This window comes from Nomascus leucogenys, chromosome 12, assembly GCF_006542625.1.
Source record: "Nomascus leucogenys isolate Asia chromosome 12, Asia_NLE_v1, whole genome shotgun sequence".
Lineage (NCBI taxonomy): Eukaryota > Metazoa > Chordata > Mammalia > Primates > Hylobatidae > Nomascus > Nomascus leucogenys.
In genome coordinates, this window is record NC_044392.1 from 15808294 (window position 1) to 16096651 (window position 288358).

The 288358-nt window shown below is 45.7% G+C and overlaps 4 protein-coding genes and 1 pseudogene across 5 annotated transcripts; 4 read left to right on the plus strand and 1 right to left on the minus strand.

The window, feature by feature from the left end:
- Positions 1–867: 867 nt before the first annotated feature.
- STIL (STIL centriolar assembly protein) lies at positions 868–65501 on the minus strand. Of its 2 annotated transcripts, none has more exons than XM_003259013.3 (17): positions 64918–65501; positions 61419–61505; positions 56803–56910; positions 54147–54259; positions 53481–53668; positions 51834–52081; positions 47704–47787; positions 45408–45494; positions 40507–40657; positions 38621–38730; positions 34304–34418; positions 32187–33155; positions 23414–23579; positions 20721–20952; positions 13753–13966; positions 11171–11421; positions 868–2655 (listed from the first exon to the last, which is right to left on the minus strand). In XM_003259013.3, exons 2-17 carry the CDS (start codon positions 61460–61462, stop codon positions 1869–1871), a joined length of 3867 nt encoding a protein of 1288 aa, XP_003259061.1. In that variant the 5' UTR covers positions 61463–61505; positions 64918–65501; the 3' UTR covers positions 868–1868. The 2 variants fall into 2 exon arrangements, with proteins under 2 accessions (XP_003259061.1, XP_012366473.1); XM_012511019.2 differs by having other exon boundaries at positions 13753–13963; positions 64918–65029.
- Positions 65502–83648: 18147 nt separating this feature from the next.
- CMPK1 (cytidine/uridine monophosphate kinase 1) lies at positions 83649–117686 on the plus strand. Its single transcript, XM_003259011.4, has 6 exons — positions 83649–83974; positions 105899–106045; positions 111526–111678; positions 113787–113863; positions 114074–114170; positions 115550–117686. The coding sequence occupies exons 1-6, from the start codon at positions 83804–83806 to the stop codon at positions 115589–115591; spliced, it is 687 nt and encodes a 228-aa protein (XP_003259059.2). The 5' UTR covers positions 83649–83803; the 3' UTR covers positions 115592–117686.
- A 36401-nt stretch (positions 117687–154087) lies between these two features.
- On the plus strand, positions 154088–156065 carry FOXE3 (forkhead box E3). Its single transcript, XM_030823549.1, has one exon. The coding sequence runs from the start codon at positions 154327–154329 to the stop codon at positions 155287–155289; it is 963 nt and encodes a 320-aa protein (XP_030679409.1). The 5' UTR covers positions 154088–154326; the 3' UTR covers positions 155290–156065.
- Positions 156066–174334: 18269 nt separating this feature from the next.
- Positions 174335–179002, plus strand: FOXD2 (forkhead box D2). Its single transcript, XM_030823250.1, has one exon. The coding sequence runs from the start codon at positions 176460–176462 to the stop codon at positions 177933–177935; it is 1476 nt and encodes a 491-aa protein (XP_030679110.1). The 5' UTR covers positions 174335–176459; the 3' UTR covers positions 177936–179002.
- Positions 179003–277506: 98504 nt separating this feature from the next.
- Positions 277507–288358, plus strand: part of LOC115837509 — a 12727-nt pseudogene continuing 1875 nt past the window's right edge.

The following is a 288358-nucleotide window of genomic DNA, read 5'->3' on the forward strand; positions in this document are numbered from 1 at the left end:
AGTGGCTCATGCCTCTAATCCCAGAACTTTGGGAGGCAGAAGTGGGCAGATTACTTGAGGTCAGGAGTTTGAGACCAGCCTGGCCAACAAGGTGAAACCCCATCTCTACTAAAACTACAAAAATTAGCCAGGCATGGTGGTGTTTGCCTGTAATCCACACTACTCGGGAGGCTGAGGCACAAGAATCACTTGAACCTAGGAGACAGAGGATGCCGTGAGCCAAGTTCACACCACTGTACTCGATCCTGGGCAACAGAGCAAGACTCCATCTCGAAGAAGAAAAAAAAGGTAAAATTTCATAAAGCTGTATACCAAAAAGTAAATAAATGAGTGCATGTAAACACTTGTGAAACCTGATAGGTCTGTGGTTCAGTTATTTAGCATTATAGCCAATGTCAATTGCTTGGTTTTGCTCATTTACTATGCTTATGTAAGATATTATCACTGGAGGACACCGGAAGAAGGGTATACGGGAACTCTCTGTATTATTTTTGTAATTTGGGGGCAGTCTAAGAGTTTTTTAGGCCGGGCATGGTGGCTCACGCCTGTAATCCCGGCACTTTGGGAGGCCGAGGCGGGTGGATCACGAGGTCAGGAGATCGAGAACATCCTGGCTAACACGGTGAAACCCCGTCTGTACTAAAAATACAAAAAATTAGCTGGGCGTGGTGGTGAGCGCCTGTAATCCCAGCTACGGGAGGCTGAGACAGGAGAATGGCGTGAACCTGGTAGGCGGAGCTTGCAGTGAGCCGAGATCACGCCACTGCACTCCAGCCTGGGAGACAGAGTGAGACTCCATCTCAAAAAAAAAAAAAAAGTTTTTTAAAAAGTGGGGAATAAACTATAACAGAGAACAAAGGAAAATAATCAATCTAGACATTTTTATTAAGTTCTATTAAAAAATATTAAGACATTTGAAAAACTCAGAAAGTTTATAAAACACACTCATATTCAATAATTTTCTTATTCTTTGATAGCCAGTGCGACATGTTGAAGATGTTACACCAAAACCAACCCACCATACTGTAAAAAGCTGTATCTCGAGTTTAATCAACATGCATCCTAATTAAGAGGAAATACACTCTTGTATAAAAGAGTGTAAATTTTTATTATTTTTAAAAATAACTTTTCTCTTAAACTTAGGAAGGGTTGATTTTGCTAATTTACCCAACACCATGATAACTTATGTTCTTTTAATGATATGGGATAAATGCAGAGATGCAACATGCTAGAACTTCTTAAAATATACAGTATAGCTGGGCGCAGTGGCTCACGCCTGTAATCCCAGCACTTTGGGAGGCCGAGGTGGGCAGATCACCTGAGGTCGGGAGTTTGAGACCAGCCTGACCAACATGGAGAAACCCGTCTCTACTAAAAATACAAAATTAGCCAGGCATTGTGGCACATGCTTGTAATCCCAGCTACCCGGGAGGATGAGGCAGGAAAATCGCTTGAACCCAGGAGGCAGAGGTTGCAGTGAGCCGAGATCGTGCCATTGCACTCCAGCCTGGGCTACCAGAGCAAAACTCCATCTCAAAAAAAAAAAAAAAGTACAGTATAAAAGAGCACTTGAGACTTAGAGCTGGATAGTATCTGTGTACTTACATTTGTAGGAATAACTGATCTCAGGGCTTTTCTTAAAGGTTTCGGTGATGTTGAACAGGTCTATTTGAACAATGAAAACTTAGTCCTATCACTAGCCGGCCATCTCACAGAAAAAGTCACTCTTCCCAATTGGCTGCTACCAAGAAACAGACTGACTCCAGAATGATCAGGAAATCCCAAAACTACCACAAGGCTCTCTGGCTTCCCTAAGTATCTTCAGGAGACACCCTGTCCCTGTATTAAAAGGGCAGGGAGTTAAAAGGTTAAAATAATTTTGGTAACTGTCTGAGATGTTTTACATCTAAGAAGGTGCCTACTGAATTCATGCTATTCATCTGCTTTAGAGTTTCAGAAGGTTGCAAACTTTCAGGAAAAACTGCAATGTCCCTTTCATTTTCTTTCTCAGGATGTTGAGTGAACTCTGCTTTCCCGGTTCGAAGCTTCACTGCAGGACTTGGTTTAAGGTTCTTTACTAAGAACGCTGGCTTTTCAGTCAACTGCTGTTTTGCTCTTGTCTGCAAAACTTCGTTTGTAATATTTCTCAATACTGGCGTATCTGCGTTGGTGCCCACAGATTCACAGTTAGAACAATTAATTATTTCATGGTCATTCTTAGAAGGCTCTTTCTGTCCACCAAGCTGTTCAGGTATGGACGTAAGGTTCTGATTCAATAAATGCTCACTCTTGCTATCTGCATTGTCGGGAGGCTCCTCTTCATCTTCACTATTGTCACTGCTTTGTAGGAGTCCATATCGCTTCATATATTTTTTGGTTGCAAATGACATGTTGTTTGGTGAAATTAAACTAAGCCCCACTGTGCTTCTGTCTGTATTAATATGGAGAAGGCTGAATGGGTCACAATTATTTTGGTTTGATCGAGTGACAGACAGTTGTGACAGCTGATTTTCATTTAAATATTTCAGAGCTATAGCATTTGCCTCCATGCTCAAATCCACACCATTGGGGCTTAAGCCACTCATGCCAACATTAGCAAATGACATGCAGTTTAATCCAGAGATCACTGCTTCTGGGCTGATGCATGCCAACACACTGAAAGACACAAAGTAGTAAGCCATCATTTACCATATTCTAAGTAATACATAGTTCTCAATGTGTTCCATTCTATACAAGCAACAAAAGATCTTCAGCTTTAAGTTCATGGTCCTTTTATCTAACTACCCAGACATCTAAGTCTTGATGATCCAGATACACAAAGGATACATATGGGCTGGGTATAGTGGCCCAAGCCTCTAATCCCAGCAGATTGGGACACTGAGGTGGGAGGATTGCTTGAAGCCAGGACTTCAAGATCAGCCTAGGCAATATAGCAAGATCTTGTCTCTACAAAAAAATTTAAAAATTGGCCAGGCATGGTGGTGCACATTTATAGTTCCAATTACTCAAGAGGCTGAGGCAGGAGGATCGCATGAGCTCAAGAGTTCAAAGTTACAGTGAGCCATGATCGTGCCACTGCACTCCAGCCTGGGCAACCGAACAAGACCCTGTCTCTTAAAAAATAAAAAATAAAAATTTAAAAAGGGATACAAATAATAGCCTAGAAGGTAATCCATGATTTACAGGTTTAAAGTGGAATACAAATTAATTTTCCTAAATCTGTATATCAGTCATGGTTTTAAGAACAAATACAAGGCCCCAAATGTAAAAGTCATTCAACATAGCTATGAGTCATTTAATTTATGACTATTAGCCCAAACAGCACAAGAGATCAGCTAATGTTTAATGTAAAGTAAAACATAAAAATAAAATCAAACACAAAACACATTTGATTATATAACAGTACAAGCTTTGGTAAGTAGCTCAGAAAATTAAATTATTCATAGTTGAGGAGATTCCATTTGCAATGAATAAAAAACATCAACCAGTCTCTGGATATGGGCTTATACACACACACACACACACACTTTTTTCATTAGTTATAATATTCAACTTACTTTGATAAGTGTTAAGTCAACTGACTTACCTTTTCCTTAATATCACATATATAATAAATAGCTGCTAATTTTTTTTTTTTTTGGAGACAGGGTCTTACTCTGTTGCCCAGTCTGGAGTGCAGTGGCAACTGCATGTCATTTGCTAATGTTGGCACAATTACAGACTCAGGCTGCTCTCAGACTCCTGAGGTAAAGCGAGCCTCCCTCCTCAAACTCCCAAAAGTGTTGGGATTACAGGCGTGAGCCACTGTACCCAGCCTGCTAATTACTGAGTCGTTATATATGCCAGGTACTCTATTAATGCTTTACATGCATTATTCATATACATTCCTCACAGTAACCTTTCTCAGGGAGGTATTCTCTATGGAATATTTCTATCTTACTCTCCATTTCAACACCTTACATTCCCCTTCCCCTACTTTTTTGTTTTCTTTTTAGCACTTATTGCGATCTATACGTTGAATACACACATCTACATATTCAATCAATGCTCGATTCTTATTTATGGTCTAGCACCCTCATGAAAGCCAATAACAGCAGAGTTTTGTCTGTTCCCCCGGCCCCCACTGCAGTATCCTCGATGCGTGGACACATAGTAGGCACTCAGTAAGTACTTGTTGAATGAATAAAAGTAGTAGGTACTATTGTTATATTTATTCTCAGTTGAGAAAACTGAGGAATAGAGATTTGAGCTAATTTTCCCAAGCTAAATAGTACATAGCAAGCTGAGATAATCCATGACTGCCTTACTCTCTGGGGCTCTGTAACCACTGTTTTACTGTACTATATTCAGTAACTTGGATTTTTTCTATCACAGTCCTTTGTGCAATATTTGTTGTGGTGAACATTATATTCTAGTCAAATATGCTATGGCTTTCTACATCATCCCATGAAGAAATTCAGCTGTTTTACATGTGCTAGCCACTGCTTGCATTCACAGACCCACAAAACTCAAACAACCATTATATATTTTCATTCTTATAAGCACCTGAAATTTGCAAAAAACTATTTCCAACCATTAATAATCCCTGAAACCAGGCCAGGCATGGTGGCTCACGCCTGTAATCCCAGCACTTTGGGAGGCCGAGGTGGGCAGATCACCTGAGATCAGGAGTTCGAGACCAACCTGGCCAACATGGTGAAACCCCATCTCTACTAAAAATACAAAAAAATTAGCTGGGTGTGGTGGCGGGCGCCTGTAATCCCAGCTAGTCTGTAGGCTGAGACAGGAGAATCGGTTGAACACGGGAGGTGGAGGTTGCAGTGAGCCGAGATTGCGCCACTGCACTCCAGCCTAGGCGACAGAGTGAGACTCTGTCTCAAAAAAAAAAAAAAATTCTCTGAAACCAGTGATGCCATCACCAAACAATGGAACAGTGTGCTCAATAATGCTGGTCTTTATAACCTTGAAATTCTCCCTTAACCTTCTTGGCATTTAATGCTTTGAAGACTATTTTAATAAGATGAAAGAGATACTACTAATTTATCCAGACATTATTCTTTTATTCATAGTGACAATACTTTTGGAAGTCTTTTTCTACTTTGCCTATTTCCTCAGTCTATAGATATTGTTAATGTAAATAATTTGATAAAAGCAAAGAAAAACTACTAATTCAAAATGTTAAATATTTAAAGAAAGCAGGTCTAATTTGAGTGCTTTTTTTTTTTTGAGACAAGGTCTCACTCTGCCACTAAGGCTGGAGGGCAGTGGCACAATCATGGCTCACCATGGCATCGACCTCCCAGACTCAAGTGACCCTCCTACCTCAGCCTCCCAAGTAGCTGGGACTACAGGTGCATGCCACCATGCCCAGCTAATCAAAAATTTTTCTTTGTGTAAAGATGGGGTCTCACTATGTTGTTCAGGCTGGTCTTGAACTCCTGAACTCCAGTGATCCTCCCACCTTGGCCTCCCAAAGTTCTGGGATTACAGGCATGAGACACCATGCCCAGCCTCTAATTTTAACTAGGGCTTCTTTTATAGACTGGTTAAAAGATCCATAAAGTAGTCAATATCAGTTTAGAAGGCTATTCAAGTTTCAATGCCTAACACAAGCTAGCCAATTTCAATTTGGAGGGTGGGCCAGGGGCAATGAGATATCATTACTTTAATAGCAAAACAAATCAAGACAGGCACAGTGGTATGCACACCTGTAGTCCTAGCTTCTCAGGAGTCTGAGGCAGGAGGATTGCTTAAGCCCAGGTGTTCAAGGGGCCACCCTAGGCAAAATAAGAGACCACATCGCTAAAAAACAATAATACTCAGAACCAAAGCATATAAACACTAGGGTAATTAAGACGAAAAGCAAAAAGGAACCCATTCCACTAATCAAATCCTAAAAGCCTGAGCACAAATATATGTCTATGTTAAAATCTCATTAGATGTGCAGCCACAAGGAATGATGAAAGTCCATGAATAAATTTGAGTAAGAGAGCCACATGCCAACAATTTATGGGAAGCTCTAAAATTATTCCAACTCAGATGACAATCAAGACCCCCATCTCTACAAATAAAAATAAGCTGGGTGTGCTGCTGCACACCTGTAGTCCCAGCTACTCAGGAAGCTAAGGTGGGAGGATCACTTGAGCCCAGGAGATTGAGGCTGCAGTTGAGCCATGATTGTGCCACTGCACTGCAGCCTGGGCAATAGAGAGAGACCCTGTCTCTCAAAAAAAAAAACAAAAAAAGTCAACTTTGATTCATGATCCTATTTGAATCCAGATTAGTTATCTACTACTTATCCTACACAGAGTTTTTCAACTACTAAGCAGATAGCCAGGAAGCAAGGTAAAGAAGCAACTAGAGAGACTGCTTGAGCCAGGTTTTGAATTCAAAAAGTCACTCCAATTGGGAACCTATGTGTACGGGTTGCTTCCAGACCTCGAACCCACAATCTCCATTTCCTGCACAATTTCTAGGTTTGTCTGGCACCCTTTTTCCCTGCCTTCCTGCCTTTAGACTCTCTTAATCTCTGAGGCATTCTATTAACAGGAAAATAGAAAGCAGGTCTTCCTTCCCCTGCCTTAGCCACTCTTCTGGCAGAATGATGTGCTCCTGGAGTCCAGAATTGGAACATGAAATGAGTTTTCACATAGACACAATGATGAAAGATGGCTGATTTACAGAGCTAGAGGAACAGTATGGATTATAAGGATTAGTTTCCTAGAATATTTAACCTATAATCTGTAACACTGTTTCTATAGAAAAATGTGTCTTACGTTCTAAACAACGGCCTTATAAACTTTTAGTGTACCAGTTATATTATACCTACACATGTTAAAAAGATAACAATGTAAGGTCATAAATACTGACAGTAAATACTACAAAGACACTAAAAATGAAATATAAGCTTCAGTGATGACCTGAGGAGGAGGAATGTCAGGAGTTCGAGACCAGCCTGGCCAATATAGTGAAACCCCGTCTCTACTAAAAACACAAAAATTAGCTGGGCGTGGTGGTGCGCGCCTGTAGTCCCAGCTACTCAGGAGGCGGAGGCAGAAGAATTGCTTGAACCCGGGAGGCGGAGGTTGCAGTGAGCCAAGATCATGCCACTGCACTCCAGCCTGGGCGAAAGAGCGAGACTCCATCTCAGGAAAAAAAAAAAAAAAAAAAAAAAATCTTGCTGAAAATGCTGTCACAAGTACATGCTACAATTTACTGAGAACAAGGTATTTTAAGAGTACAAAACATCTGCCAGGCGCGGTGGCTCACGCCTGTAATCCCAGCACTTTGGGAGGCCAAGGCAGGTGGATCATCTGAGGTTGGGAGTTCGAGACCAGCCTGACCAACATGGAGAAACCCTGCCTCTACTAAAAGTACAAAATTAGCCGGGCATGGTGGCGCATGCCTGTAATCCCAGCTACTCAGAAAGGCTGAGGCAGGAGAATCACTTGAATCTGGGAGGCGAAGGTTATGGTGAGCCGAGATCATGCCACTGCACTCCAGCCTGGGCAATAAGAAAGAAACTCCGTCTCAAAAAAAAAAAAAAAAAAAAAAAGAGTACAAAACATCAATACACTTTGAGAGGTCCAGGAAACTCTGACCAAAGAGGTGACATCTAAGTTCAGCTTTGAAGGATAAGAAGGATTTTGACAAGCAGAAAGGTAAAAAAGAGCACCTCAGATAAAAGTAACATCAAGGAATCTTGCAAATGCCAATGGCAAGTAGGCTGGAACTTGGTAGAGAGTGGTAGGACATTATACTAAAAAACTAAGTTTAAGTCAAACTGAAACAATGCGAATTAATCAGGTAGGCCTCAGATAGGCTGGGAGGACATTCCAGACGTAAGCCTAAGATAACAGGGAAACTAAATTTGACTCTTATGTTGGAGAAACTATTGCAGTACAGTTTCCTATTTAATCAGAATGACATAGAGATGATGGCACATGCCTGTGGTCCCAGCTACTCAAAAAGCTGAGGCAGAAGGATTGGCTTCAGCCCAGGAGTTTGAGGTTACATAAATTACGATTGTACCATTGCACTCCAGCCTGGGTGACAGGCCTGGGCGACAAAGCAAGATCCTATTTTTAAAAACTAAAAAAAAGTTTTAAATATACAGAAATTGCATCAATAATAAAACATAACTTTTAAAACTTTAAGATATTTTTGTTCTTAATTAGTACAGATCTTTAAAAGGGGCCATTTTGATGTAGAGTAATTACAACACACTATGAAAATACTCCTAAAGTTAGCTGCCTTTCCTTTTTCCTTTCCTTTTCTTCATAAATTAAGTTAGCTACCTTTCCTATGTGATTCCATGGCATTCCCTATCCTTCCATTTCATAGCAGGCATAAAAGATATTGACTATCTGTGTCTTCCCCACTGAACTGTAAACTCTATGAGAACAAAGATGTCTTTCTTTATCAGGTTATTTTGTGTATTACGATATCTCTTATAAGCTGGCTCATAGAAACTCAGTATGTATTTGTTGAAGTGAATGTATTGGTGAAATGGCAGCTGGCACACATGCATACGTGTAGCTGGTAATAATACTTACTCTTTCAGAAAGCAACTTAGCAACAGCTTTAACATTTTTGTATCATTTATCTTAGTCTTTCCAAGATTCTATTCTAAGGAAATAATCCTAAAGCTGAAAAGCAATATTTGCAAAAGATCATCATAGCAACATTTAAAATAGTAAGAAACCACAACTAATGTGACAAGTTGGTTCTCAGTTCTGACAAGAGGGGAAAGGTTAGGATACATAGCCTCTATCTTACAGCATGGATAAAAAAATCAAAAACGCTAGCCTCACTCTTCTACACTATTGGTAGGAATATAAACTGGTACAACTATTTGGTGAGCAATGGTAGCATCTACTAAGACTTTGAATGCACATACTCTTTGATCCTGCCTATCTAGGAATTTATCCTACAAAGATACTTGTACCTGTAGAATGATGTTCACTTAGGATTGCTTGAAATAACAAATAAGAGATTTGGCCTAAAGGTCCATTAATAGAGCACTGGGGTTCAATATATTCTAGTACAAGGGTACAAAAGAATATTATGCAGCTGTTTAAATACATGAGAAAGAACTGTATATCCCTATAAGGAAAAGTATCCAAGATATTATAATATCGTGTTTAAAACAAAAACAAAAACAAAAAAACAGGCCAGGTGCAGTGGCTCATGGCTGTAATCCTAGCACTTTGGGAGGCCAAGGTGGGAAGATTGCTTGAGTCTAACAGTTTGTTTGAGACCAGACTGGGCAACATAGCAAGACCCCATCTCTGCAAAAAATAAAAAATTAGCCAAGTAGTGGTGCATGCCTGTAGTGTCAGCTACTCAAAAGGCTGAGATGGGAGGATCACTTGAGTCCAGGAGGTTGAGGCTGCAGTGGGCTGTGATCATGCCACTGCACTCCAGCCTGAGTGACAGAACGAGACTGTCTCAAAATTAAAACAACAACAGCAACAACAACAAAAAATCAAATCACAAAGCTTATCACATACACATATACTTGAACATGCATGGAATATTTCTAGAATACAAATGGTTAAGAGAAGTAACTTTTTTTTTTTTTTTTTTTTGAGACAGAGTCTCGCTCTGCTATCCAAGCTGGAGTGCAGTGGCGCAATCTCGGCTCACTGCAAGCTCCGCCTCCCAAGTTCACGCCATTCTCCCGCCTCAGCCTCCTGAGTGGCTGGGACTACAGGCGCCCACCAGCACGCTCGGCTAATTTTTTGTATTTTTAGTAGGGACGGGGTTTCATCGTGTTAGCCAGGATGGTCTCGATCTCCTGACCTCGTGATCCGCCCACCTTGGCCTCCCAAAGTGCTGGGATTACAGGCGTGAGCCACCGCGCCCGGCCTTTTTTTTTTTTTTTTTTTGAGACTGAGTCTTGCTCTGTCGTCCAGGCTAGATAGAGTGCAGTGGCGCTATCTCAGCTCATTATGACCTCTGCCTCCCCAGGTTCAGGCGATTCTCTTGCCTCAGCCTCCCGAGTAGCTGGGATTACAGGCGCCCGCCACCGCGCCCAGCTAATTTTTGTATTTTTAGTAGAGACGGGGTTTTCACCATCTTGGCCAGGCTGGCCTCGAACTCCTGACCTCATGATCCACCTGCCTCAGCCCTGCAAAGTGCTGGGATTACAGGCAAGAGCCACCGCGCCCGGCCTAAGAGAAGTAACTTTGGAAGAGTCAGGCAGGAATGTGGGGAGTTGTGGCTTTTGCATTTTATCTTATACTCTCTTCTGTATTTTTTAAAACCATGAATTTTTATTATTTTAAATTAGAAAACAAAAAATAATTAACAGAAAATATGCTAGCCTTAATAATATAATCTCCAGACTTTATTTTCTTTTTAATAAGTTATGTGCTGAGGTCATCTTTGGTAGAAAGGAATCTGAACAAAAGGACATGACCAGTTGGGCACATTCCTAGAAAAAAGAAATGTTTGGCCAGGCGCGGTGGCTCACGCTTGTAATCCCAGCACTTTGGGAGGCTGAGGCGGGCGGATCACGAGGTCAGGAGATCGAGACCATGGTGAAACCCCATCTCTACTAAAAATACAAAAAAAATTAGCCGGGTGTGGTGGCGGGCGCCTGTAGTCCCAGCTACGCGGAGAGACTGAGGCAGAATGGCGTGAACCCGGGAGGTGGAGCTTGCAGTGAGCTGAGATCGCGCCACTGAACTCCAGCCTGGGCAACAGAGCGAGACTCCGTCTCAAAAAAAAAAAAAAAAGAAAAAAGAAATGTTTTTGCTTTTTAGATGGCACGATTGTGTAACTGTACATCCAGTAGCTGGCACAGACCTTATCACCTCCAGAAAGACTTTTCAGACGCTACCAAGTGAAACTCCTTTCTCTTTCCTCAAAACTCCTAAAGCATTTTGTTGGCCTATCCAGCCAGGAGTCATCCCACAGCATCTCTCAAATTACTTAGGTATGTAACCCTCTCTCCCACTAAAATGAAGAATCTCTTATTCATCATGCATACGGTAGGCCCTGAATAAATGGTGAATCAACTGAATTGAGGCACAAACATAACTTTTCTGATGAGATTGCCACAATGCATCTAAAATTTATTCATCTAGCCAATGATGGGCAAAAATAAATAAAAATTTTTAAAAAATAAAATTTATTCGCCCTTTAAAACAAAATTTTAAGTTACCTGGCGTGATCCACGTTATGTGCATTTTTCTTCACTTTAGTGGGAGAATCAATTTTTACTCCAAGGCTTCTTAGTTGCTTAAGAGTTGCATTAAGAACACAATCTTTGTCCACCAGTCTTGAATGATGTGTTTTTTTCTTTGTATGGTAAACATTTTGGGTTCTGGTGCATTCATGACTGATAATTACTGCTTTGGTAGGCGGCTGCTCAGTTTCCTTGGAGGAACTATTTAATAGGTGGTTTACTTGACCCTGACAAAAAGAAAAAAAAATTTTTGAAAAATCACTATTAACAATGTTAGGGCTGGGTGTGGTGGTTCACACCTATAATCCCAGCACTTTGGGAAGCCGAGGCAGGAGGATCGCTTGAGCCCAGGAGTTTAAGACCCTGGGCAACACAGCGAGCGAGATCCTGTCTCTACAAAAAACTAAAAATTAGCTGGGCATGGTGGCACACACCTGTAGTTCCAGCTACTTAGGAGGCTGAAGTAGGAGGACCACCTGAGCCATCAGGCTGAGGCTGCAGTTAGCCGTGATTGTGCCACTATATCCTGCGTGACAAAGTGAGACTCTGTCTCTAAAAAAATTAAAATTAAAAAAAAGTTAAAAAACAATTTTACAATAAGACCTTAATGATACAACAAGGCCAGGGAAAATCAGTATCTTGTCAAATTCCACAAAGTATCAAGTAGGCAGGTATTATGGTATTATTTGCAGGTATTATGGAGTTTTTATAGAAGCACATCCTAATGAACAATTTCATCAGACCCTAGAGAAAACAGAACGTTTGTTCAGACTTCATTCACTTAAAAACCAACATAGGCTGGGCATGGTGGCTCACACCTGTAATCCCAGCACTTTGGGAGGCCAAGGCGGGCAGATCACTTGAGGCCAGGAGTTCCCAGCCTGGCCAACATGGTGAAATCCCGTCTCTGCTAAAAATACAAAAATTAGCTGGGTGTGGTGGCGTGCACCTGTAGTCCCAGCTACTTGAAAGGCTGATGCAATCACTTGAACCCGGGAGGCAGAAGCTGCAGTGAGCTAAGATCATGTCACTGCACTCCAGCCTGGGTAACAGAGTGAGACTCTGTCTCCAAAAAAAAAAAAAAAAAAAAAAATTAGCCAGGCATGGTGGCAGGTGCCTGTATTCCCAGCTACTTGGAAGGCTGAGGCACGAGAATCGCTTGAACCTGGGAGGCAGAGGTTACAGTGAGCTGAGATCATGTCACTGCACTCTAGCCTGGGCGACAGAGTGAGACCCTGTCTCAAAAAAAAAAAAAAAAAAATCTTTTGAGTAATTCTCCAAGTACTTTCGAGGACTTATGCTAAATTTTTTATAAACAAGTTTTAAATAATGCTTTCGTTTGAAAAGTGATAATATGTTTCAGTTATAAATTAGGCCTTTATGATATTCACAGAGTTAGGCTCCATTTATTCTCACTTTCTAAAAGTAAGAATGACCTGTGATACTATTTCTGCATATTTCATTCCCTGAGCATACGAGCTGCTAGCACCAGTTTAGGACCTAGCAAGCAAATAACAAATATGTGTTCATTGATGAATACATAGGGCCCTGTGAAGTATGTTGCCTTCTCCCAAATGGACAAATCAAATATTCTACAATTTGGATGAAAGTGACAGTCAGGGCCGGGCGCGGTGGCTCATGCCTGTAATCCCAGCACTTTGGGAGGCCGAGGCGGGTGGATCACGAGGTCAGGAGATCGAGACCATCCTGGCTAACACGGTGAAACCCCATCTCTACTAAAAATACAAAAAATTAGCCAGGCGCAGTGGCGGGTGCCTGTAGTCCCAGCTACTCGGGAGGCTGAGGCAGGAGAATGGCATGAACCCGGGAGGCGGAGCTTGCAGTGAGCCGAGATAGTGCCACTGCAGTCTGGCCTGGGTGAAACAGTGAGATTCTGTCTCAAAAAAAAAAAAAAAAAAAAAAAAAAAGAAAGTAGTGACAGTCAGGGTTTCTCTATCCTTTAAGTCCCAGATCACATTTTAAGTTTTATAATACTAGTTCCTCCAACCAGAATTATCCCTTTATTCTGTGTGCTCTTTGCTTTACACTACTACTCCTCAACAGCCTGTCTTATAATTGTTACTAGTCTGCATGTGCTGTTGTTTCCCCTAGGCTCTCAAGGGCGCAGAGAGCCCTTTATATTATTGATTTCACTTAGCCTATTGTCTTAGACTAAGCTAAGTATTTAATAAACATTGGCTTACCTGAACTAAAATCAGTAAATATTATCATAAATATCCCACTACTTTCCAATTTTCAAATTTCCAAGAAACTCTTGCTTATTTTCTAATACTAATTTTGGTTTGAATTAGGCATAATATCAATATTTATACTTTAAAAATAAAACTGTGTTTTTCTAAGTACTTAAGCATGTTTACAGTAAATTACTGAATTTAAGTTATAATTTATGAAAAGCTAAAAGAAATGCTACATTGTTAATTAGGCAAAAATCTTTTTATCTTAAGGTCTCCATCAGTTTAAACCTAGGAAAAGCTTAACTAGTATATCCTATACTAAATAACCTTCTCAAAAAGATGAAATGCTCTACATTTTCTTACCAATAAATCCTGGTAAATTTTCTGGTTATCTGATGGTTGATGAGGCAAGGGTTGCATTACTTGCTCAATTTTTGGTTCCCCTGATGTTTCAGAAGTGTTACTGGCACCCCCTGTTGGTCCAGTCTGTAAACACATGCTTACACTTTCTGCCAGCTGGCCATTTGGAAAGAACACAGGTACATCAGGTTCTTTTCTCACAACTAGAGAAGAGCTGCTGGGAAGGACATATAATGTGTTAGTCATTGAGGTACCTTTAACATATAATTGAAATGTAGTAACTTTAGAAGAAAGGGTTAAAACTCAAGCAGCATCTGGGTTGTATTTTTAGCTCTTAGTGATGCTACATGAACACCCCATCTTAGCCAGGTGCAGTGGCTCATGCCTGTAATCTGTATTTTGGGAGAGCAAGGCAAGAGAAGTTTGAGGTGAGAAGTTCAAGATCAGACTGGGGAATATAGCGAGACCCCATCTCCACAAAAAATTTGTTTTAATTAGCTGGGTGTGACACCATGCACCTGCAATCCTAGCTGCTCAGGAGGCTGAGCAAGAGGATCACTTAGCCCAGGAATTCGAGGCTGCAGTGAGCTATGATTGTACCACTGCACTCAGCCTAGGCATCAGAGCAAGACCCTGTTTCTATAAGAAACAAAAATGAAAATACCTCGTTTTAACAGGCTGCATATAAACTAAACCATGGTTACCTTTTAACTTGTGTTACTTATATTTAAGACAACTTTCTTTGAAGCCTGGAAAACAAGCTGTTGATTTCTCCTGAACTTGATGGCAATGGAAATTTTTAGAGTATTTAAATATTTTAGATATGTTATTTGTTCATTCCAAGTTTTGGGTTTTTTTTTTTTTTTTTTTGAGACAGAGTCTCACCGTGTCACCCAGGCTGGAGTGTAGAGGCTCACTGTAACCTCCGCCTCCCAGGTTCAAGCGATTCTCCTGCCTCAGCCTCCTGAGTAGCTGGGATTACAGGCGTGCACCACCATGCCTGGCTAGTTTTTGTATTTTTAGTAGAGATGGGGTTTCACCATGTTGGCCAGGCTAGTCTCAAACTCCTGACCTCAGGTGATCTGCCCGCCTCAGCCTCCCCAAGTGCTGGGATTACAGGCGTGAGCCACTGCACCTGGCCTCAAGGATCTAAAAATATGTCTTGGTGTCTAACCTAGGAAGCAAAAACCAAAACTGAAAAAGAACAAACCCAAAACATTAAAGATTACAAGGGTCCTTAATAAAACAACACCAAGAGCTAGATAGTTCCTTTCACCATGTGAGGACACAAGGAAGAGGCATCAACTATGAACCAGGAAATGGGCCCTCACAAAACATTACATCTACTGGTGCCTCAACCTTGGAGTTTCCAGCCCCCAGAACAATGAGAAATTTCTGTTGTTTATAAGCCAAAATAAATAAATACATGTCTACGCTCTTTAGGGGGAAGAAAAAGGAATAAATAAAAATGTCAAATTTCAACAAAAGATTTAAGATTAAATAAAACATTTTAAAATGCTTCTAATACGCCAAGTATTATTAGGTATGTCCAAAGCACAGCTTCTAAAGAAAAATATGGATCATTTTAAAAGAAAGTCTCTACTACATACCACTACTCACTGCTGGGAAAAAGTAATCAATAACCAATTAAGCTGCAAGGCAAATAAATTTATCTTTCACAGACTACTTCAACATCAGAAGCACTGATCCAACAAGACATCTAAGGGGAACTGGAAGCCCTGGAGTTGGGTGTCATCTATGAATACTCAGCAGTGGGAACCAGAGCACGAATCAGACCAAAAGTGCGAGAAGGATCCCAGAGAAGCACCAAAACCATCATAGACAAAACACTGGAGAAAGTATTTAATCCAAATCAATAACCCAAATCAATGCTGAACAAAGATTAGATTTACATCTAGTTATGTGTTGGGATCGACAGAGCTAATTAATTGCTCTGAAAAAGCAATTAACTTCATTCTATCAATTAACTCAGATCTGTTTCTAAAGTCAAAAAAAAAAAAAAAAAAAAAGCCCTAACAAGGGCATGGTGGCTCACATCTGTAATCCCAGCAATTTGGGAGGCCTTAGCAGATCACCTGAGGTCAGGAGTTCGAGACCAACCTGGCCAACATGGTGAAACACCGTCTTCACTAAAAATACAAAAATTAGCTGGGTGTGGCGGCGTACACTTGTAATCCCAGCTACTTGAGAGGCTGAGGCAGAAGGCTCTGGAACCCAGAAGGTGGAGGTTGCAGTGAACCAAGATCACGCCACTGCATTCCAGCCTGAGCAACAGAGCAACACTCCATCTCAAAAAAAAAAAAAAAAACACTGCAAGATTGGATATTTTTTTAAAATTCCAATCTGAAAACCCCCATTATTCTAGAAAGTAGTCTGCAGTTTACAGAGTTAAGGAGAATAAATAAAGATCCCATGGTTTGCTCTTCTTTGTCCTCAGTTTCTATAATTATTCCAAATAAACTGCAGACCTACTTTGGGGCTCACCCCATGGGGAACCAGACACTGGGTCAAACTGTAGTTTTTTTTTAATTAATTAATTTTTTTGAAACAGAGCTGGCCGGGCATGGTGACTCACACCTGTAATCCCAGCAGTTTGAGAGGCTGAGGCGGGCAGATCATCTGAGGTCAGGAGTTGCAGACCAGCCTGGCCAACATGGAGAAACCCCGTCTCTACTAAAAATACAAAACTTAGCCGGGCGTGGTGGCAGGTGTCTGTAATCCTAGCTACTTGGCAGGCTGAGGCAGGAGAATCGCTTGTACCCAGGAGGCAGAGGGTGCAGTGAGCTGAGATTGCGCCACTGCACTCCAGCCTGGATGACAGAGCAAGACTGTCTCAAAAAAAAAAAAAAAAAAAAGAAACAGTCTCTCTCTGTCACCCAGGCTGGAGTGCAGTGGCATGATCACAGCTCACTGCAGACTCAACTTCCCAGGCTCCAGCGATCCTCCCACCTTAGCCTCCCAAACAGCTGGGACCAAGGGCTAATTTTTGCAATTTTGGTAGAGACAGGGTTTCGCCATGTTACCCAGGCTGGTCTCAAATACCTTAGCAGAAGCAATCAGTTCACTTTGGCCTCCCAAAGTGCTAAGATTACAGGCATGAGCCACCAAGCCCAGCAAATTCTAAAAATATGGAAATTACTATGATCCTTACCCTGCAGGAACTCAATCTAACATACACAAAAGAGCTTTTCTGTATACTGTGGCACATACAATGAGTGCTTAATTGAATCATATGATTAAAACATATACTATACTAAAATGAGATGTTTCTCTGTAGTTTTCTGAAGGGACATGTTTATTGTTTTAACCATTATTGTAATCACAATGATTTAAAATGTCAAATATCACAAGGCTTATTAATTTCTAAAAAGTAATCCACGGCCTGCCCCATGTCACCTTACCAGTTCACCTTTTTTTATTTTTAGAAATGGAGTCTCAGGCCGGGCGCGGTGGCTCATGCTTGTAATCCCAGCACTTTGGGAGGCCGAGGCGGGCGGATCACGAGGTCAGGAGATCGAGACCATGGTGAAACCCCGTCTCTACTAAAAATACAAAAAAATTAGCCGGGCATAGTGGCGGGCGCCTGTAGTCCCAGCTACTCCGAGAGGCTGAGGCAGGAGAATGGCGTGAACCCGGGAGGCGGAGCTTGCAGTGAGCCGAGATTGCGCCACTGCACTCCAGCCTGGGCGACAGAGAGAGACTCCGTCTCAAAAAAAAAAGAAATGGAGTCTTACTCTGTTACTGAAGCCACAGTACAATGGCACTTATCATAGATCACTGCAACCTCAAACTTCTGGTCTCAAGCGATCCTCCTGTTTCAGCCTCCTGAGTAGGTGGAACTACTACAGGCACATACCACCACACCCAGCTAAGTTAAAATATTTTTTTATAGAGACAGGGTCTCACTATTCTGCCTAGCCTGGTCTTGAATTTCAAATTAACCTCTTTAAACTGTTTCATGTGCTATTATCCTGGGATGTTTTATACCTATATTTTTCTTTTACCTTCAAAATTTATCCTACACCTGATCCCTTCCACGAATTCCACAAGTCCAAGACACCTTCATCTCACTTGGTCTTTAGTCTATTAACCAGTTAGTATCTTAACTTCCACTTTTAACATCCTTCATTTCTCCATGAAACAATTAGAATGGCCTTCAAAATATGAAAATCAGATCATAACACTCCATTATCTAAAATCCAAAATCCTCCACTAGCTTTAATGAGCATGAATACATTCAAAATTCTTTTCTATATCCTACAAAGCCCCAGGTAATTTGGCTCCTGCCTGTATCTCAGACTTCATTTCCTATACTCTCCCTCTCAATCACTATGTCCAGCCACACTGGCTTTCATGCTTGTTTCTGTAACTTTTAAGCTCACACTTGCCATTACACTTGCTTTTTCCTCCACCTGGAATACTCATCCCCAGATATTATCATGACTGGCCCCTTCTCATCATTCAGGTCACTACTCAAATATCATCCCCTCAGAGATGGTTTTCTTCACCACTCTACTTAATATAGCACCTTGTTCCCAGGCTACCATCCCAGTTACACTCCACTTGATCACTCTAGTTTACTTTTTCAGAGCTGTTGTCACTATATGAAATTATATTATTTGCTGCTCATGTGGTTAAATTCCATAAAGTTAGGAGCTTTGCCTAACCTAGTATTTGATATTTAGTGTCTAGTTTTGTGGTAGCACATACCAGAAACTCAAATATTTGCTGAGTTTGTTTCCAAATTTGCTGAGGATATAAATTACTTTAGGCCAGGTGCAGTGGCTCATACCAGCAATCCCAACAATTTGAAAGGTCGAGGCAGGTGGATCACCTGAGGTCAGGAGTTCAAGACCACCTTTGCTAACATGGCAAAACCCTGTCTCTACTAAAAATACAAAAATTAGCCAGGTGTGGTGGCCCGTGCCTGTAGTCCCAGCTACTTGGGAGGCTGAGGTTGCAGTGAGCCAAGATCGCGCCACCGTATTCCAGTCTGGGTGACAGAGCGAGTAACTTAAAAAAAAAAAAAAAAAAAAATTACTTTAGAATCCGTTTTTTGTTTTGTTTTGTTTTGAGACTTAGACTTGCTCTGTCACCCAGGCTGGAGTGCAGTGGCGCAATCTCGGCTCACTGCAACCTCCACCTCCTGGGTTCAGGCGATTCTCCTTGCCTCAGCCACCCAAGTACCTGGGACTACATGTGTGCACCACCATGCCCGGTTACAGGCAAGAGTCACTGAGCCTGCCTACAATCCTTATTCAATGGAAAATTTCATAATGAAAACTTTCAAACATGAGAGAATTATTTTACAAATCACCATATACAATCAGTTTCAAAAATTACCAACAAATAGCCAATCTTATTTCATTTATACTCCTAGCCATTTCATTCTCCCACAGAATTTGAAGCAAATCTCAGATAACATTTCATATACAAATATTAAGGTTCTATCACTCAAAAATAGACTCTTTTATATATAATGGCAATATAGAGAATCTTTAGAAATTTCCCCATCTCATAGTGGCTCGTGCCTATAATCCCAGCACTTTGGAAGGCTGAGGCAGGCGGATCACCTGAGGTAAGGAGTTCGAGATCAGGCTGGCCAACATGGGAAGCCCCAGCTCTACTAAAAATACAAAAACTAGCTGGGCATGGTGGTGCATGCCTGTAATCCCAGCTGCTTGGGAGGCTGAGGCTCAAGAATGCCTTGAACCTGGGAGGCAGAGGTTGCAGTGAGCCAAGACAGTGCCATTGCACTCCAGCCTGGGTGAAAAAGCGAGACTCTGTCTCAAAAAATAAATACATAAAATAAAGTAGGCCGGGCACAGTGGCTCATGCCTGTAATCCCAGCACTTTAGGAGGCCAAGGTGGGTGGATCACCTGAGGTCAGCAGTTCACGACCAGCCTGGCCAACATGGCGAAACCCCATCTCTAAAAAAAATACAAACAAAATTAGCCCAGCGTGGTGGCAGGTGTCTGTAATCCCAGCTACTCAGGAGGCTGAGGCAGGAGAATCCCTTGAACCCAGGAGGCAGGGATTGCAGTGAGCCAAGATCGCACCATTGCACTCCAGACCGAGCAACAAGAGCGAAACTCTGTCTCGTAAATAAATAAATAAAATAAAGAAAAGAAATTCCTCGGCCAGGTGTGGTGGCTCACGCCTGTAATCCCAGCACTTTGGGAGCCCGAGGCGGGCAGATCACGAGGTCAGGAGATCGAGACCATCCTGGCTAACGTGGTGAAACCCCATCTCTACTAAAAATACAAAAACGGAATTAGCCGGGCATGGTGGCGGGAGCCTGTAGACCCAGCTACTTGGGAGGCTGAGGCAGGAAAATGGAGTGAACCCGGGAGGCGGAGATTACGGTGAGCCGAGATTGCACCACTGCACTCCAGCCTGGGCAACAGAGCGAGACTCTGTAAAAAAAAAAAAAAAAAATTTCTCTATCTGTATCTGGAACCTAATATTATCAGAAACTCTAGGGTGAGGCCCGAGCTTGTGTATTTTTGAAGTTTCCTTCCGATTTCTGATTCATCCAGACTGTTAATTTAGCCAAAGACTGACATCTGGAAATGGTTCTAGAAGGCTCAGAGTTGTCAGTTACATAGAAATCATATCAAGTAAAGACATAAATGAAAATACCAGTTAGAAAATATATCATTTCTGATTTAGAAGACTTTAAAGAAATTAGAATTAAAAACAAAAAAAACCTGAACAGAACGGCAACTGTAATGAATAATAATGCATTGTATATTTCAAAATTGCTAATAGTAGACTTTAAATGTTTTTACCACAGAAAAAGCTAAGTATGTGAAGTGATAGATTTGTTGGTCTGATTTAATCATTCCATACTGTAAACATTGTGCCCCACAAATATACACAATTATTATTTATCAAAAAAAATTTTTTTTCCAAAGTAGGACAAAAGACTAAATCAAAGAGACCTTACTTGGATACAGAAAGTGGCTGGTTAAATTCTTCTTCCACAGCAATGTTGCTCTCTTCAAAACTGGGAATATCAACTGCTTTTAATGAAGATGCACTACCTGGAAGACTTGTGACTTCATTATTAATATCAACAGAAAAATTCATGTCCTCACTGGAAATTTTGGTATCATCTTGCTTCAGTTGAGAGTCAGGCTCTTGATCCTCACCTGCTGCATTCCAAAACAAGCTAGCACCTGGAGGTTAAATAATTTAAGATATTGAAACAAGCATTCAACTTTAAAAATAATACTCTGCCAAACCTTTGTTAAGAATAGCCGTATCGGCCGGGTGCAATGGCTCACGCCTGTAATCCCAACACTTTGAGAGGCAGAGGCGGGAGGATCACTTGAGCTCAGGAGTTCAAGACCAGCCTGGGCAACACGGAGAAATCCTGTCTCTACAAAAAAAATTAGCCAGGTGTGGTGGTGTGCCTGTAGTCCCATCTACTCAGGAGGCAGAGGTGGAAGATCACTTGAGCCCAGGAGGTTGATGCTGCAATGAGCTGTGATTGTGCTACTGCATTCCAGCCTGGGCAACACTGTGAGACTCTGGCTCAAAAAAAAAAAAAAAAAATATATATATATATATACACACACACACACACACACACACAATTACTTAGAACTAAATTTTTAGATTATATTTCCTCAGAAATGCCAGGAAGAGGTAGGTGGAAGACAGAAAGACAAAACACAGGGGGATGGGTCGGGTGGAAGGGCGCATTCTGGGTTCTGCTTTTTCAAGAAGGGTGGCTCTGAAATGATTTGCTTTACATATTAAGGTTCTGAATATGATCTGTGGGGTGGGGTGTGTATGTTGAAAACTGCTGCTCTGAATAATACGAGATAATATATAAAATACAAATCCCTAGGTTCTTTGGTTTTGACACTTAAATGCAATATTTAAAAGACTATATTGGTGATGCATCAGACATGTGTAATATCTGTAGTATCAGGCAGGTATTAAAAAAAAATCAAGTGGGTCGGGCGCGGTGGCTCACACTTGTAATCCCAGCACTTTGGGAGGCCGAGGTGGGCGGATCACGAGGTCAGGAGATTGAGACCACGGTGAAACCCCGTCTCTACTAAAAATACAAAAAAAATTAGCCGGGCGTGGTGGCGGGCGCCTGTAGTCCCAGCTACTCGGAGAGGCTGAGGCAGAAGAATGGCGTGAACATGGGAGGCAGAGCTTGCAGTGACCCGAGATTGCGCCACTGCACTCCAGCCTGGGCGACAGAGCAAGACTCCATCTCAAAAAAAAAAAAAATCAAGTGTTTCCCAATCTTTTTTTTTTTTTTTTTTTTTTAAGACAGGGTGTCACTTTGTTGCTCAGGCTGGAGTGCAGTGACACAATCACGGCTCACTGCAGCCTCAACGTCCCTGGGCTCAGGTGATCCTCCCACCTCAGCTTCCTGAGTAGCTGGGACTACAGGTGTGCATCACCATATGTGGCTAATTTTTGTATTTTTTTTAAAGATGGGGTTTCATCATGTTAACCAGGCTGGTCTCGAACTCCTAGCATCAAGCAATCCACCTGCCTTGACCTCCCAAAATGCAAACATTATAGGCATGAGCCACTGTGCCCAGCCTATTTCTCAATCTTTATGAACCACTTACACCTATCATCAGAGGTATTTGCATGTAATATTGTTTACTTACTCTTTCTTTAAATTAACTCTTTTTTTACTGAGCCTCATTATTTCTGTAAAATCACAGATTTGATATGCTTATTGTATTTGTACCTATGAGTACTGGAAAAGATATATTTACAAAATATAAATATTAATCTATATAACACCCTAAATCATCTTTTGTACCACGAGCCATAGGCATTCTATAATTTGGGGAATATTGCTAATACATAATGGTTTAAACAGATGGTTAAAACCAAAAAGTAGCCTGGGTGCAGTGGCTCATGCCTATAATCCCAACCCTTTGGGAGGCTGAGGTGGGTGGATCATGCGGTCCGGAGTTAGAGACCAGCCTGGCCAACATAGTGAAACCCCATCTCTACTAAAAATACAAAAATTAGCCAGGTGTGGTGGCAGGCACTTGTAGTCTCAGCTACTCAGGAGAATCACTTGAACCCAGGAGGTGGAGGTTGCAGTGAGCTGAGACTATGCCATTGCACTCCAGCCTGTGTGACGGAGTGAGACTCCGTCTCAAAAAAAAAAAAAAAAGTAAATCCTAGTCAAAATGGTTTCTACTCTGAGGATATACTTGGGTGATTTTATGAAAATAAATTAATACAACCAAGACTGGCTGGACGTGGTGGCTCACGCCTGTAATCCCAACACTTTGGGAGGCTGAGACAGGAGGATTGCTTGAACCTAGGATGTGGAGGTTGCAGTGAGCTGAGAGTGCACCACACTGCACTCTAGCTTGGGCAACAGAGCGAGACTCCATTTCAAAAAAAAAAAAAGAATTGGGTCCAGCCTAGAAAAGTAGCAAAACCAAACACTATATCATGTTATGCAGTTTGCAGGTATAGTTTTATTTCACAAAGACTAAAATTACACAAAAACTTAAGTCATACTCTCATCACCTTGGTTTTGGTCCTACTGCACCATGCACCAATTTGGACGTAAAATTCAAAAACCAGATATGAAAAGCATTTTTAACAATTTCCTTAGAAATTAAAAAAAACTGAAATTACCTGTGCTCACAGCAATGCTTACACTTTTTCTCATGTGCAAGCCAGGGGAAGACTGTGCTTCCACGGAAACCAACTCCATTTGTCTATCAGCTTGCACTGTGTCTTCAACAGTGGTTGTCTTAGGGGAACAGGGCGTCAGAGACTGTGCTTCCAACAAACGCTGAATCTATATCAATTAAAAACATACTTTAAACTGACAGGGAAGTAATCAACAAAACTGGCAGCAGTTTAATAATGAATTACAAAGCACCCTAGTTATAAGAAACTGACTTTTAAGTCTATTTTCTCACATTTCAACTAGACCATACCATGAAACTTATTCAATATAGAAAGCCATTATCACTAGTTATTAAGAAGCACTTTAAGTATACTTTTTTTTTTTGAGACAGGGTCTTGCTCTGTCACCCAGGCTGTCACCCAGCCGTGGTGCAATCATGGCTTATTGCAGCCTCAACCTCCCGGGCTCAATTGATCCTCCCACCTCAGCCTCCTGGGGTAGCTGGGACTACAGGCATGCACCACCATGCCTGGCTAATTTTCACATGTTTTGTAGAGATGGGGTTTTGCCATGTTGCCCAGGCTGTTCTCGAACTCCTGGGCTCAAGCAATCCACCCACCTCAGCCTTTAAGTATACATTTAAAAGCAATACATAAAGGTGTTTAGCTTAGTATTCATAAGTTGATACTCATGTAAAAAAGTGTGAATGGTTAATACTTCAAACTAACATTATATTCCTATTTCGCTTATAAATCAAAAGTTAGATTGGAGGTATACTCTGACTCTCTGACTCCATATACCAAATACTGAACATATCACACAAGATTATTATAAAGGTAAATCAGAATTGCCCATGTTTGCCCGTGTTGAAATTGGATATATTAATAACAATGGCTAACAGTTACTGAGCACCTGTTGTTTGCAAGACCCTATTACTATAGGCTTTTATGTATGATTTTTACAACAATCCTCTGAAGACTATATTACAATTAAACATTTTTTTACAAGTAAGAAAACCTGAGGCAAAGAAAAAGTTAAGTTACTTGTACAGGACATATAACTAATAAGTAGCAAATCTGAAAGCTGAGGTTCAAACACCAAAAAGCCTCCCCTCTTTCTTTTTAAATTGAGATATAATTCACGTACCATGAAATTAGCTGCTTTAAAGTGTACAATTCAGTGGTTTTTGGTATACTCACAACGTGTGCAACAATCACCACTATCTGATTCCAGAACATTTTCATCAAACCCCCAAAACTCTGTACCCATTAGCAGCCACACCCTATTGCCCTTCTCCCCAGCCCCTGATGGTCTAACATAATTTCTATCTCTGAATTTGCCTATTCTGGACATTTCATATAAACAGTACCATACTGTGGCCTTGTATCTGGCTTCTTTCACTTGGCATAATGTTTTGAAGGTTCAACCATGTTGTAGCATTTACTAATACTTTATTGCTTCTGGTTGCTGAATAACATTCCCTTGTATGGATATATCACATTGTGCTTTTCCACTTATCAGTTGACAGATATTTAGGTTGTTTTCACTTTGGGCTATTAGGAATAATGCTACTATGGACATTTATATACAGCTTTTTGTGTGGACATATTTTTTTCACTTCTCTTGGGTATGAAACTAGGAGTGGAAGAGCCTCCCTTTGTAAACACTATGATTTTCTGCTTCTCTACAAATGGTACTACTGTGCTCAATATAATTTTAGTGGATTAACCTTATTAATATAGGAAAATAAGTATCATCAATCAATTATTAAGGTCAGTAGAAATATAAACTGTGCTAATAGTATAAAATGGCATGTGTATTTATAGTGGTTTGGAGTACGGGCTTTGGTATCATGGGGCTATGTGGCTATAAGTTTAAATTCTACCCTGCTACCTTTTGGAAAAGTTACTTAACCACTATGAGCTTCAATATCACCTAAAACTAAGGTTGTTAAAAGAGATAAATACAACAGTTGTAATTTGTTGCGTACTTACTCTACCCAGGTCCCATACTAAGTAAGCACTTTACACACACACACACACACACACACACTCATTTAATCCTTAAATCTACATATAATACTGATCATTTCTCCCATTTTATAGGTGAGAAAAGTGAAGTGTAGAGAAATCACATAGGAAATGTACAATAAAAGACATTACACACACTCAGGTCCTAAAACTGATCACCCAGTGTTTTTAAAACATTAATCACTAGAATTCTATAGTGCATTTTAACATTTGAAACAACTAATATTCTTTCTTTCTCAGAACTTTTCTTTTTTTTCTTTGAGACAGAGCCTCGCTCTGTCGCCCAAGGCTGGAGTGCAGTGGCGTTTCTCGGCTCACTGCAAGCTCCGCCTCCCAGGTTCACACCATTCTCCTGCCTCAGCCTCCCGAGTAGCTGGGACTACGCCCGGCTAATGTTTTGTACTTTTTTTAGTAGAGATGGAATTTCACTATGTTAGCTAGGATGGTCTCGATCTCTTGACCTCATGATCCGCCCACCTCAGCCTCCCAAAGTGCTGGGATTACAGGCGTGAGCCACCACACCCAGCCTCTTTCTCAGAACTTTTAGGGATCATTTGGCAGGACTTCAGTGTTATTTTTTAAAGTTCCTCTCCTCAAGCTGCATCTTCTCCATTAAAAAAAAAAAAAAAGCCATTGAAGTTGGAATATTGAAATATAAAGCTGTGGGTGATTAAATCAAATGGTAGCTAGTGGTGGGGGGCAGGCAGATCAGTGGAGCAGAATATAGTTCAGAAATAGATGCAAACATATGATACTTTCATTATACAATAAAAAATGCATCTCTCGCTGGGTGCAGTGGCTCACGCCTGTAATCCCAGCACTTTTGGAGGCCGAGGAAGGTGGATCACCTGAGATCAGGAGTTCAAGACCAGCCTAGCCAACATGGTAAAACCCTGTCTCTACTAAAAACACAAACATTAGCCAGGCATGGTGGCACATGGCTGCAGTCCCAGCTACTCAGGTGATAAATGCAGGAGAATCATTTGCACCCGGGAGGCGGAGGTTGCAGTGAGCTGAGCCGGTGCCCTCCAGCCTGGGTGACAGAGCAAGACTCTGTCTCAACAACAACAACAAAAAGCAGGCCGGGCGCGGTGGCTCACGCTTGTAATCCCAGCACTTTGGGAGGCCGAGGCAGGCGGATCACGAGGTCAGGAGATCGAGACCACGGTGAAACCCCGTCTCTACTAAAAATACAAAAAATTAGCCGGGCGTGGTGGCGGGCGCCTGTAGTCCCAGCTACTCGGAGAGGCTGAGGCAGGAGAATGGCGTGAACCCGGGAGGTGGAGCTTGCAGTGAGCCGAGATCGCGCCACTGCACTCCAGCCTGGGTGAAAGAGCAAGACTCCGTCTCAAAAAAAAAAAAAAAAAAAAAAAAACAACAAAAAGCATCTCTAAATCATTCATAAAAAGATATGTATTTATTAAATAAATATGTGAGTCTAGTCATCTGATTAAAAAAAACTTACTTAAATAAAAAAGAAACAACAAATATAATCTTGAAGGGAGAGGGAGAATTTTTTAAAAAGATTTTTTTTTGCTGGGCGCTGTGGCTCACTCCTGTAATCCCAGCACTTTGGGAGGCCGAGGCGGGTGGATCACAAGGTCAGGAGATCAAGACCATCCTGGCTAACATGGTGAAACCCTGTCTCTACTAAAAATAGAAAAAAATTAGCCCGGCTTGGTGGCCGACGCCTGTAGTCCCAGCTACTCAGGAGGCTGAGGCAGGAGAATGGCGTGAACCCGGAAGGCAGAGCTTGCAGTGAGCTGAAATTGCGCCACTGCACTCCAGCCTGGGCGACAGAGTGAGACTCCATCTCAATAAATAAATAAATAAATAAATAAATAAATAAATAAATAAATATAAATAAGTTTTTTTTTTTTTTTTGAGACAGGATCTTACTCTGTTGCCTAGGCCAGAGTACAGTGGCACGGTCTTGGCTCACTGCAGCCTCAGCTTCCTGGGCTGAAGCAATCCTCCTGCTTCAGTCTCCCAGGGAGCTGGGATTACAGGTGTGCAACACTATGGCCAGTTATTTTTTTTTAATTTTTTGTAGAAGTGGAGTCTCACTGTGTTGCCCTGGTTGGTCTCATATTCCTGGGCTCAAGTGATTCAACCACCTTGGCCTCCCAAAGTGCTGGGATTACAGGCATGAGCCACTGGGCCCAGCCAAGAATAAATTTTTTATAATCTTGAAAGGAAGAAGGCTTTTCTAAACATAAAACCCAGAAAGAGAATGACTGATACTTTTTTTTTTTTCTTTTTGAGACAAAGTCTCGCTCTGTCGCCCAGGCTGGAGTGCAGTGGTGTGATCTCGGCTCACTGCAACTTCCGCCTCTGAGGTTCAAGAGATTCTCATGCCTCAGCCTCCTAAGTAGCAGGATTACAGGCGCCCACTACCATGCCCAGGTAATTTTTGTATTTTTGGTAGAGACGGGATTTCACTATGTTGGCCAGGCTGGTCTCAAACTCCTGACCTCAGGTGATCCAACCGCCTCAGTCTCCCAAAGTGCTGGGACTACAGGTGTGAGCCACCGCACCTGGCCTACATTATTTAACTGTATCTAAACTGGAATATTCTGTACAAAACAAATGGTTAAAATGCAAAACACTTAAGACTAACTGTAAGAAATACCACATATATATACATATATATATATATGATAAAGGACCAATTTCCTTCATATACAATGAGCTCTTATAAATAATAATCAATTAAATATGTTAATATAATGTAAATTAAAACAACTTCTAGGAGAGGCATGGTGGCTCACACCTGTAATCCTAGCACTGTGGGAGGCCGAGGCAGGTGGATCACCTGAGGTCAGGAGTTCGAGACCAGCCTGGCCAACATGGTGAAACCCCTGTCTCTACTAAAAATATAAAAATTAACCAGGTGTGTAGGCCGGGCGCGGTGGCTCACGCTTGTAATCCCAGCACTTTGGGAGGCCGAGGCGGGCGGATCACGAGGTCAGGAGATCGAGACCATGGTGAAACCCCGTCTCTACTAAAAAAAATACAAAAAATTAGCCGGGCGTGGTGGCAGGCGCCTGTAGTCCCAGCTACTCGGAGAGGCTGAGGCAGGAGAATGGCATGAACCCGGGAGGTGGAGCTTGCAGTGAGCCGAGATCGTGCCACTGCACTCCAGCCTAGGTGACAGAGCGAGACTCCGTCTCAAAAAAAAAAAAAAAAAAAAAATTAACCAGGTGTGGTGGTGGGTGCCTATAATCCCAGCTACTTGGGAGGCTGAGGTAGGAGAATTGCTTCAACCCTGGGGGGCAGGTAGAGGTTGCAGTGAGCCCAGATCATGCCATTTCACTCTAGCCTGGGTGAAAGAGTGAAACTCTGCCTCAAAAAAAAAACAACAAAAAACAAACAAAAAAAACACCTTCTAAGACTGGTAATAATTTAAGTTTGCCTAATGTTGGGCATGTGGATGTGGAAAAATTGTTTGGGCATATTAAATTGGTATAATCTGGCATCATTCATCTCATCTAGAAAAATAAATAAATAAATAGAGCCTTTCCAGCAGCCATTTTCACTCATTCAAGTAACAAACTATGTATTAAGCAACTATTACACATCAAGTACTATTCAAGGTGCTAAGAAAACAGTGATGAATGTGAGCTCCTTCCCTGGAGCTGACTTTCTATCACAAATAGAACAAAAAAATGTGATTAAGGGCCTGAATGATGAGAAGGAAATAGCCATTAGAAGGGCCCAAGGAGGAATATTTCAGGCAAAGGAAACCAAAAGCTGAAGAACCTAAAGTATAAACATGTTCTGGCATTTTTAAAGAACAAAAAGTTAAAGAAAAAAGCACTACAGCTGAAGTGTAGTGAACACAGAGACAGTGATAAGAAAGACAAGCCAAGTCATAAAGGGCTTTAAGGGCCAAGGTGAAGCATTTGGATTTTATTCTAATTGCAATGGAAATCCACTGGAAGATTTTAAGCAAGAGTGCTACAATCTGACCTGGGCTTTAAAGATGGTGTGGGGAAAACAAACAAACAATGACAGTGTGGTGTTTCCAAGTACAGGAAACACGAGGGGATAGTACTGAATGGAAGCGGTATGCAAGGGTGTGTCATCAGACAGTGGTTTGAATTAGGTTGGTAGCGGGAAAGACAGTAAAGAGTAGTTAAGTTCAGTATATATCTACAAAGCAGAGCCTGGGTTTGTGACTCCTGAGAATTTTGCCTGAGTGACAAGATGAGAGGTGATACCATTAACTAAGATAATAATAGTGAAATAATAGTAATAGTTAACATATACTAAGCACTAACTATATGTCAGCAATATTCTACACCTTTATCTAGTAACTCATTCAAATCCTTAGAACTCCATACAACTGTGCCATACATGTGAACAACTAAAAAAAAAATTAAAACAAAAAACAAAAGAACTCCATACAACTTATGTATATCCCTATTTTGTATGTGAGAAAACTGAAGTCAATGAGGTAAGGTAACTTGTCCACGGTCATATAACTTACACTACCCACAAACTAGATCAGAATCCAAGGAGTCTGGTACCACAGCCCACTCTCTTAACCCTTATACCAAAATGAGATTTGCAATACTAGAACAGGAACAAATTTGGGTATCTTTGAACATTTAAAATGTTTATTCCCTTTGGCTTCACAGTTTTACTTCTAGCAATCTATGGTATAGAGATATTTGCACATAGGTAGTAAGATGCAAATATAGGAATGTTCACTGCTGCATTGTTTGCAACAGCAGAAACTTTAAATGGTTGAAATAATCAATAGTAGAACAATTAGAAAATGTGTTGTATATCATTATAATAGAAACCCATGCAGGGTAAGGGAGTTCGATATATACTTATATAGAAAATGTATAAGATACTTTTTAAAAAGTGGTACCTTAAAAAAAATTTAAGTTCATATATATATAAGGAAAATACTATATGTATTTACACACAGAAGCATATTTTTATATATTTAATCTTTTCTAAATATAATGATTCAGATAGTCTAGACCAGGGCCTGTGATCTATAATATTATATTTTAAGTATACACATTCCAAGTAACTAAAGATTTCTAAATAGTATAATGGGTCCTTTCAGCCTCTAATTAGTCTTCTTTTGAACAAGACAGGAAATAAGTGAGAAATAATTATTTTCAATGTAAAAATATTTAGCTATATTCAAATTTTTGCTAAGTGTTTATAATGTTAAAATCCAATTTATATTTTACATTGTCTGGGAGTGGTGACTCATACCTATAATCCCAGCACTCTGGGAAGTCAAAGCAGAAAGATCACTTGAGCTGAGGAGTTCAAGACCAGTCTGGGCAATATAGTAAGACCTTTTCTCTTTACCATTTCAAATAATTTACCTAGATTTAAAAAAACAGCAGAGCTAAATTTTTCTCAGGTGTTCCTATCCAAAGCATTTTCACTGATTTGAAAAATGTCATTGTCTTTTTTTTGATAAAATGCAAACACTATAGCTCCAATTTTATAAAACGAAGATTTTTTTAAAAATCATATGTATGGCCGGGCACAGTGGCTCACGCCTGTAATCCCAGCACTTTGGGAGGCCGAGGTAGGCGGATCACAAGGTCAAGAGATCGAGACCATCCTGGCTAACATAGTGAAACTCCGTCTCTACTAAAAAAATACAAAAAATTAGCTGGGCATAGTCCCAGCTACTCGGGATGCTGAGGCAGGAGAATGGCGTGAACCCGGGAGGCAGAGCTTGCAGTGAGCCGAGATCATGGCACTGCACTCCAGCCTGGGTGACGGAGCGAGACTCCGTCTCAAAAAAAAAAAAAAAAACACCATATGTATATATGCCCATCATACATGTATTTGCATAGTTATAGGATCATGAAAAATATTTAAAACTACATTTCAGGTTGTTCCCATTGCTGCTGGGGAGAAAGAGAGGAACAACTGTTTTGGGGTAGGTATGTGGAGGAAGGACGTCAGCGAGGAAAGAAGAAAAAAGACAACACTTACACACTAAACACTGCGCAAGGATATAATTAAGACAAAGAACTTCGTCGAGACTAGCCTGGCCAACATGGCGAAACCCCGTCTCTACTAAAAATACAAAAACTAACCAGGCATGGTGGCGCGTGCCTGTAATCCCAGCTCCTAGCGGGGCTGAGGCAGGAAGATCGCTTGAACTTGGGAGGTGGAGGTTGCAGTGAGCCAAGATCATGCCACTGCACTCCAGCCTGGGCAACAGAAGAGACTCTGTCTCAAAAAAAAAAAAAAAAAAAAAAAAGACTAAGAACCCTGCAACAGAGGTTCTGAAGAAAGGGAACATTTCAGAATACAAGAAGTAGAATAAGTCCAGTATAGACACACGGAAAGGCTCTAACTATATAGATAGGCATTATATAGGGTTGACAAACTAGAGATGAAGCATAAGCCACTGTCCGGACTTTATATTTAGCTGTATATAAAGATTTAGTTAATCATAACAGACTTTTCATTAGAGGCAAAAAATAAAAGAAAAATACAATTCTATTGTAGGTTAGGATACGCATAAGATGGTTCTACTACTAACTAGCAATGTGGCATTGGGTTAAATTATTCTCTCTAATCCTCATTTTACTTACCTGTAAAACAAGAGGGCCTAGAATTCAGTTTCCAAGGTCCCTCCTAATTCTGACATTCTATACTTCTATAAAACATCATTACTGAGGAGAGGGGCCAGTTTTTAAGAAATCATAATACCAAGAATTTAATAGAACTAGGAAAGCACCAAGCAAACCTGTGCCTGAAGTAGTCTCAGCTGTCTCTCTTGTTCTGTGAGGAACCGATATGCATCTGGAGATAGTCCCATCATTCCATTATCTGACTCAGTCTTGGGTGTGTGCATGCACACTGTGCAAGGCTGTGGGTTACATGAGTCCATATGTGAAGGTGGTCTTGCCACAGGCGATGGTTCTGTATTGCTGTGGGGAGAACAACTGTCCATACCTCCCTGAGGTCTCAAGGCTATAGGACTACTTGAAGAACAGAATGCATTACAGTACAGGGCTGGACATCCACTTGGGTGAAATAATGAATGCTTTTGAAGGGCTTCAGACTGGACGTCTTGAATGGATCCAACTGTGTTTGCTCCTTGCCAAGAATTTAGCGGACTATATTGAATATGACTATGATGCTGACAACACCTGCAAACGTTTGTGGAACAGTAAGATGGCGGTGGGGGAGTAGGTATCTGAAGTTCCATTGGTCTTCCTGAATTATGGGGTGAAAAAACACAATTGTGTAGTTGGGACTGCGGGGCAAGAGAAGACTGCTTGGGATTAAGTGTGGAGGGTCTTATAAGATACTCTTCGTTTTGTACATTTCCAGCAGAAACTGTTTGGAGCTTTTCAAATACATCATGAGATGGCCCATTATGAGAAGATGGTTTAACACTGTTCCTGGTATGGGGGTTCCCTTTCTTACAGGCAGGTGGCTGTCTTACTTTGCAGTGTCTCAAAAGAGCTGGTTTATCCTGGTTTAACTGATTTGGTATTCCTCTCAAGGAAGGCTCTCCAGCTTCAACTTCTGGACTGTGTTTCTCATCATAAAGCTGGGGTTGCAATGGCTTCAAGTGTTCCGAGTGGTTAATCAAAGGAGGATTTTCATTATTCACCATTTCCAATGGAGTAGGCAGAGAGTTTGATTCTATGAAATTGCCATCCAACACAAGCGAAAGTTCAGGAACTGATGGTTGGATCTTAGAAATCTACAAATAAGAAAGAAATAGAAGAAAAAAAGTATTTTTTAGGAGAAACTGTATACTTTACTTTCCTCAGACCAGTATTTCCAAAATTATATCTAATTACATATTAACAAGTGTTCATTCTTTATTTAGACCATCAGTAAATTTTTTCTGGGCATGTTTTATGTGCTAAGCACTAGGAATACAATTGTAAGCAAAATAAACAAGGTCCTTGCCCTAAAAGAATAAAACTAAACACTTCCCAAACTTACTTAATAATGGAACTCTTTTTATTAAAACACTAACACTGCTAAGATCACAGAACACAATATGAGAAACTGTTTTACACAACTTTTTAAATCCTGTCTGCAAAAAATAAAACTGTCACAAGCAGAATGTTTTCACAGATCTAGTAGCAAATGTTTATGTACCTTAAATAGTAAAATCTTCCAATAAATGTTTCAGAATATTTCTCCACTAAGAAGTCACTCACTGTTATTCCTTCTATTGATATCAACTAAGAGTTGGAAAGCAAAAAAAAGTAAACAAAATACTTGCTGTGATGAATTTGGTTATAATTTGATATTAATTTAAAAAAATCCTTCCCATTCCTTTTTCTTCTAAAATAAGTAATTACACCAATTAAACAATTCTAAAATGATCCACAGGTTGGTAGCAATCAAAAAATTATGACAAGAATTTTAGCAATTAACTTCTGAAAGCAAGTATAATGTTTTCTCAGAATATAGTGATAAAAACCAATGTCAAGCTCTAGCGATAGTATGTAATGTTGAGTCTATATGGTTATTAAAGGTACCAGATTCTAAAACCAAACTTCCTGAATTAGAATCCCAGCTTTACTACTTACTAGTTGTGTGTCTTGGGTAGGTAACTTAACCAATCTATGTCTCAGTTTACTCTAGGAATAACCATACATGCTTATTACATAGATATTACACATACGTATATATCATTACATATAATATGAATTATTTTATATATAACTGTAAGATAGTTATATCTCTATATATAGATATAACCATAGAGACAGAAATAGCTAGATATATCTAAGAATGATACTTAGGTTTCAGGTAGTATTATTTAGTGTTTTAACCATGAAGAGACTTAGGTCTCTAACCACAAAAGTGAATGCATTTTAAAATCAGTGATACCTTCTGACTCACTGGATGAGGACTAGGAATTGGCCTTGGAGAAAAATCTTCATCTTCAACACCAGAGTCGTGATCATGTATTGGCATTTTCCCAGGAGATAACTTTTGGGAAGACCTAAAGAATAGAAGGGGAGACCAGAAAAGCCTTTGGTAATCCAGTGTTTTCTTTCTTCTAGAAATTGAATAAAGTCCTTTAATAAGTTGCAGTAGTACTCAGATCATTTAATTTAGTATCTGACAACCACAAATTATTTTATTTTTCAGGCCAGTGTTAGTTGACCAGGGAAGCTGGCCCAGCCAGCCTTAATAAACTACCCTATTTACCTGATCATAGCAAGTTTAATCCTGTATTGTTAATGTCACAATAAATCAAGTCACTGGGCACCCTCTAGTTGATCACTTTGATAAATATAGAAACAAGTAAGACTTAGTACTTGCTGTCAAAAAATTTATAATCTAGTATTAAAGGTTATTAAACACACCATATTACAAACCCTCTGTATTAAAAAGGAAAACCAAATAAGGAATTATATTTTCCTATGTACTTATATCTGTGATGGGAAAATACTTTGAGGAATCAAGGTACTACCCTCCCATTTAGTCAGGAATACTCATTGTATCACAGATGGCATGCCCAGGAAAACAGAAAATTTCTGAGTGCTGGTACGGAGTTTTAAAAGCTGAAATTAGTGTTTAAGACTAAAGATTTGGAATACTATATGCATCAGGCTTTTTTACATCCTACACTAGACAAAGTCTCAATAGGATGCATTAGGGAAAAGAAAAGCCAGAATGAAAGCCAACAGCACTCAGGATTAATGGGATCCCTAAAAAAGCACCCTGCATTCTGTTTCATGCAAGTTGAATCCTCCCTAGCAGGAAGAACAACAGAAACTCCGAGGCAGGTTTGAAAATCAAACAGCAGAAGAGACCTTTTGCCCTAAACCCTGATTGTCTGAAGAGGCAGACCTTCACAGAGTTCTTTCTGTACAAGGTATTACAATGAAGCAATCAGAACGTCTGCATGATTATGTTTAAGCAGAAATGGGTCTTCAGTCCCACAAAGCTCTTCTCTGACACCCAAGACAGCTTGAGATACGTAATGATATTCCAAAGCGCTCAGTGCAGCATGGACAGGAAACAAGAGAGCCAGTGGCCTGAACAGGGTCAAAAATTACAGCAAGAACTTGCACAAATCTGACAAAGACCAGATGCAAATGAAAACACCTCTGCAGATTGTAGCACAGATGGATGAGAATCACGTCAGCCCATATCACCAGTACTGGCATACCATTAGTCCCCTCTACATTACATATAACCCCAGAGAAAAAGGAATAAAGAAATCTTGAATTAGGTGAAATTTGGTGTCTATAATCCAGTAGAATAAATAGGGGCTTAAAATAGACATTAAGCTCAATTACTAATTTTTTTAAGTTACATTCTTTTGTATACCTCAGTTGTGGCATGGAATTAATATCTGTTTTGTACTTAAGATGAATACACACACAAAACTGTTGATACTGAGAAATAAAATCCATTTCTTAGCATTTTTTTTTTGGTGGGGGTGGGGTGGGAGTGGGGATGGATAGAGTCTCGCTCTGTCACCCAGGCTGGAGTGCAGTAGCATGACTTCAGTTCACAGCAACCTCCGCCTCCAAGGTTCAAGTGATTCTTGAGCCTCAGCATCCGAGGAGCTCGGGCTACAGGCATGTGCCAGCATGCCCAGCTAATTTTTATATTTTTAGTAGACACAGGGTTTCACCATGTTGGTCAGGCTGGTCTCGAACTCCTGACCTCAGGTGATCCACCCAGCTCTGCCTCCCAAAGCACTGGGATTACAAGTGTGAGCCACTGTGCCTGGCCTCATTTCTTAGCTTTTTTAGTACCCAAGAAAAAAAATGAAAAACTTCAGGTTGTATAGTTATAACAACAGTATTTTAGGAGAGACAAACATTTTGATAACATTTAAATGACTGTTCCTCATTAAAGCTTAGGCCAGAGTGGAAAATAAACAAGGTTTTTTAACATTACTTTTTTTGAAGCCGGGTTTCACTCTATTACTTAGGCTAGAGTGCAGTTGGCGTAGCATGATCATGGCTCTCCACCTCGACTTCTTGGGCCCAAGTGATCCTCCCACCTCAGCCTTCTGAGTAGCTTTTAATAACAATCTTAAAGAAATTGCTATTGTCTCTTTAGTTTGGCTATTTCTTCCATAAATATTCAATAAAATGTTGAATAAGGTCTTAAAATTTAAGACAGTAAAGATGTTCCTGGCTGGGTGAGGTGACACAAGCCTGTAATCCCAGCACTTTGGAGGCCGAGGCGGGTGGATCATTTGAGGTCAGGAGTTCGAGGCCAGCCTGGCCAACATGGTGAAACCCCATCTCTACTAAAAATACAAAAATTAGCCGGGCGTGGTGATGCACACCTGTAATCCCAGCTACTTGGGAGGCTGAGGCAGGAGAATTCCTTGAACCTCCAAGGTGGAGGTTGCAGTGAGCTGAGATCACACCACTGCACTCCAGCCTGGGTGACGGAGTGAGACCCTATCTCAAAAAAAAAAGATAAAGACTGACTTCCTGGAGGGAAAAGGAATTCTGCCAGCAGACTGCCTTTGGACTCAAACTGCAATTCTTCCCTGGGTGTCCAGCCTACCAACCTACCTGTAGACAGTTTTTTTTTTTCCCCTGAGACAGGGTCTCATTTTGTCACCCAGGCTGCAGTGCAGTGCCACGAACATGGCTCACTGAAGCCTTGACTTCCTGGGCAAGTGATCCTCCCACCTCAGCCCTGCAAGTAGCTGGGACTACAGGCATGTGCCACCACACCCAGCTAATTTCTGTACTTCTTTTCTGTTTTTGTAGAGGCAGGGTTTCGCCACATTGCACAGGCTGGTCTTGAACTCCTGAGCTCAAGCAATCCTCCCGCCTCAGCCTCCCAAAGTACTAGGATTAAAGGGATGAGCCACTGTGCTCAGCCTCTACCTGTAGACTTTGGATTTGCCAAACCTTCGCAAATACAGAAACCAATTCCTTGAAACAAATATCTCTACATACACACATCTTGTTGTTTCTGTTAATCTGGAGAACCCTAATACAAGATAATATCTTTTTTATTTTTTTTGAGATGGAGTCTCACTGTATCACCCAGGATGGAGTGTAGTGGCATGATCTCAGCTCACTACAACCTGTGCCTCTCGGGTTCAAGTGATTCTCTTGTTTCAGCCTCCTGAGTAGCTGGGATTACAGGCATGCACCACCAGGCCCGGCTAATTCTTGTATTTTTAGTAGAGACGGGGTTTCACCATGTTGGCCAGGCTGGTCTCCAAGTCCCGAGACTCAGGTGATCCGCCCACCTCTGCCTCCCCACGTGCTGGGATTACAGGCGTGAGCCACCGGGCCTGGCCGAGAATATCTTCTTTACCACAAAAGGTAGAATATACTGACCCAAGAAGTCACAAGACTTTATTTAATTAATATTCTCCAAGTATGTTTTAGAAGTTTTAGTTTTAAAACTTTTTTTTTTAGGTAGGAGTTTGTTTTGAGACAGGGTCTTACTCTTGCCCAAGCTGAAGTGCAGTAGCGCAATCTCAGCTCACTGCAACCTCTGCCTCCCGGGTTCAAGCGATTCTCCCACTTCAGCGTACCAAGTAGCTGGGATTACAGGCACGCTCCACTGTGTCCGGCTAATTTTTGTATTTTTAGTCGAGATGGGGTTTCACCATGTTGGCCAGACTGGTCTCAAACTGCTGACCTCAAGTGATCTGCCCGCCTTGGACTCCCAAAGTGCTGGGATTATAGGCGTGAGCCATCACACTCCAGCTAGTAGTTACTTTTACAGTAGTTTATCTGATAGGTCCAGATTTAAAACTGTAAGGAAGGGTTGGGGATGATGGTTCACACATGTGATCCCAGCACTTTGGGAGGCCAAGGCAGAAGGATCACTTGAGGCTAGGAGCTCGAGACCAACCTGGCCAATACAGTGAGACCCCACCTTTAATTTAAATATTAAAATAAGAAACTTATAAGGAAGCAGATTCTTTCTAAGCAAGATAATTTTTTGACAAATACTTTTGTATTTTTCCTGTATAATACATCAACCCAAATGAAAACCATATCAGAGTTGCGATTTCATTAAAATTACTATCCAACTTCCTAGTGAATATGAAGGAATGCATTTAAAGCAAAGACATTTATGGTACATAAGATTTAAAAAATTGTTTCATCAGAAATAATTTAGTTATTTTAATTACTCACCAAAAACTAATACATGTAATTTTTAAAAAAACATACACATAATAATAAAAAGATCTCTTACCTCTTAATTGAAAAATTCTTGGAAGCCTTACTGAAAAACTCTGTTTCTGCATTTTGGCTTTCAGCGCTCAGCTCACAACGGATTGGATTTTTGTCAGGAGGTTCAACATTCTGAAATGAAGTAGGTCATATTTTGAGATCTGACTTAAATAAGAACACCAGAGAATTCTATTTAGATGAAAAGTAGCTATGAAACACTAGATGATGGAGTGGCAGACTTCTGATTTCTGTAACCCTCTTTTGTAAACTGTCCAGTTCCCTGCTACGTAAGTGAAAAAGTTAATCACCTGTGTTATAATCACAGATTCAGTGAATATAACTGTGACATGAGAATACCATCTAAAGAATAAAATGATAAAATATGTCTCTAAAACAGAAATAAAATATTAGATCTCAGTTAAAATAGCATGTATAATTAAAATACAAAAACTTTATAGCTTACATAACCTATAAAATGTATATAATATATATTATATAAAGATATTTTTATATAACATATATATGTCATATAATGTATATATTATATAATATTAAAATATATATTTATATAAAATATATAGATGTATAACATATACATGATCTCAAAGAAGGTACTAAATAAGATCTGAGTGGACACACGTGGTTATTTAAAAGTATTCAATATTTTTCTAATAAAGAATGTACTTTTATTAGTCTGAGACCTAAAATAACCAACAACTTTATTGAAGAGTAGCATTTAAATATTTTCATATAATGACACCTAGTTTCAAAGATCTACTTCCTCTTTTTTTTTTTGAGATGGAGTTTCGCTCCTGGTGCCCAGGCTAGAGTGCAATGGCGTGATCTCAGTTCACTGCAACCTCCACCTCCCAGGTTCAAGCGATTCTCCTGCCTCAGTCTCCCAAGTAGCTAGGATTATAGGCACGCGGCACCATGCCCAGCTAATTTTTGTATTTTTAGTAGAGACGGAGTTTCACCATGTTGGCCAGGCTGGTCTCAACCTCCTGACCTCAGGTGATCCGCCCGCCTCAGCCTCCCAAAGTGCTGGGATTGGAGGTGTGAGCCACCACGCCTGGCCTAAAGATCTACTTTTTCTATGATCATCATCTAGTTGTGTTTCTAGGTATTTTATTAGATGATATAGTAACAATCTATTCTGATTCCTTAGATACATAATATAAATAATGGCCTTTAAGTATAAAAAACCATTTCTTATTCCCACACATTTTAAAAATAATACAGTCACGGTCAGGTGCAGTGGCTCACACCCATAATCCCAGCACTTTGGGAGGCTTAGGCAGGTGGATCACCTAAGGTCAGGAGTTCGAGACCAGCATGGCCAACATGGTGAAACTCCATCTCTAATGAAAATACAAAAAAAAAAAAAAAAAAAAAAAAAATTAGCCAGGTGTGATGGTGGGCTCCTGTAATCCCAGCTATTCTGGAGGCTGAGGCAGGAGAATCACTTGAACCTGGGAGGTGGAGGTTGCAGTGAGCCGAGATCACGCCACTGCACTCCAGCCTGGGCAAGTGTGAGACTCCATCTCAAAAAAAAAAAAACGTCAGGACAAAGAAAAGTACTGAGATCCCACAAAGTCAACCTTCACAAGTATAAAATGATACATGAACAACTGATATATTCTTCAAAGATTTTAGAAAAACATGGGCAAGTTATTCTGTGGGTAACCTCTGGTTCTCTATTGTAATTTCGTTGAAGGTATGATCTCAGATTTACTAAAAAAATTTAACCATAAATGAATAAAGTTAATATTTATTAAGATTATTTATAAGTAAACAAAGCATAATAGTTTGGATTACTATTTTAAAGGGTAAAAGCTGTTGGGTTTAAACTGCCAAAGTGCAAAACCCTAAACAGTCACTAATGTACTAGGTAATCAAATCACTTACTTTGAAAAGATGTAATGTTTCCTTACTGGTTAGCAACTGAAACCGAAAGTCAGGTATCTTGCCATCACAAGGGAAGCATTCATAAAACTCAGGCTCCTTATGTGTCATAGAATAGAGAACTATGATGAAATTTCCAGATTCTGAAAAAACCCTGCACAAAAAAAAGTCATTTAATTAAAATTTAATGAGGATAACATGATTACACTCAAATAATTTCATGTGAGTCTCCCAATCTAGTTAACAAAATGACTAAAGGGTGCAATTTTTGTTCAAAAACTGGGGTCCACCACTTAGGAAGGCAAAAGGTGGGAGGATTGCTTGAGGCCAGGAGTTTGAGACCAGCCTCATCAACACAGAGAGACCCCCTTCTCTACAAAAAAAAAAAAAAAAAAATTTATTTTATTCAGGAGGCTGAGGCAGGAGAATGGCGTGAACCCGGGAGGCAGAGCTTGTAGTGAGCCAAGATCGCACCACTGCACTCCAGCCTGGGCAACAGAGCAAGACTCCGTCTCAAAAAAAAAAAGAATAAGAGAGCAATTCAAAATTAATTTTACTGAGGATTTACTGTCAATATGAACTTAAAGCACGATCAGTAATTGATAATAAAACATAATTGTACTAAATCATAGCAAAGGATCTAAAACTAACGTTTAATTTCTGCTATCTAAATATAACTATCTTGAAAAGTTAAAACAAAATGTTAAAAGTAGAACTCCAAAAGCATCTGAAGAAAATACAAGTGATTTTTTTACTTCAGTAAATACACCTGGAGTGGGTGAATCTTTTCTAAACACGATAGGAAAAAGATTAATAAATATGACTAAAAAACGGTAAGTCTGTTTGGGAAAAATATTGGTTTTTTTTGGTTTTTTTTTTTGAGACGGAGTCTCTCTCTGTCGCCCAGGCTGGAGTGCAGTGGCGCAATCTCGGCTCACTGCAAGCTCCGCCTCCCGGGTTCATGCCATTCTCCTGCCTCAGCCTCTCCGAGTAGCTGGGACTACAGGCGCCCGCCACCACGCCCGGCTAATTTTTTGTATTTTTAGTAGAAATGGGGTTTCACAGTGGTCTCGATCTCCTGACCTCGTGATCCGCCTGCTTCGGCCTCCCAAAGTGCTGGGATTACAAGTGCGAGCCACCGCGCCCGGCCGGGAAAAATATTGTTAAACTTAAATGACAATCTGGGGGGAAATCCATTGCTATATATTATAAATATATATTTCTCTATGTATTTTACATTATATATATATAGAGAGAGCTTGCTAGCACAAGCAATAGGAAAAGATGCACAGGCTGGGCGCGGTGGCTCACGCCTGTAATCCCAGCACTTTGGGAGGCCAAGGCAGGCGGATCACGAGGTCAGGAGATCGAGACCATCCTGGCTAACACGGTGAAACCCTGTCTCTACTAAAAATACAAAACATCAGCCAGGCGTGGTGGCGGGCGCCTGTAGTCCCAGCTACTCGGGAGGCTGAGGCAGGAGAATGGCGTGAACCCGGGAGGTGGAGCTTGCAGTGAGCCAAGATCGCACCACTGCACTCCAGCCTGGGCAACAGAGCGAGACCCCGTCTCAAAAAAAAAAAAAAAAAAAAGAAAAGATACACAATCTAAGAGAAAAATGGCTAAAGACTTGGCAGTTCCTGGAAGATGAGGTTATAAATCATTGGAAAAGATTATTTTTCATCTATCAGGTTAGCAGAGGTCAAAAGTTTAACAACAGCCCTCCACTTACCTCTCTGAGCTCATCTCCAGCTACTTTCCCCTTCCTTCACTCCTCTCTAGCTACAGTGGCCTCTTTGCTGCTCCTTGAAGATGTAACGTGTTGTTTCACCCAGAGCCCTTACACTTAACACATCCTTTGTCTAGGACAGTGCCCCAGACAGCCACAAGGCTTACCTCCTCACCTCAAGTCGGCCTCCCTGACCACCTATTTAAATTGCAACTCTTGGCCGGGCCCAGTGGCTCACGCCTGTAATCTCAGCACTTTGGGAGGCCAAGGCAGGCAGATCACCTGAGGTCAGGAGTTCGAGACCAGCCTGACCAACATGGAGAAACCCCATCTCTCCTGAAAAAATACAAACTTAGCCGGGCGTGGTGGCACACGCCTGTAATCCCAGCTACTCGGGAGGCTGAGGCAGGAGAAACGCTTGAACCCAGGAGGTGGAGGTTTCTGTGAGCTGAGATTGAGCCATTGCACTCCAGCCTGGGCGACAGAGCGAGACTCCATCTCAAAAAAAAGTAAAATAAAATAAATACATAAAAATTTAAAAATTAAAAAAAAAATAAATAAATGGCAACTCTTTATTTGCCACTATCATTCAGACACACAACATCCTCCTCTCAGGCTTTATTTTTCTCCACAGTACTCATCACCTTTTAACATACTATTTATTTTATTTACTCTGTTTACTGCCTGTCTCTGCAGGACTATTTTATTTTTTATTTATTTATTTTTTTGTTGCCCAGGCTGGAGTGTAGTGGTGCGATCTCAGTTCACTGTAACCTCTGCCTCCCAGATGCAAGTGATTCTCCTGCCTCAACCTCCCGAGTAGCTGGGATTACCGGCGTGCTCTACCACACCGGGCTAATTTTTGCATTTTTAGTAGAGATGGGGTTTCACCATGTTGGCCAAGCTGGTCTCTAATTCCTGGCCTCAAGTGATCCACCCGCCTTGGCCTCCCAAAGTGTTGGGATTACAGGTGTGAGCCACCATACCCAGCCTATTTTATTTTTTTAAGACAGGGTCTGTATTGTTCAGGCTGGAGTACGGTGGCACAATCATGGCTCACTGCAGCCTGAACTCCTGGGCTCAAGCAATCTTCCCATATCAGCCTCCTGCTGGGACAACAGGCATGTGTCATTATACCCAGCTAACTTGTTTTTTTTTTTTTTGGTAGAGACAGAGTCTTGCTATGGTACCCAGGCTGGCCTGGAACTCCTGGCCTCAAGCGATCCTCCTGCCTCAGCCTCCCAAAGTCCTGAAGTGCTGGGATTACAGACATGACACACCATGCCTGGTCTGGGGACCTTTATTTTGTTTACTCTGATCCCCCGTATTGTGAACATAATAGATATAATAGGTGCTCAATAAATAAATATTTCTTTCACAGTGTTAGTGCAGGTAGAGAAAAAGGCACTCTCGTGTACTGCTGGAAAAATTATAAATTGGTACAGTCTTTTTGAAGGGCAATTTGGCAATAGCTACCAAATTTTAAATTATATACTCTTTGGCCTAGAAAAAAACACTTTTAGAAACTTATCCTACAAATATACTAGCATATGCACACCAAGATGTATGCATAAAATGTTCAGTCTACCACTATCTGCAAGACAAAAGGGCCAGTTTTTAAAATACAGTACGTATTATATACTCTTCAGTTGTAAAATATGTATATTAAATCTGTATATGCCAAGATGTAATGATCTCCAAGGTATAATTTATACAGAAAAAAGCAACATAAAGAAAAGAAAGGATGCTATGGTTTAATTTTTACAGGCCAGGAAAAGGTGATACTTGTCTATGTTGAATATTGACTATTTCAGGAAGGAAGCAAAAGATATCACTTAACAGTGATTGCCTCTGAGAATGGGGTCTAGGGAAATGGGGAGGAAGAAAGATCTACTTTTATTGTAGATATTTACATGTGTCAATTTATTACTATGTGCTTGTACTGCCTTTTCAATATAGTTTTTTTTTTTGAGACGGAGTCTCGCTCTGTCGCCCAGGCTGGAGTGCAGTGGCGCAATCTCGGCTCATTGCAAGCTCCACCTCCCGGGTTCATGCCATTCTCCTGCCTCAGCCTCTCCGAGTAGCTGGGACTACAGGCACCCACCACCACGCCCGGCTAATTTTTTTGTATTTAGTAGAGACGGGGTTTCTCCGTGGTCTCGATCTCCTGACCTCGTGATCCACCCGCCTCGGCCTCCCACAGTGCTGGGATTACAAGCGTGAGCCACCGCGCCCAGCCCAATATAGTTTAAGTCCTTTCGGCCGGGCACGGTGGCTCACGCCTGTAATCCCAGCACTTTGGGAGGCCGAGGCGGGCGGATCACGAGGTCAGGAGATCGAGACCATCCTGGCTAACACGGTGAAACCCCGTCTCTACTAAAAATACAAAAAATTAGCCGGGCGAGGTGGCAGGCGCCTGTAGTCCCAGCTACAAGGGAGGTTGAGGCAGGAGAATGGCGTGAACCCCGGGGGGCGGAGCCTGCAGTGAGCCGAGATCGCGCCACTGCACTCCAGCCTGGGTGAAAGAGCGAGACTCCGTCTCAAAAAAAAAAAAAAAAAAAAAAAAAAGTCCTTTACAGCCACCCAAGGTAGATAAAAATAGACCTTCTCATTTAATAGATAAAGAAGATGAGAGACAAATACTGACATCTGTATTTGTCTCTCACCTTCTTTATCTATTAAATGAGTTGAGGTTAAAAGTAAAGTTTCCCTAACTATTAATTCCAATGTTTAGGCTTCAGTTTCAGGAAGAAATTAAAAATCTTGTCTCAAGTATTTCTTTGTGTATTAGTAGTAACACTGTGTAACTTAATAAAACACCTGTAAGGTAACAAATCCAAACTCATTTGCAGTCATTTCACTGAAAGTTAACCTCCTTAATTACAAAATAGGATGCTACAGTAGACAATCTCTACAGTTTTTTTCCACCCCTAAAATGTTTGTGTTCTGTGGTTAGGCAAGTGAATTCCTTGGTATTTCCAGGTATACTGCAACCTCATCTTTTTTTAATCTGGTTTTATTCTCATTTAATATAAGGTTTGTTTTTTCTTAATGTACGTGTTTATTTATAAGTATTGTAAAAGGTTAAGGCATTATATGAATTTTAAATGGGACCATAAACTATGAATGGGGGAGAGGATCGAAATAAAGTACTACAGAATAAAATATCACTTGCCTTTCTCGAACAGAAGAATTGAATATGTATCGCAAACAGCAAGCCCATATCTGAGGACTATAGATATGTATAATTCCAGACAGCCAACTAAAAGAAAAAGATAGAAATTAAAAACCATACTCACTTACATATATAGCATAATTTACATTCTTCCTAAGATAATAAGGTAGACGCATGGCTTTTATCAGCCATTCATTAAAGAGCCTTACTAATAAGAAATCTAAAAACGTGCTGATAATTAAGAGGAAGAATATATAGACATTTGTATCTATATAACTATATTGATATATATAGACAGACATATAGACATATATCGAGAGAAAGAGAAAGACACAGCAAGCACGTGTATCTCTGTCCTCTTTTACCTGAGATGTGGGAAAGAAAATGGTTAACAGAGATGAAAGCAGTATACTAGAATGAATTAGCTTGGACCGGAAAGAATGGGCTGAGGTAGTACAGACTAGTTTGCAGCCTAAAACTACTTCACAGAGTTGCTGAGGATTAAATGCTGTAATATATACAGGTAGTCAGAAACACAGAAGGCTCTTAATATTTACTTAAGCATCAACAATCCATTGCCTATATTAGGACTGTAGCAAACTATAAGTAGATTTCATGGTCCAGAGAACATTTGTGCATTCTCATTCACTTTGCATGTGCCATTCCCTTACGTGGGTTCCCTTCCCCATCAATCTTTCCTTCTACTATCTAAACAATTGAAAGTCTAGCTCAAGTTTGTCTTCTCTAGGAAAATGCTCCCTATCATATCTTTCTTACAAATACTAAGTGTTCACTTTCCATACTGGTCATTTTATAGTAAATCATATACTTTATTTTTCTGTGTATGAACATTTGAATGTTTTATCACCTCACTTTGATTTTAAATTCTTTAAGAAGCTTTAAACCTCAACACATTATCAAGCATAACACTGTATATAATAAGTACTCAATACTGAATGAATATAAATTTCTAAATATTCTGTCTAAATATCATTAACTCAGATGGCTTGAGCCCAGGAGTTCCAGACCAGCCTGGGCAACATGGCGAAAGCCCGCCTCTACAAAATATACAAAACCTAGCCAGGCATGGTGGCCAGTGCCTGTAGTCCTAGCTATTCAGGAGGCTGAGGTGGGAGGATCACCTGAACCCCAGAGATTGAGGCTGCAGTGAGCCATGATTGTGCCACTGCACTCCAGCCTGTGTGACAAAGTGAGACCCTGTCTCAAAACATGTATACATATATAAAAAAATTAAACACATAAATATCATTACTACTCTACAGAGAAGGCCATTAACACTAATGGGGATTTCTGCAAGATTGCCTGACAGTAGATTTTAAATGGTATTATTATGAGTCCTGAGTTCTTTAGGGTGACTTAAGGATGAGTGGTAGTGAGAGAATACTGAAGAAACAGGGCTGTAAGGCTTCACCTTCAACTAGGAGAATTCAACTTACATTTTTTATTTTTTTTGAGACGGAGTTTCATTCTTGTTGCCCAAGCTGGAGTGCAATGGCGCAATCTCAGCTCACTGCAACCTCCACCTCCCGGGTTCAAGTGATTCTCCTGCCTCGGCCTCCCGAGTAGCTGGGATTACAGGCACGCACCACCATGCCTGGCTAATTTTTTGTATTTTTAGTAGAAACGGAGTTTCACCATGTTATCCAGGCTGGCCTTGAACTCCTGACCTCAGGTGATCCGCCCACCTTGGCCTCCAAAAGTGCTGGGATTACAGGCGTGAACCACTGCGCCCAGCCATAGAATTAAACTTTTATCTGTTTTATATGTTAGCGTTCTTCCTAAGATTGGGTAAAATCTGGCCGAGCACGATGGTTCACACCTGTAATCCAAGCACTTTGGGAGGCTGAGGCGGGTAAATCACTTGAGGCCACGGGTTCGAGACGAGCCTGGCCAACATGGTAAAACTCCGTCTCTAGTAAAAAAAACAAAAATTAGCCAGGCATGGTGATGCACGCCTGTAATCCCAGCCACTTAGGAGGCTGAGGCATGAGAATCACTTGAACCTGGGGGATGGAGATTGCAGTGAGCCGAGATCTCTCCACTGCACTCCAGTCTGGGCACAGAGCAAGACTCCATCTCAAAAAAAAAAAAAAAAAAGATTGGGTAAAATCTTATTTTAGCTGATTCTACTAGTTAAATAAGAAAACTCGACAACCACTTATCTTTGTGGCTTTATAAAATGATCTAAATATTTATAGTACAACTGAGTCACATGCTTATCATATACATTTGAACATTTGGCTGATAAGGTTTTCATAAATAATGTAATACTTACATTCCCACCAATGGTAGAGAATAAACCTTGGGATCAGATTCCAACAAAAGTAACAATTTGCGTGTTTCATCCATCGTAAGATATCTAAACAGAAGACATTCTGTGAAAATAACTGAAATTATGTATTTTTTACCTAAAAGACATAATCTAAATGCTGAAGCACACTTTAGAAAGGGGAGATAATTCAAATGAACATTGTCTTGCACACACAAAAGAAACAGAAACTTTTTACTGACTCAGTAAAAAGACTCTGGTTAAGAGGAAGAGATTAAAGAGATTTAATACCTTAAAACTTCCATCTATCAATTAAAAGACATTGAAGATTATACACCTTTTTTAAAAGTTTTGCTCTATAACTTTACTTACAATTTACTTTAATCAAGAGTGTTAACATTAAGGTAGGCAATTTCAGAACCAAATAGGTTTCCTTGGAAGAACTGAATTCCCTATTACTGGAAAATGTTCATGCATCCAAGTGATTTGACAAGACTGCAACAGATGTGACTTCTAAGTCAAGGAGACTGAATTAGGAGAGGTATAGTCAACCTTCCTGTGCCATATTCCTCCAACCACTGTCAAAGGACTTTGGAACCATCATAAAACCCAAAAGCTCACTCTTTCCTAAAAGGACATTATACTATATTTATATTTTATTATATTTATTATTGACAGCAAGTTATAAGAATACAAAAAACCAAAGTAGAATTGTTAATTTTATTGTTATGTCTTTCTTCGAAAACAATGCCATTAGTGGGCCAGGCATGGTGGCTCACGCTTACTGTAATCCCAGCACTTTGGGAGGCCGAGGTGGGCAGATCACTTGAGGTGAGGAGTTCGAGACCAGCATGGCCAACATGGCAAAACTCCATCTCTACTGAAAATACAAAAAAAAATTAGCCAGGCATTGTGGCACACGCCTGTAATCCCAGCTACTCAGGAGGCTGAGGCAGGAGAATGAATCACTTGAACCCAGGAAGCGGAGGTTGCAGTGAGCCCAGACCGCACCACTGCACTTCAGCCTGGGCGACAGAGTGAGACTCCGTCTCAAAAACAGAAAACAAAAACAATGCCATTAGTGATATAAAGCCTTGGTAGTACCACTGATGATATATTTTATTGCTCTAATAACACTAAAACACAAAGGCAATACATTTGTCAGGTCTTGTGACAAGAATATTAAGAGCCTGAGTTGGCGTAAGATTTACATATCAACAATGACACAGCTGCTTTGAAAGTTCTCCGTCATGTCTTGCCCATCTGATAAATTTCTACTCCTTAAAAGAATTAGTTCAGGCTCGCCAGGCCCAGTGGCTCACGCCTGTAATCCCAACACTTTGGAAGGCTGAGGCGGGTGGATCATGAGGTCAGGAGTTCAAGACAAGCCTGGCCAAGATGGTGATACCCCATCTCTACTAAAAATACAAAAATTAGCCAGGCATGGTGGCGGGCGCCTGTAATCCCAGCTACGTGGGAGGCTGAGGCAGAAGAATCACTTGAACCCAGGAGGTGGAGGTTGCTGCAGTGAGCTGAGATCGCGCCACTGCACTCCAGCCTGGCAACAGAGCGAGACTCCGTCTCAAAAAAAAAAAAAAAAAAAGAATTAGTTCAGGCTTTCCATGATTTCCCCAGGCATTTTGGACATCCCTCCCCCTACTTTCCCAGCACTGTATATAAACCTCCATTCATGTTTACATGTCAACATATTCAATGGATAGGAAGTATAGTTTTTAATCTATTTATTTCCAATGTCTAACATAATACCTATTCCATAATGGGCCCTAGTAAATATTAGGGTGTATGAAGGGCAAATGTCAAATTTTTTTTTAATGATGGGGTCTCACTACATTGTCCTAGCTGGAGAGCAGTGGCTATTCACAGGCACTATTGTAGCTTACTGCAGCCTTGAAATCCTAAGCTCAAGCCATCCTCCTGCCTCACTCTCCCAAGCAGCTGGGATTACAGGTTTGTGTCAATGCACCTGGCATGGCAAATGTCACCAATTTAATAGACGATTCTAGATAGGAAGTGGCAAGGAGAATAGGTGATTGACAGAATACTGAACATCCTGGTTATTACCAGCATGCCCAGCAGTCACAGATGGATAATTCCAAGAAAGGTAAATTCATGCTATACAAGTAAATGGGCATGGGTACTAAGGAAAACAAATTAATTTTTTTATTAATTTAAACAAAAAATTCCATGTTCCACTTGAGAAGTACTTTATTAATTAAGAGAATTAAATGTTTCATTTAACTCAAACAATTTTTGCTCACTTTTGACCACTCCATGATTTTGGAATATACCAACAATTTTTCCTTTGGACTACTCCAATCAGAAAGCACAGCTCTGGTCAGAATCTGGTTCTGAAGAGGTATTTTTAGAGAATAAGACTTGGAATTGAGTGTACTTTGGCAAATATTTTTAGATTGAAAGGCCTAACAGGAACTAGGGTGGAGTCACTGGGAAAGGAAGCCAGAAGTGTAATACTTGGAGCAGTCTCTGGTCAAACTTTAAAGTAGAGTGCTTATATTGTCTAACCTAGTTTTGTAGATAATAGATAAAGAAAATAGATGAAGATTCAGGGAAGCAGCCTTGCTGAGGATTAGAAAGCATGCATTTTGGCTTATATTTCCTAAGAAATTAAGAGTGGAGATAGGAAGCTGGAGAGGATTCTACTCCAGCTCTGTGAGGAAACTCCACCCTCAAGTAGCTGGCAATCTGGTAAGCAAGAGTACTGTAACTTTTTATTTAATTATCTCCTTTCTCTATCTGCAATGCTCATTATTCACAGTTAAAACCTCATACTATAAATAAATTATCTAGCCTCCCTTGGGTTCATAATTAGTCAGGTTATAGTCAAGAAAAAAAAAAGGCCTAAAACCTAAATAAAATACAAAGAATAATACAGAATATACAATATAGAACATAATTTCTTCTTACATTTTCAAATAATAAATTATCAACCAATTTGTTTTTTGTTTGTTTTTTGGTTTTTTTTGAGACAGAGTCTCGCTCTGCCGCCCACACTGGAGTGCAATGGTGTGATCTCAGCAGCTTACTGCAACCTCCGCCTCCCAGGTTCAAGCGATTCTCCTGCCTCAGCCTCCTGAGTAGCTGGAATTATAGGCACGTGCCACCATGCCCAGCTTTTTTTTGTTGTTTTTTTTTAGTAGAGATGGAGTTTTACCATGTTGGTGAGGCTAGTCTCGAACTCCTGACCTCGTGATTCGCCCGCTTCAGCCTCCAATTTTAATATAATTTTTATCACCAACTTTTTTTTTCTTAGAACTGAGGTCTCTGGGGCTGGGCATGGTGGCTCACCCCTGTAATCTCAGCACTTTAGGAGGCGGAGGCAGGAGGATCACCTGAGGTCTGGAGTTCAAGTCCAGCCTGGCCAACATGGTGAAACCTCATCTCTACTAAAAATACAAAAATTAGCCGGTGTAGTGGCATGCACCTGTAATCACAGCTACTCGGGAGGCTGAGGTGGGAGGATCACCTGAACCAGGGAGGTGGAGGTTACAGTGAGCCAAGATCCCACCACTGCACTCCAGTCTGGGTGACAGAACAAGACACCATCTCAAAAAAAGAACTGAGTTATCCAGACATTATACTTTATGGCCATTCAGTTTTGTCTTTTTTTTGAAACGGAGTCTCTGTTGCCCAGGCTAGAGTGCAGTGGTGCGATCTCAGCTCATTGCAACCTCCACCTCCCAGGTTCAAGTGATCCTCCTGCCTCAACCTCCCGAGTAGCTGGGACTACAGGCATGCACCACCATGTTCAGCTAATTTTTATATTTTTAGTAGAGACGGGGTTTCACCATGTTGGCCGGGCTGATCTTGAACTCCTGACCTCAGGTGATCTGCCCGCCTGGGCCTCCCAAAGTACTGGGATTACAGGTGTGAGCCACTGCACCAGGCCCTACCACCAATTTTTTTGTAGGTGGTGGCACAACTTAAAGAAAACTTCATATTCAACAAAAATAAACCACTTCATTTTTTACTTTCCCTGGTTATTAACCAAGCCACCATATCTCTGGCATATAAACTGACTGCACAATTCTTTCACATTACATGGACATTCTGAAAATATACTAATGCAACTAATGTTTAATGTATCTTTTACTTACCCATATTTATAAGTCCCTTGAACTTGAGAAATATTCAGATTACTGCTCAAGTTTCTTGCCAGAGCTGTTGGAATAATGGGGATGGGCTTCACAGGTGTGCATTTAAAGTTATTTGCTAGAGTTACTGCTGCCCAATGCAAGTCAAATTCCACACTGTCCAAACTCTCCCTGGAAGTGATATGAACTCTTAGGGAAAGCAGCTTACCACAGTCCAAGGAATCTTTGCTACATATATGGCACTGTAGAGCCTGAGAAATCAATATTAAATAATTATTTTAAAACGTTGAAATGTGCCCATATCTCCAAAGTTTATTTTATACTGATACATATATGTATATAATACCTTGCACTAATTAAATGAGTTCTGATTTACATTTCAGTTCTCATTTATTCCATGTGACCAAAAGATTATGTGAATAATTATATCAAAGCAAGTAAGATTTACTGTCCCAAGCTCCACTACACATTTTCAATGTAGATATCCTAGCAGCACTTCAGTCTTATTGGGGAGTCACCCCCAATAAATATTTACTACATGGGAAAAAATGGACATAAAATAATTTTTTTTTTTTTTGAGAAGGAGTCTCATTTTTTTGCCCCGGCTGGAGTGCAGTGTTGCAATCTCAGCTCACCACAAACTCCACCTCCCAGTTCAAGCGATTCTCCTGCCTCAGCCTCCCAAGTAGCTGGGATTACAGGTGTGTGCCATCACACCCAGCTAATTTTTTGTATTTGTAGTAGAGACAGGGTTTTATCATGTTGGCCAGGCTGGTCTTGAACTCCTCCTGATTGGCCTGCCTCAGCCTCTCAAAGTGCTGGCATTACAGGCGTGAGCCACCATGCCTGGCCTCATAAAATAATTCTGATTGAGTCTCAGAGAATCTAAAGTCCATTCCTCTTTGATTCCTTTCTTGTTACACAAATTGTCAAGTTAGTTCTCCCTCTGTATTTGCCCACGCCCACTGTGTCCTTCCTAGTTTCACTGCTACCATTGCACTATAGGTTAATACATCCCTCTGTAATACACACCCGCCCAACTTCTACAATGGCTACTCTCTCTAACTTCGGTCAGCCTACACTATCAGATTAACTATTTCCGATTTGACAGTGTTTTCTTTCTTCAGGAACCTTCAATTACTACATGGCCCATATGACAAAGTTCAAATTCCTTAGGCTGGCAGACAAGGCTCTTCTTTCTTGAGACAGGGTCTTGCTCCCACCAAGGCTGGAGTGCAGTGGTGTGATCACGGCTCAACCTCCCGGGCTCAAGCAATCCACCTGCCTCAGCCTCCTAAAGTGTTGGGATTACAGACAGGAGCCACCGCGCCCAGCCAAGCCTCTCTATAATCTGACCAAATTAATACTCCAGTCTGACTGCCCACAAATTCAGCAAAAATGTATACCCTAAACACTACCCTAAGTACATCTTGAACTTTCTTGTCTCGGTTACACTGCTTCTTCTGAAAGGCTACTCATATCGCTTACCTAGAATTTTTGCCCTCAGAAACACATTTAGTTGGATTTTAGGTTCACAATAATTCAAATTATTGTGAATAATTCTCAAATATGGCTTTACTAAAATACAGCATACTAAACATAGTTTGATTCTTGTGTTGAATTAACTATCAAGTTGTCAATGAATCGCACCTTTAAAGCTGAACTGAAGTCATCTACACCGTGAACTATCATTTCTCTTGAACAAAGTTCTTGAGTATGAACTTTGCATGGAATCAAAAAGTCCCCAGGAAGAGAAGCAGTAGGGGTTATTTCTAGGCATTCAGGTACTTCTCGACCAGGATCAAAGCGATCTACTGTCAATGTTACACCTTCTTCATCTGTAGAACAAAAATAACAGCTATTATATAGCATACTAATTAAAAACATAAAATCAACCAAGCAAGACTACATTATAGCAAAGCACTTTGTTCATACCAATAGTACACTAAACTCTTAAATACTAAACTCTTACAGTAAACTAAACTCTTATAAGCGTACACTAAGCTTACTTGCTTATATATATTGATCCATCTGACCAGATAGTAAACTCTGTAATTAATAGTTTTACTCATCTTCATATCCTTGGTACACAGCAAAGAAAATTAGCACAAAGCAAATACAATAGTTGGCCGAATCAATATAGTCTATTGCAGTCATACAAGTTATTTTAAAAAATGTTTTCTTGTACTGATGGAGTCTCACTATGTTATGCAAGCTGGTCTTAAACTCCTAGGTTCAAGCGATCCTACCACTCCAGCCTCCCAACATGCTGGGATTACAGGCGTGAGCACTAGTCCATTTTTAAAAGTGTATTACCTTCGTCTACTGTCAGAGAACCAAGTAAAAAGCATGACGAATTTTTTTTATTCTGCTTAGCATGACGATAAGCAAGTTGGATGGTCTTTTCAGTCACCACAAGCTTTGGATTTCTGAAAAACAACAAGTCTTTTATGAATATGGTAGACCTCATATCTTAAAAAAACCTCCTGCCATACAATGCTGTCTAAATTATAACACACATTTTAAAAAATGTACAGAAAGATCATTGTCAGGAAATCCCAGGGTCAAAGGCAGGGGATAGGGAGGGCCACTTGGAAACTAGAATGGCAATAAACAGACACTGAAACTATAGTTGTTCTCCAGGCATTTTGTTAACTTTATGAACCTCAGCAGGTAGGTCGCCTGTTTTTGTAAGTAAATTTTGATTGAAACAGTCACATCTATTTCTTTACATACTGCGTATGGGCTTCAGATATAATTAGCATTACAGTGGTGCCCCCTTATCTCTAAGAGGCGTGTTCCAGACCCCCAGTGGATGTCTGAAACCGCAGATAGTAACAAATCCTATATATACTATGTTTCTTCCTATACATACAGATCTATGATAAAGTTTAATTTATAAATTAGGCACAGTAAGTGATTAACAACAATTAATAATAGAATAATTTTAACAGTATACTCTAAAAAAGTTGTGTGAATATAGTCTGTCTCTCAAAATACCTTATTGTACCATACTGTGGGTAACTGAAACCATGGAAAGTGAAACCATGTACAAAGGGGGGAAACTACTGTATTGAATACAAAATATAGTATGATTTAATGTTTTAAAAAATGTAAAAGGAAAACCAAAATATAAGCCAGGAATAAGATACTATGAAAAAAGACCAGGCAAATTTGAATAAAAAAGCCATACAGAACTTAAAGAAATAAAAAATATAATTTGTAAAAATTCAATGAGTTACATAATTAACTGGGGATAGGTACACAAATGTGTATTGTTATTCTATTAACTATGCATATATACTATAAATATCCTTTCATATATATGGTACACCACCACATTTAAAAAACCTAAATGAGGGCCGGGCGTGGTGGCACACGCCTGTAATCCCAGCACTTTGGGAGGCTGAGGCAGGTGGATCACCTGAGGTCAGGAGTTCGTGACCAGCCTGACTAACATGGTGAAACCCCATCTCTACTAAACACAAAAAAAATTAGCCGGGCGTGGTGGCGCATGCCTGTAATTCGAGCTACTTGGGAGGCTGAGACAGGAGAATCGCTTGTACGTGGGAGGCGGAGGTTGCAGTGAGCCGACATCATGCCATTGCACTCCAGCCTGGACAACAAGAGCAAAATTCCATCTCAAAAAAAACAACCAAACTTAAATGAACAGGTTAGATGGCAGCTAAGCACAGCTAAACAGAAAATAAGCAGACTTGAAAAACAAAGGAAACTACTGAAAATGTACAGAAAGACAACAATAAAAAAAATAAAAACAGGACTAACCATTATTTAGTTGAACTTCCATAAGACTCTCCCTATTTTTGTCAATGGTACCACCCTTCTCTGCCAACTAGTGTTGAACCTGAATACTTTCTGACTTGTATCTTTCCTTCAGTTCCTCTATTTAATCATCAAATACTACAAATTATTTATTCAAAACACCTTGTTTCATTCTTTCCTTTTGATCTGAATACTGCTACATTGCTCTAAGTCCTTATAATGTATAATAGATGCCATTTATGAAATACTTTCTATTCCAGGCACTGTGACAATTGCTTTACAGAGTCTTATTTAACCCCTACAAGAAAACTGTGAAACTGGTATTATTATAGTCATTTTATAAATAAGGAAACTGATCCTTGGCTACTTTACTGAGGTTGCATAAATAAGTAGTAGAATCAGGATTTGATTCCCTAGGCAGTCTGCTCCAGTTATTGCACAGTTTTTTTTTCTTATTTTGTTTTTTTTTTACTTTTTATTTTAATTTTTTATTGAGACAAGGTCTCACTTTGTTGCCCAGGCTGGTTTCAAACTCCTGACTTCAAGCAATCCTCCTGCCTCAACCTCCCAAAGTGCTGGGGTTACAGGTGTGAGCCACCGCACCCAGCCCAGTTATAGCACCTTAAACCATTAAAGTATACACCTGTGTGATTACAGAAAAGCATCCTGAAGCTAGGCTGACTCAAGGCCCTCCCCACCATAATCTATCCTTCTTAGAATACTACTTTTAACAAGTAACTCTTATGTACAAAACCTCAATAGATCTATTTTCTATTACTTTACACCTAAACTTCTTTCTTGTCTTTCTGTCAAGGTCCTGGATGTAACCATAAGATTTTATATTCCTCCTAATCTGATCCACTCAAAAATTGGTTCAAGCTTCTCAATGTTCTACAAAGACACCATGCTGACATAATAAAAAACACTTTCAGTTTTTATTGTATTTCACCTCTTTTGAATTCCTACAATATGCAGAATTTGCAGAAAACTGGGAAAATAAGATTATCTCTCAAAAGTACAAGGAACAGATGTTAAGAAGCAGCAGAAGGAAAATTTTGCCTGAGGGGAGCCTCTAAAGGAAAAGTAAAGAAAAATGAATAATTGGTCATAGTAATCAACTTTGCCTTATACATCTTTGTATTACTCTTGTTTATACTGGCTTGATTTGAAAAAAAGAAACATGTTTTACCTGTAGTAACTGAGATGTAAGTAGATGAAATCTCCAGTTGGCGTTGGATTCCAAAGTGCACATTTTGATGGAGGAAAGTGGAAAGGTACCATCCTGCTTGAAGGAAACCTTTTGAAAAAACAATGTAAAATTAAAGCATAAGGAATAGCAAACTTGGTAGACATTTGGTAGGAAACAATTAACTATCTTTAAGGTGATGGTATTTTCAGATTACTTTTGTAATTTTCAAAGAGTTTATATATATATATATTTTTTTTTTTTTTTGAGACAAAGTCTCACTCCATCACCCAGGCTGGAGTGCAGTGGCATGATCTCAGCTCACTGCAACCTCTGCCTCCCGGGTTCAAGCAATTCCCCTGCCTCAGCTTCCTGAGTAGCTAAGATTACAGGAGTGTGCCACCACACCGGGCTACTTTTTGTATTTTTAGTAGAGACGTGGTTTCGCCGTGTGGGCCAAGCTGGTCTCGAACTCCTGACCTCAAGTCATCCACCTGCCTCGGGCTCCCAAAGTGCTAGGATTACAGGCATTAGCCACTGTGCCTGGCCAAAAAATACTTTTTTATTTTTTGAGACGGATTCTCACTCTGTCACCCAGGCTGGAGTGCTGTGGTGCAATCTCGGCTTACTGCAACCTCCGCCTCCCAGGTTGAAGCGATTCTCCAGCCTCAGCCTCCCAAGTAGCTGGGACTACAGGCGCATACCACCATGCCTGGCTAATTTTTTATATTTTTAGTAGAGACAGGGTTTCACCATTAGTCAGGATGGTCTCAATCTCCTGACCTCATGATCAGCCCGCCTCAGCCTCCCAAAGTACTGGGATTATAGGCGTGAACCACCACGCCCGGCCTTTTTTTTTTTTTTTCAGACGGAGTCTTACCCTGTTGCCCAGGCTGGAGTGCAATGGCGTGATCTCAGCTCACTGCAACCTCCGCCTCTGGGTTCAATTGATCCTCCCACCTCAGCCTCCCAAGTAGCTAGGATTACAGGCGCCTGCCACCACACGCAGGTAATTTTTTGTATCTTTAGTAGAGATGGGGTTTCACTATGTTGGCCAAGCTGGTCTCAAACTCCTGACCTCATGATCCACCCGCCTCAGCCTCCCAAAGTGCTGGGATTACAGGCGTAAGCCACCGTGCCCAGCCCAAAAAATATTTTTTAAAAAAGAAAATTCACTTGTAACTCTACTACCAGAATAGGCACTCAAAATTTGGCTTATTTGTCCTTTTTTATCTATGTATATGTAAATTTATATATACACAAGCTTTTATTTATTTATTTATTTTTTTTTTTTTTGAGATGGAGTCTCGCTCTGTCGCCCAGGCTGGAGTGCAGTGGCGCAATATCTTGGCTGACTGCAAGCTCTACCTCCCGGGTTCACACCATTCTCCTGCCTCAGCCTCTCCGAGTAGCTGGGACTACAGGCGCCCGCCACCACGCCCGGCTAATTTTTTGTATTTTTTAGTAGAGATGGGGTTTCACCGTGGTCTCAATCTCCTGACCTTGTGATCCGCCCGCCTCAGCCTCCCAAAGTGCTGGGATTACAAGCGTGAGCCACCGCGCCCGGCCAACACAAGCTTTTAAAAAATAACAAGACAATCCTACAAAATCCCTTTTAAGTAACAGAAAAATGAGTATAAATCATAAATTTACATTTAAATTTAAACTAAAATCTTTCTTTTCTTTTTTTTTTTTTTTAAAGAGCAGGGCCTTGCTCTGTTGCCCAAGCTGGAGTGCAGGGGCTCAATCATAGCTCACTGCAGCCTTAAACTCCTGGGCTCAAGGGAGCCTCTCGAGCAGCTAGGACCACAAATGTGCACCACCACGTGAGGTTTACTTTTGTATTTTTTGTAGACACAGGGTCCCACTATGTTCCCCAGGCTGGTCTTGAGCTCATGGTTTCAAGCAATCTTCCCACCTTGGCCTCCCAAAGCACTGGGATTACAGGCATGAGCCATGGCTCCTGGCCTAAAATCTGTCTTTCTGAACTGATTTCCAGATAATTGTTAGATAATACCCAGCAGTTATGAAAAGCAAAAAAACTGAATAGATTCTTAATTATTTTCCAGTGTTTCCAAATTTGGTATTTTGGAATACCAAAATACAGCACAAGTTTAATTACTGAAGCATCAAAAGGACATAATTATAAATAATTCCTCAACAAAGATGCCAGGGGCAGTGTAAAGCAAGGTTTCAATATTAAATCATATAGGGTATCATCAAAAACTTTTCATTTTACATGAGTGTATAACACGAGAAAACCACAATAAGAAAAAGACCACTAACGGGGCCAGGCCTGGTGGCTCACGCCTATGTCAGCACTTCGGGAGGCCAAGGTGGGAGGATCACTTGAGGCCAGGAGTTCAAGAGCAGCCTGGCCAACGTGGTAAAACCCCGTCTCTACTAAAAATACAAAATTAGCCAGGTGTGGTGCCACGTGCCTCTAGTCCCAGCTACTTGGGAGGCTGAGGCACGAGAATCACGTGAACCCAGGGGGAAGAGGTTTCAGTGAGCCGAGATCACGCCACTCCACTACAGCTTGGGTGACAAGAGCAAAACTCCATCTCAAAAAAAAAAAAAAAAAAAAAATTAGCTGGACATGGTGGCACACACCTGTAATCCCAGTTACTCAGGAGGCTGAGGCATGAGAATTGCTTGAATCAGGGCGGCGGAGGTTGCAGTGAGGTGAGACCGCACCACTGCACTCCAGCCTGAGCGACAGAGCGAGACTCCATCTCAAAAAAAAAAAAAAAAGACAATGGAAAAAAAAAAAAGAATAAATTCCTGTCATTTGCAACAACATGGTTAGAACTGGAGATCACCATGTTAAGTGAAATAAGCCAGGAACAGAAATACAAACTTCACATGTTTTTGCTTATTTGTGGGATCTAAAAATCAAAACAATGGAACTCATGTACACAGAGAGTAGGATGGTTACCAGAGGCTGGGAAGAGTAGTAGGGGTTGGGTGAGAGGTACACACAGTTAATGGGTTTAAAAAAAAAAAAAAAACAGAAAGAATGATTAAGGCCTATTATTTGATAGCACAGCAGGGTGACTATAGTCAATAACAACTTAAAAATAGTAAATAATAACATTTAAAAATAATTAGGCTGGGCACAGTGGCTCACACCTATAATCCTAGCACTTTGGGAGGCTGAGGTGGGCAGATCACTTGAGGTCAGGATTTCAAGACCAGCCTAGCCAACATGGTGAAACCCCGTCTCTACTAAAAATACAAGTTAGTTGGGCTTGGTGGCGCACACCTGTAATCCCAGCTACTCGAGTGGCTGAGACACGAGAATCACTTGAACCCAGGAAGCAGAGATTGCAGTGAGCTGAGATGGCGCCACTGCCCTCCAGCATGGGCGACAAAGTGAGACTCTGTCTCCAAAAAAATAAAAATAAAAAAATAATAATTAAAAGTGTACAGTTGGATTGTCTGCAACACAAAAGATAAACGCTTAAGGGGATGGATACCCTATTTCCCATATGTGATTATTACACATTGCATGCCTTATAAAAATATGTCATATACCCCATAAATACATACACCATGTACCCACAAAAATTTAAATTTTTTAAATTAAAAACAGAATATACTGAACTTGTTACACAACTGTACCCTTCTAAGAATAGAAGACAAAATTTTTTTGTCAACATGGGGTTTCCCCATGTTGCCCAGGCTGATTTTGAACTCCTGAGCTCAAGCGATCTGCCCACCTCAGCCTCCCAAAGTGCTAGGATTACAGGCATGAGCCACCTTGCCCACCGACAAATTTTCAAATAAGAGATGGCGGGGGGTAGAACACAAGGGCCAAAATTAAAGCAAAAGGAATATGATAGCCTCCTTGGGTCATGTTTCCCATTATCTTCATCAAGAACATCTGGCACAAAGAAAGACATTACAGAGAATAAAGGCGACCCATGAATGCAATTCTAGTTTGGAAGAAAAAAAAATTCACATGTCAGTATTAACTGTTGTTCCCTAGGGGAAAAAAGAGCAATAAATGATCCAAAGAGCCAAACAATACAAGCTGATTTGCCCAGTCCCCATGGTAACGACAGACTGAGAAAAATGGGAGACAGGTGGCAAGCTCTTACTTCACATGACAAAGGCTTAGGAACATCCGAGGAAACCTGGTATACCTAATGTGAAATTATTCCCATCAAGGAATTAGTATTTGTAAGAGGGAAGGAACTCAACCACTTTCCCACTTGTCTAGAAGGTAAACAAACACCGATGTAATTTTTAGCCTCCTAAGTTCAGGTACTATTTCCCATCAATAAAGATCTATGTTATGAAAATAATTGAAGGAGGGATGGAACTAGTATTTACTGATCGCCTATTACGTACTAGACCCTTTAGTTTAGTAATCTTATTTAACCCCACACAATAATCTTCTGTGAGACAGAGATTACCATCCTCATTTTACAGATGAAGAACTGAGGCTTAGTTAATTAACTTGATCAAGGTCACCCACCTAACAAGTGGTAGGGCTGGGATATGAACCTAGAATTTCCTGATTCTAAAGATTATGTTCTTTTTTCTCTTCCAACCTACCTTCCCAAGTTATGTGAACAGCTGTAAGACAAATATCTATAAATATACTTCTATACCTGGTATTCATCTGGGGCCATGCAAGAGGATATATAGGCTCCATGATGTCTGGTGAATGATTTCTTTAATTTCAAATCCTCAGTATCCTAAAGAATTAAAGAGAATATTACTAATGAATGATAAAAGCAAAGAAGAAAAATATGATTTAACCACATATTAAAATTACAGGCAAAATTAGATTACTTATATGAAATGTGACTATAGATTAATAAGATTAAATGCTTGTAGATTCTGCCAATCATTTTCATATGTTAGAGTCATTCTGCCAATAAATTACTGTTAATATTTATTCTAGGCAGCAAAATCTACCAATATATCTATCCCTTAATGAAAGCTCAGATTCTGCCCCAAAACCTTTGTATCAACTTAGTGAGCTCGGTAGGGCAGGTAGTATCAAATGTATGAGATTTTGACCAAAAGCCTTACAACCCTCATAAAACCATGAAGCAGCAGAAAAAAATGATTTGGGCTAGATATTTATTTGGGGCCTATAATGAAGTCATTAAAGAATCTTCATTGGAAAAAAAACAGTACTGCATGCATTCCCACAAACTGACTTGTGTCAGTGAAAAATCAGTGTTCTTTTTTTTTTGAGACAGAGTCTTGTTCTGTCACTAGGCTGGAGTGCAGCGGCACGATCTCAGCTCACTGCAACCTCCGCCTCCTGGGTTCAAGCGATTCTCCTGCCTCAGCCTCCTGAGTAGCTGAGACTACAGGTGCACACCACCATGCCCAGTTAATTTTTGTATTTTTAGTAGAGATGGGGTTTCACCATGTTGGCTGGGATGCTCTCAACCTCTTGACCTCGTGATACACCCACTTTGGCCTCCCAAAGTGCTGGGATTACAGGTGTGAGCCACCACGCCCAAGCCAGTATTCTTTTTTAACTCCATATGCTCTCTCTGGGTACTCTCCTTCACTCCCATTGCTTCTACACCTACCCATCTATAGCAAACCTTTAGCTCCACCTCTCTTCTGAGTTTCAAATCCATTTTCTTTTTTTCTTTTTTTTTGAGACAGGGACTCACTCTGTAGCACAGGCTGAAGTAGTACAGTGGTGCAATCTCAGCTCACTGAAACCTCCACCACCTGAGCTCAGGTGATCCTCCCACCTCAGCCTCCCGAATAGCTGGGACCACAGGCATTCACCACTGCACTCGGCTAATTTTTTTGGATTTTTTGTAGAGATGGGGTTTCATCACGTTGCCCAGGCTGGTCTCGAACTCTTGGACAAAAGCAATCCATCTGCCTTAGTCTCAAAAAGTGCTGGGATTACAGGCATGAGCCACCATGCCCAGATGTTTCAAATCCATATTTCTAACTGCCCACTGGACAGTTCCATCTAAGTATTATTGAAGCAAAACACAGACCTCGTAGTCCTTTCTTTAGAGTTCAGTATGTCCTATATTCTTTCAAGCCTTAGAGTTCTTTAGGTCCTGCACATATTGTATCAATTCCAGGAAAAAGAAACTGTCTAAGGCCGGGTGTTGGGGCTCATTCCTGTAATCCCACCACTTTGGGAGGCCGAGGCGGGTGGATCACCTGAGGTGAGGAGTTCGAGACCAGCCTGGTCAACATGGTGAAACCCCGTCTCTACTAAAAATACAAAAATTAGCTGGGCATGGTGGTGCACACCTGTAATCCCAGCTAGTCAGGAGGCTGGGGCAGGAGAATCACTTGAACCTGGGAGGCGAGGTTGCAGTGAGCTGAGATCATCCCACTGCACTCCAGCCTGGGCAAGAGAATGAGCCTCTGTCTCACTCTGTGTGAAGCAAGATAAAGGAGAAAAGGATTATTAATCCAGGCGCAGAGATTATTTAGAAGAGACTTTTTAGATAAAGTCAGAGGCTGAAAATCCTATTGAAAATGCTCTCATACCCTGTTCAAGACAGACAAAAATGTGCTTCTAATAAAGTTGACTAGGCTGGGAACGGTAGCTCAGGCCTGTAATCCCAGCACTTTGGGAGGCCGAGGTGGGCGGATCACGAGATCAGGAGATCAAGACCATCCTGGCTAACACGGTGAAACCCCGTCTCTACTAAAAATACAAAAAATTAGCCGGGCGTGGTGGCGGGCGCCTGTAGTCCCAGCTACTCGGAGAGGCTGAGGCAGGAGAATGGCGTGAACCCGGGAGGCGGAGCTTGCAGTGAGCCGAGATCGCGCCACTGCAGTCCAGCTGGAGGACAGAGGGAGACTCCATCTCCAAAAAAAAAAAAAAAAAAAAAAGGCGGGCGGTGGCTCACGCTTGTAATCCAGCACTTGGGGCCGAGGCGGCGGATCACGAGGTCAGGAGATCGAGACCACGGTGAAACCTGTCTCTACTAAAATACAAAAATAGCCGGCGTGGGCGGGCGCTGTAGTCCAGCTACTCGGAGAGGCTGAGGCAGGAGAATGGCGTGAACCCGGGAGGCGGAGCTTGCAGTGAGCCGAGATTGCGCCACTGCACTCCAGCCTGGGCAACAGAGCGAGACTCCGTCTCGGAAAAAAAAAAAAAAAAAAAAAAAAAAAGTCAATGGCTCACGTCAGGGGCGGTGGCTCATGCCTGTAATCCCAGCATTTTGGGAGGCCGAGGCGGGTGGATCACCTGAAGTCAGGAGTTCGAGACCAGCCCGGCCAACACGGTGAAACCCCGTCTCTACTAAAAATACAAAAATCAGCCCAGCGTGGTAGCGTGTGCCTGTAATCCCAGCTACTAGGGAGGCTGAGGCAGGAGAATCGCTTGAACCCGGGGGACGGAGGTTGCAGTGAGCCGAGATCACGCCACTTGACTCCAGCCTGGGCCAAAGAGTGAAACTGCGTCTCAAAAATAAAAATAAAAATAATTTTTTTTAAAATCCGATGGCTCTTCTTTATACACAGAATAAAGGATCTTCACAATCCAGCCCCACTCTATTATTCCAACCTTAACCACCCCCATCCACTCATCCTACATTCCAGTCAAACTGAACTACCTGCAGTGCCCCGGTTTCAATATCTGCACAGGATGCCCCCCTTAACTTGGAATGCCCTGGTAAACCCCCGCCATCCCTCACAATCCAACTCGAATGTCACTTCCTCTGTGAAACCTCCCAGACACTGTGGCGATGGTACTATACTGTCTGTACTCACACGCATAGCATTCTCGCACTTTGCTGTTTACACTTTACTTCCAGTAGTCCATGAACTTCAAACATTAACTGATCCCTTACTACGTAGCAGACTGTGAGCCAGAAATTGTGAGGAATGCAAGAGCGAGCATTCAAGGTTTCAGTCCTCAAGAAATTCCCACCGTAAAAACAACTTTAAATGGCACGTTATCGACTGCAAACCTCTTTCACATACCTTAGCTCAGATGATACCCAAGGATTTCATGGATTGCTTAATTTCTCCCACTAGCTCCCCTTCTCGTCATCCTGGAGGGCGGAACCCACTACAGGGCTTTGAATGTTACCCACCAACCTTCCCTGGGCCCCGCTGCCGCCCCTCAAGGGGGAACCAGGAGCACAAAGATCCACTTACCGCAACTTCCGCGAAACTGAGGTCTGTTTGCAGGGTAGGAGCGGGAGCCGGCTCCAGAGAGCGCCACCGCCGACTCCGGCCCCGCCTCTGGGACGTTGGGGTCGCGGGAACTGAGGCGGCAAACACAAGCTCGCGAAACCGAAGGCCGCGCCACGCCTGCTGACTGGTCAGAAACCCCGCCAGTCAGGGAGCGGGGGTGGTGCTAGAGAGCCGCGCACGGTCGCCGTTACGTATTAGTGTGCCAACCAATCAGCGCCCCGCACTGGTTCCGCGCTCGACCAATCCCAAGTCTTCTTGGAGAACTGCGGGCGCCACCGGCGCTCCAGGATCAAGGTTCCGAGGATTTAAACCTTTCATTTCGTCAACGGTTAAGTTCCGGGGCGGGGTAGGCTTTCCGCAAGCGCAATGGAAAGCCCAGCTAGGTAGACGGAGAAGCGAGTGGCAGATGAAGCCGAAAGTGCTCTATAAGACGATCATCGGTCGGCGACTGGAAGCGGACACCCGAAGAACGGTTTCCAAACTCTTTACCTGAAAGCACAAAAGACAATTTTCTTTTTAATTTTTATTCTAAAATTTACATTTTTAATTTTTCCTTTTTGTGATCACTTATCGTCAACTTCTAGATTTCTTGCAGTTTCTTTCGTAGGAAGCCATCTGTTTTAGTGACATAATTTTTTTTTTTTTTTTTTTTGACGTGGAATCTCACTCTGTCGCCCAGGCTGGAGGGCGATGGCGCGATCTCGGCTCACCGCAACCTCGCCTCCCGAGTTCAAGCGATTCTCCTGTCTCAGCCTCCCAATTAGCTGGTATTACAGGCGTCCACCACCCAGCACCACGCCCGGTTAATTTTTGTATTTTTGTATTTTTTTTTTTTTTTTTTGGTGATGGAGTCTCGCTCTGTAGCCCAGGCTGGAGTGCAGTGGCGCGATCTCGGCTCACTGCAAGCTCCGCCCCCCGGGTTCACGCCATTCTCCTGCCTCAGCCTCCCGAGTAGCTGGGACTACAGGCGCCCACCATGCCCGGCTAATTTTTTGTATTTTTAGTAGAGACGGAGTTTCACTGTGTTAGCCAAGGTGGTCTCGATTTCCTGACCTCGTGATCTGCCCACCTCGGCCTCCCAAAGTGCTGGGATTACAGGCGTGAGCCGCCGCGCCCCGCCTAATTTTTGTATTTTTTAGTAGAGATGGGGTTTCACCACGTTGGCTAAGCTGGTCTCGAACTCTTGACCTCAGGTGATCTACCCGCCTCGGCCTCCCAAAGTGCTGGGATTACAGGCGTGAGCCACCACGCTGGGCCAAAATTTGTATTTATTAATTTATTGATTGATTGAGACGGGGTCTTGCTCTGTCGCCCAGGCTGGAATGCAGTGACGCTATCTCGGCTCACTGCAACTCACTGCACACTGCCTTCCAGGTTCAAGCAATTCTCCTGCCTCAGCCTCTGGAGTAACTGGGGTTACAGGCAAGCACCACCACGGCCGGCTAGTTTTTGTATTTTTAGTAGAGACCAGGTTTCACCATGTTGGGCGCTGGGCTGATCTGGAACTCCTGACCTCAAGTGATCTGCCTCCGAAACTGTTTCGGCCTCCGAAACTGCTGGGATTACAGGAGTGAGCCACCACCCCCAGCAAAGTAACATAAAAATGTTAAATTCCCGTTCAGTAGAAGAAAAGAATGTGACTTAAATTTATAAACCATATATGCCTATCTCTACAACTAGTATTGATATTATATATAGTATTGATATGTTATGTATTTATATACAGTCAGCCCTCTATCAGTGGGTTCCATGTCCACAGATTCAGCCAACCGCAAATGGAAATATTCGGAGGGGAAAAAAACAAAATAACAACAATAAAAATAATACAAATCCAGCCTGGGCAACATGGCAAAACCCCATCTCTACAAAAACTACAAAAAAATTGCCAGGCATGGTGTCATGTGCCTGTAGTCCTACTACTTGGGAGGCTGAGGTGGGAGGATGGCTTGAGCCGGGGAGGCAGAGGTTGCAGTGAACTGAGATTGTGCCATTGCACTCCAGCCTGGGTGACAGATCAAGACCCTGCCTCAAAAATAATAATACAAATAAGACACACATGTTGGGTGCGGTAGCTCCTGCCTGTAATCCCAACACTTTGCAAGGCCGAGATGGGAGGATCGCTTGAGGCCAAGAGTTCAAGACCAGCCTGGGCAATATAGCAGCACTGTCTCTACAGAAAATTTAAGAATTAGTGGGATGTGGTAGTACAGGCCTGTAGCCCTAGCTACTGGGAAGGCTTAGGTGGGAGGATTGCTTGAGCCCAGGAGTTTGAGGCTGCAGTGAGCTATGATTGTACCACTGCACTCCAGCCTGGGTGACAGAGCAAGACCCTATCTCTCAAATAATTTAATTTAAAACTATAACCACTTTGACCGGGCATGGTGGCTCATGACTGTAATCTCAGCACTTTGGGAGGCCGAGGCGGGCAGATCACCTGAGGTCAGGAATTCAAGACCAGCCTGACCAACATGGAGAAACCCCATCTCTACTAAAAATACAAAATTAGCCAGGTGTGGTGGCACATGCCTGTAATCCCAGCTACTAGGGAGGCTGAGGCAGGAGAATCGCTTGAACCCGGGAGGCGGAGGTTGCGGTGAGCCCCGAGATCGCGCCATTGCACTCCAACCTGGGTGACAAGAGTGAAACTCCATCTCAAAAAAAAAAAACAAAAAAAAACCCTATAACTACTTTTTATATAGCATGTACACTGTATTAGGTATTATACAATGTGTTAGGTATTATACAATTAATTATTATAAGTAGTCTAGAGATGATTTTTTTTTTTGAGACAGGGTCTCACTCTGTCACCACAGACTCAACTTCTGGCTGAAGTGATCCTCCACTTCAGCCTCCCTAGAAACTGAGACTACAGGCACATGCCACCATGCCCAACTAATTTTTGTTTTAAGATGATTTAAAGTATAAGGATGACTGTACATTGGTTATATGCAAATACTATGCCATTTTATATAAAAGACTTGAGTATCTGTGGGCCAAATTTGGTATCCCTAGGGTTCCTGGAACCAATCCCCCATGGATACAGAAGGAAGGCTGTTTATATTGTATTAATATTCCATTGATAATTTATAATTATTTCCACAGCTAATGTGGTAATAGTGCTTTCTCCACCAGTGTCTGATATTATTCTCCTAACAGTCAAAGTAGAGAAGTGTTATCCCTATTTAACAAGAGATTTAATGTGTTAAGATCCCACAGCTAGTTAGCGCAGAGACAGGATTTGAAATGTCACTTATTTTGCTCAACACTCCACTTTTGTTAGTTTCCTGAGCAATATGGAAATATCTTAAAGTCTGAGCTGTATTTGTAGGCTGCTCTGTTCAGAATAAGCAGCTACCCTTTTAAGAGAGTGAAAACACTATTCTGAAAAATGTATCAAACTAGCAAAGAAATATGTGCTCTAAGACCAAGTGCGGTGGCTCACGCCTGTAATCCCAGCACTTTGGGAGGCTGAAGCGGGTGGATCACCTGAGGTCAGGAGTTCAAGACCAGCCTGACCAACATGGTGAAACACCGTCTCTACTAAAAATACAAAAATTAGCTGGACGTAGTGGTGGGCACCTGTAATCCCGACTACTAGGGAGGCTGAGGCAGGAGAATCACTTGAATTTGGGAGGCAGAGGTTGCAGTGAGCCGAAATCACAACACTGCACTCCAGCCTGGGCAACAGAGTGAGACTACATCTCCAGAAAAAAAACAAAAAAGAAAGAAAGAAATATGTGCTCTGTAGAGCATCATTCTCTGCTTTCCTGAAAAAATTCTTGGCATCTAGGGCGCAAATTTTAAGGGGCATGATGGTCAGTTCCTGAGCTCTAGTGTGAGAACAGGAAGGGCCTCAGACAGCCATGCATGTCTGACGAACTGTTGGCCAGCCCAATGAGGAGCTCCAGAGCAAAGACTGCCCATTAGAGGAGTCCCACATTAGGCAGAAATGGCTAGGCCCTAGAATTCTTGCTGTGCCTAGTCATTGCCCGAGGCTTCCAAGAAAGAACAAGCACCAAAGCTAAGGCAGATTCCAAAGGCCACGGCAGGAGGCTGTCAGGCAACTGCAGTCTTTGCAGCTGATCGGAAAGTTCTTTCTGGAAAGAGATCTAAGTCATTGAGATCATTGACACATCTCAATGACTGCCATTGGGTACATGAAGTGCAAAGGCCCTGAGTTACATGGGAAGCCTTTGGAAGATTTTTTTTTTTTTTTTTGAAACAGAGTCTCACTCTGGCGCCGGGGCTGAAGTACAGTGGTGTGATCTCAGCTCACTGCAACCTACGACTCCTGGGTTCAAGTGATGAACCCTGCCTCAGCCTCCGAGTAGCTGGGATTACAGGCACCCGCCACTACGCCCAGCTCATTTTTTGTATTTTTAGTAGAGACAGGGTTTCACCATGTTGGCCAGGCTGGTCTCGAACTTCTGACCTGCCTCGGCCTCCTAAAGTGCTGGGATTACAGGCGTGAGCCACCACCCCCAGCCTGGAAGATTTTATATACAGGACTGACATAATCTGATTTTAGGTTTTTGTTTGTTTTGTTTTTTGAGATGGAGTCTCCCTCTGTTGCCCAGGCTGGAGTGCAGTGGCGCCATCTAGGCTCACTGCAACCTCCGTCTCCCAGGTTCAAGCATTTCTTGTGTCTCAGCCTCCCGAGCAGCTGGGAATACAGGCCCCTGCCATCACGCCCAGCTAATTTTTGTATTTTTGGTAGGGACAGATTTTCACCATATAGGCCCAGCTGGTCTCAAACTCCTGACCTCAGGCAACCCTCCCGCCTCGGCCTCCCAAAGTGCTGGGATTACAGGCGTGAGCCACTGCGCCTGGGTGAGGCTATGATTTTAGGTTTTAAAAGGACCATTGATTGCTATATTGAGAATAGACTGTTTGGGGCAAGGGCGGAGATGCAAGGAGACCAGTTAAAAAACTGCTGCAATAACTTAGAAGAGAGATTGATGGTGGCTTGGACCAGAATGGTAGCAATGGAGGTGGTGAGAAGTTATTGTATTCTGGATATATTTTGAAGGAATAATCAATATGATTTGATTCCAGATTGAATTTAGCATGTAAAAGAAAGGAACTCTGTGTCGGCTTCTCATGAGTTATGATTTTCTTTAAAACTACTTTGATATTAGAAAGAGAAATGTAGTATGAGTTAGACAAAAAGGAAGGGGTGAGCATAACACATAACCCCCCACTCCTTAGGTGTGGGCTGCACATAATGACATTTCTTCAAAGTGTATAGTATTGGGTTGGGGGAGAAAGGCAGAGGGAGGAAAGTGACTTTACAATGGGAAAACCTGACGAACTACTTCAGGTGGGTCATCAAGCCAACCTCAATAGTCATGCTGATAGTAGGTACACTTCTTTGTTTCCTTTTTTCGTTTTTTAGAGACAGTGCCTTGCTGTTGCCCAGGCTGGAGTGCAGTGGCACAATCATAGCTCACTGCAACCTCAACCTCCTGGTCTCAAATGATCCTCCTACCTCAGCCTCCAAGTAGCTGAGACTACAAGAGGGTGCCACCATGCCCAGCTTTTTTTTTTTTTCTTCAGTAGCAAGTATTCTCTCTATATTGTTCAGTCTGGTATTGAACTCCTAGCCTCAAGTACTGGGCCTCCAAAGTGCTCGGATTCCCAAAGTGCTGGGATTGCAGGCACGAGCCACAGCACCCAGACTACTATGCACACTTGATATGATGTGATTAAAATGGCACTTTAGGCCGGGCACGGTGGCTCATGCATGTAATCCCAGCACTTTGGGAGGCCGAGGCAGGCGGATCACCTGAGGTCGGGAGTTCGAGATCAGCCAGACCAACATGGAGAAGCCCCGTCTCTACTAAAAATACAAAAAATTAGCCAGGCATGGTGGCACATGCCTATAATTCCAGCTACTCGGGAGGCTGAGGCAGGAGAATTGCTTGAACCCGGGAGGCAGAGGTTGTGGTGAGTCGAGATCATGCCATTGCACTCCAGCCTGGGCAACAAGAGTGAAACTACGTCTCAAAAAAAAAAAAAAAATGGCACTTTAGGCCAGAGGTGGTAACTCACGCCTGTAATCCCAGCACTTGGGGAGGCAGAGGTAGGTGGATTACTTGAGGTCAGGAGTTCGAGACCAGCCTGGCCAACGAGGAAATCGCATCTCTACCGAAAAATATAAAAATTAGCCGGGTGTGGTGGCATGTGCCTGTAGTCCCAGTTACTCAGGACGCTGAGGTGGGAGAATCGGTTGAACCTGGGAGGCAGATGTTGCAGTAAGGCGAGATCATACCACTGCACTCCAGCCTGGGCGACAGAGTGAGATTCTGTCACAAGAAAAGAGCAAAGGGCACTTTATCTCTGTGGTCTTCCTCCCATTAACCTATAACCTTGTATTATCCTGAGAAAGACAGACAAATTCCAATAGTGAGGAATCCTGTAAAATGCCTGACCTGTACTCTTCAAAACTGTTAAACTCATCAAAAACAAGGAAATCCTGAGAAACTGCCAGAGTCAAGAGAAGCTTAAAGAGATATGATAACTAAATGTAATGTGATACCGTGGATGGGATCACGGACCGGAAAAAACTTCATTAGGTAAAAACTAAGAAAGTCTAAATATAGACTTTAGTTAATAATAATGTACCGGCCGGGCGCGTGGCTCACGCTTGTAATCCCAGCACTTGGGAGGCCGAGGCGGGCGGATCGCGAGGTCAGGAGATCGAGACCACAGTGAAACCCCGTCTCTACTAAAAATACAAAAAATTAGCCGGGCGTGGTGGCGGGCGCCTGTAGTCCCAGCTACTCGGAGAGGCTGAGGCAGGAGAATGGCATGAACCTGGGAGGCGGAGATTGCAGTGAGCCGAGATTGCGCCACTGCACTCCAGCCTGGGCGACAGATCGAGACTCTGTCTCAAAAAAAAAAAAAAAAAAAAAAAAAAAAAAAAAAAAAAAAAAAAAAAAAAAAATGTACCAATATTTGTTCATTAACTGTAACAAATGTACCTACCATACTAATATATGATGTTAATAATATGAAAAACTGGGTGTAGGGTATGGAACTTCTGTACCATGTTCTCAATTTTTCTATAAATATAAAACTTCTAAAAAAATAAAGTATTGCCCAGTACACTCACTTGCGCCTGCAGTCCTAACACTTTGGGAGGCTGAGGTGGGAGGATTGCCTGAGCCCAGAAGATCAAGGCCAGCCTGGGACACATAGTGAGACCCCATCTCTATTCATTATAAAATATAAAATAATTTTTAAAAACAAACAAAAATCCTTCCAGTAAGAGACAATAGCCAAAAATAAAGTGTTTTAGAGGCAAAATTTTTTTTTGAAACGGAATCTTGCTCTGTTGCCCAGGCTGGAGTGCAGTGGCTGGACCTCAGCTCACTGCAACCTCCGCTTCCCAGGTTCAAGCAATTCTCCCTGCCTCAGCCTCCCAAGTAGCTGGGATTACAGGTGCCTGCCACCACACCTGGCTAATTTTTGTACTCCAGCCTGGGCGACAGAGCGAGACTCCGTCTCAAAAAAAAAAACAACAAAAAAACCAAAAAAAAAACTGGACTTCTTTTTTTTTGAGACGGAGTCTCGCTCTGTCACCCAGGCACCCAGGCTGGAGTGCAGCGGCGCGATCTCGGCTCGCTGCAAGCTCCGCCTCCCGGGTTCACGCCCATTCTCCTGCCTCAGCCTCTCTGAGTAGCTGGGACTACAGGCGCCCGCCACCACGCCCGGCTAATTTTTTGTATTTTTAGTAGAGACGGGGTTTCACCGTGGTCTCGATCTCCTGACCTCGTGATCCGCCCGCCTCGGCCTCCCAAAGTGCTGGGATTACAGGCGTGAGCCACCGCGCCCGGCCTTGGACTTTTTTTTAATGGAGTCTTGCTCTGTCTCCCAGGCTGGAGTGCGGTGGCACGATCTCGGTTCAAGCGATTCTCCCTGCCTCAGCCTCCCAAGTAGCTGGGATTATAGGCACCCGCCACCACTCCCAGCTAATTTTTTGAATTTTTAGTAGAGACGGGGTTTCACCATTTTGGCCATGCTGGTCTCAAACTCCTGACCTTGTGATCCGCCTGCCTCGGCCTCCCAAAGTGCTGGGATTACAGGCGTGAGCCACCATGCCTGGCCTACCACTGGACTTCTAAGCAGGATATACATTTAGCACTATGCATAAATACTTTTTGACTGAAATGAAAAGTAATTATTGACTTCATTTTAGGATTGGAATGATTCAGCGTTATATTTAGGAGAGCTTGGAAGTGACTAAAGAGCTTATTTCCCCAGATGTTTTCTTTTCTTTTTTTTTTGAATTATAATGCAATAATCAATAGCTTTGGGGATCTGACCCCAACTCTGCCATTTGATTTCTCTGAGATTGATTTTCCTCATTTGCATATTGTACATTATCATAAAAAAGAGTTAATGCATAATGAGTGTGAAAGTTAAAGGGGCCACCCATATATTATTATTAGTCTAGGTGTACTGGCAACTGACATTATTAATAAATGTGCAACACATTGCCCTGTGTTCAAAGAGATTAAGGGAACTGATTTGTTAAATTAGAAAGAGAATAAGGGCTGGGTGCGGTGGCTCACATCTGTAATCCCAGCACTTTGGGAGGCCGAGGTGTGCAGATCACCTGAGGTCAGGAGTTTGAGACCAGGCTGGCCAACATGGTGAAACCCTGTCTCCACTAAATATACAAAAAAATTAGCCAGGCATGGTGGCAGATGCCTGTACTCCCAGCTATTCAGGAGGCTGAGGCAGGAGAATCTCTTGAACCCGGGAGGGGAGGTTGCAGTGAGCCAAGATCACGCCACTGCACTCCAGCCTGGGCGACAGAGCGAGACTCCGTCTCAAAAAAAAAAAAAAAATTAGCCAGGCATGGTGGTGCACACCTGTAGTCCCAGCTACTGGGGAGGCTGAGGCAGAAGAATCGCTTGAACCCAGGAGGCCAAGGTTGCAGTAAGCCGAGATTGCGCCACTGCACTCCAGCCTCGCGACAGAGCAAGACTCCATCTCAAACAAAAAGAAAGAGAATTAAGTTTAATGGAATAAAATCTACAAATGCTATACCAAGGACCTACTATACACTAAGCTTTGTGCTAGCTGGTATGGGGAGTTGAAAGGACATGATAAGCATAGAACAGGGAAGGCACAATTTTATAGGCTGTGTAATAAGTAAGAGGTAATTACCCAAAGCAAATATGAATAATTGTTAGATGACAGGCCAGTTTAAATAGACTGAAGATATATCATGCTAGTCTTTGATCTCTGTTTATATATATTTATGTGTCATTTCTTTTTTTTTGAGATGGAGTCTTGCTCTGTCACCCAGGCTGGAATGCAATGGTGCCATCTTGGCTCACTGCAATGTTCGCCTCCCAGGTTCAAGCAATTCTCCTGCCTCAGTCTCCTGAGTAGCTGGGACTATAGGCACCCACCACCATGCCCAGCTAATTTTTGTATTTTCAGTAGAGACGGGGTTTCACCATGTTGGTGAAGGCTGGTCTCAAACTCCTGACCTCAGGTGACCCACCCGCCTCGGCCTCCTGAAGTGCTGGGATTACAGGCGTGAGCCACACCGCACCTGGCCATTTATGTGTCATTTCAAGACACTGTGGACTTGCTATTACTTTTGGCCCTTACAGAGAAAAGCTACTGGTTTTATTTTTAGAATTTCCAAGCTCTTTAGTTTGCTTCACAGATAACCATTTCCAGTTTGTCATTTTTTTTAAAGTATGAATTTGTTGCATAAACAATGTTATAACAAGAAAAAAATTATAAAAGGAAAAATTCATCCAGAATTCTATATTCTAACTGCTGTAGACTGAATATTTGTGTTCCCCACAAAATTCATATGTTGAAGTCCTAACCCTTAATATGATAGTAAGTAGGTGGAGCCTTTGGGAGGTGATTAGGTCATGATGGCAGAGCCTTCATGAATGGGATTAGTACATTATAAAAGAAACCTCCAGAGAGCTCCCTTGCTCCTTTCTGCCCTGTGAAGTCACACGGAGAAAATGGCTGTTTATGAACCAACATAGCAGGCCCTCACTAGATACCAAATCTGCCAGCTCCTTGATCTCTAACTTCCTAGCTTTGAGAGCTGTGAAAAATAAATTTCTGTTGTTTATAAGCTACCTGTTTATGGTATTCTGTTATAGCAACCCAAAGACATCAATTGTTTTTCCTTATTCCTTTTCAGTCTCTGTCCACATGACATGGTCTTTATGATTAGACTAAGTAAATGTTCAGTGCTATAAACCTTGATGGTGCCTGCTAACAGACTGGCTATGGGGATTAAAGAGCTATTGTTATCACCAGGAACAGGGAAGTTGGAATCGGTTATTTCTCCTCTTCCTGGTTCTGTTACTTATTACTGTACTAAGTTTCTCCAAACATCCAACCTTCCCTTTCTCAATTTACACTTCTAAGCTAAATTGTACTACTGATTTTTAAAAACAACTACAGCTTTGCTTTTAAGACACATATTTTTATTTTATTTATGTTTTTTTTTTAAAAAGATGGGGTCTCTCTCTGTCACCCAGGTGGGAGTGCAGTGACAAGATCTCAGCTCATTGCAGCTTCAACCTCCTGGGCTCAAGTGATCCTCCCACGTCAGCCCCCTCTCCACCCCAAGTAGCTGGGGCTACAGGCGTGCGCCACCACACCAGGCTAATTTTTGTATTTTTTGTAGAGATGGGGTTTTGCCATGTTGCCCAAACATGTATCTCAAACTTCTGAGCTCAGGAGATCTACCTGCCTTGGCCTCCCAAGGAGTGCTGGGATTACAGGCGTGAGCCACTGCACCTGGCCTCAGGAAACATATTTTTAAAGAAGATTGCTAATCTATCAACTTATGCCAAATTCCTTTTAGACACTTAAAAATCTTAGAAGAGTCAACAATTACAATTTATGTCTCAAGTCATGTTGACTTATTTTACTTATTTTTTAAAGTTTGGATTATTTGGAATGAATACTATGATCAAATATCACATACTGGTAAATTGTCTAAAAGTATTTACTAAACTGAGCTAATGTACCATCATCCTGATTTTGCAGACAAAGAAATTGCAGGTATAACCAACCTGCCTAAGCTTGTAAAGTTAGCAAAGATGCTGTAAATTCAGCTAAAGACAGTCAGTCTGCCTTCACTGGTCTGCCTGCAGTTCTGCAGTATGAAGCTAAGCTCGGCTGACAAAGTCACTCCCAGGAGAGCAGTCATATTGTCTGCTGCCAGATTTGTCACATCACATTTTTTTTTTTTTTTGAGATGGGCCAGGCGTGGTGGCTCAGAGATGGAGTCTCACTCTGTCACCCAGGCTAGAGTGCAGTGGCACGATCTCGGATCTCGTCTCACTGCAACCTCCACCTCCCAGGTTCAAGCGATTCTCCTGCCTCAGCCTCCCAAGTGGCTGAGATTACAGGTGTGTACCACCACTCCCAGTTAATGTTTGTATTTTTAGTAGAGATGGGGTTTCACCATGTTGGCCAGGCTGGTCTCGAACTCCTGACCTCAGGTGATCCACCCACCTTGGCCTCCCAAAGTGATGTGATGTGGGCCAGGTGTGGTGGCTCACACCTGTAATCCCAGCACTGGGAGGCCGAGGTGGGCGGATCACCTGAGGTCAGGAGTTCGGGACCAGCCTGGCCAACATGGTGAAACCCCGTCTCTACTAAAACACAAAAAATTAGCTGGGTGTGGCGGTGTGAGCCTGTAGCCCCAGTTACTGGGCAGGCTGAGGCAGGAGAATTGTTTGAACCCAGGAGACAGAGGTTACAGTGAGCCGAGATTGTGCCACTGTATTCCAGCCTAGGTGACAGAGCAAGACTGCGTCTCCAAAAAAAAAAACTATGTTTCCCTGAACTAATGTTCAGAATCTTTGAGAACAGGTCCTTTGATAAAGCCTCACAACAATAACCAAGCAAATCTGAGTAGCAGGGACCTTCATTTTAGAAACTCTATTAAGTATCAGGTTATGCGATGTACTAAGCATCACTCCAGGAAATAGATTACAATATAATAGACGGCTATGAAGGCCTGAAGACAAAGCACGCACCTGCTTGCTTAAGAGAGTGAATCATGTAACAATAACACACGGTCATGCTCTTAGTTCAATGCTGTACAAAGAGTAATCAGAGTCCCTTCCTTCATAGAGCTTTAAATCTAGTGTGGAGATACCCATAACAACATAGGCCTACAACAGAAATAACAAGGGACGTGGTGGGGGAGGGTAGAAGCACAAAAGAGGTGCACCTAACCCAGGCTTAGGAGGTTGATTTTTTTTTTTTTTTTTGAGATGGAGTTTCGCTCTTGTTGCCCAGGCTGGAATGCAATGGCATGTGCCTGTAATCTCAGCTACTTAGGAAGCTGAGGCAGGAGAATTGATTGAACCCGGGAGGCGAAGGTTGCAGTGAGCCGAGATCGTGCCACTGCACTCCAGTCTGGGCGACAGAGCCAGACTCTGTCTCAATCAATCAATCAATTTTTCAAAAGAGATGCGGTCTCACCATCTTGCCCAGGCTTGTCTTGAACACCTGAGCTCAAGTGATCCTCCTGCCTTGGCCTCCTAAAGTGCTGGGATTACAGACATGAGCCACCATGCCCAGCTTTTTTTCTTTTCTTTTCTTTTCTTTTTTTTTTGAGACAAGGGCTCACTCTGTCATCCACGCTGAAGTGGCATGATCACGGCTCACTGCAGCCTCAGCCTCCTGGGCTCAAGCAATCCTCCTGCCTCAGCTTCCTGAGTAGCTGGGATCACATCTGTCTAATTTTTCTAATTTTTTCTAAAGACATGGTCTCACTAGATTGCCCAGGCTCAAGCTGAATTCTGAAACATGAATATAACATAGGCAGCAAAGGGGAGTATTTAAGGCTGGGAAAATGAAAGTATGGGAACAGATATCTATCTCTAAGAGGGAATTATGATAAATAGGATTGATCAATGGTGACAAAGCTTATTTCCTAACCCCACATGCTAGACATAGATCACCAATAGGGTCTGATGTAGGAAACATCAGATAAACACCCTGGCTGGAATACTTAAGACGACAGGGTACTGAAATTATGGTGGTATGCTGAAGAGACAGAAATGCTGAACCCAGACTTCAGTGAGCGAATGCCATGCACTCCACAACGACTCGTCTAAAAAAAAAAAAAAACATCTATGGGTAAGGGTGGGTTTTAAGGATAGCTCTTGCTATACATCTTTCTGAGATCAGTCTTCTGGTCTGTAATATAACATATTTTGATGGGATTTTTGTAAGTATGGAACTTTTCGTGGAGTCAGTGTTGTATAGAAATGCACATTTTAAAGTCATACATGCTGAATTTGAATTTGACTTTGTCATCTATTGCCTTGTGGGTTTTTTGTTGTTGTTGTTGATTTTTTTTTTTTTTTTGAGACGGAGTTTCACTCTTGTTGCCCAGGCTGAAGTGTCATGGCGCGATCTTGGCTCACCGCAACCTCCATCTCCCAGGTTCAGGCGATTCTCCTGCCTTAGCCTCCCGAGTAGCTGGGATTACAGGCACCCGCCACCACACCCAGCTAATTTTGTATTTTTAGTAGAGACAGGATTTCTCCAAGTTGCTCAGCCTGGTCTCAAACTCCCGGCCTCAGGTGATCCGCCTGCCTCAGCCTCCCAAAGTGCTGGGATTACAGGTGTGTGGTGAGCCACCACGCCTGGCATTGCCTTGTGGTCCTGGCTCTATGTAAAATGACAGTACTAACTTCACAGCATTATGAGAATTTCATAGGCAAGGCAAGGCTGATATTTAACTAATACCCAACTGGAAAGGCTGTATTGGTGATTAAAATATTGAAACGCACAGGGCGCGGTGGCTCACGCCTGAAATCCTAGCACTTAAGGAGGCTGAGCTGGGTGGATCACTTGAGCCCAGGAGTTTGAGACCAGCCCGGGTAACATGGCAAAATCCTGTCTCTACAAAGGGTAGAAAAATAAGCAAGGCATGGTGGTGCACACCTGTAGTCCCAGCTACTCAGGAGGTCGAGGCTAAAGTGAGCTGTGATGCACCACTACACTCTAGCCTGGGCAAGAGTGCGACCTCGTTTCAAAAATAAAGAAACAACAAAAATATTGAAACATTTACATATGAGTTGGCATATAGCTACTTCCCTAAGCACTTCCAGTGTCCTCCAACTCTCCCCTGGGACACACTGGACCACCCCACAATCTAGCAATTAGAAGATACCTGAGGCCAGGTGCGATGGCTCACACCTGTAATCCCAGCACTTTGTGAGGCCGAGGAGGGCAGATCATCTGAGGTCAGGAGTCCAAGACCAGCCTGACCAACATGGCAAAACCTTGTCTCTACTAAAAATGCAAAATTAGCCGGGTGTGGTGGCGCATGCCTGTAATCCCAGCTACTCAGGAGGCTGAGGCAGGAGAATTGCTTGAACCCAGGAGGTGGAGGTTGCAGTGAGCCGAGATTGCGCATCATACTCCAGCCTGGGCAACAAGAGTGAAAGTACGTCTCAAAAAAAAAAAAAAAAAAAAAAAAAAAAGACAGCACAGAAATCTTTACAGGTATTCTGATAGATTTATTTTAAAAGTTGGAATATTATCCAAAAAATGCCTGGCACATAGTAGACTTTTTTTTTTTTTGAGATGGAGTCTCGCTCTGTCACCCAGGCTGGAGTGCAATGGTGTGATCTCAGCTCACTGCGACTCCGCCTCCCAGGTTCAAGTGATTCTCCTGCCTCAGCCTCCTGAGCAGCTGGGATTATAGGCACCTGCCACCATGCCCAGCTAATTTGTATTTTAGTAGAGATGGGGTTTCATCATGTTGGCCAGGCTGGTCTCGAACTCCTGAGCTCAGGTGATCCACCCATCTTGGCCTCCCAAAGTGTTGGGATTAGAGGCGTGAGCCATCATAGTACACATTTAATAGATAGTAATCAAATTTATTTAGCCTATAGATTCAATCTATGGATATAGTTAGGGAATGCCCCTTTACTGGGTGACATCCACTTATTCTATATATATTTATTGGGGCATACTATTATTGCATATCTGGTGGCTTACCCCTAGGTGTAATTCAATGCTTCTCTGCCACCTCCAAGGAGCACTAATATATGGCTAAGACAAAATGGATTCCTTGGAGACAAATTAGGATCAAGATGCTAAGCAGTAGACCTTGCACTGTGGACACGCAGCAGGGTTGAATTTTCAAGCATCAGTGTAGTATTGTGTCTTTTATTAATTCCACGTCCTTGGCTTGGCTCCATGTGACCGCCAGTGTGATAAAATAGGCCCAAAGCTACTTGGAGATCCTAGCTTCCTTGGCTTATTTCTCTTTTTGAGTGTTCCTGTTGATCTGGTCTAGCTTGCCAGGGAGGAGTCTAAGAGAGGGAAGGTCATCTAGGCCCGCCTTGATTATACAAGAGAGTTTTCTCTAAGCTCTATAAGGTCCATCTCAGCTTACTAAATCTAAGGTTCCACAGAGGGCTTTTGGACCCTGTAGCAACTTTAAAACATGGCACCAAAATTCCTGACACTCCTCTTGAGAAGTAGGGCCTATGTACCCTCTCCTTGAATCTGGGCTCTGTGTGTGGTTGACTGAAAGAATATGGTGAAAGAAGAGTTGCTGTGGCAGTTTCTAAACCCAGGTTTTAAAAACTGGCAGGTTCTACTCCCCATTACTCTTGAAGAGTAACATTTAGCCATCATGCTGTAAAAAGAAACCTAAGCAACTCATGGTAAACCCCATGGTCTTTAGGGAAAGAGGGTTTCCACAATATTAGGGAGAGCCAAGAAAAATTTAAATAGTGTATTTTCCAGCTTCCCGTCTCTACACCAAAATTAAGTATTGACACAAGAGGAAAAAATTATCCTCTGTCAGCCATGTGAATGAGCCTTCTTGGGTATGGATCCTCCAGCCCTCAGCTGAGCTGCCCCAGCTGATGCCATGTGGGATGAAGATGAGCTGTCCCCACTGAGCCCAGCCCAATTTTCAGGTAATAGGCAAAATAAATGTTTCTTGTTTTGGCTGGGCGCCGTGGCTCACGCCTGTAATCCCAGCACTTTGGGAGGCTGAGGCGGGCGGATCACTTGAGGTCAGGAGTTTGAGACCAGCCTGGCCAACATGGTGAAACCCCGTCTCTACTAAAAATACAAAAATTAGCCAGGCATGGTGGCTGTAATCCCAGCTACCCAGGAGGCTGAGGCAGGAGAATCGCTTGAAACCTGGGAGGCGGAGGTTGCAGTGAGCTCAGATCGTGCCACTGCACTCCAGCCCAGGTGACAGAGCAAGACTCCATCTCAACCAACAACAACAAAAGGCAGGGCTTGGTGGCTCACGCCTGTAATCCCAGCACTTTGTGAGGCCGAGGCGGGCGGATGACCTGAGGTCGGGAGTTCGAGACCAGCCTGACCAACATGGAGAAACCCCGTCTCTACTAAAAATACAAAAAAATTAGCCCAGCATGGTGGTGCAGGCCTGTGATCCCAGCTACTTGGGAGGCCGAGGCAGGAGAATCGCTTGAACCCGGGAGGCAGAGGTTGTGGTGAGCCGAGATTGTGCCATTGCACTCCAGCCTGGGCAACAAGAGTGAAACTCTGTCTCAAAAAAAAAAAAAAGGATGTTTCCTGTTTTAAGTCATTGATTTGGGAATGGCTGTTTTGTAGCAATAGATAACTGGAACAGACTCAAAGGGCCAACTAGTCATAAAGTGTTTTTTTGCCTCACCTTGTCATTCCTGGAAATGACTCCCTGGAAAACCCTTGGCAGAGATGGGTGTTTGGGTTTCAGTTTTTAGAAATCTTTCTGCATTAATATTTTCCTTAGTTGCCTAACATAATTGGCAGAAGGAGACAGGCAAGGAGTAGGACATTAAGTACTCAACCAATTGTAGTCATAATTATTCAGAAAGATTTTTTTCTCTGTGAAAAAAAAATCACCACATATTGCTTTAAGTAGGTATACAAGGAAGTTTCAGACCCAAACCCCTGTGTGGAATCCTTAGTTCTGGTGTTCTATCATGGAAACAACAAAGGCTGTCTTTTTGTCTCTGGCCCAAGGCCTTCACTAAAAGTATGCCAATAGCTTCCTAGCCCTTTTTCTCACAGACACCATATCCTTAAGATCTTTTAACTCTAATTGTGTGAACAAAGGAAAAGAAGGCACATTTGTTTTGGTATGGCCTTTTTCATACTCCTGCTACCCACTCCCAATATGACCGATTGTCCTTGTTCTTGGCTGCCCATGTCCTAGCTCCTCCTCCCCAGAAGCTGAAGGGTTTGGAGGCTTCTTCTTTTTTTTTTTTTTTTTTTTTGAGACGGAGTCTTGCTCTTTCACCCGGGCTGGAGTGCAGTGGCGCGATCTCGGCTCACTGCAAGCTCCACCTCCCGGGTTCACGCCATTCTCCTGCCTCAGCCTCTCCGAGTAGCTGGGACTACAGGCGCCCGCCACCACGCCCGGCTAATTTTTTGTATTTTTAGTAGAGACGGGGTTTCACCGTGGTCTCGATCTCCTGACCTCGTGATCCGCCTGCCTCGGCCTCCCAAAGTGCTGGGATTACAAGCGTGAGCCACCGCGCCCGGCCAACTTCTTCTTTTTTTTGAGACAGAGTCTCGCTCTGTCGCCAGGCTGGAGTGCAGTGGTACCATCTCAGCTCACTGCAACCTCCGCCTCCTGGGTTCAAGCAATTCTCCTACCTCAGCCTCCCAAGTAGCTGGGATTACAGGCATGCACCACCACACCCAGCTAATTTTGTATTTTTAGTAGAAACGGGGTTTTACCATGTTAGCCAAGCTGGTTTTCAACCTCAGGTGATCCGCCCGCCTCGGCCTCCCAAAGTGCTGGGATTACAGGCATGAGCCACTGCTCCCGGCCATGTTTTTTATGTGACAATTCACATATCTAAACCTGGGTCCCTGTTTTTGTATAGCCTTCAAGCTCAAAATAATGTTCACATTTTAAAATGGATTTTAAAAATAAAAAGAAATAATATTTTGGGACACATGCAAATTATATAAATTCAAATTTCAGTATCCATAGAAAAATGTTTTGTTTTTGTTTTGAGACAGGGTCTGGCTCTGCTGCCCAGGCTAGAATGCAGTAGCATGATCTTGGCTCACTGGAATTTGCACCTCCTGGGCTCAAGGGCTCCTCCCACCTCAGCCTCCACCTCCTGGGCTCAAGCGATCCTCCTGCCTCAGCCTCCCAAAATGCTGGGATTACAGGCGTGAGCCACCGCGCCCAGCCAGGCCTTCCTTCAATTGCTTTAACATGCCAAGCCAACTTAGATTTTTTGCACATGCTTTTCTTTGTGGGACACTCTATCCTGGTGTTTGCCAGGTTTCGCTCTTTTCTATCCTTTTGTCTTGGCTTGAATGTCACCTCTTCTGAAGCCTTCTCTGGCGACCCTGGCCATCTTATGTCCTACTTGTTATTTCTTCAAAATCGTACTGCCTTTTGTATGTACTGGTGTTTACTCATTCACACTGGCTACCTCCCCATACCTCACTGGCTGGAATGGAAACTCACTGCGAGCAGAGACAATGGGTTTTGCTCTCCCGCAGATCACGTCCCAGCCTCCAGCTCAGCACCAGACACTTGGGGGCGCAGGATAAAATATCTGCGGTCAGAAAGCACTAATAACCACCCAAGGAGTGGAGGAAAGCTGTTGCGGACCGCACGAGTGTCGCCGAAACGCCGCCGCCGCCGCACGAAGCTCCTCCCCTTCCGACAGCGCCGCGAACGCCTGGGCAGCCACGGCGGCGGGGCCGCGGCAGGCGCCGGCTCAGCCCGCCCATTTCTCCCGCCGCCTCCCCGCCCCGCCCCGCCCCGCGCCGCGCCGGCCGCTGTCAGCTCCCTCAGCGCCCGGCCAAGGCGCGGTGTATGCTGAGCCGCTGCCGCAGCCGGCTGCTCCACGTCCTGGGCCTTAGCTTCCTGCTGCAGACCCGCCGGCCGATTCTCCTCTGCCCTCCACGTCTCATGAAGCCGCTGGTCGTGTTCGTCCTCGGCGGCCCCGGCGCCGGCAAGGGGACCCAGTGCGCCCGCATCGTCGAGGTGAGGCCCGGGCAGCAGGCGGGCTCCTTGGGGCTTCACGGGACGCGGGCCGGCCTGTCCCGCCGCCCGTGGTCCGCGCCCCCCGGAGTCGCCGAGCCGCAGACTACGAGTCCCGGCGGCCACCGCGCCGCCCGCGTGGCAGTGGCCGAGGGCCGCCGGCGCGCGGCATGCCGGGACTCGTAGTCCGCGCCCGCCCGCCTTGGGGGGCACCGCTTGAGGTCGCTTTGTTCCTGCGCCCCTTCTTTTCTTACATTTTGGGGACCAGATTCGTCTCTAGAGTGGGCTGGGAGAGGAATCCAGGAGGCCAACCTTTGGGGGTCCCCCAGCGCGCAGAGGTTAGCGTGTCGCTGAGCATGTGGCGGGTGAAGGCAGCAGGAGTGCGGATTTGGGTTAGAGGCCGTGTGCGCCCACAGTTGCCTGAAGGGGAGACCTATTTTTCTTCGCGCCTTCCCTCTGGTTCTTTAAACTCCGCACTGTCACCTAACCTGTCTTTACCCTAGAAAGGAGCCCCGTGGGGCGGGGTGTTATTTTAGGCGTGCTGTGGGCTGCCGCTGGCACTCTCGAGCCCCGTCCCCGCAAGCTTTAGGGCGGGGCCAGCCCTGAGGCTCGGCCTGGGTCGGGGATGGGGAAAGCCGGGAGTACTGTTCTGAGATCAAGCGTCAACCTTTGGCCCTGCTGCCAACTCACGCTCGGCCCTCGGTCACTTCCTGTCTCCCAGCCTCAGTTAGCCCTTGTAATACAGCAAAAAGAGTCTCTGAACCCAGATTTTCTCAGGATATAAAACACCTCCCAAATGTAAAATGCTGTTACTTTATTTATTTATTTTTTTTTTGCTTTTAGACAGGTTACCAGTTCAATTCTTTTAACAATTTTTGGGCTAGATATATGGTTGATTAGCTGCATTGACACTGTGGGAAAAAAAGGCTTCATGGACAGTCTGGGGAATACTTGCGAAAGAAGGAAAACAAGATATCTAGAAACAGAAGAGGCGACCATTGGTGGCCTCTAGTGAAATCACTCTGAAACTCTGTAACCAACAAAAGTTTTTTTGACCTAGAACTTCTAATTTCCTCCTCTTCTAGGATATGGCCAATATTAGCATTGGGCTTTTGCTTCTCTCCTTATATGTTCATAACAATCAACTCCTGTCCTGTATTTTATTCCCTAAATAGCATCCAGAGAAAGTTAGATGAGTTCAACAAGTCATTATGTGTTGTACAGATGTATTTATAAATATTGATCATTTTGCCGGGCGCTGTGGCTCACTCCTGTAATCCCAGGACTTTGGGAGGCCGAGGCTGGCGGATCACGAGGTCAGGAGTTCGAGACCAGCTTGGCTAACATGGCGAAACGTCGTCTCTACTAAAAATACAAAAATTAGCCTGGCGTGGTGGCGGGCGCCTGTAATCCCAGCCACTCCGAAGGCTGAGGCAGGAGAATCGCTTGAAACCGGAAGGCGGAGGTTGCGGTGAGCCGAGATGGGCGAAAGAGCGAAACTCCGTCTCAAAAAAAAAAAAAAAAAAAAAAAAATCATTTTAGGTGTCAAAGTGGAAATAGTCCAACTAAAAAATACATTTACATCCTCTTTAAAATTTTTTTTTTGTTGGTTCTCTTTACTTTCTTTTGTTGTTTTTTTGTTTTTGTTTTTGAGACCGTCTCACTCCGTCAGCAGGCTGGAGTGCAGTGGTGCGATCTCAGCACACTGCAACCTCCGCCTCCCAGGTTCACGCGATTTCCTGCCTCAGCCTCCTGAATAGCTGGGATTACAGGCGTGCGCCACCACGCCTGGCTAATTTTTGTATTTTTGGTAGAGACGGGGTTTCACCATGTTGGCCAGCCCGATCTCAAGCTCTTGACCTCGTGATCTGCCTGCCTCAGCCTCCCAAAGTGCTCGGATTACAGGCATGCGCCACCATGCCTGGCCTTGTCACTTGTCTTTTAAAAAGTAAAGAGCCTGGCCACTGCACTCCAGCCTGGGTGACAGAGCAAGACTCTGTCTCAGAAATAAATAAATAAATAAATAAATGGCAAGTGAAAAGTGGGAGTGATTTCAAATTTTTGTTTAATATATGTGCTCTCTCTTAAATAGCATGATAGGGGAAGGGGCAAAGACTTTAGAGTCAAAGAGATATAGATTCAAACCCTGACTCTGCCATTTACTGTTTCTGTAGGCCCAGAGATGTTGTTACCTTTGGTTCCCTGTGGAAAGGGAAAACATAGAAATGGCTATTTTGTATGGTATTTGTGAATATTAAATGAGGTAAAATATCTGGCACACAGAGACAGATGCAAATAATTTTTTTCTCCACTTTAAACTTCTGATCTTGTTACCTCTACTTTAAACTTCCTGACCTTATTATATTGTTTTTTTTTTTTTTTTTTTTTTTTTTTTTTTTTTTTGAGACGGAGTCTCGCTCTGTCGCCCAGGCTGGAGTGTGCAGTGGCGCAATCTCGGCTCACTGCAAGCTCCGCCTCCCGGGTTCACGCCATTCTCCTGCCTCAGCCTCTCCGAGTAGCTGGGACTACAGGCGCCCGCCACCACGCCCGGCTAATTTTTTGTATTTTTAGTAGAGACGGGGTTTCACCGTGGTCTCGATCTCCTGACTTTGTGATCCGCCCACCTCGGCCTCCCAAAGTGCTGGGATTACAAGCGTGAGCCACCGCGCCCTGGCCTATATTGGTTATTTTTATTGGTGGGTTTTGTTGTTGTTGTTTGTTTTGAGATCGAGTCTCTCTGTGTCACCCAGGCTGGAGTGCTGTGGCACCATCTTGGCCCACTCCAACCTCTGCCTCCTGGGCTCAAGCCATCGTCTCACCTCAATCTCCCAGGTACCTGGGATGACAGGTGTGCACCACCACTGTCTGCTAACTTTTTTTTTTTAGTTTTTGTAGAAACGAGGGCTCACTATATTGCCCAGGCTGGTCTCGAACTCCCAGACTCAAGGGATCTTACTGCCTTGGCTTCTCAAAGGTTGGCATTACAGGCATGAGCCGCCACGCCTGGCCTGGTTATTTTTATTGCAAAGTAGTATTTTTCTTTTAAATTACTTTATGCATGTTATATTTGAATGCATTTAAATACAGTATGCTGTTTCTGAATCATAATATGCCTTTAAAATATCCGTACCTAAACTACACTGGTTAAAACATAATCTACACATTCTGGGCTGGGCACAGTAGCTCACGCCTGTAATCCCAGCAGTTTGGGAGCCCGAGGCGGGCGTATCACGAGGTCAGGAGATTGAGACCATCCTGGCTAACAAGGTGAAACCCCGTCTCTACTAAAAATACAAAAATTAGCTGGGCGTGGTGGCAGGTGCCTGTAGTCACAGCTACTCGGGAGGCTAAGGCAGGAGAATGGCATGAACCAGGGCGGCACAGCTTGCAGTGAGCCGAGATCACGCCACTGCACTCCAGCCTGGGCGACAGAGCGAGATTCCGTCTCAAAAAAAAAAAAAATAATTAAAAATAAATAAATAAATAAGTAAATGAAATAATAATCTACACATTCTGCAATTATTCTTTATTCTGTTCAGTAATGGCGAATAATATTTTAAACTTGTTAATTATCAGTTACAAGATTCCATGATGAGATATATTCTGTAATGTATTATATTATTAAGATTTCAACAATTATTTGACCTTAAACTATTATCTTCTTTAATGAAAATGTCTTCTCTTGAGTCTAGTTGCCATAAACTTTATTAAGCTGTCAATCAACTAATTCCAAAGAGTTTATAATTTAGCAATTGCTATTCCCTAGCTGGCTAGACAGACACTGGAATATCATCTTTTTTTTTTTTTTTTTTTTTTTGAGATGAAGTCTCACACTGTCGGCCGGGCTGGTGTGCGGTGGGCCAATCTCGGCTCGCTGCAGCCTCCATCTTCCGGGTTCAAGCGATTCTCTGCCTCAGCCTCCCGAGTGGCTTGGACTACAGGCGCGCACCACCATGCCCGGCTAATTTTTGTATTTTTATTAGAGACGGGGTTTCACTATGTTGGCCAGGCTGGTCTGGAACTCCTGACCTTGTGATCCGCCCACCTCAGCCTCCCAAACTGCTGGGATTACAGGTGTGAGACACCGTGCCCGGCCTGGAATATCTATTGTTAGTGAAGTCAGCGGTATGTTGTTTTTTTCCTTTGTGAATCTCTTTATTTTGACTCAATATTTTATTATACAGGCAATTATAAACTAAATTCCAAAATAATGTAATTTTTGGAGGTTTTTTTCCTGCAGGAAAAAAATTATATAAATCCACGTTAAATTCTCCAGTTAATCTGGCTGAAGCTAATGCAGCTCACAGGGCACCTGAAATCGTTACTTTAGTATGTTGATTTCCAACTCAGGCTGCCAGAAGTACATATTTGAGTCCTAGCTACAGAATCTTCAGTTGACAAGAAGAGAAGAAAAAGAGAAAACCAAAAACCCTTAGGGATATCTTGCTCTCTAAGGCACTGAAATTAGTGAAGTGGGTGTTGTTAGAGGGAAGCTGGTATTTTTTCTCTGGAGGTGAATTCTGCTCTGCAAATTGCTTCTGGAGACCTAGAGAAGGTAAAGGCAAATCTGATACAGTGTCTTCTGAAAGTGTTCTGTACTGGGAAGGAAAGATTGGAGGGAGGTTTTGGGATTGATTTTGCACATTTATTTGTACTGATGTTTATCAGTTTTGTTTGCTTTTCTCCTTCCTTCCTTCCTTCCTTCCCTCCCTCCCTCCCTCCCTCCCTCCCTCTCTACTTCCCTTCCTCCCTCTCTCCTTCCCTCCCTCCCTCTCTCTTTCCCTCCCTCCCTCCCTCCTTCCTGTTCTTTTCTTCTTTTCTTTTTTTACCAAATACCCAGACTTGAAGGAGAATTTGTTTTATTTTCTAATTGTTTGTAAATCTGTATCCTCTATTACTGAATTTGTTTTTGAAAATGAGCTATTTTCTAAATCAGTGTGATACTTAGAGTTAAGTTTCCAGATGGAATTATTGTGCAATAATTTATTTCTAAAATCATGATGGGAATACTGTGTCATTCTTGAATTTTTAAAATTAAGCTTTATTTATATTTGTTGTTTTGGCCCAAATGAAATTGTCAGTGTAACCTAAATTTATATTTGAAAATAACCACCATTTTACATGCATTAGTTGGAAGAAATATTTAAACCTCTCGTTTAAAGATGGTGAACATTTTGCTTACATAAAAAATTATGACTAAAGCTTATAACCATGCCAAATTGCTTTCTGTAGCACCCAGAAAACTTTTTTTTTTTTTTTGAGAGAGAGGGTCTCACTCTGTTGCCCAGGCTGAAGTACAGTGGCGTGATCTCGGCTCACTGCAACCTCCGCCTCCTGGGTTCAAGAGATTATCCTGCCTCAGCCTCCCGAGTAGCTGGGACTACAGACACATGCCACCATGAATGCCATGTTGGCCAGGCTGGTCTCGAACTTCTGACCTCAGGTGATCCACCTGTCTCAGCTTCCTAAAGTGCTGAGATTACAGGCATGAGCCGTTGCGCCTGGTCTCACCCAGAAAGCATTTTATCATCTGTGTCAATTTCCTCCAGGGCCTGTGTGGGTAACTCTTACTTTGCCTGGTCGTCCTACTTACTGCACTTAGAAAAAGTTTTGGATGATAATTGACTTTAAGCATGTATACATCAGAAACTTGATTTCATTTATCTTTGTGTCCCCAGTGTTGAACATTGTGCCTGACACATAGTAACTGCTTATTAAGTACTTACTGAATTATAAGTTGAATACGTTGGATTCATAGAGTTTTATTGTTTGTCCTGAAGATGTAAAATTTTAAAAAATTCGATCCCCAGAGGGCGCTCCAGTGGCGGTTGGTGCTCCCATTTTCAGGACCAGAAGTGTTTGAATGTCTTCCTCTGATTTCTTTTTCTTCCTTTCCTTTTTTTTTTTTTTTTTTTTTTTTTTTTTTTTTTTTAAGACGGAGCCTTACTCTGACGCCCAGACGGGAGTGCAGTGGCATGATCTTGGCTCACCGCAGCCTCCGCTTCCCGGGTTCAAGCGATTCTACTGCCTCAGCCTCATGAGTAGCTGGAATTACAGGCACCCACCACAACGCGTGGCTAATTTTTGTATTTTTAATAGAGATGGGGTTTCACCATAATGGCCAGGCTGGTCTCAAACTCCTGACCTCAGGTGATCCGCCTGCCTCAGCCTCCCAAAGTGCTGGAATTACAAGCGTGAGCCACTGCACCCCGCCGCCCTCTTCCCTCCCCTCCCCTCCTCTTCCCTCCCCTCCACTCCACTTCCCCTTTCTTTCTTATTTATTTATTTATTTGAGACAAGCTCTCCCTCTGTTGACCAGTATGCAGTGCAGTGGCACAGTCGTGGCTCATTCTCACTGCAGCCTCCACCTCCCAGGCTCAACTGATCTTTCCACCTCAGCCTCCCAAGTTGCTAGGTCTACAGGTGCATGCCACCATGCCCAGCTAATTTTTTTTATTTTATAGAAATGGGGTCTCCCCAGAGCGAGACTCCGTCTCAAAAAAAAAAAAAAGTCTCAAAAGAAAACACAAATCTTCCCTGTACTTGTCATTTATTCAGAAAATATTTTTTGAGAGCCAGGCACTGTGATATTGGTTGTTGAGTTGAGTAAGAAGACACAGATGAGCCAGTTGCAGTGGCTCACGCCTGTAATCCCAGCACTCTGGGAAGCCAAGGTGCAAGAATCACTTGAGCCAAGGAGTTCAAGACCAGTCTGGGAAACATATCAAAAGCCCATCCCTGCATGGTGGCGGGCGCCTGTAGTCCAGCTACTGGGGAGGCTGAGGCAGGAGAATGGCATGAACCCGGGAGGCGGAGCTTGCAGTGAGCCGAGATCGCGCCACTGCACTCCAGCCTGGGTGACAGAGAGAGACTCTGTCTTAAAAAAAAAAAAAGCCCCATCTCTACAAAAAATTAGCTGGGCCTGGTGGTGTGTGCCTGTGGTCCCAGTTACTTGAGAGGCTGAGGTGGGATAATCACCTGAGCAGGAGAAGTCAAGGCTGCAGTAAGACATGATCACGCCACTGCGCTTCAGCCTGGGCAACAGAGCAAGACCATGTCTTAAAAAAAAAAGACGACAGACCCTGCTGCCAAAAGTTTACAATGTAGTGAGGAAACAAGGAAATTAATTGGTGATGGCTACAGGATAGAATGATTAATCCTATGATATAAATATACCATTTAGGGACATTTAGGGAAGGGACATCTAAATGTCAGTTTAATGAGTCAGGGAGGGCTTCCCAGAGGAGGTGATGTGTATGAGCTCAATTTTGAAGGACAGTGGGAAAGAAGCAGCTGGGAGATGGAAAACGCTTAAAGCAGTTATCCTTGTATAGGGTTACTGGAGGATTCAATTCTGAGTAAAATGTGAGAGAGTAAACTGACATAAGTGAGGCTGACACAAAAAAACACTCCCTTGAATGCAAACAGATATGAAAGAACTTTGCAGATATTAAAGTTTAACTGTAAATTATTTTTTTCTTTTCTTTCTTTTTTTTGAGATGGAGACTCACTCTGTCACCCAGGCTGGAGTGCAGTGGCACAGTCTCGGCTCACCGCAACCTCCACTTCCCGGGTTCAAGCGATTCTCCTGCCTCAGCCTCCCAAGTAGCTGGGATTACAGGCGCCCACCACCATACCTGGCTAATTTTTGTATTTTTAGTAGAGATGGGGTTTTACCATGTTGGCCAGGCTGGTCTCGAACTCCTGACCTCAGGTGATCTGCCTGCCTCACCTTCCAAAGTTCTGGGATTACAGGTGTGAACCACCATGCCCAGCCTAACTGTAAATTATTTCAAAACTGTTTATCTTTTAGTTTTGCCTCCCTAAGTAGAGTGTAGTGTCTTTAAGGGTGGGGACCCTGTCTTTTCCCTCTCATTTCAGTACATGTTTTTCATTTATTTATTTATTTATTTTTACAAGGACTCTGGCTCTGTTGCTCAGGCTGGAGTGCAGTGGTGCGATATCGGCTCATTGCAACCTTTGCCTCCCGGGTTCACGTGATTCTCCTGCCTCAGCCTCCCGAGTGGCTGGGCTTATAAGCGTGCACCACCATGCCCGGCTAATTTATTGTATTTTTAGCAGAGATGGAGTTTCACCATGTTGCCCAGGCTGGTTTCAAACTCCCGATCTCAGGTTATCCGCCTGCCTCAGCCTCCCAAAGTTTTGGGATTACAGGCGTGAGCCACCACGCCTGGCCTTCATTCTGCTACATGGTTTTTGAAATGCCTTAGTCATCCTTCAGATCTTAGCTTAAAGACTCTCAAATGTTCTCAGTTTATGATGCCCTTAGTGTCTCAGGTTTTTTTTTTTTTTCATAGAAATTCTAGTGCAAAAGAAATACCTAACAGCTATATTAAGTAAGTAATTAGGTCCAAACAATACTTAAGAAGTATTTTCTAACAAGTTAGTAGCTGTTTGAAGAAATGATACATAGAAATTAGGAGAAAAAAAGTAGCAATTTAATTTCTTTTTTTTTTTTTTTTTTTTGAGACGGAGTCTCACTCTGTTGCCCAGGCTGGAGTGCAGTGGCGCGATCTTGGCTCACTGCAAGCTCCACCTCCTGGTTCACACCATTCTGCGTCAGCCTCCCAAGTAGCTGGGACTACAGGTGCCCACCACCACGTCCGGCTAATTTTTTGTATTTTTAGTAGATCTCCTGACCTTGTGATCCCCCCCACCTCGTCCTACCAAAGTGCTGGGATTACTGGCTTGAGCCACCGTGCCTGGCCTTTTTTTTTTTCTTTTGAGATGGAGTTTTGCTCTTGTTGCCCAGGCTGGAGTGCAATGACTTGATCTTGGCTTACTGCAACCTCCACCTCCCAGGTTCAAGCAATTCTTCTGCCTCAGCCTCCTAAGTAGTTGGGATTACAGGCATGTGCCACCATGCCCAGCTAATTTTGTATTTTTAGTAGAGATGGGGATTCACCATGTTGGTCAGGCTGGACTCCTGACCTCAGGTGATCCACCCGCCTTGGCCTACTAAAGTGCTGGGATTAGAGGTGTGAGCCACAACGCCTGGCCTTTTTTTTTTTTTTGAGACAGAGTCTCACTCTGTCACCCAGGCTGGAGTGCAGTGGCACCATCTTGGCCCACTGCAACCTCTGCCTCCCGGGTTCAAGAGATTCTCCTGCCTCAGCATCCCGAGTAGCTGGGACTATAGGTGCCCGCCACCACGCCCGGCTAATTTTTGTATTATTAGTAGAGATGGGGTTTCACCATGTTGGCCAGGCTGGTCTCGAACTCCTGACCTCGTGATCTGCCAGCCTCGGCCTCCCAAAGTGCTGGGATTACAGGCGTGAGCCACTGCGCCCAGCCTAATTTCATTCTTAAGTAACCACACTTACTAATGAAATGTATATGCCTGTTGTGCACTGTTTCTCATACGTTGGAATCAGATTGGACACTTCCACCTGCATTTCTTATTAATTTTATCTCCCTTTCTGTTCTCTTTCTCTCTCTCTTTTTTTTTTTCTTTTTTGAGTCGGAGTTTCACTCTGGCACCCAGGCTTGAGTGCAATGGCGTGATCTCGACTCACTGCAACCTCAGCCTCCTGGGTTCAAGCGATTGTCCTTTCTCATCCTCCCAAGTAACTGGCACTGCAGGCGTGCGCCACCATGCCCGGCTACTTTTTATATTTTTAGTAGAGAAGGGGTTTCACCATGTTGGCCAGGCTGGTCTCGAACCTCAGACCTCAGGTGATCGCCTGCCTTGGCCTCCCAAAACGCTGGGATTACAGGCATGAGCCACCGTGCCCGGCCTGTTTGTTTGCCTTTCCCTCCCCCTCCTCATCTCTCCTCCCTCCTCTCTCCTCTCCTCCCCTCCCCTTGCCTTCCCTTCCCCATGTGATTCTCCTGCCTCAGCCTCCCAAATAACTGGGATTACAGGCGCCCACCACCATACCCGGCTAATTTTTGTATTTTTAGTAGAGACGGGTTTCACCACGTTGGTCAGGCTGGTCTTGAACTCCTGACCTCAGATGATCCACCCTCCTCGGCCTCCCAAAATCTTGGGATTATAGGCATGAGCCATTGTCCCTGGCCTATTTTTTTTTTTTTCTTTCTTTCCCTTTCTCCTTCCGTTCCTCCCTCCCTTCCTTCCCTCCCTCCCTCCCTCCCTTCCTTCTTTCCTTCTTTCCTTTTTTCCTTCCTTCCATTCATTCATTCTCTCATTCATTCACTTTGTTGCCCAGGCTGGAGTGCAGTGGCACAATCATAGCTCATTGCAGCCTCCAACTCCTGGACTCAGGCAATCCTCCCACCTCAGCCTCATGAGTAGCTGGGACTACAGGCACATCACACCATACCTCTCTAATGTTTAACATTCTTGTAGAGAGAGGTTTCATTAGGTTGCCCAGGCTGGTCTTGAACTCCTGGCCTCAAGCAGTCCTCCTGCCTCAGCCTCCCCAAATGCTGAAATTACAGGCATGAGCTGCTGTGCCTGTCTCACATTAATTTTCATGTGATACTTGTTTTTATCACAGCAACAGCCAATAAAAAATCAGCCTCACAAAGATATGATGTCATTGAAAGGAATGTACATGATCTTGTTGTTGTTGTGGTTTTTGGTTTTTGTTGATGTTGAGACAGAGTCTCACTCTGTCATCCAGGCTGGAGTGCAGTGGTGCAATCTCAGCTCACTGCAACCTGTGTCTCCCAGGTTCAAGGGAATCTCCTGCCTCAGCCTCCTGAGTAGTTAGGACTACAGGCATGCACCGTCAGCATGCCTGTCTCATTTTTGTACTATTAGTAGAGACGGCGTTTCACCATGTTGGCCAGGGTGGTCTTGAGCACCTGACTTCAAGTGATCTGCCTGTCTCAGTCTCCCACAGTGCTGGGATTACAGGTGTGAGCTATCATGCCGGGTCTATGATCTTAAGTTGAAAATTAACTATCTTGTGTTCACTTAGTGTCACATTGACTATTGCTGTGTTTCCTTTAAAAAATTAAACCCAGGGCACTATTGTGCATTTGCTGTACCACATTCCAGTTTAGATGCTTAATGCAAAAGGATTGTAATCACTGAAGACCTCCAAAAGTCACATAGGAGTACAGTATTTTAACAGGTAACTTTCTGAATTGAAATCCAGAGGATTAGAGAAATCAATCTAGTAGTGGGACTTTTTGTCCAGGTTAGAGAGAGAAAGGATGGGGACTCTGCGGGGAGTATAGAGACAGCACATATATTTTGATGTCTTTATTTTTTGTTTCATGTTGGCCTAGTCACACTGATTCTTACTACCTTAAAGCTAATACTTTTAGCCTAATTGCCATATGAAAATGTGTTTGCTCTTACATTTTAGTTGCTTTAACCTGACAAATTAAGAACATTTTTACAGACTAAACATGTGATAAGAACATTTAGAACTTTAATAGGGAATAGGTGTGACAGACGTACTGTTTGCTGACAGTTTTATGCTGCCTGGTGTGTAAAGTTAACAAACCATCACGTTGGTAAAGGAAAAAGCACCAGTTGTTACTTACTAGTCTCAGAGGCCTTCACTTTGAGGGACTGGGTCCCATGAAACATGTTCTTCCATGCCTGGTTTCCATCAGTCTTCTCCAGAAGACGCATAAGCTGGTTCCATGCCCCGTTGGAATGTATCCTATATCAACAAGCAATTGAATATGCCTAATTTGGGGCTACACAAAAGTCTGTTTCCATACCCACTTTCTGTTTGGAGCTTCCAGAATGTGTTAGTCATTGATTGGTATTGGAAAATGTTACATGTTTAATTTAACCCACAAGCTTTACCTGTATAATTATGTATGATTTAGGTAGGTAATAACATGAATTTTCATTTTCTTGGTGCCTACTGGGAGTATAGAGACAGCACCGATGTTTTGATTGTATAATTGGGTGTTGACTTAATGGTTAATTTAGGTTTTCAAATAGAGTTTTTCCTTGCTATGTATCATTTGAAGGGCAAGGGAAGTGAAAAGTGGAAATGGTAATGTTTCAGAAGTGGGGAAAGGCAAGGAGGAAGCAAAGGAAGCAAGAAGGATGGTCAGAATCAGGCTGAATCAAGGTGGGTCAAATGTGCCTAGCTTTCTGTGTGTGGATAAAGTTTCTGATCTCATCTCCAAGCCAGGATATAACAAAATGATCAACTTTGAGTCTCTTCTTTAACTCCCACCAGTAGATTCTGTTATTCAATGGCCATAGTAGCTTGAAGACAAAAGACTGCATCTCCATGTGGGTCACCTAGGAATTATCTCAGAGGCCTGTTGTGGAATAATAGAGTTATTGAGAGTGAGGAGACCTGGGTTCAAGTGCCAGATTTCTTTCCAGTAACTGGCAAGTCAGCTTATCTCAATTTCCCCTTTTGTAAAACAAAGCGTATAGAGGAGTAGATGGTCTTGCCATCTCCAAAACAGTCTGTACTTCAAAACTTCTGTGTTAGATAGCATATAACCCAATATAGTCACACCCAAAAAGCAAAATATCCAGTTCCTATGAATATGTGTGCCTTCTTTGCTATTCTGTGGCATATGAGTTGGAGCACCAAGGAATTGTGTTTAATAAATTCCTTTATTTCATGTTCATCTGGAACTTCCCAGTGGTAACATTGCACCTATAAAGTTGAGAAAAAGAAGCTTTTTGAAATGTAACAGTTGCTTATATGTATTTTTAATTAATAATTTTTAAGAAATGTGCTATTAGGGCCAACTTTCTAAATGTTTTTTGTTTGTTTGTTTTGGAGACAGGGTCTTGCTCTGTTGCCCAACTTTCTAATTTTTTTCTTTTTTTGAAACAGGGTCTTGCTCTGTTGACCAGGCTGGAGTGCAGTGGCGCAATCTCAGCTCACTGCAAACTTCGCCTCCCGGTTCAAGTTCCTCCTGCCTCAGTTTCCCAAGTAGCTGGGATTACAGGCATGCGCCACCATGCCCAGCTAATTTTTTGTATTTTTAGTATAAATGGGATTTCGCCATGTTGACCAGGCTGGTGTCGAACTCCTGACTTCAAGTGATCTGCCCACCTCGGCCTCCCAAAGTGCTGGGATTATAGGCATGAGCCATCTTGGTCAGCCTTATTATTATTTATATAGAAACAGGGTCTCACCATGTTGCCTCAGATGGTCTCAAACTCCTGGGTTCAAACAGTCTGCCTGCCTCAGCCTCCCAAAGTGCTAGAATTACAGGTGTGAGCCACCGTGCTCCGCCTACTCTTTTTTTTTTTTGAGACAGGACCTTGCACTGTCACCAGGCTGGAGTGCAGTGACATCATGGCTCACTGAAACCTTAACTTTTCGGGATCAGGTGATTCTCTCACCTCAACCTACAGGCAAAAGCTTGTAGTCCCAGCTACTTGGGGCCAATTTATGGGTTGAGGTTGGGGAGGAGGTATTGTTTTGGTAGAGGTTGGGTTTCACCATGTTGCCTAGGCTGGTCTTGAACTCTTGGGCTCAAGTGATCTGCCTGTCTTAGCCTCTCAAAGTGCTGAGATTATAGGCATGAGCCACTGTGCCCAGCTATTTTGGTTACTTTTATTTAAAGTAGTGTGCATACATTATAGAAAAATTGGAAAATACAGGCCAGGTACCATGGCTCATGCCCGTAATCCCAGCACTTTGGGAGGCCGAGGTGGGAGGATCACGAGGTCAGGAGTTCGAGACCAGCCTGACCAACATGGTGAAACACCGTCTCTACTAAAAATACAAAAAAAAAAAAAAATTAGCCTGGCGTGGTGGCACGCACCTGTAATCCCAGCTGAGGCTGAGGCAGGAGAATTGCTTGAACCCAGGAGGGCAGAGGTTGCATTGAGCTGAGATCACGCCACTGCACTCCAGCCTGGGCGACAGAGTGAGACTCTGTCTCAAAAAAAAAAAAGAAAAAAAAAATTGGAAAATACAGATCCCCCACCCTTCCCTACCTCCTGGTAAGTTCTAATCTACTGTCTCTATGAGTTTGCCTATTTTAGGTACCTCATCTAAGTAGAATTATATGATATTTGTCATTTTGTGTCTGGCTTATTTTACTTAACATAATTTTTGTTTGTTTGTTTGTTTGTTTGTGACGGAGTCTCGCTTTGTTGCCCAGGCTGGAGTTCAGTGGCACGATCTCAGCACATTGCAACCTCCGCCTCCCAGATTCAAGTGATTCTGCCTCAGCCTCCCAAGTAGCTGGTACTACAGGCACATGCCACCACGCCCGGCTAAATTTTTGTATTTTTAGTAGAGATGGGGTTTCACTGTGTTAGCCAGGGTGGTCTCGATCTCCTGACCTCGTGATCCACCTGCCTCGACCTCCCAAAGTGCTGGGATTACATGTGTGAGCCACTGCGCCCCACCCGTAATGTTTTTAAGCTTCCTCCACGTTAGCATGTATCAGAACTTCCTTTTTATGGCTGAATAATGTTCCATTATATGTATGCAGCACATTGTGCTTAGCCATTCATATGTTGATGGACACTTAGGTTGTCTCCACCTTTGGTTACTGTGAATAATACTGCAGTGATTGGTGTACAAGTATCTGTTTGAGTCTGTTTTCAGTTCTTTGGGGTATATACATAGAAATGGAATTGATGAGTCACATGGTAATTTTGTGTTTAACTTGTTAAGGAACCACTAAACTATTTTCCACAGGAGCTGCACTATTTTACATATCCACCAGTAGCGTACAAAGTTTCCAGTTTCTCCACATCTTCACCAATGCTTATTTTTTTGTTTTTGTTGTTGTTTTTAAAATTATAGCCATTCTAGTAGGTGTGAAGGTTTTTGTTTTTTTGTTTTTTCTCAGAATCGTGCATTTAAAAAATTGTCTTGGGCTGGGTGTGGTGGCTTACACCTGTAATCCCGGCACTTTGGGAGGCCAAGGCAAGCAGATCATTTGAGGTCAGGAGTTGATGACCAGCCTGACCAACGTAGTGAAACCCTGTCTCTACTAAAAATACAAAAAGTTAGCTGGGCATGGTGTTACATGTCTGTAATCCCAGCTACTAGGGAGGCTGAGGCAGGAGAATTGCTTGAACCCGGGAGGCGGAGGTTGCAGTGAGCTGAGATTGCGCCACTGCACTCCAGCCTGGGCAACAGAGTGAGATTTCATCTCAAAAAAGTAAATAAATAAAAATAAAAAGATGTATTTTAATTGGGTTATATATCTTCTTATCGAGCTGTAAGAGTTTATATATTTTGAAGATAAGTCCCTTATCCAGATACATGGTTTATAAACATTTTCTCCCATCCTGTGGGCTGTCTTTTTATTTTCTTGGTAGTGTCCTTTAAAGTAAAATGTTTTAAATTTTGAGGAGCTCTTACATCTTGTACAATAGAACATACAGTATGCTTTCTATTGCCTATGGTGCAAAGATTAAAAAGGCTGATGAGCTAGTCCAGAACTACAAAAATAAAGATGTAACTGGTATCTATATAGTGCCACAAGTTGGGAGTGGAAAAGAGAGGGGGTAGTGGTAAATGGAAAGGAAGGTGGGGAGGGATGGGGGGTCAAAGATTCTCATTACTTCTTTCACCAGTTCCAGGGTATAATTGAGTTCAAGTTAATTAAATCAGATTAGTGGGATGCCCATTAAGCAAAAAGTCACCTATTTTGTAAATGGTTTTCAGTGCTTTTTCTATTGTGTAGTCGTGACAGGAAAAAAAATACGGAAAAATTTGCCATAAGATTACCCCTTCTTAGGTCATTTTCCTTGATGAAGTTAGGCTCTAATCAAGAACCAAAAGGCCCATGTAGTCTGCTCTGCATTATAGAAATGGGTACAGTTATTTATGGTCATCATTAAATCCTATGCTGGGCTGTGGTTTGATTGCGATATTGTTTAAAAATGTATTATCACTAAACTGACTTTAATTTTAGATTGAGCAAAATGTACTTATGAAGGTAAATTTTATACCAAAATTAAAAAAAAATTACTACTTTTCAAGCCAAATAATGATTTCTCTCACACTTCTGTTAGCACAGTTATTGGAGTAACAATGAAGGTGATTCTTTGTTATCTAAGCAGTGATTGATTGTTTTCTAAAAAGTCAATTAAGAGAGGTTACTTGGCACAATAAAGTTATGAAAGTGCTCCAGTGGGCTATTTTGGAGACTAAGAGTAGTGTGCTTATATTGTCTATGCCATAGAAGGGGCATTTCCAGAATATCTTGCTTATAATTTTGAACTCTAATGTCTGGAGTAGAGCTTCATTGAAATATGTTTCCTTTTAAACTTTTGCTGCTGTACCTTATGGATCCTCTCAACTGAATATGTCTAAATTTCCATCTGTTTCTAGGCTATAAAACTGGACTGTTTTCTGTCTCCTTCTGTAACTCTTGACTTCATGCCCATGCAGTGTGTTTCTGTGTTACTATATTATACTTTTGTTTCTCCTTTAAGGAGTGGATCGCTTTCCAGAAAAATTTTTATCTAAACACTTGAATTGATTTTTGTATTTAGAGCGGTTCACCAATATGTCTCCAGAGCTGCTATTCTCTATCATGATTTAGTTTTAAATTTTAGATAAGTTTTTGATTGTGCAGGTACTATTTCCCTTTTTTCTTAATATCATATGGTGGTTTTTATATTGGGATTCTTATCCTTACTTAATGTGAGACAACTGAATTTTATTTTCCTGTGTTCTTAGGATTTGATGTTAATAAAACATTTAAATCATCAATCTTTCCTTGTGATAGTTACCTTTTGTTTTGAGGTGGGGTCTCACTCTGTCACCCAGGCTGGAGTGCAGTCGCGTGATCTTGGCTCACTTCAACTTTGGCCTCCCAGGTTCAAGCAATTCTCCTGCCTCAGCCTCCCGAGTAGCTGGGATTACAGGCACCCACCCCCATGCCTGGCTAATTTTTGTATTTTTAGTAGAGACGGCGTTTCACCATCTGGTCCAGGCTGGTCTCGAATTCCTGACCTTGAGTGATCCTCCTGCCTTGGCCTCCCAAAGTGCTGGGATTACAGGCATGAGCCACTGTGCCTGGCCTGATATTTACCTTTTAAAGATTTATAGGTTGGGCATGGTGGCTCAGTCTTGTAAGCCCAGCACTTTGGAAGGCTAACGTGGAAGGATTGCTTGAGCCCAGAGTTTGAGACCAGCTTAGACAACATAGTGAACCCCATCTCTACAAAAAATAAAAAAGTGAAAAAATTAGTCTGGCATGATGGCATGACCGTAGTCCCAGCTACTCCGGAGGCTGAGGCGGGAGGATCACTTGAGCCCAGGAGGTAAAGGCTGCAGTGAACTGTGATTGTGCCACTGTATTCTAGCCTGGGCAGCAGAGCAAGACACTGCCTCAATAAATAAATAAAGATCTATGGTGAGTGCATACTTTTTTAAAACTAAAATTTCTGAAGTTTATATGTATATGCGTATATTGTAAAAAAATTCAAACAATTTTGAAAGTCCACAAAGTAAAAAATGAAAGTTCTCTTTAATCTCATCCTACCCTCCTTATGTAATCACTTGTCAGGTTTTTGCATGCATGCCTTTCTGGTCCTTTTTGGATGTATTTATACTCAGATATAATGCACATACACATTGCTTATTGTTTTGTGACTTGCTTTTTTTTTTTTTTTGCCTAACAGTATATCTTGGAGAGCATTCCATATCGGAATATACAGATAGTTCTACTTCATAATATAAACAATAGTTTATTTAGCCATTCCTATATTGGTGGAAGTTTAGATTTGTTTTGTGGACATAGACATTTGTTTACAAATGACACTGCAGTAAACATTCATGTACATGTGTCTTTGTGCACATATGCAACAGTACCATAACTCCTAGAAATGGAATTACTGAGTCAAAGTTTGAGCAAACTTAAACTTTGATTGAATAAACTTAAATAATTTGCCCTCTAAAAGACTGAATTGATTTATACTTCTATGAAGTATGAAGATACTGGTTTCTCTGTATTCTTACCATTGCTGAATATAACATTTTATTTTATATTAATTTTATAAACATTAGTTTTATAAAATTTTTACTTTTAATCCAGTGGAAAATGGAATCACATTGTCTTTTTTTTTTTTTTGAGATGGAATCTTTGTCGCTCAGGCTGGAGTGCCAATGGCATGATCTTGGCTCACTGCAACCTCCGCCTGCTGGGTTCAAGCAATTCTCCTACCTCAGCCTCCCAAGTAGCTGGGATTACAGGCACACACCGTCATGCCCAGCTAATTTTTGTATTTTTGTGGAGATGGGGTTTCGCTATGTTGGCCAGGCTGGTCTTGAACTCCTGGCCTCAGGTGATCCTCCTGCCTTGGCCTCCCAAAGTGCTGGGATTACAAGCATGAGCCACCATGCCCAGCCTTTTTTTTTTTTTTTTTTTTTTTTTTTTTTTTGAGACAGAGTCTCACTCTGTCACCCAGGCTGGAGTCAGTGGTGCAATCTCTGCTCACTTCTGCCTCAGCCTTCCAAGCAGCTGGGACTACAGGCGTGTGCCACCATGCCCAGCTAATTTTTGTATTTTTAGTAGAAATGGGGTTTTAGCATATTGGCAAGGCTGGTCTCAAACTCCTGACCTCGTAATCCACCTGCTTCAGCTTCCCAAAGTGCTGGGATTACAGGTGTGAGCCACCATGCCCGGCCTTTTTTTGTGGGGGCGACAGAGTCTCACTCTGTTGCCCAGGCTGGAGTGCAGTGGTGCAATCTTGGCTCACTGCAATCTCTGCTTCCCGAGTTCAGATGATTCTCATGCCTCAGCCCCGCAAGTAGCTGGGACTACAGGTGTGTGCCACCACACCTGGCTAACTTTTGTATTTTTAGTAGAGACAGAGTTTCACTATGTTGGCCAGGCTGGTCTTGAACTTATGACCTCGGGTGATTGGCCCACCTCAGCCTCCCAAAGTGCTGAGATTACAGGTGTGAGCCACCATGCCCGGCCAGAATCTCTTTATATGCAATATATAGTATCCCATAACCTTTGTATAGTGAAAATAGTTTCCTCCAGGCTGTCACTTACTATCTGATTATACTTATGATGCCTTTCTTTGTTCAAAACTTTTTATTATTAATGTGGTCAAACATAAATCCTAGCTGTTTTGGTTCTTGTTTAGTGCCAAGCAAGATGTCTTTTCCTATCTCAGTTTATTTTCCTCTAGTACTGTCATAGGGTTTTACTTGTTTTGTGTTTTAGAACTTTAATTCACCTGGGGTTTAGTTTTGTTGTAGTGTAATGCAGAGATCTAATTTTATTTTTTCCCAGATGGATAGCCAGTTGCACAAGTATCATTTACTAAATGGAAATAAATATTACTTGTTGAATTCTCATTTATACTTGGGTCTATTTCTGGACTCTCTTGAGTTTCATTGTTCTATTTGTCTATTTTTATACCAGTACCACCCTGTTTTACTTGCTGTAGTTTTATAAAATCTTATGTCACCTGGTGGGACAAGTCCTCATTTGTAGTTGTTAATATTATTTCAGTTTTGGCCATTCACTCACATTTACTCTTTCTGATAAGTTTGAGAATCAACTTACCAAGTTTCATTTAAAACAAACCAAAAAGACAAATCTGAATCAAAGTTTGCTTGAAGTTGCCATAAGTTTATAGATTAATTTGTGGAAAACTGAATAATTACAGTATGAATTTTTGTATCTAGTAATACAGAATGCCTTCTATTTATTTATTTATTTGAGACAGGGTCTTGCTCTGTCACCCAGGCTGAAGTGCAGTGGTGCAATCATGGCTTACAGCAGCCTCCACCTCCCAGGTTCAAGCAATTCTTGTGCCTCAGCCTCCTAACTAGCTGGGATTCGAGATGTGTGCCACCACGCCAGGCTAATTTTTGTATTTTTAGTAGAGATGGGATTTCACCATGTTGGCCAGGCTGGTCTCAAACTCCTGGCTTCAAGTGATCCGCATGCCTTCATCTCCCAAAGTGCTGGGATTACAGGCATGAGCCACCACACCTGGTCTGCCTTTTTTTTTTTTTTTTTTTTAGATGGAGTCTTGCTCTGTTGCCCAGGCTGGAGTGCAGTGGCATGATCTTGGCTCACTGCAACTTCTGCTGCCTGGGTTCAAGTGATTCTCTTGCCTCAGCCTCCTGAGTAGCTGGGATTACAGGCACCCGCAACCACACCTGGCTAATTTTTTGTATTTTTAGTAGAGACGAGGTTTTGCCATGTTGGCCAGGCTGGTCTCAAACTCCTGACCTCAGGTGATCCACCCGCCTTGGCCACCCGAAGTGCTGGGATTATAGGCCTGAGCCACCGCGGCCAGCCTTTTTTCCTTTCTTTAAAAAAAAAGTTTAATAGAGATGAGGTCTATGTTGCTTAGGCTGGTCTTGAACTCCTGGGCTCAAGCCATCCTTCTGCGTCAGCCTCCCAAAGTGCTAGGATTATAAGCGTGATCTACCTTGTCCAGGCTGATCATTTCTTCTAATGGAAGGTCCTATATGACAGAGAGACATGGATGATATTAGGATTTTGTTTATTCTCATCAAACTTTATACTCAATTATAGTCAGCAAATAAACTATTTAGAGTTTTCTTTTCATTTGCTGACTACGTTACTGTTACCTTACTATTTAGTAAGCAAGAACAAATTTAACCAGCAATTGGCCGGGCGCGGTGGCTCACGCTTGTAATCCCAGCACTTTGGGAGGCCGAGGCGGGTGGATCACGAGGTCAGGAGATCGAAACCACGGTGAAACCCCGTCTCTACTAAAAATACAAAAAATTAGCCGGGCACGGTGGCGGGCGCCTGTAGTCCCAGCTACTCGGAGAGGCTGAGGCAGGAGAATGGCGTGAACCCGGGAGGTGGAGCTTGCAGTGAGCCGAGATCGCGCCACTGCACTCCAGCCTGGGTGACAGAGCGAGACTCCGTCTCAAAATAAAAAAATAAATAAATAAATAAAATAAATTTAACCAGCAATTTCGGGAATGAGAAAAGGAGTAAAGAATATATATGGCTTCTGTAATCCGAAAACAGAAAACTCACCATAATCTGGGTAATTGAAAGAATTGCTTTTGTAAAATGTGCCATTGAAATACTCTTTAAAAAGGGGGTTGGGAGTGTGGGCTGCCTCAAATCTTAACATCGAAGCTAAAGATAACATTTAATTTATCACATATTTATTATATACTTGGATAAAATGAAAACTCCATTGAGGGAGACTTAAGAATTTGGGATGATATGGTTGTTGCAACTGAGCGATAAATATAGTTATCTTGGTGTCTTTAATATTTGAGAGTAAAAGCATTTTTAAAATCAATTGTATGGTTCTTTTGATTTAATAAAAAGGAACTTGTAAGTTTATGTGGAAGAAGCTTTTCTTTTTTTCTTTTTTCATTTTTTGAGACAGTGTCTCACTCTGTCACCCAGGCTGGAGGGCAGTGGTACAATCACGGCTCACTGCAACCTTAAACTCCCAGACTCAAACAGTCCTTTTGCATCAGCCTTACAAGTAGCTAGGACTACAGGCATGAATCACCATACCCAGCTAATTTTTAAATTTTTTTTTATTTTTAAATTTTATTTGAGATGGAGTCTCGCTGTCGCCCAGGCTGGAGTGCAGTGGCGCGATCTCAGCTCACTGCAACCTCCGCCTCCCGGGTTCAAGCGATTCTCCTGCCTCAGCCTCCTGAGTAGCTGGGATTACAGGCATGCACCACCATGCCTGGCTAATTTTTGTGTTTTTAGAGACATGGGGTTTCACTGTGTTGTTCAGGCTGGTCTCGAACTCCTGACCTCATGATCCACCCACCTCAGCCTCCCAAAATGTTGGGATTACAGGCGTGAGCCACTGTGCCCAGCCAGGATATATTTATATGAACATTATAGCTATGAAGAATAAAGATACCCATTAAGCAAACTGGATTATGGGAAATATCTTAAATTTTTCTTTATTATTTAATATACGAGCAAAACTTCTTTATTGTAGAAAAATTAGAATATTGAAATTAACACAAAGGAAAAAAGTATAGTCCTACCACTGGGTTGAATGAATTCTGACATTTTTCCTATGTGTGCTTCTTTCAGAAATATGGCTACACACACCTTTCTGCAGGAGAGCTGCTTCGTGATGAAAGGAAGAACCCAGATTCACAATATGGTGAACTTATTGAAAAGTACATTAAAGAAGGAAAGATTGTACCAGTTGAGATAACCATCAGTTTATTAAAGAGGGTAAGGAGTGTGAATGCCAGCCAGTTCAAACCAGCGAGGAAACAAGAAATTAAATTCACCTTTTGGCCAGGCAGTTGCTCATGCTTGTGATCCCAGCACTTTGGGAAGCCAAGGCAAGAGGATCACTTGAGGCCAGGAATTCAAGACCAGCCTGGACAACCTAGTGAAACCCCATCTCTACAAAAATTTTTTTAAAAAAGCCAGGCATGGTGGCATATGCCTGTAGTCCGAGCTGCTTGTGAGACAGAGGCAGAAGGATTGCTTGACCCCAGAAGTTCAAGTCCAGCCTGGGAAACATAGTGAGACCTCCTCTCAAAAATAAATAAATAAACAACAACAATAATAAAAATAAATAAATCCACCTTTCGTATGTGTAATGAAAAATATCAGAGGTTTTTTGTTTTGTTTTGTTTTGAGACAGTGTCTTTGTCACCCAGGCTGGTGTGCAGTGTCCTGATCACAGCTCACTGCAGCCTCAACCTTCCAGGCTTAAGCCATCTTCCCACCTCAGCCTCCTGAACAGCTGGGACTACAGGTGCATGTCACCACACCCAGCTAATGTTTTTCTATTTTTTTGTGGACACAGGGTCTCACTATGTTGCGTAGGCTAGGCTGGAACTCCTGGGCTCAAGTGATCCTCTCACCTCGGCCTCCCACAGTGCTGGGATTACAGGAGAGAATATTGCTGGGATTACCTAGCTCAGAGTATTGAATTTCTTGCTTGTGGAAGGTGGTTATGCTTGAGAATGGCGGAACTGGAAACTTTGCTTTCACCTGGGAAGAAAGCGGACAGTGGCAAGGATTCTCTGCTTTGATTTAGGATCACCTATAGCTCAACTTAACATCCATTTATGTGCACTTGGTCCTTTCTTCCCAACATTCAGATAGTCATTCTCCCATTTCTGTTTCATCTTTTTTCCTCCCTCTCCTGCTCCCTTTTTTTTCTTTTTTGCTTTTTTTTGTTCTTTTTTTTTTTTTTTTTTTGAAATAGAGTCTCGCTCTGTCACCAGGCTGGAGTGTAGTGGTGCGATCTTGGCTCACTGCAACCTCCACCTCCCGGGTTCAAGAGATTCTCCTGTCTCAGCCTCCCGAGTAGCTGGGACTACAGGTGTGCGCTACCATGCCCAGCTAATTTTTGTATTTTTAGTAGAGATAGGGTTTTACCACGTTGGCCATGATGGTCTTGATCTCTTGACCTTGTGATCTGCCTGCCTCAGCCTCCCAAAGTGCTGGGATTACAGGTGTGAGCCACCGTGCCCGGCCCACAATTTTTTTTTTTTTTTGAAATAAACCTCTTTCTTCTTTCTCTCTTTTTTTTTTTTTTTTGGCGGGGAGACGGAGTTTCGCTCTGTCGCCCAGGCTGGAGTACAGTGGCGCGAACTTGGCTCACTGCAAGCTCCGCCTGCTGGGTTCACGCCATTCTCCTGTCTCAGCCTTCCGAGTAGCTGGGACTACAGGCGCCCGCCATCACGCCTGGATAATTTTTTGTGTATTTTTTAGTAGAGACGGGGTTTCACCGTGTTAGCCAGGATGGTTTCCATCTCCTGATCTCATGATCTGCCCACTTGGGCCTCCCAAAGTGCTGGGATTACAGGTGTGAGACACCGCGCCCAGCCCTTTCTCTGTTTTTTAACCCACGTCCCCCTCATCATTGATGTTCGCTCAGCCATGGTGTCTACTTTTCTGGTGCATCACCATCTTCAGTGTGAAATGCTAAGACTTAACAGCTTTCAAAACTCAAGTATGTCACATCTGAGGCTGGGCGCAGTGGCTCACGCCTGTAATCCCAGCACGTTGGGAGGCCGAGGCAGGGGGATCACTTGAGGTCAGGAGTTCGAAACCAGTCTGGCCAACATGGTGAAACCCTGTCTCTACCAAAAAACATAAAAAATTAGCCAAGTGTGGTGGCACACACCCGTAATCCCAGTTACTTGGGAGGCTGAGGCAGAAGAATCGTGTGAACCTGGGAGGCAGAGGTTTTGGTGAGCCGAGATCATGCTACTGCACTCCAGGCTGGGTGACAGAGTGAAACTCCGTTTCTTAAAAAAAAAAAAAATACCCGGGCGTGGTGGCTCACGCCTGTAATCCCAGAACTTAAAGAGGCCAAGGTGGGTGAATTACGAGCTCAGGAGTTCAAGACCAACATGGCCAACATGGTGAAACCCCATCTCTACTAAAAATACAAAAAAAAAAAAAATTAGCCGGCCATGGTGGCAGGCACCTGTAATCCCAGCTACTCGGGAGGCTGAGGCAGGAGAATTGCTTGAACCAAGGAGGCGGAGGTTGCAGTGAGCCGGGATTGCACCATTGTACTCCAGCCTGGGCAACAGGGTGAGATTCCGCCTCAATCAATCAATCAATCAATAAATAAATAAATAAATAAATGTATGTCACATCTGAAAAACAGACACCCTGTATTTACTAGGTAACTCTTCATTCTAGATTCCTAAAACTATAATCATTAACAGATATTTTCACATATAAGAACAGTGAGGGAGAAAAAGAAATGCAATATTGGGAACAAGAAATAGCTAAACCCTGATGGAAAAGAGCTATGTAAGCATCTGGTTGGAACTAAAGATATTAGGGATGAAAAGTGGCTCATACACACTTTCTTACCTCTTGTCTCAGAGGTTGGAGTAACCTGCTTCCATTCCAAAATAAACAAATCCTCTCTCCCCATTCACTCTTTCTAATGTCCTTTCTCTGCTCTATAAAGCAGAGAAAGCATTATGAAAGAGCATATGGTTTTTGCTTTTTCACTCTCTACTTTTCAACCCTTTGCAGTCAGATTCTGTTTCCATCTCCCTTGCAGCTACTCTTGCATGTTACCAATGATGATCTCTATCAAATAATACTTTTGTCATTATTTTTCTTGTAGTATTTAACTTCGATCAGTCTGTTTGAAAATCATTCCTCCTTTGTTCTTTATGACAGCATCTCTTTTTCTTCTCTCCCTACTGAGTGACTGCTATTTCTCTATCCTCTTTAATAGTTATTCTTCTTTTGCAAGTTTCCAAAACCATGATGCTTCTCAGGGTTTTATACTTGGTCTTATTCAGCTCTCATTTCATATATTTCTTTCTGGATGGTTTTAGCCATACCCAAAGCTTTCACTATGCTAATGCTGCTAAAGTCTATAGCTCTAAAATGAAATGTTTGTTTTGAATTCCAGACATATTTTTAACTACCTAACTACTAGGCTTCTATTTGAATGTCTCACAAGTGTCTCAAAATCAACATGTCAGAGGCCGAGTGTATTGTCTAAAATGTGATCTTCCTTTACTTTCTGTCTTGGTTAATGGTTCTACTATCTACCTAGTTACTCAAGGCATAAATCCGGGAATCATCCTATATTCTCCTGCCTCTTCCTCATTTTCCCAAATCCATTCAGTGAGCATATCTTTCCAGTTATTTTTCTTTTAATCCTCTTCTGTTAGTCTCTTCTGTGTCATCACTTTAGTTCACATCCTCTTTTTTTCTTTTTTCTTTTTTTTTTTTTTTTTGAGACAGAGTCTCGCTCTGTCCCCCAGGCTGGAGTGCTGTGGCACGATCTCGGCTCACTGCAACCTCCACCTCCTGCGTTCAAGCAATTCTTTGCCTCAGCCTCCTGAGTAGCTGGGATTACAGGTGCCAGCCACCACGCCCAGCTAATTTTTGTATTTTTAGTAGAGACAGGGTTTCACCATCTTGGCCAGGCTGGTCTTGAACTCTTGACCTCGTGATCCATCCGCCTCGTCCTCTCAAAGTACTGGGATTACAGGCGTGAGCCACTGCACCTGGCCACATCCTCTTTTTTCTTACCTGGACTACCAGTAGAGACTCCTAGTTAGTCTCTTTGCTTTTAATCCATCCTTGTTCCCTTCTGATTCATCCTCTTCAGTGCAGTCAGAGTGATTTTTTTTTCTAAAAGGCAATATGAGCCTGTTATTTTATTGCTTAAAATTCTTAAATGTTCCTGTATTGCTTCCAGAATAAAACTCAAACTCCTTGTTGTCCCATACAAAGTTCTTCGTTAGTCTTACTCCTTGCTTACTTTCCAGTCATATCTCCCACCACTCTCCACACATATCCTAAGATTCAGTTGTCCCGGCTTATAGATTCATTGAAGCGGTTGTGCTTTCTCATTTATAGTTCCAGTTTCCACTATCTGGAGGACATTGATCCCTGTCCACCCACATCTGCCATTTCATTATTCAGGATTCAGTTCCACTGCCACTTCTTTGGAAAAGCTTTCTCTGGCAGTTTCCTTGCAGTTTGTGCTGACTTCTTCGTTTTATTATAGCATCCTTTGCATACCTGATTATAGAACTCAGCACATGTATGTATACGTATTTGTCATGCACTCAACTGTGAGTCCCCCCAGAGACAAGAGTCATGACCTTGCTCTTCATGTTCCCTGATCGTAGGCCTCGAATAAATGTATGCTGAATGAGTATGATATTGATGTGCCTTCTTCAGATATCTTCCACTACCATAGTTGTGGTAGAAAGGCTGTAGCAGAGGCCCGAAAGCATTCTGCTGAAGTTTTGCGAATATCAAAGAAGCAGCTAGATGCTGGTTAAAACCAATTCTCACATAAAGGGATCATGGGTCCTGACAGCCATTGTTCTTGAGGAACCAGAGAAGTTTGAACATGGAGAGTACTGAATGTCAGTTCACTTTGGAATAGAGGCTCCTCTAAGGTTTATTACAGTCATGTACCTGTGCTTATCCTGTGGTGACTGAAGTGGCAAGGATTTAGAGATTTCCATCTCCTATTTACATATTCCCACATTCTGCCTAAATTCACCCTTTGGAAGAGGATGGTGAAATGGGTTGCTCTTACTATCTTTCTGAATGTGTTCTTTTGTTCCCTTTGTTTTGGGGCAGCCAGTGACATTTGGGTTTAATTAGCTTCCGTTAAAAAGTATTTTATCCTACATTAATAATTAATGCTAATGGTCTTTTATATTTGTCCAAAGCTTTGTCTTGTTGGACTTGAATTATATGAATAGCAGAGTTGAGCACCTGTAGAAGTAATACACTCTCCACTACAGCAAAACAAAGTGGGAAGAGCAAAGGGAACACAAGACAGGGTCTCCAGTTGCTGGAGCAAAGATAATGGTTAATGGTTATTTTCCTCTTATTGCTGCTCTTATTGTTTATTTATAAATTTGTGAATGTGTATGTGAAAGTAACATATACTTAACTGTAGAAAATTTGGAAACCACAGAAAAAAATTGTGTGTATAAAATGAGGTGGTTTTGAGAGGGGCACATACCCATAACCACACCAACTTGAGGCAACCATCTTAATACATTGATAGATTTCCTTCTAGTCTTTTTTCTTTCTTTTTTTTTTGCTGTGTACCCTCCACCCTTTACTTATGGTTTAAATAATAATAATAGTAAAAACAAACACCCATGTATACACTACCATGCTTGAGAAATTTCATTTTGTTAATGTAGTATTGAACCTAAATCTTCTTTTTCCTTTAGGAAATGGATCAGACAATGGCTGCCAATGCTCAGAAGAATAAATTCTTGATTGATGGGTTTCCAAGAAATCAAGACAACCTTCAAGGTTGGAACAAGACCATGGATGGGAAGGCAGATGTATCTTTTGTTCTGTTTTTTGACTGTAATAATGAGGTAATGAAAATCTTCATCTGCCCACATAGGCTTTAAGCAACTGTTAGTCAACTATTAGAAAAAACAAAGGCTTTTTTTACTTTTATTTTATATTGGCAGCAGTATTTTTTTTTTTTTTTTTTTTTTTTGAGATGGAGTTTCGCTCTTGTCGCCCAGGCTGGAGTGCGATGGCGCGATATCGGCTCACTGCAACCTCCGCCTCCCAGGTTCAAGCAATTCTCCTGCCTCAGCCTCCCAAGAAGCTGGGATTACAGGCATGCGCCACCACGCCCAGCTAAGTTTTTCTATTTTTAGTAGAGACAGGGTTTCTCCATGTTGGTCAGGCTGGTCTCGAACTCCTGACCTCAGGTGATCCACCTGCCTCAGCCTCCCAAAGTGCTGGGATTACAGGTGTGAGCCACCGCGCCCGGCTAGCGGTATTTTTTGAATTGGTAGATTGGATGGACAGAACAGCACTGTCTTGCTGTTGGAATATTAAAAACTATTTGGCATTAGCAGCCTTGTGGAGCTAAATTTTCCTTTATTTTCAAAATAACAAGAATCAGTTTTGATTTTTAAAAAATAAGAATTGACATACATAATAATCTTAGGTAATGAAGCTGAACTACTTTCTTAGGTAGACATTATTATCAAAGAGTATCTTGCCTTAAGGTGTTGTTTACTGGAAGAGAAACACGGTTCTGAGAAGTTGGGAAAACTTTCTGTTTTAAAGAAACACACAGGGCCGGGTGCGGTGGCTCACGCCTGTAATCCTAGCACTTTGGGAAGCCAAGGTGGGCGATCACGTTAGGTCAGGAGTTCAAGACCGGCCTGGCCAACATGGTGAAACCCGTCTCTACTAAAAATACAAAAATTAGCCTGGCATTGTGGCACATGCCTGTAATCCCAGCTACTTGGGAGGCTGAGGCAGGAGAATTGCTTGAACCTGGGAGGCAGAGGTTGCAGTGAGCCAAGATCGCACCACTGCACTCTAGCCTGGGCGACAGAGCAAGACTGTCTCAAAAAAAGAAAAAAAAAAGAAACGTACAGGATATTCTGATTTGTCTTAAGAGTGAAATGATCTTGAAAAAAGTAAAAAAATGTACTTTTTCTTTCTGAAAGTTCTAATAATGAAGCCAGACATCCTTTTAAATAACTAAAGACATTTCTCAGAATCATTTAATTAAAAAGGCTGAAGTAGTTAGTACCTTGAAAGAAGTTGGCTGTTCTTAGGTTGAATTGTAAATGTGCCTCTGGTGGAGAGACTTGCTGCGGCCTTTGCGTTGTTTTATTTTATTTTATTTTATTTGAGACGGAGTCTCACTCTGTTGCCCAGGCTGGAGTACAGTGGCACAATCTCAGCTCACTGCAACCTCCCAGGTTCAAGCAGTTCTCCTGCCTCAGCCTCCAAAGTAGCTGGGATTACAGGCATGTGTACCACGCCTAGTTAATTTTTGTATTTTTAGTAGAGATGGGGTTTTGCCATGTTGGCCAGGCTGGTCTCGAACTCCTGACCTCAGGTGATCCACCCTCCTTAGCCTCCCAGAGTGTTGGGATTGCAGGCATGAGCCACCATGCCTGGCCTTTTGCATTGTTTTAAAACGTAACTCTCTTCTTCCAACCCCCAGAAATATGTTTTCATTTACCCTTCAAAGTTAAATTTAGAATGTTACCACAGCTTTATAACAAGGAATGTTTATTCACAATTAACAAAGGATGCTTTATTCAAATGCAAATATGTTGACTCAAATATTTGCAAATTTATGGAATTAGCAAAAAGCAGGCAAAAATGAAACAAAGTTTGAGGCATGTAATTCATACCTAATAAGTTAATAATATATCTGAGATGGAACCATACACATTTTTATTACAGTTTGAAAAAAAATACACAAGAAAAACTGAGTCATGAATGAATTCTTATTATGCTCTGTACTTATTTAACCTAGTTTATATAAATTGAACCACATGTTTAAATTTAAAAGGACTTTGCATGTTGATTAATGAATTAGACACATTGGGTTTATTGCAGGGTTTTTTTGGTCGTCTCTTTAAACTCTTGTTTTCTTTTCAGGTTAAAAGAATGGCAAATTCATATCCATATTTTTTAATAACTTTGTATCTCTTTTTAGATCTGTATTGAACGATGTCTTGAGAGGGGAAAGAGTAGTGGTAGGAGTGATGACAACAGAGAGAGCTTGGAAAAGAGGTACTTGGCAGTTTTTACATACAACCACTTCAATCCCAGACCTGCCCTATTTGGTACAGGAAAAAAAGTTCACATTTAAACATATAAAATGGCGTGTTTAAGATGTTAAGTCAATCAGTCGGGGCAGATCCAGTGTTCTGTGAGCTCTCCTATAACATGTAGAAGAAAGGATAGATACCTAGAACCTTGCAATATTTACTTCTTTTGTAGAATTCAGACCTACCTTCAGTCAACAAAGCCAATTATTGACTTATATGAAGAAATGGGGAAAGTCAAGAAAATAGATGCTTCTAAATCTGTTGATGAAGTAAGTGTTCCTAGCCTGTCTTTAAAAAAATATGTCAAATAAAAATGTGATTATTTGTTTTGGGGTAAGCAGGAAAAAAAGAAATACTATCACAGATTAGTTAGTTTTTCAAGACACTGGAAGCCGGGCATGGTGGCTTATGCCTGTAATCCCAGCACAGGTGTTCAAGACCAGCCTGGGCAACATACTGGGACTCTGTCTCTTAAAAAAAAAAGGAAAAGAAGACACTGGGGACTAAATGAAAAATTAGGGTTTTTTTCCTTTCTGAGTAAAACCTAAAATGAGGTTTATAACTTCAAACTTGTTCTTCATGAGAAATGGGTGGTTTATGAATTTCTAAATTTGCTCCCAAGCACTAGAAAACTGGTATTTTAAGAAGTGTGAGTTGGATCACATGAATGGCAAGTCATCTAGCTCAAGAGCTCCAGGCTTCTTTCTTCTGCCACAGAACAAATAGCACCACAGGGGAAGGTTTCCATGACTTATCACTTCTCTCTTTTTTTTCATAAATAGTGATCTCTAAATTGTGGTTTGCAAGCCCAACAAAATTTCTAGTGTCTCTTAAGGAACCTAACCTCCCTTTCCCCGATTCCCTGAATCTTCATCCTCTTATGGTCATAAGATAAAAAAGAAAGGCCCAGGGGAAGAAGATTCAGGGAATCTTTTTTTAATCCATTGACACTTTGTAGAGAGGTGAGGTAATACATGATAAAACTGTGTTTTAGAATCAGAACTAAGAAGATAAGCCACTTCAGTTTATATTTTATCAAATTATTGGTAGCCTCTCAAGAATATTTTGTCTTAAAAGCACTGAGTGCAATATAGTCATAATTTTATATGTATTATTTATATAATATTACTGTCTAAAGTAAAATAGATGAAACTAAGTATGTGATTCAAAAAAATGATTCATTTCGAAAATTAATGTAAATTTGATTTTTTTGTGTGTGACCCTGTTTGGAGATGGAGTCTTTATTTTTTATTTTATTTTATTTATATATATTTTTTTGAGACAGTGTCTCACTCTGTTGCCCAGGCTGGAGTGCAATGGTGTGATCTCAGCTCACTGCAACCTCCATCTCCTGGGTTCAAGTAATTCTCCTGCTTCAGCCTCCTGGGTAGCTGGGATTACAGGTGCCTGCCACCACCCCTGGCTGATTTTTGTATTTTTAGTAGAGACAGGGTTTTGCCATGTTGGCCAGGCTGGTCTTGAACTCCTGAACTCAAGTGATCTGCCCGCCTCGACCTCCCAAAGTCCTGGGATTACAGATGTGAGCCACTGCGCCTGGCCAAATTTGATTATTTTTAATAAGAACTTAGCTGTATGGTATTTTAACAGTACCTGCTTTTAAAATTGTTATCATCTTTTTCCTTTACAGGTTTTTGATGAAGTTGTGCAGATTTTCGACAAGGAAGGCTAATTCTAAACCTGAAAGCATCCTTGAAATCATGCTTGAATATTGCTTTGATAGCTGCTATCATGACCCCTTTTTAAGGCAATTTTAATCTTTCATAACTACACCTCAGTTAGTGGCTGGAAAGTACATGGTAAAACAAAGTAAATTTTTTATGTTCTTTTTTTGGTCACAGGAGTAGACAGTGAATTCAGGTTTAACTTCATCTTAGTTATGGTGCTCACTAAACAAAGAAGGGTATCAGCTAGTTTTTTTTAAATTCGAAGAGAATATCCCTTTTATAGTTTGTGCCTTCTGTGAGCAAAACTTTTTAGTACGCGTATATATCCCTCTAGTAATCACAACATTTTAGTAGGGATACCCGCTTCCTCTTTTTCTTGCAAGTTTTAAATTTCCAACCTTAAGTGAATTTGTGGACCAAATTTCAAAGGAACTTTTTGTGTAGTCAGTTCTTGCACAATGTGTTTGGTAAACAAACTCAAAATGGATTCTTAGCAGCATTTTAGTGTTTATCAAATAACTGACCATTTGCTATAGAAAGATGAGAAAACTTAAGCTTTGTTGTACTACAACTTGTACAAAGTTGTATGACAGGGCATATTCTTTGCTTCCAAGATTTGGGTTGGGGGCACTAGGGGTTCAGAGCCTGGCAGAATTGTCAGTTTTAGTCTGACATAATCTAAGGGTATGGGGCAAGGATCACATCTAATGCTTGTGTTCCTTATGCTCTGTTATATAGTGTTATTCATGATTCAGCTGATCTTAACAAAATTCCTAGCAGTGGAACCTTGAAATGCATGTGGCTAGATTTATGCTAAAATGATTCAGTTAGCATTTTAGTAACACTTCAAAGGTTTTTTTTGTTTGTTTTCTAGACTTAATAAACGGTTAGGATTAATTAGAAGAAGCAATCTAGTTAAATTTCCCATTTGTATTTTATTTTCTTGAATACTTTTTTCATAATTATTTGTTTAAAAAGATTTAAAAATCATTGCACTTTGGTCAGAAAAATAATAAATATATCTTATAAATGTTTGATTCCCTTCCTTGCTATTTTTATTCAGTAGATTTTTGTTTGGCATCATGTTGAAGCACCGAAAGATAAATGATTTTTAAAAGGCTATAGAGTCCAAAGGAATATTCTTTTACATCAATTCTTCCTTTAAAAATCTCTGAGAAATTTGTTTTCACCTTATTTTTTTTCCTCTGTCACAATGCTAAGTGGTATCCAAGGTTCTTAATATGAGATTTAAAATCTTAAAATGTTTCTTATTTTCTGCACTTACATCATTTGGTACACAGGGTCAAATAGGGCAAATAATTTTGTCTTCGTATAATTAGATTTGATATTTAAAGTCACTGGAAATAGTGAGGACAAGTTAATGGATGTTTTTATATTTTAATAGAATCATTTATTTCTATGTGTTATGAAATTCACTTAATGATAATTTTTTCAACATACTTGCCATTAGAAAACAAAGTATTGCTAAGTACTATAACATATTGGCCGCTAAAATTCATATTGAGATTATCTTGGTTTCTTGGAAGAGATAGGAATGAGTTCTTATCTAGTGTTGCAGGCCAGCAGATACAGAGGTGGTTTAATCAAACAGCTCTAGTATGAAGCAAGAGTAAAGACTAAGGTTTCGAGAGCATTCCTACTCACATAAGTGAGGAAATCTGTCAGATAGGAATCTAAATATTTATAGTGAGATTGTGAAAGCAACCTTAAAGTTTTGAAGAAGACTGATGAGTCTAGGTGCTTTGCTTCCTTTCATCAGATATCTTTCTGTGGCATTTGAGAACAGAAACCAAGAAACATGGTAATTACTAAATTATGAGGCTTTGCTTTTTGTTTGCTTTTAAGTAGAAAAACATGTTGGCAACATTGAGTTTTGGAGTTGATTGAGATAATCTGACTTAACTAGTTTTGTCATTCCATTTGTTAAAGATACAGTCACCAAGATTTTTTGAGTTTTTTGAAAGACCCCAATTTAAGCCTTGCTTATTTTTAAAAATTAAGTTATTTCCATTCAGTGATGTTGGATGTATATGAATTATTTAGTAAATAATCTCAATAAATTTTGTGCTGTGGCCTTTGCTATTTGTTGGTTCAGATTTCTGTTCACTAAGCATATTGAAGATCAAGAAGTAGCCTATTTAACATGTGGGTCCTCACACTACAAAAGCAGAGTTCAGGACTGTCAATGCAAAGAGTCAAACTCTGTAAAATATTTGAAGAGATTTATTCTCAGCCAAATGTGAGTGATGAGTGGCTTGTGACACAGCCCTTAGGAGATCGGAGAACATGTGCATACAGTGGTCGGTGTGCAGCTTGTTTTTATACATTTTAGGGAGACATGAGACATCAGACAATACATGTAAGATGTATACATGGTTCAGTCCAGAAAGGTGGGACAACTGGAAGCAGGTGTGGGGAAAAGCTTCCAGGCCTTAGGCAGATTTAAAGATTTTCTGATTGGCAATTGGTTGAAAGAGTTACTATAAATAGAAAGGAACATCTAGGTTGATACAAGGTTTATTGGAGACCAAGGTTTTATCATGCAGATGAAGCCTTCAGGTAGCAGGCTTCAGAGAAAATAGACTGTAAATGCTTCTTATTAAGAGTGTGTTCTATCAGTAATTTCAAAAGGGAGGAGAGGTATAATGAGGCATGTCTGGCTCTCCTTTCCCATCATGGCCTGAAACTAGTTTTTCAGATGAACTCTGGAATGCCCTTGGCCTAGAGGAAGGGTCCATTCAGATGGTTGCGGGGGCACTTAGAATTTTATTTTTGCTTTACAGGATCCAGGAAAATTTTTCATCCTGTTTTTGTGTTTTGGCTTAAGCAGAAAGTATGATTTTATCCCAATTCCTTCAAGAAGTAGTCTCCACTGAGACACAAGCAGTCTATTTCATTACCTACCAGCAGCATCAATCACTTACCTCTTTTGGGGGAAGATGACAGTAAGCAATGTATATCAGGATGTGGGCTTTTTGTGGACTTTTGGCTTTACTCTTGTAATTTAAGTGGTTCACAAACATTCCAGTGGTCCCTGGAGATAATAGTGGCTGGAAGTACTGGCCAGATGAGGTCAGCATCTTCTCCCTGGAGGTTTGGTTGTCATCTTCAAACACATACTAATTGCACAAGCAAATAGTGTTACAAACACTTTTTCTGGCCAGGTGCAATGGCTCATGCCTGTAGTCCCAGCACTTTGGGAGGCCGAGGTGGGTGAATCACGAGGTCAGGAGTTTGAGACCAGCCTGACCAACATGGTGAAACCCTCTCTCTACTAAAAATACAAAAAGGTAGCTGGGCATGGTGGTGGCCGCCTGTAGTCCCAGCTACTCGGGAGGCTGAGGCAGGAGAATGGCGTGAACCCGTGGGCGGAGCTTGCAGTGAGCTGAGATTGCACCACTGCACGCCAGCCTGGGCGACAGAGCGAGAACCTGCTTCTCTTAGGTTCCTCTTCTTCAATGAGGCTTTTCCCTCATGGCTTTGTCCTCCTGAAATAAAGAGGGTAAGAGAAGAGGTTTTAATTATTTTGTCTTATTTAGGGAGACAAGGGTAATACATCAGCACATTTCTCTAGGTGAGGCCCTTTTAGCTACAGAATATAATTTTTTATTTATGATACATTTCGAAGTAACTGTATGCGACTTGTGAACACTGGCCTTTGACACCATCCAAAGTAAAAGCATCTGCAGAGACAGGTTACCAGATACTGCCCCACATCCCAGCCCAAATGTTAGATAAGCACAGATACACTCTAAGAATTGCCTTCCACACAATGAAATCGAGCAGTTAAGCAGCATACCACATATGCATCCTCATTTAATTGAAGAACCACATATTAAAAGAGAAAGTAAAATTTTAAAAAAGCCATGAATGTGAGCTTTGGGTATGTTCCTACACTACTATTTTGAAGGCTTTCTGGAAGATATGTACTCTCAGTAGCTATTTCTATGATATTAGAAAAAAAATGATATGTGGTCTCAAGATAAGCTTCCAAGAAAAACCCTGAACTGATTAAGTTCCTTGCTAATGTCTAAGCCTTTGCAGCCCTTTGAGGACTGTGGGTTGAACTGGCCTTCGTATAGCTGCTTGGCTCCAAGAACTTCCAGAAGGGAAAGACAATGAATAGGTTCATTAGTTGGTACTTAAAAGGACAAAGCTGTGTGCATGGCTCACCCTAAGTTGTTTATTAGTTTTATCAAGAAGGATTTTCACAAATGGCTCCAAAACAGCTGCCAACACTTGGCCAGTCTAGTAGGTATGATTGTGAAGGGACTGCATCAAAACGTCCTTGACAAAATGTCACACTGTTTTTAATTAACCAGGTGCACAATAAGCACTACCATTGTTCTATCCTCAACTGGGATAATAGTCAAATGATACATTATTTACATGACTTGGAGGGGAAAAATACTGAAGTTTAAAGACTCATTTTTTAGGGGCTGGGTGTGGTGGCTCACGCCTGTAATCCCAGCACTTTGGAAAGCCGAGGCCCGCAGATCACTTGAGGTCAGGAGTTTGAGACCAGCCTGGCCAACATGGTGAAACCCCGTCTCTACTAAAAATACACAAAATTAGCTGGGCATGGTGGTGTGCACCTGTAGTCCCAGCTACTCAGGAGGCTGAGGCAGAAGAATCACGAGCGTGGGAGGTGGAGGTTGCAGTGAGCCAAGATCATGCCACTGCACTCCAGCTTGGGCGACAGATTGAGACTCCGCCTCAAAATAAATAAATAAATAAATACTAATTTTTGATTAGTCTTTAAACATTAAAATGAACAAGTTGAAACAGCTACATCAAAATCCCCCTGGTTCCAAAATAACTCAGAATGTCTATGTCATATTCAGTATCAAAGATGATTGAGCAAAGACTGTATATTCCTTCCTTCGTTTCTCTGTTTAAGGCCTTTACTTAGGTCTGGATGAGTGCTGTCTGGGGAAAGAAGGTAACTCCTGGACTTGCAGCTGCTGCTACTGTGTGCAAATGGAAATTCTGAAATGCAGGGGATGTGATGGGATGAGAGTAAAACCATTTGTATAGAGAAGCAGGATTTTGTTCCATCTAGTTCTACTTCATACATGATGCTTCTTTTTTATTGTTCTTTTCTTTTTTCTTTTCTTTTATTATTATTATTTTTTAATGGTTGCAGCGGAGGAGGAGACACACAGCTCAGCCACCAGCCACAGGGGACATGATCGTTCTTGCTGGAACTTTTTTATTCTATCAATAATCACTCCCACAAAACACTGTGTCTTAATCTGTTCAAAAGTCTTCAGGTTCACAGACCACACTCGCACTTCTCTCCATGAGTATTTTGTTGATGAAAATGGGATAAAGGAATGTGATTTCCTTAACACCATCTATCCTCATTTATCTTTAACTTGTGGTTTCAGTAATTTTGTGGCTGTTTCTGAGTTTTGTTTATGTATTTGACTTAAGAAAGTAGCCGTTTATAGTCAGCAGCTAAATCATTGTTTTATATGACACAGATTGTGGCTAGTTGGTGAAATAATAGCTAGGTACACATAGGAGGTATTACCACAGTCTGTAATCACATTCATGCAAGGGTCTGTCAATTTAGCTAACTGGTCACTAGCAAGCCAATTTTCAGAGACGCTGACCCCTGTGACTGGAATCAGATTTGTTGCAGGTAGTCCACATCTTCCTTAGGCCATGCGACTGTCACTGGACCAAGGGATGACAATAGCACCAAAATAATCACATTACAAAATTTCGCTGGCCATTCATTCAAAATATGTTTGAGACATTGGGGATATGACAGTCAGTTAATATACAACCACTACCCTCAACAGGCTTACTAGATAAGCTCAAATCCAGTGGGTTCTTAGCTGATCGTGTTTCTGTATAGTGCTTTTAATGCTGGCAAACTTTTTTACCTTTGTGATTTTGTTTTCTTTTCCCAGCAATTCTGAGGTAGGTTGGAATGGTGATTTTCCTGTTTCAAGGATGATTAAACTGAGGCCCAAAGAGTTCAAGTCAAGTGCTACAATCTTTATGCTAGAGAGTGGTGGGTTTGGAACTAGAACCCAGACCTCTGGGCCTTAAAGATCTGCCTCCCAGGCTGGGTGCGGTGTCTCATGCCTGTAATCCCAGGACTTTGGGAGGCTGAAGAGAGCAGATCACCTGAGGTCAGGAGTTTGAGACCAGCCTGGCCAACATGGTGAAACCCCATCTCTACTAAAAATAGAAAAATTAGCTGGGCATGGTGGCGTGTGCCTGTAATCTCAGCTACTTGGGAGGCTGAGGCAGGAGAATTGGTTGAACCTGGGAGGTGGAGGTTGCAGTGAGCCAAGATTGCGCCACTGCACTCCTACCTGAGAGCGAGACCCTGTCTCAAAAAAAAAAAAAAAAAAAAAGATCTGCCTCCTGTCTAGTAGCCCCTGCTGCCTATCTGTAATAAGGCAACATGACCTCTAATATACCCTCTATGCTTCCCATCACTAGTCTATTACCCTTGTTTATTTTCTCAGTGCATATATCACCATGTGAAGTTACTTTTACTTATTGTTGATTTCCCCTCTAGATTTTAAGTGCCAGAAGAGCACTTACCTTGTTTATTCCTGTTTTCTAATACCTAGACCAGTGCCTGCACATAGTAGGCACTCAATATTTGTTGAAAAAATAAACTGAAAAGGAAAGATATTTTTGGCAGTAGCTGTAGCTACAGGTTATATCACTGAATTTTGGATCCCAGTAGAGTCTGCTGGTGACCTCCTTAGGATTCTATTTTCGTTCCCCCGAAGATTGGGAGCTGATAATCGTAAAGTACTGGGACCCCATCAGCTTCCCTCTGTTTTCAGTACACAACTCATGAAAAGACTTACAATGTGACTATCTTGGAGAAAAAAAACAAAGGGATAAGAAAACAATGTTTGGGCAAAAAATCTCACCCACCCATCCATAGTTCAATCTATGTTGATAATGTTTTTACCTATTGTACCTCTGTTTCACTATTAATATATTAGGACATGGGAAATCTCTGCTTTCTGAAGGCTTTTGACAGTTTTTGTTCACGCCACAGATTTGAAATGACTTAATATAAATTTCTACTTGAAGCCTTATAAGATTATAGTACATCCTAAGCACTTTAACACCTATTTATTAAATTCGAAAAGAATAAAATTAGATGCTTTTAGCCTGCCTTCTCCTCTATAGCTGTGTGTTGTGGTTCTTAATCAATGGAGTCTTTGAATGGGAAAGAGATTTCAGAGGTCTTAGTTGGATTTCTCTATTGTCTTAATAACCTGACACAGAGTAGATAAATAAATGTTTGTATATTGAAAGAAGGAAAGTGTCCTCTTCAAAGCCCTACCAGACAGTTAGGAGCAGAACTAGGCCTAGAACCCAGTTCTCCTTTCTCCCAGCTCTTACTCCTCAACACCAACATGCTTTTTTTTTAATAAAAAAAAAAAAAAAAAAAAAAAAGACAGGGTCTGGTTTTATTGCCCGACTGCAACCTCTGACCTTGATCAGGCTCAAGCGACCCTCCCACCTCAGCTTTCCGAGTAGCTGGGACCACATGCATGCACCACCACGCCCAGCTAATTAAAAAAAAATTTTTATAGAGACATGTTGCCCAGGCTGGTCTCGAACTCCTGAACTCAAGTGATCTGCCTGCCTTGGCCTCCCAAAATGTTGGGATTACAGGTGTGAGCCACTGAGCCACTGTGCCCGGCCACTAACATGCTTTTACCTCAGTCATTCCTAACAAGCACTTGGAAAAGCAAAGTAGTATCCTGCGATACTCCAGAACCACTATGTCACTATGCAACAGGATTTCATTCAGTATGCTGAGCATTTGTTGAATGTCTTTTAAACCATATTTAAAACAAGAACCAATGCCTCAGGCCCTGCCACTAGAAATTCTAATTTAATTACTTTTATTTTAATTTTTGAGACAGAATCTCACTCTGTCATTCAGGCTGGAGTACAATGGTGCAGTCTTGGTTCACTGCAACCTCTGCCTCCCAGGTTCAAGTGATTCTGCCTCAGCCTCCTGAGTAGCTGGGACCACAGGCACATGCTACCACAGCCAGATAATTTTTGTATTTTTAGTAGAGGTGGGGTTTCACCATGTTGGCCAGGCTGGTCTCAAACTCCTGACTTCAGTGATCCCCCCGCCTTGGCCTCCCAAAGTGCTGGGATTGGAGGCATGAACCACCGCGCCTGGCTTCTTATTTATTAATTTAGAGCTGGAGTCTCGCTCTGTTGCCAGGCTGGAGTGCAGTGGCGCGATCTTGGCTCACTGCAGCCTCTGCCTCCCGGGTTCAAGCGATTCTCCTGCCTCACCCTCCCGAGTAGCTGCGACTACAGGTGTGTGGCACCACGCCCAGCTAATTTTTGTATTTTTAGTAGAGACGGGCTTCACCATGTTGGCCAGGATGGTCTCGATCTCTTGACCTCGTGATCCACCTGCCTTGGCCTCCCAAAGTGCTGGGATTGTAGGCGTGAGCCACGCTCCTGGCCCTGCATTTCTTTTATGTGTAAAGTGATACTGATACTGATACTTTGAGAACCACCATAGTAAACAAAGTGATCAGAGCAGATGCTGAAAACTCACAGCCTTGTGTCTTTGTGGGCAAGGGATCAAGTCCTGGTCTTTTTGATGCATTCGCTCATAAGTTCATCGCAGCACTATTCGCAATAGCAAAGACATGGAATCAAGTAAAGTGCCCTTCAGCAGTGGACTGGATAAAGAAAATGTGGTACATATACACCCTGGAATACTATGCAGCCATAAAGAAAACCCAAAAGTATGCCCTTTGCAGCAACATGGATATAGCTGGAGGCCATTATCCTAAGCGAATTAATATAGGAACAGAAAAGTAAATACATGTTGTCACTTAAAAGTGGGAGCTAAGCATTGGGTACACATGGACACAAAGATGGGAACAATAGACACTGGCGGCTGCAAAACAGAGGCAAGGAAAAACTACCTATTGGGAATTATGCTCACTACCTGGGTGACAGGATCAATTGTACCCCAAACCTCAGCATCATGCAATATAACCATTAACAGACCTGCACATGTATTCCCTGAATCTAAAATAAAAGTTGGAAAAAAAAAACGTCTTGGTCTTTTTATCCACAGTGTCTAGCACAGAGTAGGTACTTAGTGTTGATGAATTGACAGTTGGTGACAAACCATAGTAAAAGCTCACAAATTAAACAGCTGCTTAGTCTGCTGCCATTCTTGAGCTCACAGAGTGAGAGGGAAGTACTGCAACAGTGTCACAAATGCCCTCCCACTAAGGGAGTTGTCACATGGATGGCAGCTTGGCAGAGTGGGCTTTCTATAATCTTACTTAGCAGCTGCCACTGTCTTAAAAGGTGAGGAGAGGCCGGGCATGGTGGCTCATGTCTGTAATCCCAGCACTTTGGGAGGCCGAGGCGGGTGGATCACTTGAGGTCAGGAATTCAAGACCAACCTGGCCAACATGGTGAAACCCTGTCTCTACTAAAAATACAAAACATGAACCAGGCGTGGTGGCTCGTGCCTGTAGTCCCAGCTACTTAGGAGGCTGAGGCAGGAGAATTGCTTGAACCCGGGAGGTGGAAGCTGCAGTCAGCTAAGATTACACCACTGTACTCCAGCCTGGTGACAAGAGGGAGACTCCGTATCAAAAACAAAAACAAAATGGTGAGGAGAGGCCAGGGGACTACCACCACTGTCTACAATCTTCTGAATGGAGATGGAGTAAGTGTATTCAACGTGGGCTTGAGGGCAGAGCTAGGGCAGTGGAAACAACACAAGGAAGACCGTCTAAGGTTAGAGCCACCCAACACTGAATTGGAGTGCCTGAGGACATGAGCACCATCCCTGGAAGTCTGCACGCAGGCCCTGGATGCTTATTTGGCAGGATGCTTTAGTCTTTTGCTCGAGATTCTGTGGTTTGGGGATCATCTTCTTCAAGTAGGTATCTTAAGTCTGAAGTCCCACCTGGAATTCCAGACATACTCTCTGACACATAAGAGTTCCCTGTATATACAAGTGGGGAGGAAAGGCTAAGGTGCATCATGAGGATCTGTCCTTACCATAACAACCCAAATGCTGAGAAGTTTCCCTAAGCCTCTGTTTCTACCTCCCATCCTCTCCCCGGGTGTCCTCCCCAGTGCCTGAGATAGGTGCTTAACAAAGTTTACTGGCATTAATGCTGTTGGTGGGCAGGAAGTGCCCAGTTTGCCTTGGAAAAGAGAGAAACAGCAGTAGCAAAAAGATGGCAGTGAGGGACGGGAGAGACCCAGTTAGCTGGAGGGGGTGAGGGTCCATGCACCAAATAATGGGAGATAGGAGTATGCAAAGATAAAGCGATAAACCTTTCATAACAGGTAAAGGAAGGTGAATTTTATCCAGTGTCTGTTTAGCTGAGTCCAGACTAGAAAGCTGGGCTGGATGAGTCAGTTTGACAAGGGTTTTTTAGATTTAGGAGGCTGCTCCATTTTTCTCCTCTTCCTCCTCTTCACTGTAAGCTGTCCCTTGAGCTGTATTCTGAAACCCTTAATGGCTTTTCCATCTCACTAGGGACAGTTTGCAAACCCTCTCTGGCTTGGCCAGGGTTGGGGCTGGGCACAAGATGAGCTGGGAGAGGAGGTGGCTCCCAGCAATAAGCATCCCACAGAATTGTGTCTGTTATTTAAGAAAAGTTTCTGGGTTCTCGGCTAATTGCAAAAATACATAATGGATGCTTTTCGCATCTGCTAGTTATTCTGGAACAGGCCTGCATCCAAGAGCAAACTTTAAACAAACAATAAGATTATGGAGCTTAACTATTTCAATGTGTAACAGAAAGCCAAGCCCCATACACTTACATTAGCACACACGCACTCAGACACAAGCACCAAGAGATCACATCTACAGATACACAAACATACATACAGATGCGTGTTTTGGCACTAGTGCATGCAAGTGCATACTTACATGCTAGCACCTAGTACATACATGCATGCACAACTTGCACATGTGCCCAGTCACCAGCACCAATACACATATTCTCAGACACACAAATGAACATGCATGCACTCATACACAAGTATACACAATGCATTTGGGCAACAAGACACACAGCCTCAGGCACAGATGCATTGACACAAATCATTCTTACTGCAATGAGAGATAGTCTGGGGTAGGTGTGTGTGTCCTCCCAGTGCAGAATTAAGTGAAGCAGTCCATCAGCTGGGCACTGGCTGTCCGGGTGTTACCAGGTGTAGTTATCAGTATGGCCACCAAGAGGCGCCCAGGATCCATCCTGCATCCACCTTTCATGGCTTCTGCCAGCTGGTCAATTGTTTCTGTACCCACAAGCCTGCATCTCCCTGTTCTGGATCCCTGCACAGAACTAGGAGACTCGTTGATCCCAGCCCCAACCTTCCAGCATCCACTGTGCTCATTCTCATCCTTTCCCTGTCCCACATCACCAAAACAACCACAAGTCCCATCCCTCCTCCCTCCTAGCAGAACCCATGCTTCAGAACTCCCTGCTTGTCCTGTGGCTGCTCCATGGAGAACTGGATCTGTCAGGTCTTGATCATGATGTGACTTTTTCCACAGGAGCAGCTGTCAAAATCTCACCTATTTTTCAGTCTATGTCAGAATCTCCCAGTGCAAGACTGCCAGAGTCAAGAATACATGTTCAAGTAATTCAGTGAATGAATTAATGCCCCACTCTAATACCTGACTCTGCCTTTCCCATTAACCCCAGCTGGAGAGGTCTCTCATCTTCTAGCATCTGCCTCCTGGCGTGTGTGTGTGTGTGTGTGTGTGTGTGTGTGTGTGTGTGTGTGTATATTTCAATAAAACAAATGCCAGGCTGGGTGCAGTGGCTCATGCCTGTAATCCCAGTTACTTGGAAGGCTGAGGAAGGAGAATCTCTTGAACCTGGGAGGTGGAGGTTGCAGTGAGCTGAGATCGCGCCACTGCACTCCAGCCTGGGCAACAGAGAGAGACTCCTCTATCTAAAAAAAAAAAAAAAAAAAAAATCCCCCCCACTGCACCCTCCCCACCCCCCACAAAATGCCAGCTTGAAAATACAAGCTAGAGGCAGACTCAAGATGTCACGAAGTCAACCCCTTCCAGCATCCCTGACAGGTAGCTACCCTGGCAACAGATAACTCATCCCTCCCCGAGCAGCCCTCTTCATTGGATAGCTCAGACTTCCAGAAAGTTCCGCTGTGTTCTTCCACATTCTCAGAGCTCTTTTGTCATGACAGGGGCTGAGGCAACTTCTGATAATGCAGTAGCAGAATAAGTGCAACGTGCAGGGGAGGGTGTGCAAACTTTCCAGAGAAGTGGGGCAGGGAATTGGGATCAATTACAGAGGGAGTACGAGTATAAAAACGATCATTACAGTTGCTGTTTAGTGAATGTTTACTGTGCTCATGACTGCAAATCCTTATAGAGGGAAAGTTCTAACCTAGGTCTGCCTGTCTGCAGTCTAGTCTAAAACACCTCTTGGAACATAAACAAAATAAGAGTTTTGGGAGCAGACGGGTAGGGGGACAGCCAGGTGTATTAATTTTCTTTTGCTACATAATAAATCACCGTTAACTTAGTGACTTAAAACAACATCCATCGCCGGGTGTGGTGGCTCACGCCTGTAATCCCAGCATGCTGGGAGGCTGAAGCAGGTGAATCAAAAGGTCAGGAGATCGAGACCATCCTGGCTAACATGGTGAAACTCCGTTTCTGCTAAAAATACAAAAAAATTAGCTGGGCATGGTGGCACGTGCCTGTAGTCCCAGCTACTTGGGAGGCTGAGGGAGGAGAATCGCTTGAACCCAGGAGGCGGAGGTTGCAGTGAGCCGAGATCATGGCACTGCACTCCAGCCTGGGCAACAGAGCAAGACTGTCTCAAAACAAAAGACAAAAAAAAAAAAAAACAAAAAAACCCATCCATTTTATTACCTCACAGTTCTGTAGGTCAGAAGTCTGTGCAGGCTTGACTGGGTTTTCTGCCCACAGTATCACAAGTCTGAAATCAAGGCTTCAACTGGGCCTGGCTCTCATTCAGAGGCCCTGGGAAAAAATCACTTCCAAGCTCATTCACGTTGTTGGCAGAATCCAGTTTCTAGCGAGTCCCCATTACCTTGGTCACTGCTGGCCACGGGGTGGCCTTGGCACTAGAGGCTGCTCTAGGGTCCCTTCCACGTGCACTCTCCACTTTCAAGATAGAGTGCTCCTCATGCTTTGAATTTCTGACTTCTTTTCTGTCACCAGCTGGACAAAACTCTGCTTTTAAAGGGCTCACATGATTATCTTAGGCCCACCTGGTTAATCTCCCTATCTTAAGTCAACTGGTTAGTAACCTTAATTGCATCTGCAAAATTCTTGCCATGTAATTTAACATATTCCACAGAAGAGCTAATTATCCAAGGGTGAAAGTCATTGGGGCATGTGCAAGGAAGGGAGAACGGCTTCTAGGAGCTCCCCTCACCCCTGGCCGACAGCAAGGAAATGAGGACCTCAGTTCCACAGCTGGAAGGAACATTCTGCCAACAGTGTGAATGAGGCTGAAAGAGCTTCTAGATGACAGCCCAGCCCTGCTGACATCTTTTTTTTTTTTTTTTTTAGACGGAGTCTGGCTCTGTCACCCAGGCTGGAGTGCACTGGCATGATCTCGGCTCACTGCAACCTCCCCCTCCCAGGTTCAGGCAATTCTCCTGCCTCAGCCTCCTGAGTAGCTGGGATTATAGGTGCACGCCACAATGCTTGGCTCATTTTTGTACTTTTAGTAGAGACAGGGTTTCACCATGTTGGCCAGGCTGGTCTTGAACTCCTGACCTCAAGTGATCCGCCAGCCTTGGCCTCCCAAAGTCCTGGGATTACAGATGTGAGCCACTGCGCCCGGCCCCCACTGACATCTTGATTCAGACGTTGTAATACTGTGAGCAGAGATCCCAGTCAGTTGCACCGCCCAGATATATGAACTAGAGGATTGTGAGGTAATAAACGGGATTGCTTTAAGCTGCTCTTTGTGGTAATTTGTTATGCAGCAATAGAAAACTATTATGCCGGGCAAACAGCACATCATTTGCCCGACCAAGGCCATCTCTTATTATCTACCTACATCCTCCTTTTTTCCTCCTCCTCCTATTCCTCTATTTAAAAAATAGTCTCATCTGAATATTACTCGTCCACAAAAAGGCTGATTCTGACACATGCTACGACACAGATGAACCTTGAAGACATTATGCTACATAAAATAAGCTAAGCCAGTCACAAAAATACAAATACTGTATGATTCCAAATATATGAGTAATCAGATTCATAGAGACAGAAAGCAGAATGGTGGTTGCCAGGGGCTGGGAGGATTGGGGAATGGGAGTATTGTTTAATGGGTCTGGAGTTTCAGTTTGGGAAGATGAAAAAGATTCTGGAGATGAATGGTGGTAATGCTTGCATAACAACATGAATGTACTTAATGCCATTGAATTGTACAATTAAAAATGGTTAAATGGGCTGAGTGTGGTGGCTCATGCCTGTAATCCTAACACTTTGGGAGGCCAAGGCGGGCGGTTCACTTGATGTCAGGAGTTCAAGACCAACCTGGTCAACATGGTGAAACTCCGTCTCTACTAAAAATACAAAAATTATCCAGGTGTGGTGGCACATGCTTGTAATCCCAGCTACTTGGAAGGGTGAGGCAGGAGGATCACTTGAACCTGGGAGGGGGAGTTGTAGGGAGCTGAAATGGTGCCATTGCACTCCAGCCTGGGCAACAGAGCAAGACTTCGTCTCAAAAAAAAAAAAAAAAAAGTTAAATGGTGAATTTTGTGTTACGTTTATTTTACCACAATAAAAACAATTTTTTAAATAGTCTCATCAAAGTAATGCATATCATGGTTAAAAAGCAACAGCCTCCATCTGCCTGATACCTTCTATGATGTAAAAGACTTCAGACTCAGCCGTTTCTTCTAAGACTTGCCTCTGTGTATTTATTATGCTTCTCTTGCCTTTTTTTTCTTAATGTAGGCAGAATAAATGGTAAAGATTTCAAACAGTGAAAATTATGTCTTCGTCCAACCCCCATTCTCTCTGTCTGCAAGCCCCACTCAAAAAAGCAATGCCAAGTTTCCTGTATATTTTTCCCCTAGGTACTCAATGCATAAAATAAGCATATTCTATACTTATATACATAGCTTCTTTCTCTTTCTTTCTTTTCTTTCTTTCTATTTCTCTTTCTTTTTTTTCTTTTCTTTCTTTCCCTCTCTCTCTCCTCCCTTCCTTCCTTTTTTTTTTTTTAACAGGAGACCAGAGTTTTATTATTACTCAAACCAGTCTCCCCCAAAACTTGGGGACTGTGGTTTTTAAGGATAAAATGATGGGTAGGTGGTCCGAAAGTGGGGAGTGCTGATTGATCAGTTGGAGATAAAAATCACAGGGAGTCGAAGCTGTCCTCTTGCCATGAGTCAGTTTCTGGGCGGGAGCCACAAGACCAGATGAGCTAGTTTATCAATCTGTGTAGTGCCAGCTGATCTGTCGAGTACAGGGTCTTTAGTTACAGAGGAGGAAGGCAGTGGCAATCTGACATGTTAGGAACCCTGTACTGTGACTGTGTAGACAAGGTATGAGGCCAGCTCTCCTGAGGGGCTTTAATTGCTCTATAAGTCAACTTTGATTCCTTAAAGCAGTCTGTTTATATTTGAAAGCATGTCATTCCAGTCAAAGCCTTGGTAAAATAACCAGCATCTCCAACTGTGTCCCAAAGTCAGCCAATTGGTGCTGTGTAGACAATTTTCCTTTGGATTGGGGATCTCTTCAGTATAGTCCCTTCATGGTTTGCCAGGAAGATGTTATCAGAAAGGGGTCCCAATCCAGACCCCCAGAGAAGGTTCTTGGATCTTGCACAAGCAAGAATTTGGGATGAATCCATACAGTAAAGTGAAAGCAAGTTTATTAAGAAAGTAAAGAAACAAAAGAAAGGCTACTCCATAGGCAGAGCAGCATAGCTCCTTTGCTTTTTGCACAATGGTAACACATATGGACTCCCTCCTTTTTTTTTTTTTTTTGAGACAGGGTCTCACTCTGTTGCCCAGGCTGGAGGGCAGTGGCGTGATCTTGGCTCACTACAACCTCTGACTCCCACGTTCAAGCGATTCTCCTGCCTCAGCCTCCCGAGTAGCTGGGATTATAGGTGCCCGCCACCACATCTGGCTAATTTTTGTATTTTTAGTAGAGACAGGGTTTCACCATGTTGCCCAGGCTGATCTCGATCTCTTGACCTCAGGTGATCTGCCCGCCATGGCCTCCCAAAGTGTTGGGATTACAGGCGTGAGCCACCACTCCCAGCCTCACCTTTTCTTTTCCTCAAGTTTCTAACTGCCTTTATCCTTCCCTAATGTTTATTTAGTCTCTCTTTCACCTGGTCTCCTCCTTTCCCCAGAGACTTCCTTTCAAGGACCTCTATTGTCCTACTCCAGTGTGGTCTGCTAGTGTCCAAGCCTGCTGGACATCTGTCGTCTGACTTCCTTTCACGGCTTTCTGCATGAAGTCCAGTCTCTTTGAAACTCCTCTTTAATGGTGTATTTCCCTGTTTTTCTGGGGCACACTCTCCAGGTAACTACCTAAGGAACAGTGCAGACGATGAAGGTATTCTGACTCCTGTGTATCTCCATATGTCTTTATTATATCCTTAAAAGTGATAGTTCAGCCTATGTAGAATTCTAGATGGAAAGTTCAGTTCTCTCAGCAATTGAAGCATTTCTCCATTGTCCTCTAGCGTCTAGTATTGCTGCTGAGAATTCTGAAGTCATTCTGATTCTCATTCCTTTTAGACCTTTTTTTCTTTATTTTCATTTTTCTCCCATCTGAAAGCTTTAGATCTCTTTATCCCTGTGTTCAAAAATGTTAGGATGCTGTACCTGAGTGTAAATCATTTTTTCATTCATTTTCTGGGCACATAGCTCTTTTAATATGGAAATTTTTGAACTTTATGAGAAATGTTTTATTGTAACTTTAAATAATTCATCTTCTCCATTTTTATTTGTTTTTGCAGGAATTCCCATTTGTTGGATTTTTTATTTCTTGGATTGATTCTTCATGTCTTATGTTTTCTACCTCCTTCTATTTTTATTTCACTCTGAGAAATTTCCTTAATTTTAAAACATTCTATTAAAATGTTTTGTTTGTTTTGAGATGAAGTCTTGCTCTGTCACCCAGGCTGGAGTACAGTGGCACAATCTCAGTTCACTGCAACCTCCGCCTCCCGGGTTCAAGCAATTCTCCTGCCTCAGCCTCCTGAGTAGCTGGGATTACAGGCGTGTGCCACCACACCTGGCTAATTTTTGTATTTTTAGTAGAGACGGGGTTTCACTATGTTGGCCAGACTGGTCTTGAACTCCTGACCTCAGATGATCTGCCCGCGTTGGCCTCCCAGCTAGGATTACAGGCAAGAGCCACCGCGCCTGGCCAACATTCTATTAAATTTAAAAGCATATATATTTCTTGAATTTTCAAAAGCTCTCTCTGGGTCTCTGTTTCTTTTTTCCTCATACCATCCAGTTGTATTTGATGCATCCAATGCCCCCTTGAATCCCTGGGAAGGTATAAATAGAGTATAAAAAACTATTTTTTAGTTCTTTTTTGTTTCTTGCATTATTCCTATTTCCCCTGAGGCCATTTTATTTGTTTGTCTTTCTCTGAGTTTGGAGGCTTTCCTCAAATGTGTGGTCATCTTTGATTGTCCATGCACATTTAGGAATGAAGAACTAAAAAGTCCACTGACTAGCTGGTATGCCTTAGGTTGCTAGTGGCAACCAGTCAGTCAATCACTAGAGCAGAGGACTTCCTCTCTTCACTCCCACCCCAATGCCACAGCATGTCTTCTGGGGACATTAGATTTCTCCAAAACCCCCTCATCTCCCACCTGGAGCATAGATGCCAGCTTTCCCAGTGCTCTGCACACAGGGGTGGGGAGAGACTGTCCAATGTACAGACTTCCAGTCAATCCCCTCTTTAAGCTCTGTGTCTTGCTGGTTCTGCCCGGGTGCTGCCTCCTTCCTGGCCTGTATCTTCCTCTCTGCACACACTCTACTGAGGCTTTCTCTGCCCTGCTGCATCAGTTACCACCCCTCCATTTGCTTTTTTTTTGAGATAGGGTCTGGCTGGGGTTTAGTGGCACAATCTTGGCTCACTGCAGCCTCTGCCTTCCAGACTCAAGTGATCCTCCCACCTCAGCCTCCCGAGTACCTGGGACTACTGGTGTGCACCACCATGCCAGGCTAATTTTTGTATTTTGTATTTTTAATTTTTGGTAGAGATGAGGTCTCGCCATACTGCCCAGGCTGGTCTTGAACTCCTGGGCTCAAGTGATCCTCCCACCTCAGCCTCCCAAAGTGTTGGGATTACAGATGTGAGCCACTGCACCTGGCCCATTTGCTTTTGATTGTCCTGAAATTTGTTGAAATATCTTGTCTACTGAGGTTACCTCACCCATTATCTTTATTGTTGTGGGTTTATATTCTTTTTATTCCTTAACAGTCATTTTAGAAGGCCCTTAAGAGACAAGGGGATAAAACAAGTGATCAGTTTATCACCTCTGGTCATGACATGGCAACTCAAGCTCACTCTTGCCCCCAATCAGTACCACACCGACCCAACTGTGAGGTCCTCAAAGTGTCTCAGGCCTCTCATTATGGCTCCCTCCTCCCTTAACCCCAGGGTTAGGGGGTTCCCAAGGTTCTCTCCTCCTCAGGAAAGCACTGTGGACTCCTTTACCCTGAGGATGCATGACAGGTGAAAGCTTCTAGGAACACAGTCCGAATTGGTTCAAACCTAACAAATGAAGTGTGAATGGTGCGGTTTCAGTACTAGGCTTGGTTTGGTGAAGACAGATCTCAGGCATGAATGCAGTTCTTATATGTTTTGAGCCCCGAAATTGGTACCATGTTACTCGCTGGTGATAACACAAGACTGACTCTCCCAAAGGGCTGAGGCAGTTTCTGGAGAGAAGCTGTTCTACTCAGCACTACACTCTGTCCCCAGACCCTGACATGCAGTCTGTGATCACTGAGGGGCTTTTGCAGCCCCTGACCTATGAGATGTAAAGCCTGGTTGCCCTGGAGGTAGCTCCATGGGGCAGATCCATGGGCCTATGTGATATCCCCAAGACTGGGACACCAGGCCTCCTAGAGGTCCCTACCTAGAGGATCTCCAGCTGACAGGATCTGACCAACCCTTGCGCAGGACTGAGGGGTTTCCCAGAACATAAGATCTTCAATGCTAAACCCAGAAAGTTGTAGGCATATGGGGATGAGTTGGTCAACCTACCTGCAGAGGGCTTCTCTGCTGGCCTTTCCCTCCCTTCAGCTTCAGGCTAGTTTCCATAGAGGAAGGTTTGGGGCCTTGCTGGCCGCTCTAAGCTAACTTGCCAGGGTCCCAGCTAGACCCCTCTGCCCCACCCCCAAAATTATAGGCTCACTCCCACCTCTTCCCCATCACTGAGCTGTAAAGGACAGTCCAGCTTCTCCCAGGGCAGAAGCCCTTCTACAGCCTCCCTCACCGGTCCCCCAGCTCTGCCTGTAGCCCCAGAAATGGGAGCTGGGGTTGCTGTGTCCCTCACAAAGTGCTTTCCTGACACCTCCCCTCAATATTCCAACAATGACCTCATTGGACGCCTCTTCCTCATCTCAATTAATAATGTGATAAAATAATGATAAATGACATTTGCAGATCACTTATATGTCAGACCTCATGCTAAGCTTTTACTATGTATCACCTCATTTAATCATCTGAATGACATCACAGGCAGGTACTATTATCCTTATTTTACAAATGAGGAAACTGAAGCTCAGAGAGGCTAACTTACTCAGAGCCACACAGATAGTCATAATTGCAGAAATAGAGCTCAGACCTAGGAGTATCTGATGCCCAAGTCTAAGAAACTGAAATGGTCTTGGAATGTGCAGTTTAAGTCCTGCCTCCTCCAGAAGGCCTTCTCCAATCATGTTTGGCTCCCGCACCAAACTTTCACAGAAAACCCAACTCCAGTGGCTTCAACATTTTTTTTTTTTTTGAGACAGAGTCTCGCTTTGTCGCCTGGGCTGGAGTGCAGTGGCGCAATCTTGGTTCACTGCAAGCTCCACCTCCCAGGTTCGCGCCATTCTCCTGCCTCAGCCTCCCGAGTAGCTGGGACTACAAGCACCCGCCACCACGCCTGGCTAATTTTTTGTATTTTTAGTGGAGATGGGGTTCCATCATGTTAGCCAGGATGGTCTTGCTCTCCTGACCTTGTGATCCACTCGCCTTGGCCTCCCAAAGTGCTGGGATTCCAGGCATGAGCCACCAGCCCCGGCTGGCTTAAACCTTTAGGATATTATTTGTTTACTTAACAAGAAGTCCTTCTAGGGATGGTGCAGTAACTTAGAGATAACAGGGACCACAACTCTTTCCATCTTACTATATCATTATCCCAAGGGTATAGGCATGGCAGATTGTACTTACCCAATGTAATACTTGGACACAACATCTCCCATGCCACTTGCTCTTCCGCAGTGTGACCTTGCCATTCCCTCATCAACAGGTACAGTCTAATTCTCTTTCCTTTGAATCTGGGCTAGCCTTAGTGACTAGCTTAACCAATAGAAGGTGGAGGAAATGACATTTTGAACTTTCAAGGTTAGGTCATAAGTCTTGTAGCATCTGTCTGGGCTTCTTAAAAGTCTCAGTCTTAAAACACTTGCTTTTGACAGCCAGCTGCCATGCTGTGAGACACCTGAGCCATAAGGAGGTGCCCTGGTCAAGAGTTCTGGATGAATTCCTAGGGGATATCCAGCATCAACTGCCAGCAATGTGGTTGAGCCATCTTGGACATCCAGCCCAGTAGTGTCTTTAAATTGAGTCTTGGTCAGGCTGCAAGAACATGACAGCCCTCATGTAGGACCCGTCCAGTTGAGCCCAGTCAACCCACAGAACAGTGAAAGATAATAATAAATTGTTTTAAGGTGCCAAATTTTGGGAGTGATTTGTAAAGCAGTAATAGATAATTAAAACAATTGGCCTTCTTCTTCTAGCCTGTTGCCTCAAGTTACAAGATGGCTGCTTCAGCTCCAAGCATAATTTCTTTTTTTTTCTTTCTTTCTTTTTTTTTTTTTTTTTTTTGAGACAGAGTCTCACTCTGTTGCCCAGGCTGGAGTGCAGTGGCACAATCTCAGCTCACTGCAACCTCTGTCTCCCAGGTTCAAGTGATTCTCCTATCTCAGCTTCCCGAGTAGCTGGGACTATAGGCACCTGCCACCACACCCGGCTAATTTTGTATTTTTAGTAGAGATGGGGTTTCAGCATGTTGATCAGGCTGGTCTTGAACACCTGACCTCAGGTGATCCACCTGTCTCGGCCTCCCAAAGTGCTGGGATTACAAGCATAAGCCACTGCACCTGGCCTCCAAGCATCACTTCAAACAACCATATCTAAAAGCAGAAGTGAGTACAGAGCAAAGGCTTTCTCCTTGAGTGACTTTAAGAGGGAGGAAAATCTTAACCCAGAAGTCCCCCAGTATTATCTCTGCATATCTCCTTGGCGAGAATTGGGTTGTACCCTCTCCTAACCGAGAGAGAAATGGGCAAAGGAAAAGGAAGAGGGAAATGATTGTTGGGTGGACAACCAACAGTGTCTGCCATACTTGTTGATGTGGTGGCTCTAGGAGAAAAAAGAGTTAGGTGGGAAAATGATCCAAGGCTAAAGAAGGAGACTTCCCTACTTCCAGAAGCAAAGCTGCCTCAGCGGCAACAAGTCTATTGAAAGCTCCTTCTTTAGATAGACAGCATGGTGTGCTGACTAGAGTTCTGCTCTGGGAGACAGAACCTGGCTCTAGTGTGGTATAATATTGCTGATCAGTTTCCCATTCTGTGCCTCATTTTCCTCATCTGCACAATGAAAGGATTCCTTCTAATTCCTCTAGGTTAGGAGAAGCCAGGGCAGAAGGGAGGTGCTGGATGCTTAGCTTGTGTGTAGGCGGTGAACCGTCCAAGTCAAGCTCAGCAGAGCCTGCCTCTAGCCACAGATGCTAGGATTTGCCAAACAAACCCTAATCACTTAATGAGAAATGAAAATGGTGGCTGATTCCTCCACTTAATTACCCCTTTGAAAACAACACACAGGAGATTTATAGTAATCACCATAATCGCCTCATAAAAACCCGAGAGTTTGAAGATGGACACGCCTCATTTCTGGGAGGAATTAGAGGCAAAAATCAAGGCAAGGAATTTCTGGCCTGCCTTGGCCTTGGCTCCCTGGAATCCAGAACTCTGGCCACAGAGTGCCCGCTACCCTGGATAGCCTCCTGGCCCCAGCCAAATATTGTTCCTAATGCTCCACAGCCAAGATGTCCTTGCAGGCCTGCTTCCTGGGTCTCCTCTGTCATTATGTACCAAGAAGACTCACAACTCTGAAGGCCAGATGGAGGTCCTTTAGGAGGAGACAGGAACATCTCTGAGTCCTATCACTTACAAAATCTGAGCTAAAAGACTGGAGGGGAGGTTGGGGGACACAGGCTATTCCTAGCTGTGGAAAGCCATAGCTCATAGGTTTTCCTGAGGCCATCCAGTCCTGACTTGTACATCTTCCATGATGAGGAGTTTAGATCTCCTGGGACATTTACTGAGATACAAGGACAGCCAGAAGATTCATACTCTGCTTAGCAGAAATCTGTCCTCTTTGAGCTCCTTATAACTAGACTCAGATCACTGGGCATCAAGGTTATAAGTGTCCTCTGGGTTTATCTTCCCTCCATAGCAATTTCTTTCTTTCTTTCCTCTCACTCCCCTTGGTGCAATTCATTCATTTATTCAAAACTATTAAATACCTAATGTGCATCAGAGACTATCAATTATATTTTTTTCCATTTTTTAAAAGAGGTGGGGTCTCACTCTGTCACCCAGGCTGAGTGCAGTGGCATGATCATAGTTCACTGCAGCCTTGAACCCCTAGGCTCAAGCGATCCTCCTGCCTCAGTCTCTCATGCCCAGCTAATTTTTAAATTCTTTGTAGAGATGGGGTTTCACTATGTTGCCCAGGCTGTTCCTAAGCTCAAGCACTCCTCCAGCGTCAGCCTCCCAAAGTGCTGGGATTACAGGCGTGAGCCACTGTACCCAGCTTGACTATCAATTCTTAACGCAGTAGGCAGAATGATCCTTTGAAAACCTAAACTAGATCATGTTACTCCTCTGTCACTCTCCAGCGCCTTCGCAAATCAGAGTAAAGGCATAACCCTTACAGTGCCCCGCAGGACTCTCATGTCCTGCCCTTCGCTCACTCTGCTCAAGCCACATGGGTCTCCTTGCTGTTGCTGGAAAACACCAGATCCTCTCCCACCTCCACACCTTAGTACTAGCCCACTGCATTCCCACTGCCTGGAATGCTCTTTGTGTATATCTACATGGCTCCCTCTCTTACCTCCTCCAAGGCCCTTCCTGACTTGCCTACATAAAATTGGACACTCTCCTTCTCTAGTATATTCTCCTACTTTATTTCTGTCCATATTGCTTGTGGCCATCCAAAACAATACATTGCACAATGTGCTTATTTATCTTACTTAATGTCTATTTCTCTCTTCTAGGGGTCAAACTCCAGAGGGCAGGGGTTTTCTGTCTTCTTTCTCTCTCTCTGTCTCTATTGTATCCCAAACACCTAGCACAGTGTCTGTCACATAGTTGGCAATAAATATTTGTTCAGTGAATGAACTAGTGGGGATAGACTAATGAAAAATATAAAGCCCACGCCCTCAAGGAACTTATGGTCTGACGGTAGAAGCAGACATCAGACAGTCACCCACAGGACTGAGCAACTGAATGATGCATGCTGATAAATGCTAGGTAGGGAAGTAGCAGGTGTAATGACAGTGGTCTGACTGTAGCCAGGAACACTCTTGTGAGTTACTCTGAAGAGCTGTTTGTGAGAGGATTGGAGTTTAGGGTGATGAGGGTTTGGAGCCACAAAGCTCTGGGAGGAAAAGATGCTGGAGAAGCTCAGATTGTGACTTCTAGGCCCTTTAAAGGTGATGGGACTCCAGGCAGAGGGCAACCATCTGCAAACGGGGTTCAAGCGCCCACTGTGCCACGTCCAAGACATGTGCTCTGGAGCAAACCACCTTGGCGCTGGAGTACTTGCTTCCTTATCTCTAAGATAAAGAAGCGATAACTAGCTCCTAGGCTGGTTGGGAGGTACAAGTGAAATGTTTGTCAGAGCTGGAACCTGCAGATATTCAATAAGTGTTAGCTCATTTTCTGCTCCCTTCTTCTTTGTCAAACCTTTTAACATCCAGCCTCCTTTTACTTGGCCACTCCGTTCTCTCTCCTGGCCCTGTGTAAGCATGAAGAGCTGTATGAGAAAGGGAAGCATCTAATCATCCTAAATGTACAACTGCAGGCTAACAAAGGTTAACAGATCTTTAAGGGGCATAATTTGACAGATTAGACTGATCTCTACTGTGCCCCAGGATGCTTGGCTTTGTTGCAATTAACTAAATCTCCCATCAGCCTCCAGGCCTGATGCCTGTTGGCCTATAAGACCATGCCACTAGAATGAAGAGTTGGAGCATGGGGTGGCAGACACGGCTAGACCCTGTGGTTCTGCCCACGGCCTCCCTCTGGGAGAATCCCTCCTTGACTACAACCTAGAGAGAGCTCCTGCACATACCCATACATACACATACACACATGCAACACACACACAGAGCCACACACAGCTCCCAACTCCACCCCCCACCATGGGAGGATGGATTCCCAGCCCCTCAAATCTTTCTCTCTTTACTTATTGGTAGGTGGGGTAGGAGGTTGATAAGGAGGCAGCAAGTATATTACTTTTTCCCATGGTTAGCATGGACAGTGGACACACTCAGGCATTGAGCAAATTTTCAACTATGCAGGGGCCAGCCCTAGCATTAGGCAATAGAGAAGCAGATGAATCAGATCAGAGTTTTGGCCTCAGGGCTCACATTCTAGTGGGGGAAACAGGTATTTGCACAGGTAATTATACTATAAACTACACGATAGTAGGTCCAAGTGGGAACCTGCAAGAAGAGAGCTTGTTTTCTCTTTGGGCTAGGGCAAGGCTTTAGGGATTAGGCAGCCTTTGAACTGGGCTGAGGTAGGATGGAAGGGCTCCTAGGCAGATAGAACTGCATGAAGAAAGGCACAAAGGTGGGATAGTGTGGTACAAGTTCAGGAAATGGCAAAGCCTCTGATGTCAGGGTCAGGCTAGAGCATATGGTGGCGACATAACTGCTTTCACTGTAATGATTTGGCTTGTAACCACCCCGGAGACACCCCTCCATGAGTTAATGCCTCCCAGTCCCTCCCTATACCCACTTGACACCTTGGATGGCTTTGACCAGAACTCTTTCTTGTTTACTGCTTCACCTCCCTGCCTGGCTGCACATTCAGCTCCTTCAAGTCAGCCTCCCTTGCATCACTTCAAGGACACAGCAGTCCTGCTTGCTACAGAGAAGCCTTCCCAACCACTCTGGCCCACATGGGCCTCCTCATCTGATCATCTCAAATGGCTGAAGTACCGATATGATTTCACACAACAGCACCCTTTCTAGTAAAGGTACTTTGCTACATCCTATCTTAGGATGCTATTTTCATAAGAAATCCACTACAGTCAGTTCAGACAAAGAAAGGGGAAGTGATTACAAGGGAACTGGAAGTCTAAAGGAACCAAACGCATAAAAGGACTTGGCCCAGACTCGGGAAAGCTCTCAGGAGCCCAGGAGATGGGAGTTTCTCCCTGCCTCTGTGCTCTTTTCTCTTCCCAGACTGACCTTCTCCACCAATCAGATCACATGGAGGAAAACATGACTGCTGACAGCACCTGACAGGTCCAGCCATGTAAAAACAATCTCCAAATTCCCAAGAGAGGAGGCGACTGGTGTACCGGAACCACATGTCCAACCCTGGCCCAGTCAGCTTTGGGTAGTGGCATGGGGTCACATAAAACAAACATGGCTGCTAGGCTACACCTCTGGGGGTCATTTCTCATAGTCATGTGGATTGGTGAGTGGGCTGTTCTGAAACAAGGGAAATAGTCAGGAGCAGAGCAGATATCCCAAAGATGCCCATTACACACGTATAATATAGTGTGACAAAATGCTCATATGACTTCTAATTCCTAGACTATGCTACTGACCTACTCTGCGACTTCAGGCAAGTCTCTACCATCTTGGGGCTGCAGTTTCTTCATCTGTACACAGAGAAGGATGGGACTAAGTGTCCTGTTGGGTTCCATAACTCTCCAGGACTTTGGCCCAATTACTTACCCTCTCTGAACTTCAGTTTTCTCATCTGTAAGATGGGAGTAATGATATCTACCTCACAGAGTTATTGTAAGACAATGGGTATGAAAATATCTAACATGGGTTGAGTACAGAGTTATTCAAGAAATGCTGGTGACCCTAGTAGATTTAAATTGGGTGGCTGTCCCACTCACAGTGGTTTCCCCCAAGGGTCGTAGCTGTGATTCCCCATGTGTTTGGGAGAATTGCCCCTCCTCTAGTTGGGAGCTGCCGTACTCCACAGCGATTTGTCAAGGGGTGAGCATGGGTCCACATTGGGCCACTCAGAATCCTTCTCTGGGGTCTTGTTTCAACTACAACTCTTGTATCTTCATTTGCAGAACTCTAAGGAGAGGGGCTTGTTACTGCCAACAGCCAGACCCCAACCTTGTAAAGAAAGTGGCCTCTGAGAGTGAGGGTGACATGAAGAGGACTTTCAAACACTCGGTTTCAGACATTTTGAAGTCCAGTTTCATTCTTGCCCTGATTTATGAGCCAATACATTTCCTCATTACATTTTTCTTTTCTTTCTTTTTCTTTTCTTTTTTTTTTTTTTGGAGACGTGTCTGTCACTCAGGCTGGAGTGCAATGGCACAATCTTGGCTCACCGCAACCTCTGCCTCCTGGGTTCAAGTGATTCTCCTGCCTCAGCCTCCTGAGTAGCTGGGATTACAGGTGCATGCCGCCACGCTCGGCTAATTTTGTATTTTTAGTAGAGACAGGGTTTCTCAATGTTGGTCAGGCTAGTCTCGAACTCCCGACCTCAGGTGATCCACCCGCCTTGGCCTCCCGAAGTGCTGGGATTACAGGTGTGAGCTACTGTGCCTGGCCAACATTTTTCTTAAGTTAGTTTGAGTTGGTATTCTGTCACTTCCTTCCTGATGATACCTTCTCCCTTTCTCTAAGCCTCGGTTTCCTTAGCTGTAAGATGATGGGGTCCCATCCTGTCCTCTTTCATCTCTGACACTTTATTACTATATTTGTTCATTTATTCATTCAGTCAATTAGTCAATCAGTTACTTGGCATTTACTGTGCATGTTATTCTGTCCCTGGCCCTATGCTGGACACTGGCAATCTTGCTAGAGAAACAATCACTTCTCCAGTTCTCAAGACTCATATAGTTAGGTTGGGGAGAAAGGTAAGAAAGGATTCAGTAACGTAGGTGATGATGGCTGTGACAGAGAGCAGCACAGGCACTGTGGGGAAATCAGAGGACTTATCCCTGCTTAGAAGGCTCCCTGGAGAAGATGGCTGAGTTTTTCAGACAGGGGTGAGCGCAGAAAGAAAAGGAAAGGTATTACAAGCGAAAGAACCTAGCTTTGTAAGGAGAATGACAGAAAGCAACAGCCTGGGTGGGAGGGGAAGGGACACAAGAGAGGGGGCTGCAGGTTCATCTCTACTCTTCTTGAACTTATTTGTATTTTTCCCCCATGAAACTTCCAGGGAACAACAACAACAAAATACCTCTCCATTTTTTAAGCTTGGAAAATCCCCTGGGTGGAGTCTTTGAGTGCAGATAGATGAAAAGAAGTGGCTCTTGACCACAGAGGAGCACTGGAGCAAATGATTCTTTCTCCATCAGGGTGCCCCACTGGTCCCAGGTCCTATCAGGGAAGCCAAACTGGCTGTGACATCTAGCGGCTGGTCTAGGGCTGTCTGACACTTCTAAAAATAGGAAGGCAGGTGAGCCTAAGGCCAACCAGAAAGCAAAACAGCAGCCCGGGCAGGCCAGGGAGGAGTGTAAACATCCCTCTTCCCCTGATAGGAGACATGCTCATTACATTTTGAGCAAAGGAGGCTCACAATGCACCCTACAGAAAATATGCAGTTATTGCCCCTAACATGCCAAAGCCCTACTAATGACTGCACGCCTGCTCCAAAGGCACAAACCGTTCCAGACGTTGCTCCCTGCCTCTGGGAGGGCCCTTCCTTCCTCCCGCCCAAGGTTCTGGACTCCTTCTTGAGTTATAGTCTTTTGAGAGATATACCCCGCTGAGGGGCTTGGGGTGAGTGACTGTCCTCCCTGGGCCTCACAGGGACAGTCTGGGTGATCCTTGCCTTAACAGACTGTTGTAGAGACTATGCCTGCTGGCCTGGTGGGGCGGTGAGGGAAGAGGTGCTAGGCTGGGAGTGGGGAAAGTGGTGAGGGGAGTGGGGAAAGTGGTGAGGGAGGTGGGTTCTAAATTTGGGTGTTTTCAGTTTTTGCATCTATGAAATGGTAATGAGCCTGTAGGGAGGCAGTAATTTGCAAACTCAATTCTTCAAACACACTCAGGAATTGCTATCTCTGGATATGTACTGGCATTGGAGCCATCTTCTAGCTGGGTAACTCTGCGCTCCTTCCACAGCTGTGACCTTCTGTCCTCTCATCTATAAATTGGGGATGGTTTTTGAAATTAACATTTTTTTCCTAGTTAAAGAATGTATGCATTCTTGTAGTTTTTTTTTTTTTGAAAATGTAATTAAATAATTTTTGAGTAGGTTACGTAACTCACATGATTCCAAATTCAAAAGATGCAAATAGTGAAGAGTTAAAGTCTCCCTTTCCTTCCTGTTTCATAGCCACACAGTTCTCTCCTCATGAAGCAACCACTGTTTTTTGTTTTTTGTGGAACAAAGTCTCGCTCTGCCGCCCAAGCTGGAGTGCAGTGGCACGATCTCGGCTCCCTGCAACCTGTGCTTCCTGGGTTCAAGTGATTCTCCTGCCTCAGCCTCCCGAGTAGCTGGGACTGCGGGCGCGCACTACCATGCCCAGCTAATTTTTGTATTTTTAGTAGAGACGAGGTCTCACTATGTTGGCCAGGCTGGTCTTGAACTCCTGACCTTGTGATCCATCCGCCTCGGCCTCCCAAAGTGCTGAGATTACAGGCATGAGCCACCGTGCCTGGCCTGAAGCAAGCATTGTTATTGGCTTTTTGTATATTAACTATGGATATATTTTAAAAATCTGTTGAAGTATTAACATATATATAGCAAAGTGCATGTGTCACAAGAGCACAACATGGTGAATAATGTTCATAGTTTAAATTCCTAAGACGATAAAGAAACAATAAAAATCACCCCAAATCCATACCCAGAGATAAAACTGTTGATATTTTAGTGTATTTTCTTTTTTGATGTACATATGTGTATATATGTGTGAGTATATATGTATATGAACATCAGAATCATGCTGTATAACTTATACCCTTTTTATAGTTAATATTATATCATGAACATTTTCTCGCTTCATTAAAAATTCCTCAAAAATAGCTCTTTTAATGTCCTCCTATTGTTCCAAGGAATAGATCCAAACTTCCCTAGGGATATTAGGTTCAATTTTTCCTCTATGATAAATAACACAGTGATGAGCATGTTTGAACATACATCACTCGGCACACCCCCTCAGGATGAATTCCTAGAAGGGGAATTACTGAATCAAATCATATGTCTCCTTTAGAAGTCAGGATATATATAATAGGAAGAGTCAGGCCTGATTCACAGAGCCGCTTAAAGGATTACATAAATTATGTAAGACTCTGGCCTAGTGCTTGGCACAGACACTGAGTTCCATGAGTGTGAGCCTAAGGGCTCCCAGGGAGAGGAGAGGTAAATGTGTACGCCCCTTCTCCCTGGTGGCTCCACCTGCTAGACCTTCCCCTCCTGGAGCTTGCTGACTGAGCCAGATGGGATTCTCAGTCTTGTCTGATCTTTATTATTTTAATCATTGCAGTCTTGCCAAGTGGCGGGCTGGTCAATGTTTAACAGCCAGATTTCTGGCTGGTGGGGGGCACTCTGATTGGTAGCATTGGTCAATTTCTGTGGTGTAAATACTCCCACTGTGGCCAATTTCAAACTACGACCGTGATGTCACCAAAAGCAGTGTTGGGATGAGATGCATAGTCTCACAAGCCAGTTGGAACTGGCTCCAGATCACCAGCCCTTGTCTTTCTAGCTACCCATATCTCCCTTTCCTCCCTCTCTCTTCTTAACCCCTCCCCATTTAGCCGCCACGCTGGGGCTTTTCTGAGGTGATAGAGACTTAACATTTTGTGGGAGGTGAATGTTGCTGAAGAACAAGAACATCCTCTCCCAGTTCTCTAAAGGAGAAACTGATGCTCATGATGGTCAAGATGACTGCCCCAGGTCACCAGCCAGATGATTTTTCAAGGAGTCTTATTACCTGATTCCTGCGTGGGACATTTCTTGGATGGGAGGCAGTGCTTCCTGCAGGAGAAATAAACTTTCTTTTCTAGCCATTCCTTTTCTTCTTCTTTCTCTTCAGCGACTGCTCTCCTGGATCCACAAGAGGATGAGGCCCAGGCTTTGCCCTCAGGAGCTAAGAGCAAGTGGAGAGGCCAGACACACATGAGCAGCTTGCCAAGTTATTACCACTTTCTCACTCAAGTTCTTCAATCAACAGGAGCTTTATACCACTTTCTCACTCAAGTTCTTCAATGGCTTCTCTTAACACTCAGGACAAATCTGTTTAATGTGTCCCTCCCTGCATAACCACCACCCTCCCCCAAATGTCAGCTCCTGAGAGTAAGAATCCTTGGTCTTCATTTTTGGCTCCCTGGTGCCTAGCATAGAGTCTGCCACAAATCAGGTGCTGAATAAATACTGTTGAATAAATGCAGAGAAGAAAGAGCTGGGTGGCAGCTGGAGGAAGGGGTGAGTGCGGTGTGGTTACAGTCCTAGACTTTGCACTGACTTGCTTCAGGACTTTAGACAAGACTCTCCCGTTTCTGGACCTCCATGTCCAAAACTGTAAAGAAGACATATTGGATTCTAGCAATAGTTTAAGAATGCGGATTAAAAAAACACCTCCCAGTTACCTCATGTGACAGTAGTTGTGCTTTTAGTATCCACTGATGGACCAAAAATCATGACAAAAATAAAAACAACTGGCAAACTTTTAAATGTGGTTGTATTTATCAATCACAGCAGCATCTACATCCATTTGAAAGACATTCAGACTGTATGTGAGAGACACACTGTGCATGTAGTTTACAGACAGCACTAGGTGCCACGTGGTTTCCAGATGCCTTTAGCTAAGTGGCCCAGGTCATCTCAGAGTCCTTCAAGTATGAGGGGCTTATGTCCCTAACATGGGCCACAGGAGGTGTGTAACTTGCATTGGGTCACACAGCACATGAATGGTGGATTCAAACTCAGTCTTCTCCAGCTTGGGTTCCCTTGGCTCTGGCAGCCTGCTGACAGCACCACTCCCCTTTGGCTTCCCTGGAAATGAGAAGCAGAAAGGCCTGAGAGCACTGAGACTGCCTAGGGTGCCGGGGCGAGGTGGATGTCAGAACGCCGACAGCTCGAAATGACACGGAACATACTTCAGATGCCTTGTGTGTGGTTTAGGAGCGGCTGGAATTACACCCTCAGGGCTGAGCCAGCATTGTTGGAGCCAGAGCTGAGCCTGGACCCTGCTGAAGCAAGGCCCACATGGGGGGTCTTGGCCCAGGGCCACAGAGCTGAGCAGTGGCAGTGAAGGCAGGAGGCAGATTCCTAGCTGGAAGTCAGCACATGGACCTTTTACCTTTCCAGACAGGTGTGGTCATTCATTCATTCACTTATTCATTCAGCAAGGTAGTCAGTCAGGCACTCAACAAATGCTCACTGAGCCGTGCTCCTCTGCAGCCTATCATAGGGTCCAAGGAGGAATTGCTCCCATTCCGCTGGGGAGGCAGGCAGGGAGCAGGAGCATGTGATCCAGTCTCTGGGTACGGTCAGGCCAGAGGTGCCAGCAGGCCTTTTGCCTGGAGAAGGAGCAAGAAATTGGGAAATGTTTTCTAGCAGATGAAATGGTTATCCTCTGTGAGTGGTTCTCAAGGGACAAGCAGGAGTACACCAGGCAGGTTAGGGAAGAAAGGGCCCTGCTGGCAGAGGGGCCAGTGGGAGAAGTAATTAGTTCCCTCTCTACCTTTGGATGGGAAAACTCTCCGGGTTTTCATTTGCTTATTTGTTTGACAATGTGGAAACTGAGTTTTTCAGAGGGAAAGATGAGACTTATTGCTATAAAGGACTTGGAGATGGAAGGGCTAGTTAGACAAACACATGAGACAGTATTTGTATCTAAAGCTGGCCAGTCGGGTTGTTGTAATTTTGATTAGCAAAAACGCAGAGTGGGAGGAGACTTGGCACTTACTTGGCTCAGTATAGAATGTGTGTGTTGCAGGGAATCAGGGAACAGGGAGGGCGGTGAGAAATGAGGAAGGAGGGGTTCACTGGCCAGTCGTGTGGTGCCTGCCAGCCATGCTGATGACGGGGCCTGAGCCCTGAGAGCGACAGGGAGCCACTGGAGGTGTTTAAGCAGGGGCCACAGATGAAGCGTTGCTCTAGCTGCTGAGTGAAGGAATCCAAGGAGGAGGCAGGGAGACCAGCCAGGAGGCTGCTGCAGTCTTCAGTGAAGAGAATGGATTCAACAGAACTTTCTGAGAACCAACAGGTCTTGGAGACTGGAGGTGGTTGGGGAGGGAGAGAAAGGAAAGGATGATGGCCAGTTTCTGGACGGTGTGACAGGTCAATGTTTAAGCCACCATCTGAGATGTACAGCTGAAGGTTCTCTCTCCATCCCCGTCTTGAGTGAAGTGTCTAATGCGGCCCAGAGCCACAGCCTTAGTTCACATCTCATCACATGGTCAGCCTTCTATCTGGTCTCTTAGCCTCTAGCCTCTTCCCTCTCTAGCCCATCCCCTGATAGACTGAGTGACCTAAATGAGACATCTGATCATGTCACTCCCCGGCTGGAAAAATTTCAGACTCCCTGTCTCTAGAAAGGTCCTACTTGGTCCAGCACACAAAGTCATCTCCAATCTGAGCCCATTTACATTCCTGTCTCAGTCCCTTGGCAGTCTACACCAGCCACAGCGAATAACAGTAGCAACAACAACAGCTAACAGTTACACAGCACTGATATGTACCAGGCAGTGTTCTAAGAACTTTACACACATAACTTGCGTAACTCTAAGAAAAACACTTCCTAAAAAGTCTTGCACATCCCAGAATGGACAATACACACTTGCCTTCAGATCTTGCACCCAAGGTTGTCTCCACCTGGTATTTGGCCATCAACCTTCCACCCATCTGATACATATTTATTACTCATCAACTTCTCCCAGTCACTATACTAAGTACCAGGGATCCAAAGTTGAGTGAGACATGGTATGTGCCCTCAGTGCATACAAAGTCGAATGGGGCAGACAGACACATGAAGGAACAATTATAACATGATAAGGTAAGCGCAGTGATGGAGATGTTATGGAGCCACAGAGATTGAGCCCCTAATCCAGTCTGGGGCCTTCCTCACTTGGCCGTCTGGAGCTTTACCCCTTCTGGGATGCATTTCCCACTTTGCCAGACAGGGTGAGGTCTCTTCTTCTTGCAGTCCCTACTCTACCCACACCATACACCAACGACCTTTTATGGGGGAAGTTCAGGGGCTGCTTCCACCTGAGCACAGTGAAGGCAGAGAACAGTCTGACTCACCATAGGATCCCGCACCCAGGGCAGCCTGGACACAGATGACTGGAATTTGCTGAATGAAAGAGCATGAGGAATAAAGAATCACAATGGGGGCATCCTCCTCCTGGGTTATTCCCTGACACTCTCTCCAGAGTCAGGCCTGTACTTGCTACCTTTCCTGAGCCTGGCTCAGGCCCTCTGGAGTCAGATCCTGCTGGTAAGGATGGGGCTGCAGCCGTCATCCCTAGTTCAGGAGCAGCCTGGTCAGAAAAGGCCTTGCCAGGCCCAGCCAGCGGGAAACTGCCTGCCTCGGGCTTCTGAGGAACAAGCAGTATCCTGGGCAGCTCTAGTTTTGGGCGGAAGAGGGAGGAAGCCCTGCAGCAGCCTTCAGGACCTCTGAGTGGCAAGAGATGGTGTTGGGGAATCTGAGATTTCCTTGGCTGCAGAGCCCCTTCTGCAGACTCTGGGCTCTGAGATTGGTGGAAGCTGTGATGGAGGGCTTTAGAAATAAATGACTCTGGGATGGCCTCAAACTAGAGGTGTTTGAGGAACATTCCAGGAAGCCTTCAGGAGCCTCAGGCTGGTCCCTTGGGCACTCACTGAGTTAATATGGCTCTTTCTTCCCAGAGCTCTGAAGGGCAATCATGAAGATGGGTATCTTGGGCCAAGGACCTGAAAGGCCTTTCTGCCTCAGCCCTCTCTCCTAGGCAGAGTAGTTGGGAAGCCCTGGCCCCTACCCCATGTTCCTTGCCTCAAGGTCTGTCTTGGCTAGTGGTGCCTTTGCAGAGCTGGGGCTGGGGGCAGGGAGTCTTGAGGGCTAGTGCTAACAGCTTTGGACAAGGGTGGGAATTTCCACTCCTATCTAGAGAGTCATCGACGCTGTGTGCCCTGACCTGGGCCTTTGGCCTCCAAAGGGCAGTGGGAAGGCCGGCCCCAGGGCCAATCCCTGGCCATTAATCCCTCCTGCCAGCCCGAATATCCACCCAGTGTGGTCAGACAAAGGACTGCCCAGCCCAGCCACTGTGTTCCTCCCGCCCCAGGGGCTCCACTCAGACGCTGGGCCGCCTGGAATCCAGGCCCATGAGAAAGAGGCCGCCTTCACTGGCCATCTTATGCCCGGATGCTCAGCCGCATCACGTCCGGCCCAGGGCCTGTGAAAAGAGGGCCCAGCCACGCTGAAAACACGGATTAGCCCTTGGGCCGCCCCCTAACACTGGCCTGCTCGGCTCCAGCTCCGGGAAGCAGGCCCAATAGAGGGGGCCAGACAGGCATAAAGAACTGGCAAAGTCTGGGTTCTCACCCCTTTGGCCTAGTTCCCCACCCCCACCCTTCCCAGGATTAGCATAGCCAACCACACATTCAGTTTCATTTATTGAACACGTACTATGTCCTAGGCTGTACGCATTGACCAGAACACTGAAAGTACAAGGAAACTGCACATAGCCACAGGTGGTAATAAAAGCCACTTTTCCCTCAACCCCCTCACTGCCTGGAAGTGTGAGATGGAGGCCGTGGTGGGTGCTTTGGAGGGGCTCCATCACTAAGGGAAGGTGGGAAAGGCAATGTATGAGACCTTGTCAGCTCTGGTCTGCACTTGAGTCTAGCTGCAGGATTATGTTGCACCTGGTTGAAAATATGCAGGTGCTGAAATAACTTCTCTGGCCCTGCCTCTCTCCTTCCCCTGGTTTAATACTGACTATGCCAATTGTGTAGTAGGAAAAGAAAGCACCTCTTGCTAAGTGCCATTGTGGGCCAGGCACTTTCATATATGATCTCATTTGGCTCTCAAAATGCTGAGAGGGGGCTTCCATTATTCCGTTTGAGGAAACCGAGGCTCATGAGGCTCAAATGAGAACTGGCCCCAGGTCACTCTGCTCTTGAAGCTAGATTTCCTGATGCTGCAGTGGCTTGTCTTGGCTTCTTCTTTGGTGAGCTGGGCATTGTGACTGCACCGTCTTGTGTTCCATATGGCCTACCTTCAGGCGGCAGAATGCAGGGTGGGGCCGAGTGCGGTGGCTCATGCCTGTAATCCCAGCACTTTGGGAGGCGGAGGCAGGTGGATCACCTGAGGTCACGAGTTCAAGAGCAGCCTGGCCAACATGATGCAACTCCATCTCTACTAAAAATACAAAAATTAGCTGGGCGTGGTGGCGGGCACCTGTAGTCCTAGCTACTTGGAGGCTGAGGCAGGAGAATTGCTTGAACCTGGGAGTTGGAGGTTGCAGTGAGCCAAGATAGCCCCACTGCATTCCAGCCTGGGTGACACAGCAAGACTATGTCTCAAAACAAACAAAAAAAAAGAATGCAGGGTGGGTAGGTTGAAGAGGGTTCTGAGGCAGGCCCTGCTAGAATATAAACTGAGCTGACTCTTCATTGTTGTGGGTTAGGGATTGTCTCTAGATCTCCAAGTGTCATCTCCTTCCTCTCTGCTTCTGTAGCCCCTCTGGCTACCTCTATCGTAACTGGCAGTTGTCTGTCTCTCCACCAGATTTCGAGTCTTCATCTCTGTCTTGCCTGGAGTACTTGCTAAGGGACTGGTCCAGAAGTACTTGGTGAGCGATGAAGGCTGAACTGAGGCCAGGAGAACTGAAGGAGGGATGGATCTGGGATCCATGTGGAATTGACGGGACTTGGTGTTTGCCTGAATGTGGAGAGTGAGTGGGGAGGAAGGAGCCCAAGATGATGATAACCACACTTTCATCTGGTGGTGGTGGGAAGGAAAGGGGAGAGGTCCATTTGCTGAGATATGGAATGCTGGAAGGAGAGCCGGCCAGGGCTGGAGGATGTACTGGGTAGAGGAAGAGATGCATTTCATTTAGGACATCTGGGTTTGAGATACCTTGAAATATCCATGTGGTTATGCCCAACGGGCACCTAGATATGCTGACCAGGAGGTGAGGAGAGAAGCTAAGAATCTACTTTGGCAGCTGAAGTTGTGGGAGCTGGAAATACTCTAATTATTTCTAATATCTCAGCTCAGCCTTAAAGGATGGCATTCTTAGAAGAGTGGGGTGCTAGAGCTTTGAACTTCACATTTAATTCCAGCTCTACCACTTACTACTAGCTGTGTGAAGTCAGGGAAACCACTTAACCTCTCAGAACCTTAGTTTCCTCATTTGCAAAACAGGAATAATAACAGTACTCACTTCACGGGGTGCCCAAACTTAAGTGCAATAATGTACATAAAGTGTTTACCAAATACAAAATGCTCAGTAATGGTGGCTGTGATGTCATCAGCTGAGACTGGAGCTGAGAGAGGGGCCCTTGAGCTCCATGCTTTGAGTTTGGATTTTGAACTGGATTTTGAGTTTGGAGTTTACAGGCCTGCTATAACTAGCTTTGGTCACCTATATCTAGGGACCCTCTATAGCATGGCTGGGGGACTAGGATGGGGCAAGTGAGATGCCCCAAATGTAAGGAGGCCCTGGCTCTCAAGTGCTGACTGCACTTGCAAGGCCCTGAGACTGAGCTCCCCTTAAACTCAGCATCTCAGGCACCTCAGTGGGCTCACTGTCCTTCCAGCCCTGCTCCATGTCCAAGTCCCTTGATCTGCCTGTCCCCAGGACAACCCACTTTAAGACAAGGCTCCTTCACCCTGTGGTTCCCTTGGAGCTGGGGATGGGTCTCTCCTGTCTCTTTAGAGAAGAAGTTTCCCAAAATAGGCTGGGTGCTGCATCCCCCTGGATGCCAGTTGTGAGTGGAATTTCTCAGACTGAGTTTTTATTTTTTTATTTTTTTTTTTTTTTTTTGAGACGGAGTCTTGCTGTCGCCCAGGCTGGAGTGCAGTGGCGCACTCTCGGCTCACTGCAAGCTCCGCCTCCCGGGTTCACGCCATTCTCCTGCCTCAGCCTCCGAGTAGCTGGGACTACAGGCGCCCGCCACCACGCCCGGCTAATTTTTTTTTTTGTATTTTTAGTAGAGACGGGGTTTCACCGTGGTCTCGATCTCCTGACCTCGTGATCCGCCCGCCTCGGCCTCCCAAAGTGCTGGGATTACAAGCGTGAGCCACCGCGCTCGGCCCCAGACTGAGTTTTTAACAAACACTGCCAAAGACCCCCCATCCCCAGTGAGATGTGAGTGTGGTGTTTCTGGGTCAAAAGGCGGCTCTTTCAGACCCCCAGTCTGTGGAAGCCTACATTTTGTAGTGTGTGTGTCTGTGTGTGAAGAAAAGCTGTTTTCTTATCAGGGGGGTGTGGAGAGGAGGCAGCCAGAAAGGCAGCTCCAAGTTGTGGATTTCCTGGGGGCTCTTCATTTAAAGCGGCCGCACCACTTTCCACGATTCTGTTTTTTCAGAGAATGCTCTCAAGGCCTGGAGGGAGGGCAGGACAGGGGTATGGGGGAGGGGGGTGGCAGAGAGGCGAGATGGTGACCCTGATCTGGAGCAGTCAAACATCCTCCCAGAGACAAAACCGGCCTGGCTCTGCCCTGCCCCGCTGCTTCATTACCTTGGCCCAGGTTCCCTAATGTCTGTGAGTGGGCCTGACGCCTCCCCATCAGGATACTGAGGGCTGGCAAGGCGGCCTTCATCTCTGTCCCAGCTGGGGATGGAAGGCCAGGAGAAGGATGAGGGGACCGACTACTGGGACGAGCAAAATGGGGGAGGGGGCTGGGAGACTGAATGGCTGGATTTGTGATTGGGAATGATCCAAAGGAGAGGGGGTAGAAGGAGGAGTGGAAAGGGAAGGGGACTGACCAAATACAGTGGGATGGGGCCAGGGGCTGATCTAACCGAGATGGGGAAGGGGTGAGTCTGGGTCTGGGAAAAACTGATCCAAAGGCAGAAAGGGAGGGGCGAAATGGAGGAGGGTACCGTGAACAGAGTAAGGGGGCTGGGAGAGGAAATTAGAGGGGAGGCGCTGGCCAGCAGGGAAGGCCTGAGCCCTCTCCCCCGGCGGTGGTTGGGGGGGGGGCCGTGTCCATATAAAGCGGGTTGGCGGCCCCTGCGGTCCCGGAGCCGCGCGGGCAGGGGCTGCCGCAGCCGATGGCGGGACGCAGCGACATGGATCCGCCCGCCGCGTTCTCTGGCTTCCCTGCCCTGCCAGCGGTCGCGCCGTCGGGGCCGCCGCCGTCGCCGCTCGCAGGAGCCGAGCCAGGGCGGGAGCCAGAGGAGGCGGCAGCTGGCCGCGGGGAGGCGGCCCCCACGCCCGCGCCCGGCCCGGGGCGGCGGCGGCGGCGGCCCCTGCAGCGGGGGAAGCCGCCCTACTCGTACATCGCGCTCATCGCCATGGCTCTGGCGCACGCCCCGGGCCGCCGCCTCACGCTGGCTGCCATCTACCGCTTCATCACCGAGCGCTTTGCCTTCTACCGCGACAGCCCGCGCAAGTGGCAGAACAGCATCCGCCACAACCTCACGCTCAACGACTGCTTCGTCAAGGTGCCCCGCGAGCCGGGCAACCCGGGCAAGGGCAACTACTGGACGCTGGACCCCGCGGCCGCCGACATGTTCGACAACGGCAGCTTCCTGCGGCGCCGCAAGCGCTTCAAGCGCGCCGAGCTGCCAGCGCACGCGACCGCGGCGCCGGGGCCGCCGCTCCACTTCCCCTACGCTCCCTACACGCCCGCGCCCGGCCCCGCGCTGCTGGCGCCGCCGCCCCCTGCCGGCCCGGGCCCCGCGCCGCCCGCGCGCCTGTTCAGCGTGGACAGCCTGGTGAGCCTGCAGCCGGAGCTGGCGGGGCTGGGCGTACCCGAGCCGCCCTGCTGCTCCGCGCCCGACGCCGCCGCCGCCGCCGCCTTCCCGCCCTGCGCTGCCGCCGCCTCCCCGCCACTCTACTCGCAGGTCCCCGACCGCCTAGTACTGCCCGCGACGCGCCCCGGCCCCGGCCCGCTGCCCGCTGAGCCCGTCCTGGCCTTGGCCGGGCCGGCAGCCGCTCTCGGCCCGCTCAGCCCGGGGGAGGCCTACCTGAGACAGCCGGGCTTCGCGTCGGGGCTGGAGCGCTACCTGTGAGCCTGCGCAGCGCGGGCAGGCACCTGTGCGACCTGTGCCCCCGGCCTGCGGCGCCGCCCTCGAGCGCTCTGCCCCCCACCCTGGCTTGGAGCACACCCTGCGCCTCTCGTCGTGGCCTCCCGGACTCAGACTCCTGCTACATCCTTCTCCGTCCCCCATCCCTGGGAAGGCTCCCACCATCTCGCCACCGGACAGAAGCGTCCCCTTTGACCTGCCAGCCTCTCGTTTCTTCTCCCTCCACTTGTGAGCGCCCCCAGCTTTGCGGCGCCCCCCCCCACCCCAGCTCTGTCTATGGGTCCCTTGCCCCGGAGCTGACTCGCCTCCAGTGAGTCCATACCCCAGGTTTCCTGGTGAGTTCCAAGCCTTTGGAAGCCAGATCTGTGATCCCAAGCCGCCTCCTCCACCGACTGTACTTCATCAACCTTCTCTCATGTTTTTCCGACACTTTAGAGGTCAGACTCCTGGGTTCATGACTTACTTGCTAGCGTCCCTTCATTTCCCCACAAGTTTGCCCCCCAACTCCACTTACCTGTCTGCCCTCAGCTTCTTCCTGGGAGAGAGCCCCCCTTTCACGTAGACACACCTGGCTGCCTTCTTCACGCCCTGAGGACACTTCTTGGAGATTTCAGAGACAGGCAGCACCAGGGCTTCTGACTGAGAGGGGAGTTGGTGGGCCTTTACGTCTGCCCCACCCCCTGGAAAACTTAGGACTTATTGGGTTATTATTATTTTTAATTAAAGCTGGTTTAATTAAAAAGAAAGAAACTTTTTTCTGGGCTTGGTGTGCTGGCTGATGACTTGGGGGAGTGGTCTGGGGAGACGGGTGAGCTTTATTCTAGATCTTGGGTTGCCACATGAGGTGAACCTCCTTGTGAGACATCAATCAGAAGTTCATGAAATGGGATTAGGAAGTGATTCTCCTAAGTGGCTAACATAATTTTGTTTTAAAAAGGAAGTGATTCAGCCATAGCTGTACACATAGTAGGCCTAGTCAAATGCCATCTCCTGCATCTCAGCCCGGTAGAGACGAGATGGGCTGGGCATGTGTGTGTACACACTTGTGTGAATGTATCTGAGCAGCAGGTTGTCTGCTCTCTGGGATTATTCCCAGCTGCCATGGATAAAGGAGCGCTGGCCGTTGATTCACTCCTCCAGTTAGTTAATGTGCCGAGCCTGTGCTAGGCACTGGGGAAATATTACTGAATGAATGGGCAAAATCCCTGCCTCATGGAGGTTGTGGGCCAGTGGGAAGAGTCATTAATCCAACCATCAACGCTCAGAGAAATAAGGTAAGTGCTCTACAGCCTTGCACTCAAAGTGTGGTCCACAGACCTACAACATCACCTGGGAGCTTGTTAGAAATGCAGAATCTGGCAGGATGTGCTGGCTCATGCCTGTAGTCCCAGCATTTTGGGAGGCCAAGGCAGGAGGATCCGTTGAGGCCAGGAGTTTTGGATCAGCCTGGCCTAACGTAGTGAGACCTCATTTAAATAAATAAATAGAAATGCAGGATCTTGGCCCCACTCACTCACTGAATCATCAGATTCTGCCTTTTAGCAAAATTCCCAGGTGGCTAGTATGCATAGTATTCTGGAGGAAAGGCGCTGGCCTCAGGCAAGGGGCTCAGCCTAAAGGATTACAGCTCTCTACTATAAAGAGTGAGGCCAGGCCACAGAACCACACCCCACCCACTCTGAACTTCCAGGCACTGCACCATTGGCTATATCCCCCGTCTTACCTCCCCTGCTGGATTGTAAGGTAGGGCAGAAGGGACCTGAGCTGATTCCTGACTGTCCCCAGCACCAAGGACAGGGTAGCACTGAGCAGAGACTCCGAGGTGTGAGGGAGGGAGTTGGCCTTTGACCCTGTCCTGCTGTCTGGTGCTGACCCAAATGCTAAGCATCAGGCTTTTTCAAGCTCCCCCACCCCAGGGCTCCCAGTCTAGTTGAGCCTGAATTAGGGGTAGGAGAAGACAGGGGAGGGAGTCAGTGTGTCTTGAACCCAGGGTGAGTGTGATTTGCGTGCAGGATGTGCCTCTCTTGGATACCAGAGTTTGAAGCTCTGGGGTGGTGATGGAAGATGAGGGTGGACAATGGGCCGCCCATAGAGGAGAAAGTATGAAAATCTGAGAAGGCCAGGAAGGCCCTCTTTGAGGGTAGGGCAGTAGGTTTACACACTATGGTAGGAAGTGACCTGGATAGACCCCCTCCACCAGCTATTAGCCCCTTTGAGCGAGGGTCAGATCTGATTTGCCTGATGCACAGCAGTCCTTCACTTAACATTTTGACTGCGCGAGGGCATGAATCCCTGCTGTCTGATACTGTGCCTGACTTACAGAATAATGACTGAGTGGACAGTGCTTTGAGTTTGGCACCTTCTTATCCACTGGCGATCCTCATAGTGACCTATAGAAAGGGTGAAAGGGGTGAAGGTGGAGGCTATTTCCCAACTTCTAAGTTTAGTAAACTGCCCCTCCCTAGGCCCAGCAGGTAGCGAAAGATCTGGCCCTCGGTTCTCTAGGAAGTAGAGCTCCGTAAAGATCAAAATGCAAACTTGCTTTTGCTCCAAACGGTATTATAGCCCCTCCTCCTGCCTCAGAGCATCTGTTGATAAATTCCTTCCTAGTCTAAGAAATCCCAGGGAAGGAAAGGACTCTTCTCGCTCTCCTGAAGCCAGAAACTGCTTCCTGAGCTCTGAATTCAATTCTTGCTACTACCCTGCAGGTCTCGGTCCCAGGATCTTGGAACACTTCGAGGACAGGTAGAAAATATCCGTAGGGAAATACTAGGAGGGTCACACTTGAACTGGAAAATCAGATTTTTATTTTTTAAATGCTTCCTTAATTTTCCTTTATTCAGGCCGGGCATGGTGGCTCATGCCTGTGATCCCAGCACTTTGGTAGGCTGAGGTGGGTGGATCACCTGAAGTCAGGAGTTTGAGACCAGCCTGGTCAACACGGTAAAACCCCGTCTCAACTAAAAATACAAAAAGTAGCCAGGTGTGGTGACGCATGCCTGTAATCCCAGCTACTTGGGAGGCTGAGGCAGGAGAATCCCTTGAACCTGGGAGGCGGCGGTTGCAGTGAGCCAAGATCATGCCACTGCACTCCAGCCAGAGCGACACAAAGAGACTCTGTCTCAAAAAAAAAAAAAAAAAAAAAAAAAAATCAAAGGAAGCACATAATTTGACCAGTCAAGTAGCAATCTTAGGCTTATAGTGGTATCTTGCACCACTCTCTGCTTTGTTCCATACAAAAATCCGCTTTCAATTCATATTTCTTTCTCTTGAAATATACTTCCATATTTCCATGCTTATACTTAATTCTCTTGAAACAGTAACGATTAACTTCCTATTATGATAGATGACAATTTACCTCTAAAATCTCTTATCTCCTTCCATTCCCCCTCAAATTACCAACTTTCAGTTAAATAAAGTTTTAGCATTTACATCGTTACTATGTAAGTATTGTTCTGTGATAAGCTACTAGTGTACTACGATTATAGTTCCTTTTGTGTGTGTGCAACCTTTTATTTTACCTGGACTTAATGCCTTATTTTTTCATTTGTTCAACTTCCTTTGCACCTACAAAGGTACAAAGCTAAATCTATGGGAAGCTAAATCTTCCCATACCATCCAGTAACACTGTGGTACAGCTTTTCATGAGGTGAGGTCAAACTTACCAGGAAACCTATAATTGCTTCTGGTGGTTGTGCTTTTCCCTTCCTGGAGCATCTCTCCCAGAACCCTCCAAACTTTGGCTCATCTGGACTGATGGTGCTCCAGGTCGGCTGAACAGAGCTGGATCTGGAAATTCCCTTCACCATTACCTTGGGAATTCTGTGTCCTGTTTTGGATCTTCTACTTCCTGATGTCCCTATTTTCCCTTTTTTCTTAGTTTATTCCCTTGTTTCATCGAGGTAAAATTTTTTAGAAACTTTGCACATCTGAAATTGTTTTAGCATGAGAAGCTAAGCAGGCATTTGACAATTAAATATTTGCGTCAATGCTGTGCTTCTCTGTAGACCTTTTTTTTTTTGGAGGGAATCAGAGAATGGGAGATATTTTCTCAGCTTAGTATGCTTTACCTGTAGGGAAGCAGGGAAGGTAGTGGAGTATTATGGAAATGAGGGGTTAGAGTTTTGGCAGGAGGACAGGGCAGGAGAACTCTGGAGATTTCCTTATAGGAGAAGGAAACCTGAGAGGAGAAGCCCTGAGAGGGGTGACTTCCTGACTTAGGGGGAATTGGAACACAGGGAGGGTCGCTTTGGGCCCGGGATGGTGCTGAGCTGGTTTGAGGGCCTCCTGGATCCATTTAAGAAGGAAGCCAACATTACCCTGGCACATGGAAAATTGAGTACATAGGAAAGTGACACCCTTGGCAGGGACACTGGCAAACATGGTAACAGAGAGGCTCCTTCAAGAGAGCCCTCCACTGTAGTGACTGGATTGGTTTTGAGCCCAAGTGTATTACCTCTCTGGGAGATCCTAGAAGTATGGGGGTGAGGGGATTTTGCACCATACAGGTTATTGTGGTTTACTTTTTTTTTTTTTTTTGAGACGGAATCTCACTCTTTTGCCCAGGCTGGAGTGCAGTGGCGCCATCTCGGCTCACTGCAAGCTCCGCCTCCCGGGTTAACGCCATTTTCCTGCCTCAGCCTCCCGAGTAGCTGGGACTACAGGCGCCCGCCACCACGCCCGGCTAATTTTTTTTGTATTTTTAGTAGAGATGGGGTTTCACCGTGTTAGCCAGGATGGTCTTGATCTCCTGACCTCGTGGTCCGCCCGCCTCGGCCTCCCAAAGTGCTGGGATTACAGGCATGAGCCACCGCACCTGGCCTGTGGTTTACTTTTAAAGGGAAAGAATTCTGTGGACTTCCAGTACTGACTTTAATTTTTTTTATTATAATGTCAGTATTTGCAGGTATAAATTCCTTAGACTTGTATTTCTTATGTGATTGTTAAAATTGTTTATAAATTAAATTCAAACAATGAAATAAAAATTCAAGTTCATAACATTAGTCAAATGTAAAAGAATATATTGTGGCTGGGCGCGGTGGCTGACGCCTGTAATCCCCAGCACTTTGGGAGGCTGAGGTGGGCGGACCACGAGGTCAGGAGATCGAGACCATCCTGGCTAACACGGTGAAACCCCATCTCTACTAAAAATACAAAAAATTAGCCAGGCGTGGTGGCACGCACCTGTAGTCCCAGCTACTCGGGAGGCTGAGGCGGGGGAATCACTTGAACCCAGGAGGCGAAGGTTGCAGTGAGCGTAAATCATGCCACTGCCCTCCAGCCTGGGCGACAGAGTGAGACTCCAACTACAAAACAAAACAAAAACTATATATATATATATATATATATATATATATATATATATATATATAGTTTTGCTGAGACTACGTTACTTGCTCCATGAATGTGGCTCTGACTTCTCCATAGCAAGTTTTCTGGGTTTGTCATTCCTTGGGCCATGTGATGACTAAAGCCACCATTTTTAATTTTATTGATTGATTAATACAGGCTCTCACTCTGTCACCCAGGGTGGATGGAGTGCAGTGGTGCAATCATACCACACTGCAGCCTTGACCTCCTGGGTTCAATCGATCCTCCCGCCTCAGCCTCTTGAGTAGCTGAGACTACAGGCTTGCACCACCATGCCTGGCTAACACCATTTTTTTCTTTTGAATGAACTGCGGGCATTCCTTCATGTAGCAGGCCATGATAACCAACAGGTCCAAATACAGCATATATTTATAAAATCTACATTTTTTTTTTGCCTCATCTCAAGATTAAAGTAGCACTACCTGATAATAAATGGAAATAAAGACTTCAAGTATTAGGTATCTCTTACAAGGAAGTCATCTAAGTGATCCAGAATATGCTTATATGAATGTGCTTACTATGACAGAAAAAACCAATATTCGAAAAGTTTTATAAATTCCCACATGAATAAGAATATATTCTTGAGCCAGGCGCGGTGGCTCACACCTGTAATCCCAGAACTTTGGCTGAGGTGGGCGGATCACCTGAGGTCGGGAGTTTGAGACCAGCCTAACCAACATGGAGAAACCCCGTCTCTACTAAAAATACGAATTAGCTGGGTGTAGTGGTGCATGCCTGTAATCCCAGCTACTCGGGAGCCTGAGGCAGGAGAATCGCTTGAACCCAGGAGGTGGAGGTTGCGGTGAGCCGAGATCGCGCCATTGCACTCCAATCTGGGCAGCAAGAGTAAAATTCTGTCTCAAAAAAAAAAAAAAAGAGTATATATTCTTGGACCATACTTCAAACTAAGCAATTAAACATTTTAAAACATTTATCTAAATGAATAACTCTTTGGTTAGAAGAAAGTTGCCATTACAGACTATTTATAAATTAATAAAGGTAAGAACTGTACATATTAAAATCTAAAGGATGTAGTCAAACTTGTGTTCAGAGGAAATTTCATAGCCCCAAATATGTCATGGAGACAGAGTTAGAGGGGCCCTGGGGGTGGGGTAGGGAGACCAGTTACAAGGCTACTGCAGCATCCAGGCAGGAAAGGGTGGTGGTTTGGTAGAGGTGGAGGTGCAAGTGGAAAAAAGTAGATATGCAAAACTATAGAAAGAATCAGCCATTGGCTAACATCATCTTAATCTACGAAGGCCAAATGCTTTCCCATTTAATCAAAGCCTCAGGCCAACCCTGAAAGCTTGGAGTGGTCATTTTGCTGGTAGTCACCGCTGGTCTGGCTTGCCTAATTTAAAGAGTAACTAATTGCAATAGATCTATTAGCTCAGAAGGAACAGACAACATTGTCAGAGATGGTTCCTCCACTGCTCCCACCAGAGGGCACCTAGGTTAGCTGTTTTTTTCCTGCGAATTCTGTCAAACCATTGAGGAACCTATTTCTCTAGTTACAGAAATTGCTCCAGAACACAGAAAAAATGGAAGTCATCCCAATTCTACGGACTATGTTATCTAATTATGTTATCAAAACCTGATAAAGGAATACACAAAATATAGCCTAATCTCACATATGAAAGATGATGCAAAACTTGTCAGGAATATATCAGCAAATTAAACATAGTAACATATTACAAAAAAATACGCAATCGTGCAGTTTATTCCTGGAATGCAAAGATGGCATTCTTAGAATTATTTGCTCCCCATTGTAGGAACTGTGCATCATCACCTTTATAGATGATGAAAATCAGGCTCATAAAGGTTAAGTGACTTACCCAGGTCAAGCTGCAAAGTGACTGATCCAGGACTTGCTTCCAGGTCTGCCTGACTTCAAAGTCATTCTCCTTTCTCTCAGGAAGAAACAAGTGGAGGTGGAAACTTGGATGAAAAGCCCCAGGCACCAATAAAATTCTTCAGTTCACCCTAATATCCCCCTCCCCTACACCCACACCCACTGTCCCGATCTTGAAAAGAGCCTTTCCAGCCGTGATGACAGGTCTTTGGTTTCTTTTTTTGTCTGTCTTCCACTCCCCACACCCTTTCCACACCCGAATACTCCCCTCTCTCCCTTTTCCCTCTTTCTAATCGCCTTTCTCCCATCAATTTTTGGAGATAAAAGCGCCACCTATTGGCCACCTCGTGTGCACCTGATTTGAGCAGGAAATCATTGGAATGAAGTCAGGATCCATTTGGATGCTATTTTGGGCTGGCAGGAGCCCCTGGTGGCTGAAAGGCACTCGCTCCAGCAGGGAAACCAATTGTTTGGGGCAGAAGAGGAAAACTAGCTGCAGTTCCCACCTCCTCTAGAAAACTGTCCCAGATCTTTCACCCTCCCCGCTTCCTCTTGACAGGCTTTGGTAGTTGCTCCGCTGCAAATGGAATTGGAATGGGTGTGAGGTTGGTGGCCGTAGGTGCAACAATCTACTCTGTAAGAGGGAGACAGAGGAAAGGGGGCTGGGCTGGAGGCAGAAAACCTGGGGTCTAGTCTCAGGTCAAACACTTAGGCAAGTCCTTTCCTTTCTCTGCACTTCATAGCAATTACTGCCTCTCCCCAAGTCCCTTGATTGTGCCAGGCCCTGTGCTCTTTCCCAGCTGAGGACTCAGAGATGGATCAGACACTGTCCCCGCTCAGAGAGCTCAAATATTGGCAGATGACAATATAGTATGTAGAATGCTTTATGAGATGAGGGGTTGCTAGGTCTCCTTGGTCACTCACCATTTCCAGCCTCTATCCTGACTCAGCCTCAGTCTACCTCTGGAAATAGAGAATGTGCCCTATCCTCTCTGCCTGGGTAGGGATGGCCTTTGTGACTGCTAAAGCATTGTGATGATGGGTGAGGACTTTCTACCCTGCCTGACTGGGGGCTTCCCAGACAGGGCCTGTGTCTTCTCTGCTCCACTATGTCCCTCACTGGGCAGCCTGGCCAGAGCTGGGCATACTGCAGCTTTGGTTTGAACTGCCCTTATCTGGAAGCTGGACTTGGGGTTTAGGGAGTTGATGAGACTTAGAGACAAGAGGCCTGGACCCTGCTTGAGGGAGACACGGGCCCCACCCTGGGCATCAGTCTGTCTCCCTTGAGTTATGAAAGGGCTGGGGTTTTGTGGGCTTCACAAAGGAAGGCTTCCTGAAGGTGGTGGGTTGGAGTTCTGAAAGGAGGGAGGGGAGGGCCTGCTGCTCCTGTTCCTATGAAATCCCCTCTTCCTCTATCCATCCTAACCCCTGTCCAGCTGGCAGGCTAAAAAAACGGACTACTTTCAAAGTAATTTAGATGGGACAAACAGAGGGAGGGAGCCAAAGACAGAGGGATGGGAACAGAACAGGAAGGAGGAAAGGCGGAAAATCTGGGGTCCTATCTAGCAGACTCAACTGCTTCCCTGTCTGATGGGCAGGCAGGTGATACTCATAGGCACCTCACATGTCTGGCTTCACATCCCTTGCTTTCAACATTTGTAGCCACCAACCTCATTTTCAAGTTGGAGCTCATAAAAAGTGTTCAGCCCATAGGAATGGTTTTTATTCTTATGTTCTGCACACTCTGTCTTATTTATTGAAATAATCCAACTGTTTCTTTTGAAGTTTTTATTTAATTGTTGAATAAGTAATACATTCACTTCACTTTACAAATATAAACAAGTCATCCATGAAGTCTCCCATTTGTTTCCAATTTGCCCTAGTGGATAATCAGTTACTAGATTTTTATTCATCCTTCTAGATATTTTTGTTGCATACGTAAACCAATACAAGTATACATTATTTTCTCCTTAAAAAACACAATTGGATGCACGTTTACACTGTTCTTATACATCTTGAAATTTTTCTTTCACTCAACAATGTATCTTGGCTGGGTGCAGTGGCTCATGCATGTAATCCCAGCACTTTGGGAGGCCAAGGTGGGTGGATCACTTGAGGTCAGGAGTTCGAAACCAAACTGGCCAACATGGTGAAACCCTGTCTCTGCAAAAAATACAAAATTAGCCAGGTGTGGTGGCACTTGCCTGTAATCCCAGTTACTCGGGAGGCTGAGGCAGAAAAATCGCTTAAACCCGGGAGGGGGAGGTTGTAGTGAGCCAAGATCACATCACTGCACTCCATCCTGGGAGACACAGCGAGACTCCGTCTCAAAAACAAAAACAAAACAAAAACAAACAACAACAACAAAAAACATATCTTGGAGCTTTCTCCAGATGAGTACATAAAGAACTTCTATATTCTACTTTTACAGTATACTAGTCCCTTTTTCAGATGTTTCATTATTTGCTTAACCTGTCCTTGATAGACATTTATGTTGTTTCCAACCTTTTGACATTCCAAACAGCACCGCAATGTGACTTTGTACATATGTCATACCATGTGTGCAGGTACACCAGCAGGAGAAATCCGTGGAAGTGGATTTCCATGCAGCCTTTGTCAAGGCACTATGTCCCCTGTGTGGTCACACTGGCTCCTTTCAACAGCAGTCCCCTTTTATTTCTCAAAGGGACCCTTGGTGACCACAGTCAGATTTTCACCTTCTCAAACCCAACTGCCTTCTTCTCCAGGGCCTTTCCATCAGTCTGCCACCAGTCCCTTCACAAGGTATCCTGGCCTCTGGATTTGGGAAGCATGGGTACTTGCCACGCCCACCCTGGGGTGTGCTGTGCCCTGGCTGTCAATCCATTCAGTGTGGTGGTTCCTTTTCCTTTTTAGCCCCCAAATCCTGGGCATCCATGGCAGGTGTAGGGAACCAGCTTTTTGGACCTCCACCATTCAGGCCTCCAGGCTTCTTGCCAAATGGTGCTATCTCCCCATCTGGGTCCCCAGTTGTGACTCCTTTCTTCTGACCGTAGGATAATGCTGTAAGATCTGCTCTTCTACTGTTTCAGATTTCCCATTTCATTGCCTCTAGTCTCCCAGATATGAGTGGCCCCAACTTTGAAGGAAGGCGTGGATGAGGGAAGATCACACAGAGCCCCTGTGAGAGGTGTTCATGTAACTAATCGGGAGTCAAACTTCAAGGCTGGAAATGAGGCCCTTGGCAGACTGGGAACCTCTGGGTTGCCCAGGCCTGTGATGTCAGCTGATGTAGCAGTTGTCACCATTTTGGTCTGACCTAGGCGGAGGATGAGGAGTAGCCTGTTCCAGCAGACCTTGAGGGGGCTGGGCAGGGCAAGGCCAGGCAGTAACATGATTATTATTGTTGTGATAGGTATGGCACAGTAGTTAAGAGCCCTGATTCTAGACCCAGATTGTCTGTGATGAAGATATACTCCTCATATGTAGGATGAGGAAACTGAGGACTTTGAAGAGGCAGGGGCATGCCTGAGGTCACATAGGAAGTCAGGGAGAAGACAGAGAGTAGCGCCCAGGCCTCTTGGCTCAGGCCCCACTGTTCCTCTGCAGTTGCAGGAACAAACCAGTGGGTAATGCATTTTCGTGGCAGGATGGAGGTGTCCCTGAACATGTCAAGGTTGGAGAGGAGGGCAAGGAACCTCACTGAGACATCCTGATCCATGACGGGCTCCAGCTAGAGCACTAGGTCTCAGGAGCCCCCATGAGGTGGCAGGATAAGAAATTTCCCTAGTCCGTTTCCAACCCAGCTATCTGGATACTTTACAAATGAGTAAATGAGATTATTTGTCTGATACTAATAAGTGATAAGAGTGTAATCTGAACCCAGCTCTAAGACCTGAACTCTTCTTGCTACACCTGGGTGCCTCTATGATTCATACTCAGTGAATTACCCAGCCTCCACTCTAGCACTTCCAGTGACAAGGAGCTCAGAGCCACCGAGGTAATCCACTACATCTCAGAGACAGCCCTGTTAGAATGTTCTCCTTGCGTGCAGACACAGAAAGCGAGGCTTTTTACCCCTTTCTGGCTCTCTTTTTGCCTTGGTCTCTCTGCCCCAGATCAGCCCTGTGGAGACTGGGAGATGCTGGCTGTGTTAAGCCTTTATTCTCCAGGCTAATTACCTCAGACCTTTCTTTTGTGTTTAGAGGACATTTTCTCAAACCTTCGTGCGTTAAGCAGGGTTAGGTTCAGTTGTGAATGACAGACTGGCCCCCACAATCCCACATCAGTGGTCTAAACAAGACCAAAGTTTATTTCTCTTTTACATAACAGTCACTGCAGGCAGCTCAGGGTGGTATGGCAGTTCGGTGGTCTCAGAGACCCAGGATTCTTCTCTTTTGTGGCTCTGCTATTTGTGAAATTCAATTCAACCGGCAGAAATCCACCTCAACCTAGCTTAGCAAAAGGGGAGATTTCTTTCTTTTTGAATGTCTGGAAAGTCTAGGCGTTCTAATTTCAGGCAGAGCTGGATCCAGGGACTCAAACACTATTTTTAAGTCTCTCTCTCTAGGCTGTTTTCCTGTGTGTGTGGGCTTTGACGTCAAACAGCACTCTCCATGTGGCAGGGAGATGGCTTCTGACAGCTAAGCCTGTGCGCTTGTCTTCTGATCCAAAAGGAGAGGCACTCCTCCCAGAGTCCCAGAGTGCCAGTCCCATGGTCTACATAGTCCCAAATCTCAGAGTCCGTATGTCAAACCATGTAGACGGGGTGACTGGCTACTTAGGTCACTTACCACTGCCTGGACCAATCACTGGGCCTTGAACTTGCAATGGTAGGTATGACCCAGCTGGTTGCCTGTCTGCTCCTGGGGAGTAATTGTGAGGTGGACAAATTGGACAGCCCTATCATGACCACATGGAACACAGGAGGGAAGGTTTCCTTCAACAGAGGGCCGAGACATGCAAAAACCGTAAGCATGTTCAGCTCATCATGCCAGGGAGACTGCATTTTGTCTTACCAGCAATGTGGAGCCCCTGGAAGACTTTGGCAGGGCTCAGTCTGGAGGCTGGTTTGATTTGTCACAACCATTTTAAAAGGAGGAAACTGAGGCAGAGAGAACAACCGACAAATCCAATGACTGCTAGAACCAGAGACCATGGATAAACTCTGAGAGGCAGACATGTTCTCCTCCCCTCAAAGATGGGGACTGATGGGAGAGAAGCAACCTCTGTTCTTAGCGAACACACAGTCCTATTTGATGATCTGAGCTACCACCTCTGTTCTCAGTGAATACAGAATTCCACTGATGATTTACTGATGAACTCCCTAGAGTTCTATAGGGAGTCCCAGGCAGAGAGAGAGATATGCCATACCTTCCTTTCTTCCTTCCTCTTTTCTTTCATTAATATATCCACATATCTAACATTAATTGAGCACCTACTGTGTGTCAGGCTTTGTGCCTGGCAGGAGATAGAGTGATTAATAATGATGATGCAAGACATTTACTGAGCTTTTTTTTTTTTTTTTTTTTGAGAAAGAGTCTCACTCTCTTGCCCAGGCTGGAGTGCAGTAGCATGATCTCAGCTCACTGCAACCTCCACCTCCCGGGTTCAAGCAATTCTCCTGCCTCAGCCTCCCAAGTAGCTGGGATTATAGGCGCCCACCACTGCAGCACCTGGCTAATTTTTGTATTTTGTTTTGTTTTTGAGACGGAGTCTCACTCTGTCGCCAGGCTGGAGTGCGGTGGCACGATCTTGGATCACTGCAACCTCCGACTCCCTGGTTCAAGCTATTCTCCTGTCTCAGCCTCCCGAGTAGCTGGGATTACAGGCATGCACCACCATGCCCAGCTAATTTTTGTATTTTTAGTAGAGACGGGGTTTCACCATGTTGGCCAGGATAGTCTTGATCTCCTGAACTCGTGATCCGCCCGCCTCGGCCTCCCAAAGTGCTGGGATTACAGGCGTGAGTCACCACGCCCGGCCTAATTTTAGTATTTTTAATAGAGATGGGGTTTCGTCATGTTAGCCAGGCTGGTTTCCAACTCCTGACCTCCGGTGATCTGCCTGCCTCAGCTTCCCAAAGTGCTGGGATTACAGGCGTGAGCCACCGCGGCCGGCTGTTATTGAGCTCTTTCAAAGTTGTAGGCAGTAGGCTAAGTGCTTTACATGTGCGTCATCTCTTTTAATCCTTACAGCAGTCCAATGAGGTAGGTACAATTATTATCCCCAATTTGCAGAGGAGGAAAGATAAAGATGAACACAAAATGAGCCCTGCTCTCAAGGAGCTCACAATCTAAAGCAGGGATCCCCAACCCCAGGGCCACTAACTGGTACCTAACCAGTGACCTGTTAAGAACCAGGCCACACAGCAGGAGGTCAGCTGCGAGTGAGCAAGCATTACCACCTGAGCTCCGCCTCCTGTCAGATCAGTGGCTACATTAGATTCTCACAGGAGCACAAACCCTATGGTGAACTGCGCATGTGAGGGATCTAGGTTGCGTGCTCCTTATTTTTATTTATTTTTTTTGAGACTAGAGTCTCACTCTGTTGCCCAGGCTGGAGTGCAGTGGTGTGATCTCGGCTCACTGCAACCTCTGTGTCCTGGGTTCAAGGAATTCTCCTGCTTCAGCCTCCCAGGTAGCTGGGACTAAAGGCACCAGCTACCACGCCCGGCTAATTTTTATATTTTTACTAGAGGCGGGGTTTCACCATGTTGGCCAGGTTGGTCTCAAACTCCTGACCTCAAATGATCCACCCACCTCAGCCTCCCAGAGTGCTGGGATTACAAGGCGTGAGCCACTGTGCCCCGCCTGTTGCGTGGTCCTTATGATAATCTAACTAATGCCTGATGATATGAGGTGGAACAGTTTCATCCCAAAACCATCTGCCCACCACCACCTTGGTCCGTGGAAAAAATTGTCTTCCATGAAATCGGTCCCTGGTGCCAAAAAGGTTGAGGACTCCTGGTCTATAATAAAATCTACAGACTGAAAAACAGGTAACAAAAACAGATGGAGCTAAGAGCTTCAGGAACAGAGAGGTGGGAGTCAGGTGAGGGCAGGAGTGTTGTCAGGGAAAGCATCTCACAAACTTCATGTGTGAAATTAACTAGGAAGGATTAGAAGTGAGCCAGGCAAGAGTGAGCCACCTGCAAAGGTGAAAAGGGAAGAAAGAGGAAATCAGGTGTGAGTAGAGTACAGGAGTTGGAGGTAAGGCTGGACAAGCAGGTAGGGGCCAGGCTGCCAGGTATCCTGTGCAGACAAGGACCCTATACACAGAAAGTGATGCAGCTCTGGGAAGGCCTCAGGCTGCTGAGCAGGTATCACTGGAGCCTCATGCCAATCACACTGCCACCTTTTCCACTAACTGAATTGCAAGCACCAGAAGGCCTCCTGTTGATTTGGGGTCTCAGCAGTGCCCTCTGAGTGTATGAGCAGGAGAGGTTTCTCAGCTCCTCCTTCCCTTGGGTGGTGGTGGTGGATGGGGGAGGGTGGTATTTTCCAGAGTTGAGTCTGTTCCCAGACCTTAGCCCTGCCCACTTGCTGATGTAAGAAACGCAGCCAACCCCTGAAATGTGGAGTCCTTCCAAGTAGCTTGATCTGGGCTGAGGATGGGAGAAAGGAGGGTCTGGCCTCCCAGCACAGCATAGCCCTCCCTGCCTCATCCTGGAACAATGACCACTCTCTGTTTCCTCCTGCATTCCCCACTCCAATGTGAAACCTCAATTCAGGTTTCACCCATCAAAGTGAGTTCTCCCCCAAATTACCTGCTCCCCATCCAGGCGATATGAAGAGCACTCTGGCCTGGGAAATGGGTACAAGGCTCTAGTTCCACCTCTGCTACCAGCTTGCTGTGTGAATTTGGGCAAGTCATCCCTCTCTCTGGGTCTCAATTTCCCCATCGGTGAAATTAACTTTGAAAAATCTACAGTCCCGTTTTGGAATGAATAACTTCAGTCTTTATTCACTGGGGGGTGGGGTGGGGCAGGGAATGGCATGCCCACCCAGCATGCAACACAAGGCGTGGGTGGAGTGGATTCACGGTCTTTTTGGAGAAGAGCAGGCAGGAAGCAGGCTGGCTGTGCAGTGTGGCCTGAGAATGAGCTCAGATCAGGAAGAGGGGAAGAGGAACTGGGCTGGCCAGAAGGCTTCTTTCTGGAAGAGGCAGGACTGGAGCAGGGATTTTGAAGCGTGGGTACAGGTTGGAAAAAAAAGCAAACATAAGTGAAGAGTGGAGTCCGGAGGTTGTAAGTCTCTGGATAACTTTTCCAAGCGGGTGGAATGGGAGTAGGGTGAGGAAAGGGTGCTTTGTCTCAGAACTAGTCCTCTAGTTCCTGACTCTGCGTGGATGAGAAGCTCCTCCAGAGGTCGCTGTTCCCCAGGAATCCATCACTAGCGTCCGCACCGCGAGGCCAGAGCTCCCACTGTTCCCCTGGCTCTGCTTCTCTGAGGCTTACGCGGCTCTGCATCTGCCCAGAGGACACAAGGACCCGGCAATATTTCCGCCCCCACGAGGGTACTTACGGCCTCACCAGTTACCCTGTTTGGGACTCAGAAGGGTTACACGTCAAGGCGAGCGCATGTGCATGTCTATGGTACACATAGGTCGCCATGGCTCTGCACCCTCCCCCTGCGCTGCCCCAATTCAGGGCCCGGGGAGGGCGTCCGGTTCCCGAGGTTCCACTGTGCCAGCAGGCGGCGTGTAATTGGTAGGAGGAAGGCTGCCGCTGGAGTGTTCTTGGCTGCCCTCAGTGCGATCCCTGCATGAACTCCTCCTTTTCCATGCTACAGTCACAGACCCTCAACCCAGGCACACCCTCGCCCATTCTCATTCCCCACTAGGGTCTGGCTGCTGACCCCGAGCAGGTTTGTCGTCCCCGACCAGGTCGCAAGGCTTCAGACTCTGGGGGGAAGTCGTGGGCCTGGATGATGAGCCTTCCAGGCAGTCCTGGGTCCACTCTGTGGACACCAAGCGTGAGGTCTGGAGGGGAGGACACAGGACACAGGATGCAAGACAGGCGTCCGTCACGCAGGGTCGCAATCCGCCATACACAGCCACTGTTGTCCAGAGGACAGGCACATGAGGACAGAGAAAGAGAGACTCGGCCCAGGGGGCCGAGAAACCCACAAGAGCGCACTTAGACATGAAGTTCTGCTTCCCACATACCTGGAAGCGTCCCCCACTGCCCCGGCCGCCTCTGCTCTCAAGAGCGTGGAGCCTTCCCTACCACTCCGTGAACTCTGTGATCTTCAGGACCGACGGGTTTCAAGTGGTGCTGTTTTCGCTCTCTCCTGAGGTCGCAACCCTCTTCCCACGAACAACAACAGCCCAGAGGCTCCGCAGCTCGCCTTGGTCTCAACCGCGCAGTACTTGGGTGCTTAAGTGAGTCCCCTACCACATAGTCCAGGGTTGGGGGCTGGGGAGATGGAGCTGGGAGGGGACAGTGGCCAGGAGTAGTGGAAAAAGATGTAAATTCATACTCTCGAACTTTGCCCGGCAGACGCGTGGTGTTTATCTCCGCGCCAGAGCCTGGAAGTGGGCAGGTGGGCTTCAGAGTTGAAGGTGCACACACTGGAGCCCCAGTCATTTCTGTGCACGGAGAACATGTCTGAGGTCCGCCTCCGCGGGTCACAGGATCTGGAGTCTCCCGCCTCCCACCTGGGCTAACGGGGCTGATCGCTTCTGAGCAGCCGAAGATCCGGGTGGATAAAGGGGCCGGGAGATGTACCGGCTGAGGCTAGACAGCTGTCTCGCTTTGGAGCTGCAGCTAGGTCCAGAGTGGGAAGGAGGCTCGCGCTGGCTTTGCCGCTTTCCCTGAGGGTGTCCAGTTTTGTGAATAAAATTAGAGAAATCTGCGGGCATAGTTCCCCAAGCCCAGCTCAGGCTTCCGTTTGCAGCCCGGCGCTGGCCGAGCTCGAACCGCTGAAAAGGGCAGCGTGCAATCGTTCCGCTGTGCCTCGGGACAAACTCCGCTTCAAGCCAGTGCCGCTCCCCGGCAGTTTCCTGATTGACTTAATTAGATCCGCATAATCGCTGGAGGGCTTTTCTTTCCCAGAGCCAAGAACAGCTCATTTATGCAGACCAAAAGGAAGAGAGGGAGAGGCGACCCGGACGCCACTGATAGCAACGTACTCTTCGCAAAAAACACTCAGTAACTAGTGGAAAAGCCCAACAGGCATCCCCCTCCGCCCGCCAACGCTTCCTCCCAATTGTTCTCGGCTGCACGAGGGAGATGGCCGGGCCGTGGAACAGATGCACAAGGAGGCCCGGCACCACCAGAGACGCAGTAACCAAGACCCGCAGAGGCTGTGGCTTCCCGCTCTTTGGCGGCTGCAGCAGGCATGGTGCTGGAGCCCAAGGCTTCTGGGAAAGAGTCCAGGTTTTCGCGGAGGGAGCGACGGACTCACGCGGGATCGCAGGCACTGCTGCAAGACGCCGAACAGGCTGAGCCGGCAGGCGAAAGAAGCAAGGGTCACGGGAGAAGCAAAAAAAAAAACAAAAAACCGAAATAAATTCCGAATCCCGCGGTTGCCCTTCTCCCAGCCCCCAGTGCGCTTATTCCTGACACTGTTAAAAACAAACTGGCCCAGAACCTTGGAAGGTATGAGAAGCTACTAGAAATCCCTCTATACAGACCGGAGCTCGGTTAGAGAAACCGCTATTTGGATAAACAGAGGGGTTCTGGGCTGGGAACCCGGACACGTAGGTCCACCCCAGCTTAGCGCCCCTCAAAAGCCTGACAAGTAACATGATCTCCTGGACCTCAGTTTCCGCTCCTGTAAAAAGTATGTATGCGAAGGGTCTGGATTCTCCCTCTCCAACCCTGCAGAGCAGAAGCTGGGGATTCTGTACTCCCCTTCCCCAGTGTCGGTCTCAGTAGCAATGAATGTGCAGCAAGGCCAGGCAGAGGCAAGGGCTGGCTGCTGTAGCTGCTTGGTAGAACTTCTTGTCTGAAGCAGGAAATGTGGGCAGCAAATGCCCTGGCTAGTCTTACCCTGACCGGAGCCTGGGGAGCCAGGGGAGTGCTGGCAAGGAAGGAAGCTACTGGCTCCCATTTGCTGTTTTAGAAACGAGGACATTCAGGCCGGGCAGGGTGGCTCATGCCTGTAGTCCCAGCACTTTGGGAGGCCGAGGCGGGTGGATCACCTGAGGTAGGGAGTTTGAATGGAGAAACCTCCTCTCTACTAAAAACACAAAATTAGCCGGGCATGGTGGTGCATGCCTGTAATCCCAGCTATTTGGGAGGCTGAGGCAGGAGAATCATTTGAACCTGGGAGGCTGAGGTTGCAGTAAGCTGCTCAGATCACGCCATTTTACTCCAGCAGGGGCAAGAAGAGCGAAACTGTTAAAAAAAAAAAAAAAAAAAGAAAGAAAAGAAGAAGAAGAAAAAAAAGAAATGAGGACATTCAGAAGGTGAAATGGAGTAGGATGACGCCAACACTGTTTTTCTCTCCACTTATTTAGATATTAGCAGAGCTGAGCTGGGTTGGAGTTGGTGTGTGGTCCATGGTGTGGGGTATCTGTGAGGGGGATTCTGGGAGTGTGAGACAGATATCCATGTAGTCAAGAGCAAGCTTGAGGTATGTGTGGGGTTGCCAGATAAAATAAATCTGCTAAATCTAGCAACCCTAGGTATGTGAGTTTACTTGGACTCATGCAAGAAGCTTCTCTCCAAGACCTTTTTCCTCGGACAGTCTGTCACCCAGGAAATTCCAATTCCAGGGCTACTAGTCCCTGTCCAATTTGCTGTCCATGGTTTGAGGACGAGATTTCTCTTTCTTCCAATGACAGTTTATGCTGGAACAGCACATTAAATGGATCCCCTTGGTCAGAGGTCCCAGAGGGGGCCCAGGCGACTTCCTCTCAAAGGACATGAGTAGTCAGACTTGCCTTCCATTTTTTTCTGCCCTTACCTTGGGGGGATGAAGAACTCTATTTTGAGGATTCTGTGAAAAGGGTTGCAACCCAACTCTGTTCTATCTCTTTGCAGGAGCCTAGGTGAGTTCTTTCTCCCTATCCTGGGCCTCTGTAGCTCCATCTGTGGAATGGGAGAGTTGGATTAACACCAGGCTATCCCGTAGATTGGAGGCTGCTGTTAGATGAAACTGCAAAGGGTTCTCAGTACCCTTTCCTAAATGGCCTAGAATATGGCTACACTTATACGTCAGTTCCGAGGTAGGTGTTACTAGCCTCATTTTTACAAAGGCAGAAACAAAGCGCAAAGAACCTTGCCCAAGGTGACAGACAGGGTAAGTAGTGAAGGCAGGATTGGAACCCCAGGAGCCTGACCTAAGGTCGCTGCTCTTAACTACTATGCAGGCCAGGAAACTGAGGCTCCGAAGCGGGGAAGTCACCTAATGAGGGTCACACAGCCTTGCGACAGCGGAGGCAGCTGGGATTCCGGCCTCGCACGCCGAGCTTTGGCCACTGTACGGCGCTGTCGGGGCAGCAGCCCAGGCATCCGCTCAGTTCTTGCTCACGTCCAGCGCCCATCTCCCCTTCCGTGCCCCAGAGGCTGAAATGGGCCCACTCTTTGTTGAAGCTGCTTGTTTCTGGGTCCTGGAGGGAGGCCGGGGGAGAAAGGGGTCTAATAGGATGGGCAGGAACCCGGCTAGCGAAAAACAAGGCACAGGGCCAACCTTAGTTGCACGAGACTTTTGAGAGACGAAGGCAACACTTGGTCGAGGTCAGGGTTCACTGAGGGGGTGTCGGGCAGGGGGCGGAGGAGGTCCTGCCGCCTGTCGGTGGGGCCCAGAACCCTGGGAGCCAGGAAGGTGAGGGGCGTCCAGTCCTTAGGGCAACTGGGGCCAGGGAGAGGGGAGGGAGAAATTAAGCGGATTCCCAGACCCATGAACAGACACCCAGACAAATACCGTTTCCAGAGACTCACGGAGAGTGAGATAGTCACAGAGACTGAGACAAACGGATGCCGAGACCGAAAGGGTCGGAGAACAGGCAAACTCGGAGCAGTAGACCGGCCCGCGCCCCCGGAACGGGGCCACAGCGGCCGGCGCTCTGCCTGGCCTCCCCGCGCGGAGAAGGGTGGCGGGCCCGGGCGCGGAGGGAGGAGAGGGCGCCGCAGCAATCTCACCTCTCCCAGGCCCAAGGCTGCGGGCGCCAAGTTCGCTCCGGTGATCACTCGAATGCGTCTCCCCTCGGGCTGGAATTCGTGCGGGCTCGGGTGGGCGCCGGAAGGCCGCGCTGGGGCGGCGTGGGTCCCGACGGGGCGGCGTGGGTCCCGGCTTCTCAGGCTCGCGCTCCCACTGAGCTTCGGCCCAGGTGGCCCGGGCGCCGCCTTGGGGAGAAGACGGGTGGGGACCGCCGCCACTTCCCTGGCTGCGGCTGGCGCCCGAGTGAGCCTTAACATCCAGGGGCTGAGCGTTCTGAAGGCGGCGGCTTCAGGAAGCACAGGGTGCAGGAGCGGCGGCGAAGACAAGGGCCCGCCTCCGGCCACTGGAGCCCAGCTCCCGCCGCGGCGGCGGTTTGTTCCCGCCGGGTCCCTCAGCGGAGGCGCTACGCCCGCCCCTGCCGCCTCGCCCCACCCCGCCCAGGGAGCTCCGCCCTAGCCCGCGGCTCTTCCGCCTTAGGCAGCCGCTAGGCGGGAGGGACAATTCCCCTACGACCAACCACTGCCACCCCGAGGGGACTAGGGGCTGAGGCCCGCCCAGGTAAGGGAAAGCCTCAGCTCCATCCGCCGCGCCCCAGCGGCGGGTCCCAGCTCGGATTCCCGGGGTAGTGGCGGGGGCCGCCGGCGGGGCGCGCCCTGGAAGGTGAGCGTAGCCGAGCTGGGCCGCCAGGGGGCGCTGCGGAGCCGGGGGACACCCCTCCCTGCCTGCCTCAGTCCCCCGCCCCCTCCCCGCCCGCGCGCAAAACGCACTCGTCCCAGAGGCAGCGCGGCCGAGCCCGAGCCGCTACCGGAGCGGAGCCGGAGAGTGGCGGCGGCAGCGGCACCATGACCCTGGGCAGCTGCTGCTGCGAGATCATGTCCTCCGAGAGCTCCCCGGCCGCGCTGTCCGAGGCCGACGCAGACATAGACGTGGTGGGCGGCGGCAGCGGCGGGGGGGAGCTCCCAGCTCGCTCCGGGCCCCGCGCCCCCCGGGACGTGCTCCTCCACGGCCACGAGCCTCCCCCGGAGGAAGCCGAGGCAGACATAGCCGAGGACGAGGAGGAGTCGGGTGGCTGCTCGGACGGCGAGCCCCGCGCTCTGGCGCCCCGGGGGGCGGCGGCCGCAGCGGGGAGCCCGGGGCCAGGCGCGGCGGCGGCCCGCGGCGCAGCGGGGCCCGGCCCGGGACCGCCGTCGGGGGGCGCGGCGACGCGGAGCCCGCTGGTGAAGCCGCCGTACTCGTACATCGCGCTCATCACCATGGCCATCCTGCAGAGCCCCAAGAAGCGGCTGACGTTGAGCGAGATCTGCGAGTTCATCAGCGGCCGCTTCCCCTACTACCGGGAGAAGTTCCCCGCCTGGCAGAACAGCATCCGCCACAACCTCTCGCTCAACGACTGCTTCGTCAAGATCCCCCGCGAGCCGGGCAACCCGGGCAAGGGCAACTACTGGACGCTGGACCCGGAGTCGGCCGACATGTTCGACAACGGCAGCTTCCTGCGGCGCCGCAAGCGCTTCAAGCGGCAGCCCCTGCCGCCGCCGCACCCACACTCGCACCCTCACCCGGAGCTGCTGCTGCGTGGCGGGGCCGCGGCGGCGGGGGACCCCGGCGCTTTCCTGCCCGGCTTCGCTGCCTACGGCGCCTACGGCTACGGCTACGGGCTGGCTCTCCCGGCCTACGGCGCGCCCCCGCCGGGGCCGGCCCCGCACCCGCACCCGCACGCCTTCGCTTTTGCCGCGGCAGCCGCCGCCGCTCCTTGCCAGCTGTCGGTACCCCCAGGCCGCGCCGCCGCGCCTCCACCCGGACCTCCGACGGCCTCGGTGTTCGCAGGGGCGGCATCCGCCCCAGCTCCTGCGCCTGCCTCAGTCTCGGGCCCGGGCCCCGCAGGCCTGCCCACCTTCCTGGGCGCGGAGCTAGGCTGCGCCAAAGCCTTCTACCCGGCGTCCCTGAGCCCTCCCGCAGCCGGCACCGCGGCGGGTCTGCCCACCGCACTTCTGCGCCAGGGCCTCAAGACGGACGCGGGCGGTGGTGCAGGCGGCGGGGGCGCCGGGGCAGGGCAGAGGCCCTCCTTCTCTATAGACCACATCATGGGCCACGGTGGCGGCGGGGCAGCACCCCCGGGCGCCGGCGAGGGCTCTCCGGGACCGCCATTCGCGGCAGCCGCGGGTCCTGGGGGCCAAGCCCAGGTCTTGGCCATGCTGACTGCTCCAGCCCTGGCTCCCGTTGCTGGCCACATTCGCCTCTCGCATCCCGGGGACGCGCTGCTGTCCTCAGGGTCCCCGTTTGCCAGCAAAGTCGCCGGCCTTAGTGGCTGCCACTTCTGACCGCAGCAGGCCCAGGGCCGGTTAGGTCCGCACTCCTCAGCCTCTCCCGGGAGCTCCTGCGGTCCCAGCGGAACTCAGGGAGTCTATTTATGAAGTCTCCAGACCTTGGGCCGGCACGCGTGACACGGCACTTCAGGCTCCACGCACAGAATCTCACAGATAGTTGGGACTAAGCGGGCTCTATCGCTCAGGGCGACAGGCCCGGGGCTACGCGAAGAAGTCGCAGGCCAAGATCCTTTACAGTTTGAGAAATAAAAGCAGGGGGGTGGGGGCTTCGTTTTTTCCCTGCCTCTGCGCCTCTTGGCGAACACATTCCGGGAGAGATGAGAGATGCCTGGCCAGGCTCCACGGATCCCGCCAGAAACACCAACAGAGGGTCTCCCTTTCTGCCTTTCCCCTCTCACTTCTTCCCCAACGTTGAGACCCTGCTTGTCCAATATTATAATTTAAAGACATCTATTATCTGCTTTGTGCTTAAAAGAAAAATTCAACCTTTTTTTTTTTTTTTTTTTTTTGCTGTTCTCCAAGGAAGTTCGTTTCCTCTGAAGCCTAAACCAGTGTCTACGCAGGCGGAGCTGAACGGAGAGGTGAAGCAGGGGGTCTTTATATTCCCTGCAGAAACCCTGGATCCCACTCCACTGAGGAAAATCCTTTCTCTTTTGTGTTTGGGTGCTTTTAAAGGAACTTCTTTCCTTTCCCTTGGCTGGCTGGGTCCAGCCATCTCCGGCCAGCAACCCTGTCAGTGTTCCACCCTGTCCCAGGCCCTGGGATATTTATTGTGGCTAAAGCCAATGAGATTGGGTGGAAGAGAAGGGTCTGGGCCAGGGACTGGAGAGGTGGGGGTGGAGTGGGCAAAGGCACACCCTGTGGCAGGGGGTCCTATAATTTTGTGTAAATATCTGTACAGCGGGCTGCTCTCGGCGTTCTCTGTCCACTGGGTGTGCATTGATTTAAACTTCTCCACTGTGGGGAAACTCTGTGAAATCGTCTGATGGTCTGTGTGGAAGAAAAGAAAAATCTGTCTACCCCTTATTCCCCATTGGTGTCAATTGAATAAATGTATGTGAACTTCAGCAGTCACCAGCTCTGTCTGCTTGCCTACACTCCCTTGCCCCTGATGGGGCTCTCCCAGAAAAGCTTAGCTCCCCAGCAGAGGGGGAGTGAGGAAAGGCCCCTGGGCAGCCCAAGCAGGCAGAGAAGGGTTTGAGCTTAGAGGATGCAAGGGGCACTTTGGTCTTGGCCTTCAGCTGTTAATAAGGCCGAATCTCTGGGAAGCCTGTGGCCTCTCCAGCACTTTCATTTTCGTTCTAGTCCTAAGAAGGTTTTTGTCTGGAGTTTTGCCTGGGGTTGTGTTTCCAATGCACCTGAGGATTCTCATGTCCTTCTAGTTTGGATGTTGGCACGGCCTGGGCAGATCTGGGTGCCAAGGGTTCATGAACACTCTACCCACTAAGTACAATTTAAGGTGAATATATCTGGTGATGTGTACTCTGTATGCCTCTGTTTCTGAGTGAAGGGCTTTTATGGAACTTATGATTCGTTTTTGTGTTTGTCTGGGTCGGCACAGCTCTTTGCTTTTTGTCTTTGTGTGTGTGTATGTGAATTGTATTTCAGAATATCTGCATTTTTATTTCTGTGTATGTTGGTGAACATGTCTTTGTGTGTGTTTGTGATTCTCAGTCGCTGTCTTTCTGTCTCTGAGAGGAGAGAGGTTTCTCCCTGGCTGCTTTAGGGCCTTGTCTGGAATCCCCTCTACCCCCGCCACCCCCCAACACATGTAACAGAGTAAAAGGCTTGGACCGGGGACTGTGAAACCTTTCTTTCCTCCAGCCCAAGAGGGTTAGAGGGGCACTATGAGCTGAATGAAAGAGTCAGTGGGGTAACACTCCAGGTAAAACTTCCCATCCCTTGAGCCAGACTCATAGCTGGAAGCTACTGCCTGAGTGCAAATCCACTGGTCTGATTGGAGTCTTCCATAAACTCATTGAGTCTCCCAGCTCTCTGCTTATGCCCAGGACTCCCAGTGGCCAGACTTGCCAGTGTGTTGAGTGAGAGGTGATCTTTGGGTGAAGCAGAGATGATTGCTTAGCTCTTTTCTCTGTATATTCCAGTGAGATTATAGGAGAGGAGAAACAGAGGTGCAAGAAGAGGCAGTGTAGCCTTCACAGAAAACAGACACATGTTGAGGGCAAGGGTTGGGAGATGAAGTGACAGACAGAGAAGGAAGAAGACAGGGTCAGAGACCCAGATGCAGGGAACCTGAGAGAGGTGAGCCACACAGGCCTCTTCAGCTAGGATCCCTGCAGCTGGCAATAGTAGAAAAGGAGGAGGTGGAGGACTGAGACCACTGTAGAAAGGGTGTCAAAATCAGGATTAGGGTGGGAAGAACACACCAGAGCTGGGGAAGGGTTGTTTGGGGTTCCCAAGTCTCTCATCGCCTTCACCATTGGAGAAGAGATGAAGCTCAAGGTGCAAAGAGTACATACAGTCCCTCTGCCAGAGGCAAGGCAACCGTCTCCTTGTTGAGAGACTGTGGAAGTGGAGAGAGGTCAAACGGAGTGGGCCACCTTCCCACCATTTTATCAAATGGTCCAGGCAAAGTAAGGTTAGGTTGGATGGTCTAAAGGGAGAAACGTCTGCTGATACTGGGATGAAGGTCTCTGGCTGATTGCTACATCGACTTAAATTTCTCTGAGTTTAATTTAGCTTATTTTCACTTGAGAAAGGGTGACTGTGACTGAAGGAACATGCACCCACACAAGTGAGCGTGTGTGTGTGTGTGTGTGTGTGTGTATGTATGTGCTGTCAGTAAAGCACATTGTAGCTGTGTGATCTCATTTACCATGAGTATGTCACTCCCAGATATTAGATTGGAGGCTTACGTAAAAGATTTATTAATCGGTTTTTCCTCTTTAGAGGAGAAAATTAAGTCAGCCAGAATTATGTCTGATGGTGGATAGTTGGATGAGATATTTCCACAACTGCTATTTATAGGAGAAGCAGCAGACCCTTGTGCGTGTGTGTGTGCGTGTGTGTGTGTGTGTGAATTTATCTGAGCATATTGCTTGGTGTCTATGTGTGTTGGAGGATCCATATCAGGAAAAGGTAGAAAAAAGGACTGGGGAACAAGAGCGAGATGTACCCTTAGAGGGGCTTCTAGGGATCTTGGAGCCCCAGACCCATGAGACTCATACCCCAGTTTCTCAGTGGGCCAAGAAGGGTAGACCTGAGCCTGAGAAGATTGTGGTCTGAGGACTGGGAGTCAGAGAGAAGCCACTGATGCCCAACTGGCCTTGAAAAATACCCAGAAAGGGAATTGCTGCGGGAGCTCCCAAGGCTCCAGATGCTGAAGGCAGAGAAGAAGGGAGGGTATTTAGAGTTTGGGGCTCCTTTAGGTTGTCTTTATGCGGAACCTGTTAGGATCTGGGAAGGGCCCATTTGGGATCTGGACTTCAAGGCAAAGGATGAGGGAGTTTCAGGATTTGTTTGGTAGAATCCTCCTGGATGTTTTTTAATTCCTCCTGACTGGAAGGGCCTAATGGGTGACTCCTCCCAACCTATGGGTGCATAGGGTGGGTGTTCAGTTTAAGGAGGCTCACTAGGCATCCTGGGAGGAGAAACAGGCTATCCCATCTGGAGGGGCTCCTGTAGGTTCCGTCTGTGCTTGGGTGGAGGCAACTGAGGTTCTGCTGCCCTGCAGGCCCCAACAATCAGTGACAATAATAAGAAAATATTCAGGGCATACCTTCATCTCTCTAAGGTGAGAAAAAAAAGAAGGTAGGAAATCGGCCTGGGGTTCAGAGAGTGCTGCTGAGAGCGGGCAGTTTAAAGGGAAAGAAAATTGGCGAATTTCACTGGTCAATTTCACTTCATTTCGTTCAATTTCGTTCAATTTCATTCCTTTTCATCCAGCGCCGGGAGGCCCGAGGCCACAAGGAAGGGGAGGGGGTCTTTCCGGGCGAATTTCCCTCATCTTGTAGATTTACTTTCTAGGGCTGTGAAGAACAGCCTTGATTCTGAAACTTTGACGTACGTTTTTCAGCCGCCGCTAAGAGCAGACATTTTATTTTATTGAAGGGTATTTGGTTTGGGTGATCGAAGCACATCGGTGAGGCTCTCGGCACTTCTCTCTTGCAGCCCAATTAAAGCGGTTAATTCTTTTCACCGCTTATTCCTCCCCATCTTTCTTTCTTTCTCCTGGGGCTCCTCGGACCACCCAGGAGCCGGAGTTGAGGTGGGGGCGGACACTTCCCCTCCATATCCAATTTGTTCTCGCCACAGCGGGCGCGTCTTCGTGGTTACAAAGCGCTTTTTCCCTGATGACTTTTTTCCCCTTTTCAAAAACACTTCTTTCTCCCCCCTTCAACTAGCAACCCTCCCCAGGCCTACCCCTCCTCCCTCTCCGCTCCGGTTTATTTAAACTTCGCCTCCTCCAGCGCCGCCGCAGCGCGCACTTAATGAAGTTGAAGGCTCGGTGAGCCCGGGTGAAGAGGGTTTGGAATCTGTTGAAAGGGGCGTTTTGTGACACTGATTGGGGCGGGGGCGGGGGCAGTCGCGGACCAGACAATGACCGACCAGGCGGGTTTTCCTGCGCACAGGGTCAGGCGAATAAAGGCGCCGACGCTGTTTAAACGAAGGACCCTGTAAGAGAAAGGGAGAAAAGATTTTGTGTGTGGAGCGTGCCTCGTAAGGTTTCGTGCTTAGGAGAAGTTGGGAGGAGGCAGCTCGCCTAGAGTCTTTACGGACTGAATTCGGAGTTTATTTCGAACCCTATGCATCAAGCCAAAGGAAAGCGGGGCGAGTTTGGGTTTGCGCCTAACTTAATTCCGATACGTGCTTCAAAAGGTTGTCTAGGCTGGGGCCTGGGGAGGCGTTCAGGAGGGCCAACCAGGACGATGACATCCAGCCCACATTTGTCTCTGGGGCTGACGCTCTGAGGTTCGGCGCTCTGGAGAAACGTTGAAAAGAAAACTAAAGATGGGCAGTGGTCGGGCAGGATAACTCATCCTCCTAAAGCTTTTGTGAGCAAAACAAATGTTGATTGGATTTTCTGGAGCAGAATTACTCTGTTCTTTAAGGTCGGCGCAGACACGTACCAAAGGAGAACCTGTAGACAGGACAGGGGTTTGCAGCTCTAGTTTCGGGAACGGATTTTTCCGCGGGCTAGTGGGCGCGGCGCGGCGCTGGGCGGAGCGGGCACCGCCTCCTTCCGTAGCGGAGCGAGAGCTGCCGCTCGAGGCTGCGGCCGCTCCGGAGGCCTGGAGGCTACGGACAGCTGGACTGCTGGGGAAGGAAGGCGGTTTCCTCCGCAGCGCCCCGGTGCTGCACTCCGCACCGTCACCTTCTGGGTTGTTTCTGGCCCTCGCTCTGCTCTCAGCCTCGAGTCCTGGGTCCCTGCGGAGCGCTGTCTTTTCGCTCCACGCGGACTCCTAGCGGAAGTCGCTCGCTGTCCGAGACTTTGCATTTCTCCCGCAGCAGGGGACTCTACCCGGTGCCTTCCTCCCGGCACGACAGCCTCCTCGCCGAAATTTCGTCGTCCTGGAGTAACCGAGTCCCAGGTTTTACTGCCACTCCACTCCCCGCTCGGTTATTTAAGAGATAACGCGGCTTCCGAGGGGTTTTCATCAGACCCCGCAAGTGCGCTTGGCTGGGAAGGATGCGCTCCGATGACGCTACAGGGGTTCCTCGCGTTTCACCACGGGAAGCCCGGGCATTGGAGATCTGTGCCCAGTTCTCCAGGTGTTGGAAAGTTGCCTCAGGCTGCTTTCACCTTTGGGGCATTTCTGTCTACGCAGGCAGAAGGATCTTTGGAATTGCAGTTGCATGGATCTTAGTTCTGGAAAGGGCGAATCATTGGGGGAACAAAAAATTCAAATCTGTCCTTTCAATTCCTAAAAATTACTGCAGACCTGAAAAGTGCATTTCGAGTTATCTGTGTAGACACTGCTGGTGTGTATGTGGTGGCGGAGGGTGGCGTAAGCATCGAGGGTACAGGAGTGGACTTTATTGTTCACATTAACTCACCGGTGCTTACAGAGGACCCTCGATTCGCGCCCACCTCCCCCAGCAGGTGTCTGTGCAGTTCGGACTCCTGGGCTTAGATGCCCCATCCCATTCAGATGCAAATGTGCTGGGTTTGGGTTGAGTGTGAGGAGTCCACCTCCCCACCCCCACCCCAGCCCACGCCTTCCTTCCCCGACGCCCCTTCTGGGCCTTTTGGGTTCCTGTCTCAACTTTGAGTTGCCTGTACATCTTTTTGAGATAGGTCTCGCCTCCTCAACAGTACATAGTCAAAGAGGGCAACTAGTGAGGCTATTGCGTGAATTAGCCTTCGACCCAGACTGCAGGAGCTTGGGGGTTCTGAGGACAGTACGGCTCTACTTTCCGCTTTGGAGTGGAACCTACCTGGCGGGGGTCACACAGCAGATAGTTTGTGCAGCTGGGAAGATGAGCGCTGGACCCGAACAGTATGAGGTTATGTATCCTAAGGCCAGCTTTGGCCCCAGTTCACTGGGTCCCGGCTGCCCCAGCCAGCTATGGTTTGCAGAGCCCGAAGGCAGGCAGGAGGATCGCAGAGCGAAGATCTGCAAGGACTGAGGATCGTTCCTAGTGTCTGTTTGGAAGCCCATGGGTCTTGCAATGCGAGGGCAGACAAACTACGAAGCGGGTTCCGGATTCCGATGAGCCACGCGACCTCTCCGGCCCCTGATCTGAGCACCCCTCACCTTGGTCCATCTGCTGACCATCTAAAATGTGTAAGGCCAGCGTCAGGGCTCAGTATGTGACCAAGAACAGTTTTGCTGCTTGAGGAGTTACCTGGTAATGCTCAAACACAGGCAAGTTAATTTGCCCCCAACTCTGGAGATCTTTTTCCTGTCTGGCTCCTTCTTTCCTTCCTTAAATATTTAGTGAGCACCTACTGTGTGCTGGGCATTGTCCTGGAGGTACAAGCAGTGAACTTCTGCCTGGCATCATTACAAGCAATCTAACTTGGTAGTTGAGAAACCAAAGAAAGATAAAATGATCAACTATCACCATATCTGAAGTAAAAAAAAAAAAAAAAAGAACTTTGGTGTTTTAAGGGTTAAGTTTGTAGCTTTTCACTTTATCACGATGGCTCCAGGTATCACAGCTCATAGATGTGTGCCTTCTGGGTGTTTGGGGTCTGTGACTGTGTTTATGCTTGTGTGTGAGAGGGTATGGATATGCATCAGTGTGTGCAGGAGAACATGCTTAGGGGTGGATATTGATGAATGACTATGTGTGTGCTAAGGTATACTTGTGATGTATCAGTGTGAGTCTGTGAGTGTGGTAAGTCTCCCTGGCTGTCTTGGGCAGAGGCTGGAGAAATGTGAGTGAAGAGGATCGGAGTAGAAGGGTTAGGAATGAGTCCCTGCCCGAGTTCCCAGCCTATTCCTCTGTTCCTTAACAAAAATTAGGACCTATCCTTCTTCCAGCTTGCTTCCCTACTGCAGACAAGGATGGGAACATGGAGCACAAAGTGAAGGTGCTAATGGAGTGCAGTGAGGGCAGCGGTGGAGCAGTCAGCCCTCCTGGCAAGATTCTAACCTCTTACCTTTCCCGCTATGTCCAGCGCCTGCAGCCTGCCTGGGGGTCAGGATCCAGGTTGTTCCAGAGCAACTGAGAGGCTCCATTATGTGGCCTTGGACCTGTTCTCTGGCCTCGTGCTGCTAGCCCCCTCCCCTCTAGACCACACAGAGGGTCTTGGCTACTGGTCCTAGGTGACTGTGGGGTCTTCCCTTCCATTGCCAGAAAACTGGCCTTCATCAAGGAGGCAGGTGCAGGCTGTAGAGCCTGAAATGCCAGAGCTTGCAGGGTCTCCAAGGCTAACATTGTATGGGAAACTGGTCTAAAGGGGGTGAGTGGTGGCATTTGCCCAGAGTTGCTCAGCAGGATCCTAGATATAAAGTTGGACCCTGCAGCATCTATGCACTAACATACAATATTAACACAGACAATTAACATAGACAAATAACATAGACAATAGACACTGGTCCAGATCTTTTCCTTTTATTTTTAGTTGATGCATAATAATTGTAGCAAATAATTTACTACAATTATTACAACCTCACAAATATGGGATTTAATTGTATAAATCCCATATTTGTGGGATGCAGAATGATATTTGATACATGCATACAATATGTAACAATCAAATAAGGGTAATTAGCATAACTCTCACTTCAAACATTTATCATTTTGTTGTGAACATTAGAAATCCTCTTCTAGATTTTTGAAGATATATAATAAATTATTGTTAACTATATCTACCCTACAGTGCTATGGAACACTAGAACTTGTTTCTCCTATCTTGCTGCAATTTTGTTTTCATTAAGGTATAGCTATTTTGAGGAAACTAAAAACCTAGCATCTCCTCTTGTCTCTAGGGAAATCTCAAACATCACCTGGGCTGTCAGTGCTTCTGAATGCCCCTTCCTTCCTGAAGGCAGGATGGGAGTAAGTTCAAGATCAAGGTGAAGGATAGCAGACAATTATCCAGATAAGTCAGGCATGGAATAGATCACCTTTAGGTGAGAGAGGTGCTTGTGGCTTTAGGGAGAAGTGTAGGCTAGCAAGAGTGTCTGGCACTCCACTTTCCCCAGGGTTCCTGGGCTGGGAGAGGTGGCCGAATTCTCCTCCTAGCCCCAGGCAGAGCAGAAGGTACAGCACCAGTGACCCCCCTTGGAGGAGAGGAAGGGGTAGGAGAATGGTCAGAGTTTGCCAGTGAATGTCTCTATTTTTCAGATCTTCCAGTGTGGTGGCTTCCCTGCCTCTTTGCTTCCATGAGTCTGCTGGAGAATCTGTCTGTCAGTTGGCCCCACTGGAGTGCTCCAAGCCTTGCTTCCCTCACCCCACCTGACTCTAGGCCTTTTATAAAATGAAGAATAAACAAAGAAAATCTGGGCCACTCAGGTCCCAGGCAGCTTTGGTTAGAGCCATTCCTTCCTGGGTCAGATATGCTGACCAAGCTTCAGGGCTTTGGTGTGTGTGTGTGTGTGTGTGTGTGTGTGTGTGTGTGTATGTATGAGTGTGTGTGTAGGCTCAAGTGTAGCATTAGGAATTCTGAATTACACTTACCTCTGGAAACTACCAGGGCTTTTTGGTGCCTCTTTCCACTCCTCCTGGATCTTTATCTTAGCACCTACCCTGAAGATACTTATCTAATATTGGGAGTAGAGAAGTGGAGGAGGTGAGAAGATTCCTGATTCTTGCCTGGGTGCTCACTCTCTGTGGCCTTTTCCCCCTATCCCCACTGGGCCTCCATTTCTCTGTCTCAGAAATGGAGCTGGGGAAAGTTAGCCTGGACTCACCTCCTGGGTCTGTGGTCAGTGCCTGCTTCCCAGCTCCTCCCTCTAGTCTACTGAACAGCTCATGCCCCTCCCTCAGCTGTCCCTCTGCAGCAAGGGTGCTGGATGGGACAGTGCTGGACTTTGGAGACATCTCAGGAGCAGCCTCAGGACTTTTACCATAGCTGCCTATTTACTGGGAGCTTGGCTCACTTCCTTTCTGGATCTAAGAGGCTTCCACGTGGGACCTAGGGCTTTTTCCTTCCCTGGCAGGGCCATGGAGGGGTGGCCAAATCTCTGTGTATGTTTTGGTTGCCGGTTTTGCATAAATGTACCTCCTTTGGGGAGAAGGGGGAATGTGGATGAGGTTGAAGGTGAGTCGCTGCCTGAAGCTGGCAGAGCTCAGCCCATCCCATTGTGTCTCCCGTGGCACTGAGATAGGGTGGCACATAATGGAAAAGGGAGCCTCTAACCCAGCTCCCCTTTAATCCTCTCTGTTCACCCTGAGCCACCCAGCCTTCTTTCCCGGAAGCCTTGCCCGGATGAGTGTGGGGAATGGGGAGAGGCGGGGCATCCCACAGGAGCTGGAGGGCTGGAACCTGTCTATGTGGGGGAGGGGGTCAGAACGTTCCCAAAGCCTGAGTGGGGAGGGGGCTGTGGCTTGGCTCCCTCCCTAAAAGTCCCCGCCCAGGCCAAACTTAAGAACTTGCTTTTGTGGGGTTGTAGCTGGAAGTACTCGAAGCCTGGGGGCCGGGACCGGAGCTCTCAGAGACAAGTCCACCGAGTGAGTGTCTAAGGATGGAGACGCGAGGGGAATGGGGAGGGGCGGGCTCTGTTGCCGCTTACCCTGGAGCTGGGGCTCCAGTTTTCCAGTCGAAGTTCTCCTTTCTGCTTACATCTCGGATTCTGGGTCTCAGATGCAATCGCGCACCCAAATTGCATCCCGTGAACAGAAAAAGTCTCAAACATGCGTACAAAGAATATTCAGAAGCAGAAGCAATTTCTGAAGAGCGAGGCCCGGGACTGAGTCGGCGAGGCTCCCAGTTCGAGTGAGCGAAGCCAGAGTGGAGGGCTCCGGACCGAGTCCTGAAAGCCTCCCTGACACCGGATCCTGAGCGCAGGCCGGGCCCAGCCACTTGGGGGCGCCGCTGGCCCCAAAGTACCGGGAGCTTACCCTCCGCTGACCAGGATTCACCCTGGCTGGCAGAGACTACCCTACGCTCCGCTCACCGGGCCATCCCGCCCCGCTCCGCGCAGACCCTCCGTTAGAGGCTCACTCTGCGAACTAGGACGATCTTGCTCCTATGCGGGACGACCCAGCGCTAAAAAGGGATGACCCTATACCACCGGGGGTGACCCTGCTTTGAGTGGGTCTGACCCTGTGCTAACAGAGATGACCTTAAACTGACAGAGGCAGATCCTGTGCTAACCGGGATGTGCTTGTGCTACCAAGATTGGCTTTGTGCGCTCCCTCTAAAGGCTTACCCTGCACAGATAGGTGCTAAGGCTTGCAGTCCTTGTTATGGTCCCTGTAGCTCTTGCGCCGCAGCAGGGATGCCTTATTCCACCCCCAAACTGGTAGCTGCTTTATTCATCTCCCCCTAGCCGTTTGGGGGCAGTTCGGGGACACCTGGTTGGAGAGAAGGCTGCCGTGGCTGGGCACACCCTGCACTTCTGGGAGGAGGAGTTCACAACCTCAAGGAGGAGGTGGCTGAGTTGTGGGGAGGGAGCTGATTTTATGGAGGCTGGGGCATCTTGGGGGCCAGGACTGTGAGTGCTTTTCTGTTGTCTGTGCTCCTGACCCCAGAGCCCGGCCTTGCCACACCCACACCCTCTCCACATACGTAGGCGGCTTTATTTTTGCACCACTCCATCTTCCTGGGCCTACTCTCCCTCTCTGTAAAATGAAATGAGCTTATCACCAGACTGCCCTCATCTGCTGGAATGTCCTTGTCAGTCTCAATTCATTTCACCATTCTTTTATTACTCACTTTGTGCCTGGTCCTCTCCTCTACACTGGGGATACAGTGGTGAACAAAACCGATATGGTTCCTGTCCTCAGGATGGTGACAATCTAGTGGAAAAGAGAAAGAAACACACATGCATGTGGAATTAAAGCTGTAATACGGGCGCAGAGGGAAGAATGCCTACGGCCTTGAGAGAGAATAGCTGAAGGATATCATGGGGTGGGGATTCCTCCCCAGCTCTGGAGCCTGCTGTGGGGAGAACTCGTCACCCCATACTTGATCCTGTTTGACTCTGATTTCAGTCAACAGACCTCTGACCACTGGACTTGCTGGTCATGGCAGCTATAGGGAGCCAGGAGCCCCTCCCAGTGTGTCATCATCCATCCCAGATTCCCATTTGAGCAGCCCTCCTCCAATATCACCAGAAGGGATTCACCCTTATTCCAGCACCCAGAGCAGCTTCCTCTCCCCAGGTCCTTGGATTTGGAAGAGGCAGTCTGCCCCTCAAGACCAGGGTGTGGAAGCCAGGCTGGCTTTGGGATATGAGATCGCTTCAGTTCTGAGATCTCTCTCTTTCTCTCCCTCTCTTTCTTTTTCACTGAAGGCCACAGTCACACTGAGATCTCTATCCAGCATGCTGTCTGGCACAATAAATAGTTGTTAATTAAAAGAATAATTGTAGGAGCCTACTCTTTAATGAGCCCGACAGCCAGAGTGATTCTGTGGTTCATGGGTCTGATTATCTGATTGTTCCTTCTTCCACTTTCTACCTGGTTCACTCCCTACTCAGGGTCACCTCCTGCCACAAGCCTTCACTAGCATCTCCCCACTCCCGCAGACTTTTTTTTTCTTTTGTTGGAGACTGGGTCTCGCTGTGTCACCCAGGCTAGAGTGCAGTGGCATGATTATGGCCCACTACAGCCTTGATTTCTCGGGCTCAAGCCATCCTCCCATCTCAGACTCCTGAGTAGCCAGGACTACAGGCTAGCCACTATGCATGGCTAATTTTTTATTTGTAGAAATGGGGGTCTCCTTATGTTGCCCAAGCTGGTTTCGAACACCTGGGCTTAAGCAATCCTCATACATCAGCCTCGCAATCCTAAGACTTTTCATACTTTTAAAGAACTTACTGTGATGTATTATTTTCTGCTTGCTGTTTCCCCTCCCTCATCTTTTCCAGTACACAGCACAAGGCCTGCAACATGAAAGAATGAATCAACTGCATGTGTAGAAGGGCCCCAAAAATGTGTTGCATTGCCCAAAGACAAGTGGAGTTAATGTGATTCAGAAATATGTCCCTTCATAGAGCAATGATGATCTCTGGTGCCTGGTGTGGTGGGGAAGGAGGGGTGGGGGAACAGTGTTCAGGACAGCGGTGGCTGGGGGCCCCTGAGCCCCAGTGTTGCAAGATAACCCAAAGGGAGAGAGGCAGCCTGTACGCAAGCTCGGCTCACCTCCATTCTCAAGACAAAAGGAGCTTGGACTGGAGGAGTCATACCTTGAGGGAGGGGGCTAGAGAGCTGTCTCCCCACATCCCTGCACTCCCATAGTGCAGCAGCTGTCCAGGGAGCAGGCCCCAGCTCTCTAGAGCTGCACAGGGAAGATAAGTGCTCCCAGCCCAAGGACAGAGGCTCCAAGTGCTTGTTGGGGATAGGGCGGAGGCCGGGGGCGGGGAGGAGAAGGGAGGGGTTGAGCAGAGGGAGTGTCTTTCAAGGGTGTGGGACAAAGAGGCTGACTCTGCCTGGGACCCCTGAGGAGGTATCATTCTCCAGGTTTGGAGAGGACCCATCTTTCTTTTAACCCCTTCGTGACTTCTAGCCTTGTCTGGCTACCAAAACTACAAAGACTTGGAGGATGATATACATTGGTTGAAAATTCAGCCTGGGCAGAGGTAGTTTTAGAGAAGGGAGATGGAGGCCCTAACGTGGGAAAACACTAGTACTTCCCCAGCCCTGCTTGTATCATACGTTCTCCTTAAACGCACATAATCTGTGGGGACCCGGGCCAGGCTGTTGGGGGATAGAGCTGAATCAAACCATTTTCTGACTACCCTCTTGCCTCCCATGCAACATTTACTGATCTTACTGTGGCTGGGTATCCCTGGAAGAGGCCCACTGTGGGTGTGGGGTGTAGGTTTGGGGACAGGAAGGGAATTTATGCAACTTTCTTCCCTGGGAAAGCTCGTAGTCTGAAGTTAATAGCTCTTGGTGCTTCAATTCGGGGCGATACATCTTGTGAGTGGAGAGCAGGCACAGGAGACTTCCTGGAGGAAATGGCATTTGAATTGGGCCTTGAAAGTTGGGGAGAATTTGGACCGTAGAAGGTTGGGGTGTGAGGGGAAGACATCTAGGGCATTTCATCCTGTATGATCGAGGGCATTTGGGAGAGCTGAGTGAGTTCAAAGTTAATTTAAGCTGAGAGGTCTTCCCCATACTCTTCCTGTAGTCACATAATAGAATCCCTCTACATTATAAATGGTCCTCAAGGTCTCAGTTGTTGAACAAATAAAGGTTATTTTTCACTCATCTCATAGTCCAAATATTGGATCACTGGTGGTGGTAGTGAGATGGGGGGAAGCTTTGTTCTACATAGTCATTCAGAGACCAAGTGGCCTTCCATCTAGGGGTTCCATCATTCTCTAGGGGAAGCGCTCTTATTATTATTTTTTGTACCATGGACCTGCTTAGGTAGATTAATGATCAGCTTATGGATACCTAAAAATAAAGATTTTTTAATGCATGAAATCAAATTTACAGGACTATGAAATAAGCCAATTATATTGAGATTAAATTATCAAAATCATTTAAAAATTTTGTGATGGCCAGGCATGGTGGCTCATGCCTGTAATCCGAGTACTTTGGGAGGCCGAGGTGGGCAGATCGCCTGAGGTCAGGAGTTCGAGGCCAGCCTGACCAATATGATGAAACCCCGTCCCTACTAAAAATACAAAAATTAGCCAGGTATGGTGGCATGCACCTGTAATTCCAGCTATTCAGGAGGCTGAGACAGGAGAATTGCTTGAACCTGGGAGGTGGAGGTTTCAGTGAGCTGAGATTGCACCATTGCACTCCAGCCTGGACAGCAAGAGTGAAACTCTGTCTCAAAAAAAAAATTTGTGCAGGTGGCAGGTGTCACTTCTGACCACATTCCTTGGCCAGAACCCAGTCATTTGGCTCCACCTAACTGTAAGGGAGAGTGGGAAATGAAGTCCGTGCAGGAGGAAAGGGAAATGGGGTTTGATGACTGTGAAACATTGACTGCCATGTAGAGTCTCCTTGAGTCTTCTGTTCCATTCTGTGTTTCTTTTGTTTTTTTTTTTTGTTGTTGTTGTTTTTGTTTTGTTTTTTTTTCTGAGATGGGGTCTTGCTCTGTCGCGCAAGTGGGAGTGCAGTGGCGCGATCTTAGTTCACTGCAATCTTCATCTTCCGGGTTCAAGCAATCCTCATGCCTCAGCCTCCTGAGTAGCTGAGGTCACAGGTGCGTGTCACCACACCTGGCTAATTTTTATATTTTTAGTAGAGATGGGGTTTTGCCATGTTGGCCAGGCTGGTCTCGAACTCCTGACCTCAGGTAATCCACCTGCCTTGGCCTCCCAAAATGCTGAGATTACCAGTGTGAGCCACTGCGCCCAGCCCCATTCAGTGTTTTAAAGATCCAGATAGGCAGGGCATGGTGGCCCACGCCTGTAATCCCAGCACTTTGGGAGGCTGAGGTGGGTGGATCACAATGTCAGGAGTTTGAGGCCAGCCTGGCCAATATAGTGAAACCCCGTCTCTACTAAAAATACAAAAATTAGCCGGGTGTGGTAGCACACTCCTGTAGTCCCAGCTACTTAGGAGGCCGAGGCTGGAGAATTGCTTGAACCCGGGAGGCGGAGATTGCAGTGAGCCAACACCACACCACTGCACTCCAGCCTGGGTGACAAAGTGAGACTTCGTCTCAAGAAAAAAAAAAAAGATAAAAAAAAAGATCCAGGTGAGAGACTGACTAGCTTTGTTGACAAACACAGAGGACATCATGATGTCTTGAAAAGGAGAGAGGAAGACAGAGATATTTCAAGTCTAGTAAGTCCAGTTCAAGTGGCACACAGATGTCTGGGCTCTGATTTGTGCTGAGTAGCTCCTAGAGCCAAGAGCCAAGTACACCTATCCCCTCTCTGGCTCCTACACACCCCGTGTACTACCCTATGCAGAGAGGTTACCCAGAACAGCCCTCCCAGCAGGCTGTGGGATCCCCAGATGGAGACCTGCTCCATAGACAACACTTTTCCATCTCCACCTCATTCTCTTCACCAGATTCCATTGGAAATGATCCTCTTTGAGAATGGTAGCACATGGGTGCATGAAAGAGGCTCACACGAGTGTGTGTGGAAGGAAGAGGAATCAAGTCACATTTGCCATAGCTTTAATCTGGGTAAAGTCACCTGAATTCCCTGATCATAACCAGGACTTAAACAGTACCTGACACATAATAGGTGCTCATTAAATAAATGTTGCATTGAACATCTGAGTGAATTTCAGTTGATTCTGGATATCTCTTTCCCTCTTGTTGCCTCTGTCCTCATTCCTCTGTCTATCCATCCGTCCTTCAGACAGTCTGTCAGTAATCTTTTTTTTTTTTTTTGAGACTGAGTCTGGCTCTTTTCCCCAGGCTGGAGTGCAGTGGCGCAATCTCGGCTCACTGCAAGCTCCGCCTCCTGGGTTCATGCTATTCTCCTGCCTCAGGCTCCCAAGTAGCTGGGACAACAGGCGCCCACCACCATGCCTAGCTAATTTTTTGTATTTTTTTTAGTAGAGACTAGGTTTCACCATGTTAGCCAGGATGGTCTCGATCTTCTGACCTCATCATTCACCTGCCTTGGCCTCCCAAAGTGCTGGGATTACAGGTGTGATCCATCGCACCTGGCCAGTCTGTCAATAATCTTTCCCTCTCAGCCAACTCAAATCCTTTGTGGAGTACAACATTATGGAAAGCAGCATGGAGGTTCCTCAAAAAGTTAAAAATCCAGCTACCATATGATACAGCAATCCTACTACTGGGTATACATCCAAAGGAAATGAAATCAATATGCTGAAGAGATATCTGCATCCCCATGTTTATTGCAGCATTATTCACAATAGTCAAGGTATGGAATCAATCTAAGTGTCCAACAATGAATGAATGGATAAAGAAAATATGGTATTGGCTGGGCAAGGTGGCTCACGCCTGCAATCCCAGCACTTTGGGAGGCCGAGGCAGGCGGATCACCTGAGGTCAGGGATTCGAGATCAGCCTGGCCAACATGGTGAAACCCTTCTCTACTAAAAATACAAAAGTAGCCAGGCATGGTGGCGTGCACCTGTAGTCCAAACTACTTGGGAGACTGAGGCACGAGAATCATTTGAACCTGGGAGGTGGAGGTTGCAGTGAGCCAAGATCGCACCACTGCACTCCAGCCTGGGCAACAGAGTAAGACTGTCTCAAAACACACACACACACACACACACACAAACACACACACACAAACACACAAACGAAAATATGGTATTAATACAGAATGGAATACTATTCAGTCATGAAAAAGAATGAAATCCTGTCATTTGTGACAATATGGATGAATCTGGAGAATACTATGTTAAGGCAAATAAGCCAGACACAGAAAGACAAATACCCAAATACTGCCTGATCACATTTATATCTGGAAAGAACTTCTTTGTGGAATTAGGCAGGACACATAAGCATACATAAGTATTAATAATAATAGAATCTCCATGTTGATGGAGAGCTACTCACTGTCATTTCCCCCTGTGACTTGTGACTTCTCCCCTCCTGGGTGGCAACCTTTTTTTTCTTGAGACAGGGTCTGTCTTACTCTGTCACCCAGGCTAGAGTGCGCACCACTGCATTCATAGCTCACTGCAGCCTCAACCTCCTCAGGTTCAGGTGATCCTCCCACCTCAGCCTCCCAGGTAGCTGAGATCACAAGTGTGTACCACCACACCCAGCTAATTTTTATATTTTTTTGTAGAGATGGAGATTCACCATGTTGCCTAGGCTGGTCTTGAACTCCTGGGCTCATGCAATTGACCCACATTGGCCTCCCAAAGTGCTGGGATTACAGGCATGAGCCACTGCACACGACCCCTCCTGGCAATCTTGATTAACAAGGAGATTCACAGAAATTGCTAGAAAGCATTTCTACCCTTATTGCCTTATTGAGTCCTCACAGTGCCTTGAGATGGGCACTTGTAGCCACTATTTTCCAGATGAGACTTGGTGAAGTTCTGTGGCTGCTGTGGGTTTGCACCATAAATAGCATCAGAACTTGAACTTCTGAATCCATGAGTCCAGGTGCTCCCCAATCCCCACTTGGAGGTTTGCTTTTTATTCTCTCCCCTTGGCTTCCTGCTTGTCCTGGGGACCCCAGTCAGATCCTTTTGCAGGTCTTCTGGGAGGTATGCTCACTCCTCTCCTGCTCTGCTGCCGTAGGCCCTTGGGATGGTTCCTGTCCCAAACTGCTGAGAGGGTCACAGGGCAGGACCTGCCTTTTATCAGTGGCCTGCTAAGGCTGTGGCAGAGATCCCTCTGTCCTTTGTCCTTCCATCGATGGCTCTTGCAGTGAGAAACAGTTACTGTCGTTTATCTCTGAGCATAGCTCTGAATCTGCCTTGGGCTTGAGTCTTCCCATCCATCCTATTCAGACATTCTTTTCCCCTCCTTTGCTATTCCTGCTCTTTCTTTCCCCATTTATCTTTCCAGCCTATCTCTGTGCCTAGTCTGAATATCCTTGTCTTGCACAGGCCCAAACCTCCATAGGAAAGCGGATGTGCAGGGTTTCTTCAGCTGGGGCTCAGTCTGTTGCCTGCACTTTGGAAATGGAGCCTCCTAGGCACCCTTTCCAAAGCACCTCACAGAGCAGGGGATCCAGGAGGGTCCCAAAGGGGCTGGAAACCTGCATCCTCCTCAGACCCTCGGCTGGTCAACTCTGGGCCATTTTTTTTTTTTATAAGACTGACATGGAGTCTCGCTCTGTTGCCTGGGCTGGAGTGCAGTGGCGCGATCTCGGCTCACTGCAACCTCCGCCTCCTGGGTTCAAGCGATTCTCCTGCCTCAGCCTCCCGAGTAGCTGGGATTACAGGCATCCGCCACCACGCCCAGCTAATATTTGTATTTTTAGTAGAGGTGAGGTTTCACCATGTTGGCCAGGCCTGACTTGAACTCCTGATCTCAGGTGATCCGCCCACCTTGGCCTCCCAAAGTGCTGGGGATTACAGGCGTGAGCTGCTGCACCCAGCCTCTGGGCCATCTTCACAGTGACTGCATATGTTCCTGAACCTGTTCTCTCCTGGGTGGATGGACCCCAGTTTCTTCCCCTGCCCACATGGCCCTTAGCCCCTCTCATTCTCCTTCTTTATTCTCTGCTTTCTCTCTTCTTTCTGACTCCCCATTGCTATATATGGGGTGGGGGGTGGGTGGCTGGAATCTGGTTTAGGGATGTGTTTGCTCTTGGATAGTTATGCAGAGGGCAGTTTTACTCTGCAGAGACTCCCTGGGGAGATGACCATCAACAAATTGCTGGATCTGCTCTGTGCAAACAAGACACACAGAGGCATGTATTGGTGTGTGAGCACATGTACACCCAATCCCCAACCCCCATCCCACAACACGTACAGGCCCTGGCAAATAGATATGGAGTCAGGGGTTTAGGTAGGTATACCAGGATGGAAGCCACATACAAATGCAATGCATCCAAGTGAAAGCTACATTTAGCACAAGGAAATGAAAAAATATATGTAGTGTTTATCTGGTTACCCTAATGCAGATTTGAGCGTGTGGGTAATTTTCTGATAGATAATTATGCGGGAAGAGTATACTTCCTGGGACTCTGTTTGGGATGGGCATTACTAGCAATCACTCACTCGTGAATACTGCTCTACACAGAGTATCTACGGCCGTTATCTCTGTAGTGTCTCATGTGCTGATGACAAGAGGGGTGTGAACTAGGTGAGTCTGGGGGTCTGTGATACATATCATATGTGTTGGTGGCTGTGTCCTTAATAGCAAATTGGGATTGTTGTGTGATGGTGATGGTGTGTATGAAGATGTCTGTGTGTGATGGTGTATTTGGCATGTGTGCACATGTGTGCACGCCTGGGGCCAGCAGGAGAAGTGTGCAAGCCTTCAGGAGCAGTAGAGAGGCAGCTAGCCTGGCTCTTGGGAGAGACACTCGTGTATGAAGAGCTCAGCGCTCGAAAGCGGCTGTTTAACAACTTGAGCATCAAATTATAGCCCACGTGGGCAGAGGTGTCAGCGGTTGCTGGTTGCTGTAAATACTTCAGTGCAATTGACAACAGCTTGTGGAGGGCTAAGTGAGATGGGGAGGGTGTAGAGGGAGGGGCAGCGCCTCCCGCAGGGACCCTCTGCCCTATAGTCCGTCTCTGCTGGATCTAGTGCTGCTGGGGAGGGGGTATGGGATGGGGAGCAGCGAGTCTGTAATGGGGTGGGCTTCAGAGCCAGACGGGTTCTAAATAACCCATCATTTACAGTGGGTAACCTTTGGCAAATGACTTTTCTACTCTGTGCCTCAGTTTCTTGATGTGAAACAACAACATTAATCACAATACCCTGCGAGACTTGTGTGAGGAATAACCAGAAAGTCTGTCATCTGAAAGCACTTGTTGTGGTTATGCAGACATTAGCTTTTATTGCCTTGTGCAGGATAATGCATGGGAATTAACACAGCACCTCTCACATAGGAAGCCCTCAATAAATGTTAGGTAATGTTGTTAGCCTATTGCTATTGCTATTGTCCTCATAAGCCTGGACCCGTAGCTGGAGATACCACGGCCCTTCCAAATATGCATGGAAAAAAGGCTTCCCAGAGGGCAGCCAGTGGGTTTTTGTGGATTTTCAGAGAAAACGTTTTTAGTCTCCAGTCTTTCAGAGAATCCTGCTGGACAGGATCTGAGACTGAGGGAGTGTGCCCGGGGAGCTCTTGCTGTAGATCCGCCTGCCTTCATTAGTACCTTGGCTGCGTTCTGAAAAAGTCATGAGAAAATGGATGTTTGCAAACTCAATCCCATTTAAAATGCACTGGCAGGGCTGAGGGCTTAAAGGCACCCTGTGGTGAATTCTTTTGTAAAGCAAAGAATCTCCTGAATGTATCTATTTTTTAAAGTACTGATATTTATAAAGTAGTAATAGTCAGGATTTCTTGAGTGCTTATTGTGTGCCGAATATTCAACATCTATTACTTAATTATAGCCTCATAACAAGCCTGTGGGGGGCAGTATTTTAACTTTCCAGGAGAAATAGATGCACAGAGAGTAGCACACACCTCCGCAGCATCACACAGCTAGAGTGTGATGGAGCTGGGATGGGAACCTGTCCAGCTCATATGAAAGCTCATCCCTTTCTGCTATGCCCCCTCACTTTGTCATGCCCTCTTCCCCTCCCACCTCACCCCCACCTTCTCTTTTCTGCAACCACAGCAACCACACAAGAATCTTTATTTTGCATATACCACAAAGAGGGTAGTTTCAAGTCTGGTATAATCAAGAGTCACCTAAATCACAAACAAAAGCTTCAACAGTTTTTAAAAAGTAGGAGCAGTATCTCTGAATTTTTGAGGCCACTTTTCAGAAATTTATTTCTTGGTCAGGTGCCCTGGCTCAAGCCTGTACTCCTAGAACTTTGGGAGGCTGAGACGGGAGGATCATTTGAGCCCAGGAGTGGGAGACCAGCCTGGGCAACATGGTGAGACCTCCTCTCTACAAAAATAAAATAAATTATCTGGGCGTGGTGGTGCACACCTATAGTCTCAGCTACTTGGAAGGCTGAAGTGGGAGGATTGCTTGAGCTCAGGAGTTCAAAGATGGAGTGAGCTGTGATCATACTACGCAGTCCAGCCTGGGTGACAGAATGAACGTTTCTTTCCTATGAATGTTTTCAAACCTATGTAGAAGTAGAAAGAGCAGTACAATGAGCCCCGTGTATACCCACCACTTAGATGCAACAATTATCAAGATTTTGCTTCATCTATCTTCTACCTTTTTAGAGATCCCATTTTAATTTTGTAAGATAGGGATAGATGCATCATTTGCACTGGTATTCTGATCATCCAGTGAACTATATCCATGGAGGTGTTTGTTTTTCTGCAGAAGAACTTGATATATTATTATATATTGTAAGCAGATGTCTTTTCTTTTTCTACCTTTCTCTGGTAAGTTATTGCAAGACCCTTCTAGGTCTGGCTAGGTTATGCTAACTCCCTCATGCACCACATTCAGTGTTCCTAATCAGACCCATCTGAGGAAGGAGTTTCCTATCAAGCGGAGGGGACCAAGTTCTCCAGTGGCCCCAATCCGTATGGTTTGAGTCATTTAATTGTCACTAGAGCAGTTACTTTCTTTTGTAAAGATGCGGTGAATCTTTCCGCTCCTCCTCAAGTTAATAATGTTGATAATAGTTACTACTAATAATTGTGATCCTCTGCAGCTTTCCATTCTCCACAAGGATCTCTTTCTTAATGCACTAGTGAGTGGTCCTGCTTCTATTCCAATGATTAGCTTTTGGATGTTGAATTCACTCATGTAAAGTCCTGCCTGTAGTGATGGTTCCTTGGACAGGTGTGTGCCTGGAAGCAGCAGGAGGGAGTTCTTCCATCTTAGAGTAAGCTGTGGCTTTCAGGCACTTTCTGCTCCTTCATGACATCTGAGACAATGGTTTCAGGTCTGTTGGATAAGCTTTGAACATTCTGCATGTAGCTCCAAGCACACCCCAGAGAGGTGTGAGGACCCTCTACAGACAGGTAAGTCCTCACACCATGATGCCTGTCTTTCTGATGTGGGACCAAGTGCTGGGCCACCTGGGACAGTGGCTTCTAAAGCAATTGGCTGAGTGGAGATCATCCTCAGCATGGCAGATGGCTGCCCCTGGAGCTGCCTGTCATGGGATCATCATATGAGAGTGTGGTGAACTGGAGCAAGATCACATTACATCTTCTAAACTATACCTCTACTCTGCTCAATAGCAAAGCCTTTCCTACTCCCCATCAGCACTGAGACCTGCCCATCCTATTAGGGCAAGCGGTAACCTCACCGAAGGAGCTAACACCTCAGGAAATTCAAATCATTTGTCCAAGAGTTTTGAGACACGATTGCATCTTTGACCGGCTTCTCATTATCTTTGTGATAATATGCTGTTGAAATTACACAGTTTGATTTAGCTCTCACTTCCTTTTAAATGTACTCTACAAAGAACACCGCCTTACACTGATTTGGCCCCCTTCCACACTGAGTTTCTGTAACTTACCAGATTATTTTTGACCAATAGTCATTAATGAAGACTTTTCATTGTTCCAATTCCTGAACAATTTTTGGGGCAGTAGATGGAGAGATGAATTTTGCTGGTTGAAGCTGTACCTGTTTGCCATGCCATGTTTTGTCTGTCAAGCAACCCATTCAACAACTACTAAAACAATATCAAAGGACCATCCAATATAGTAATTTTGAGCAAAATAAAGTTAAAAATGATCTGGCTTTAACCATAAGAATGACACTGCTCAACACAAACATCTAGATCTGTGCAGTTAACACTGAGACTTTCCAGACCCGCAGCCTTTTACAACAGCAGAAGTACCCTGTACACATCATGGCGGTCCACTGAAGTGCCCCCCAGATTTGCTGTGGCATGGCACACGTCAGACATGATGGTCCTTGTATGGCACACTGGGACAAGTGGAAGGAAAGTTGCAGGTCAGAGGCCCTGAGGCTGTGAGTTTGGTGATGACACCCACTGTGGAAAGTGAAATAATGAGATTCAGCACAGGGCTGCCCACAGAGAAGCCCACCTAGCCCAATGAGGGGTAGTTTAGAGGACACGGGGATTATGGAAGGTTCTCTGAAGGAGATGGGCATTGGTTGAAGGACTTAAAGATTTAAGAGAATTTCCCAAGTGGAGATGGTAGTGGAAGGGAGAGATAGATGGATGGTTATTGAGCGCCGCTCTGTGCAGGCATTGTAGGAAGTGATGGAGCAGGCACTCAGGCAGAGGGAAGGTGAGCAAAGGGGTAACAGGGAAGGCTTTGAACTCCTTGCAATTGGGTAATTACTTTTTAATTACTATTTTGAGAGCAGGGACCCTATCCCCTCACCCCTGTATCTCCAGAATCTACAACCACATAGTAAATTCTCAGTCAGGTGCTTGTCTCTAGCAGAGCCTTGAAGGATGGTAGGATTTGGAGAAAGGAAGAGGAGAAGGGAGGGCATTCCTGGAGAAGAAGTCGTGGGCAAAAGCACAGAGGTAGGAAAGCATGAAACATGTGTTGAGATCAATGAGGAGCCTGGTTTGTCTGGAAAAAAGGGTTTGTGCCAGGGAGTTGTGGGCGATGAGGTTGGAAGGTGGGCAGGAATGCAACATTTTCCAGGTTGGAGTTGAGGCCACAACAGTAATTCCCTGCAGAAAGGAAAGGGAAAGGATTGGGCCACAGAGGATTTGCTGTGTGGCCCATGGTGGGATGGGGGTGGGTGGGCAGGAGTCTGTGGCCACCTCCTGGAGTTTCTGTCCAGCTCCTTGTCTCTTCCGGTGTTATGAAACTGGGAGTTGGGGGAGGGGCCTCAAATGTCATTTTTTTTCTATGAATAGGGACACACACACACACACACCAATCCTAAGAATGATTTTTTTTTCCACTTGTCAAGAGCCAGAAAAAAACTGAAGGTATAAAGTTCAGAACTGGCAGGGCTGGAGGGCAGACAGGGAAGGGCTGAGGATCTTTGAGTTTTCTAAGCTGCGGCAACCATTAGGAGCTGGGGAAAAAAAGAAAGAAGAATTTCCACGAAGCATCTGCTATGGCCTGTGGAAGGCTCTATGGAGTTTCTGGAGGAGGGTGTGTGCTTTCTTTCTGCACAGCCTTGGCTAATCTGGGGGTAGGGATCTGTGCCCACTAGACTCCTCTTCAGGGTTGGAAGATGAGGCCCTGGATGCCAGAGCTAGAAGCACCTGGTCCCACTGCCAGAGCTGCACAGCCTGGGTTCAAGTCCTGGCTCCACAGCCTGCCAGCTCTGTGATCTTGAGCAAGCCATTTAACCTCTCAGTGCCTCCCTTGCTTTGTCTACAAAGCCAGAGTAACAACATCTACCTGCCAGGGGTTAGGACAGTTACATGAGCTAATGCTTGCTTGGAACAATGCATGTGGTAACTGTTAGGTAACAGGGGTACCTTAATGGCGCCGGTTCCGGGTTCTTCTCCCTTCCTTGACCGGGCACTGTCTGAACCCGCCAAAGGAGGGCCAGTCAGGAAGAAGCATCTCCCACCTTCCCTTGGGCCTGCCCCACATAGGCCCAAGGGATATAAAACCCAGCACACCAGCAGCTCTCTCTCTCTCTCTCCTCCCTCTCTTCTCTCTTCTCTTCTCTCTTCTCTTCTCCTCTCTCTCTTCTCTTCTCTCTCTCCCCCATGCGACCTGACCTCTACCTCTCCAATAAAGATCTCTTGGCTGCCACCGGTGTCGTCTCTGACTAGCCTGTTGCCCTTCATTTTGGTGCCGTGACTCGGATCGGGATTCCCCACCTTTAGGTGGGACCCCGATCCCCTTCCCAGGCTCAATCTAGACCTCCGGCCAGCCTTCACCCATTTTCCTGTTCGCCGAGCTCTTCGCCCACCACCGGCCTCATCTCGGTAAGTTTTCCCCTCCTGGGCCTACCTCTCGGGCAAATCGCCAGACCCTAGCGGCTCCCGTGACGGACACATTTTGCCCGACGCCCTTACGGCAGTGGTAGGCCCCTATCATTCACTTCCGCCTCGGCCTGCAGGGAACGGAGTTTTCTCCCTCTCCTCCTCATGTCTCCGGCCTGGGCCCCTCTCCTTCGCTCGTTAAAATCCTGGTACCAGGTGGCCCAGGGCCTCCCGCCTCTCAGAGGCTCCTCAGCCCTTCCGTTTCGGTGACGATCGATCCGGAGGCTCTGACTCGCTCCGCGGCAAGCAGCTAGCAGGGGACGCCCTGCCTAGCTCGTCGCCGTCTATTCCTTCCTCTCTTATGGGAGGCTCTGCATCCCTGCCGGCCGACTCTCCCCTACAATGTCTTTTAAATAATTTGTCGGCCCTTGGCCTCGCCTCAGACATCAAACCAAAACACCTAATTAAATTTTGCACTCAAAACTGGCCCATCTATCCCCTAGACAACCAAAACAAATGGCCTCCTTATGGCTTTCTCGATCCTGATCTTCTTCGGGATCTCTACAACTATTGCGTGCAAACAGGAAAATGGGTAGAGATCCCATATATTCACGGCTTCTTCCTCCTACGCGACACACCTAACCTCTGCCTCCCTTGTGAACCCCAACAGCTCCTTGCCACTCTTAAACTGCCAACCCCTCCCTCTGCCCTTGACTTCGACCCAGCCAACGAGCGCCCCCCATACCACCACCCTCCGCCCTTCCTAAACCAGACGCCCCTCCCAGCGGTGCCTGCCCGCCCCCCACCAACTGCACCTACACCACCGCTCCTCCAAACTTCCCAGCCCCCGAAGGCTGGTGCAATGGCTCCCTACACAAGTCTATCAATTCTTCCACTGCTGGCCCCTGTGTTCCTGTCACTCTCTTTCCCCAACTCACCCTATTACCCTTCTCTGAAGGCTCATCAGCACACCACTTTGACCACCCTGACCTAGACCCCTCACAGATTCACCAACACAAGAGAGCAGTTTTCCTACCATTCATTCTCGGGCTATCCCTCACCACCTCCCTACTAGGCTCAGGACTAAGGGCTGCCTCCCTAGGTTACAGCGTGTCTGAGTTTTCCGATCTCAAGATTCCCAGTCCTTAGCCGCTTTACAACATCAAATCACATCCCTAGCAGGGGTAACACTTCAAACTGCCGAACTCTAGATTTACTCACCGCTGAAAAAGGCAGTACTTGCATCTTCTTACAAACATTAAAACTTACATAACATTAGGAAGAAACTAATAGGGGCCAACTCGTCCCCATCATTGTGGGACACCCTAAAGACCCCCTCCGGCCGGGCGCGGTGGCTCACGCTTGTAATCCCAGCACTTTGGGAGGCCGAGGCGGGCGGATCACGAGGTCAGGAGATCGAGACCACGGTGAAACCCCGTCTCTACTAAAAAATACAAAAAAAAAATTAGCCGGGCGCGGTGGCGGGCGCCTGTAGTCCCAGCTACTCGGAGAGGCTGAGGCAGGAGAATGGCGTGAACCCGGGAGGCGGAGCTTGCAGTGAGCCGAGATTGCGCCACTGCACTCCAGCCTGGGCGACAGAGCGAGACTCCGTCTCAAAAAAAAAAAAAAAAAAAAAAAAAAGACCCCCTCCTAGCCTGGATCCTCCCATTTCTAGGCCCTCTCATGCGTCCTCTTGTGCTCTCCTTCCGTGCCTTCTCAAATCCATGAGACAGCAAGTCTCATCCGTCTCTAACCAAACCTTTAACCAGCTTCTCCTTAGACAGTATCAACTCCTAGCAAGCAGCGAAGAAGCGGCTGACTCCAGAGACAGACTCTGAGCGCCATGTCTCTGTTCCACCAGTTCCTAGACGATCTCTGCAAAGACTGCTGGCTCATCACAGACCCCACCCTGCCCTTTGGCTGGCTACAAGGAACATTCATGGACTTCACAACCGAGGAGGTGTTCACATACAGCACCCTACTGCTTGGCCTTATGCTCCTGCTGTGCCCCGTACACAACCCCCACAGTCCTCCCATACCCCTCCCCCACGACGCCCCCGCTCAGCAGGAAGTAGTCAGACGAACTACAACGCCCATTTCCCCACTTTTTAAGAAACAAAAAAGGGAGGAATGTTAGGTAACAGGGGTACCTTAATGGCGCCGGTTCCGGGTTCTTCTCCCCTCCTTGACCGGGCACTGTCTGAACCCGCCAAAGGAGGGCCAATCAGGAAGAAGCATCTCCCGCCTTCCCTTGGGCCCGCCCCATGTAGGCCCAAGGGATATAAAACCCAGCACACCCGCAGCGCTCTCTCTCTCTCTCTCTTCTCTCTCTTCTCTCTTTTCTCTCTCTTTTCTCTCTCTTCTCTTCTCCTCTCTCTCTTCTCTCTCTCCCCCGCACGACCTGACCTCTACCTCTCCAATAAAGATCTCTTGGCTGCCACCGGTGTCATCTCTGACTAGCCTGTCGCCCTTCAGTAACTGTAATAAAAGGTATTATTATTAATTATTATTATTGAGAAAATGGAAGTAATACTTGCTTAGAACAATGCATGTGGTAACTGCACAATAAAAGTGTTATTATTATTGAGAAAATGGAAGTTTGAGAAAGAAGGGATATGATGAGGCTGCATGCACTCAGGCTGAGCTGGGACTAGAATGGGTGCCCCTAGGCATTAAGAAATGGGTAAACTGCTTTCTGTATATCCTGATTAAAAAGTTAGAGAAAGAGCATCATATTTTTAAAGAACAATTTCTAAGAATGATTAATTTTTTTTTTTTTTTGACGGAGTCTCGCCCTGTCGCCCAGGCTGGAGTGCAGTGGCGCGATCTCGGCTCACTGCCAGCTCCACCTCCCGGGTTCACGCCATTCTCCTGCCTCAGCCTCCTGAGTAGCTGGGACTACAGGCGCCCACCACCACGCCTGGCTAATTTTTTGTATTTTTTAGTAGAGACGGGGTTTCACCGTGTTAGCCAGGATGGTCTCGATGTCCTGACCTCGTGATCCGCCTGCCTCGGCCTCCCGAAGTGCTGGGATTACAGGCGTGAGCCACTGTGCCTGGCCAAGAATGATTCAAATTGATACTTAAGTCTGTAGTCATCCAAAAGCTTAGGTATTTGGAATAATACATTAATCAAACGTTCTAGATAGCTGAAGTTTTACTGTATATATATTTAGATCGGTGACAATTGGACACATATGATAATTAAAAAATTAAATGGAAGCACAGTCAACACTGGGAAGATTTCACACAAAAGCATGTTTGTCCTATAATGGAAAGGCCACTAGAGTTGGAGACAAAAGATTTAAGTGCTGACAGCATCAGTTACTGGCTACACCTGTTTGGGCAAGTTACTTAGTATTCCTGAGCCTCAATTTCCTCACCTGTAAGAGGAGAATAATAATCCATAATTAGTGATGATAACAATGCCTATAGTTAAGAATCCTCACAAGAAATAACAATACAGGAAATGTCCCTTATAATTTTAAAATGCTAACTTTTCTCAATCCCTAAGTATAATTTATATTTTCAAATTTTTGCTTTCCCACCTTATTAAATAAGTAATTCTTATTCATTGTAAAAACATTAAAAGTGACTATGAGCAAAAAGAAGGGCATAAAAAATCAGCTTAATGTCATCGTGTTGGTTTACCTTTAATGAATGTACAACAGGTGACAGTTTGCATTTTATTTCATTCTCATTAAAACCTCTGGGATTATTAAATTTGTTTTATAGGCAAAGGAATTGAATACCGGAGAAGTTTCTGACTTGACTAAGGTCACACAGCTAACCTTGTTTCTTCTGGATAGAGGAGGCAGAAATCCTTTCCAGTTATGACAGCTGGGGAATGCGGGAAGAGGGGAGGGGGAACGTGGCTGAGCTGGCCCAGGACAGGCAGAAAGATATTTGAGCTCTAGCAGGAGACATATGGGTGGAGCTGTGGGCTTGTTTTTCCAGAGTTGCCCCTTAAAACTCCAAGGATGGGGAGGTTTTTAGACAGATGGAGTAATAGATGGAAAGAAGGGGGCTAATTGAATCCACAGTCTCCCAACTCTGTGTCCCTTTGGCCTCTTCTACTTCTCCCATCCACCAAACCGCTCCTCCTCTGGTATCCCTGTCTTAGCAAAGACACTGTCCTTCACCTAAGCCTAGTTCTCACCTCCTCCAGGAAGCTTCCCTGATTCCCTCTGCCAAGCTCTAGTCATGTCAAGCTTTCCTGGATTGGCACCTCTGTGTGGCCTTGGTGTAGGGTACATGTGTGCCCACACTTTTCCTTTCATATACCCTTACCACTCACCACACTCCTGCCTCTCCCTGCCTACCTCCTGACCCAGTGGGTGCCTGTGGGTTAGACCTCTGCCATCATTGTTGGTGGTGACTGGAGTCATGCTGACAGCCACCACAGCTCCCAGGTTCTTCAGGACAATACCTCTGTCATATGCCCCACTCTGTTGTCACTCTATTCCCCAGAGTGGGAGTTGGCAGGTGTGCTGAATGTCAGGTAGGAAAATCTTGTCACTACATATGTACAATTTCCAACTCAGGTGGGTATAGGGTGTTATACCTGAGTTTCACATCTTTAAAAATTTTCACTGAAATGGCTGGGTGCGGTGGCTCACGCCTGTCATCCCAGCACTTTGGGAGGCCGAGGCAGGCAGATCACCTGAGGTCAGGAGTTAGAGACCAGCCTGGCCAACATGGTGAAACCCCATCTCTACTAAAAATACAAAAATTAGCCAGGTGTGGTGGTGGGCGCCTGTAATCTCAGCTACTTGGAAGGCTGAGTCAGGAGAATTGCTTCAACCTGGGAGGTGGAGGTTGCAGTGAGCCGAGACAGTGCCATTACACTCCAGCCTGGGCAAAAGGAGTGAAACTCCGTCTCAAAACCACAAAACAATAACAATAACAATTTTCACTGAAATAAACAAGTATGTAGTCTTTTTTTTGTACATTTAAGAGTTATCTTCAAAAGTAAATGTTCATCATTACTATTACTATTATTAATAGCATCTCCAGATCTCCCTCAAGATAAGAACTTGTCTTCTTTATCAATCTGGAGGTCTTTTCCTGGATCTCCTTATAGATGAGCAGGTTCCTCTCCCACACCAAGGTCATCATTCATGTACATTCAGCTTCTCAGTCAGCCTACCTGCCTTCCTGCCTGCTTCCCTCCTTTCCTCCCTCCCTTTCTTCCTTTCTTCCATTGCATATGCTAATCCACCCACCAGCAATCACCTACTCACCAATTCAATTCACCCAATATTTATAACAATGATAAACCAGATAATGAACCTAATTTTTCATCCATCCATCCATCCTTCATGATTTCCTTTTCATAGCATTTCTTTTTTTTTTTCTTTTTCCCCAGTATCAGACAAGGAATCACTCATGGCATTTCTTTATCTCAGCTACCCAATTTCTCTGAGTGGCCTTCGCAATCTCCTTACCTTCCAATTTATAACCATCCGTTTGACACTGTAGATACCTTCTACAAAGCATCTATAACCACTTAAATTTTTTTTTTTTTTTTTTAAGCTCAGAGGGTTTTCCAGACTCTGCAGTTGTTCTTCTACTAGGGTCTCCCTTGGCTTGGTTTGCTTTAGTCTTATTGTCTCGGACTTGAGTTCTCCCTTTCTGCCTGGCCCTTTTATATTTCACCCATACCTCAGTGTCTCGTCTCAGACCATTTCCTCTACCTGGAGCACTCTTCCTTGTACCTACTCCTGTTCACCAACCTTCTTTTTATTCTTCAGGACACTCAATTTACATGCCACTCTTGTGACACTGTCTCTTTTACATCTTTCTGTGTCCCCTTTCCCAGATGAATTAATAGTTCCCTCCTCTGGGCTCCCACAACAATATGTACCTCTCTCTTGCATAGCACTTGCACGCTGAATTTTAATTAATTGCTGCTTATCCATCTTATTGGCTGAAGGGAGCACACTTAACCCATCACTGCATCGCTAGCAGTAGCGTCTATCCATCTCTCTCTCTCTCAATTATTTATCATCTGTCATCTATCTATGTAATCTATGTATCTATTATCTGTCAATCATTTATCATCTGTCAGTGTAACCTATGTATCTATTATCTATCAATCACTTATTATCTATCTTTTAAATTATTTATTTATTTTATTTTATTTTTTTGTAGAAATGGGGTCTCGCTGTGTTGCCTAGGTTGGTCTTGAACTCCTGACCTGAATTGATCCTCCCACCTCAGGCTCCCAAAGTGTTGGGATTACAGGTGTGAGCCACAACACCTGGCATCTATCTATCTATCTATCTATCTATCTATCTATCTATCTATATCTATCTAATCATCTATCTATCATCTATCTACCTACCTATTTAATTTTTGAATAAATAGTTAAATCATGCTGTGGATGAATGACCTCTTTCTCAACACTGTGGTCCCCATTTACCTATTCACATCCCATTCCTTCTTGAAAACTTTGCTCGAGTACTTGCTTCATAAAGTCTTCCTTGCTTTCTCCACCTCAGTCAGTTTCCTGCTTCCTGTTCTAACTGTTCCTGTGCTTTGTCGAAGGGCAGATGGTGAGGGAGAGTGGGAACAGGTAGCACATAGAGACTGACAGGTACCTCTCTTCTGCTCCAATCTCTTCCTGGGCTGTCTCCATAGCTGTGTGTCCTGCAGGACCTGCCCAGCCTGGCATGCTTGCTCTTTGGGAATCCAGCCCCCACCCCATGCCCTCGATGACCTAGGCAGGCTAAGAGAGGAGCCTTGAGAAGTGCTGAGACAAGGCTGATGCTTTCTGGGACAGGAGGTACATGTTTACCTAGAGAACTGCCCAAGAAGATGGGCCTTGGCTAGGGACATATGTAAATCAGAAGCAAATTGAATGCAAGTGTTATGCAAATATGCATGTGGTTCTCCTGATTGCTTCTTTCAGTGGGAAGGGGCCCTTGGCAAGCCTCTTGCCTGGGTCATTTGGAACACAATGAGCAGGGGCCCTCCCCCACCCATTTCACCTCCCTCCTCCTGCAAGGCCCATCATCTCTATTTGTGACTGCAGCTACAGCCCTTGCTTCTGCAGTGAGTAGGAGGGACTGGGGTTTCCTACCACCCCCTTCTTAGGGGTGGGGCTGGCTTGTGTCTCTCCTGTCAGAATGGGGGCTCCCTGTGGGAAAGTGGGGCCAGGAAAGCTGAGGTAGGCTCATTGCTACCCTGAGTCCCATGAGGATATCTACAGGAAGAGATGGCAGCCAATCCTTCTTCATGGCCCTCCCAGCAAGTACAGGAATCCAGCTGTGTGGAGCAGGGAGGTGAGGGAGCAGGCAGCTGGACAGGGAGGAATGTCCCATCCCCGGAAAGAACAAGATGAATTGAGCATCCAAGAGGGCAGGAGGGATTCTGGTTACACAGAAAGGCTATCTTTCATGTCAAGAGAATAAATTATAGTCAAGAAGAATGGTGGGTGGTGGAGTTTCCAATCATGACTTTTTAATAAAGAAATTAAAAATTGGCCACTCTTAGATGGTTAGTGGTTCATCAGGGTAAAGGCAGCTGGAGTTTACCTCTAGTACTCCACTTATTAATTCATTCAGGTTGTTTTTGAATACTTAGTCTGTTTCTGGCACTTTGCCAGGTACTGGGTCATTTCATCACTCTTGCTTCTACTCCATAATTCTATAGAAGTGACTGATTTCTATATTCATGGTGCAGAGCCTGGCACACAGAGCTCACTGGGCATTTCTTGACTCAACATATAAACCTACCAACTCCTTCAGCTTTTCCTTATTTTTCCCTGAAAATGTTCAGCTTAGTTAAACCCACCTTTTCTGAGTACCCACTATGTGCCAGGCTCTTACTAAGCTCTGGGGAGACCCTGAGGGATCAGACATACGGCAAGATACGTAGTGAGATGAGGGCAAGATGAGGGCCCCGACAGAGTCACCCTGGGCTGCGCTGGAACACATTGGGGAAGGTCTGCCCCAACCTGGGCATCAGGATGCTCTCCTGAAGGAGGCAATGCCCTGAGTTGACTCTTGAAAGGCAGGTGGGGGCCAGGCATTCCTGGCTGAGGGAACAGCATATGGAGAGGCACAAAGCCAGGGAGTGGCAGAGAATGGGGTAGATACAGAGCAGAAGGCGTTATCAGGGGACACATGGTGTGTGTCGGAGATGTGGACTGCCCCCAGCGGCCGGTCCAGCCACGGAGTCAACTTCCTCTCCTTTCTGTGAGCTGTGGGGAGGAGGCACGGGTGACTAAAGAAGGGAGAGATGGTCAGACTTGGGCTTAGATCCTGGCTGTCCTGTGAAGGGCGGATTGTAGTGACCAGGCAAGGCAGTGCTACAGAGGTGAGGGCATGGATGGACTTGGCAGCTCATTGGAATTTGCATTGACAGGATTGGTGGACCAATTGGTGGGGGGCGTAAAAGAGAGGAAGGAGTTGGGTTTCTGGCTGGGGTGATTGACAGGGCAGTAAGGAAGCCTGAGGAGGTCCATGATTGTGGAACAATGGGTGGCTGTGGAGGGGGGGACAGGGGTGCATCCTGGGAGGCTGGAGTTTGAAGCTGTCTCTGAGCCTCTCTAGACTAGAGATGGAGATTTGGCAGGGAGCAGGACACCATGTAGCTGAAGCAGTGGGGGATGTCTGAGTCAGGTGGACCTTAAGAAGGGGTGGCTCTGGGCCAGGCATGGTGGCTTATGCCTGTAATCCCAGCACTTTAGGAGGCCGAGGCGGGCAGATCACAAGGTCAGGAGTTCGAGACCAGCCTGGCCAACATAGTGAAACCCTGTCTCTACTAAAAATAGAAAAAAATTAGCCAGGCATGTTGGCGGGCAACTGTAATCCCAGCTTCTCTGGAGGCTGAGGCAGGAGAACTGCTTGAACCTTGGAGGCAGAGGTTGCAGTGAGCCGAGATTGCGCCATCACACTCCAGCCTGGGTGACAGTGCGAGACTTGGTCTCAAAAAAAAAAAAAAACCAAAAACAAACAAACAAACAAACAAACAAAAAACAAGAAGGGGTGGTCCTAATCCATCTGGACCCACCATTTTCTGGAGCATCTCATGGACTTTAGGTCATGGGAGCTACAGCCTTACCTGAGCAATTCTGTCCCTTTATGTCCCGTTGTCCCATAGCCAATACCCCCACAGAGGAGGGAAACCCCCAGGGAAGGTTCCTGCAATGAGACTTGGACTTCTTGGTTTGGAGTTTATGGCAGAACCTCTATCTTGGCTGAGATGTTTTATTTACTCCAAGAAAAAAAAAGATTGTTTTTCCTGAAAGAGGAAAATCTCAAGTCATTTCCATAAAAAGGTCCATCTCCTCCTCTGAGCCAGAGATCAGACTCCTTAGCACAGCCTGGCTCATGGTCCAAGTGTAAATGAGTCAGTCCGCACTGGCTCTCTCCATAGTCCGGGTATGTCTTTAATTAAGGGGACAATTGCTTGGCTCAAGGGCTGGGGCTTCCAGCCAAGAGGTCCGCCCTCTGGCAGATCCAAGATGTCCTGCGAATCTTCTCTAAGCCTATCCCAGCGTCAGGCCTCTTTGTTTTCTCTTACCAAAAGGGACAAGGTGTGGGCAAACTGGAATAAGGCAAGGGGGGGTGAATGGAAACACCTTCTGTGATAATATCTGGTCATTAGTGAGTGTTTTACTAAGAATCTGGAGTTGATAAGAGCAGAATCGTGCTGGACCAAAGCCCTTGAAATCAATAACATTCAGTTCTAGGAGGGTGCAGAGGTCAAAGCCTCATTGTATAGGGGCTCAGGGAAAGAAGTCTTCCCTTAAGGTCATGTAGAAAGCCAGTGACAGAATGCACACACCAAGATTCTGGTCTCGTGTTGAGTTTAGTTCATTGGCTTCTTTGTCCAGTAGGCATTGACCCAGGGAACAAATTAGATGATGGAGGCCTGGGCCAATGTGCTCGGCACTCAGTAGGTTCTTTTCCTGGCAGGCAGTTGTGTTCACACCAGCAGACTCGTTCCCTTTCCTCCAAAATTGAGCTTCTTGTGTAGATATAGCCTTTGTCTATAGGTCAGTCGGTTGTTTGTTTCTGTCAGTCAAGCCACTGGAAGTAGAGTCTTTGAAAGGCTTTGTTATCTGCAAAGGCCTCTGTTGTTGGTGGTCCCCAGGTGATCCCCAGAGTTGGGGACGAGCTGGATCCTGGAATGCTGAGGATGGGAGTGAATGGCTCTGAGGTGTGGAAGCTTGATGTTTAAAGTGCTGGGCATTTCCTGGGCCTGCTGTGTCACCAGGAGGGTTGGCAGCATCTCCCCCAGGTTATCTCTAGAAGAGAAGCAGGGCCTAGACACCCAGGAACCATGGGGGAAACGAGAATGTGGAGAGGGCTGGAGTGCTTCTCTCTCCTCAAAGCCCACTGAGAAGCTGGGGATGCAAGCTTGCTGGGTGGCAGAGAGGGTTATGCTCATATACACAGAGCCACTTCCCCAGCCCCTCAGCCAGGACCACTGAGCCCCTGCTAAAGGTAACCTGTGGACCATGGCGAGGGCCCAGGGAAACAGTCGCAAGTCCTTATATTGTGAGCACAATCGGAGGCCTGTGACATTAAAATGACAGCAAGCTCTGGTAGGGAAGTGGGGCCTGAGGCTGCTGACCTCCTATGCATCGCGGGATGGCTCACTCCAAAGTGGGTGCTTTGGAACCTGGTGCATGGGAACCTGGGCATGTAGGGCATGTACCTTTCCCCCAGGTATTCTATCCAGGGACATCATGGATACACTATAGTAAAAGGTGGGGCTGGGCCAGAACAGGTACAGTGGGGACACTGAGGTTGTGGTGTGTGTGTGTGTGTGTTTGTGTGTGAGAGAGAGAGTATCTTAGGGGCATGTCTCGCCTCTCAGCATCTCCAGTATTGTGTGTAGATGTTAAGGTTAAAGGCATAAGGTCAAGAGCCAGACTACTCAGGTTCAAGTCCTGCCTCTGCCATTTACTAGTTGTAGGACCTTAAGCAAGTCACTCTACTACTCTGTGCCTCTGTTTTCTCATCCATAAAATGGGGATAACCTACCTTATAGGGTTGTTGTGAGGATTAAATTCATGAGAATGCTGACATCTAGTAACAGTCGAAGAAATGCTGGCTCTTATTTGTGTTATTTTGCACAAGAATACTTCCTGCCAGTCTGTCTTATGAGTCTTATGACTGGGGTCAGTGGCAGCTCCACAAGGGCTCACAGCTTTTGCCTCATTTCAGAGGTGGCCTGGTGGGTGGGGGGAGCATGGTCCAGCAGAGTGAGCCCAGGCTTGTGCAGCCAAGTCGACCTGGGTTCAAAGCCACTTACAAGGTAGATGACCTTGGTCGGCTGACCTCACATCACCACACTTCAGTTTTCTCATCTGTAAAATGGGGACAATTCTTACCTCATAGAGAAGTTGAGAGAATTAGATGACAGAGCATCATGAAATGTCATGAAAGCTCCTCCCTCACTGCCTGCCAGCAGTTACTGATTCTTGATGTGAGTTTGTTCTTTTTTGCTGTTCAGAATGTCTGTGACAGACCCAGCAATCTAACTTTTGGGTCTAAGGTTGAAGAGACCTTTGACGTCCATGTTCACAGCAGCATTATTCACAAAAGCCAAGATGTGGAAATAATCCAAATGTCTGTGAACAGATTAATGGATCAAGAAGATGTGCATACACACACGTGTACACACAAACATGCGCACATACAGCAAAATACTATTCAGCCTTTAAAAAGAAGGAAATCTTGCCATTGTGACAATGAGGATGAACCTGGAGGACATTATGCTAAATGAAATAAACCAGGCACAGAAAGGCAGACCTGTATGATCTCACTCATACATGGAATCTAAAAAAGTTATACTCATAGAAGCAGAGAGTAGAATGGTGGTTACCAGGGCCTAGGGTGGGCGGGAGGGGATGTTGGGGAGATGTTGATCAAAGGGCACAAGATTTCAGTTTGATAGGAAGAATAAGTTCAAGAGATTGATTGTACAACATGATAACTATAGTTAATAATGCTGTATTGTCTACTTGAAGTTTGCTAAGAAAGAAGATCTGAAAGTGCTCAGCGCACACAACAAAAACATGGTAACTACGTGAGGGATAGATATGTTAGTTAGCTTGATTGTGATAATCATTTTACAATGTACAATGTACATCAAAACACCATAAACCCTAAATATATGTACTTCTATTTGTCAAAAAATCATAACATCATAAACCCTAAATATATGTACTTCTATTTGTCAAAAAATTATTAATTTCTTTAAAAAAGAGAATGGTTATGACAGAATTGGATATTCAGTTTACATGTCTTTCTTTAACTATGATGATTGTATGGCAGTAATAACTTCAATAATAGTTACAGCCCCCCTATGTATAGTACTACATTGAATACACATTGCTTATGCTTATCATACAGGTATTCATCGCAACAGCCTGTGAAGTATGTGATATCATTTTCCTTGCTTTACAGATAAAGAAACTGAGGCACCTAGAGAAGACAAGTGGCTGCTGAGAAGGTATTTGGGCAGGTTTTGCCAGGGGAACTCCTTTCCAGCCAAGGAGAGGCCGTGGCTCGCTTGGGTCTAGGGGGGGCCTCTGTGCTTATGTAAATGGATGAGTGCTAATTGCTTTGCTAATGGGAAACACACAGGGAGATAGGATCTGCAGCAAAGTGGAAGGCCTTTCAGAAAATTAGAGCTGGGAAAAACCCCAAAGAAATCTGGGAAGATGATAAGGCAATGCCCAAGAACTCACAGCAGCGCTGTGGGAGGGTGGGCTCTGGGGCAGAGGGGAGCTCCTGAAGCATCAGCCAGTCCTGGAGGCCCAAGTCCAAGGGAGGCAGGGCTGTGAGTAGTCATCCAGCTGCCTTGGGCCCAGAGCAGCTTGAAGAGCAGATTCCATCTCCGTGAGCCAGGCCCACTTGCTGGGCAGCCTCGCCTAGAATTCCTGGACAATTCCTCTTTGCTTTGCCCTATGCTGGGTTCTGGTATCACGCAGCCACATCTAAACCCTGCATCCCAGGAGAAGAGTTCAGCCAGAGTGAGTACCTCAGATCTAGAGCCAGATGATCTGGGTTCAAAATCTCATTTCCGTCACTTATCAGCTGTGTGATGTTGGGCAAGTTACTCAACCTCTCTGTGCTGCAGTTTTCTCGTCTGTAAACTGGAGATGTTATATGATAGCAATGATGCTGTAGTGATGATTAAGTTAATTAATCCATGTAGGTTGCTTAGAAGAGTAGCTGAGACATAACAAGAACTGGATACATGATAGATATTGGTGTTATTATTTTAAGAAGATTGTACAATTTGACCAAGCCCTTCTCTTGCTTAAATCTTTTCTGTAGCATCCTGTTGCCCTCAGGCTCAAATGCATCCTCAGTACTGTGGTCTACATATGGCCCTGCTCATGCTCCAGCTTCATTCCTCTCTGACCACTACCTTTCAGCCACTCTCAGTGATCTGTGCTTTCCTGAGTGTCCCACTTTCTTTCCTCTGGGCCTTTGCATATGATGTTCCCTTGGCTTGGAATTCCTTCTTTCAAAGGGTACCCCTTGCCATGTGTTTGGCTATTCCTGAGGGAGCTTTATTTCTGAAGCCCATCAGATATCGATGCCTTCATCTGGTCTTCCGTGGCCTCATATGTCCCACTATTTCAGGATGTAGCACTGTGCTGCAGTTGTTCAGGGCCTGTCCCTCTGTTTGGGTCACCTCTCCGAATCCAATGCCCAGAGCAGATCCTGACCCAGACAAGGCTTGATAAATGTTTGCTGAATGACTTTGGGGGGGGCAAAAATAAATATACCAAGCTGTCTGTCCTGAGGTCCCATCCAGCTTCTATAGAAGGGACAACACAAATCTGAGGACATGACAGTTTGACAGGCAGTGGAGGGTGGTGGTGATAAGAACAGGCTCTTGAGGCAAGCAGCACGGGGATTTGCAAGCTGTATGACTTTAGACAAATTGCATAACCTATCTAAGCTTCAGTTTCTTCCCTGGTAAATGGGAAGAATAACAGACACTTGAGCATGAAATGAAAAAATGATGTAAGCACTTTACACTATACAAGGCACATATCTGGCATATAGTAAAGGCCACTGGATGCTGCCCATCTACTTCCTCATCACTGTGATGCATGCCCAAATCTGCTGACCACATGTGCTGCCTTCCCAGGCACTACCTCTGACCTGGAGGCAGCAGCCATGTGTGGGAACCTGGGTCCAGAGGTTGTCAACCATCTCTCTGGGTACGACCCTCAGCTTCTCAAATCAGGCGCCGTGGCTCACGCCCGTAATCCCAGAAATTTGAGAGGCCAAGGTGGGTGGATTGCTTGAGCTCAGGAATTTGAGATCAGCCTGGGCAACATGGTGAAACCCTGTCTCTACAAAAAATACAAAAATTAGCCAGGCGTGGTGTTGTGCGCCTGTGGTCCCAGCTACTCAGGAGGCTGGGGTGAGAAGATGGCTTGAACCTGGGAGGCAGAGGTTGCAGTGAGCCAAGACTGCGCCACTGCACTCCAGCTAGTGTGACAGAGCCAGATCCTGTCTCGAAAAAAAGAAACCTCAGCTTCTTGCAGTGTCAGCAAGGAGAAGCCACTTGGAAATTCCGAGACAAGCCTAGGTGGGTGATTGGCACCCACCAGGTGATTGGCATCCACCTGTCCGCCCTGCAGGACCCAACTATTTCCAGGGATCGCTTCTGGGGTTTGGATTCTAAAGCTTGGTCCCATGGTTGTCGAATTTGTATGATTAAAGCCACATTGTGTATGGACGAATGCCAGCATTCATTCATTCATTCACTTATTCATTCAACATTTTTTGAGCATTTGCCAAGTGGCTGGTATTGACGATACCAAGACTAATATAACGCTGTGTGCCTGCCCTCAAATTGCTCACTATCTGGAGAAGCAGGCAGAGATGCAGACAGACAATTAAAGACCAAGTTGGAAGGGATTGTGAAGAGGCCGGGGATGTGGATGTGGTAGCACTAGCAGGGATACTCAACAGCCCCTGAGCCCTTTCTCTGTATCAGGTACAATGCTAAGGGGTCTTCATACCTACCTCCAGGGTTCTTGTAAGTTTATATATATATGTATATATACAGTCACTTTATATGTGTATATATATATATATGTAAACTATATAGATATAGTATATATATGTACTATAACTTTATATATAAATTTATTTAGTTCTTACTTACAAGAACCCTGGAGGTAGGTATGAATGTGGTACTTAGCTGAGTTAGTTTCCTATTGCTATAACAAATTACTGTAAACTCAGCGGCTTTAAACAACCTAAATTTATCATCTTACAGTTTGGAGTTCAGAAGTCCAAAACAAGTTTCACTGGACTAAGGTCAAGGTGTTGGCTGGGCTGTTGCTTCTAGAGGCTCTGAGGAATAATCTATTTTCTTACCTTGTTTAACTTCTAGGGGCCACCTGCATTCCTTGGCTTGTGGCCCCTGCATCTCTCCAATCTCTGCTTCTATCATCACATCTCCTGGTCTCACTGTGACCTTCCTGCCTCCCTCTTATAGGGACCCTTGTGATTACACTGGGCCCACCCTGATAATCCATGATAATCTCTCCATCTGAGATCCTTCATTTAATCCATCTGCAAAGTCCCTTTCACCATGTAAGGTAACATATTCACAGACTCTGAGGATGAGGATGTGGACATCTTGAGGGTGGGGAGCGTTATTCAGCCTCCCACACCGTCTTGCAGATGAGAAAACTAAGACTTACAAAGGTCAAGGAACTTGCCTAAAGTTCTACAGCCAGTAACTGGCAAATCCCGCCCTCTTTCGATTTGAGCCTCCAGCTCTTAACCTCAAACAAGAAGGCTGCTGGTGCAGGTGAACCTTGAACTAGGTTTTGAAGAATGAATCAGAGTTAAAAAAAGGTGTGTCCAGTGGAGGAATGATGTATGCAAAAGCAAGCTCAGCACTGGGTGTGCTTTGGTACCATAAAATGCTCAGACTCGCTGGGGGCGCAGGGAGGTGAGACACGACAGGTAGGCAGGGTCCGGATGGTGGAAAGCCTCCTAGAGCAGGCTACAATGTTTGCAGTTGAATTGAAAGATGTGAAAAACCGCTGGAGGATTTCACCTGTACGTCCTGGGTAATCCCTTCCCCTTTCTGACCCTCAGTTTCCAGCTCCTCTGCCCTGATCTGCTTTTTCCCTCCGCACTGTCCCTTTGTCCCCTCCCTTCTCACTCCCTTGCTCCCAGGCCTGGTCCCATCCATCCCTAGGCAGGAATGAGGGCTGGGTGTACTGCCCCCTTCCCCCATCCCCAGGACAGCGACGGTTTCCAAATATCTGTCTGTTGAAATAATGTTCTCTGGGCACTGGGCCTCCCTCCCTCCCTCACATTCCTGGGCGAGCCGGCCTGTTTGGCTTGCTCGGACAAATATTGACTTTCTCTGTCCTTCTCACTCTGGGTCTGTTTAAAAGGCATCAATCTTTGCCGGGGTGTGAGCTCCCTCTCCGTAACCTGTGGCCTCTGCGGTCCTATTCGGGCAGGGAGTGGTGGGGAGGGGCTCACAGGCTCTGGGGATACCCGTTTCTTGCTTGGCTGCACTATAGAGGCTTTTGGTGCAATGCTGTTTCTTGTCAGCTGCTTTCCACGCGGTCCTGCGTGGGGCCTAAGAGCCCACTTATGGAGCCTGTACCTGAGGGTCAGGTCTATGCACGTGGCATGTGCACTGAGACCTTCATACACATTTCTCTAGACTCCTCAATAAGCAGGCAGGAAACCCTGCTGAGTCTACCCTCAAACAATTATTCATCATCCAACCACTTCTCAGCCTCCGCTGCTACCCTCCAGGTCCCAGACACCATCATCTCCTGGATCTCACTCCTGGATTATTAAGTTAACTTCCTAAATTCTGCCCCACTTCCCTTCAGTCTGTTGTCAATTTTGGAGCCAGAGGGATGGGTGAACGTGTTGGTTAGCCTGGCCTAGACCACCCTGCTCCCCTCCCCTCCTCTTCCTCCTCCTCTCTCCCTTTGGGCCTCAGGGTTTTTCCTCCCACCTGAAAAACTTCCCATGAAACTGTTCTGTCTGCCTGGATCGGTCTTCCCAGGATCTGGTAGATTCCCTCCCTTACCTCTTAGTAAAGTGTTTCTCTGGCCGGGCGTGGTGGCTCACGCCTGTAATCCCAGCACCTTGGGAGGCTGAAGCAGGTGGATCACAAGGTCAGGAGATCAAGACCATCCTGGCTAACATGGTGAAACCCCGTCTCTACTAAAAAAAATACAAAAAAAATAGCCAGGCGTGGTGACGGGCGCCTGTAGTCCCAGCTACTCATGAGGCTGAGGCAGGAGAATGGCGTGCACCCGGGAGGTGGAGCTTGCAGTGAGCCGAGATCGCGCCACTGCACTCCAGCCTGGGCGACCGAGTGAGACTCCGTCTCAAAAAAAAAAAAAAAATTTTTTTTCTGCCAAAATGTCACCTTTCAGTGAACCTTTCCTGGACAGCAGTTTTTGCAGGGAACCCGCCTTGCCTGGTGCCGTCACCTGGGTACCCCTCTCCCCTCCTACCTTGTCTTCTCCTCAGCACTTCCTGCCATCTCACACTGTATCTTTTAATTGTGTGTTTTGTTTACTGTCCGTTTCTCTGGAGGGCAGGGCTTTTTGTCTGCTTCATTCACGGCTGCGTCCACACCTAGAGCAGCAGATGTGTGAGTCCCCATTTTGTGGGTGAGAGTTAGTAGGGGTTATGATGTAACAGCTTGTATTTATTACTCACTTTTTGCATTTCTTCTATTTATCACTCACTTCATAGACTCTAGCTTGCCAGTGCTGACAACAACCAATCCATAAGGTGGGCCTGGCTATGGTCACCCTTACATGGGCAAAGAAAACCAAGGCAGTGATGATGGTGTAGGGATTGGTCCTGGCTGGACTGCCACCCAAAGTCCCTCTTCCTGCCTCGCCAGCTGCACCCAAACTGGGTGCGCGTGTGCCACAAAAATGCCAGGATAGGGGTGAGCTGGTGTCCAAGCCTTCGAACCTTCACTGCCCCTCACCTCTTGGCCTCTCCACCTGTCGTCAGGACTTGCTGATGCATGAGCTCAGACTCATCTTGGCCGATCTCGCCCCAGAGCATTTGGCCGGGCCTCTTCTCTTGCAGCTTCTCCTTGCTTCAAGTCTCTCTCTCTATGCCTCTATCTCTATTTCATTGCTCTCTGTCTGCTTCTGTCTCTCTATCTCACTCTGTCTCTTTCTCCCTGTCTGTCTCGGGATCATCCCACCCACACTGCTGCCCTATGCCTTGCCCTAAGACCTCCTCTCCACCCTCTTTTGCCCTTTGCTCCATGGGACCAGAGTTTATCTTCCTCCTGGATTTGAAAGTGCTGTGTGATCTGGCTTCAGGAGACTCCCCATCCCCATCCTTCTCTCTCAATGCAGGCTGGCTCCACTGTTTCCCCCATCCACCCTATAGTCATTCCTACCTCTGCCTTTGGGATGCCATCTCCTATTTTCTCAATGTAGCTAAATAACCCTCCCCTACCTTTCATGTTGAACAAATTAGACGAACAGAACAATAAGAATCATACAACAAATACTCCTATGCACTTTATCTAGATCCACCAGTCATTAACATATTTCCTCTCTCTCTTCTTTCCTTCCCTGCATCCCTCCTGCCTCCTCACCTCTCTCTCTTCATTTGTGAGTAACAGACCTCACCCCTCAAATTTCAGCATGCATCTCTTTAAAAAAGGACACTCTCCTCTATAACCACAATATAATTGTTGCCCTAAAATTTCAACTTTGATGCTATATACTATTATATAACACATGGCCTATTTCCAAGTTTTCCCAATTTTGTAAATCATGTCCTCTAGAACATTTTGTTTTAGTTGTCATGTCTCTTTAGCCGCCATTAATCTCGAACAATTTCCCAGCCTCTTTTCTGGGTCATCTTTCATGATACGGACATTTTTGAAGAGTCTAGATTGGTTATTTAGCAAAATGTCCCTTGATTTAGACTTTTTGAGTGTTTCTTCATGACTAGTTTCAGGTTAAGCATTTTTGGCAACACTCTCCTCCCTGTCTCCAGCCTCTCTCTCCCTGGGATGATCCCACCCACAGGCTGCCCCATGCTTCGCCCATGGATCTCACCAAATCCTTCCGGGGCTTCTCCACCGAGGTCCAGACCCGCCTGCTGGGTTGGCGAGAAGTCCTGCTCTGGTGCCCAGGGACTGGAATGGGAGGAGCTGGGGAGGCTGCCCTGTCCTGCTCATTGGGAAGACAAGAGGGGGTCCTTCATCTGGAGAGACTCTGGAGGCAATGGTTTGCTCTTCACATGGTTTTTGGCAGCAGAAACTTCTGTTCAGACACATCTTACATGGAAAAGACTGGCCCTGCTCTTATTGAAGGATGTGTGTGCGGATGCATAGGTGTGTTCATGTTTGTGTTCACCTGCAAGTTTGTTCTTGAGCTTGAGTTCTGAAACTCTGGGTTCTCAAGTTCCCTCTCTGTTCCATCATGTCCCTTGGGCATTTTCATAGAACTCTTGGGCGGGGCGCGGTGGCTCACGCCTGTAATCTCAGCACTTTGGGAGGCTGAGGCAGGTGGATCATGAGGTCAGGACTTCAAGACCAGCCTGACTAACATGGTGAAACCCTGTCTCTACTAAAAATACAAAAATTAGCTGAGTGTGGTGGTGCATGCCTATAATCCCAGCTACTCAGAAGCTTGAGGCAGGAGAATCGCTTGAACCCGGGAGGTGGAGGTTGCAGTGAGCCGAGATCGAGCCACTGCACTCCAGCCTGGGCGACAGAGCAAGAAGAAAAAAAGAACTCTTAGGGCCCCACTGATCCAAAGAAGCCGAACCCTACCAACATCCACGGGACTTACTGCATGCTGGCCTGGTGCTAGGCCTGGGAAGGGATTGAGGGTGGGTAGTGCAGTGGCAAAGCACACTGGTTTTGTAGTCAGATAGATCTTACCCTGTTTCTTTCTGCTGTATAGTTCTGGGTAAGTACTTCACCTCTCTAAGCCTCAGTTTTGTAATCTGTAAAATAGGGATAATAATAGTATCTACTTTTTTTGAAGTAGAAATGTGAAGATGAAATGTAATAACGCACTTGAAGGCCTGGCACATAATGGACAGATGCCTCCATGTGGAGTGAGGAGAGGCGGGAGGGGCTTCCAAAGGATGGGATGCTGGACTGCCCCAGCCGGCAGGTGGAGGCTCAGGAGCAAATTGTTGGAACAGTTGTTTCTGACACACAGAGGCTTGTTAGTTTCCATCCAAGCCTGTCATTCTGCGGTAGGTAATCAAGTGGGGCTTTGATGACGGATGTAGTGGATTAGGGCTGGGAGGAGTTTCCAGGCCCAGCCCTTGGCAGTGACTTGGGGGAGGAGAGACTTTCAGAGCCCCGTGTGGGAGCACGAAGGCAAGGATCCCTAATTCACACCAGCCTCTGCCTTGGTGCTTACCTCACTCTGTGCTTGGAGTCCACAGGAGCTTGTCCAGATGTGGGAGAGGAATTGGTCCCATAACTTGGGCGCTGGGGGTTTGAGTTCTAGTCTTTGATCAACCAGTGACTGTGTGTGTGAACCACAATGCCACTCCCTGCCTCCCAGCCTACTTTCTCATCTGTAAATTGTATGTGTGATTGTGTTTAGATTCATTTATTCATTTATCAACATTAGTTGAGCACCTACTATGTACTAGATTCTGGGAAATAGTGATGAACTATGGAGACAAGGTCCCAACCCTTGTAGAACTTACATTCCAATGGGAGATTTACACAATCAGTAATCAGAACTGTGAAGAATGCTGCAAAGGAGAGGTGCAGAATGCCCTGAGATTGACTGGTGATGGTAGGGGGCTGTCAGGGAAGGCATTCTTGAGAATGTGACACCTGAGCAAGGCCTGAAGGGCATGTGGGAGTTGGTTATGCCAAGGGAAGGAAGGGATGTATACGGAAGGGCAGGAGAGAGATCTAGGCAGAGGAAATGTATGTATAAAGGTCCTGGGGCAGAGAGAGTCCAAATGATTTATAAGGCTCTGCCATGTGAAGGTCCTTGACATACCCTCCCCGTCTCATTTGACTCACGGTAAGTGCCTCTCACAGCAGATGGGAAGCTCAGACTCAGCCTTCATTTCTTCTGTTCTCTGTGGCCCCAGAGAGTGGGAGGAACAGAGAGGAAGCTGCAGAGGGAAGTTCTATTCCCTTCTAAAGCCCCATCAGTATATTCCTTGTATTTTGGGTCCTCTCTCCCATTCCCCTACTCTCATAATGGCACATGTATTGCCATAGTTGGGTTTTTCTTATTTATTCTCCTCTCCTGCTGGCTCTTGCTCCCTTCTTCTTAGCAATGTTGGGAAAAATTCAGTTTAAAAAATTGTTCAAAAAGACTTTTTTTTGTGTGTAATCTGTGTCAAACTACCTTATTTCAGTGTAGGTGACCCCCCACCCAACCCCTTGGAAAGCAAAAAGGAAGTGTGTGTGTATATGGAGGCTGTCTTCCATGAAGTCATGGTCTCCATAAGGCCCCAAGGAAATCCTACTTAGTTCTGAGGGTTGATAGGGAGACATGGAAAAGGCTGGGGTGGGTGAGGGCAGTGACAAAAAGGGATGGTGGCGGTTACAATCAGAAGGCTGCAGGTTAGAGAACCTAGCCCTCAGCCCTGCTCTGGCTTTGCGGGTAGCATGCAGATGGCAGGAGAAAAGGCTTTGGAGAGGCCCTCCTGACCTTAAGTCCTCCTTGGCCAGTCCTGGCTGTGATTTCCCTCAGGGCTCATCTGGAAGGGGAATAGGGAATTGTCTTAAGCTGGCTGGTTACTGTACCCTGGAGTTGGACACTGAGAACAAACTACTCTAGTAGGCCCCTAATGGCACCCGAGGGACTGGGGGCTGTTGACCGAAGCCTCACTATGCTGTTCCACATGACCAAGAAGGCTGAGGATGGCCCATGCAGCTGAGTGGCCCTACAGTGCCAGGTTGGAAGCAGACAACTGCCAGGGATGGATCTCATCCAGGAGGCTGAAGGGGAGAGAGGAAGCTGCGGGGTGTCTAAGTCCAGGAAGAGGGAGGATCCCGGGAGGAGGTAGTCCACGAATCTGGGTTTGAGGACCTCCAGGGGACTTGTCTGAAATGGATGTATGAAAAAATTGTCAGACTGATCTGAGGCTAAGGAGCAGGAAGACTTAGGCTCCACCAGCCTGGCGGGAAGGCAGATGGTTCTCCAAAGGCTGTGGCCAGTTCCAGAGTACACTGTGTGGAGAGAATGGTGACTCTTCCTCCAAGCTGCTTGAGTCTGTGCCATATGGGTGGCTGCATTATTTCAGGTCCTTATAGTTCAGGCAGCCTAGCTCAGCACAGATTCATTCAACTCAATAGATCAGCTCCACTCAGCCTGGCTACACGCACCTTCTCGCATCTGACCTCTACCCAACTCTACTCAAGGAAACTTGACCCAATATGACCCAACTCGACACAGATCAGAAACTCTGCACAAACTCTCTCCCTTCAACCCAATTCCACGAAGCCCTGTTTAACTCAACCTTACTCTGGACAATCCATCCCAACCCATGAAACTCAATCCAATTGACTCAATCTCCCCCACATCTATTCAACTCATTCAGAAGAAAACACTTTTTACAGCACACAGGACATTTTCAACTCAACTCACCCTGAATTAAATCAATATAACCCAAGCAATTTCAGCCCAACAGAACTCAACTACCTTAGCTCAGTTTATCCCAGTTTTATCTAGCCTGGTCCAAGTCATCTGGGCCAAGACTAGTCCTGTACTGCCCTGTTTATTCCAGCCCAGTTCAAAACAACTCAGTCCAACTCGAATCAGCCCAGTTTGACTCAGTTCGGCTAAACTAAAATTTTCTGGACTTGATTTAATTTAGCTTAACCCTTCAGTAACTCTCCTTAGAATATGAAATCTATGAGGGCCAAGAGTTTTGTTTTAGTCACCTGTGTACCCCAAATGTATCAAACGGGGCCTGATACATAGTAGAAACTCAATAAATGTTTCTTAATGGAATTGTTGAATGAACCCTTCCTGACCCAACATAACCCAACTCTACTTAACTCAACTTATAGATCTGAATTTGACTGAATTCTACAGTTTCTTACATCAACCATCCAACTTGTAAAAATGTCATGCATTTATTCAACTCTGTGCCAGGAATTCTGGTGCTGGGGTATTCCAGTAAAAAGTTGACAAAATCTGTACTGTCCTTGAGCTTACATAAGAGGGAGAGACAGAAATAAAATAATAAAAATAAACCAATATACGTGTGTGTGTGTGTGCTATAATGTTACATGGTGATAACTGCAGTGAAGACAAATCCAGCAGGATAAAGGGGAAGAGAACAATGAGGGGGGGTGAAGTAGTGGTGCTCGTGGCTATTAAGAAACATGGTGGTGGCCTGGTGTGGTGGTGAATACCTGTAATCCCAACACTTTGGGAGGCCAAGACGGAAGGATCATTTGAGCCCAGGAGTTTGAGACCAGCCTGGGCAACATAGTGAGACCCCATCTCTACAAAAAAACAAAGAAAATTAGCTGGGTGTGGTGGCAAGTGCCTGTAGTCCCAGCTACTTGGGAGGCTGAAGTGGGAGGATTGCTTGAGCCCCCGAGGTAGAGGTTGCAGTGAGGTGAGATTGTGTATTTTTTGTATTTTTAGTAGAGATGGGGTTTCACCGTGGTCTCAATCTCCTGACCTCGTGATCCGCCTGCCTCGGCCTCCCAAAGTGCTGGGATTACAAGTGTGAGCCACCGCGCCCGGCCGAGTACAAGGTTTTCTTAACTTTCCTTAGCCTCAGTGAGCTTGTCTATAAAATGGGAATAGTAACACCTGCTTTGCCTCTTTTGTGGGTGTTGTGGGGATCGAATTAGACTGTGAGTGTGAAAGCGCTGTGTATACAATCAAGTTCTGGGGCGACCTTCTTGTCTTTGGTGCTGTGTGAATGAGGAGGAGGGAGGGCAGACTGTGTGACTGCCACGGTCACTTCTGTTTATGACATTCCAAAAATCTGTGATTCTATGAGAATGTCTAAGACCCGGGCCTGAGAATGCTCTTAAACCTTTCCAGGGATGATCAGTGGATCTAAGACAAAGTCTAAAGACCTCACCATGGCACACAAGGTCCTTATGGGTCTAGCCTCCCCATCCACTGCAGCCTCCTCTCTCCCCACTTGCTCCCTGGATCTCTGTGCCCAGCTCTGGCTGGACTGCCTGTAGTCCTGTGTTCCCTCCTACCTACTACCTTATTTCCTTCCCTGTTACCTCTGGGTCTCTGCACCTTTGGTTTTCTCTGTCTAGACTCCAATTCCTTCCTGCTTTTTCTTTTCCTTTTTAAAATCTCAAGTAGGCGCCACAGGTTTACTTAATTGCCCTCTTTCTTATGACAAGCCATTATTATCCTCATCTTTTCTGCAAGGCCCAGTCTTGCTTTGTTGTATTCTATGATTTCCCTATCCTTTCATTTCCCATCCCCCCTTCTCTTTCCCTCTTCCTTACAGGCCCCACTCTAAGATATTTGGTGTATGACCTTGGAAATGCATGTTTCTTTGAAAAATATATGGTGTTCTTTCCTTTATGTATGTTTTTCATTTACATAAATGGTATTTTCCTTTAAAGACCTTCCTTTATTTTTTCCCACTTTACACGTTTTAAAGATCAGTCCATATCATCATATGTCCCTCTGGAGTCTGGTTCATCACCTCTAACTGCATGTGTGCTGTGGGCATCCATTGCATTTTCCTCACCCACTCCCTGGTGCCTCCCAACTCCACACCACAAACAGTATCCGAATGAACATTCTTGTATCTTTCCCCTCAGGGATCAGGGCATGAGTGTCTTTGTTGTGAGTGCCCACAGAGGGCTCATAGACGTACCTGGATTTAACTTCCCTTAGTCCTGCCTGACTCTACCCCAGCAGTGCACAAGGGTTCAGGTTTCCCTAAGTCTCTGCCAGCATTTGGTATTATTCAACTCTTACGTTTATAGTCTGATGGGTGTAAAATGGTATCACATTGTTTTAATTTGCATATCTGGTTACCAGGGAGGTTGAGTGTCACTTATATGCTTGTTTGCCTTTTTGGCTTCCTCTGTCCCTTTTTATGTGAGTTCAGGCCTGCTGGTCCTACAGGTCTTAGCACAGGTGCACCTCCCCTGGGAAGCCTTCCTTGAATGCCCTTTCTTGACTGTGCGTCCTGCTTCCTCTCTGTTTTGCTGATCCCCTGCACTCCCCATTGTGATAGAACACATCTTATCATGTTATAAAAATTGTCTGTCTTCCTCTCTAGACTATGAGGTTCTGCGAGGTGAGGTCGCTGCCAGGTGTAGTTCCTCTCCATGTCTCTGGAGTATGGGACAGGGCCTGGCCCAATGAAAGTGGCCAGGGAATGTTTGAGGAGTGACTGACTGAGCATGAATGTGAGGTGAGATAAATTAGGATAGATGATGACTCAGAATGAGTGTTGTGATTTTGAAGGGCTGAGGGGTCATGCTGGCATGGGGCAGGGTGAGCCAGGCAGAGGGCTGAGAGATTTATGACTGGAGAGAGCAAGGGAGAAAGCAGAGCATGAGACAGGAAAGCTAGATTCAGAGTCTATGGCTGAGCCACAGGCTTGAGCGAGACCTAGAGAGAGAGATTCCCCCCAGTGTTGGGGCTTTTGTCTGCTATCTCTCACTGGAGGGGCCAACCGTGAGGTGCCCAGCCTCGGGTGGGTGTGTAGATGTAACTCAGAGTGGAAAGAAGTGTGGCTGCCACTGACACTCTGTGTTAGTGTTTTGATCACCAGTCCTGAGCGGTTGCCAATCTCTACTACCTCATTTAATCATGATTCTCGCTTCCTCTTGCCCCCTGCCTTAAACCCGAGTCCAAGATACATCTCCCTAACTCACTCGTAGCCTTTATCTTGGAGCCAAAAGCTGATGGGGCTGCTGGCATGGCCTTGAGCTTCAGACCAGTCTAGCATCAAAAGCCCTTGCAGTCACTAGCAGCTGCATCTGCGGTTGCCTCAGCTGGAGGATTCTCTCCGTGGCAGCCCACTACCCCAGCCTGTGGCTGAGGTCATTCTCCACCAGAGTTGGCTCCTTTTTCTTCAGCTCCCTTCTTTTCCTTCTACGTGGTTTGGCAGAGGCTGAAAGGCAGAAGATTATAGGCATGCAGTACAACCCCACAAGCCAGCGTGAAACCCCAGGGTTGTCTTTTTCCACCGTCTGCCTCTACTTAGTTTTTCCTTTCTCTGAGGAAAGGGTTCCCAACATCTCCTTCTTCCCCAGGATCAATCATTTGGCAGGGTGTTGTGGGAAAGAAATTTGCATCCAATCATGCCCACGGCAACCATCCTAAGCAGGGCTTGTGTTTCTGTCCTCAAGCCCAGACGCCATTCTGTTTAAAAGGCTTGGGGTTTACAAAGCTAAGTGGACTAGAACATAACTTTTAATAGCACATTTGAACAGAATTTAATGAGGTTTTAAAACAACTATAAAGTGGTTTTTCTGCAAGGACTATTATTAATCATAAGAATAATCATAGCAATCTGTCTCATCTGCCCAGCATGTTCCAGTATTTAAAATATTTTCATATTGGTCATCTCATTTGACACTCATAACTCTCCTGGGAGGTCAAGAGGGCTGGTGTTACCATCTTCATTGTTTAGAACTGTGTTTCTCAAGTGTTCATGGGCATATCAATCACCTGGGGATCTTGTTAGGCTGCAGATCCTGATTCAGTGGGTCTGGGGTTGACCTGAAATTCTGCATTTCTAAGGAGATCCCAGATGAAGCTGATGTTGTGGATCCATGGATGACACTTAACAAGAATGAGTAGCTCAGAATACTCAAGCTCAGAAAGGTTAAGTGACATCTAAGTATTCATAGAAAAATGGTGTTGGTGCCGGAATTTCTTCCTTTTTTTTCTTTCCCTTTTTTTCTCTCTTATCTTTTTTCCTTTGACAAATACCAACCAAGTGCTTACTATGTGCTGGATGTGGTTCTAGGTAGAGGAATTAATGATATTAAAAATAATTAACAACAGGGTTAGGTACAAGTGCTAGCTATGGCATTAACTGGGGCATTAACAGTTTAGAGATGGATGGGGGATGGTCTAGAGGTCTCAGGGAGAGGGTAGGTGGCCAGGCAGTTGGGAAATATCCAGTGGGGTCTCAGTAGCAAAGCCTCTCAATATTCTGTACCATTTATGTAATATCCATGGGCACATGGGGTGTGGAGAAGGATGGAGCAGAGCTCCTGGCCTTGACCAGTTCACAGTGCAGTGGGAGAAACAGACGTGGACGGAAGAGGCTGGCGGAGCATTCTGGTAGTGTTTGTCAACTCCATAAGAGCCAGCAATTGCATTCATCTGTCTCCTTTGCTGCTGTATCTCCAGTGCTTGGGCAGTGCCTGGTGCATGGTGGACACTCCATACATTTTTTTTTAAGGAATGAATGACTGAACAGGGCACAAGGGTCCCAAAAAAGGGAGTTATTGGCAGGTCAGTACTGTCTGGGTTGCAATGAGGCAGGGTGGGGAGGAGCTGGCAAGGAAGGCTTCCCAAGCGAGATGATGCTGGAGGCGAGTCTTAAAGATCAGTGGGTGTTTGCCAGGCAGATGACCGGGGGAGTGGGCAGGTCTGAAGCAGGGGTCCTGCTTTATTCCACAGCTGCCTTTGTACAGGGAGTCCGCAATTCTCTCATGTATTTAGAATGCTGGGCCACTCCTCTCATGCTCTGCTCTTCTCTAAGGTGCTTGGGGCCATTTGGATGTGGCATCTGGGTTCTTCCAGCTCCCTAAGAAGTCTTCCCTTCAGGGAAAGAAGGAGCCTCTCCAGAGGATGACGCAGGCCTGCTTGCGCGCACTATGTTCAGAGTGGGCTCAGGCCCAGGAAGGGACCTCTCCAGTGTTGAATGTGAGGGCCTCAGAAATGAATCAGACAGAGCCTCCAGGAACTCCTTGTCAAGCCCTCCCAGATTTAGCCCCACAGGCCAAGTGACTCTCCTGGCTGACAATGCTAGCCACCTGACTCCCCCATCCCCATCCCCACACTCTGACCCCACAATCTCTGCCCCCAGCTACTACTGCCTTCTCTTTCTTTAGGTTCCTACTTCAGTAGTTTGCTACGGCTTTTGAATTCCCATCTTACAGATGTGGAGACATAGGCTTTGAGAGAGGCAGTGTTTTGACAAAGGACATGGAGAGAACTAGAACTGAAACCCTGGACTCTGATTCTGGGTCCAGTGACCTGAGACACCAGGCATACTTTCACTCAATCAACTGATAAACAAATATTTATTGACTGTCTACTGTGTGCCAGGATCTATTCTAGACTTTGGGGATCCAGCAGTGAGCAACAGAGCCAGAATCTCTGTCCTTGTAGTGCTTTCTCTTTAGTTGGGGGTTGGGGGAGATGAACAACTCAAAATAAAAAGTAAAATATAGGATGGCAGACTATGAAGACATTATGGAGGAAAATAAAGCTGGGAAGGGGGTAGGAAGCACTGAGGGGTTGTGCTTGTAATTTTAGGGACTGCCTCCTTGGGAAGAAGACTTTTGGATAAAGACTTGAAGCAGATGATGGAGCAAGCTTTACAGATATCTGGAGGAAGAATGTTCCAGGCAGAAAAAAAGAGCAAGTTCAAAAACCTAAGGTGGGAAATACAGAAGCCACCACATCTCCCAAGGGCTATGGCACTGCTTTTAATGCAATTTTGGTCATCAAAGCCACACAGGGACAAGATTCTTTTCTCATCTGTTCTCTGAATCTCCCACAGAACACCCAGTGTGTGGCTTTGCTAAGCCAGGGCACTGGGAGTCCCTGTAGCTGCTGGAGTGGGTGGTGACAGCCAGAGAGGCCTGTGAGAGCCCACAGTGCTGGGATGCCCACTCTCCCATGGCCTCTCTGGGCCAGTGCCCAGCCTGCTGTCTGCAGCCCTGGGACATGTCTCTCGAGCCGCATAGTATTGAAAGGTTGATCTCCCCATTAGAAGGGATTTGTCAGCACGAGCTGGGGCTTAGCAGCCTAAGCCATGGGTCTGAAGGCTCAGACAGGTTCAGGGCCCAGAGGAGCTGACTCAGGCCTGACTCTCCCGGGAATCAGGGAAAGGCCACCAGCTGAGACTGCCAGGGGTCAGAGTCAGGATGAATTGCTCGATGTCCCCAGGGGCGCTGCCAAAGCCACTGTCGTTCCCACTATTCTTCCTGGGGTCTAGGAGCAAGCTCCAGTACCCTAGCCTGGCATGCAAAGCTGGGCAAAGCCCCATGGCTCATCTGGGTGGCAGCACAGCTCACTCTGCATGCTCTCTCTGGGACATTTCCTCTTTTCCTGTAGTGTTGGATACCATCTGTACACCAGCAGTCCCCAAACTTCCTCCAGACCGCCCTCCTGAGTCCACCTGACAGTTTACCTGATGTCTCCACCGGGATGACCCATAATCCTCTCCAACTGAATGCATCCAAAATGGGACTCCCATCCTCTCCACAAAGCCACCTGAGTCAGCCAAACATAGCTAACTTTCACCATTTCACTCTTCCTCGTGTGTCAACTCACTACAGTACTTTCAACAGCCTTGAGGGTAAGGACCTGCTCCGCCCATTTACAGATGAGGAAACTGAGGAAGGGGAAATTACATCACATAACACTTGCACTGTCCTGGCTCACTGAGTCAGTAAACTTGGAATCTGCCTGAAACACTGCACCTCTGTCCTTTCTCCTTGCCATGATTCCATCCTGGCTGCTGTCACTGTGACTGTGACAGTTGCCTAGTAGGTCTCCACTTTTGTTCCCTCTAGCACATTCTCTCCCAGAGCAAATCAAGTGATTGTTAAAAAAAAGTACAGAGCTGATTTTGTCACTTCTCTTGGTTCTTAGGCTAAAACCCAAACTCCTCAACATGCCCTGCCAGGCCCTGTGCAGCATGGCTCCTGGGTCTGCCTTCCTGGCTTGTCTTCTGTGTTGTCTGTCTCCCTGGTCCTGTGTCACTCAGCACATGCCAACCCCACTGTTTTTCTTTTGTTTCCTCAACTGTGACAAGCTCTTCCCAACCTCAGGGCCCCATTATGCACTGCGTCTTCTCCTTGGGATACTCCTCCATTGCCTAGTTTATCATCATTCTTCAGGTTTCAATTTAAATGCCACTTCCTCAGGGGAGGCTTCTTTGACTTCTTTTTGGGTGTCACCCTCTCTCATGGCTCTCCTATTGCTCCCGAACTTAATGTTGACAAAAAATAGCCAAACTGCAATTAATGAGTTCTTTGCCCCTTACTTGTTAGACCCATAGCTTCCCTGCTGGGTCATAAGGCCCATGAGGGTGGAGACTAAGTCTGTGTGGCCCAGAGCTGTATCCCTAGCACAGCATCTGATACATAGTGGGTGCCCCGTAAGGGCTGGTCAATGAGCAAATCACCTTCTCAGCCTTTCTTTTCATCTGGTCCCTATTGTTCTTCTAAACTGCTTTCCTTATTTCCCTTGACACAGCTGTGCTCATTCCAGCCTCTTTGCCTTTGCTTGTGCTGTTCCTACTGCCTGATGTCCTGCCACCTCTCTCCACTCACCCACAACCTACCAGTCCTTCAAGACGACTCTATGGCCTCTACTCCTCCAGGAGGCCTTCCCTCTGCACACTAACAGGTTAAGTGTCTCTCATTCTTCTTGCTGTCCTGTGCTATTTCTCCTCCAATATGGCCCCTGCAAGAATCCTTGGCCTAAGCTCCATGCAGGCAGGGACCAAGCCTTCTTTTCAGTGCCCTCCCCAAAAGGGGTGAGCTCCGAGCTTGGGCACAAGAAGCAGCAAGTAAAGATGGTAGTCTGCTGTTTCCACTTCTCCTGGTCTTTTAGGTTCCACTGGAAGGTGAACCTCTCCCTGCCTCACCTCCTCAACTTAGACCACCTGAGTGCACTTCTCATGCACTAGATTCCATGAACAAGCCTGACTGTGAGAAAGCAGAGGCAGTGGAAAAGCAAGGGTTTTGGAGTCACATAAATCTATACTAAACTCCTATTTCTATGAGGTTCAACCATAATGAAGTTGCCATTTCCATTAGGTTGAACTATATGAAGTAGTCCAAAGATGATTGAATATCAAGTTTCATGTGGCTCAATTTAATATGTAATCTCAGGCAGTTGGTCTGATGTCTTTTAGACTTAGTTTCTTCATCTGTGAAATGGGAGGATTAGAGCCTCATTTACGGAGTTGCGGAGAGGAGAAAATAAAGCTGTGTATCATTATGGGTCAAAGTTTGAGTTCTGGAGGCAAGGCCCAAGTTTGAACTGTGGATCCCCCATCTTATTGGGGTTCCTAATTGCAAACAACAGAGTCCATTATGGCTAGTTTAAGCAGAGCAGGGATTTATTACAGGATGTTGGGCAGCTTACAGAAATCCCTGGAGGGTCCTGGGAAAAAGGCCTGACCAAACCATGAGGACATTTTTAGTGAAAACACCACTGCCTGGTCACTCAGTCCCTATAGCATTTAGGGCTGGATACCAGAAGTTCCACCACTGCTGTTCCAAAGAACTGGATGCCTTTGCAACTGACCTGGTCATAAGCTCATTTTCCCCACCTGGCTGCCTCCTTCTTCTGAATCTAGGTTTCACCCAGGTGTGTCTGATTCATGGCACCTGGGTCATATGTCTGATCCTGAGCCACAAAGAGGTCTGGGGATGAGAATTTTCTGGCTTCTACCCCGAGAATGTTGGACTCAGAATGGAGAAAGGAAGGGCATTGAATGGCGATAGCTATGTGCTATTTCTTTTTACTAGCTGTGTGATCATGGGTAAGTAACTTATCCTTTCTGAGCCTCAGTTTTCTAATAGGTAGTATCTATTTCACAGGATTTTGAGGATTAAATGCATGGATTTGTGAAAACGCCTTTAGAAGAGAGCCTGGCATATAGCAAACTCTCAATAGATGCTAACTCTATTTTTATATTATTATTTAATATGGATTTGAGACCTCTTGGCACAAAGCCTAGCACGGAGAAGATGCTCTTTAAGTGTTTGTTGAATGAAAACCCTTGGCTGAGATATTAGTGTTCAGAATTCCTCTAGCTGGCCGAGAGCACCACAGACAGCTAGAACCAGTGGTGTGCTGGACCAGTGCGAGCCCATTGGTAACTTTTCAGAAATTTCACGAGCTAGTTAGTGTCATATTGGTAGCTTGAAATCTGCCACTCTGGGGGAATTTACACGAGGAAAATTGGCAAACACTATAAATTGGGGGCTCTCCTCTACCTACAAATGGCAACTTTATCTGGTTAAACCTTTACCTGCACATCACATGCGGATACAGGGTATGAAGTATATAAAGTGCCTAGCACCATGCCATCTCTTTTGGGCCCTTCAAATATGGTCCTTCTCTCTAGTTAGCAAATTCTTAGGATCAACTTTATTTTCCAGGTGTCAGGGAAAATAGATGAACCCCTGGATTCATTGATTTTTCATGGTTTCCTTGGTGGATACCTCTTTTGTATTGATGAATTTCCACCAGACAGGGAGTTCTTTTCAGAACAGTCACCAACACTGGGCGCAAGGTCTAGCTAGCACTCAACAGTCCAGGAGGCATGGGTGGAGTGGCTCCGTGGATGAGATTTCCGCAGCTGGAACCCTTTCCCTTCCCACACTGGTTGGCAACACTCTCTCCTTTCCTGGTGCCTCCTAGAGGGGCATCACCACTCCTGTTTTCCTTTTGCCATGTGGATCATATAAGAAGGGAGTGTGGTGGAGGCTGGGGAGTTGGAGGGGATGCTCGAATGTTGGGGGTTGGGGGGCTGCCTCCTGCATTAGAAACATTCCTCTGATTGCTCTGTGCAGCTCAGCAGGCTGCCTTGGCTTAAGACGAAAAGAAGGGAGAGGCAAACACCCTTCGTTTTAATTAAAGCCAACTTTACATTGTTATTCCATTTGCCTGTGTTGTTGCACGAGCTTACAATAAAGTTATATGGCGCCCCCAGGGCAGCTTGAGCTGCGTGATAGAATGTGTCTAAGTTCAGCACTCCCCGACTATACTCAGCTTCTCTGCAGGGAGAACCACAGCCAGTCTCGTGTCCTTTCTGGGGCTCCAAGCGATCACTCAGGCTCAGACCTGTGAGGAGCACTTTTATTTATATTTCACGTTTGAAAAACGTTTATTTAGTACTTTCTATGTGCCCAGCAGTGAGCTAGGTGCTGAGTCTACCACTGACACATTGCTGTGCCTCCAGGGTACACACGCTCCAGTCTCCAGGATCTGTCCCTGACCAATCTCCTGAGATGTGGAGCTCCATGTGATCACCCCCAACTCTCTCCTCAAATGCTTATTTTGGTCTTTCTTCTTTTGGTCTGTGGCGGCATCAGCGATTCAGCTAAGCAATCCATTATATTTAGCAATTCTCTAAGTTCTTTCACATCTGACATCTCTGATTCTCACCACACTCCCATCCAGATCCTGCCTGCTCTTCAAGGCTCAGTGCAAATACTGCCTCCTCACTGTAGCCTTTTCTGGCCACACCTTTCTCTAGACCTCTTTGCCGCCTTTTTGTGGATTTCATCACAAATTTTAAAACCGATTTTATTTTATGTTTTAGAAATAGGGTGTCACTCTGTTGCCCCAGGCTTGAGTGCAGTGGTGCACTTATAGTTCACTGCAGTCTCAAACTCCTGGGCTCAAGCAGCCCTCCTGCCTCAGCCTCCTAAAGTGCTAAGATTATAGGTGTGAGCCACTGCGCCTGGCACCCCCTCCTTTTTTTTTTTTTTTTAAATTAAGGTATATTTTACATACAGTGAAATGTAGGGATCTTAGGTGTGGTTTGATGAGCTTTGACAAATGCACACACCTACGTAACCATGACCTCAATCAAGCCAGGACATTTTCATCACCCAGTAAGTGCCCTCATTACCTTCCCCAATCAATTCTACCCTCCAGATGCAAACACTCTTCTGAATTCTAACACTAGAGATTAGTTTTTTTGTTTTTTGTTTTTTGTTTTTTTTTTTAAGACAGAGTCTCACTCTGTCACCCAGGCTGGAGTGCAGTAGCGCGATCTCAGCTCACTGCAACCCCCACCTCTGGGGTTCAAGCGATTCTCCTGCCTCAGCCTCCCCAGTAGCTGGGATTACAGGCACCCACCACAGCTAATTTCTGTATTTTTAGTAGGGATGTGGTTTCACCATGTTGGCCAGGCTGGTCTCAAACTCCTGACCTCAGGTGATCCGCCCACCTTGGCCTCCCAAAGTGCTGAGATTACATGGATGAGCCACCACGTCCAGCTGAGATTAGTTTTTGCCTGTCAAACTCTTGTGTCTGGCTTCTTTTGCTTAATGTTTTTGAGCTTCATCCATGTTATTGGTAGATTAGTGCATAGTTCTTTGTGACAACTGAATTGTATCGCATTGAATGGATATACCACATTTTGTTCATTTATTTGGGTTATGCACAGTTTTGGACTATTATGAATAAGGCTGCTATAAACATTTCTTTTTTTTTTTTTTTGAGACGGAGTCTCGCTCTGTCGCCCAGCCTGGAGTGCAGTGGCGCAATCTCGGCTTGCTGCAAGCTCCACCTCCCAGGTTCACACCATTCTCCTGCCTCAGTCTCTCCGAGTAGCTGGGACTACAGGCGCCCGCCACCACGCCCGGCAAATTTTTTTTGTATTTTTAGTAGAGACGGGGTTTCACCGTGGTCTCGATCTCCTGACCTCGTGATCCGCCTGCCTTGGCCTCCCAAAGTGCTGGGATTACAAGCGTGAGCCACCGTATAAACATTTCTTATACAAGAGAAATGGACATATGTCTTTATTTCTTGGGTAAATACTCGGCAGTGGAATTGCTGGGTTATTGAGTAGATGTATTTTTAACTTTACATAAAATTACCAAAGAGGTTGTATCATTTTACACTCCCACAGCAATATATGAGCATTTTTTTCTTTCCTTCCTTCCTTCCTCCTTTCCTGCTTCTTCCTTCTTCCTTCCTTCCTTCCTTCCTTCCTCCTTCCTCCCTTCCTCCCTTCCTCCCTCCCTCCTTTCCTTCCTTCTTCCCTTCCTTTTTTTTTTTTTTTTGACAGAGTTTCACTCTGCTGTCCAGGCTGTAGTGCAGTGGCACAATCACAGCTCACTGAAGTCTCAAACTCCTGGATTTAGGTGATCCTCTCACCTCAGCCTCCCGAGTAGTTGGAATTACAGGCGTGCATCACCATGCTTGGCTGGTTTAAATTTTTTTTTTTTTTGGAGAGATGGGGGTCCCGCCATGTTGCCCAGGTTAGTCTTGAACTCCTGGGCACAAGCGATCCTCCTGCCTTGGCCTCCCAGAGTGTTGAGATTATAGGCATGAGCCACTGCGCCTGGCCTATATGAGCATTTTGATTGCTTCACATCCTTGCCAACATTTGCTGTTGTCAGCCTTTTATCATTTTAGCTATTCTAGTGGGTGTGTAGTTATATCTCTGTCATTTTAACTTGAATTTACAGATGATTAATGACGTTGAGTACTTTTTAATGCACTCACTGGCTATTTGTATATCTTTTGTGAAGTGATTGTTCAAGTGTTTGCTTGGATCATCATTTTATTATGAATTTCTCACATATTCTAAATATAATATGTAATAGAAGGTGGCCATATTGATTTTCTTTTTTATTTTCTTTTTTTACAGTCCAGAGGTCTCTTATTTTTTAACACCTGTTATGCCATACATTCGTAGGGAAGAGGTTCCAGCAGCTCCGGTTCCTTTTCGTTGGTTCTCACAAAGTGTGCTTCCCTGGGTGGAGCAGGCTGGGGCTTCTGAACCCAGGTACCTTTCTCTTTGGTTTCCTTCTTTTTCTGATCATTTTCCTTCACACATTTCAGGAAGCTATTTTGGCTCTTAGAGTGCTCAATATGCACATTAATTCTCTTGGCAAGAATCTTGCCCAATAAGTTAACTAACTAATGCTGAGTGACATTGTAGACTCTTCCAGTTTTGCCATGGTTAACATTTGTGGGGTATTGCTTTTTGAACAGTGCCCATTTCCTTGATGTCTACAATATTGCCTTTCTTACACAGTCACATGTATTCAAAGGGACAACTCCATGTTTTCTAAAAGGCCTAGAGAGTATGTATCAGGTGCCTCTCCTCTTTCCCTTTGTATTGTCGTTTTGGTGAATTACTGGAAGATGGAGGTTAAGGCCGAAAGGCTTAATCATATTTTTTGATGAATAAAAGTTTAAAATTTGATCAGGTCCAATTTAATAATTTCTTACCTTATGGTTAGTGATTTTTTTGTGTCCTAAGAAATTTTTGCCTAGTCCAAAATCACAAATATATTCCCCTATGTTTTCTTCTAGAAGTTTTATAGTTTTCACTTTTAAGTTTAGGTCTAGAATCAATTTTGAATGAATTAATTTTTCCTTTGGGGTGAGGTAGTGGGTGAGGTTCAGTTTCCCCCATATAGTTATCTAGTCCTAGTACTAGTTTTTGAAGGGACTTTCTTTTCCCTATTAAATTGACTTGGTCAAAAATCAGTTGATATGTGTGGATCTATTTTGGACTCTGTTCTGTTGACCTATTTGTCTAAGCTTTTGCCAGTTCCAACTTTTTTGATTATTGTAGCTTTATGGTAACTCTTGAAATCAAGCAGTCTTAAGTTCCTGATCTTAGGGAAAAAAGAGCTTAATATTTCATTATTGTCATGTTAGTTGTATGTTTTTCACATTAAAAAATCAGATTGAGAAAGTCCTCTTCTAGTTTTAGATTGCTGAGAATTTGGATTGTAGAGGGGTATTGAACTTCATCAAATTATGTTTCAGCCCCTATTGAGATAATCATTTGATTTTTCTTCCTCATTGTATTAATTTGGAAAATTGTACAAGCCACCTGTATTCTTGAGATAAGCCCCACTTGGTCATTCTATCTATCTATCTATCTATCTATCTATCTATCTATCTATCTATCTATCTGTCTATTGATCTATCTATTTTATATCATATATAAATATATGTAATCAAATTTGATTTGACAGTACTTTTAAAAAGATTTTTGTGTTTATGTTTTTGAGGAATATTGGTGTATAATTTTCTTTCTTATAATAATCAGGCCTGGTTTTGGTTATTAGAATTATACTAATCTCATATAATAAATTGGAAAGTGCCCCCTCCGCCTATATTTTCTGAAAGAGTTTATGTAAGTTTTGTATTGTTTATTCATTAAATGTTTGAAAGAATTCACTATTGCAAACACTTGGAGTTTTATTTGTGGGAATTAAAAAATTATGAATGCAATTTCTTTAAAGACATAGGGCTAATTCAGATTTTCTATTTCTTCTTGTGTCAGTATTGGCAATTTGTGTCTTTCAAAAAATGTGTTCATTTCACCTAAGTTGTTGAATTAACTAGCATAAAATTGTTCATAATATTCTATCATTTTAATATCTGTAGTGATGTCTTTTCTTTTATTTCTGATGTTGGCAATTTGTGTCTTCTCTTTTTTTTTTCCTTGATCAGTCTAGCTAGAGGCATATCAATTTTATTAATCTCATCAGAGAATCAGTTTTGGTTTAACTGGTTTTCTTTATTATTTATTTTCTATTTCAGTGAGTTTTACTCGTCAACATTTGTTTCTCCTTTACACCTCTTTTTCTATATTCTTAAAATGGCAACTTAGATCATGGATTTTAAATTATTCTTATCTTTTAATATGAACATTTAAAGTTTAAAAATTTCCTACACAAATAACTTTAGCTACATTCCACAAATTTTTGTTGTTTTTCTTTTCATTATAATTCAATGCTTATGTCCTTACTCCATTCATGTCTGTGGTCAACCATCAGTTTCTTAGAGTCTTTCCCTTATCAATTCATATAGAATAGCCCCTTTACCCTTACCAGCCTTACTTTACTCTGTCTTATTTTTTACTCTGCCTTATTTTTTATAACACTTAATATTTACTTATTATAATAAATGCCTAATATTTATTATATTTGTATAACAACTTTACTCTGGCTTTTTAAATAACACCTTATATTACTATAATGTATTCATATATCACATTATACATATATAATATATATAAGATTATGGCATGTAATAATTTATTTGTTCATCTTTTTATTATCTGTCTTCTCCACTAAGCTGCTTGAAGGCAGGGACTATTTATTTTGTTTGATGATGTATCTCAGCACTTTAGAAGAGCCCCATAAATATTTGTTGAATGAAGGAATAGAAAAATTATTTGACACCTTGCGCAAATAATCCCTTCTCAGAAGCCTTACCTGGCAGTTTTCTTTAATTCTCAGACAAGTTCACCTCACTTGTTTATACTCTTTTTGTACTTGCTTATACTTTATCATTGATTACAACTGGATCATTATTGTCTGTTTCTGTCTCCCCCACTGACCACCTGCCCAAGGACAAGGACTACGTCTTTATTCACCAGTGCTCAATACAGAGCCTGGCACAGAAGAGACTAGCAAATGTGTGACAAATGAATAAATGAAGTGTCATCAATCACTGATTTGCCTTGCAAATCATCTGTGAACTAGACTTGGCTGTTAGACCAGAAGGCCTCCCCGTAAATCTGGAAGACATGAACTAGCAAAAGCTTTTAAGTTTATAAGATAGTGTTGTTTATCTGTGATTTGGGCAATGAAACAAGTCTGCACCATGCTTTTCAGTTTAGAAAGCTCTTTCCTATACATTATCACGTTAGACCTTCACAACATACATGGGAAGAAGGCATTATTATCCTTATTTTTCGGATGAGGAAGCACAAGCTTAGAAAGTTGAAACCATGTAGCCAGGAACTGGAGAATTTGAGACTGGATCCAAGGTTTCTGAAATCTCTAGTCTCTTCCCAGCCAATGGAAGGAAGCATGTGTGTGACCTGGGGGCAAGATGAGTTCCAAGGCCTCATGGCCAGGTGTTGGAAGGTTTGGCATCCAGTAAGCTGATGGGCCCATCAGGGGCGAAGGTGCTTGCGTAGCTGAAGTACACACTGAACTTGGGCTTCGTTGCTTTGATCCATAGACACAGCCTTATGTAAGGAAAAGAGCTCTTGGATTTTATTATTTATTTATTTATTATTTATTTATTTATTATTTATTTATTATTTTTATTTATTTATTTATTTATTATTTATTATTTATAAATAAATTTATTTATTTATTTATTTATTTATTTTTATTTTTGAGACAAGGTCTGGCTCTGTCACCCAGGCTGGAGTGCAGTGGTGCAATCTCAGCTGCTGCAACCTCCACCTCCTGGGCTCAGGCCATCCTCCCATGCCAGCCTCCTGAGTAGCTGGGACTACAGGCATGCACCACCTCTTGGATTTTAAAACTGACCTCTCTCTATTATTAGTTAAGAACCTTGGACAAAGGGCTTCCCTCTGAGCCTTGGTTTTCACATCTCTAGAATGGAGCTTAAGTGACAGTGACAGGAGAGATTCACGTAAGTGGATTTTGTAGGGACTCTTATAAAGTAACTCCTCTGCCTTAGATAATTTTCACTGGTCCCTAAAATGCCCTTGTATTCATAGTATTCTCCCTGGCAGTTTATTTCTCATTGATATTGGACAACAGAACAAGGGAAGGGTGGCACAGCTCGATGGCGAATCTGTAAACTGTCATTGTTCCATCATATCTGAGCTCCCAGCAGTTAAGCAATGGCTCTGGCCCCCTGCTGACTGTCTGGGGATAAGGTCAGCGGGTAACAAACCACAGCACTTACTGACCACCTGATCATAATGACAGCTATCATTTACCGACTGCTATTTATTACTTATTCTGTTCAGAGAAAGGGTCTGAGCCCAAATTCCCTGACTAGGTCCTAAAGGTCCTTCCTCCAGATCATCCCAGTTGTCTTTCCTCTAATCTCTGGGAAGCTAGATCCTACTCCCTGTACTTCGTCTCTGGCTGTGGTCCTATTTCAACTCAAACCCTCCTCTGGGTCCCTTCCTCTAATATCAGTAGCAGCATAGATTGAATATGGCATGATTTGATTCCAACTAATCTTACCATCTGCCTTTCCTGCAACTTCGAGTCTACAGCCTACACGTTGGTCGTTACTGCCTTTCCTGGAACTTGGCCAACACCATCTTTCCTCTAGGCTTCTGCCTGTGCTGTTCCTTTTGCCTGGAACATCCTTCACCAAATCTCTACTGGCTCTTGACGACAGGTCTCTGCCCAGCTTGATGATTTTGCCAAGACCACTTAAACCTGTTAAAACCTGACCTATTTTGCTTAAATGGACCATGAGTCCTGCAAACTCCAGTGCATCTAGGATAAGGATGCCAAATTTAGCAAAATAATAATAATAATAATAAATAAATACAGGGCTTCCAGTCAAATTTGAATTTCAGATAAATAACAAATAGTTTTAATATAAGTAGGTCTGTACAATATTTGGGACATACTTATGCTGAAAATGATTTGCAATTTATCTAAAATTCAAATTTAACTAGGCATCCTGTGTTTTATGTGGCAGCCCTAATCCATAGGTGTGTAAGTGTATCATAGCTCTGCAGCCTCCTGAGAGGGGTGATGCTTTTGTTATGACTTAGACTGGGAGAGGGTGTCGGGGGTCTGGAAATGGAGTTGGCCTGACAGCCTGTCTAGTCTAGGGCCCCCATTTCACAGACCAGAGAATGAAAGAATGTGCCCAGGTTCACACAGCAGGGGGGGCAGCAAACGGGAGGCTGGAACTCGGGGCCCCAGATTCCCAGGCAAGGCTCCCTCCTGTGCCAGCAACTCTGTGCTCTGGGCTGATGGAACAGCTCAGGTTCCCACTCCCCTGCCCCTGACCTGCCCTTCGCTGGCTTCAGAGGGGGGTCTGATGACGAAATGTGATCCTGCCATAAAATCTATACCAAACCAACTCTTCTCACAGCCCACCCGCCGCCTCAAAGGGGGGCGCCTAATCCCCATTTATGGAGCCAAGCAGCTGGGCCCAGCCTGAGTCTTTGAACGTGAGCTTGGGGTACCCTGGGTCAGCCCAGTCTTGGCCAGAGGAACCTGAGAGTGAGGGTATTTAGGGAAGCTGAGCAAGCTGAGGGGCCAGCCGGTCCCAGGCCACCCAGCCCAAAGAGCACCAGTCAGGGTGAGACCATAAATCAGAGTGGCTGAAGGTGGAGGGTCCCTGCGGACACATCTTTCAGGGTGTGTTCCTGAAGACTGGACTTCATTCCAGCAGCCGAGGAGAGATACTGGAGGTTTAAAACAGAGGGCAACACGGTCCTATTAGAAAGATGGATGGTAGACCCCTTAGTGAGCTAACTCTGGAAGTTATTTGGGCAGAATGATTAAGTTCTGACTCTGAGAGTGGTGGTGGGATGGAGAGAAGTGGAGAGAGAGCAGAGAGGTGTCAGGAGGTAGTGTCTGGACAGCTCGGGCTCTAAGGAGTCATAGGAATGCCCGCTGTCTGGATGGGGTGGTGTGGTGGGCAGAGGTGCTGCTACAGACAAGGAACATCAGGGAAGATGCAGGAAGACGCTGGCTGCCCTTTGAGGATGCTGAGAAGGAGGAGCCTGTGGGGCAGCCAGCAGGGATGCAGAGGAAGGTGAGAGCCTGGGGTCAAGGAAGAGAGTTGGGATGGAGATGCCGAGTTGGGCATTATCAGCCTATGGACCTTGAGACCACGATTACTGAGGGGAAAAGAGAAGAGAAGAGGGTTGAGGAGTGAGCCCTGGGGAACACCAACACTAAGAGCTAGGCAGAAATGGGAGGGCCCACAGAGGAGATTAAGAAGGCAGGCCATAGAGGAAGGAGGAAAACCAGGGGAAGATGAGGATTTAAGAGTCAAGGAACAGCGAGGGCTCTGACAGCCCCGCAAGCCAAGCCAGGGAAGCTCTTGCTGGGTTTAGCAGCAGGTAGGTGGCAGCCTTGCCACAGCGGGGTAGTGGGTCTCAGGGAGAGTGCTGATGTGCAGAGGAATGGGAGGTGAAGATGTGTAGATACTCGGTGTAGATAACTCTTTTTTTTTTTTTTGAGACAGAGTCTCACTCTTGTTGCCCAGGCTGGAGCACAATGGCACAATCTCAGCTCACTGCAACCTCCACTTCCCGGGTTTAAGCAAGTCTCCTGTCTTAGCCTCCCAAGTAGCTGGGATTACAGGCATGCACCACCACGCCTGGCTAATTTTGTATTTTTAGTAGAGACGGGGTTTCACCATATTGGTCAGGTTGGTATCGAAGTCCTGACCTCAGGTGATCCATCTGCCTTGGCCTCCCAAAGTGCTGGGATTACAGGAGTGAGCCACCGTGCCCAGCCAGAGTGTAGACAACTCTTTAAAGAAGACTGGTTGGGAGGAGATTTGGGGGGTGCAGTAGCTGAAAGAGAACTGGGCTTGAAGAACCGGTTGAGATTCTTAAGGAGTTTACCTACTGATGGGAAGGAAGCAGTAGAAAAAGGGAGGTAGAAGAACGTCTTTCACACTTTCTTGACACAACCCACAGTTAGATGGACATGTCCTTCCAGACCTGAGACACTTACACACACTGACACACCTGAAACAAAAGTTTTATGACACATACTCATCTTTACCGTGTGTGATGTGCTCTGATGTTTTCTTTCCTATTTTACTTAAAATTTTTTTAAGAGATAGGATCTTGCTCTGTTGCCCAGGCTAGAGTGCAGTGGCATGATCACAGCTCACTGCAGCCTTGAACTCCTGGGCTCAAATGTTCCTCTTGCCTCAGCCTCCCAAGTAGCTGGGACTACAGGTGCATGCCACTACCCCTGGCTAATTTTAAAATTTGTTTTGGAGAGATAGTATCTTGCTATGTTGCCCAGTCTGGTCTCAAGCTCTTGGGCTCAAGTGATCCTCCTGCCTCAGGCTCCCAAAATGCTGGAATTATAGACATGAGCCACCATGCCCTGCCCTATTGTTAAATACTGCTGGTCACAGTACCCTGAACTGAATTTGTGAACCTAAAATAGTTCAAAATGGGTAGCTTGAGAAATTCCGAGGTAGAAGATATGGACAAAGAGGAGGTGAGTCAATGGGGTGAACTCTCCTGGTTGGATCCAGAGGGGAAGAGCTGGCTTCTTATAGGAGGAGAGATGCATTCATTACAATAAAAGGGAAGGAGATGAGGTTTGGAGGAAGCACAGATAAATGTGTAGGTTTGTAGCTGAAAGTTGATGGCTTTCGTTTTCTCCATGAAGGTCACCTGTTGAAAGGGCAGGGGAAGGAAGGGAAAGGTTGGAGGATCTGAAGAGAGAGAGGAAGATTTGAACCGCCATTGTGGGAAGCATAAAGAGCTGGGAAACAGTTGCATTTCCTGGCAGTTTTAAGCCTCGATGGAGGTGGGAAGCCATGAATTTAAAGTGGTATGCATTTACCTGGGATATTAGTGAAGCCTAAGCAAGAGGGTCCCTTTTTTTTTGTGGGGGACAGTTAAGATCTGGCACAAAACAAGGGCACAGGGATTATATGATAAGTGAATGAATGAGCGAATAGCTCAATGAACAAATTTATCAATTCAACCAATATTTATTGAGCACCCACTATATGCCAGGTTCTGTTTTAGGAGGGGAATACAGGGGAGACAATGGCAAAATTCTTGCCCCTTTGGAGGCAACATGTGCGATGGAGCTTTTGAACTTCATGAGGCTTTTCTGAGGATTATTTTTGTTTTGTTCTTATTTTTAAAGGTAGCTAACCCAGTGTAATGGAAAATTTGGAAGGATGATCATCATCTTGCCACATCTCTGTTTGTGTTCTATTTCAGCCTAAGACGAAGGGAGCATCATCTTCGTTTTCACCAGCTCAGAGGGCAAAGCAGCTTGTCCTGGGTCACACAGCACGTCTGCAGAGAAACTGGTAGGGGCAGTTTCCCACTTTCTGTGCTGAGCTATTCCTGCTCACCACATAACCAGTGTCTCCACAACTTCTGACTGTGGTAGGATAATGGGGAGAGAGGTATGGGTGCCTGGATTTCAGCTTTCTGGAGGGAAATCTTGACATGCTTTTATTTTCTTGTTTCTCTGGAGTGGAGCAAATAAAAGGCAGTCAGGGGGTCCATCAGGCCCATGGGTACTTGTTCCAGGCATAGCCTGTCAGTGGGAATATCTGGCCTCAATGAAAGGTAAGGGTGCATGCAGGACCTAGCTGCCCGCTGTTATACCATGGACACCAGAGAAGGTGTGGGGAGTGGGGAGTCAGCATTTGTTAAAGTGCACAAGTGCATACACACAGACACACATCAACAGTGCAGATGCTTGTGCAAACACAAATGTACAAGTCCTTATTCGGATTCACAAGTATGGGTATATAGTCACATATACAGGTGCACACACACACACACACAAATACACCCATATTCATGCATAAATACTCACCCAAGCACATGTGCACACGTCCAAATAGACATACACATTTTAAACATGCATAGGTGTAGGTGCCTGTCTTTGGCCATATTCAAATGCACATACATTAAGTGTATACTCACATACAACAAAGAATCAATCTAAAAGTGCTCACTGAGAGGTGCACACCGTGTATGCACTCACGTTTTCCCAGCCTCATTTCTGTCTCAGTGCCTTTGCCCATGATCAAGTCCTCTTTTGCCTCAGGGCCTTTGCATAGGCTTTTCTGCTCTTGAAATATCTTCCCCTGCTGCCTCATCTTTTAGTCACAGTGTATCTAGTCTTTCATCTGGGACCCTTGCCTGGAGTACCCACTAGAACCCTCTACTTCCCCTTTCATAACACTCAGCCTCTATTGTTTTACTTGTCAGTTTCTCTCTAGACTGTCAGCTGTCTGTGGGTCTACATAAAAGAGCCTTAATAAATAAGTATAAGTTGACTGAGCGAATGATTACCACGTATGGAGTACTTACGGTGTGCCAGGATCTGGAGTAGGTGGGCACAGCTGTTTTCTTTCTCTTATTGTCCCCTAAATTTTATGGAGGAGGAAACGGAAATATCGTCAGTGCCAGAGCTGGGATTTGAACCCGGAGTGGAATCTTTCTACTCCCAAATGTTTCTCTGATTTCCCACTTGCCCTGGAGTCTACTGCAAGTGGGATTCATCCCCTTCTTCAGAGTAGCTTTGCTCTGTCCCCCACCGGGGCCCCTCCCGCTCAGCGGGGCTGAGGGGCTGAGGGCCTCGAGTCTCAGCTCGGTTGTGGCATCAGGCCAGGGCTGAGCTGGGCCTTCCCCGGCGGGGGCAGAAAGGGACTCCTGGGAACAAGTTTGCAAGGGATGCGGCTGGGCGGGGTTGTTCAGAGGACTCTGAAGGGGACCGTCGCCAGGAGAAAGCTCTCTCTGAGCTGAGCGGAAGCGCCGCGGGCGTCCTGCGCCTGGCCGGTTCCGGCGCTCTTATCTGGCGGGAAAGCCAGCTCCTCTACCGTGTCCCCTGTGCGTCCGCAGTCCTCTGAGGACGCCCGCCCCGTGCCAGCCCGTCCTGGCCTCCACTCGGCCCTGGAGACAGGGCAGGCGAGTGACACCTCTGGGCCCCGCGGGGCGCCCGCCGCGGCGTGGGGCGTGGAGCGGGCGGCGACAGAGCGCGGGCGGGGACAGCGCGCGGGCCGCGGGGGGCGGGGCGCGGTGGCGAAATGGCTTTTCCAGATTAGGGGCCCAGCCCGCACTGTTGACACAGTCATAAGTTTTAATGAGAAATTTTGAGTATTTGTGTGGGAGACGCAGCCTCTGTGTGCACAGATGCTGCGGGCGGGCGGCGCGGGGGGCCGTCCCTCCCTGGGGCCGCCGCGGCCGCAGGCCCGGCACGGATTCCTTTCAGGCAGAGGGGAAACATTTAAACTCGCTCACCTTTGAACTGCCAGGGACGCTGTTTACCTTGGCTGCCCGAGTGGCAGTTTTACAGATATTAAATACCGACCCGAGGCTGAGCCGGGACTCCTTCGCTCCCCGTCCCCGCCGGGGGGCTGCGCTGGGCACGCCGAGGCCCGGGATGCCCGTTCCACCGGGGGTCATCTCAGTGGGGGTCCCGAGCCCCTTTCTGCAGATGGCTTTCTGTAATCTGTGCTAGGGAGACGCCCTGGGGCTCTCGGTTCTCGTCCACTCCTCAGCCCATTCATCTCCTAATTCGATTTTCTGTGTCAGGGCGGAGCAGTGTGGAGGCTGAGAGTTGTCTGGGCCCTGCTCACACATTTTTTTGGCATTTCTGCATCTAGAAAGGGGATGTCATAAGCGAGGCACCTCCTAAGTAGGGGCCCCGGTGGCCTGGCTCTGTCTTTTCAAGGGACAGAGGAGACCTCTCTCTCCGAAGATGTCTATGGGACAGAGGAGGGCTCTGCCTGAGCCGCAGGCTTCAGCGGGCAGGCAGAGGGCTCCCTGCAGAGGCACAAGCCATGTTGATTTTACGGAGCAGGCTGCTATGCACATTTCACTCCTGATTTATTGGTTTTTAACTAGATCCTTATGCTGGGCTAAAAAAGCCATCTTGCACTTTGCAAGGCTCTGCTGACTGCTGCCGAAAATGACACACGGGGGCTCCTTCTGCCCTCCCCGCCCTCCCACCTCACCCCACCCAAAGGGCCATGGCGGAGGTGTGGGCAGGGAGCGCTGTCCTGAGGAGGAAGCCTCAGCCTGCAGGCTCCCTGCCCGCTGACCACCTGTGGTGTGTGCTGGGGTGACTGTGTTTGTGTGTGTAAGAATTTATGGACCTGAAGGGAGGGGCTGGGAGAGGGGCAGGGCCTCTATTGAGCCTGGGCACATGCTGCCCTCCTTTTCTCCCTCAGGCCCCACAGAGCACTTGTCATGTATTTTAATGAACTTTGGGGTCAGAAAAATCTAGATTGACCCCCTGGTCACTGTCCTACTGTGCAATTCAGGAAAGTTAGGTAACCTCTCTGATCCCTGAATTGTCATCTTCGGAATGGGCATAATTCTTATATATGATGTGGGGATCACATGAAATATTGTATCAGTGTCATACACTAACCCAGTGCCCAGCACACAGACGGGGCTTACTGATGAGATTTGCTCCCAAATTCTTCCTCCCACCCTGGCTGGTCACTCCTGGTAAAGGGGAAACCCCTGAACACAGGCAGTGGCTGACTTCACACTGTCTCCTGGTTCTACATACAGTGCTTCATAATTCAAATAGAAAATTATATTCTAATATATACCATAAACTAATAAGTTATAAAGCACTTTTAACCCGTTAGCTCATCAAATCCTCACAAAAGTTCTATGAGAGAAGAGACAGGGTAAAAAGAAGTAGCAAGGTCATTCTACCCAGAGAGATAAAGGGATGTTATCACAGAACTGTGATGGAAGCCAGGCTAGACAATTTCTAGTCTGGAGAACTTTTCTTGATGTCACAAATGCCTCTCATATTATTCAACATTGTTTCCTTTCTCAGGGAGGATGGTTTCATGAAGAGGAGGATCTTACCTAGAGGGAGCTTAGGTACACAAATGGTGTACTTTCAGGCATGGGAGCAAAGTGGAGCTATTTTAGGGGATGGGGTACCAGGTGGACACCCACCTGTAGAAGAGGCTTCTTTGGCCAGCCCTGGAAGAACAACTAGGTCTGATTAAGACCCCCAGAACTCAAGGAGCCCAAGGAGGACGCGGGCTGCATCTGCAGAATTCATCAGGCGGCTTGATGGGTCGCCGTTAAACAAAGATGGGATAAGGTTACATGTGTTTTCCGTGGGAGTCGGCTCCAATTTCAGCCTGATGATTTAGTCAGGTGTAAGCATGAAGTTTCCAATTTAGAGAAATAAATCTCCAGTGATTTTATTATCCCCTGTTTTACCCTGACACCCAACTTCACCCCGGCCCCCTGTCAAAGCCCTCATGATGTGTTTATATAGGGCACACTGTAATTGATTGGCGTGCAATAGAACATGACACAGAAAATGTGGCCTTCCCCACCAGGCCCAACTCTGGGAGCTTCCATATTTCATCATCCCCTGGGCCCAATCCAAGGCTCCCACTCCTGTGGCCACAAATTCTTGGGATTCTGGGTTGTCTGAGAACAGGAGCACAGGGCCAAAGGGTCCAGTCAGGCCCCCCAGAGCGACCTCACAGGATGTTCTGGCCTGGAGATGGAGGGTGAAGGACATTGGGCAGAGGCATCTGCCATGTGTAGAGAGGCTGGTTGGGGTGGTTAGACTCATTACTTCAAAGGTCTTGTCTACTCTGAGAATAGTTCAACCATCCATGATGGCTCTAAGTTTGGTTCTAATTCAAAGGTTCTAAATTTCTGAGGTGGTCAGTTTAGAAAATCTGTTATCAAGCATATATGAATCTGTGGCCCTAGATTTATGATTCTACAACAATGCCATGTAATATATGTCATACCATTGTATACTATGGTAATACTTCTAATAAATATGAATACAAACATGGCTTTGAATGCTGATATCAATGCTGAAACCAATACCAGTTCCAATATTATCATTTATTGAGGGCGCCATGTGTTTAGCACTGCACTATGCATGTTACATAATTCTTTCATTTAATTCTGCCAACAACCCTATGAGGCATTATCTCCATTTTCCACATGATACCATTGAAGATCAGAGAGGGTAATAACTTGTTCAAGGCTACACAGTCGCTGTTTTAGAGTCTGAGATTTTTAAATTCTTGCCATAAAGCAGTGGAAAAAGTAGACAGATATGGGTGAGAAGCGGTCCCAACCTGATGAGTTGTGGTCGGAGTACATCCAATGATTTCTCACAGTGTTAGCCCAGCTGTCATTGCCTCTATCCTCAGCCCCAGGACGGGTATCAAGGTACAGCATCCCCAAGATTCTGGGTAGAGAACAAGGGCCTAGATTTCACCAAACCCAGTTGATGGGGGGTTTGCTTCTGATTCTTTCAGAATCCTATAGTTTCTGTGTCTGAAGGCAAAAGTCATATACTTTAGCTTCTCAACCAGGATCTGAATTCTTGCCTTCCCCAGTACCCTGACTGGGCAGGGGCTGATGGCTGGGCGGGGAGGCGGGCACTTTCTATTTCCACATCTCTAGTGACAAGGAGTTTCTACCTTATAATAAGCTGAAATCTGTCTCTCTGTCACTCTGACTTAGTGATCCTAACTCTCTCCTGTAGGTCTACAGAGCAAATCTACTTCCTCTGTTCTGTGACTTTGGGGATTTAGACACAGTAAATCAAATCTATCTACTCACTTATTCTGCCCCACCCTTACCCTTTCCCTCCCAACCATACCCCTCCCACCCATACTTTTGTCCATCTATTCATCCTTCCCATCCATCCATCAATCCCTTCATCCATCTACTCTTCTATCATCCACTAATCATATAATAATCCATCTCTCCATCACCCATCTAGTCATTCACTCACTATCCACTCATCAACCATCCATCCATCAATATATCCACCCTTCCCTCCTTTTTTCCATCCATCCATCCATCCATCCATCCATCATCCATCCATGTAATTGTTCAGTTACCCACTGTTTATCCATTCATTCATCCATTTACTCTTTCACCCACTTATTCCCTTATTTATTAATTCATTGAGGTACAACCATTCAAATAGTACTTGTTAGGCACTCTGGGGAAGGAAACAAAGGTGAATATGCCCTCAGTAAACCTGGGAGAGAGAAATAAACCAGGCTCACACCTACAGAGCTTACTTATTCCTAAATGTCAACAATCTAGGAACTTTCTCAGCAATTTGTAAATCAGTGTCCAGTGAAAGGTTTAGGCTCTAAGTGCAATCAGGAGAGGGGGCCAGTGTGAGGTGGGCTACTCAGGTCAGGCTTCCTTTGCATTATAGTCCTCATGGAACCAGCTGGTATCTCAAGACACAATCCTGTCTGGACCAACATTGAAGTTTTTCACTGTGCTTAGTCTTGATTCCATTCATTCATTTGTTCAGTGAGTACTTTTTGAGCACTATTACCTGTCAAATTCTTGGGTGGTGAATAACAGACAGATCCTTGTCCTTGCTTATCTTATCATCTAGTGTGGGAAATTAATACTAAACAAGTGCCTAATGTAATTTCAGGCACTGATAAGTGCTATTAAAAAAGAGCAGGAGAAGACAGCAGGAAGGAAGATATTTTAGACAAGAAGATCAGGAAGGTTTTTCTGAGGAGTTGACATTTGGTCAAGGATAAGAATTCCTGGGAATTCCTCGGACTGGGAATTCCTGGGAATTTCCACTGAAGAAAGGGAAGGAGATGAATAAGGGGACTGAAATGGTGGGAGGCTTGGGTCCTTAATTGGAGAGAGAGGGATGATACATCAGGAAGCAGGAGCTAAAGTTTTCTTTTGAAGAACTCTGCTCGAGGAATCAGCCCTTTGTGGTCTACAAAGGGCATTCACTTGGTTTATCTCACCTGTTAGGGCATTTTCCTCATTTATGGTGAGGAATGGAAAAGAGACAGGGTGTAATTTAACTAAGGTCCCAGAGTGGGTCAGGGGATCAGGTCTCACATCTGGATCAGGGTCGACTCCAGCTCCTAGTGCACACCTGTCCACAAAACCTCCAGGTCTTGGGTAGGCTGTGTGTGGGAGGTTTCCCCACCCTGTCAATCCTTTTCTGGAGGTGAAGGTGTATTGGGGTCTAGTTCTTGGAGACTCCTGATTTCTCTTTTTAACCTGTCAGACCCAGGGAGTAAAAAGTGAGCCTCAGAATCCCCAAGAAACCAGGATAGGGTGGAGCTCAGGAGAGGCAGAAGGCCAAGACAAAATGAGTGCCTTGCCTTTGGGGACAGAGGAGACAGATTTTATTCACTCAACCTAAAAACAAGAGCTGAATGGAAGTAGTCGTAGGCTGAGAGTCCAGACACCTGGCCTCCAGCCCTGGTCTCTGGATTGCTGTGTGCCATGGTTTGGATATGGTTTGTCCTTTCCAAAACTCACATTGAAATTTGATCCCAAATGTGGTGGTGTTGGGAGATGACTCCTAGGCAGGGAAGTGTTTGGGTCATGGGAGTGGATGTCTCATGAATGGCTTGGTGCTGTTCTCCCGATAGTGAGACCTAGGTTCTCTGCTCAGGGCCTCACGAGGCTGAAATCCAGGTGTTGGCTGGGGCTGCAATCTCATCTGAGGCTCATAAGTCCTCTTCCAAGCTTGTTTAGGTTGCTGGCAGGATTCCATTCTTTGTGGCTATAGGACTGAAGCCCTCATTTTCTTGCTGGCTGTTAACTGGGCAATTTCTCTCAGCTCCTGGAAGCTGTCCTAAGGTCCTAGCAGCATGGTTCTCTCTCAACATGGCACTTACTTCTTCAAAGCCAGCAGGAGAATTTCTCTCCAGTCTATTATAATGGAATCTTACGTGGTGTAATATAATCTATGTCATCATTTTACCATATAATGTAACCTAATCAAAGGAGTGTCTTTTCCATCATATTTTTAGATTTTGTACATGTTTTCAGGTGTGTACACTGTGGGTGCGATTCTTGGGGGTGAACTTAGAATTCTGCTTATCACAAAGGCCCAAACTTTAAGACATAGCAATTTCTCTTTTTGCTTTTTTGCGAGCCTTGAGCTATGATATAAGAAGTCCTGCTACTCTGAGGGAGAAACTATATGGAGAGGCTAGGGGAGGGATGGAGGGAGGGAGATACTTGGGGAAGGAGAGACCTAGAAGCCCTAGTATCCCAGCTGAGTCAAGCCTTCTAGCCATCCCCAACAAGGTGCCAGACATATGAGTCATCTTGGGTATTCCAGTACAACCGAGTCCCCTGAAGACTGCAGCCTCAGCTTACATGTAGGGCAGAAGAACCACCTAGCTGAGCCCAGTCAGCCCACTGAGAGAGTACACTAAATTGTGCAAGAGCCTTTCACTGACTCCATCTGCCAAATGTTTTTTGTTCTAGGAGGAAACATGGTTCTGCCCGTTGTATTTCTCAGTGATGGGAAACCTGTCTCCTGCATGGACATTTCCAAAGCAGGGTCTCCATTGGGCCATCATTGAAAGTCTGTCTGGTCCCAAGGTTGGTCCTTTCCTAATGATCTTGAGAGGTGACATGGCTGAATGGCAGAAAAATTCTGGACAGGGAAGCCAGGGACCTGGACTGTAGCACAAACTCTGCTGTTACCCTGCTGTGTGATCTTAGAACTATAGCTGTCACGTCTCTGGTGCTTTCCATGTGCCAGGCAGTGTTGTAAGTGCTTTATACATATTCACTCATTCAAACCACATAATAACTCTAGGTAGTAGGTACAATTATTACCCAATTTTACAGATGAGAAAATGGAAGGATAGAGATATTAAATCCCTTACCTAAAGTCACATAGCTAGGAAGCCATGGAATCTCTCTTTCCTGGACACAATGGTCTGATCCTAAGATTCTAGAATTTCATGGTTCTAGGAGTCTAAGATTCAACAAATTTTTAAGGTTCTGGCAGCCTAAAATTCCATCAGTTTGAAGATCCTTGAATCCACAGATCACAAGCTTCTAGAATTCTCAGATTGCAGTTTGAAAAAGCAAATTCCTGCCATCTGCGAGGGTGGGGGTCAGGGGACATGATGGGGAATGACTCAGCTTGAGCCCTCGGCCTTGCTCAGCCCTCTGCTCCAGGAGTTAAAGATGTTGCCTACCCCTTTAGGCATTTGCTTCATTTATCTGAAACCCAAAACCTCTCTTGGAACTGGGAGCCCTGGGTGGTATGAGAGCAGGAGGGAGACCTCCTTGCCTGATAGGCCTGCAGCATCTGCGGAGAGGGGCCAGAATAAGCAGTGAAATCAGGACTTGGAGTTCCCTGAGAATGATAACATTCTCTGTATCCCGCAGACCCCAAATAAACCCACGTTTTCCGCAGGCTCTGCTGAGGCCTGAGGAGAAAAGGGAAGGATGGTGGGAAATGGCTAATGTTTCCATAGGACCCACCACCCTGGGTGTTGTGTTTCTGTTGGAGAGGGGGCCACCTGGCTGGTGGCCCTAGAATAGCTGTACACTCCAGGACCACAGGGAGGCCATCCAAGCGGAAGCAGGGCTGGCTGGCCATGTTGTATAGGCAAAGATAAGGAGCCAGGTCAGGGTTGACATGTGGAAGTGTTTAGGAGCCTGGGAGATTGGGCACTGCAGAATGACATATTCTGGAGGGACTAGGGAGCCCAGGGGTTACTGACTCCCGTGGCCTCATTCTACAGATGGTGAAACTGAGGGGAAGAGAGTTGTTGCCATGGTACATTTAACATGGGGTTCAATAAAATCTCTGGAGTTGACTCCAATACAGTCAAACCCCTGCGCTTCAGCTACACCAACTAGTGACCTTAACCCAAACTCTGGGCCTTTGCTTATGTTTTGCATGCTACCTGGAATGCCCTTCCACCCTCTTCTTTGCCTGTAGAAACACTTCTCTTGGAAGGTACAGCCCCAATACTACCTCCTCCAGGAAGCCTTCCTTCATCCCTTCCCTGTTTCTGATGTCCTCTCACCTGCTTCTAGGAGCACTAAGGGCATTTCATCTGCCCCTTCCTTTTGCTCTATGTCATATTTTCCTTCAGAGTAATTGATATGATTTGGCTCTGTGTCTCCACCCAAATCTCACCTTGAATTGTAATAATCCCCATGTGTCAAGGGCAGGACCAGGTGGAGATAAGTGAATTATGGGGGCGGTTTCCCCCATGCTGTTCTCATGATAGTGAATTCTCACGAGATCTGATGGTTTTATAAGGGGCTTCCCCCTTTGCTTAGCACTCATTCCTTCTCCTGCCACCCTGTGAAGAGGTGCCTTCCACCATGATTGTAAATTTCCTGAGGCCTCCCCAGCCATGCAGAACTGTGAGTCAATTAAAACCTTTTTTTTTTTTTTTTTTTTTGAGATGGAGTCTCACTCTGTCACCTAGGCTGGAGTGCAGTGGTACGATCTTGGCTCACTGCAATCTCCATCTCCTGGGTTCAAGCAGTTCTCCCACCTCAGCCTCCTGAGTAGCTGGGACTACAGGTGCCCTCCACCACGCCAATCTAATTTTTGTACTTTTAGTAGAGATGGCGTTTCACCACATTGGCCAGGCTGGTCTCGAACTCCTGACCTCAAGTGATCCTCCCACCTCAGCCTCCCAAAGTGTTGGGATTATAGGTGTGAGCCACCATATCTGGCTGCCTTTTTTATTTTTCATCTACACATCTGTCCCCAAGCCCTCTACCATCAACCCTTTAATGGCAGGGCTGCTGTTTTCCTCATTGAGCTGTCCCAGGGTCTGGCTCAAAAGTGTTTAGTGAGAGCTGGATTAATGATGGCCTCTGAGGCTGTGTAAGGTGGAGTGTTTTGAAGAATCCAGATAGTGAGTGTCCAGGGTGTTTCTGTTCCCTGTTCTATCTGAAGACTGCTTCCTGGAAGATGGGAGCTGAGCTAGCCCCTGGAAGATGGGATGAGAGGCTTGTTTAGCTGGAGTGGAGCACCAGAATGCTGAATATTAGGAGCCATAAGCCACATGAGCCACAGCTGGAAAGGCATGAGAGGCAAGGGCAATCCACAGTGCAGTCTTGATGGCAGAGTGAGGGAGATTCCCAGGGTAGCTCTGGAAGAAACTTCGCTAGACCTCTCTCCTGGCCTCTCCCAGGGCTCTTGCCTCTGCTTTCAGTGACAAAGAGCTTACCACCTCACTAGAGGGTGATCCTGTGGTGTTTCCTGGAAGAATTCCTTAGGTAGAGGCATCTGGAGATGACAGAGGGGTAGGTGTGGGCTGGGGGTCAGGGATAATTAGCTCCTCAGTGCTGACTGGCTGGGCACCATGTGATAAGCACAGTGCTGGACAAAGAGTCACAGATTACCTTGTCTTCTGGCCAATAGTGGGAGTCCTGGGTTACAGTTCTGAAGCTCACTTAAATGTGTAACATGCACGCATAAAAGCCTAAGCTTTGGGATGAGACAGATAGGGCCCAAACCCCACCCTCACCACCTACCACCAGGTTCCTTTACACAAATAATCTCTCCAAATTCAGTTTTCTCTTGTGTAAAATGGGGATAAAGACCCCTATTTCTTGGGGGTGGGGTAGAATACATGGGCCACAGGAGTGTTTGGAAAATGATGGCCATTCCCACAGTGGTATCTCACCTTTATCTCATCCTTACACATGTCATCTCTCCAGCTGGGGATCTCAGGTTCTCTTATGGTTCCAACCACAGTCTGTGTATCAACAACACAAACCTCGATCTGTCTCTAGATCTTTCTAGAGCTGTAGACTGGCTGTCCATCTGCCTCCTGGTCTGTCTCCTGGATTTGGCACCAGAAACCTGGGTTAGCTCCCATAGTTCCTTGATTCTTTGATTACAAGATTTGCAGGCCATGCTTTCCTCTCTAGCCTTTCTGTCAACAGCCTCTCTCCCTTTTACTCCCTCCCATCTTGCTCTAGCAACACAGAGCATTTCTCAGTCCTCTCAGTGTTGCTCCACTGGCCCTGCTACCTCTTAGCTTCTGCTCACACTCATGTCTCTGCTTGGAACACCCTCCCCTCACTCTCTACCCAGCTACCTCTTACTTCTCCTTTCGGTTTAGATGTCACCTCCTGAGACTCAGATTGCCATGGTCTAAATGTAGGCATCCCTCCCACCCTCAAATTCATATGTTGAAACCTAACCTCCAAGGTGATGGCATTAAGAGGTGCGGCCTCTGGGAGGTAACTAGGTCATGAGGGCAGAGCCCTCATGAATGGGATTAGTGCCCTTATAAAAGAGGGTCCAGGGAACTTCTGCCATGTAAGGGTGTGATAGCAAAGCACCATCTTTGAAGCGGAGAGCTAGCCTTTACCAGATACTGAATCTGCCAGTGTCTTGATCTTGGACTTCCCAGCCTCCAGAACCATAAGGAATAAATTTCTGTTGTTTATAAATTACCCAGTCTAAGGCATTTGTTACAGCAGCCTGTGCAAACTAAGACACATGTGGTCTGGGTGCTATGGCTACAGTATCCTAGTGGTGGTGGGGCAGCTATGCATTCATTCATTTGTTCACTCATTCACTCAGCAAGCACTCATGGAGCTCATACTCAGGCACTGTGGTACTAGAACACTGAAGGGAGATGTACAGCACATGCTTAAGAGTAGTGACTTAGCTGCTCACCTGGCCAAAGTATGAGTCCTGATTCTGCCACTTTCCAACTGTGTAACCTTGAAAACCTATCTAACCTCTCTGAGCTTTAGATTCCACAAGGTAAAATGGGGGAAAACATGGGCCTTTTCTCTGAGGATTGTTGTGAAGATGAATAGGGATAACCCACATTATGTGGTTAGCCAAGCTTGGCCTGTAGCCACTCAGTATTTAGTGATTGCTGCTGCAAAGCCTCAGCTTAAGGGCCACAGGGCATTATTATCATTATTATGAATAAGACTCAGTGCCTGTATCCTTCAGAGTCCCTGGATCTGGTGGCAGAAAGTGGCCTATAAATAGGAAATGATAATAAGGGCATGAGGGTAGCCAGAGAGGGCTATGTAAGAGTGGAGTCAGGGCCAGGTGTGGTGGCTCATACCTGTAATCCCAGCACTTTGGAAGGCCGAGGTGGGCAGATTACCTGAGGTCAGGAGTTCAAGACCAGCCTGGCCAACATGGTGAAACTCCATCTCTAATAAAAATACAAAAATTAGCCTGGCATGGTGGCACACGCCTGTAATCCCAGCTACTCTGGAGGCTGAGGGAGGAGAATCGCTTGAACCTGGCAGGCTGAGGTTGCAGTGAGCCGAGATGGCGCCATTGCCCTCCAGCCTGGGTGATAGAGCGAGAATTCATCAAAAAAAACCAAAAACCAAACAAACAAAAAACCAAAAAACTAATCTCTAGTGTGTTAGAAGTCAGAACAGTGTTTGCCTCTGGAGGGTGGAATTGACTGGGGAAGGTTTTGAGACTCCGTCTCTGAAAAAAAAAGAAAAATGGGTGGAGTCAGGACCGGGGCCCAGGTCTCTGACTACAGCATCGTGCTACTCAGAGTTGTGATTTCAAAGTGTGTTTTACTGGACTGTGAGCTCCCTGAAGGCCAGAGCCTTATCTGATCTGACTCAGTGGGCCAAGGACAGGATGATGCACCCAAGAATGTCTGATGGATGACTGAATACATCATGTTATGAATCAGTGATGGTGTGGGCAGGGAGGGAGGGTGGATGAAGGCATGATGAATCAGGAGGAGGAATAGCCTTGACTCTGCCCAAGGCAGTTAATCCTTTTAAAACTAAGTTTCTTTAGCTACAGAATGGGCATCAGCCATACAGACCAGTTAATCCTTTTAAAACTAAGTTTCTGTAGCTATAGAATGGGCGTCAGCCATAGAAACCACACAGTGGCTTTGAAGATTCAATGTGAGCAAAGCCCTGAACACTGGCTGGTGAGTGCAGCTTTTGGGTAGTAAAGCAGGATAAGTACCCGGAGTGGGGCTGGGGCTGCTGATGACTGTGGAACACTGGCTGAAGGGCACACCGTCCTCTGAGGGGAGAAGGTGAGCGTTGGAGTGACACAAGACTGTCTGTCCAGCTGTGCAGGGAGCTACATGAGCAAATAGAGCCGTCCACTGGTGAACAAGGCCATCCCTGGCTGGCCTGTCTGTCACTCACAATAAGCCAGGACTTACCTCTTTAGGTCAGCGTGGGCCTTTTGGGGAAGAGCTGTCACTGTCCTTGCCTGCTGAGGAGGGTCCTGTCTCCAGGAAGAGCTGTGCTTGCTGAAGAGCTATCACTGACTCAGGAGGCATCTTCAACCCAGCTCCAACTGCATGGCCCAGGATTTGAAGCCGGCATTAATTGACCTGAGAGTTGTTCTTGTAGGAAGAAGTTTGCTGGCACCTGGGAAGTCAATACTAATAATAACAGTCTCTTCCACAGGCCCAGCACCCTACAGTTTGCAAATTCTCTTCCTCCTCTCCTCCCACTTAACAAATTTCCTTCTTTGGCTTTCTTACAAGCCTTGGAAGATAAAATAGTATTTTCACGATCATTTATCAGAAAATAAAGCTGGGGCCCAAGGAAGACAAGTGCCTTGTCCAGGTTTCTAGGCAAGTCCAGGGCAGAGCTGGGACCAAGACGCCCATGTCCTGATTCCTAGCCATGCCTCTTTGCTCTGTAGTCCTGGGAGGTGCCTTCTTGGCCCAGCACGCATGACCACCTCTGGCTTCTTGGAGAGCAACAAAGCATCAGGGGTACTGGACTCAGGGGCCTTTAGGTGAATCCTCCACACTTTGGTTGGCCATCTTCCATTTTTGCGGGTTTTCTCTGCCTTTTACCTCAGCAGAGGCTCAGAAAGGGGCTTGAAGGTGAGGTGTTGTGTGTAGGACAGCTGGGCTAAGTGGGGGCTTCCATGTCTACTACTCACAGGGTATAAATGATAAATGGAATTGGGGGCTGAGGGATGCTGGGATTCCCTTTGTACAGCGGCCATGAAGGCACCAAAGGGGGTGGTGATTGGGAATCTGGAGTGAAGGCAGAAGAAAGGCCCTGCCCCACCCTCATCTAGGAGGCATCATAAAATCCCAGTTAAGGGCACTCTGGAGTCAAGCACATGAGGTTCCAATCCCTACCCCTCCACTTCTCAGGGAGCACTTTATAATCTCTATGCCTTAGCTTGCTCAGACTTAAAATGGCACAGTCATACTAGCATAGGGCTCATTGGGTTGTCAGGAGGATTGAATGAGGTGATACGTGTACAGTTCCTGGAACAATGCCTTAAACACACAGGAAACATTCGACGTGACCTTGATTTGCTCTCGCCTGGCCAGAAGGGAGGGAGATAGACCTTTTACAGTTGGATATTTCCTCTCCTTTGGGAAGTCACAGCTCAGGGATTACCTGGGAGGGTGAGGGTGACCATGCCCATCTACCCCCTTGCCAGAGCTGAAGAGGGAAGGGGCGGGGCTGTGAGGTCTGTGGTGTGGTGCTGAAGGAGCTGCTGCCTCACAGCCTCACCCCCAGCCTGTCCCCGGTGATAAATCACAAACATATTTTTAATGATTATTTAAAGCTCTTGGCTGCATGCCCGTTCTGGAAGGGCCATCTTGGCCCTTGTCAGGCCATGGCAGATTGAAGGGAAGCTTGCACATCACTTACTGAGGGTGGCTTCTTTTATTCCATTATTTTTATAATAGACTCACTGACAAAATATTGTTCTTGGCCCCAGCCTGGCCCCTTTGCTTGTGTTCAGAGGTAACAGGCTGCCCCAGCCAGGGAACTGCAAGTTTCCCATCAAGAGGGAGGCAGACAAGGGCTCGGTAATTCCTCATCCACCAGAGTATTATTTGCAGGGTGAGGAGGGAGTGAGTCTTGCAGGGTGAGGAGGGAGTGAGTGCTTAGCAGCCTGGTTTAGTGAACTGTAGGCCTGGGCCCAAGTCCCCTCCGCTCAGTTCTGAGGGGTGAGGAATGAGGCAGAGAGGAGAGAGCAGGGGGTTGTGTGTGCTTCCTGGTTCTGTTTTCATTCACTGAAAAACATTTATACTGAGCACACATGCTCAGCACTGTCCCCACCACACCTTGCCAAAGAGGGCCATCTAGGAAAGCGATCATCAAACTGTGCCTCATGGAACCCTAGGGTTCAGAAATTACACCACTGGTATTTTCTGGAAATTACCAGGATGGGGTATGTAGGAAAGAAGCAGAGCTCTGGGCCTGCCACCCCATCCTCAGCCTGAGTAGCCCTGATTTTATTTTGCTTTGACTTTGAGCTTCTCTCTAAGGTTTCATTTGAAGAATGGATTCTTCTGAAAGTTTGAATATCACTGTTAATTCCTTTATTGTACAAAAGAGAAACAGAGGCCCAGAGAGGGGACAGAGTTGCCCAAGGTCACATAGACATTTGCAGAGTAAGGATCCATCTCCTGGCCCCCAGCTGTGTGAGGAGCTGGAACTGGCATGTGAAACAATCAGAGAACAAGAAACATTGGTCTGGAACCAAGTTTGCAGACCAGGTCATGAATATCCTCATGTGTGACCATCTTGTCCAGGTGTGCCTGTGGGATCCCAGAATTATGCACCCTCCCAGGTATGTTAGTCTGCCTGGGCTCCTATAACAAAATATCATAGATTGTGTGGCTTCAACAAAAGAAATTAATTTTCTCACACTTCTGAAGGCTGGAAGTCCAAGACCAAGGTGCCAGCTTCCAGCATAGTTGGGTTCTGGTGAGGGCTCTCTTCTTGGCTTGCAGACAGCTTCCTTCTTGCTGTATGAGAGGGAGAGAGAGTGAGAAAGGTGAGAGAGTTATTGGGATCTCATGTTTTCTTTTTCTAAGCGCATTAATTCCATCATGAAGGTTCTACCCTCATGACCTAATCTAATCCTAATAATTTCTCAAAGGCCCCACCTCCAAATATCCTCACATTGGAGATTGCGGTTTCAACGTATGAACTTTGAGGAGGACACAAACATTCAGTCCATAGCACAGGAATGTCCATTCTATTCAGCTCAGTTTCAGTGGTCTCCATTGTATTCAGTGAGCATATAACCTGTGGGAGTCCAGCTGCCCTGACCTTAAGGTCAGTGTCCTGAAACTCCCATGGTCCAAGATTCACAGACTTTGGACCTGCTGGGGAAAACAGCACTGGGGGAAAATATCTCAGGCAGGATGCCAGGAGGAAACAGATGGCATGCTAAGGTTGGCTAATGTAGGTGAGTTTTTTTTTTATGTTGGTAAAATGTATATAGCATAAAATTTATCATTTAACCACTTTTAAGTATACAGTTCAGTGGCATTAAATATATTCGCACTGTTGTGTAACCATCACCATCGTCCATCTCCAGAATGGTTTTATCTTCCCCAGCTGAAACTTTGTACCCTTTTAAACACGAACTCCTCATTCTCTCTTCCCCTCCCCCTGGTATCCATTGTTTTACTCTCTATCTCTGTGAATTTGCCTATTCTAGGTATGGAGGTGAGTTTCTAAGAGGGACTATTTACAAAAGTGTAGGGAGGGCTTGGAAAAAACAATAAGGGACAGGGCAGTGTTCTGGGGCTGGTCACGTCAGGAAGCTATTACCACCGCTAGGTACTGAAAACTGGAGAGACCGTTCTATGGCAGGTGTTAGCTGCCAGGGGCTGTGGCTTTCCAGTTAGAGGGATGTGCCAACTCCTGGTGTGCCAGCTCTCCCTCTGACTCTGCCGAGTCTCCACTGTCCTTATTGGTGTCGTCCTTACATGCCAGCCTTGGAGGCACAGAAGAGAGCAAGAAGGGTGGAAGGTGGATGTGAAGGGGCAGTGGAAGGTGGTGAGCTCAAAAGCAAGCCCAGGAAGGCCTCAGAGCTGTTTAATTACACGAAAATGAACCACAGAGGCAGCACACTAAATTAAAAGGCTCCTGTGGCAGTCTGTATATTGTGTGTGAATGACAATGGGAAGGTGTAATCAATTTCCATTTCCTGTCCCTTGCTCCCTAGCAACTTCCCACACTCAATGACTGGCTTGCAAATTTGTTTTGCTTTGTGGCAGATGATATGAATGCTGAGAGGTGCGCCCCTGCTCCCAAATGTCAAATTCTCTATCTGAATGGCTCACGCCTCTGATTTCATATCTCGAAGTTGCCAACTTCTGCTGTTGAAGGAACAAAGCTGTGAGTGGCCTTTATTTAGCCTCCAAAGCAGAGTTGAGTTATTTCTTTTCTCTCTCTCTCTCTCTCTTTTTTTTAGACAGAGTTTAGCTATGTCACCCAGGCTGGAGTGCTGTGACACAATCATGGCTCACTGCAGCCTCTACCGCCTGGGCTCAAGTAATGATCCCACCTCAGCCTCCCAGGTGGCTGGGACCACAGGCACTTACCACCATGCCTGACTAATTTTTTAATTTTTATAGAGACGAGGTCTCACTATGTTGCCCAGGCTGGTGTTGAATTCCTGGGCTCAATTAATCCTCCAGCCTTGGCCTCACAAAATGCTGACATTATAGGCGTGAGTCACCATGCCCTGTGGGAGGTATTTCTTAACGCCCTTCAACCAGTGCCCGGGCTGTGGGATCTTAGCTCTGTCCATGTGACTTCCCGCTAAAACCTTTCCATCACCCCTCACTAGTGCATCTCTGCAATCGTTCTCTCTCTCTCCCTTCCCTTATCCTTGGATATTCTAAGCCTGACACATCCACTTGAGCAATCCCCTCCTTCTCACCCTCTGGTACCATACTGTCCAGTCCCTTCCTGCATCCCTGAGATGATAGGTAATTTTTCTTGACTTTCTGTGTCTAAGGAGGAACCTCAGGGGCACCCTAAATGTCTTGCAGCTCTGTGTGTTTGGGGTGGGGTGCTCAGGTGGAAAGCAGGTACTGCTAACGGAAAGGATCCTTGTGTCTACAGTTCTTAGCTTCTGCCTATCTCATAAAAATTGTGGTGTGCTGATTACTTTCAGGGAACTTTGCATGCATTAATAAACTTATTTAATTGTCACAATAAACCTGTTGTGGCATTATTGCTATTTTGTGGAGGAGGACTATGAGGTGTAGAGAGGTCAAATGACTTATCAAAGGTTGCACAGCTGTCTGTCACAAAGCTAGGACTTGAACTGAGGTAGATCTGTTTCCAAAACTCTTTCAAACCAACTCAGGAGGTGGTGAGTTCTTCGTCCCTGGGAGTATGTAAGCAGAGATTGAAATGCCACTTGTCATGAAGAGAGTACAGTCCAGGAGAGAGTTCCTTTCTCTTCTGAGATGCTAAGATTCCAGGACTCTTGCTTCTGATTCAGATATTCTATTATTGACATGTGTCTCTTGGGAAGTGTAGGTTGGGGTAAATGCCTCAGTGGGGTCTGGTTATATGAGCAGGCAGGAGTCCTGGGTTGCAAGGAGTGGGGAGAAGGGACAGGAGAGTGTCACACTAGTGAGAAGTAATTAGGTAGTAAGTTCACGTTTCCCCTTTCTGTTCTTGCTGGTTCTTCCCTGTTGCCCTGGGCTGTTCTCTGAGTCCCAGATGGGCAATATTTAAAAATACATTCTGTTCTGAACAGAAATGTTATCAGGGTTGCAATGTGCTCTTTGTATATTGCAAAGAAACAAGCCCAGGGCTGAGAACAGAAGTGCTGGGTTTAACCTTGTTGCTGCTGCAGGTTCATGGTGTGACTTTGGGGAAATGTCCTCATCTCTTTAATAAGGGGTTAAGGAAGCTTACTGCTGAGGACCTTTCAGGTCCTGATGTTCAGTTCCTTGAAGCAGGCTTGCACTATGCTTTGCAATGTGTGTTGGGTCATGGCTGTACTCCATAGTAAAGGCAGAGTGTGGCAGGTGTTGACTGTTTTCTCCTGCTCCTGCCAGCCCCAAGTCCTTTGGTCTCAAATGCCTGTCTTCTAAAGACTCATCTTACCTAGGAGGTGGTTCCAAAGAAGGAAGACGGCTGGGTAGAGTGGAGTTGGGAGCTCTCTGACTGAGGAGCAGCCACAATAAGAAGGAGACTGGCCCATCCTGAACTTTCTTGGGCTGAGTGGCAGCCAGAGTCAAGCCCTCTGCAGACTCTGCAGAGCGATTCAGCTTATACAGACATGATCCACCCTGCTGGTGACTGGTGGGGGACTCTTTTAGACTAGTGGTAAACAAGTCTAAATTGAGTGATAAACAAGGTGATGCTAGGGCATATGGTATTTGCATCAGTTATCTATTTCTCCTTAACTGGCTACCCTGAAATTTATGACAACACCATTTATAAAGCTGTGGGTTGGCAACCAGGGCTGGGCTTAGCCATTTGGTTCTTCTGCTAGTCTCAGTTGGGCTTATTATGCATTGTGGCAGCCAGTCTCCAAGATGATCCTTTATGATTTCTGTCTACTGATATTCACATCCTTGGGTGGTTCTCTCCCACACTGTAGCATGGTTGCACTCTGATCACTAGCAAATAGTGGAAATGATGGTATGTCACTTCTGAGATTAGGTTATAAAAGATCGCACCTTCTGTGTGGGTCACTCTCATTCATGCTTTCTTGTTCTCTCAGATCAATTACTCTGGAGGAAGCTAGCTGCGAGATTGTGTGCAGTTCTATGGAGAGGCCCACATGGTGAGGAACTAAAGCCCTTGCCCAATAGCCAGACGGGAATTCAGGCCTGCTAATAATCAGGTAACTGAGCTTGAAAGCAGATTCACCAGTCCCAGTTTAGCCTTGAGATAACCAAATTATCTGCAACCTTGACATGTTTTGAGCCGGAATCATTCAGCTAAACTTCCCCCAGATTTCTGACCCTCAGAAACTGAGGGAAGAAATATGGTTTTAAGCTGCCTTGGGGGTAATTTATTATGCAGCTATAAATAACCAAGACACTCATGCATGTGATTAGATGGCAGTGATGGCCATATCCACATACCTGGCAGTTGGCTGGCTGATGGCTGGGGTGACAAGGGTACAAGGGCCACACATCTCTCACCATCCAGCAGGCCAGCCTGGGATTCTTCACATAGTGGTAGTCACACTCTTCCAAAGGCAGCAAGTGTAGGTAAACCTCAATGCGTAAGCACTTAATATATATATTTTTTAATTTCAATAGTTTTTGGGGTACAAGTAGTTTTTGGTTACATGGATAAGTTCTTTAGTGGTCATTTCTGAGATTTTAGTGCACCCATCACCTGAACCGTGTACATTGTACCCAATATGTAGTCTTCCATCCCTCCCCACAACTCCCCTCACCCCGAGTCCCCAAAGTCCATTGTATCATTCTTATGCCTTTGTGTCCTCATAGCTTAACTCCCATTTATAAGTGAGAACACTAGATGTGTAGGCACTTTTAGAGCCTCTGCTTGCATTACATTTGCTAACGATCAATTGGCCAAAGCATATCACACGGCCAACCCAGATTCAAAGGTGAGAAAATAGACTCCATCTCTTGATGGAATAGGAAGAATTTGTGGTCAATTCTGCAACTGTAGAACATGAAGCTGATGTAACATCTCTCATTACTCTAAACACTCCGTCTTTCTCTACTGTTTCAACAATCTTCCTTTTGTTAGACTCTGTGTCTAAATCAACAAATATTTATTGAGCAATTGTCATATGGCAGGCGTTTTCACAGTCATGGCCTTAATCAATACCTAAAAACAGCCCTTGCAAGGTAATCCACTTCATGGGTGGGGAATGGAGGCTCAGAAAGACAAGGTGATTCTAATCCAGCTCTAGGGACTTAGAGTGTGGTGTTAGTTATATTTTCTTTGTCAAGATGCCCAGAACTCTCCATTTAACTTTTTTTTTTTTCCAGACACACAGGTAGAATATATGGAGTCTGGTCCCTGGCTGGTTTCTCCCCAACAGTCACTGGTTGGGGCTAAAGGGGTTCAGCCTGGGGCAGGAAGATTGGGCAGAATGAGCAGACTCTAGGGGGCGACAAAGGCCAAGGTGACTCCTTATTGCTGCCCCATGCTCCTTTCCCTCCTTCCTTGTCTATTGTCTGTCCTCAGAGAAGAGAAAGATGTTGCCCGTCAGGAGACAAAACGTTCATCTTCAGGCTCTGAGAAACAAGGGGAAGGAGGGAGGGATGGAGATGGGGAAGGAGGGAGGGATGGAGAGAGAGAAGGAGGAGGAGGAGAAGGAGGAGAGGAAGAGGGGAGAAGAAGAAGAGAGAATAGACGGGCATAAGAAGGCAAAAATAGAGGGAAAGCAGTAAGATAGAAAATTAAAGAGATACAGAATCATAAAACAGAGAGAGGGGGAGATAAAGAGAAAAAAGAGAAGGGAAATAGGAAAATGAGCCCTAAATACAGGGATAGAGAGAGACAGAGACAGGAAGACAGAAATGCCCGGAGAGATAAGGGAAACAGACAGAGAAGGGATGAAGAAAGAGTGAAAGGAAGTCAGGCTAAAGATGACGGTGTGTGGAGGAGAGGGGTATGGCGGGTGTTAGTCACACTGTGTGACCTTAACTAGGCCAGGTCATCTCTCTGAGCCCCATTTCCTCATCAATAAAAAGGAGCTGTCTTCAGGAACTGTTGTGAGGATGACATGAGGAAATACATGCAAGCACTCTGGAAATAGTAAAGTACTATACAGGTGTTCATTAGTATTATTGGTAGTATTATCATTATTGTTATTATTATTATGTCACGGTTGGAAGAACTTAATGCTAGAATGAGTGTCAGAACCCAGGGGCTAATGAGATATTGAACACCTCTTCTCTAACGAGCAGCTTAGTGTCAACTGAAATTGGAGTTTCTTGATACTAAGGCGCTACAACTTGTAAGATGCCCTATTGATTTAATTACACTTTGGAGTCAGGGAGAATTGAACATTAAAAATACATACTTAAGAAAAATAACTGATAACACGCAGTTGTTTCTACAATTGGTCACTTTTTTTTCAGGATCACAATCAGTGTTTGAGGGTATAATGGAACATCTCTATTCTGTTGAATTCCTTTAGGTCATCAGCCATTATGCAGAATATCAGCTATGGTGCTGTTTTTGTATCTCATGGATGTGAACTTTATTTCTTTAAAATTAACAGTATGATCTCAAGATATATTGAATAATATTGGTATTTTGTGTGCATTTCTGCTTTGAATAAACACACAGTTCCCCATTCTGCTCCATTATCTGCATTGCATATTTCTGTAAGGTAAATAGCTTTTATTGAAAGTTAGCTGGACGCTCTGATAGGCAGGTATTTAGTGCTCAAATTATAGGACTTGAAGGATCAATTTGTCAGAACCATCTCAGAAAATTCTCTGATATATTCAGGGAGCCTGGGCAAGTTTAACTGCTAGTTACTGCACTGACTGGTGGGTAACAGTCCATCTCTTGCAAAAACACCAACTTTATTTTTGTACCAAATTTAATATTTTTATGGTACACTTAGAGCAATAATTAGGGATCTAAATTTAACAGTCTATCTGTATATTATTATCATTGTAGATTACACAATTGAAGTAACATTGCATAAACATGAGAGAACTATCTGACAACTTACTCTTCCTCTTGGAGGCTGACCCACTATTGTAAAACACATTCTGTTTTCAGAAATTCTAAAGTGTAAATAAGAAAAAATACAGGAAATGCTAGTGGCCAAGAACAATGGAAATGGCCTGGGGCAGCTTATTGGTAAGAGAGAGAAAGCCAAATGTTTTGAAAAGGTCCTGATTATATCTAGCATATTAAAACAATTCAAAATTGATATTTGGGAATTTTTGCCTCATTTGACTGAATGAGATTCTATGCCTGCAATACTTCTTGCTGCCACCAGGTAGTGATAGTGTCTAAAATAGTTTATGTGTCCAAACTATAATCTTTCTTTTGTGGCCAGTTAATCTCTGTGGCCAGCAATTTATGCACTGTATCTAATCAGTTACTGTCCCCTCCCCTCCATTAAAATACAAATTATACTATATTAAGCAACATTTCTGGAAGCAATGAAACACAGTGCTCAGTCTGCTTTGAGCCATGGTTCTGGCTAGATTGAGTACATTTGCTTTCTTACCTGAGGGTAGGGAAATAACAGTAGTGCTTTCTAGGACTGTGATACAGTCATCCCTCAGTATCTGAGGGGAGATTGATACAAAAATCCACAGAAGCTCAAGTCCCTTATATAAAATTGCATAATGTTTGCATACAAACTACAGATATAACCTCCAGTGTACTTTAAATCATCTCTAGATTACTTATATACCCAATACAATGTAAATGCTATGTAAATAGTTGTTTTAAACATTTATATTATGTTTATTGTTATATTGTTATGTATTTATTTATTTTTCATTTTCTGGAATATTTTTGATCCACTGTTGGTTGAATCTGCAAATAGGAACCCACATATAATGAGGGCTGACTGTATTTTGTATTCATAGAATACTTCCCACCATACAAACAGCCCCTCTTTGACCTTGCACCTCTAGGTGCCTACATACCCTGGTGTAAGGTTAATGTTTATAGGTCAGCTGTTAGCTGTGTTGGGCAGGGAGCATAGTTTATAACTGGACTAACCCCTTACGTTGGTAGATTTATTAATCCATACTTACCCAATAGTAGTAGCTCTTATTTATTAAGCATTAAGCATGTACTCAATACCCATTTCAATACCAGTTTCAATCCTCACAGCAATCCTATGAAGTCAATATCATTATTATTCTCATTTTACAAAGACGGAAATCCCCAGGGTTCTGGGAAGATTAAATGAGTTAATGCATAAGACTTGCTTAGCTCGCTGGGCGCAGTGGCTCATCCCTGTAATCCCAGCACTGTGAGAGGCCAAGGCAGGCAGATCACTTGAGCTTGGGAGTTCGAGACCAGCCTGGGCAACATGGTGAAATCCCATCTCTACAAACACCACCACCACCACCACCACCACCACCACCACCACCACCACCACCACCAGACTTGCCTAGCAGAGTGCCTAGGACGTAGCAAGTGATCATTATTTATAGGGTGTATTATTACAGATGAGGAGACAACAGCTTAAAGGGCCAGCTGGGGAGACAGGCCTGCAAACTGAGAAGTATAAAGCAGCAAAATACAAGGGACTGGATAAAAGCACAGATGGGCTGGGCACAGTGGCTCACACCTATAATCTTAGCACTTTGGGAGGCCAAGTCATGTGGATCACCTGAGGTCAGGAGTTCGAGACCAGCCTGACCAACATGGTGAAACGCTGTCTCTACTGAAAATACAAAAATTAGCTGGGTGTGATGGTAGGCACCTGTAATCCCAGCTACTTGGGAGGCTGAGGCAGGAGAATCACTAGAATCCGGGAGGCAGAGGTTGCAGTGAGCTGAGATTGCACCATTGCACTCCAGCCTGGGAAACAGAGCAAGACTCGTCCCAAAAAACAAAAACAAAAACAACACAGATGAAGGGATAATTAATTCTTCTTGGGGAGGTATCCAAGAAGGCTTCACAGAGGAGGAAACATTCAAACTGGACCATAAATGACAAGTAGGGGTGGTGGCGTATGTTGTTCATTCCCCATTTTGTTCTTCTCTTCTTCCTTTAAATAACAGAAATATTCCTCTCAGATTTAGCAGGACACATGGCCACTTAGTTAGAGATGATAATTATCATCCTTCTTTGCAGCTAGGTGAAGCCATGGGACTGAGTTTCTATACTAACTAAAAGCAAGTGGAAGTGAAATCGCTTGCCACCACTTCCCATGGCTGGAATGTGGCCATGATGTGAGTGAAGAAGTTTTGGCCATAAGGAGATGGTAGGACAACAAAATAGAACAAACCTGAGCCCCTAGATGAGCTTGGTGAGCACACCTGTCCCATTCACCTTGGGCCACATGCCTATCTTCAAGCCATTACATGAGAAGTGCATATACTTCTACCCTATCTGAACTACTGTATTGTTGGTTCTTTTGTCTGAAGCCCATTATTTAGCCAGAAGCCTAAATAGTGCACCAGGTAAAGGAAAAGGAAGACTTGTAAGGCAGGAGGAACAGCCTGTCCAAAGACATAAAGAGTGAAAGAAGTTAGTTTTAGGAAACGTTCTCATAGGATTTTTTTTTTTTTGAAGATCAAATGAGATAATAAATGTATATAAAATGCTTAGTACAGTACCTGGCACATACTAAGTTCACAATAAATGAAAGTCCCATTTTTTTTTTCTGTGTGATACAAATGACTTCTCAGAGCCTCATCTGTAAAATGGGGGTAATGTCACCTGTATGATGAAAACAGATGTCTGGACCTTTCTACTCTAAAATAGTATGAATAGCTTGCAGAAATTCTATTAGGAGCAAGGTTAAAAGAAAAACAATTACCAAGAAACGAATGAGTACCCTGCCTTTCACTGATTTAAATAATTTACCTTAACAAAACCTCTGGTGCTCTCCATCTCTATGCTTTAGCTAACATTGGTCCCATTCCTTCCTCCTAAAAGTATTAGTCATTCCTTGAATGAGTTGTGGATACTCCGTGCTCCAAAGTTTTCATAGGCAGGTTTCTCAGGGCTTTCTCCTCCTATTCTCCTAACTCCTATTCACCTCACAAGACTGTACCAACATCGCATCTCCTGGGGCTTCCCTGACCTTATGGACAGATCTGCCAGATTCTCTTCATGCGACAGGTACTCCACTAAGGCTGTACACTCTCTCTTATTGGTTTAGGTGTCATTTTCACCTGCCAGACTGTGAGCTCTTCCAGGGCAGAGAGCATGAATGTTTCATTTTTGTTTCGCCAGCACCTGGCCACAGTAGCTGTTCAGTTCTTATTACTGAATAAATGAGGTGTTCTCGGGCAAACATGTAGGATCACTTAGAGTGTGTATGTGTTGGTGGAGGGTGGGGAGGGTGGAGCACAGAGGATTTCAGGGCATCAGAAGGGCAGATGTAAAAAACGAACATGTCTCTCATCCATACAACAAGGCCGGGACTTTGGCATTTAGACATTATTAGGGGAAAAAGAAGAGGCAGTCTGATAGAATGGAAGCTATCTAGTTTAAGAAACAGGAGTGATTTCCCTCCAACCTTGTTCAGGATTCATCTGTGTGACTTCAGTATGTGTCCTTCCCTCTCTGAGCCTTATTTTTGGCCATTCTGTTTCTGGTCTTCCAGGAATCTAGGCGTCCTCCAGCTCTGAGATTCCCAGGGCCCTATTGGCCTGGGGGAGAGAACAGGCCTGGCTTTCAGGCCACAGGAGGCTGTGACCCACAGTTGGCACTGGTCACCTCCGCTGTCTCCTCTTCCTCCCTCGTCCTTCCCTCACACCCCCTTCCCCCATCTTCCCTCTTCTTCCTCCATTGTCCTCCCCATCCTTCCCTTCCTCCCGCCTCCTCCCTACTCCTCCCCTGGCTCCTCCTCTCCCCGTCCGGGGCGGGGGAGGCGCGCTGGGTGGTCCGGCGGCCGGGGGCGGGCGGTAGCCTGCAGGCGTAATTGGCATGCACGCCGTTGTAGCTGAGACCGCTTAATAAAGCATTACATATCTCACCGCTTCCATATTTCATTACCTCACGCGGAGCCTGTGAGAGGGCCCTAATGGGAGTCAGCTGTGTTTTTACTTTCTGTTGTCGGCCGGGACGGGTTTCTCTGCGGATTCTTTGAAATGAAATAATGTGATGCACGCCGCGATAAGGGCCGGCCTGTAATGAGGCCCAGGCCGCCGGGCGGCTGCTATTGCTCCAGGTGTCGCGTATTTGGGCTGCGAGGACAAGGAGGAGGAGGGGGCGGCGCCGGAGGAGCGGGGGGAGGGGGAAGTCGCGAGGGGCGGGGGAAGTCGCGAGGGGCAGGGGGTGGGAGAAGGCGGAGGCAGGAGGCAGGAGGCAGGGGGCAGGGGGCAGGGGGCGGGCGGAAGAGGGGAGGAAGGAGGGGGCGGCGGGCCGCGGCAGGCCAGGCGGGAGGAGCCAGAGACACAGAGAGGAGGGGGACAGTGGCGGCCTGCAGAGCCTAGGAACCCGGGTTCAAATGCTGCCCGCCAGCGTGAGAGAGCGTTTGCCCGCCCAGGCGGTCCACGGGGGTTAGGCTAATACTCATCTCACGGGGTTGTGTGCAGGTAAATGAAGAGGGTTTGTAAATTGGAAAGGGCACATCACACGTAAAAGGAATCATTTATTGAGAGAAAGGAACTGACGCCCTGTGAGCATCCCCTCTGGGCATGGCAGCTGCCAGCCACTTCACTGAATGATCACAGCAGCCTCACTTGCTAAGAATTGTTACCTTCCCTTTACAGAAGAGGAGACTGAGGGTCAGAGCAGCGAGGGGCTGGCTCCAAGGCACACAGGAAGAGGCTGAGGGCAGCCCGAGGCAGGTAGCCAGATGGAGATAGAGTTGGAGGAGAAGTTGGTACACTGCCCACTGAATGGGCCACCCTGGCACCCCCCTCGAGGGGAGCTGGGCTTTCTCCTCCACCTTGCTCTGTGGGCCTCCTCCTGTGGGCCTGAGGCCTTTGCCCTCCGCACGGGGATGGAATGGGGTGTGGTGCAGGACTCCTTGTAGGAGGGGCAGTGGCTGGCTGTGGGGAGAAGGCCTTAGGAAGCCCCCTGTTCTGAGCATGCTCCTCTGCTCAAAATCCCACAGCTACAGTCCCTGAGCGTCAGCTTGCTTCGTGTCCACTCTGTCTTTATATCCAGGAAATAAATGCTCTTTGAGGAGTCTTGTTGTATCTCCTCAGTGTCTCTTAAATCCACTCACTTCTTGCCCTCCCTCCTGGCACTGCCCTGGGCCAAGCTTCTGGTCCTGCTTCGGACACTGAAGGGATCTTTCTGAAATGCTGACCCACGCTGCTGTCCTTCAGCATTGGGCTCCTCATTGCTCCCAAGGGCCTCTGGCTTCCCTAGCATGCCCTCCCTGCCTGGACTTTAGAGCCTCCCCCAGCTCCTCAGCTTCATCTTTATCAGACCCCATCCCTGGCCCTGCCAGACTAGGTAACTGGCCTTTCCCTGAGTTCATCTCTGTGGACACTTGCTCATGCTGTTCGCTCTGCTTAAAATGCTCTTCCCACATGGAGCCACCTTGGGAGTCCTGTTCTATCTCCAATACTCAGCACGATGACTGCTCATTCAGGAAGCCTTCTTGCCATGTGCTCCTCTGCTTCCAAGTTGTGTATGCTTTCTTTCTTCTCTGAGCCTCAGTTTCCCCATATGTAACATGAGGGAGTTGGGGGCTGATCTCTGGGCTGCATGGTCTCATGAATTTATGGGGTTAGGTGCTAGTTTTCTCTTGAAGGAGAAACAGATAGTTTGAGTGTGTCAGCATGTTAGATGATAACCATATCGTATGTGCCTGCCACATGGCACACATCATATTGGTGCTTTATATGCATTAGATACATGCATTGCTTGGGGTTATGCTGCAGTAAACGGAGAAGCTGGGATCAGAAGCCAAGTCTTTCTGATTCCTGAGCCTGTGCATAGGTGTGTGAGCATAGGCATATGTGCTTGTCTGTGTGTGTACACGTAAACTAATAGTACTCAGTGTTGGTGGCACTTTAACCTGCTCAAAACCCTCTCTCCTCCAGGAGCCCTTTGAGGTTGGGATATATAGACATAGAGAGGTTGGGCTGTTGCCTTAGTTACACAGGTGCTGGGAGGAGAAGGGGGGTGTAGAGCAGGAGGAGATACTCCTCTGGCCCAGAGAACCAAGTGAGATCCTCTCCGTGCAGGATTCTTTGCTCTTCAACCTCGGCCTAACTTTGCCAGCTTTGTTTCCCAAATAACCTCTTTACTGCATCCTAACTTTCTGTATATAGGTCCTGCTTTGGAGCCTTTGCTTAAACTGGTCCCTGCGTCTGGAATGCTCTTTTCCAAAGCCTGCCTGTGGACATCTTATTCTTCCTTCAAGACCCAGCACAGATCCCCCTCTTCACAGAAGCCCACAGAACCATCTCTTTCTTTCCCTGTTTCATGCTCTGCATACACTTCTCTCGCCCAGCTTAGAGTGTTAGCTTGGAGCATCCTTGTTTCAAACCATGAGCTCTGAGGTCAGAGGCTGAGTTTAACTCTTGGCCAACAGAGACCTGCTGTGGAATAGATATGTTGGATATGCTTGTGAATGCCTGGCCAGGCAGGATGTGTTTTGAGGCTCACTACAAATGGATGCAAGTCCTCACTCACTGAAAATGCTTGATATGTGGCAGGTAATAAAATTGTCATTATTTATTACTGTGCTTTTGCTTGGGTCAGGTTTGATGTTTCAATCTGTATTTCATTTTATTCTTAGAATAACTTACAATCTCATTTTACCAGTGAAGAAACTGAGGCTAACTAATACTAAATAACTTACCCAGACTGTAGAACGAATCAGTATCAGAGCCAGGACTAAAATTCAGTTCTGTCTGCCTCAAAAAAGGAGTCTGGGCAGGGCATGGTGGCTCACGCCTGTAATCCCAGCACTTTGGGAGGCCGAGGTGGGTGGATCATGAGGTCAGGAGATCGAGACCATCCTGGCCGACATGGTGAAACCCCGTCTCTTCTAAAATACAAAAAATTAGCTGGGCATGGTGGTGCGCGCCTGTAGTCCCAGCTACTTGGGAGGCTGAGGCAGGGAAATCGCTTGAACCCAGGAGGCGGAGGTTGCAGTGAGCCAAGATCACACCACTGCACTCCAGCCTGGTGACAGAATGAGACTCAAAAAAAAAAAAGTCTGTCCTTTTTGCACACATCGCATGGATCTGATTGCAAGCACCTTGTGCTCTGTGTGTCAGTCAAACAGGGATGCTCTATTAACGTGCAAATGATTTTTTGAGAGAGGGCTTAAGTGTAGTTCAGTCTTAGCCAGCCGCAACTGAGATTTGCAACCCAAGCCCTAGTCCTCACCAACCATTCTGCTATCAGGTTTTCATCTCTAGAGTGATTGACGGGTATTTTTTTCCCTCCCTGACCCAGAACGCCAGGCCTCCAATACTACTGAAATGTTTGCACAATCTTGAAGCATTTATTTAAAAGTTGCTTTTCCCCAAAGGGCCTGGCCTCAACCAGATCCTGAGCCAGATCCAAAAAAACAAACAAATCCTATCTTTACAAGCTCCTCAGCTGGGCTGCGTGGGGCGGGTTGGGGTGGGGGTCCCCTGGGTCCTACCTTTCCTTGGCTGGCTGACAGGCCCGCCCCAGGGCGAGGAGACTGCCTGCCTGTTTACAGCCCTTTCCAATTCACAGGCCAAACAGGAAAGGGGGGAGGGGTTAGAGAAGGGCGCAAATGTCAGAAATCACAAATCATACAGTTGCTCCTCAAAGCAATAGGCGGTGGAGATGTTAATGGGGACGTGGCTGGGTTGGGCTTCTTGAATGCTCGTCGGGGACAGAGTGAGACCCCGACTACCACTTTGCAGGTCCCAGCATCAATAACTAAGCTCTCCATAACCTGCATAGCATTATGGGTCCGAGGGGCAGTGATCTCTCAGATGGGTGTCAGAGGACCTGAGTGCTATACCTGGCTGGGTCTGTGTTGCCAGCCAGGCCCAAGCTGGTGTACATTGGGGTTGCCATCACTGTTGCTTGGAAAAGTCCATTCAACTTTCTGGCCTCCACCATCGTGGACCCACGAGGGGCTGATCTCCAGCTCTGGCATTCTCTCTCTGTGAATCATGCCCATCCAGACTTTTGGGCAAAGCAGTGGGGAAAAGAGGGAACCCCCCTTCACGGAAGGTATGTTGTGTGCCTGGTACAGCGTTTGGTACTGTCTGGAGGTTGTCTCATTTACTTGGCACAACCTCCCTGAATAGTCTTTGCTGTGATTCCTTCCTACATGTGAGGAATCCAGGGCCAGCACTGGAACCCACGGTCCACTTGGCCCCTTCCTCCCTGTCTCCTGGTATGCCCGGCAAAGCACTGACACCAGGTTGGATGGATGGCCTGATTTAGAACAAAGTCTAGAGTGTACAGAGTGTGGTGTGACCTGCATTGTGTGCCCAGGAGTGGGACCGAGGTGAGGCAAGGGCTCTGCAGAAGTGGAGACCGAGGCCTAGAGAATGGCTATCTCTCACCCAGCTTCTCACAGTCACTGAGGAGCCTTCTGGTCATAGATGGGCACACTGAGGCCTGTGACTAGGCGAGCTCGAGCTATGTCCCCGAGGTACTGCCTAAGAAATTGGGCTCAAACACTTTGCTTTTTTCCAAAGACCCCGAATGTGCAGCCCCACTGCAGGGTTCCCACTGGGCATTGTCCATTCCTGCCATTGGATCTCTGCTGCCTACTGCAAAAGACACCAAACTCATTAATGGCCTCTGTGCTCACCTCCTTGTCCCAGTCAGTGCCAAGGCCACTTAAGCTGTGTGTCAGTCCTTACATGGACTAGGCAGTGCCACACCTCTGCCTGTACCTTCTAGAATGCTTCCTGGAATACCTGCCTTGAATTCTTCCTGTGTCACCTTTGGCAAGTGACTTAGCTTCTTCAAGCCCCAGTATCCTCCTCTATAAAAGAAGGACCTTATGCAATAGTAGATGTGCAAGTGCTTTGTGACCATAAGGCCCAAGCTGGTGTACCTTGGGATTACTATCACTGTTGCTGTTTTCAGTGGGCTGTTGTCAGTCTGGCCGGGAGCTTCTGTCGAGTGACCCATTGATTGACTGGCTTCTTCTCTTTGCCCCAACTAGACCCCTCTGTGAGCTGTTTGTGCTGACCTTGGGCTGGGAAGATGCTCTCAAACACCTGTTGTGGGCCAGGCTAAGAACTCTAGGAAGAAGCAAATCAAAGAAATATTTTGCTGGGAATATATGCTAAGGAATATAAATCATTCTGTTATAAAGATACATGCATGTGTATGTTCATTGTAGCACTATTCACAATAGCAAAGAAATGGAATCAACCCAAATGCCCATCAGTGATAGACTGGATAAAGAAAATGTGGTGCATGTACATCATGGAGTACTATGCAACCATAAAAAGGAATGAGATCATGTCCCTTGCAGGGACATGAATGAAGCTGGAAGCCATTATCCTCAGCAAACTAATACAGGAACAGAAAACCAAACACCACATGTTCCCACTTGTAAGTGGGAGCTGAACAATGAGAACACATAGACACAGGGTGGGGAAGAACACACACTGGGGCCTGTGGCGGGGTTGGGGGACGGAGAGCATCAGGATAAATAGCTAATGGATAGTGGCTTAATACTTAGGTGATGGGTTGATGGGCGCAGCAAACCACCACGTTTACCTATGTAACAAACCTGCGCATCCTGCAGAGGCATCCCAGAACTTAAATTTAAAAAAAAGAAAAAAATATTTTGCTATTGTTTCCTTACACCCAGTTCCCAATCCATTGCATGTGTGCAATTGGGGGCAGCCTGGAGGAGGGGAAAGAACTGGCCGAGCTCTACCTCCCCACCGCTGGGAGCCCTGACAGGGCTGGGACCATGTTTGACTTTTCCCTGCATCTCTAGAGCCCAGAATAGAGTCTGGGACTGAACAGCACTCACTAAGTATGTGTTTATATGTGAAATAATTTTGAGAAAGTTATCTCAGTTCTCTGAGCCTCAGCTTCCTCATCTGTAAAATGGGGATGATAATACAACTTAACTCATAGGTTCATTGTGAGGATTAAGAATAACAATCTATGCAAGGTACTTACCTGGCATGTAATGATAATGCTTTCATGTACTTAAGAGAAACAAAGGCTCAGAGAGGGTAATTGCTTTGTTCGATGTAAAGTGGGAGAGGTGGGAATGGAATTTAGGTTTGTCTAACTCCAGAATCTCAGATGTTGACCACTATTGTCTATTACCTGAGGTAGGTTGATCCACAGCATCCACTTCCTCCCTATTTCAGAGTAATAGAACTGTCAAGTTTTACTTAAGCACCTGGCCATCTAGAATAAAGACTATGTTTTCCAGCCTCCCTTTTGGCTAGATGTTGAGTTCTGGCTGGTAGCAGAAGTTAGGTGTGAAACTCCGGGAAGTCTCCTTGAAGGAAGTAGACATGAGTTCCCCTATGAGTCTCACTCTGTCACCCAGGCTGGAGTACAGTAGCGTGATCTTGGCTCACTGAAACCTATGCCTCCCAGGTTCAAGTGATTCTCCTGCCTCAGCCTCCCCAGTAGCTGATGGTTGAGATTGGGTCCTAATAGCTGTAGTACCAGCCAGCAGACACCTTAGATCATGAAGTGACAGCAAGATAATGAAGCCACACATAGTGCAGCAACCAGGTAGCAGGAACCTGCGTCCCTGACAATGTAGGATCCATCGTATCAGCCTGTTTTTGAAGTCAGAGAGAAAAAAACTTTGATCTGTTAAAGTCTCTGTTATTTTGGATATGAACGTAATCCTAACTAATTCACTATTGTCTCTCAATGGTAGACTTTCAATAACTAAATGTGCCCTACCATAGTATCGCTCAGACTGCAATGTTATGAAAATTATTTGTTGTCTTTGTCATGAAAGTGAGCTCTGTGATGGCAGGGACTCTGATTTTTCTCTGCTAAGTCTCCACTGACCAGTCCTGTGCCAGGCACCCCGCAGGTTAGTGGCTCTCTATTGTGCCAGCTGAGCTGAGCTGGAGCCCTGTTTCCCAGAAATCCTTCTCCTGCATAGTTCCAGCTTAGCAAGGGCTGCAGGAGATATTTTGCCTGAGATTCAGAAGGTGGCAGTGAAGTAGCAGCCATATTCTTTCTGGGCTGGGAAGGTCATTGTGGGGACCTGAGTTCTTGCTCTTGATTGCTTCTCTCCTTGCTTGCCTGGTTGGCCTGGAGCAGCAGCCAGGGTTCCGTGACTCCTCCAGCTCTTACCCCATCTGCCTCTTCAGCTTCCCTGAATCTTGGGCTGGTGCATGTGCAGCTCTATGATGAAGGGTTCCAGCTTCTCCAAGAGAACATCCGTTATTGAAGTTAGAGGCTTAGGGTGGTGAGAATCCTCGTGGGTCCCAGTTTGTCCTTGCTTCTCCTAATTCATATCATCTTCCCTTCTGCACTGCCAGCCCTGTGGCCCTCATATGGAAGCATATGGACTATCTAACCAGCTCCCACACTTGCATAAGATCAATCACTATAATAAATATTTTTCTTTCCTTTTTTTTTTTTTTTTTTTTTTTTAAATGATACAGTGTCTTGCTTTCACCCAGGCTGGAGTGCAGTGGCACATTCATGGATCACTGCGGTCTCAACCTCCCATTCATAAGCCATCCTCCTGCCTCAGCCTCCTGAGTAACTGGGGCTACAGGTGAGTGGCACCACATCCCTCTAATTTTTTGATTTTTTGTTGAGATGGGGGTTTCACTTTTGCCCAGGCTGGTCTCAAACTCCTGGCCTCAAGCAACCATCCTGCCTTAGTCTCTCAAGGGGCTGGTATTATAGGTGTGAGCCACTGTACCCTAAATTTCTTATTCTGTGTATCTTCTGGTGGTTCTTTCTCTGATTGATACATAGGTATTCAATAAGTACTTATTGAATTAAGGAATGATTTATATGATTGGCCCCCTGGTACGTGGTACCTACTAATGAATGTCTATCTCTGTCTGCTTGGAGGCTGATGCAGGTGGGAGAAGGACTTGGGCTCAAACTCTAAGACCATATGTTTCCCAGCCCTTTTGGCACAGCATGTCTATCTGTGTCCAAGTGGAGTTAGAAGGGGCCTGTGAGCTAGAGGGAGCTAAGAGAGAATATAAGGAGGGGACTTAGGGTGATATTTAGGTTGGCCTGGATGCAGGTCTCAGTCACTCTGACAATGCCCATCTGATATGGTTTGGCTGGGTCCTTACCCAGATCTCATCTTGAATTGTAGCTCCCATAATTCCCTCATGTTTCAGGAGGGACCCTGTGGGAGATAATTGAATCATGGGGGTGATTCCCCCCATTCTATTCTTGTGGTAGTGGATTAGTCTTGTGAGATCTGATGGGGATCTTATAAGATCTTATAAGGGGAAACCCCTTTTGCTTGGCTGTCATTCTTCTCTTGTCTGCCACCATGTGAGACAGGACTTTCACCTTCCACCATGATTGTGAGGTCTTCCAGCCATGTGGAAATTTGAGTCCATTAAACCTCTCTCTTTTGTAATTGCCCAGTCTTGGGTATGTCTTCATCAGCAGCATGAAAACAGACTAATACAGTATATTGGTACCAGAAGTGGGGTGCTGCTGAAAAGATACCTGAAAATGTGGAAGCAACTTTGGAACTGGGTAACAGGCAGAGGTTGGAACAGTTTGGAGGGCTCAGAAGGAAACAGGAAAATGTGGGACAGTTTGGAACTTCCTAGAGACTTGTTGAATGGCTTTGACCGAAATGCTGACAATAATATGGACCATGAAATCCAGGCTGAGGTGGTCTCAGATGGAGATGAGGGACTTGTTGGGAACTGGAGCAAGGGTGACTCTTGTTATGTTTTCTCAAAGAAACTGGCAGCATTTTGCCCCTGCCCTAGAGATTTGTGAAACTTTGAACTTGAGAGAGATTATTTAGAGTATCTGGTGGAAGAAATTTCTAAGCAGCAAAGCATTCAAGAGGTGACTTGGGTACTGTTAAAAGCATTCAGTTTTAAAAGGAAAACAGAGCATAAAAGTTTGGAAAATTTGCAGCCTGACAATGCGACAGGAAAGAAAATCTCATTTTCTGAGGAGAAATTCAAGCCAGCTGCAGAAATTTGCATAAGTAACTAGGAACCACCAAGACAATGGGGAAAATGTCTCCAGGGCATGTCAGAGAGCTTTGCGGCAGCCCCTCTCATCACAAGCTGAGAGCCCTAGGAGGATTTGCGGTCTTGGCCCAGGGTCCATTTTGAAGCTTTAAGATTTGACTGCCCCATTGGATTTTGGACTTGCATGGGGCCTGTAGCCCCTTTGTTTTGGCCAATTTCTCCTATTTGGAATAGCTATATTTATCCAATGCCTGTACCCCCATTGTATCTAGGAAGTAACTAAGTTGCTTTTGGTATTACAGGCTTATAGGGAGGAGGGACTTGCCTTGTCTCGGATGAGACTTTGGACTGTGGACTTTTGAGTTAATGCTGAAGTGACTTAAGACTTTGGGGGGCTGTTGGGAAGGGATGATTGGTTTTGAAATGTGAGGACATGAGATTTGGGAGAGGCCAGGGGTGGAATGGTATGGTTTGGCTGTGTCCCCACCCAAATCTCATCTTGAACTGTATGTTCCATAATTCCCTCATGTTGTGGGAGGGACCCAGTGGGAGATAATTGCATCATGAAGGCAGTTTCCCTCATGCTGTTCTTGTGATAGTGAATAAGTCTCAAGAGATCTGATGGTTTTATAAGGGGAAACCCCTTTTGCTTGGCTCTTCTCCCATCTTCCACTGTGTGAAACGTACCTTTCACCTTCCACCATGATTGTGAGGCCTCCCCAGCCACGTGGAACTGTGAGTCTATTAAACTTCTTTCTTTTGTAAATTGCTCAGTCTTGGGTATGTCTTTATCAGAATCATGAAAACGGACTAATATACCATCTCTGCCCCAGAATGGGCATCCTGAGCTCTGGGGGAGTGTCTGTTTGTCTAATCAGCCTTTGCAGAATGGACAAGAAGGGATACCCGAGGCTAATGACTCTGACTCTCAGTCTCATCCTCACTTAAAGGACTCAAGAGATGTGGATGGCTCCTTATCATGCTCCAGGAACCCTCTACCAGCTCCCTATCAGCCTTGTAATAAAAGTCAAGACCCCTAAATCTGTGTTCAAGATTCTCTGTGACCTTGTCCTTGAACCCCAGCCAGCACAATAATGTCCCACATCATTTGGCCTTAACCTCAGTGAAATTGAATGAATCAGATGTGCACGTCTATGCATTATAAGTTTTTTCCTTCTTTCTTTCTTTTTTTTTTTTTTTGAGACAGAGTCTTGCTCTGTTGCCCAGCCTGGAGTGCAGTGGTGCAATCTTGTCTCACTGCAACCTCCGCCTCCTGGGCTCAAGTGATTCTCCTGCCTCAGCCTCCTGAGTAGCTGGGATTACAGGTGCCTGCCACCATGCCCAGCTAATTTTTGTATTTTTAGTAGAGACGGAGTTTTGCCATGCTGGCCAGGCTGGTCTCAAACTCCTGATGTCAGGTGATCCACCCGCCTTTGCCTCTCAAAGTGCTGGGATTACAGGCATGAGCCACCGCGCCTGGCCTATGTACCTATAAGTTTTTATCTTCAGTTATTCTGTGCCATCAAGAGCCTCAGTTTTTAAGACTTTTTCCCAGATCAGGAGACTCTTCTTGGAGGTGGGAGAGTCAAGTCCAAAGTTTTTTTCCCTTAAGAAGCTGTTTGTCTATCTATTTACCCATCTATCTGTTCAACCACCCATCCATCCATTCGCTTATCTATCTTTCCAATGCTCTCTGGCTCTACTCTGGGCCAGGCCCTGTGATCATGCTGAGAATCTTGGAGATGAATCAAATATACCCTCTGATCTCCAGCAGCTCACAGTGGGATAGACAAAGATGATGCAACTAGACAACAAAAAATATAAACAGATAAGTGCCATCTTGAGAAAAGTCAAAAGTCATGGAAGCATAGAGGATGTCCCATCCCAGCCATGGGGGTCAGAGGAGGCTTCCTAGTAGAGGAGACATTTGAGCTGACTTTGAAGTACAAGAAGGCATCAGCTAGACAGGGAAAGCATGAAAGAGTTGTGCAGAGAGTACAGCATATGCAAAGGCCCAGAAAGGGTCAGAGAGCATGTTACACTGGTTGCAAACTATGTGTGGTGGAGATGGTTGAGGGGTGAGAGAGAGGTCACAGCTAGAGCCTAGTCCAGATTTCTTGCCCTGTGAATCTGCTCCAGGTTCTTCTGGAAGTGGGCTGGGAGGAGGTGCAGATGGAGGCCCTGTAGAGCCAGTGCGGCCTGTATTCAGCAACTGGTGCTAGGTTCGAGTGAGTACTCACTAGGCCTGGGGGTTCCTTGGGCAAGAGGAGTTACGTGGCTCAGTTTCAGGCCATCTCCTCAAGCAGATGTGTATGAGCAGATGAGGCACAAACTGCAGAGTCGGGCAGATGGGGTCAATTCTTGGCTCTGTGTAGACAGGTAACTTTGGACAAATCACTTTTTGAGCCTCAGTGTCCCATGGCTCAGTTGGGAATATATCATTTACCCTAGAAGGCTGGTGATAACATTACTTTTCTCCCTTCCCTTTTCGTTACTAGTTGATTCCAAATGGTCACCCTAGGTGAGGCCCAGGGAAATCCCCTTGGTACGCAAACTTGCTTTCCCCAGTTCATTTTGGTCAGAGTGTCCAAAATATGGTTCTGAATGCATCACTCACTGCTTGTGGCAAAAAGCACACATTCCTTAGTAAGGCATTCAAGAAATCTGAAACTTTTTAATATAATGTCTACCTCCTATTCATCCGTCCACCCATCTGGCTGGCTGTCCTTTCATCTCTGTGTTCACCCCCTTATTCACTCAACAAACACTCATTTCTTGTCTCATCCCTCCTCCTTTTCTTTCTTCTTATGCTCAGTCTCTCCAAATGGCCAGCTTCCTTGACCTCATGTTTGTGTGAACAGGTTGTTCCTTCTGTTCAGTGGATGCGGTGGGATGCTTCCTTCCTTTTCCTGTCACTCACCTACTTTTTCTTCAAGGCCAAACTCAAAGGTCCCTTCCTCCATGAAGCCTCCTGCCTTATCAGCTATCCTCCTTCTGGTTTTCCACTCCTAATGGCTTATCTTTTTATGGGACATGTATTCCATAGCATTATTTTTGTGTCTGTCTGTTACCCACTGACCTCCACCCTACTCCAGCAGGGTGGCCTCTTTGTACAGTTGTTTAGGTTGTACACTGCACAGGAACACCCAGCTGAGGAATGTGCCCTAATGTGAGGGCTGTACCTCTCGAGGGAAGAGTGCTTTTTTTCTAATTCATACAAAGGTACCTGTTCTCCAAGTGATGAGCTCAAGTGGCTGAGCTCACCCATAGGGGGCACCTTTTTCTGTTTCCTACACAGGGGCTCTCTGAGCTAGTGGTGGCCTTCCCCTGATTCTAAGTTTCTGTAGGCCAGGACCATGTTGGCTTCATCCCTGTTCCCCCAGCTCCTAGCATAGCAGTGCCAGGCCCCAGAGACCTCCATAAATGTTCTTGGAGTTGAAAGGAGAAGGCTATCAGTAGTGAATCTCTGTTCACTGGGCCTTGGAAGGGCAGGACTCATGCCTATCTTGTAGGGAGATGAGGCTTCCGAGTTGATGCAGTGGTGATGGCAGGTTTGTTTGGAAATTCCCCAGTAAGTGGTGTTCCAGGCCTGTCTCCCAGGGACCTCGAGAGCTTGCTGGAAGACCTGCAGACCAGGGCTCCTCCAAATATTGTTTTAAACTGATTGATGCCATGCCAGGCAGGGAAGGGACAGGCATTTTTCATACATGAAAAACAATACATTCTGGGGCCAAGATGAAATTATTTTACATTTATACGATAACAGGCAGGGAGACAAAGACGATGTTTGAGGATGTTTAAACCCTCAAAATCATTAGTCACTGTCCCAGCAGGCTACACAAATAAATGATCAATGCACAGAAAAACAAGGCCCTCTGAGGTGTTTGCGCAAGACCACTTATGTGTCAAACAGACTTATTAGATGTGAAGGGAATGATTATTTGTACAAAGTGAAATGAACATGTGCAATAATATTGTAAAATGTTTATTAGTCTAGAGTGTGCTGAATGTTCCTAAAATATATCAGGTTCTCAGCTTGCATTTAATGTACTGTTATAAATGATATCACATCCTTCCAAGCCGATTTTCCGCTTAATGCTAAGCTTCTTTGCTGGAGAAATCATGTTTTCAGATCCCAAGTATGAAAACATTGTGGGGTTAAACTCTCCCTTCTACTCCCTAACCCCCACCCCAATCAGTTACCTCCCTATAAAACTTGTCCTGAGTCTGGCTGGGAGGGATAGGGCAGTTGGGCAGGCCAGATGGTGGTTGGAAAAGGAAAAGGGGGTGAATGAGTTATTGTGGTGGGGACATTAGGCTGAAAGTCCAGTGATTCAGATTTCAGGATCTGCTCACTAATCTCCTGCTGTGTGACCTTGGGGTAGTCCCTTCCTCTCTCCGGGCCTTAATAATCTCAGTCAGAAAATGGGAATAATGTCTAAAGAGACTCCCAGAGCTAAACACTTACATATTCTAAATCCCAGCTTGCTGAGTCACGAGTCTGAAAGATAAAAAGAGATTCTGGAAGTGAACAAATAAAGTGCTACAGAAAAATTCTTATTTTTTTTATGTGATTCTGGCCAATTCTTACTTAACCTTTAAGGCCCTGACCAAATGTCCCCTCCTCTGGGAAGCCTTCTCTGACCCGCTAACCAGCTGGTCAGTCTGTCATCTTTGCTCTAACAGTGCGAAATCCTTGTGTCCCTTATTGCCCCGCCAGCTCATGGTATCACCACATCTCTCTGTGTGAACAGGCTCTTCCTTCTGTTCAGTGGGGAAAGCTCTGCAGGAAGGAGAAAGTGGCCTCGTTCTCTGCGCTGCTTAGACCAGCAGGACTGTCCTCCCTCAGTGAGTCGTCTGCCTCCATGAACGCAGCCGCTGAGCTGGCCAGCTTTGTGGCATGCATGTCCAGCTGTCAGCTTGCTCTGAACTGAGGTCCCCAAAAGATCCCCAGACCTGGGCCAGGCACAGAGCTGGTACTCAGGAAATGATTAGTGGATGCTGGATGGGGAGGAGCCGAGCTAGTGTGACCCTTGGAGGTTATCCCCCACCTACCCCGCATGTTAAAGATGGGAGTTTTATCCCAGAGTAGGGAAGGGATTGGCTAGGGGGCTACTCAGGCACCTTGGAGAAGGGTCAGAGAGAATGTTTCCTATAACATATCAACTCTCCACCCAAGAAGGAGGGGTAGAGGAGCCCAGCCAAATCCCATGTCCTTGGCCCTGAACGGGGGTGGGAGGTATTGGTAGTGGGCAGTTCTTGGCTTCAGCTGAGAGCACAGGGCTGGCTTCGGAGGTTGTGGAGGTGGTTGGGGATATGGGGGGTTTCCAGTTTCCTGGCTGAGTCACGTCCCTCTCCTTTCCCCTGCCCCCCAAGGTTTGCTCAAAGGCCCCCTGGAGGGTGATCTTCTGTGAGCTCAACTGATGGTCTGGAGATCTTTCGGGAATCTCAGTTCAGCGCAAGCTGACAGCTGGATGCGCATGCCAGGAAGGTGGCCAGCTCAGTGGCTGCGTTCATGGAGGCAGGCGACTCACGGAGGGAGGAGAGTCCTGCTGATCTAAGCAGAGCGGAGAATGAAGCCCCTTTCTCCTTCCTTCACGGCTTTCCCCAGAAATGACTGAAAGCAATCTACATGGAAATATATACTAAAATGTGGGAAAATAAAGTTAGAAGTAAGCATTCAAGGCAAAGATTAAAAAGTGTAGGAAGGTAGAGTGGATTTGGATTGAGGCTTCTAAGCAGAGATCCTGCCCTAAGGTAGGCCCTGCATGCTGTGGAGGCAGGTCATGTGTGTCACTCCAGGCTTCCAGCAGAGGGGACCCAAGCTGGTATGTGATTTATTGTGTCCCATAAACACAGGACCTTTGCTTGG

Excerpts from the sequence above, each read along its gene's own strand:
- CMPK1 (XM_003259011.4), top strand. The coding sequence starts at position 83,804 with ATGCTGAGCCGCTGCCGCAGCCGGCTGCTCCACGTCCTGGGCCTTAGC. Across the intron at positions 83,975-105,898 it reads AGTGCGCCCGCATCGTCGAG|AAATATGGCTACACACACCT; the intron begins GTGAGGCCCGGG and ends TGCTTCTTTCAG. Across the intron at positions 113,864-114,073 it reads AGAGAGAGCTTGGAAAAGAG|AATTCAGACCTACCTTCAGT; the intron begins GTACTTGGCAGT and ends CTTCTTTTGTAG.
- FOXD2 (XM_030823250.1), top strand. The coding sequence starts at position 176,460 with ATGACCCTGGGCAGCTGCTGCTGCGAGATCATGTCCTCCGAGAGCTCC.
- FOXE3 (XM_030823549.1), top strand. The coding sequence starts at position 154,327 with ATGGCGGGACGCAGCGACATGGATCCGCCCGCCGCGTTCTCTGGCTTC.
- STIL (XM_003259013.3), bottom strand. The coding sequence starts at position 61,462 with ATGGAGCCTATATATCCTCTTGCATGGCCCCAGATGAATACCAG. Across the intron at positions 40,658-45,407 it reads AATTCTTCTGTTCGAGAAAG|GGTTTTTTCAGAATCTGGAA; the intron begins GCAAGTGATATT and ends TTTTTTGTGCAG. Across the intron at positions 33,156-34,303 it reads CTCATCCAGTGAGTCAGAAG|ATTTCTAAGATCCAACCATC; the intron begins GTATCACTGATT and ends TCTTATTTGTAG.